General features: G+C 40.7%; 4 protein-coding genes across 8 annotated transcripts; 3 read left to right on the top strand and 1 right to left on the bottom strand.

The window, feature by feature from the left end:
* Window positions 1–66,797: 66,797 nt before the first annotated feature.
* Myh10 (myosin heavy chain 10) lies at window positions 66,798–204,404 on the top strand. Of its 3 annotated transcripts, none has more exons than XM_076871767.1 (41): window positions 66,798–66,904; window positions 74,127–74,502; window positions 91,329–91,485; window positions 107,203–107,230; window positions 117,000–117,102; window positions 124,612–124,704; window positions 135,263–135,326; window positions 137,858–137,956; window positions 140,304–140,447; window positions 140,700–140,795; window positions 142,661–142,779; window positions 143,444–143,596; window positions 147,307–147,480; window positions 151,135–151,308; window positions 151,566–151,680; window positions 165,367–165,560; window positions 165,653–165,774; window positions 167,265–167,334; window positions 167,423–167,583; window positions 168,241–168,349; window positions 168,454–168,585; window positions 169,605–169,811; window positions 173,262–173,399; window positions 173,874–173,997; window positions 175,510–175,681; window positions 177,091–177,303; window positions 180,321–180,465; window positions 182,143–182,349; window positions 184,929–185,033; window positions 186,268–186,420; window positions 186,810–187,058; window positions 187,511–187,723; window positions 189,674–189,886; window positions 192,260–192,421; window positions 194,132–194,260; window positions 196,977–197,065; window positions 197,840–197,963; window positions 198,041–198,249; window positions 199,868–199,976; window positions 201,244–201,416; window positions 202,689–204,404. In XM_076871767.1, the coding sequence occupies exons 2-41, from the start codon at window positions 74,158–74,160 to the stop codon at window positions 202,831–202,833; spliced, it is 5,931 nt and encodes a 1,976-aa protein (XP_076727882.1). In that variant the 5' UTR covers window positions 66,798–66,904; window positions 74,127–74,157; the 3' UTR covers window positions 202,834–204,404. The 3 variants fall into 3 exon arrangements, with proteins under 3 accessions (XP_076727882.1, XP_076727883.1, XP_076727884.1); XM_076871768.1 differs by having other exon boundaries at window positions 66,798–66,911; XM_076871769.1 differs by lacking the exon at window positions 124,612–124,704.
* Window positions 169,104–245,235, bottom strand: Ndel1 (nudE neurodevelopment protein 1 like 1). Of its 3 annotated transcripts, none has more exons than XM_076871771.1 (10): window positions 245,053–245,235; window positions 236,359–236,456; window positions 234,595–234,748; window positions 233,572–233,720; window positions 232,189–232,325; window positions 227,552–227,725; window positions 224,624–224,715; window positions 219,664–219,815; window positions 212,880–212,950; window positions 169,104–169,129 (listed from the first exon to the last, which is right to left on the bottom strand). In XM_076871771.1, exons 2-10 carry the CDS (start codon window positions 236,442–236,444, stop codon window positions 169,119–169,121), a joined length of 1,026 nt encoding a protein of 341 aa, XP_076727886.1. In that variant the 5' UTR covers window positions 236,445–236,456; window positions 245,053–245,235; the 3' UTR covers window positions 169,104–169,118. The 3 variants fall into 3 exon arrangements, with proteins under 3 accessions (XP_076727886.1, XP_076727885.1, XP_076727887.1); XM_076871770.2 differs by lacking the exon at window positions 169,104–169,129 and adding an exon at window positions 205,707–210,137; XM_076871772.1 differs by lacking the exon at window positions 169,104–169,129 and adding an exon at window positions 216,580–216,614 and having other exon boundaries at window positions 212,858–212,950.
* LOC143410538 (uncharacterized) lies at window positions 244,003–248,630 on the top strand. Its single transcript, XM_076871404.1, has 3 exons — window positions 244,003–244,018; window positions 244,650–245,389; window positions 246,689–248,630. Exons 1-3 carry the CDS (start codon window positions 244,003–244,005, stop codon window positions 246,695–246,697), a joined length of 765 nt encoding a protein of 254 aa, XP_076727519.1. The 3' UTR covers window positions 246,698–248,630.
* Window positions 248,631–286,919: 38,289 nt separating this feature from the next.
* Rnf222 (ring finger protein 222) lies at window positions 286,920–287,555 on the top strand. Its single transcript, XM_076869369.1, has one exon. The coding sequence runs from the start codon at window positions 286,920–286,922 to the stop codon at window positions 287,553–287,555; it is 636 nt and encodes a 211-aa protein (XP_076725484.1).
* The last annotated feature ends 803 nt before the right edge of the window (window positions 287,556–288,358 follow it).

Genomic DNA, 288,358 nt, shown 5'->3' with positions numbered 1-288,358 from the left:
CCTTATACTTCCATGGCCTATGAGGTCAACCGGCTCTTAGGACAGGAAACAGGGAGACTTCCTTCAGGAACACTGTGTTGGATTCTCTTTTCCCTAAAGGATAAAGTTCACGTAGATGAGACCAGGATGACACAGAAACAACAAATGGAGAGTTAGACAAAGTCTGGGGGGAAGCACAGAGGTGTTGGAGCACCTCTTCATTCTTCTCCTCTTTGGGATGACAGCAAGCCTGGCGAGGCTGGTAGAAGTGGTATTGCTTCCATTTTCATTCATTCATTCGTTCATTCATTTGTTCATTCATTCATTCATTCAACAACATTTATTGCTCAGGTATTACGGGCAAGGTTATTGCCTTCAAAGAGCTCACTGTCTATAAAAGAGACATATCAACCAAAGCTCCAGGCTGAAAGTTATCTCTCTTTGTGAGAAGGGTGTTGGAAAGGTGTCACGGGGGATCATGGGAGGGAGCAGTAGAGTTGCTGGTAGAAGGTAATCAGAGAATGCTTCGTGTTTACTGAGTGCTCACAACATGCAAACTCTAAGTGCTTTACACAGAATGGCTTGTTTAATCCTCCCAGCCCTTTTGGGCAGGGAACCATTATTATCCCCATTTTGTAGGTAAGGAGATTGTTGCAGTCATCTATTGCTGCATAACAACCTGTCCCCAAATCGAGTGGCTTAAAATAACAATCATTTGACGTTTTCACCATTTGGTGGGTCGGGAATTAAGACTGGGCTCAGCGAGCATGGCTCATCTGGACCCGGGGGGGGGGGGGTGCTTGGAGCTTCAGGATGGCCTCACTCACTTGACTGCCAGCTAAGCACTTAGCCTTCATGTGACCTCTCTTTAGCAGGATAGCCAGAACTTTATATGGTGGCCACTTTCCCAGAACACGAAAACAGAAGCTGCAACTGGCGTAGCACCACATTCAATTGGTCAATGAATGTCACAGAGCCAGATTCAAAATGGAAGTGGAAACTGACATGGAGTGGCACAGTCACCTTGCAAAGGGCATGCTGGATGGAGGTCACTGCTGGGGCCACCTTTGGAAACAATCTTCCACAGACATGGAGTCTAAATAACTTGTTCAAAATTGGACAGCTGATAATTAGGCCCTGAGGGTCCACAGGATAAAAGTCAGACATGTAGAAATGTGAGGGTGAACTTTTCAGATTAAATGATGCATGTGAGTGAGGAGGACCCACTGACCCGAAGACCTGGAATGGCATTGTTGAGTTGCTAGAAATAGTAGGTACCCAAGAGTGAAGCAGAGAGAGAGAGAGAGAGAGAGAGAGAGAGAGAGAGAGAGAGAGACTGGGGCCAGATGGTAGATGACTTTGAATGCAGGCTAAATTATTTGAGCTTGATTCCATGAGCAGTGGGAGGCCATGAAAAGTTTTGAGTATGTTGACTTGATAAGAGCCATGCTTTAGGAAGACCAGTCCAGCCCTGTGTGTTCTGGATGAGTGGAGGCAGCCAAATAAATGAGGAGAACCCTGCAGGAGTCAAAAGACCTGACCTGGATAGCACACAGGGAGACTGGGGGAGATACAAATGCAGGAGGCGCCACATGGATACATGTGACACACTTGGTCTTTTATAGATAAGGAAGTGATGATTCCAAGAGATTAACCCTCCAAGATCTCTTAGCAGAGCCAGTAGCAAAGGCAGATGGTAAGAGCCCAATGTGTTAAATGAAAGGTGTGGCCTAGGTTAGAATCCACCTCTTTGGGCCCCTCGACCACTCAAGTGCAATGGGTTAGAGAACCATAAAACTTGGGGACTACAGACTTATCTCTGGGGTACATTGTTTGGTGTCAGACCCATGAATTGTTCACTGAATTTACCTGGCCTGAGCTAACAGAAAGTATTCACTTTAAGTGACCTCTGTATTCTTCATGCCATGATGTGCTCTCTCAGAAGGGAAAGAGAGACTAAGGGAGGCGTGATCTATGTGGGGTTAGACTGGGGCTGGGTATAAAGGGGAAGATGGGGCTTCATTTTGTCTCTTTCTTCATTTACCTCTTCCTGTGCTGCTTAGAAGGTCTTTCTGAATAAGACCATTTTTAATTTTTTTTTCGTTTAGATGGACACAATATCTTTATTTTATCTATTTATTTATTATTATTTTTATGTGATGCTGAGGATCAAACCCAGTGCCTCAGGCAAACGAGGTGAGTGCCCTACCACTAAGCCACAACCCCAGCCCCCACCTCCCCCAAATAAAAAAAAAGAACACTTTTTTAAAGGCAACAGGGAAGAGAGAAAAGGAAATATGATATTCTGGGTTTTTTTTAAAGTTCTTAGTCTGAAAAGACACAAAGGAGAGAAAGAAAGACAGACAGACAGCCTGGTTGATCTCATTTTTAGTTTCTCTGGTTGCAAAGGGGCTCCCCACCCCCTCTCTACCAGTTACCCTTTGGGATCTGTTTCTTCTATTCTTTTGACACACTTCATGCTAGGAGAGCTCATTTTGGCTTCCTCAAAAATTGGACTCTAAATTTAGAATTGGCCTCAAAACTTCTGATCTTTGAGCTCAACTTGTCTGGGTTGGCCCAGGCTGCAACAGCCACCCCTTATCACCATTAACGTTGTTGTTCCTATTTGGTTCCCTGGTTGTCTTAGAAACATGGATTGGTATGATCTGTAACAGCCAAGAAATGTGAACCAGAGCCCACCCATCTACCCTGGTAGGACCCTGTCCCTGTTCTTTTTCTGGTAAATAATGTTCTCTCCAAACAGAAAACATTCCCCCAGCATTTCCTAAGAGCTGGGCCCCTTGGTCCCATTCCAAATTCCTTTTGGTCTCCCTTCCATCTGTTGCAAGTTCTTTTCCTGCCTTCTCATCTTTTGAATCACCAGAAAGAGGAGGAAGAAGTCGTTTTCGTTGGTGCCTCAGCCCAGCTGTTCGCCATCTGGATTCAGGCCTATTAACCCCTGACCTTCAGCCATAATCCTGACCCACACCTCCCTCCACATGACCAGGTCCGGAGAAGGAGCCAAGAGCCAAGGGATGTCCTGCGTGGTCCTTCACATGCTTAGTTCTAAACAAGGCATGTCCATTTGAAGGACAGCAACAGCTTCTGAGTTCTGGGCTCTGCCCCTTGCTTTCATATATCCTTTGACAAAGTCACATGACTTCTTACCTGAACCTATTTTCTCATCTAAAAATGAAAAGGTGGAATGAGGAGGCACCTACCATTAGGTACATTACCTTTAGGTGTATTTAAAATATCCCCAAGCCTCTAAGATGACCAGTCCCTTACGGAAGAAAAGATCCTCCAACAGCATTACATTAAATTCCTCACAATTTAACAGGTCACTGAAGAATGTCAGGGAAAGGAGTGCCCTCCCCTTTAAGAAGAAGAGATACACAAAGACTTAGCACACAACCTTGTTCACACATCTCTGCATGAACATATTACAGAGTCCCAGCATCCTTCAAGGAAAATCCGGGAACCTAACCCCCAGACTCAACTTAGAACCATTCTGCAGGAGGCCAAAGCCATCTGGATCCAATTTGTGGTAGTTTTGGAGATACCCAGTGATCTCAAAAGATGAAAGTGAAATTCTTAGAGCAGCGTGTCCCGAATTGCTTTCCACAGAACACCAGGAAGCCATGTGGGACTGCACTTCACAAACCTGCTGCCAAGGGAGTTCGAGGAAAGCTGGATTTCTTAACTGCAGGATTCCTCAGAGCCTTTAAAAGGCTAAAAAGACCCTGAATTTAGAGCCACTCCTGGAGACATTCTGCGGAAGCTTCTTTTAACAAGCTGTTTGGTTTTTGCCATTTTTGCTATTTCCATTTTACAGATGAAAACACTAAGGTTCCCAGAAATTGAGTGATTTATCCAGAGTCCTGAAGTTTGGAAGTGAAGGGACAGGGATTCAAACTCAGGTCTAGTCTGAATCTAGAGCCCCATGGTCCTGGAAATACCTCAGGGGAAATGGAACAAAGGGCAGGTTTCTGGGAAATTGGTGGGGAGAGTAAGGGGGTGCATTTTGGGGTATATACAACCTCAGGTATAAGGACCTACACTGCTTACTGGGGACAAATCCTTTGGAAAGGGAATATTACATGTATCCATACTATTCCTCACAATTTAACAGGTCACTGAAGAATGTCCGGGAAAGTAATGCCCTCCCCTTTACGAAGAAGAGATACACACAGACTTAGTGAAGATTCAGAGATACCCATTCTAGAGAAATCCAGTTTTGAACCCAGATTTGTACCACACGACATTTCTCCCCATCACAACTGATTAGATGGAGTCAGTATCTGTCCCCTGATGGCCAATCGGCTGACTGGCTGGTACCCTGTGACCTGGGTGGGAAAGGTGAGTTGACCCATGAGATGCTATTTTGAGAATCTGAACCAGAAAATTCAGAGACTGAATTCATTCTAGTCACTCACTTTTGAACTTCATTTCTCCAGCGAGCAAGTATTGAGAGCACTGTGCAATGCGTTGGGTGACACATGGTGAGCCAGGCCACTATCCCTGTTCTCAAGAAGAGCCAGGCCTTAAACAAAAGTAGTGTTCATGAGCGGTGTCATTACAGCCCAAGTGAGGTTTCTGAAAAGAAGGAACATGTCCTGGGATGGTACATACCAAAGGGGCACCGTGTGGCTTAGAGAAGTGTTGTGTGGCCATGAAGGGACACTAGTCACATGGCTCCTCAAGAGGCCCTTTTGCCAGGGATGTGATTGACAGCTTTCAACTGTCATATCTTTAGATCCACAATAATGTCACGCCAAGACTACTCCCTCCATAGCTAGCTTGGAGCCGATGACCGAAAACAGTGGGGACATTACCGTGGGTTATCCCTGCTCGACACAGGACTCTTCCAATGGAAGGTCTTTGCTCTGAGGCTCTCTGTCAGTTTGACCAAGCCCCTCTAGTTCTCCCTAGCCAAACCTCCTTCTTCCAAACTTGAAGACTCTTCCTCCCTACTCCTGATCCCTCACCTCCTTTATAATATATGTCATTTACCCCTAAGAAATCTTTTGCACATCTAATTCCATTTTGATGCCTACTTCTCAGAAGATGCAAACTGACACAGTGATTAGGGGAAGTGTTCCCTGGGAAGGAATAAAGAGCTAAGATCAGAAAGATAAACGGACCTGAACGAGGGAAAGAGGATAGTTGGACAAAAACAGGTGGGCTAGAAGAGGAACATTCCATATAGGGCCAGCAGTATGTGCAAAGCCCCTGTGGTAGCAGGGGGAGGGGTGGGGAATGTATATATAGTAATTGAAGAGCTGAAATAGGTAACATGACTGGCCTGCTCACTGAGGGGGTATAGAGTGGACAACAAGGGGCCCCCTGAGACTGGGCCTTGAGAAACACCATCAGCGTGAGAGAGGAGGGGAATATGCGTTGAAGGAGTCTGAGATGGGACCCTGGGTGTGGGGTTGGGGAACAACACAGGTGAATTCAAGGAACTGTGTCTAATGTGGTGGAGGGGTCATGGAAGTTGAGGATAGGAACAGCTAGGATATAACTGGCACCAGAACAAAACTTCTGTCATGAAATGATGGAGGTAGAAGTCAGAATGAAGCCGGGACTGAGTGTGAGGGGAGGAGGGAAAGAGAGGGACTACAGACCACACTTTTAAGAGGTCGATCATGAAGGGAAGGAAGGCAGTAACTGGAGGAAGATATGGGTTAAGAGAGGATTGGAGCATTTGCTATTTCAATGGGAGAGACAAGAATGCTTCCCCATTAATAGGAAAGTTCATTATTGGAGGAAGTAGTTAAGTACATAATAGAAAGGAATCGATCGGCGATGATGTGAGGCTCCTGGAAGCCAGGAGTGAAGTCGGCAGTGAAGCGTGCTGTCCTGGTTTAGATACGGGTGTCCCCACAAGCTTCATGTGCGAGATGATACAAGAACATCCAGACGTGAAATAATGGGGTTCTGAGAGCCTTAACCTAATCATCCGTGTGTTAATCCAGTGATAGGAATTTACTGGGAAAGGTAGGATGTGGCTGGAGGAGGTGAGTCCCTGGGGGGTGTATATTTTGTCCCTGGTGAGCAATGCTCCACTTCCTGTGTCATGTTCTGAGGCGCTATCATGTCCACACTTCCGCCATGATGTTCTGCCTCCCCTTAGGCCCAGTGCTGATGGAGTCGGCCATATGGACTGAGACCGCTGAAACTGTGACCACCCATACAATTTTCCTTCTCTAAAATGGTTTTTGTCTGGTCTTTTGGTTACAGTGATGAAAAAGCTAAGACACATGGCATGAGGCAGCCCTGGGGGGGCCGTGGCAAGCTCAGGAGATGTGGGTAGAGCACGGACTCCGAAGAGGAACATGGAAGGAGAGAAAACAGAATGTAGCAAAAGCACAGCGAGGCAGAGCCACCAGGAATGAGAAAAAAATCTACCACTGTTGAGAGAGTCACTGTCCCTGGGGCTTCTTGTACCCTGACCTCCATTTTTACTTCTGGCTCTATTGTATTCTTACAACAACTCCCTTTTTCTCGAAGATATTTCATCCACTCAACACATATGGAGCATCTACTGTGCCTCCAGCCCAATTCTGAGTGCTGCAGCGGAAGGAATCAACAAGATGGAGGCCAGTTCCTGTCCCCAGAATCCGTTCCTACATCCAGAGAAGCGGAGCGGCCTAAGCCCTTTGACAAAGTTGTCCGCAATCTGGACTGATTTATGGACCAGTCAAGGCATCAGAAATGGGGGCCAGAGGGAAGTGGACTTCCCATAAGAGACGTAATTAGAAAGGACTTGTCATCTGGAAGGTCTTTGGGGGACATCTAGATATGTCTCTGGGGCAATCTGATGCAGAGGATCACTCTATGCTTCCAGAGTGTTGTGATGTGCACGTGGCCGGGGATGACCCTGTATGTGTGCAAAGACAGAACCACAAGTTGACCACCCTCCTAGGAGGCATCCTCATTCTTTGTGGTTGCTATTGTTTTTAGTTTTTGTTGCAGAAATTTGGAAACTTGCTAAGGTGTAGAGAACAATGGTTCTCCATTACCCATTGTTCTCATGACCCTTACTGCTTCCTCCTCCAAACACCTCTAGCAGCTTGACCATGACTCCCACTTGGCAATCAATCTTTACTTTCCAAGGAAACCTTAATTTTAGCCACTCTTGAAATCAGCACAATTTCTAGGCTTTTCTGTTAATGTGTGTGTGTGACAGTTTGCATATTAATTGTCACCCAATGGTTCTTGCGATAAAGGCTCAGTCCCCAGTGAGGCATTCCTGAGAAGTACTGGCACCTTTAAGAGTTGGGAGGTCTCTAGATCATTGGGGGTATATCCTTGGAGGGGCCAATGGGATCCCAGTCCCTTTCTTTTCCTCTTTTTGGCTTTTCAGGTGCCATAAGATGAGCAATTTTGCTCCACCATATGCTCCTAACCACTGTGTGCCACTGCTGGTACAAAGCAATGGGGCCAACCAATCATAAGCTGAAACTTCTAAAACTGTGAGGCAAAATAAACCCTTTCTCTTTGTAAGTTGATTATCACAAGGTATTTCTTACAGTGACAGGAAGCTAATATAGGGAGCCAATAAATTTCTTTCTATTCTTCTGTTTGCAATGAATTTTTTAAAAATCTCTTATAATGGAGAGAATCCTGTATAATATGGAGACCCGGAGTTAAGTCCTGCCTGCCACCCTGGCCCAAACATCTCTTTAAGGACATCAATCCCTGCCTGTAAAAGTTCCCTAGGGCTTTGGGACAAATTACCTCAAAACTTAGCAATTATGGTAATTAATCTCCAAGATGACCCTTAAAAATCCTTACCACCTAGTATTTATGCCCTTGTGTGTCTCCTCCCAGACTGAACCAGTGTTGCTCTGAATGGAATTTAGTGCAAGTGGCAATGTGGGAATTCCAAGGCTGGGTCATAAAAGACCTTGCCCATTAGAGAAATGCAAATCAAAACTACTCTAAGATTTCATCTCACTCTAGTCAGAATGCAGTTACCAAGAATCCAAGCAACTCATACATTGCTGGTGGCACTGGAAATTGGTGTACTCACTCTGGAAAGCAGTATGGAGATTCCTTGGAAAACTTGGAATGCAACCACCATTTGACCCAGCTATCCCACTCCTCGGTTTATACCCAAAGGACTTAAAATCAGCATTCTATAGTGACACAACCACATCAATGTTTACAGTAGCTCAATTCCCAATAGCTAAACTGTGGAACCAACCAGATGTCCTTCAATAGATGAATGGATAAAGAAACTGTGGTATACATACACAATGGAATAGTACTCAACATTAAAAGAGAATAAAATTATGGCATTTGCAGGTAAATGGATGGAGTTGGAGAATATCATGCTAAGCAAAGTAAGTCAATCCCCAAAAAAACCTAAGACAGAATGAATGTTCTCTCTGATGAGTGGAGGCTGATCCATAATGGGGGGAGGGGCCATGGGAAAATGGAAGAATTTTGGATTGGGCAAAGGGGAGGGGGGAGGGGCAGGGGGATGGGGGTATGTAAGGTGGTGGAATGAAACAGACATCGTTACCCTAGGTACAATGGTGTGACTCTGCATCGTGTATAACCAGAGAAATGAAAAGTTGTGCTCCATTTGTGTACAATGAAACAAAATACATTTTGCTGTCATGTATAACTAATTAGAAAAATTTTAAAAATAAAAAAATGTTAAAAAAAAAAAAAAAAGACCTTGCCCCCTTGCACCTCACTTGCCTTGGGCATATTCTACTGCATTGCATTGTGAGCATGGGGTGCAAGGGGCGGGGGAGGGTTGCCTGGCCTAGCCCTGGGGAACCAAGGGAGTTTCTTGGCTTCCGCAATATCTTGACTGAGGCCTACAATCATCCTCCTCTCTGATGCTCAGTGGACACAGATGTCTGAAGGTATGTTCCATGATAACCATCCCTTCAAAACAGGCTCTCAAGCCCTCCAAGATGTCAAGGGACATACTGGTGAGTGTGTGTCCACAGAAGAAAGTCAGACAAGGTCCCAAGTCCTATTTCCTTTCTGGGTCACTCCAGAGCCTTTTCTCTCAGGTCTCTTGCAGCCAGTATCCCAATCTCTGTGGTCAACTTTGAGAAACAAAGCTAAAGGAGAAGCTTAAGTTTCCATGGGCCAGAAGTGAGGGGTGTGTGTGTGTGTGTGTGTGTGTAGCAGAGCTGAGTGCAAACACTCAGACATATATCCTGAGCTGAGCTGGGCATGGTACTGGCTGCAGAGCCTATGGTTTGCTCCCCACTCCTCCTCTGCTGACTAGATGACTCCACCCTGTCTCTGCCTTCCTCCAAGTGGGAGCCCAGAGCCTGTTAGCATGTCCCAAATCTCTCACCACCCACCTCCTGGCTCTCCCACCCACACAATTCCCACTCCTCTGCCTGGCAGAGTGCCTTCACCAGGGCCTGGTTCCCTCCCTGACTCTCGTTCTTCTTTCTCCCCTTTTCCTAAATTGCCTTGCTCTTGTAATGTGGCATTGAGCAGGCATCTCTGAACACATTCCTGAGTGTGTGCGTGTGTGAGTGTGACTGTGTGCCTGCTGAACCTAGCCTATGGGTGTGTGTGTATGCTCAGGGCTTGTAGACTCCGCTGTGAGAGAGGAGGTAAGGAAGGGGCAGAGGTCCAGTCCCTTGACATTTCTGAGCAAAAGCCTCCAAGCTCTGGCCCCTGCCCTACCTCTCAGCACCCCCTGGTCCAACCTGCCTGGCTCACCGTCTCTCTCCTCAGCCCAGGGTTCTATTCCTAAGCTCTATCAATCATTAGACTAACTATGGAAGAGCTTAAGCATCACCTCCTCCTAGAAGCTTCCTCCAGCCCTGATTCTGGCTGGATGCCCTGTAGGACAGCCATCCACCCCTCCAGCATGAGCTGCTTGAGGGTCAGGATCTTGTCTGTACTGGTCACCTTCCCCCAGCATGGGCACAGTGCCTAGCCCTGAGTGGGAGCTCACTGCAGGGTGCCCTACACAGACATGCCCTGGATTTGACTGGGTGCTGGATAGAGGGGAAAAAGAAAGAAATGGGGAGAAAATATTTGAGAGGAGAAGGCGTGTGGATTTGTATGTTCTGTTTATTTATTTATTTTTCCTTCAGATAAGCTATCTCCATGGAACTTTTGTCCTGATGGGTTAAGGTTCAAGGGAGCTGAAGGGATGTTGGGGGCTATGGAGTTCAGTTCATCCTTGGAACTGGGGTAGACAGAACCCAAGTGAAATTGTGCCCATTCCATCCTCCACCCACAACCCACATATATGTGGCACCACATCAGGCTGCTTTCTGGAATTAAAAAAAAAAAAAAGTGAGTTATCCCTCAGTTTCTAATCTTCCTGATTTAAGGCCAAGATCAAACACACTGGTAGCTCTGACCCTCCCTCTCTCTTCACCCTCCCCACCCTAAGCTAGCATGCAAGTCTGCCTGGTCCGAGCATAAGACTTGGGAGGGAGGTGGCCCCGCCCCTAGCCCCTTCCAGCCAATCACTGAGCCCTTTTGGTTTCGGGAGCGAGGATGGGGGGGGGGGCGCTGGAGGCCGAGAGAGGGGACTGGAAGGGGCTTGGAGCCCTGCGGGCTGCGTGCTCCCGGGGCTGACGCAACTGGAGAATTTGGCTTCTTTTTATCACATATATCATTTTGCCATATATGGTCACTGAGGGCTACTGGCAGCGAGGCTCTGGTCCAGATGGTGGGCTCCCAGAGTGAAATGCGCTACATACCAGCCCAGAACAAACAGACCATCGCTCACCCGGCCCGGACAGGTGGGTGGGCCAAGAGAGGGGGTTATATATAGTTCTGTTCACATTCCTGCACTAATGCATCTTGGCCCCCAAATGCGCAAACAATCTCCATTTCTGGCTCTTTTTACTGAATTTGCTAATTGCTATTCTTCTATAACCAAGGGAACGAAAAAAATGCTGGGAGGAATGTGGGAGGAAGAGATAGGCTGGCCTGGCCCTCCTTCCCTTTCCTTGATCTCCTGGCCTCTCCTCCTCCTCCCTGGCCTCTAGCCTCCCCCTCCCCCAGCCTTCCTCCCCTATGGCTCCCCTGAAGTCTTTCCCATCCTCACACTTCCAAAGATCCCCAGCTAACTCTCCTCCTTTCTCCCCTTGTAATATCCCCATGGCTCCCTGCCCTTCTCCAGTCTAGGTGACAGGTCTAGGGAAGCACTCCAAGGCTAAGCAGTATTTAAAGCAATGAGGAGTCACAGTAGACAGGCCCCCCCCCCCATTTTCTAGAACATTTCCTTGCTAAACAGTTGGAGGCTTACCCTTCCCAACCCGCATAACCTGTGAGAGATGCTACCTCTAGCCTTCCCAGGGTGCAGTTAGACCTGAATAGCAAATGTGGCAGCATAGGAAGCTAACCTCTGAGGTTCTAAAAGACCCCAATTAATATTGGTTGTCCCCAGAAGCCCCACTAGAAACCATCCTGTCACTCTCAGGTGAAGACTTCACTTTCTTTCTTTCTTTTTTTTTTTTTTTTAATTTTTTATTTATTTTAATTAGCTACACATGACAGTACCATGACCTTGACTTTCTACCTCTAGCCTGAAGCAGTCAGGATTACCAGTCCCTAACTTCTCCAGATCTTCAAATTTGCACATCAGAGGAGGCAATGTTGGTTCCCCAGGGCAGTGGTGCAAGTCTAAAGCTTGACAGACAGGACAGGGTTTAGACCAACTCTTGTGATGATGGCAGGGTTGGGGGTGTTCACTAGAGCCGTTAAACTTCAGATATCAGGGGCAAGGGACACCAACCTGTCTCACACAGTGTCCTGGAAACAACCTCAGAGAGCTCACTGTACATAAAATATTGCCTCTAATTTGCTCCAAATTATAGGTTCCAGTTCTCCCAGCGTTCTACTTCCTGGTACCTCTAACTTGGGGTGAGAGCAACATGGAGAGCTTTTAAAAACTACTGGTATCTGAGCCCCATCAAGGGATTCTGATGTTGGAGTCTGGGTAGGTCTCAGGAATGTGATATGATACAGAGGTGGCCTTTTATATCCGTGGATTCTGCATTCATGAATTCAGTCAACCTCAAAAAAAAAAAAAAAAATTTAAAGTTCAGAAATTTCTAAAAAGCAAAAATCGAATCTGCTACACACAGAGCACCATGCCAAATCCACCCGAATGAAGTGATTGGTATGTGAGGACATACATGCTGCCTCCCACCTTCACCTCTCCAGCTCTCATTAACTGATCATTGCTCTCCTGAGTCTCCTTCCTATGCTGTGAAGTAGGCCTTCTATGGTTGCATCTGTACTGAACAGGATTATTTTTCTTGTCATTATTTTTTGAACAGGAGTGTAGCAAGTATTTACATAGTCTTTATATTAGGTATCTGTAATGTAGAGATGATTTTAAGTCTATGGGAGAGGAGCCATAGGGGAGATACCAGGGGATGAAATTGACCAATTATATTAGGTGCACATAGGAATATGTAACAACGAGGCACACTATTATGTACAATTATAATGTACCAGTAGAAATTATCTTAAGAAACAAAGAAATTTAAGTTGAATAGATAGATAGACAAAACTTAAAAATAAAGTCTGTGGGAGGATACTATGCCATTTTATATGAGGAACATCTGTGGCTGAGCATCTGTGGATTTTGTTATCCATGGGAGTCCTTCAATCAGTCTTCTGTGGATACCAAGGGACAATTATATATCTGTCCCCTCAAACTTCTCAGGTGATTCTGGTGTGTGTGTAGCTGTAGACCAGACTGGCTCTTTCTGGGGTACCTAACCTGAGCCCACGAGTTCCTGATTCGCCAACCCAGGGCTGCCTCAGCTTCCTCAAGCAAATCCATGGGCCAGGGAGCTAAGGGTTCTTACTGGTTGGTGAGGAGTCCTGACCTGGGCGTTGGAATCCTCTCACCTGGTTCTACCCTGAGTTAACAGGACCCTCTACTCATGCTCCTAATTTCTTAAAACCACAGTTTCTTTAACAATAAAATTGGGAGTTAGGGAAGTTTTATGAAGAGCGAATAAGATTATTTACATAGTAGTCATGTTACAGAACAATTGTTAAACACCCATACTATGCTGGTCACTGAAGATACATGATTTTATTCAGTTCTGCTCCTCTGCCTACTTTAAAGATAAGAGAACTGAGGCTCAGAGAAGCTACATCCTTGGCCAAGTTCCCACAGCTGCTATGTGGAGGAGCTAGACCACAGTCCCAGAGCTTGCATGCGTAAGCAATGCCATTGTTTTACCCAAGAGTGGGTTATAGAGGGTCTTAATGCTGTTTGTCTTTTCCTGGAATATCAAGGCCAAGACTGACTCTGGAAGGACACTTCAGGTTATGCAGAGAAATGCCCTCAGTGGTACCCTCCTTGATTTTCTCATGAAAGTGGTGTGATGTGACCTCTGTCCTCCATTATAGGTCACTCAGGAGTGGGTTTCGAAGCTTGATTCTTCATGTAACAATAGCACAAAATAGTGGTTGGCCCAAAGACAAGGTGAGAGAGTGGAAGATGAGTTGATGTCTTAAGGGGAGCAAAGTTAGAAGCAGCACGAATCAGAAAACTGGGGTGTAGGAACAGGAATTGGCAAGTCCAGACACAGGAAAAAGGCCAGGTGAGAAAGCTCAGAGAAATGGCTTCATCCCTCTGTGTTCTTTGTTGACAGCACTTAGAAAGTTGGACTTGAGAGATGAAGTTCAGGAGACTGATTTCCAAGGAGGTGCTTTGCCTGAACTTAGGGAAACAGCCATCAGAGAGACTTCTCTCATAATGTTGAAGCAGGGATGAACGATAAACTTACAGTTCCATAATACAAACCGCAAAATAAAGTTTACGATGTATTACAAAATAACTTAAGAACATGTGAGATTATAGTTCTACATCATAAAATTATTTTCCGACATTATGCCTTTTATCATCTGTATTAAACATATCCCGATCCAAGACTTAATTTAAAGTAAAGAAATTGTGTTTGAAAAAAATAATAGCTTTAAAAAACAAAACAGAGGGAAACCAGTTTCTAGCTACCTCCTTTTTCAGTAAGGCTAGATTTGAATGTTCTCTGTTTTTTCCCACCATCATTTCATTGAGAGAGAGCCTTACCTTTCTGTATCACCTGCTGGATTGGATGAAAACACTTCCTTAATCCCCTAAAATGTGTTTGTGATTCAGCTCTTGGAGTTCACATCACTGTCATTGCAACTGAGTGTTCTCCTTCTGTGCCCTCAGTGGAGGAGAGATCTAGGCTCAGTGTGAAGGTAGGTGACTGGCCCTGCTTGGTACCCACACACCTGTTTCAACATATTATAGAGGATGTGAAATAGAAGTTACAAAGTGCCTCTCTGGACTTGACTTTCCACTCACCTTTCCAGGGGAAAGACGTGATAAAGGAATCACGGGAAACACTATGTAACAGTTCTTGATCCCATTAGATACACCCCAAAGGAAACAGGGACCCACGGCAGGGAAGTTCTGACAAGGCTCTGGGCGTGGGGCTGGGTCAGGAAAACCAGCCTGGGGAGGAACATAGTCTTCCAGTCCTTATGGATGATGTCATTCTTTTAAAATGTTTTTGTAGTAATTTTCAAACATATACAAAAGGAAGGAAAATAGAACAAAGAACCCCCTCGTGCCTCGCGCCCCTGTTTAAACATTATCAGAATTGTTGTTCTTGCTTTGTCATTTCCTCCCACATAGTTTTTTTCTTCTTTTTCTGGAATACTTAAAAGCAAATTTCAGCTACATTATTTCACCCATAAATACGTCAGTATTTATCTCTAGCAGATAAGGACTTTGTTTTTTAATACAGCCATCAGGCCAATATCACATCCAACATAAATAATTCCTTAATATCCAATAATCTCCGTTTAGTTTTCCCTAATCGTCTCAGAAATGCCTATTTTCAGTCTGTTCAAATCGGAATCCAGACAAGGTTCACACACAGCATTCGGCTGACATGTCTCAAGTCTTAATTTATAGCAGTTTCCACTCTCACAGAATTTATTTGTTGAAGAAACTAGGTCATTTGTCCTATAGAATTAGTCACATTGACTGTATCCACAGGGGGCCACTGAAGTTTTCTTTGAGATAAGGTCAGATGTTAAAATGCAAAAACCTAGGTGGGTATTCTCAACTCTGAGCACACATCAGAATCGCCTGGGAAGATTTTTAGATATTTCAGAATTCCTGGGCCTTCTGATTCCTCAAATCTAGGATAGAGCCCAGGAATGTACTTTTCTTTTTTTGAAGCTGTCTAAGTGATTGTGATGTGGCACCCCCCACTTGAGAATTACTGACCTTGATTGTCAGGCTTTTCTTAAAAGGGCTACTGATGATCCAGAAATAATATAAAGGAGGAGAAGGAAAAGAAAGTGGAGGAGCAGGAAGACTTGGGGGAGACATTCTGACTGAGGGCCAAACACTCATCTAGATTGGGATGATGTAGACTGAGATAAATTTATTAGGAGAGATTTGAGATACAGGTTTACAAATTGAGACCCAGGACACTGACTATAAATACAAGTCTTCAAGTCCAAGATCTAGTCAGTGTTTTAACCCCCGTCCTGCCAACAAACATAATTGGCGGGTAAGGAAGAGGTGGTGTGAATCAAACCCACATCCAAAGTGGGAGTATGACCCTCCCCGGGCCTGTGGATTCCCCTGTTTCTCTGTGTTCTGAACTCCCAGACTTAAAGATGGATTTCACTTAATACCGCAGATCAATGTGGTCCCTTGTGAGCCTACTTGTGAACAGTAGAAAGACAGAAATGAAAGATCATGACAAATAAGTTAAAAGGCTTTGTAACACACAGCACATGGGATAAATCCCTTACGTGGCATATTTTAAAAAGCCGTATTCGACTATAGTTAAAAATAGCATATTTCTTTCATTTTAAAGAAACATTTAGCAAGTATTTGAATAGTATCCATTTGAAAGTAAACTCTTTATGGCTGAGTATGATAAATTTCTCATTATGCACGGATGTGAGTCAACAGATACTAAAAAGATTCTGGAAAACAAAGTAAAAGAAAAAAATGACTAAATTTGATTCATTAAAAAAGAACTTAGATAATGCAGGCTAAAAAAAAAAAAAAAAAAACAGTGACAAAATTAACTCGAAAGCAACAGTTTAGAAGAAAATACTGGCCAGATATTTGACAATTTTATTTTTTGAAAATGAAAAAATATCTTCTACACATAATTAAGAAAAATAAAAGCAAGTGAATAGGGGAAAAGGGATAGGATATATAAACAAGTAATTAAGAGAAGAGAATTTCCAAATGATGAAAAAACAAAACATGATTGTTATGGTCTGAATGTGTCCCCTAAAACTGATGTGTTGGAAACTTAATCCTCAATGCAACAGTGTTGGAAGTGGGGTCTGAGGTGAGGCATTTGGTCATTAGGACCCCATTCTAATGATGAGATTAATGCTCTTATTAAAGGGGCTTGATGGAAGGAGCTAACCAGTTTTCACCCTTCCATCCCTCCTGCTATGTGAGGATGGAGGTTCCCCCCACCTCTGGAAGATATAGAAGAAGCAGAGGTTCGAAACTCAACAGATAGCCAAACCTGCTGGTACCTTGATCTTGACATTTCCAGTCCCCACAACTATGAGAACTACACATCTGAGAGAGAGAGAGAGAGAGAATTTTTTTAATATTTATTTTTTTCAGTTACCAGCAGACACAACATCTTTGTATGTGATGCTGAGGATCGAACCCGGGCCGCACGCATGCCAGGCGAGCGCACTACCGCTTGAGCCACATCCCCAGCCCACACATCTGTTCTTTATAAATTACCATGTCTCAGATATTTTGTTATAATGGGGACAAAACTAAGACAATGACCCACAGCTGTGATAATCAAAGAAGTGCAAGCTAGCTGGACATGGTGGCACACACCTGTAATCCCAGCGACTCGAGAGGCTGAGGCAGGAGGATTGCAAATTTGAGGCCAGACTCAGCAATTTAGCAAGACCCTCAAAATAAAAAAATTAAAAATAAAAAGCACTGGGGATATGGCTCAGTGGTGAAGCATCCCCGGTTTAAACCCTGGTACCGAAAATAAATAGCTAGATTGATAAATAATTTTTTTAAAGTGCAGGCTAAACAGCAATAAGATGCAATTTTTTTACCCATAAATTGTCTGAAATTTTTAAATAGCATATCTTAGCAAGAGAGTGAGGAAGTTGATTCTCTTGTGTGCAACTTAGGCAAGTATGAATTGGCCAGATCGCAGGTCAATTCATATTTATTTAAATTTAAATTCCTACATTCTTTGGCTCAGCACTTCCATTTTTAGTATGTAGTCTGAAGAAATGGTAGCATGTTTGGTTCAGGAACAAAGATGGTCTCTTTGTCCTCCATTTCTTCAGTATATATTTGAGTGCCTACCATGTGCCCAACACAATTTATGGATAGAAGGAACAGAATAAAAAAGATTTTTGCTTTGAAGAAGTTGAAGTTCCAGGGGAAGGAGACAGAGCAATAAACAAATGAACAATCTAATAAACAAATGACCAAGTAGGAGAAAATCAGGCAGTAATAACTGCTGTAGGAAAGTATTCAATAAAGCATGATAAAGATGAACAATTGAAAATCACTTAAATATTCCTCAAGAGGGAAATAGTTTTCAATAAAAATATCCATTCTGTGGAATATCATGCAGCATTTCAGAAGCATGAGATAGCTTCACATGCACTGCCACAGTGTGTTCTCCAAGACATAAATTTGAATTTTAAAAAACATGCAAAACACAAAAATCTGCAACTCAGTATGCAGAGCATAATCCCATCTATGTAAAAAAAGGAACACAAATTACACATATGTACACGTATGTATGTATGTATGTATGGAAGTGCAATGTTCTGGAAGAATATACAACAGATGGATAACAGTGATGTTTTCTAGGCAGGGAATTAGACTATGAAGGGGCAAATCAAGGGAAATGTTTGCTTTTTCTGTATGGTTTGAATTTTTTACGAGAATGTTTTTACAAATGCCTCACATATTAAAAGGAACAAAATAACTATTACAGAACAGAAAATGATGGAAAGCTTCCCAATTCAATTTACAAAACTAGCATAACCCTGATACTGAAACCTTACAATGTTATTGCAATAAAAAAGACTAGAGATCAATTTCACTTATGAATATGGATGGAAAATTCCTATGTAGAACATTAGCAAATGGAATCCAGCGGTATACATATAAAAAAACCATGACTAAGCAGGGTTTATTCCAAAATCACAAGGGTGAATGAATATCAGGAAATCTAGTAATGCAATTTATCAAGACAATCGGTACTGCCCTTGGACCTGGGCAACAGCCCCTCCCCTCTGCCAGCCCAGCTTCTCCTGCCATTTCCAAAGGATAAAGGATTCCTCTGTGCCAAGGTGACTTGTGTGTGTCCAGCGTTCCTCATTTTAGACCACACATGCCAACATTTGGTTCTCCAAACTTCCTGCCTGAATGGCCCAAGCCTATTTCCAGAGCCTCCTCTGGCCTGCTCCCTCCCCTCCAGGGTGGATCTTGCACCAGAGTAGCACAGAGCCCTACACCCCAGGATGGCCAAGGTGAGGATCTTTGTAGGGGTTACAGTATAAGAGGGTGGAGGTGAGACATGTTGGCTGGGGTGTTCTGAGCTGTGTGCATGAGGCCCCTTGGAGTATAGGATGGAGCCAGGGATCCAAAAAGAAGGCTGGTCTGAGGTTGGGTCTCTGTGTTTTCCATAGACTTGCATGATCTTAAAAGAAGTATGAGAATTCTGCATTCAAACCTGGCCTTCTCAAGTGTTTATGAAGTTAAATGTCAAAACAGGAGACAAAAACTTATTTTATTTAACAGTTTGGTGTTATGGTTAACAACCTTCTAAATATTTAGAAATAGAGCAGTGTAAGCCTCCATTTGTACTTTTGGCCCAGGGCCCACAATCATGAAGGACAAATCAGCCATAATGGAAGCCAGGAGAAAAAACATTTTACCGAAAATAGAGAGAAAAGACATCGGAAAGACGAATTGAGAGAAAGAAGAGAAAGAGTAAGAGGGAGGATAGAAACGGAAATATCCATCAGGCATGGTGGCAGCACACCTGTAATCCCAGTAGCTCAGGAGGCTGAGGCAGGAGGACTGCAAATTCAAAGCCAGGCTCAGCGACTCGGCAAGGCACTAAGCAACTCAGGGAGGCACTAAGCAACTCAGTGAGACCCTCTCTAAATAAAATAGAAAATAGAGCGGGGGATGTGGCTCAGTGGTTGAGCACCCCTGGGTTCAGTCCCCCCCAAAAGAAATGGAAATATCCTAAAACTCCATCAATGGGTCTTTAAGATATGCCTTGGAGGGATGGGATCTTAGACATTTTGAAAATTTTAGGTAATAACAGTGAGGACAATCATCTAAGAATTGGGAAGCAATTTTCTGGCTCTAGAAATGGATATTTCCATTTATAGTTATAAAATAAAATTTGCCAAAATTGACCCTTTATCTGCTCAACTATGAACAATATAAATAAAGCAGATACCCACCCCTGGTTCTTGGAGAAACCATGAAGTCCACACAACCTGAAAGCATTTTGTCAGTGTTGTGGTTTCCTCCTGTCAGTCTGTGCCAGCCAAGCCAAAGTGTGTAAATGGGCACTCCTCTGGCTTCGACTGTGAAGATGTGGTTTTGTGTTTATTATTTTAAGCAGGATTGATTTCTGGAGATTAGAGTTCAAAAATACCAAGCAGAGGCGCTCCAAGGTTTCTAGATGGTCTTCTATCTTTAACCTTGCTCTCAACCCCCTAAATTATTTTCTACACAGAATGACCTGACCTTTTGTTCTTTTGTTCTGTTTTTGTTTGCTGTACTAGGGACCAAACCCAGGGCCTTGCACATGCTCAGCAAGCACTCTACTAAGCGCTTGACACATTGAGTCACATCCCCAGCTCTGATCTTTTGTTCTTTCTAAACAACTTTACGAAGGCATCATTCACCCATCGTAAGATTCACCCATTTTAAGAACATAGGTAGATAAGCTTTAGTACATTTATACAGTTGTGCAACCATCACCAGAGTCCAATCTTAGAACTGCTTTTCTTTTCTAGAAATTTCATATAAATATAATCATGCAATATGTAGTCTTTTGCACCTGACTGCTTTCACTTAGCATAATATTTTTAAGGTTCACCGATGTAGGGGAATGTGTCAGTACCTTATACTAATCTAATGCTCTATTCATACTATTAATCTCTAGTATTCCATCCTATGGATCTACCACTTATCACTCAACCTGTTCATCAGTTGTTGGGCAGTCAGGTTGCTTCCAGTCTGGGTATATATGATGAAAAATGTTGCTACGAATGTTTCCTACAAGTCTTATACTTGTATAATTATATAAGACATATACTTAAATTTCTTTGGAATACTTTTCTAGAGGTGGAATTGCTGAGTTGTACATAAGGTTCTTAAAATATAGACACATTTCACTAAATAACAGGTATACACACTGAGAAATGCATCACCAGGTGACTTCAACATTGTGTGAACAACCTAGAATGTACTTAAAGTAAAATGCATATAATGTCTCTAGGCTATATGACCTTATAGGACTTCTATCAATGACTAAAATGTCATTAGGCAGTGTGTGATTGTAAGGAGCCACCAAACTATTTTCTTTTTCTTTTTTTTTTTATTTTTAGTTGTACATGGACATGATATCTTTATTTATTTATTTTTTAATGTGGTGCTAAGAATCGAACCCAGTACCTCACATGTGCTAAGCAAGTGCTCTACCACTGAGCCACAACTCTAGCCCCCGTAAACTTTTTTTAAAAGTAGCTGGATCATTTAAATTCCTGCCAGCAATGACTGAGGGTTTCTGTTTCTTTGCATCCTCATCAGCACTCAATATTGTCAATCTTGATTGTAGTCACTCAAGTGAAATATTTCATTGTTGTGATGGTTTTTACATTTTTTTAATTTTTTGTATTCTTCTAATGTCTGGTGATATTGTACATTTTTTCATGTGGTTATTTTCCTTCCAAATAACTTTAGTTAAGTGTCTATGCAAATCTGGGTTATTTGGGGTTAATTGAGTTATTTGTCTCTTATGATCTGTTCAAAACCTAAATTGAATCAGGTTATTTTTCCTGTTGAAAGTCTTTCAGTGGCACCCACCCTTTGAGAATGAAGACCTTGACCTTCATGTGGTGCTGGGTTTCTGTTCGAAACTAAAAGGCTCAGGGGTTACTCCAGTTGAACTGGGCTGACTGGGCTGCGCAAAATAACCTCACAAGAGACACAAATACCTTTTTCTTTGGGGATCGCTGTGACAGCTCCTCTGACCTTAAGGATCTGCAGGAAGAGAGAGAGAGAGAGAGAGAGAGAGAGCACTGACCCCTTTTATTGAGGAGAAGGGGTCAGGTTTCAGGGGGCTGAGTCTATCTTCATGATGTCCACTGTCAGCAGGTTGACTGACATCTAGGTAGGCCACACCCAAGGGCACAGTAAGAGAACATGGCACTTCCATGGAAGATTCTACCCTAAACAGGGCAAGGAGTTATATTACAAAGGAACAGGTGAGCGCGCTCCACCCATGGGGCTGCAGGAAGACACGCCTGGGCAGGAAGATACAAGTCACTAGAATCCTAGAAAAGCAGGGCAGTCTAGCAGCATGGGTGCCTGAGGCCACATCGCCCGGCAGGGGAGTTAACTCCTTCATGTGAGAGGTTGGTCTCCCACAATGCGACCCCGTGAGCCCACAGGATCTGGACTCTGTCTCATCCCTTCAGCCTCATCTATTCCACTGTTCTGCTCACTTTGCACTTCGGTCTGGATGCTTTTTGTTCAAGGAAAGCATCCAGAATTTTCCCCTGCCTTTATACATTTCTCTCCCTCTCTTAAAACCTCCCATTCTCCAGTGTCACTTCCACCCCTCCTCTCTTGTCATATTTTTCTCTTCAAGTTAAGTCAGGAATCTCTGAAATGATAGACTTTGTCATGGCCCTCAGGACATCTACTTCATTGCACTTACTACCATTGTAATTATATAGTCACATGTCACTAACGATCGGATCCATGCCCAAGAAATCCACTGTTGGGCGATTCTGTCATTATTTGAACATCATAAAGTATTCACACAAACCAAACTGTCTGGGTCAGTCACGCACATGGCTTCCCTAGGTGATGGAGGGACACAGCAGGGGAAGCATTGCCTGGCGTACTGTTTACGCTTTTTTTTTTTTTTTTTTTGCAAGTAGAAAGAATACACTCTAAAATAAAAATAAAAGGTATAGTATAGTAAATACACAAACTAGCAACGAAGTCGTTTTATCATTAGCAAGTGCTATGTACATCATCATTTTTGCTCTGCTTTTACAGGACCAGCAGCACAATGGGTTTGTTTATACAAGCATCGTCATAAACACACGAGTAAAGCCTTGCTACGTGACATTACAATGCTACAGTGTCACTAGGTGATGGACATTTTTCAGCTCCATTATCATCTCATGGGATCAGAGCCATCTATAGTGTCTGTTATTGACCCAAATGTCCTTCTGTGGCACATGACTGTATTTTAATGTTTGATATGAATCTTTGTCGTCCATGACTTTTAACAGGATCCATGATAAGCATAAGGGTGTCCTCATATTGCCTCCAACCTGTCCTCACTGTTTAGCCAATGCCAGGCACGCAGTAAATCTTCTGAATATACTTGTTGAATGAATGATTAAACAAAAGTCCCTGCTTCCCTAAGAAGTTAAGACCTTGAAAGACCAAGTTCATTCAAAGCCAGCAGATGACAAAAGAGTGTGAACAGATGGGAGGGTCATCCAAGGTCTGACCAGTGGACAGAACCATGAACATGGTCAGAGTCATAGGGAGGAACTATGGACTGAAATAATAATAATAATAATAACAGGATATCTTTTTGAGGAATTTTAAACACTAAGTATCCACATCAAGAGCCTAGGAGCAGGCCTCCAACAATAAAGAATTTGTACACTCAGAATTTCTTCATGGGAAGACTTTAGCTCTCAATGCAGAGTAGATGAGGAATCATAATGAGTGAGATTAAATCAATCAGTCAATCAGTCATGTTCTACCATAGCTTAAGAGGCTGCAGAAAGGCATCTGTAACTGAGTCCTGAAGGGGAAGCATCCCTATCTCCACACCCCAGGTCAGAGCATTATCTACTTACTGGAGACCAGTACAGTCAGGAGCCCAGCAGGGCCACAGGCACACAAGCCATGATGAAATTTTCTCTCCATTTGCTTCTCTCTCACAGTCACTATTTGCTTCCTTATCTCTACCCTAATCTAGAACAGAAACAAAATCATTAGTGAGTGTATTTGTTTGAAGTTACCTGATGTTCATTAAATATAGTTCAAGAAAATTGAAAATTTTGAAGTGTTACTCTCAAAAACAATTGCCATGTCATCAGTTTAGGGTCTTCCAGATTAGATATTTTCCCCCCATGGGTTGGAGACCTTTGGAAGATGAACTATTTGAATAGAAATCTTTTTTACTTATTCATTTTTCCAAAAACATATTTTCCAGCTTTATTGTTGGATAATTGACAAGAGAAACCTGTACCTTTATGGTGTATGACAGGATACGTGGCTATATGCATACACTGTGAAATGTATGTGCCAGTGTGGTAAGAACATTCAATTATCTTTTTGAAAATATAATTTTATTTTTAATTGACACCTAGTAATTGTACATATTTCTGGGGTACAGTGGGATATATATATATATAAAACGGTAATGATCATTTCTATCACATTTCTTTTTGGTGGAAACATTCAAAACCCTCTTTAATGGCTATTTTGGGTTTTTTTTGTTGTTGTTGTTGTTGTTGTTGTTGTTGTTGTTGTTTTGAGGTTTGGATGACTTTTGATTTTTACTTGTTTGTTTTGCAGTGCTGGGGTTAAACCCAGGGATTCTGCGTTCTGGGCAAACGCCCTGCCACTAAGCCACAGCCCCAGTCCATCTACTAACTATTTTGAAACATTCAATTACTTGTTGTCAACCAGAGTTACCCTACTATGCTATATAGAACATTAAAAGTAATTCCTCCTATCTAACTGCACCCCCATACCTGATAAAATCTACTATCTTATCCATTTTCGGGTACGGGATATATAATAATTGTTAGTAACTAGAGTCACCATGGTAGATAGTAGAATCCCATTTACGTCTACAAAGTTGTATGGCTTACTAACAGAACAGAGAAAAATAATTGAGTTAAGAGTATAAATTGCTGACCTGAATAAAGTCAGCTGTGGGCTGGATGCTCCACACCCCCAGGCTAAGAATCTCTGAGAGCCATGGAGATGAGGGTCAAGGTACCCACAGCTGGGTTTGTTGTGTTTTGTACCTTGAGCCCTGACAAGCTTTCAAGATCCTCTTGCAGATTGTGATTCGGGGGCACCTATATTAAAGAATGCTTCTTAGGATAGGAATGCAGCTCAGTGGTAGACTGCTCACCTAGCATACGAAGCCTTGTGTTCCATCCCCAACACTGCAAAAATAAATAAATAAAAAAACAAAAGGAACTTTTTTTTTTGGATTGAACCCAGGGTGCTTAACCACTGAACCACATCCTCAGCCCTTTTTGTATTTTATTTAGAGACAGAGTTTCACTGAGTTGCTTAGGGCCTGGCTAAGTTATTGAGGCTGGCTTTGAACTCACTATCCTCCTACCTCAGCCTCCCAAGCTGCTGGGATTAGAGGCACCCACCACCACACCTGGCTAAAGGGCACTTCTTAAGTTGTATGCATTGGCTTATTCGTTTGTGTATATACATTAAGGAAAAAATCTCTAAAGAATATACCTGATTACCTGTTCTACCTGATTACCTGTTCCCAGGAGAAGGCCAAGGCAGTTGGGAGTCAGGGATTAGATAACCTGAAACAACGTTTTCATTTTGAACCAATCTTAAATTTTTACAAAAGCTGCAAATATGGCACAAAAATCTTTTCTTCTTCTGAATCATTTGAAAGTAGATGTTGATATGATGGCCCTGTCACCTCTGAATACTTGAGTGTATACTTCCTACAAAGATATTCTCTGATATAACCAGATACAATCAATAAGACCAGGAAATTAATACTGATACATTTCCACCATTCGAGTTTCACTCAGTGTCCAAATAATGTTTTTTATAACAAAAGGGATCCAATTCACAATCACAGATTGTCTTTGGACTCCTTCAGTCATGAGGCAAGCATTCTCTACCAACTGACCTACATCCCCAGCCCGATGCTTTTTAATTTGAGTTTGTCTGATTTTCCTCATGGTTAGGCTCAGGGTATGAATCTTTGGCGGGAATCACACAGAAGTAATAGATGATGTCTTTATTTCATCTATCAGGCAGCACGCAATTTGGGGGCAACTGTTACTGATGACATTACCATTAATTACTGTATTAATGTGGTGTCTGCCAGGATTCTGCACTGTAAAGTTACTCCTTTTCCCTTTGTAACCCACAAATACTTTGTAGAGAAGTACTTTGAGACTACGTAAATGTCTTATTCTTTATTAAATTTTCAATTTATTCACCTTTTATTGTGTAGACTCATAGTTTCTTATTGCTATGTAACTTCTTATATTGTGGGGAGAACCATGTGATTGCATTAACTTTTAAATTAATTTGGAGGGTACTACAGATTGAACCCAGGGGTGCTTTACCATTGGGCTACACCCCAGTTCTTTCTTTTTCCTTTTCTTTTTGAGACCAGATCTCCCTAAATAGCCAAGGTCGCCCTCAAATTTACAAGCCTCCTGCCTCAGCCTCTCAAGTTGCTGGGATTATAGGTATGCCAGACCTAAATTAATTTTTAAAAGGAAAAGGCCCAAAGTCTAAAACCTTCACTGAATTCATCATTATCCTTTGGCAAGGTCCAAGTACACACCATCCAAGGTACCTAGGGCGTGTGTATGAGAGAGGGGCAGGTGTTAATCCCAGTGGGACACAGGAACTGAGAGCGCAGAGGGACATTTCCCCAAGTGGAAATGGTTGACAGGAAGAATGGAGATTGAATGTCAAAGACAATCAGCCTTGAGAAGAGTTCCCAAAGTGAATGTGAAAGCCAAACACCAAGAAAAGGGACTATAACCAGAGAGCATTTGGAGACTAGTGTTGGAAAATAGGAAATTTGTTGTAATGGAATTAGGTGCCAGGAAGTAAAGGAACAAGCCCCGAAGCCAGAAGGTGATCATGAGGACAAGGAGGCCCCTGCTTGCTGGCGTTTAGCATCAGTTTCCATGAAGTCAAGACCAGGAGGAACAGGCAATCAGCACCCGGATGAGAAGGCTGCTCAGGGGCAGAGGGCCAGTCAGTCCTGACAACTTCTCCCAGAGATCCTTTGTCCTTTGGAGGAAAAAACAACCTGTGAATTTGCTGGTGGTTCTTCCCAGAGATGGCCATCAGCCTAGCCTTTCAACGCTGCAATGATACTGGTATGGAGAAAGTGTGGGCAGTTGCTGAATTCTTCATAGACGCCATTTTTTTTTTTTTTAAACACAGGAAGTATCTGCCAAATTACACAAATTATGCTTAATGCCACTCATTCTATTTCTCTCCCCCAGGCTTTTCTCTCTCCACCTCTCAGCCACAAATCTATGGAAGTCTGCTTATCATTCCTACATGTACAAGATATTTTAGGAAACTGTTTGTATGTTGGCAGCTGTCCCTGGCCTGACCGGAGCACACCTCAGCAGACAGACACATTCTGCAGATTTCTAACAAAGCAAATATGTTGATTTTGGCATCGGTTTGCCCCAACTTATCAGACTCTATTGCTTGGTTGACTAGTAGAAAATATCTAGGGAAAACACATTTTATGACTTTAATTGTTGTTATAGGTGCTTTCAAAAAATAAATGTGTGACCTGTAATATATTTGAGTGAAAGAGCTCACATCTGGATTCGATTAACTCTGGAGTCTGTTGGCTGACTTAGCACGGGAGCCTTTTCTGGAAGTCAACTCTGTGTCTAGGGATTTTGTTTTCACCCAGAGAGGCACAGTGGAGACCTTGTTTCAGCACAAAGGCATTAACTGTTAGTGGTGACCCCTCGTGAACATGGCAGAGCTAACCCAAGACCTGAAAGTCAGAGTCTATCCTGTAGGACTGAGAAAGGCAAGCTGAAGGCAAGGGTTAAATGGACGGAGAGTTCCAGAATAGTTCCACAGACACAGTACATTGGCATTGGGCATTGCCACTTTAACTTCCATCCCCAAGAAGGATCCAAAGAAGCTTTGGGGAATGGATGGTGGCACCTCTCATCTTCATTCGAGGTGAGAGGACAGAATCAATGATAAACACTGTGGAATGACTCCCTTTCATTAGAAGGAAGGTGGTGTAATCTATAACAGACACCCTGGAATATTTTACTTTCTTCTCACAAGATAATCAGAACTGTAACTACCATGTGGGCACATCTCACTCTCTTTATGGGAAAGAGGGCAGGTTTGATGGGAAGAATCTGGATGTGGTGGCACGTGCCTCTAGCTACTTGGGAGGCTGAGCCAAGAGGATTGTTTGAAACCAGGAATTTGAGGCCAATCTGAGCAACAAAACAGACCATGGCTCAAAAAAACAAAAATTAACAATTAAAAATGACAAGAATGGATGAAGTTAACTCAATAGCTATACAGGGGCCCATAGTCTCCGAGGATTCTACAAAGCAATGTCTAGCCAGGATGAGATGCCTTTGACCTGGACCCTTGTGGTTAAAATCTGCTGGCAATAGCAGTTTCTGGCTAACTAACAGGGACTTCACAGTTCCCCCTAAATCACTCTCTGGGTGCAATAAAAACAAGAGAGGCTCAACTTCCAATTCCTCCCTTTCCAACTCCCATCCTCCCTGTGGATAACGGAAGCACAAAGCTTACCCACCCTAGAGCATTGTGGGCAAATGGCATCCTGCCCTGCTCCTGCCTCCCTAAGTGACCTCCTTCTGATCTTTCATCTATGTAGGCCCGTCCTCCCCTGATCACACCCTACATATAGCAAAAGTTCCATCTCTCCTTAGCTTCGTCCACTTTGCCTCTCAGACCAAGTTTTTACCAGTTACACCGCTAATCAGAATGAGGTGTATTCTTGAACCTGACTTGGTGAAGGAAAGGTAGTCTTTTTCCCCAACTGCATGCATATGTTCATGCCTTCAAAAAGCCTTTGACGAGTTGCCTTATATAAAGCTCCATGAGCCACTGGATGGATGACCTTTCTTTGTCACAGGGAAGGAGCTACCTTAGGAGCAAGATAAATGGATTTTTCTCTGGATGGAAATGTACGAATAATAATCTTTAAAATAGCCTGGATTATTGAACGAGGTTTTCCTCAAAGCATGTCCCAAGTATTAAGTCACTGAATCCCCACCGCCAGCCCTCTAAAGGAGGTACAACTATGCTTCCAACTTTGCAGATGAGGAAAAAGTTACAAGGAGGTTAAGCAACTTGAATAAGGTAACTCAGCTTGTTCTAGAACCATCAGTGGTGATATTCTAATCACTCATTTAGATTTGATAGTAAAATCTCCTTGTGTTTGGGAATGACACAAAATACTATAGGTATTGAAAAGTTCTTGGGTACAAATTGCAGAAAGATCCTGTTAGGTTCTTGGTCACATTTTTAACTCTGCCTATGGTCTACCGACCATCCTAACCTGTGTCATTCCTTAACAATGTCCCCTCCTTTCCCAGCCTTGGTCACCACCCTTATTCTACTGTTTACCTTGAACCCTTCTTTGGCTTTTTTACTAGTTCTCTGGCTCTCCATGACTTCCGCCTGTCACTTAGCACATCATTGGTAAATTAAAAGAACACAGTACAGCTTTGTCCTAGCCCTAGCCAGCTCCACACCCACCGATGTCTGGGGTCAAGGCCTTCCATGGCACATTACAGCCAACTTTCCAGAGGATCTATATGCCCTTTTATTCATTTTGGTTAAGTGACCACCTTAAGCCAAAGTACTATTGGTAGGAGTAAGAATTCAAAATTGAAAGGATGCAGTCCTCATTCTCAAATTGCTCATCATAGTGAGAAGACAGACTTATAAACTGATGTAAAATGATAAGATAATCATTATTAATAGATGTAGGTATAGATACAGCCCTCCCTCTGTCCAGAGGCATCAAAAAGGACTTCACAGAGAAAGGGAGTTTTGAGCTCAGAGAATGAGTCAAAGTCCCAAGTGGATCAGTCAGAGGAACGAGTTCCAGGTAAAAGACACAGTACACGGTGACAAAGGGCAGAGTGTACATTCATGGAAGGGCACATGGCTAAGTTTAGTTAGACTGTAGATTTTGATGGGAAGTACAGGAAGTTGAGCAAAAACAGATACCAGATAAAAGTCCTTCATGAGTTGACTAATTTTATGGATACAATTTAAATTCCAAACTACAAAATGATTTTTAAGTTTGTCTAGAAATAGAAGAGGAAGAATTGCCAAAGATTTTTTTTTAAAGACTAATAATGAGAAAAGAGAAAGATATTGCTCTACTAAACATTAAAACATACTGTAAAATTACCGTGGTTGAAATTGTGTGATCCTAGCAAGAATTAGACAAAGATATGGAATAGGAAAGTACAGATGTGGACCCAAGTATATATTATTAGGCTTATTAATATAAATGTGGCGTCTCAAATCAGTATCAAAGTGATGGATTATTCCAGAGATGGTACTGGAACAACTTTGTGTTAATCAGCTTTCTGTCGCTATGACAAAATACCCAAGAAAAGCAATTTAATGGAGGAAAGATTTATTTTAGCTCACTGTTTCAGGGATCTCAGTCCATGGTCAGCTGGCTCCATTACTGTGGGCCTGTGGTGGAACAAAGCATCATGGAGGAGAGGGTGCGGTAAAGCAGAGTTGGCATCTGGGAGGCAGGGAGGAGGAGTCAGGGAACAAGATATAGTGCCCAAGGACATAACACCAAGGACCTAGTCCTTTCAACTAGGTCTTACTTCTAGTAGTTTTCATTACCTCCTAATAGCCCATTCAACTATGAACTGATTAATGAGTTAATCCACTACAAGGTTAGAGCCCTCATGATCCAATCACTTCCCCAAAGCCCCACCTCTGAGCATTATTGCATTGGGGAGCCAAGCCTTCAACACATGAATCTTTGGGGAACATTCTAGATCCAGGCCATAACAAAGTATTTGAAAAATAATAACAAAAAAAAAAAAATTGGATTCTCTACCCTTCCCATTATTCACAAAATAAATTCCAGCTCAACACTGAAATTGGAACCCTCTATGATGATGGAAATATTCTATAATTGTGATGTCCAGCATGGTAGCTACTAACCACAAGTGTTTACTGAGTATTTAAGCATTTAAAACAAGGCTAGTGCACTAAAAAAAATTTTTTTTCAATTTCAGTGGATCAAAACTTAAATTTATATGGTCATTTGTGGTTAACATCAACTATAGCAAGCAGCATGGTTCTAGATGAACTAAATGCAGGAAGGAAAAAACTACTGTCAAAATATAAGTAAATATTTATACAATCTTGAGGTGAAGATCATCTTCAGTATAATATTAAAAACAGAAATCATAAAAGAAAAATGGATTTGACTATCTAAAAATGTAAAACTTTGGAAGTCATGAAGGGGACTACTGTTAAAAGATAAAGGTCATGTATAACCACTAAAGGATTTCTATTTTTATACAAAAAGATTACTAATTGATAAATCAGTTGTAAACTAATTAATTAAAATTAATTGATAAAAATGGAGAAACTTTGAGAAATAAGCAAAGAACATGAATAAGAAAATTAACAAAAGAAGAAGTGCTAATGTCTAATGAGCATAAAGAAACTTCAAGCTCTCTTTTAGTCACAAATTCACCAATTCAATCAACCATGAGATAATTCCTCTAACTAAGGATGTCCTTAAAAATGTTGCTACAGGGATAGGGTGTAGCTGAGTATCAGAGCTCTTGCCTAGTGTGCAGGAGGCCGTGGGTTTCATCACCAGCATGGGGGAAAAAATGCTATAGGTATTATCTATAGTAAGGGTTAGGGAAGCAGGTGTTTTCCTACATTGTGTGGGCAAATGTAAATTGATGCAAACTTTATGAAAAGCAACTTAGCAATAAAGATTAAATTACACATTTTGGGGTCAAATTTTAAGTGTTCTTTTTTCCATCATATGTATTTTACAGGAAGACCCACAAACTAAGATCCCTAGATTTAGCGTCCATGATAGCCACAGTCCAGGTCCCATTCAGTGTACTTGGTGTTTTTCTTCATGGCAACAGGGTGCCATGGAGAGGTGAGATACTGTCCTGAGAGTGAAAGGAAACCCTGTCATTCACTGAGCATTTATTTAGCTGTGTGCCAAGCACTTCACACACAAGATCTGCTTTAATTCTCAAAACAACTGCAGGAAGTAAATGCTATTCTTTCCATTTTAGAGATGCAGAAACAGGCAGGCTGGGAGGTCAGAGCTATCACCCCGCAATCAGAAAGCCAGGTTTGAAGCCTGGTCTGTGACTCCAAGTTCTGCTCCTTTGCTTGGGAGGATTCCAGGGCCACAGGAAGCACTGAAGCCCCTTTGGGGCAAGCATGGGTCCAGCAAGACCCCTTTAAACAGAGATGCTACAGTCCTAGGCTCTCCAAATTAGGAGCAGCAAACAGTTCTCCAGGTCACAATATAACCAGTGACTTCTCTGGATCTCTTAGATGCACCCTTCCTGGTACCAGAAAGCAAAGAAAATTTGTTGTATATCCGGGTAGGAAGGAGATGGGTTTCGACTAGTCTGAAAAGACTCAATTTGTTGGGAGATGAGACAGGGTAGAGCTCTCAGAAAAGGAATTTGGGGAATTGAGTGTCCTCAGACTTTTCCATCTGCTCCTCAACAAGGACCTGCCAAGTGACGCCGGAATGCTGTGTGTGTGCCCAGCCTTGTCTCGGCTCATCCGTCTCACGCGCAGCGCTGGGGCGCAGGTTCTCCAGCAGGGAGGGGGAGGGAGAGCTGCTTGGGGAGGGAGACCCGGAGGCTGCCAGCTTCTTCTTGCGGCATAGTTGGAGGCTGAGATAGCCGTGTGCTCACAGGGAAAGGGGTGGGCGGGGACGCCAAGCCACCATTTGGTCTCCATCAAAGTCAGAAAGCCACTTGGTCAGCTCTGCCGCCAGAGCTGGAGATGGAGCGAGGGCAATCGCGGTTGGGATGTTTTTCAGAGTTTTTTCCCAAGGTCAAGGGCAGGAGAACCCAGAGGAGAGTGGGCTCCATTGGACAGGGAGGGATGGAATGGTATAGAGTTTGCTGGGACAGAGGGGAAGCACCGAGATCGATTTTTATTTTCAAAACGACAGACCTGGGATTGGGGTTGTGGCACAGTGGTAATGGGGCGCTGGGTTCGCTCTTCAGCACCACAGAAAAATAAATAAATATAGGTGTTGTGTCCATCTACAATTAAAAAAAAAAAGAGAGAGAGAGAGAGAGAGAGAGAGAGAGAGAGAGAGAGAGAGAGGGACAGACCTGCCTCTTTCCTCAAAGAAATGAGTGTTTTGCTTTTGTTCCCTGCCTCCACCCACCCACCCCCCCCAAAAAAAAGAAAGAAAGAAGCTATGTGAACTTGGACAACTATGTCTGCTGTTGAGCCTCAGTTGCAGTATCTCCAAGCCAGAAGGTATTCTGTGAAGGTCAGTTTTAGCATTAAGGTTAAGGATATATGCACATGTCCTCTAGAACTTATTAAAAAAAATTATAAGTTCTGCCCCAGACCTACTCAATCAGAATCTCCAGGGAACCAGCCTGAGGATCTGTATTTTAATCTACAACCCTGATAAGTCCTGATAAGGAAAATTCAAAATTACTGCTAGGTGACAGGACATCTCTGACGTCCTTATTTGGGATAAAGGGAGATTGAGGCCAGGAGCACTGGCCCTTGGGAGGTTTGTGATCCCTAAATTCTGTCCCTCTTTGGTGTTGGCGACTGGAAAGCTGTTATGTGAACTTGCTCATATATCTGGGCACTATGAGGGGCTGCAAGGAAACAGCACCAGGTTGAGGAACTCAGCCCAGGACAGGTTTAGGAACAGGGGATTCCAGTTTAGCTCGATAACTATCTTGGCAGAGGTGTTTATGAAGCCTTGATACAAGTTTTGACTTTTCTGAGCCCCAGTTTTTCAACAAATGGAGACAGTTAATAAGCTCATGATCATCCAATAGTCAATCCAGAGTCTTGAGGCCTGTAAAGGACCTTTATACCCGCAGGTAGTATCCAGTGAGATATTAGAAGAAATGCTGAAAGCAATGTGAAGCTCTTTATCAGGGCCCACCATGAATGTGGGCTGTTAATAGCATTCCATAGAAATGAAAAGGGTTCTGTATTCAGCTGAGGAAATGCTTGATTAAATTGAATTAAACAGTCTTTGATTTAGAGCCTCTCTGAGTCTTTAATTGAATGTGCACTGTGACTTGCCAGGACAAGGGTGTGTGTGTGTGTGTGTGTGTGTGTGTGTGTGTGTGTCTGTGTCTGTGTCGGTCACCAGACTTGTTGGGTGACACCATTAATTAGTGGATTAGCTTTCTTTCTTTATTCTTCCTTTTTTTATTATGGTGAAATATACATCATATAAAATTTACCATTTGGTGGCATTACATATGTTGTGTACTCATCACCAGCCATCTTCAGAATTTATTCCTCTTCCCACACAGAAACTGCAAGCAACAAATTCCCATTCTCCCTTCCCCTGGATCCTGGCAACCATTATTCTACTTTCTTCTATGAATTTGATTACTCTAGCTCCCTCCTATATGCAATCATACAATATTCATCCTTCTATGACTGGCTTCCTTTAGCAACGTGTTCCCAAAGTTTATCCATGTTGTAGCATATGTCAGAATTTTCTTTCTCTGAAGGCTGTATAATTTTAGGGCCGTTATGTAGATATTACCTTTTGCCAATCCACTCCTCCAATGATGCACATTTGGGTGGTTTGTACCTTTTGGCTAACATGAAGAGTGCTACTGTGAGCAGGGGTGTACCAAAACCAGTTCAAGTCATCACTTTTAATTCAGAAGTGAAACTCATCTCTTGAGCTCGTGTTCTATGGAAACACTCTTCTTTATAGTTCTGAGGTAGCACTGTTAAGTGAGAAAATTCCTGAATTTTCCAGGAATATTCCTGCCCTGCGTGATGCAGTGGGGAAACATGCTAGGTTAGGAGTTAGGATGTGCATTTGTCCCCCAATCTCTCAGAGTCTTAGTTTCCACAGCAGTTAAATAAGTATGATTAAATAGATGACCTTTTGAAACCTAAGATTCTTTGCCTAATGCACTCCCTCTCCCACAGAAGCAGGGAAGCAGGGCAGGGGGTGAAGAATGACGTGGCGGGGAGGAGATATTAGCATACAAAAAGGAATCACTTAATATTTTTATTTTAGGGATGAAACTCAGGACCTAATACATGCTAGGAACCACTGAGCTACTTAACTTTTTTTCTTTTATGAGGGAAAACAGTATTTAGCTCTTTCCTTACCTTAATGCTTCAGGATCCAAACACTCCTTGGCTGGTTCTCCCAGACTTGGTTTTATCGGCCTTAAGAGCTGGTATCATGGCTGCAGACTTTCTCTGCTCTTTGGCCCTCCTGCTCCTTAGCCTCAGGGTGGAAGAGGAAGAGAGCTGCCATTTCCCTCTCCCACTTTCCTTCCGCAGGTAAAAGCACACACACAAAAAAGCAAGCACAAGGGGAATTGTCCTTTTGCCTCTGAGCCACTGAGGATGAACCTCAGGAATTACCCTTTTCCCATAACACAAAAGTATTTTCCTCCTTTCCTCCAAAAGCAGAGTTTCCCCTCTCCCAACAGGAATCACGGGCTGCTCCTGGAATTTTAAATACAATAACCAGGTTTATACATTAAGCAAACTTTGCCTGGTTCCCATGGCAACAGCTCTAATTTGGAGAGTTGACCGTAGTGCATTCTAAAGGAACTTGCAAGCTTCCTTATTACTACATCTCACTGATCAAAAAGGGAAGAAATCTTAATCATTCAGAATGATGAAAATCTAAAATTAAGTCACACAGCAAAATAAGACTCTCTGGGCACCTGGAAAAACCTGCACATAGTTTCATACAAAAGACAAAAACTTTACTTGCAAGAAGTCTTTAGACCCTGAGATTGTATTTACTCTTAAAAAAAAAAAAAAAAAAAACAACTTATTAACGTGTATTCATTGTACATATTAGCGGGGTTCAGTATAATATTGCAATATATGCACAGAGTGTACTGATCGAATCCAGCCTTCCTTTATCCACCCTTCTGTGCTGTGACATTTTTGACACATTCCAATCAAAATGGATAAAATAAACAAAGTGTCAGTTTTCATGGAGAAAAGCTCCAGTTTTTTAAGAATTTCGTGTCAGTTGAGCTGCCTTATTGAAGCTGCTCTAGGTTTTGAATCAAAAAACCTAGGAATACATTCAGAAAATGGATTGGATAAATTTATAGTAGTACGTAGTGGGTTGGGAACCAGGTGAGGTCTTGGCTAAGATTGAGGCCCAAGATTTTATGAAAATTTAATTTTTTTCAATGTTAGGGATTGAACCCAGCATCTCACATGTTAGGCAAGCACTCTACCATTGAGCTACCCCCATCCCCTTTTAAATTTTTATTTTATTTTGAGACAGGGTCTTATTAAATTGCCCAGGCTGACCTCAATTTACCATCCTCACACCCCTGTCTCCTGAGGATCTGGGATTACAGGTGTGTGCCACCATACCTGTCTGAAAGTTGGATGGATCTGTGTAGGGAAAACTTACATTTTAATTTTTTTTTTAAATTTTTCTCTTTTATTCAGTGAGTGCTACAGATCAAAACCTGGGTTTTATGCATGCTAGACAAGTGGTCTACCACTGAGCTACACACAGGGCCCTAAAACTGATGAACAAGCATACTTAAGTTCAAGTTGAAGCTGGGATTTTTAGCCTGAAGTCAATTTACAGTGTTGGTTTAAGGGAAAGACTGTAAAAGGCCTTTGATTCTGTAAAGCTAAATGTCCAGTGGTAGAATGGGGCTGCTCTGCTCCATATGAAGGTGTCGCTGGTGGCTTCCTGTGGGGCAGAGTGCATCCCAGCCCTGTTTCTAAAATGATTGTTTCTTCTGGGCAGATGTGTGATGTGATCCTGTCCAAGATTCAAAATTGTGATCAGAAGCTCCAGGGATGACTGCTGGAGCTGAACCTCCACCCAAGGACTGACGAAATTCCCCCTAAAGGCAGCGCTTCCCAGAGCCAGGCTGGCTGACGTTCCTACATGCCTTCAGGCCAGGTTACTCAACATCTCTGCATCTGGAGAAAAGTGAGCTCTGCCCAGCGCTAGTGGGTCTGTAATTAGGACAGCCATAATGGAAAGCGTATGGAAGTTCCTCAAAAAAACTAAAAATAGGGCTAGGGCTGGGGCTCAGTGGCAGAGTCCTTGCCTAGCATTCATCAGGCTCTGGGTTCAATCTTTAGCACCATCAAAAAATAAAAATAAAAACCTAAAGTTTGAATTACCATATGATCTGGTGTAAGGGTCAATTCGAATTTTCACCTTGATTGGATTAAGATGAAGAGGTTGTCTCAGGGTATGGCCATGAGGATATGTCTAGGAATAATTGGCATGTGGGATAGCAAAGTGAAGTGGAGATCCTTTCTTTCTAAGTGGGCAGCACAATCCAAAAGGTTGGAGGCTTGGATGGAATAAAAGTTGGAAGAATAAGGAAACAGCAGCAGACACACATTCCCTTCTTTATGAACAAGTTTTTGATTGCTTCTGGGATAGCTTGAGCATATCACACTCTCACTCCTTCACTCTTCCAAAGCAGACTCTGCCAGTGATTCTCCAGGGAGGTTCCAGAAGCCCTCTGTCTTGGACTGGGGTTGCATCATTGATCCCTCTTGTTCGAGGCTTTGGCATCTTGGACTGCACAGCTACTGATTCCTCCAGCTCTCTAGCCTGTAGACAGCCACCCTGGACTATCCCACTTTCGGTTGAGCAAGCCAATTTAATCAATCCCCTTTTTATAATCAGACCTCCCATTGGTTCTGTTCCTCTAGAGAGTCCTGACTAATACACCCAGCAATCCCACATCTGGATACTTACCCAGAAGATTTAAAATCAGTTTGTCAAAGAAATATCTACATGTTCGTTCTAGTACTATTACAAATTTTGGCACTGCGGGGTGGCACACCCATAATCCCAGCACCTCTAGAGACGAAGGCAGGAGGATAGCAAATTCAAAGCCAGTCTCAGCAACTTATTGAGGCTCTGAGCAACTTAGCAAGACCCTGTCTCAAAATTTTAAAAGGGCTGGGGATGTGCCTTAGTGGTTAAGTGCCCCTGGGTTCTATGAAAAAAAAAAATTGCCAAATTTTGAAATCAACCTAAGTATCCATCAACTATGAACACATTTTTTAAAAAAAAAAGATGTGGTATTTATACACAATGGAATACCTACCAGCCTTTAAAAGGAGGGAAACCATTGGCAGGGATCCAGCTCAGTGGTAGAGCACTTGCCTAGCATGCATGAGGCCCAGGGTTAAATCCCCACCACTGCAAAAATAAATAAAGAAAAAGAAGGAAATTCTGTCATTTGTGACAACATGGATAGAAGTAGAGAACTTTATGCTAAGTGAAATAAGCCAGGCACAGAAAGACAAACACTACATGTTCCTACTTTTATGTGGAATCTAAAACAATCAAACTCATAGAAGCAGAGAGAGTCCCCAGGATGGGAGGAAGGGGAGGAATAGGGAGACATTGGTCAAAGGGCACAAAACCTCTGTTCGGCCAGAGAAATAATTTTTGTTTTTCTTTTATGATCCATTGCACAGCACGGTGAACATAGTTGATAACAGTGTAATGCACATTTCAAAGTCACTGAGAGTAAACTTCAAATATTCTCGTCACACACAAAAAAATGGTATTGGAGGTGACAAATTTGTTAATTCAATTCATTTAATTAATCCATGTTGTAATCATAAATCAAAACATCCCTGTGTACAATTTCCCATAAAATAAAATAAAGAGCAATTATGCAAGATAGACTTTAGAAAATGTCCTGATTTTAGAGCATTATTCCAATCCTATTAGTAGTCTAAGGGCAAGAGCACATTCTTGGGTGAAGGAGTGTCCCCTGAAAGGAATGATGTTTTTTATGAGTTTGTGGCCAGAAATAGGGACTTGGAAAGAGGCTTGGACTCAAGGAGGGGAAAACTGCGTTCTGTTCCTGGAGTTTTGAGGAGTAGAAAGCCTGGACCCAGGGTAGGGAGGTTTTCCATTGGGAGAGGTAAGTTGGATTCTACAACCGTGAGCATGTAAGGGAGCACAGAGAGATTCCCAGAAGATAAAAGGCAGCCTGATCAATGCTGGACACCCAGTTAAATTTGAACTTCATGTCTATGGCCATACCACCCTGAATGCTCTAGACCTCATCTGAACTTCATAAGTATGTCCCAAATACTGCCTGGTTCCAAATGTTGCATGAGACATATTTGTTGCTTATTTGAAATTCAGATTTAACTGGGCATCCTGTATTTTATCTGGCTACCCTGGAGAAGACAGTATGAAGACCCTCCATATTATTTTTTCTGTTACCTCCAAGTTTTCAGTAGTCTCCCTAAATATTCAAGTCTGCCTCAGCTTTGCTGGTGACACTTGAGGGAGACATCTGTGCCCAGGCTTAGGGTGAAAGCATACTGAAATACTGAGGACATAGACTCCAGATTGAGGAGGGCTCCTTCAAGAGAAGAGAAAGGGGAAATGACACAGAATCTCAAGGCTTCTTGGGTAGAAGGGGTTGGGGGGACAAGGTGGATTTTAGCCCTTTTGATCATTTCTTTAGGAGTCCTAAAAACTTGTAGAAGACAACTTGGTAAAAGTATGTGGCCAAGGAGGCTGGGGACTGGTGATTGTGATTTGGATATTAAATGCCAGTACAACCTCCAAAGCCAGAAGTTTGGGACACACAGATTACAAGGGCAACTTGAGGCATCAGGGTTAGGGTCATTTCTAAGCAAGGACCCCTTTAAGCTTCCAAATTGCCTTAACAGGGGGTTCACTTGGAGCTTTTCCTACTGACTCTGTTGCAAAGGGGGCCCTCAAACAGAGAACATAGGGTGTTAGGTGATTGTATACTTCAAAGAAATGCTCCAAGCCATTTACACAAACTCACTAAAAAGAAAAAGAAAAAAAGTGACCCAAACCCATCCATTTTGAGGGCTCTCAGAGCATCAGTCACAAGATATACAAAGGGAACTGGGACTTCCCTCCTTCTCTAGTACGTAGCAAAGGAAGGGTTTCTACCAAGTTATCAACCTGTGGTACAAAAGGGCAGCAGGGAGGTGCCTGTCCTCAAACCAAGTGAAGCAGACTTTTAGATGCTTAAAGAGCCTGCCTATGTGCCCTAGCATGGCCTCATCCCGCAGCCCACATGCCTGCAAAATAAAGATAGAGTAGCTCAGGGCAGCTGCATAGGAACAGGTTACATTTGCATGTGACAAGTCACAGAGGAGTGGACTTTCTCCATCCATAGAAAGTGATCTTAAAAGAGGACCCCATCATGAATCTAAAGAGACATATGCTGAGTGAAATATAAGTCAACCCTGGCCAGCCTTCTCTCCCAAAGCATACGTAGTTTATGATGCAAATTATATAAAATGGAGCCAATCAATAGTGCCAGAGAGCAGATAGGCGTTTCCTAAAGATGGAGTCCAAACAGGAGAGAGAAAAGGGCTAATTATCAGTGGTTGCCCAGATCGTATATTGCCAGGGCCAGAAAATGGTGCCAGGAGATGTCTCAGCTGGAGAATCTCTAGGGAATCCTTAACAAGCTCTAGTTACAAAGTGCCAATGCCTGCCACACCCAGAGAGCATTAAAGCCAACTAAGATTTTTTTTTTTCCTGCCGCTTATCCCATCTCCTAGCCCCAACTCTTACTTTGCAAGAAGCAGTCAGATGAGTGGAGGAGGTGTGGAAGAGTTCTACAGAGAAGCAAGGAAGAGGCCAACCAGATTTGCAAAAGTGGGGTATGAAAGCATCCGTCTAGTGATTGAGAAACTCGAGTTTTGATGTTAGATTTGATCTTGGTTTTCAAATCTCTAATGATGAATAGTTTGTTAATTCCTGCAAGACTTTCAGTGTGGAAAAAAAAATAAAGTTATTTCCTGCTTTGCATACCAATGAGTCTAACTCCTTCCATAACCAGGGATGTTAACTCTACAGAGCCTATATCTAGTCAAATCTACCTTCTGAGGATCAAATGAGCTGTGGAGTATTCTTAATTACCTCCATGGGAAATGAAGAAAAATAACATACATGGAGATATTGCCAGATAAAAGAGTTTTGAAGGAAAACAACCAAGATCCTTTCCAAGGTAATAAACTGAGGTGGTTAAGATCATGGACTGGATTTGAATACTGGTTCTTCTACAGCCTGGTTGTATGACCTTGGGCAGGTTGCACAATCTCTGTGTGCTGTGCTTTCCCCATTTGTGAAATGGGGATGATGATATTAGTCAGCTTAGGCAAAGATGTTCTGCAAAAACAAACAACTCTAAAATCTCAGTGGCTTACGTGGGCCAAGTTTCATTTCTTGTTTATAGCACATTTTCCATTACAGGCTGCCTTTGGCTCTTTCCTCTGGGACCACACTGAAGAAACAGCTCTTATTTGGAACCTTGCTGGTATTAAGGCATGGTTGATGGCCTCGTTGACACTCTTAAGGCTTCTTCTCAAAAATAACACATGTAATTGCTATTTACATTTCCGTGGCCAAAGTCAATTACACAGTTAAATTTGATATCAGCATGGTGGGGAGATATAATTTTCCCACAAAGAGATGCAGAGAATATCTGGGACAATAATTTCATCTACTACAGTACCTACCTACGTAATGTGCTCCAAAAAGCACCTTATAAGGTCATGCAAATATATATAAGGGCTCTTACTAATATGTCTTTTTGCACTGGAATTTATTTAGGAGTTTTCCTAAGGAGACCATTTGCTCTGAGATCCTAGTTCAAAATAGTTCTGACATCGGGAACTATTCAACTTGGCAAGAATCACCAAAATACTTGGAAGAATCCTAACTAAGAAGTAATTAGAACCTGGACCTTAATGTCTGATTTGGGGTCTCACTGAAACAGTCTCATGAAGAGGGTAAAAATAGCGCCATGTTTTCCTGGTCCATTCTCTGCAGTCTGTCCCTGAAAGACAGGCATCAAGGTACTGGGCGATCATGTCTCAGCTATTTCAGGATGACTAGGCCTGTAGAGCGCAGCCTCTGCAAAGTTATTCTTAACTCACTTGTCTGGAGGCAGACGGTAACAGCTCCACTTCTGTCAAATGCTTAGACTATGGAGGGAATGAGCCCGGGCGCTGGGCCAGCCGTTCTGTTTTCTCTTAGTATTGGGATCAGCATTATCTGGGCCCAGAGTCTAGCCAACAACTTTTTCATGAAGTTCCATGGGGACCCAGGCCATCTTTTCAGGGGGTCTGACACAGAAGTTCTTCCAGGTATGGATTTGGTTTTGGGTTTTCAACTAGGCAAAGTTTGGGGGCAGGGAGCTGTCACTAGATCAAAGTGGGGGTGGTGGTGGTTACCATTCTTGAGCCATAGTGGTCACTGGGTGGGACCCAGTGACCACTTGGAGTTTCAGACTCTTCTTAGCCCCTCAGAACAGTTCAAAGCTCTCCCATTTAGAGCATGCAAGAGACCAAAATTCTGACCATTTCAAGTGGGAACAGAGGTAGATAAGCTGTATTAATGACAGTTTTAATTTTACTCTCCCCCCCGACCCCACCCAGTGTCTTGCAAATCATTCTTTACCAGAACGTTCAGAATGACAAAGGTTTATAGATTATTTTCTAATTAATAAAATGGGTACTTACCACGGGTTTTGAGCCACACACAAGGAGTCCGAATCCCAGTCCTGTCCTTCAAATCTCTACATAACTGGGTTCACAAAGATCTCTCTTGTGGAGCCAAAGGTGATCAACCTAAGGCAGAACTCAGAGGTGCCAGACATTTGTGCCATAGGTAGATAATGGAGGCTTTCTGGAGGAGGTAGCATGTGAGCTGAGCTTGGAAGGAATGATGTTGTGGGTTGAATTGCATCCCCCCGCAAAGATTTGTTCAAGTACCCATGAATATGACTTTGTTCACATTCCTTACAGACTTAATCAAGTTAAGAGGAGGCTCATTCTGGATGGGGGGTGAGCCCTAATCCAGTGACTTGGTATCCTTATAAAAACATGGAAGTCTGGGCACAGATACAAATACAGGGAGGATGCCATGTGCCAACAGAGGCAGAGATTGGAATGATGTGTCTCCACGCCAAGGAATGTCTGGGATTGCTGACAGCCAGCAAAAGCAAGGGAAATGCAAGGGGAGGTTCTCTCTTAAAGCCTTCAGGGAGAGCTTAACACCTTGATTTCAGACTTCTAGCCTCCAGAACGATGAGGGAATACATTTCGGTTGGTTTAAGCCACCCTGTTTGTTGTTGTCTGTCATGGCAGCCCCAGGAAACCAGTAAAGATAGCCAAGCCTTTGAGATGGAGGAAAGGACTCTGGGTAGACCACCACTAGGGACAAATGTAACAACTTGTGCAAGCAGATGGCATCTTTGGGAATACTTAATCATTTAACATAATTCTAGCAAAGGAGGTTAGATTAGTCAGCTTTTCAATTGCTGTGACCCCAATACCTACAAGAACAACTTAGAGGAAGAAAAGTTTATTTTAACTCATAGTTTCAAAGGTCTCCGTCCATGGCTGGCAGACTCCTTTGCTCCAGATCAAGTTGGAAGGGCATTGCAGAGGAGAGCAGCTCAGCTCATGGCAGCAGGAAGCAGAGATCAAGACAGAAAGGGATCAGGAACAGATAAAGTCCCAGTCCATGCCCTCCATGGTCTACTTCCTCCAGCCACACCCCACCTGCCTACAGTTACTACCCAGTAGTCCATTCAGTTATCAGTGGATTAGTTCAGCAAATTGATTCATCTACTGATGAGTTACAGCCCCACCTCTGAAACTTGCTGCATTGGGGATCATGCTGTCAACACATGAGATTGGGGGAGAGGGGGAACATTTCAGATTCAAACCATAATGAGATGGAAAGAAGGGAAGGGTTGAATACAGTGAGAGATCATGATAGAAATATAGAACAAAGCCTTCAGTGCCAGGCTAAGAAATTTGAGCTGGGAAGCCATGAGCATTAGGACATTGTTATCCCAGGATGACTTTGAATTTCCCTTTGTCCCTCCCCTTGGTTTTGGCCCCAGTAACCGCAGATGACACTGGGCTTAGTGCCACAGGACAAATGCCTCAAAGGTAGAAACAGGGTCTACTTTGTCTTTGGAGCCTCAGCACATAGCACAGGGCACATAAGATGTTGCAATATCTATGTCGTCTTAGCTATCCGGAAGAGAAACATAATTTTGCTTGAGTAACCAGGAAATTCACTAGTACAGGCTAAAAGTTCATATCCTAGAGTGGCCGTGACAAATGACCGCAAACTTATGTGGCTCTAAACAACAGAAATGTATTCTCTCACAGTTCTGGAGGTTGAGGGTATAAAGTCAAGGTGTCAGTAGGGCTGGTTCCTTCTGAAGGCTGTCAGTCTTAGGGAGATTCTGCTCCAGGCCTCTCTCTTGGCTTCTGTGTTGCTAGCAATCCTGGACATTCCTTGACTTGTCAACACATCATTCCAATCTCGGCCCCCATTAGTACATGGTGAATGTCATGTAAGACTAAGACTCACCCTAATTAAGAACAACACCCATCTTATCTTGATTACATCCATGAAGACCCTATGTCCAAATAAAATCACATTCACAGAGATTGGGGTTTAGAACTTCAACAGATATTTTTGGGAAACACAATTCAACACATAATAGAGGGATAACTAGCTTCAGGTACAGCTGGTTTCAGGGGTTCAAGCAATACCATCAGGGTCCTCTCTCTTCAATGTTCAGATGTGCCTTCTGATGGATGGCCACTAGAAGCCCAAAGATACAAGTATCTGATGATGGGAACTGTGGGGTTGAAAGGGACAGTAAATAGCTCTTGGGTTTCATGCTGATAGAGGGACCAAGAAGAACAGTGAGTCAGGAAAGTAGAGAGCAAGTCCTGGTTGTTGAGTGCTATGGTTTATATATTGTTAGTTTCCCCCAAAGATACGTTGGGAGCTTAGTCTTCAGTGTGATAATGTTGGGAAGTGGGACTTTTAAGAGATAGGGCTTAGTGGGATGTCAATAAGGGGTGCTCTTGGAAGAGATGGTGTGACCCCAATGTCTCTCTGGCTTCCTGTTTCAAGATATGGCTCATATTTCTGCATGTGCTCTGCCATTGGGTTTAGGGCTTTTGCTAGAACCTCTTCCATGTTGTTTGAACTTTTGTCCTCCAAAACTGTGAGCTAAATAAGCCTCTTTTCTTTAACAAATTTTTCCTGCATCAAGTATTTTGTTATAGTAACATGAAACTGATTAACACATTTAATGATAATTTATTTAATGAATAAATGAGAGATAGTCTGGATAGAGAGCAAAGATAGGGAGAGGGTGGTGCCAGTGGAGTGGAGCTGTTATGGGGTCTGGACACCTTGTTAACTGGTTGGGAACAGTCTCTTTGAAGGATTTGGTAAGAAGCAGGTACCCAACACCAGCCTTGAAGAAAAACATTTTATGTAAAGCTTGATATCTCCTGCTAGGACCAATAGAACATGATCAATTGTTTTCCCTAACCAACTATTTAACTTCCCTTCCCCATTCCTTTGGTGATAGCTCTTCTTTCTTTTTTTTTTTTTTTTTTAAACATTTATTTTTTAGTTGTAAGTGGACACAATACCTTTATTATATTTTTATGTGGTGCACAATACCTTAATTTTTTTTATGTGGTGCTAAGGATCAAACCCAGTACCTCATGCATGCTAGGCAAGCGCTCTACCTCTGAGCCACAACCCCAGCCCCTGGTGATAGCTTTTCTTTAGGATAATCACCACCTTCAGCTCCAGCTCTTGAAGTCTCCAGATAGCCCAGAACAATCCAGAAGGGTCTAATCCTTTGACCACTGTGATTGACCCAAGGAAAGAGCTCCTGTGTGTCTACTGAGTCCTAATCCCATGACTTTTTCTGAAACTATTGAGAAAAAAAAAAGAGCTCTTTTCTACTGGGGGGAGGGAGTGGTGCTAAACTGGAAAGATGTAAGTGTGAGGCTGCTAGGTTCCATCTGTGCCACCACATGGGAGTAACTGCCTCTGACGGAAATCTAGACAGAAGAGATCAGAGCTGAGAAATTAGAGAACCGAAGGCCTGGGACACAGCTCAGCAAATGCTCTAGCCAGGCCTGAAATAGTGTATTTCCAAACACCTTCCAGAACCTGGTTGGGCCAGTGGAATTCCCTCTCCACTTCAGCAGGTATGAGTAGGTTTTTTTTCATCGACAGCAAGAGTCCAGATTCCACAAGGATGCTGTTCAAAGGTGTTTGAGGCTTTGGTTGGAAGGGACCCAGGTGGCTAAGGTGACCCTGGAGCTTGGTACCTGCTAGGAGCTGGGATAGATAGCTATAGAGTTTTCTTTTCTCCTCTTGCCCTCAAGTGTTTGGTTAAGAAAAAAACAGAGACTAGATTGGTGGTCCTTTGAGTTGCTCTGGTCTTTTCTTTCCAGTATACCATGTATCTCTCCAGGCTGCAGCCCTGGGAACAACCCTGGACCTTTCTTTAAATTTCTTGGCTTGCTATGGCTATACTGAGACATCAATTACACCAACCACCTTCGATAACATGGGCTTTAATCCCATGTGGATACCTTTCATTTAATGCTTCTTATACTTCACACCCCATTCTACAACAACATCTCTACAACAACCATATTAGAGATGCCAGACTGATATTATAATATTGTTGTTTCCACCAATGTACAAACGAGAAAACTAAACCTGTGGTTTATAAGGGCGCATGCCTGTAGTGTGACGGCTGGTGAGCTATGGTCACTAAGAAGTGAGACTGGACCCCGTTTCATCCATTTATCCACCCATTTGTCCAACAAATATTTATTAAGGATCAATCAGAACCAAGTTTGTTGCTGTTGTTCTTGTTTTGCAAAGTTCAAAAATGAGTTTAAAATAAGTGAGTAAAATCCTGCCTGTAAGGATTGCCTAGTCTTTGAGGAATACGAAAGATATGTTTCCAAATGTAAAAGGAAGAAAAGGGTAAGTTTTATGAGTGGTCCAGATAAAATGCTGTGAAATTCAAGGGTCCTTTCCTCCTGTGGAATGGATATTCATAGACATCTTCAGAAGGCAAGAAGGATGTGGACATACATGGATGAGAGGAAGGGCATTCCAGGACCAGAGAAAACATGAACGAAATAAAAACTATGGGAGGTCAAGGAGACTCATCTAAAGCTGAATGGAGACTAGGACATAAGACATGTGAGGGAAAGACAAGAGGTACATGGAACGTTGGGTTCAAAGACAGATCTTGAAAGACCAATAGGGCATTTTAAAGAGGCAAAGCTGTGGTCTATAGGTAATGAGGATGAGCCCTACATGATTTCATCATGAAGACTCACCTGAGCAGTACAGACAGTGGTCGGGAAGGTAGGATACTGCCTAGAGGTGTCAGTTTTTCATGCAAGAAGTTATAAGGTCCTGAGTCAGAGCATCATTCTGGTTATTTTATGCTCTACTGACAAAAAATCCCAAAACTTAATGGCTCAACGCTCTTGATGTCTCCAATTGCCCAGAACTTCAATAAGAATGGAGGATGCAGGCTGGGGCTGGGGCTCAGTGGTAGAGCGCCCACCTCACATGCATGAGGCACTGGGTTCGATCCTCAGCACCACATAAAAATAAATAAAGATATTGTGTCCAACTACAGCTAAAAAAATTTTTTTTAAAAAAAAAGAATGGAAGATGCTTTACTGGAGACCTCTCCAGAATTCCCAATATTCTCCAGATAAATATGTTATTTTACTTCACAAAAATTATTTCACTCTTTGCTTATTGTTCTGTTGAATGGCTCCATTTTGTTTTACTGTGTTGATTCTCCTTTAACCTACTAGGCTGTAAGCACTTAGAAGACAAATAGATGTAGCGCCATAGACACGACAAACCACAATTTAAATATTTGTTGAATTAATTGACAAAAATAAGAAACCTTAATGGCTTGAAAGGACAATTTTATTACAACTCACAATTGCGTGCATCAAGAATTTCTGTAGGGCTCCACAGGGTGATTCTTCTGTTCTGTGGAGCATGCCCTAGATACTCAGTGGTATTCAACAGGTATGGTGGGACAGTCTGGAAGTCCCAAGATAGCTTCCCTCCCATGCCTGGCTTCCTGGAAGAAATGGATGGGGGGCGGGGGTTGTGTTCAGATGAACCCATTTCCTGCTCCATGTAGTTTCAGGGTCTCTCCAGCAATTCAGGGCTTCTAAGACAAGAAGTAGAAATTGCTGATCTCCGGAGATCCTGGCCTGTCCTGGTCCTAGAGATTGCCATGGTATCACTTCTATCATATTTATTGGTTCAAGTAATCAATCCTTCACTCCCAGATTCAATGGTTGGGACATTGGCTCACCTTTCCACAGAAGGGTTGACAAAAATCTGAAATCTTTTATCTACCACAGGTAATCTCAATGGAAATGGACAAAGGATGATGTGACTGGTGGAAGACAAATTACAGAGGGAGAAGTCACAAGGCTTAGCAACTGCTGGGAGTCATTCATTTGTGGAGTATTTATTGAGCATTTACTATATGTCAGGAGATGTTATAGATGCCAAGGACATGGCGTGCACCAAATAGATAAAAACAGCCTCCAAAAGCTTCAATGCAAGCAGGGTGAGAGAGTGAAAGATGGCACAGAGGTTCAGCATAGTAGTGTCATTGTATAGGGGATCCAGGAGGCCAATTTTATTTTAAGTTTGATAGCATAACCAAGAAACTAAGTGCTCAATTCTCTTGGCACTTGGGCTGAAGTCATAACCACAGTAACAGCTCTCCACCTCCAAGCTATTGAGGAAATCCTGGATTTTGCTTCCAACCACAGACAGGGCCTGCGAGATTACAAAGAGAAAGACAGGCACTTAAACAACCTCCTGGATTTCCTGCTTCCTTGGGCAGGAAAAGCATGTGGAATCATGCAAATCCACAGCTCACTGTCAATAACACTCCAGAAACAAGGAAGGCTCTAGTGTTGGAATTTACACTCAGCTGAATTCCCCCATGCATTAACTTGATAACCCCTCTATTGACCCCCATTTAAGAGAAACAAATTTCTGCCTTTAGGAAACTGTTTTTGAGCATTTGGAAACTCAGATTAGTCTTACATCAAAGTAAATTCAAATTCTTACAATGCATTATTGAGCTTAAAAAACAGGCAAGTTGCAAAGCAATATGTATAATATAGCATTGGGGGAAAGGTAATTGTGTATATATATATATATATCTGTGTTACACAGAACAGGCACATTGCAAGATATGGAAGGATACTGTATCGGTCAGGATAGGTAAAGTTACATGCCAGTATTGAGTAACCTCAAAAATCTTAGCATATGCCACAATAAAGGGTCACTTTTCAAATACGCTAGTGTCCATCATGCACTGGTTGTGACTTGTTCTTTGCACTCTGGGATCCAACTTTATGGAACATCCCATGACAGAGAGAATAGAGAACACAGCAAATATGAACCATGTGTTGGCTCTTCAAAAGCCTACACAGAGGTGATGCTTGTAGCTTCAACTAACAGTTCATTGGTGCAAAGTCACATGGCTAAACCCTGTGGGGACCCAAAAGTGACTATGCGTGAATATCAGGTATAGCTCAGTGGTGGAGTGCTTGCCTGGCATGTGTGAGGCTCTGGGTAAATTCCCTAGTACCACAAAAATAAAGGATAAAAAGTCATCATGGCCATCTGCTGAACCACTTGTAGTAGTTACTTCCGGGGTTGGGTGGGAGGGTGGTGAAGGAGATTTTACCTTTCACTCAGTACATTTCTGTGTTATTTTAATGTCTTTTAAAAATCATTTACTACTTTTTATAAGGAAAAAGAGGTTTTAGAGCTAATTTACTTTTTACCATGTTTCTTTTTCTCTTTTTAAAAAATATTTATTTTTTAGGTGTAGATGGATGCAACACAATGCCTTTATTTTTATGTGGTGTGAGGATCAAACCCAGGTCCCACCTGTGCTAGGTGAGCGCTCTACCATTGAACCACAATCCCAGCCCCTTTACCATATTTCTTATGGAAAAACCCAAAGATGCAAAAGAAGAGCACTGTGACATGTCTGTTGCCAGTGTTCTACCAATTTTTTTTAGTTTGTATCTCTAGAGACTCTAAAAAATGAACCACTGTGTCATTATCACTAATAAAAAATTAACAATAATTCATATTTATATATCCGACTAATATTCAAATTTTCCCAATTGTTTTCTTTTTGGCCAGGGACAGGGAGATAATCTTGCCTTTCCTGTGTGTGTGACTACTCAGTATGCATGGATTGAATAATGTTTGAATCAAGCTCCAAATAAGGTCCATATATTATGTTTGCTGATTAATATTTTGTACTTTGACTTGATTTATAGGTTTCTCGTTCATCTCTCTTTCTCCCTTCCTTTTAATTTCCTTGCATATTATTATTGAAGAAATTACATTATTTGTTGTATAAAACGTCCCATAACCTGAATTTTTCAGATTGTTTTCCTGTAGTGACATTTGACATGTTTCTCTGTCCTCTGGTTGGGGTTTGAATGTCCCCACCAAAACTCATGTTGAAATTTAATCCCTGTCATGAGGTATTAACCCAACTATAGTATTTAGACATGGAACTTTGGGGAGATAATTAAGGTTAAATGAGGCTACAAGGGCCCAGCGCTAATCCAATGGGACCATGACTTTATAAAATGGAAGAAACCTGAAGTAAGATGTCCAGTGTCTCTCACCATGTTGTATCTTGCACCACCTTATGTTGCTGCAAAGAGAGTCCCTGCCTCTAAGTAGAACCTCAACAGATGTGGCCATCAAATTTTTTTTTTTTTTTGGTACTGAGGATTGAACTCAAGGGCACTCGACCACTGAGCCACATCCCCAGACCTATTTTGTAATTTATTTAGAGACAGGTTCTCATAGAGTTGCTTAGCCCCTCACTTTTGCTGAGGCTGGCTTTGAACTTGAGTTTCTCCTGCCTCAGCTTCCCAAGTCACTGGGATTATAGGCATGCACCAATGTACCCTCCTTGGCCACCCAATCTTGAATTTCCTGGTCTCTAGAACCATGAGATGAATAAACCCCTTTTCCTTGTAAATTACTCAGTCTGTACTATTCAGTTACAGCCACAGAAAATGGACTAAGATACCTCTGTATTCCTGGTCATGAGAGTCCGAGGGTCCATCAGATTTAGGTGTGATTTTCTTGACAAGAATAGCTCAGGTGGACAGTGAATTTCCACTGGGGGTCACAGTCAGGTTGGTTTTTTGTTTTGTTTTGTTTTGTGATATTAGAATCTATTCATGATTTCTATCTATATCTGGTATTTTCAGGAGTTATAAAATGATGGGGTTTCAATTCTATCATTCCCTTGTTATTTATCAGATGGGGAATTTCTATAAAGAGAAACGTCTCCCTCATCAACTGTTTGACTATCCTGACACACAAGTATACAGAAAAGTCAAGATAAATGTTTGATTGTTTGTTTTCCCTTCATTTACCTGTTTTAAAAATCACTGTTTCCAGGGCTGGGGCTGGGGCTCAGTGGTAGCGCACTTGCATGGCATGTGTGACGCACTGGGTTTGATTCTCATCAACACATACAATAAATAAAATAAAGGTCCATCAACAACTAAAAAAATGTTTTTTCTTAAATCATTGTTTCCTTCCCCTCTTCAAAGTTTTTTTAATCATTATGAACTTGTGTACTTAAGCATTTAAAATGTTTCAATTTCTTGCCATTATTATCATTATAATAATCAAATTGTGCCTCCCACCTTTGGTGAGTGGGAGCCTCTTCAAGTTAGCTACTAAGTCCTTTTGTCCCAATTTAGTCACTTTTGATATTTTGTTTCCTTGCTTTCTGTTAGGACAAGATATGCTAAGCTCATTTTATATATTTCCTGTTTCAGACTTGAACTTAGCCATTTCTCCTGGACCCCATCAGTGGGGAATCATAATTATAGACCACAATTTATAGCCACTAAGGGTGCTCATTGTTTCTAAGTCTTTTTAGGGGACAGAGGTAGGAAATGGAATTATTTTTCCTATATTTTTTTATTGGTGCATTATAGTCGTACATAATGGTGGGATTTGTTGTTATACAGTTGCACATGCACACAATATAACGATATAATTGGGTCAATATTATTCCCCAGTATTTCCCCTTACCTTTCCCTCCTCCCACCCCCTCGTCCCTTTGCTGTTTTCTACTGATCTCCCTTTGATTTTCATGAGATCCACCCACCACCACCTTTTTCTTCTTTTTTCCTCTCTGGCTTCTACATATGAGACAAAAACATATGTCCCTTGGCTTTCTGAGCTTGTGTTATTTCATTTAACACAATGTTCTCAAGTTCCATCCATTTTAGGAAGCTTATTTTTAATGACACAATATTATTGTCAATTCATACTGAAATTCCAGTCCCAATTCAGTACCACAAAGTTCTTACTTAACCTATCTCACATATATACTTGTTCTCTCCTGCTCTGAAGATTCTGGCTCTTAGCAATACTTGTTTCTTTACCTCACGGTATACATATAACAGTCTCAAAATAACACTGCTGCCACCAATATGACTACTTAAAATAGGTCATAATTTATTTTTCTCTTTTTCTTCCTTCTAACCCTTCTTTCCTTCCCTCCTTCCTCTTCTTTCTGTTCTTAGTTCTTTTTCTGGCTTGTTCTCCAAGTGATTATGTGTCAAATTGCATAAAGAGCCTAGTTCATTTTTTTTTGTTCACTTTAGATGTTTAGTGATGCCCCTTTTTAAAAGTTGAATTTTGTTATAGTCATATAAAATATTCACATGGTTCTAAAGACATATCTACAAAATAAGATATATTCATAGAGTTTTACCTTTATTTCTCTAACCTGGTACCTCCCATTTTCTATATATAACATTTAAAAGTCTTACCTTTTGTAAACACACACACACCTTTTTTAATACCACACATACTTATGCTTTCTCTTCTTTGTTTGTTAGCATCAATTCCAAAACAGAACTTCCCTTAGAACTTGGCAAAAGAGATTCCTACCCTGGGTTCCTGCCCAGCACCCCAGTCTTTAGAGGACTCCATATATCAAAAACACAGATAATGCACTTATTAAAAAGCCCACAGTTGCCTCAGATTGACCCTGGGTTACCAGCACTTAGCACAGGCACAGTGAGATCTAGGACCTGAAACATCCTGTCTCCTAACTCACATTGCTCAGGTCCCAGGGAACCACTCCTTGTCTCCTGCCCTAAGGCCTTGAAATGGTGCAGACTGCATTTAACGCCATAATTGGTGTGGGTTGTGCTGCTGCCAACATCGGAGATGGACCCAGCTTAGACGCTTGGGGAGGATTTGAGCAAGGAAAATATTTAAGTAAAAGCAAAAACAAGTAAACTGCATTGTCTGTCCTTCTCTCAGCACAAATGCAGCAGATTCTTGCAAAACAAAATAGTTTTCTAGTAATGCAGTGTGTGCCTGTTTCTCTACTACCTTGCCAAGAATATGTTGTAAAACTTTTGGGGTTTGGCCCATCAGATAGGTTAGAAATATTATCTGTGTAGTTTTAATTTTTTATTGTTCTTACGATGAGCAGAGTTGAGAAATTTTTTTTTCGTGTGATTAGGATCATTTGCATTTCTTTTGTTGTAGATTACCTATCTGTTCATATCTCTAGTCCAGTTTTCTGTAGCACCTTTGTGGCTTTTTTTTTTTTTTTTTCTTTTTTCTTATTCTCATTTACTGTTGGAGACCACTCATTTACAGGGATATGAACCTTTTGTCTGTGAACACCTGTATCCTTCTCTGTATTAGACTCTGGATTGGGAGGTTTGGGGAATTCAAGCAAATATTAGGCATTCTTCATGCCCCACCAATGGGGATTAAAAAATGAAATAATAAGAGATAAAAGTACCTTTATGAAAGTAGAAGATAAGGGAGATCTCAACAGAGTACAGAATTAATTTCCAAATATAATACCTAAAATGTTCTAAGAAAGAGAGTGATCAGGCTGCAGTGCCCAGAAGGTTTTCTTAAACTGGAATTGAATCCAAAATTGGATCTTGAGGAACAAATGCACACATATGAGATAAAGTTAGGAGGAATCCCAACTTCCAAGGTAGGAATCCCACCCCTGGTGGGGATCCTTGAAAGCTGGATCAAGACTGTGGCCTTCATGGATAGGTCATAAGAGGTCGGGGGCGGGGGGTAGGGTGGAATGTGCTAAGATAGCCAATGAGAGAATATGGGACATGATGATAGTGGCCAGAGGACATTACACTAATGACTCCCAAACTTCCCCTCTGCTGCAAGACAAAGTTAGCCAGACACCCTCCTTTATACACCCCCAACCCTATCCCAGGGAGAGAGGTGGCATTTTGAGAGGAGAATAAATATTATCTTAAGGGGTTTTAGATAATCACATCAATTGATTTATTCACTTAACTTTTTTTTTTTATGGAACACCAATGAATGGAGCTGTAGGGAGCAAGGGCTGAAAAGAAGGCTGGATGAGTTATAGTAGAAATAAAATATTTACATTTCTCCATACATCTCAATTGTAGTTATTTTTGACCCTGCTTAGATAGTATAGCACAGGTTAAACATTCCCCAGTCAAAAAATCTGAAATCCTAAATGCTTCATCCAGAACTTTTGGGCTGGGGATATAGCTCAGCAGTACAGCCCTTGCCTAGCATACATGAGGTCCTGGGTTGAATCCCCAGTACCGCAAAATAAAACAAAAAGAAATTAGAAACTTCTTAAGCACCAACACGATGCCACAAGTGGGAAATTCCACACCTGGCCTCATGTGATGGGTTACAGTCAAAATGCAAGCACACTAAAAATATTGTGCAAAAATTGCCTTCAGTGAATGCAGTGGCATGCCTGTAATCCCAGCAGCTCGGAAGGGTGAGGTAGAAGAATGATGAGTTCAAAGCCAGCCTCAGCAACGGAGAGGTGCTTAGCAAATCCGTGAGACCCTGTCTCTAAATAAAATACAAAATAGGGCTGGGGATGTGGCTCAGTGGTCAAGTGCTCCTGAGTTCAATTCCCCCCCCAAAAAATTGCCTTCAGGCCATGTATATATGAAAAATCCATGAATTTCATTTTTAAACTTAGGGGTCCCATCCCCAGGATGACTCATTATGTATATGCAAATATTACAAGATCTAAACAACATCTGAAATCCAAAACATTTCTGGTTCCAATAATTTTTTTTTGGGGGGGTGCTACTGGGGATTGAACCCAGGGGCACTCAACCACTGAGCCATAACCCCAGCCTAGCTTTTTTTGTTTGTTATTTAGAGATAGGGTCTCATCCGGTTACTTAGAGCCTTGTCAAGTTGCTGAGGCTAGCTTTGCACTTGTGATCCTCGTGCCTCAGCTTCTCGAGCTGCTGAGATTACAGGCATGCACCACTGCACCCAGCTCCAAGAATTTTTATGAGGGATACCTAACCTGTATGGCATTGGGCAGAATGTCCATGTCCCACTCCCTACCAATTCACGGGTTGAAATCCTAACCCCCCCAATGGTATTAGAAGGAGGGGATTAGATCATGAGGGTGGAGCCCTCCCAGATGGCGTTAGTGCCCCCATAAAAGAAACCTCAGAGAGCTCATTCGCCCTTCTTTCTGCCACCTGAGGATGTGAGGCGAGGTCGGCAGTCAGCAGGCTGAAGAGGAGCCTCAACAGAAGCCTACCAAGCTCTCTCCCTGATCTTGGACTTCCAGTTTTCAGGACTGTGAGAAATAAACGTCTCTTATTTATGTCTGGTATTCTCTAGAAGCAGCCTGAGCAGACTCAGGCTGTGATCTCATTGGAAGGATAACAGGATGCGATGGTTTGGATGTGAGATGTTCCCCCAAAGCTCACGTGTGAGATAATGCAAGAAGGTCCGAGGAGAAGGTGGGGTTGTGAGAGTCTTAACCCAATCAGTGAATCCATACCCTGAAAGGGATTAACTGAGTGGTAACTGAAGGAGGGAAGGGTGTGGCTGGAGGAGGTAGGAACTGGGGAGGCATGGCTTTGGGATATATATATATATATATCTGGTGAGTGGAGTCTCTTTCTGCTTTCCGATCATCATGTGACTGCTTCTCTCTGTCATGATGTTCAACTTCACCTCGAGCCCGGAGGAATGGAGCCTGCTGTGGATGGATTGAGACCTCTGCTCAATGCCAGGCATATAGAAGTACTACACAAGTGTTGGCTGTTACCATGATAGCTGCTGGGGGAGCAGTTGAATAACTAAATCAAAGGATGAATGGCAGACACACGGCAACAGTCCTTGGTAGTAATGATAAAGGCTGTGAGAGTCACACAAGCCAAGCCCCAATGCCCCATGGTCCTCCACCGAGAGCCATCACCATTCCCTACCTGGACCTCCAGTTGTCCTAGGAAGAGCTGGTGCTGGGCTGGCACTCAGATTTTCCTTGGCTGTGATTCTTTGAGGAATTCAGCTTATTTTGGGTGAAATCCCTGGAAGTCCAAGTTCAGATCTCAGATGGAGCAATGCAGCCACATTTTCCAATGAGTAACTCCCTCCAATATAACTCCTGGCAAACGATCCCGTCAGTCACTGAGAGAATGTGCTGTCATACGTGGTAAATAGTAAGACCACTGCATGGAGCTTGACTCATCTGTCAGAGAAGGGGTATTTTGAAAGCTTGACCTCATTTGCAAACATGTGTTTGCACATACCTTTGGTCGGATGCAACTTTTCCATTCCTAATTTAGCTCCTTGAAATTTTCCCTGAAATGAAAGATGTGACTATGAAGAGAGATAAACTTTTAATAGATCTTGACCCCAGGTATGTTCGGGGGGAGCTCCTCTGTCTTGAAGCCAACTTCCTGTTGATTCAGGAGCCTGGAATAGGGAAACACAAAGAATGAGAATAAGGGGTCACCTGTGTGCCAGGCACCGTGCTATTCTCGGAATACAGAGACTTCTTCTCTTGCACTGTGACCCTGACATGTATGAAATAGAGACCTAAAGAAGTGAAGTGGCTTGCTCAGGGGCATGAGCTCTTGTGACTCAGGCTGCCTGTCTTTAAGCGTTTGTTTAACCACTGTTCCTAGTCACTCTCTGGATCATACCCACTTTACAGCGTCAGCCAAGAAGAGCCTTCTGCTCTCTGGTTGGGACCTGGAAAATGTTTTAGGTATTTTCACAGGTTGGCAGGAATTTGGAGGAAAGTAACTGGAGGTCTCTGTGATTTACAAGTAGATATTTTGGGCTGGGTACATGGGGCACTACTATAATCTCAGTGGCTTGGGGGACTGAGGCATGAGGATCATGAGTTCAAAGTCAGCCTCAGTAACTTATCAAGGTCCTAAGCAACTTAATGAGACCCTGTCTCAAAATAATATATTTTTTAAAAAGGGGTGGGGATGTTGTTCAGTGGCTGAGTGCCCCTGGGTTCAATCCCTAATACCCCTTCCCCCAAACAAACAAATAGACACTGTGGGGGAAGATTGGCAGTCCTCTATTTAAATCCCCCCAGGCCTGTAGATCTGATTCCCATCATCATGACACCCTGTGTTCTCCTCATCACACTTGATTTGTGTTAGACATGAGCCCATGTCCTTGAGTTCTTTCCCATTCCTCCTCAACCACCAAAACACACGATTGTTTTCTGAATCCTAGAGACTTTACTGAAATGCTCTGTATCATGGTTTGTTCCACCATATACTCCTACCTTGATGTACCATCCTGGCCATCGGCCCAAAGCAATGGAGACACTCATTCTTGTTTTTGGAAACTCCTGAGCCCCATCATTCATTTTCTCTTTGTAAGTTAATTGCCATAGTTATTTCATTATAGTAACTGAAAGCTGACTAATACAGTGCCTACCTTCAGGGCAGGATGGCTTATGCCTTAAAAATGCTTACATTTTAATTTAGGGAGAAAATATGAATAAGCAGGAAACAAACTAATTTTAAATACAACAGGAATTCAAAGGAAATTTGGCCATTCAGGGAAAATTCAGAGGTGAACTTGGAGTTCTGTCTTGACGAGTTGAAAGGACTTGGTCAGGTGAATTTGTGGAGAGAAAGGATCTTCCAACAGGAAATAGTGCAATCAAAGGAGAGAAGATGCAGGAAGAAACAAAGGAAATGAGAAGACCAACACAGCCAAAGGACATGTGATGTGTACTTAAGGTGTGAATTTGAGAAGGCAGAAAATATCAATCCTCCAGATTATATAGAATTGTGAGAGTCAAATAGAATGATTTCTTACTTACTCCAGCACCTCATTTCTTTTGAACCTAGTCCTTTCAGTAGAAATTGCATCAACACAAGTTATTTTTAAATTTTCAGTGATGAAGAATTTCCAATATATTTAAAAGTAGAGAGAGATGGGTGTTTCTATTGCCCAACTTTGATATTTATGGCCAAACTCCTTTCTGTATCCCCTATTGTTTTGAAGCAAATCCCAAACACTATATTCTCTTTCTGATGAACCCAGGGCATCATGCACTCTAAGCACACGCTACCACTAAACCACACCATCCCCGAGATTAGACAATATGTTTTTTCATCTGTAAATATTTCAACATACATCTCTAAAAGAAAAGGATTAAAGGATTCTTTATTTTTATATAACAACAATATCATCACTACACCTTTAAAAATTGGCTACAGTGCATTAATATCCAATGCCTAGTTGGTACTTAACATTCTAATTCTTTCATAAGTTATTTCTAATTGCTTTATAAACAGTTTGATTGTTCAGTCAGGATCCAAAAAAAAGTTCATACATTGCAATTGGTTGATCTTTAAGTCTCTTTCTATGGACCATGGAGGCTGTCTCTTTGTTATTGTTGCTTGCTTTCCTTGCAATTTATTGTATGTTATGTATCCTATGATGTTTTCACCATCTAGGTTTTGCAGATTGCATTCCTCAGGTATGGTTTAACATATTCTCTGCCTTTTGTGTTTTCTATAAGCCGGTCATTAGATTCAGAGGCCTTATCAGATCTAAGTTGGAGCACTTTAAGAACAGCTAGATGTTACTGAGAAAACTTCCAAGGGGCCAATATTTTGTACGAATTGTCTTGTTTAACCCTTAAAGCCATCTTAATGAGTCCACACTATCATCATTGCCATTTTACAGATGAGGAAACTGAGGCCTTAAGAGATCATATCATTTGTCCAAGCTCACATAGTTGTAAATGGGAGAAGGAGGGATGAAGAAAGGATGGTTAATGGGTATGAGGTGCAGTTGGCTAGGAGAAGTAACTTATAATGTTTAATAGCTCAGCAGGATAACTACAGTTGACAACCATTAATTAAATATTTCCAAATAACTAGTAGAGAGGATTTGCCATGTTGCCATCATACAGATATGAGATATATATATATATATATATATCTGAGGCTGGAGATATACCTCAATGGTAAAGTGTGGGTTTAGCATGTGTAAGGCCCTGGGTTCCATCGCCAGCACCACACACACAACAAGATGTATGTCTGAGGTGATAGATATGCTAATTACCCTGATACGATCATTACATATTGTATATACATGCATTGAAATGTCATATCATACCCTGTAAATATGTATAATTACTGTGTGTCAATCAAAAGTAAAAATATATTTTAAAACTGGGGGTATAGCTCAGTGCTAGAGTGCTATATATGTATATATACACACATATACTTATATACACACACACACACACACACACACACATATATATATATATATATATATATATAAACACATAATACATAGAAAATGTTTGCATATACATACTTTTTTTTAATCTTTCAAGAATGATGGATTGGGATTTTCAAAATCATCTCAAATGAGATTATCACATGCTTTTCCTCCTGAAGAATCATATCTATTGTCAGCAGATCTAGGGAAAGTTCCAGATTTTCTCAAATGTGTGTAGGATTGACTTGAAGAAAAATAAATTAGCCTTTGACTCCTTGAAAGTTGAGGTGGCCACAGAACAACATCATTCGACAATAATTGATGGAAAACATGGCCCCCTCCACATCAATGTATGACTCTTCAGTTCCCTCCAGGCCTAATATATCAGGGAAGGGCAGAAATGCTGACACCAAAATCCCTATTTTCAATTCTACTGTTGACCAAAAACCCTACTTTCAACTCTACAGCTGATCCATTGACCAGACATCAGACTTTTCAAGTTATTCACCTCCAATAACCTGTTCCTCTTTCTCTCAGCCACCACTACCAGAATGATGACCACCTGAGTCCTCCAGTAAACTTGTCTATCATTTGTGATTTGCTAACCGAGTAAAACCAGAAATTGTAACCATTTTGCTAACTTTTTTTTTTCTTTTTGTTATTCTTTTCTCTTTTGTGTTCTTCAAATATTGACTGGAAACTTGGGAGTTCTTTGATGGCTGCTTTTAGGAAACTCCAGTATCATTTTCCACCATCTTTTGTGTGGCATATATCCCATCCTTTGGCTAAACTCTGACTTCCCACCATTTTCTGGTATTATCACTTTGCCTTGCCTTTGCTCATGTTTTGGCTTCTTGCACCCTTGCTGTTGCAATTCACCCTCCTTAATTTTACCATCCTGCTCTCCTTTCAGGTTCAGCTAAAATAACATCCCTTCTCCAAAGCTGGAAGGATTTTTCCCCATCCATCCATCTAGCCAGCCATCCTGCCATTCATTCATCCTTCTTTTCTTTCTTTCATCTATCATTCATCTGTCCATCCATCCATCCTACCATTTACCCTGCCAATTTTCTATTCATTATGGAGCAGCTACTATGCATCAATATTAAGCTACTTTTAGGTTGGGGATACAACCTAACCCTGCCTGTTCTATCTGATAGCCATCAGCTACAAATAGTTGCTGAGCACTTAAAATATGACTAGTCAAAGTTGATAGATACTATAAATCTAAAACATACATTGAATATTGAATATCTGGCATGAAAAAAGAAAAGGGAAATATCTTATTAATGATTTTTAATTGATTACACATTTAAATGTAATCTTCTACCAGGCATGATGGCACATGGTTGAAATCCCAAGTACTCAAAATGATAAGGTAGGAGGATAGCAAGTTTGAGACCAACCTTGGTAACTTAGTGAGACCCTGTCTCAAAATAAAAAGGGCTGGAGATGTAACTCAGTGGTAGAACACCCCTGAGTTAATTCCCTAGTACCACATACATACACACACATACGCAAGAAAAGAAAAAAGACAAGAAACAGAATGTGACCTTCTCTTTATATGTGGTTATATGTGATTAAGATTAATATGAATGTATTTTTTCCTTTTTAAATGTCAGTTTATATTATATATTTGGCTTGCATTAGTGGCTTATGTTCTATTTCAATTGGACAGTGCTAGTCTTGAAGGAGGATGTAGAGATAGAGAAGAAAAATTATAAGGACTTTTCATAGGTATGTCCATGAGTGTATGCAGGGTTCAGGAAGGTCTGTTTTTAGTCTAGGAGGCCATGAAAGGAAAGAGGAAAGGAATCAATTTATAATGTGTCATGTATTGTGCTAGGCACTATAAATATCCCCACGCGCTCTGGTTGGCATTTTAATATCTTCACACATTGGCTTGGCTCTTTAAATATCTCGTGCAATCCTTGCAACAGCAATCACCGCAATCTGACCTTGTCTTTCCAGCCTCCCTTATCTAAATCCATTCTCTCTCAGCTAGATTATTTTCTGCAGTATCCAGTCAACTAGTCTCTCCCCCTACCCTCCTTCAGTCCCCCTCTCCACTTTATATCCAGAACGAATCCTTCCAACACACAACAACTCTGAGCATTAAAATTCCCCCACAGTTCCCCACTGTCCTCTGCCTAAAATCTAAATTCTACTTCTATTGCACAGGTATGATCTGGTCTCTCCCTACCTATCTCTTCACTTCCCGATCTCACCATACCTTGACCTTCTCTGAAAGAATTTTCCTCCTGTCTTTGGTTAACTTCTTAATCTTCAGATTTTATTTTCAACATTGCTTTAAGAAGACTTTCTGGGACTTCCTCCCAGACCCTCCCCTCCTCCATTCTGGGTGTGTCTTACTTGTCCTTGGATCTTGCTGTGCTTCTACGATGCAGCATTTAGCATATTATGTTGCTTTCTTGCAAACTTTTTGAATCAGAGGCCTCTACAGGAACCTGCTAAAAGTGCTAGATCTTTCTTCTCCCCAGAAATGAAGAACACATAATAAATTTTATACATAATTTCAGAATCCCTAAAACCTTTCGGGGTTCCATGGACTCCAGACCAAGAACTCTTGTTCTATTAAAATTATTTGCCTATTATTTCCCACTAGACTGCATGCTCTGTGAGGATAGGAATCATGTCAATGTTATTATTGGCATTTCCTCAACACCTGGCAGAGTCTCTGGACACAGAAGATACCTGATAAGTATTTGTCATGGTATGGATTGCTGTAAGGCCTCAGGATTAAGGATTATCAGGTTTAATCCATTCTTTCTTCCTTCTTTCTTTTCTCTTTCTGAGTGCGGAGAATAGAACTTGGCCCTTCCTTCCTTCCTTCCTTCCTTCCTTCCTATCTTTTCTCTTTCTCTCTCTTTCTTTCCCTCTCCTCTCCTCTTCTTTCTTTCTGTCTTGGTGCTAGAGCTAGAACTCAGGTCCTGATGCATACTAAGCACTCACTCTACCACTGAACTACACCACCAACCTCAATTCTTCTAAAATAAGTCAACTCTGTCTTAGCCAGATCCTACATGGTTGATGGAAGATGTTAAATTGATAATTTTCCAGAACCTCTTCTTGTAGGTTTTTTGTTTTTGTTTTTGTTTTTGTTTTCAGAACTCCAGAGCTTAAGTAACCTAAGAAGATTCTGGAGGCTTCCTTCTTTTTCAATTCATTGGAGTCTCTGTTTTTACTATTACTCCTTGTTTCAAGTAATCACTTCTTTAAAAATAAAAAAAAAATTAGTTGTAGTTGGATACAATATCTTTATTTATTTTTACATGGTGCTGAGGATCGAACCCAGTGCCTCACACATGCAAGGCGGGTGCTCTATCACTGAGCTACAGCTATAGCCCTGAAGTAATTGCTTTTGAGCACTGATTTTTCACATTGGTCAGGTAATATTGCCCTGCTTGGATGGTGAGGTGGCTATCACAGTAGTCTAGGCTGCAGGGTCCCACTACTTCCAGGAATCATGCTCAAAGGGGCCCCTATCTACATGTCTCATCACTTTATTACCTTTAGGGAAACAATTCTTCAATTCAAAAACATCACCTTTCTTAACTTTATGGTATGATCTGACATGAATGCCCCTCTGCCCCACCAGGTGTGACAGAGACTTAAAACTCTAAGAAATGCTATGTGAGCTGGGGGTATAACTCAGTGGTGGAGCATTTGTCTAGAATAAGAAAGAAGACCCTGGATTCCATCTCCAGTGCTATTTCCAAATTATTAAAAAGAAAAAGGCGGGGGAGAAAGAAAAAGGAAAAGGAAGAAAAAAAAAGCTAGGCACATAATAGAAGAATGAAGTAAATCAATTTTTTTGTTGTTGTTCTTGTTGTTTTGTTTTGTTTCAGTGCTGGGAATTGTAGCCAGGACCTTCTGTGGGCTAGGCAAGTGCTCTATCACTAAGCTACATCCCTAGCCCAATTTTAGAATCTTATTTCAAGGTAGGGTCACAATAAATTGTACAGGCTAGCCATGAACTTGGGATTCTCCTCCCTCAGCTTCCCGAGTGGCTGGGATTATGGGCATGCACTCCTTGCTGGGCTCAGTCAGCTATAAGAGACAGCAGGGAGGGCTGGGATTGTGGCTCAGCCGTAGAGCGCTCACCTACCATGTGTGAGGCTTTGGGTAGAACCTCAGCAGTTCTATCCTCAGCACCACATAAAAATAAATAAATAAAATAAAGATAATGTGTTCAACTACAACTAAAAATTAAATATTTGTTTTAAAAAAAAGAGAGAGAGAGCAGGGAGTGCAGGCAACTGAGGCATCCTAAGGAGCAATGCCTTACCTAAAAATGAGCAGCAGCTGAGTTAGCAAAACATGGTGCTGCATTTCTAGATCTTCCAGTTTTTTAAGGGAAGCTGGAAATCTGGATTTTCATGGGGCAGCTTTTTTTTCTTTCTTTTTAAAAATAACTTTATTGTGGCATATCTGCACACTTATATAATTCAAAGTGTACAATTCAATGCTCTTTTTTTTTTTTTTTTTTTTTTAGTAAATTTACCAAGTTGTGCAACCATCACCATAAACCAGTTTTAGGGCATTTTCATCACCTCAATTAGATCCATCATGTATATTTACTGTCAATTCCTGTGTTGTCCCTCCTTCATGACCTCAGTTGTTGCCCCAGGCAATTGCCATTCTACTTTCTACTTTCTGTCTTTGTAGCTTTTGCCTTTTATGGGTATCTCATATAGATGGGATGATTCAATATGTAGTCTCTTATGTCTGACTTCTTTCATTGAGCATAATGTTTCCTAAGTCCATCCATGTCAAACACACCCATTGTTTATTCCTTTTTATTGCAGAATGGTACTCTATTGTATGGATCTATCACTTTTGTCTATTAATTCATCTGTTGATAGATACTTAGTTGGTTTCTATCTTCTGGCAATTAAGAATAATGCTGCCCACAAATATTTCTGTGTAAGTCTGTGTCCACATAAATTTTCTTTCTTTTCTTTTTCTTCCTTTCTTTTCTTTTTCTTTTTGATAGATAACTAAGGGTAGAATTGTGGATCACACAGGAAATTCATACTTTTTTATTATTATGGCCAAAAGCAAACAATATGTTTAACTTTTTAAGAAATTGCGTATTTTCAAAAGTGCACCACTTTACATTTTCACTAGTAATAACTGAGGGTTCCAGTTTTTTCTACAGCTTGCCCAACATTTGCTGTTGTCACTTTTTTTGACTGTAATCATTTTTGTGGGTGTGAAATGGGATCTCATCGTGGTTTTGATTTGTACTTCCTTAATGGCTAATGATATTGGATAGTTCTTAATTTTTAAATGTTGGAATTCATTCAAATTTTTTAAAATGCTGCATATCAGTTCTGTACAGATGGAACAAAACAAGTTCATAAGCTGGACCTGCCCTGAGGGAATGAGTTTGGACTTATGACCTAAACCCTGCAAAAACAATGGTGTGTGAACTTTTGCTTTGGGGGGTAAAAGCAACCTAGACTGCCAGGGAAAATGACTATGGAGAAAGATAGGGAGGCTCTCTCACTATTGTGTAATAAACTTATACACTAGAAAAAAGCAATTTCAATTTTTTTTTCATAATGTCACATTTTTCCCCCAGTAAATCATCATTACATATTTGTTGAAGAGGTAATGTTGATACATATTTGTATCTTCTTTTTTAGAGATGAGGGGAAGTAATTTGTCTAAGGTTGAACACTTAGGAAGTGGCAGAGTTGAATTCAAAGCCAGTTCTACCTGATTCTAGATTTTGTGTTATCCTTAACAGAATTGTAGCAGATCCTGGGATGAAGCTACAAGAAGGTGACCCTTCCTGGGATGGATGGTGGATATCAAGGGGCTAGGTGTGGGGAGCAAGGGAGAAAAAGGAAGTAAAGAGCTTTGAAGACTGTTTTCATTGACAGAAAAAGGAAATAGGAGCTAGAGATACACTTGGGGTCCTTTTTAAAATTATTGATATCTCATCAAGACCACTGTTTTGTGTGGTTTAATTCTGGTGAACTTTTGGCCTTCCTCTTCTGATGGTCCACTGAGTTTGTTTAAAAATAATATGAAACCATGGGCATGGTGGCATACAGGGCTACTTGTGTGTGGAAGTTCTAAGCATTCAGAAAACGACTTGGATGCCTGACAAGATTAAGACTTCAGGCCTTATAAATGGAGTCTCAGGTCTTTACTCTAAACACATTTAAAAATTCAGAAGAGGACTATTATCCACATATTTTGTACAGTTAACTTGTCTTCCATGTGCAGACCACATTAAAAAGGACAGAATTCTTAATGGGGGTCAAGTCACAAGACACCTGGGGATGGAGGAAGCTACCCCAGGAGCCAGGTGGGGGTGGGAACCAGATCAGGACAAAGGACAATGCAGATCTTGATTCCACTTCCCAAGGAAGGGCTCTGCACACAGCTGCCTTGGAGCTTTCTCTGAATTCCACCAACATTTCCTTATCACTTCCTGCCTGGTTTGGGTTGTTTTATTCACTTTTCATCAGACTAGAAGTTTCAGAGGCACTTACATCATACATATTTAAATGCACTCATATATTCAATATTAAATAACTACATCTTGCTGCAAATTTTTTTTGAAAAAGCTATTGTCAACTATTTAAAAAATTTTTTTAGTTGTAGATGGACACAATACCTTTATTTGATTTTTATGTGGTGCTGAGGATCAAACCCAATGCCTTCCACATGCGAGGTGAGCACTCTACTACCAAGCTACAACCACAGCCCTCAACTTTCAGTTTTTGTAGGAACAAATAATTTTGTTCTTGTGATTTAAACTTTATTGTAATTGTACACATATAGTTAAGTAAGAATTGTGTTGTTGTTGCCTAGATTCTGCAGACATTTCATTAACTATTTGTTAACTTTGATTTTCCAGTTTCTTTTGCTTTTTTTGGAGTGTCCCAGCCCAGATATTTTTTAGGGCCTTTGGACGGCCCATGGGCCCTAGGCAATATGACAGCCCTACAGGAAACCTGCGAAACCCTCACACCACTCTCAAATAGGAAGCTCTACTTGATAAATGAATGGACGAATGAATGAATAAGGCGAATGAAGTCTTTTTCCCAAGTCTTCTCTCCAAGACCTCATTCTTCTGGAATCTCATTCTTCTGGAATCTCAGCATTGCCTAGAGACTGAACAGGAAGGCCCCTCCCCTCGCTAACACCAAAACTGCGGCAACCGAGGAAGGTGTCCCGGCACTAGGAGATTAGCCGGTAGCACCGGTTTGGGGTCCCAAGTCGCGACAGTGTTTAGCAGTGCACTATGTCTGCAGCGGGGCCCAGGTAGGGCCCTGGCGCATGAGCGGAGCTGCACCCCTCCCCCACTGCAGGTGAGCCGCAGAGCCTCGGCCCCCACCCCCCGCGCCGCCCTGGGGTGACGTCAGGCCTCAGGACCGCGCTGGGGCCCCGCCCCTGTCGGCAGTACCCCGGGCCAGGACTCCGCAGTGAAAGCTGGTTCTGCCGCGGGACACAAGGCTTCGTTAATCCCAGGGGGTGGCCAGGTGCTCCAGTGGGCTACAGCGGCCTCCCGACTCTTCCTGTAGTCGGAGCTGGGGGGCCCCTGCTGCAGCGCACCTGCCTCACGGTGTGCACAGTCCTGGCCGGCGATGCGCGCCGGCTCCAACCCGGTCAGACCTCGCTGCCTTGCGGGATAGCTAAGCGCCCAGCCAGCCTCAGCTGTCCATCTCCACCCGAGCCAGCCAATCGCCCGCCACTGCCCCGACCGCACCTCCCGGAATTTTTGACGGGCATGAGGGCTAGCCTATGAGATTGGGGCTCTGGGGGCCTGGGCCGGGAGCGGGAGCCAATGAGCATCAGTCCAGGTGGGTGGAGGGAGCCGGACTCGGGAAGGTAGCTTCGTTCGGGTTGCTAACGTCTTCTCTAGGAGATGGGCGCGCAAACGGACCAGTGGGTCTGGGGGCGGCGGTGATGGGCGTGGAGATGGCCCAATGAGGGTGGGAGTGGGTGGGGCAGCCGCTAGCAGCAGTGCTAAAGGAGCCCGGCGGAGGCAGCGGTGGGTTTGGGACTGAGGCGCCGGATCTGTGGTCGCGGCTGGGGACGTGCGCCGGCGCCACCATCTTCGGCTGAAGGTGAGAGGTACGGCTGTCCGGGTCCGAGTGCGGCAGTCCGGGGCAGGTTTTTTGGGGGCAGAGAAGGATTCCGGGCTGGGAGGACCGGGCGGCTTTGGAGCACAGGGACCAAGCCAAAGCGGGAGCTGGGGAAAGCAGAAGGGGATCTAGGCGGGAGGGTTTATGCTGAGGAGACCTTCGATTCGTGTGAGCAAGGACCTGGGCAGAGAGTGGGTAAGAGGACCCCAGTAGGTGAAGATGGAGAGACCCCTGGAGGGTCGGGGAATGAGGTCCTCGAGAGAGAGATCCTTGCAGGGATCTGGGCCGGGGTGTACGGGAAGGCGACCCCTGGGGGACTGAGGATGGAGATTTGGGGGCGGGGATGTGGGGGCCAGGTCCTCAGTGTGTGGGGTCCCTGGCGGTGTGGAGTTGGGGTTCTAGTTCCCTGGCGGGGGTCCCGGTATGCCCTGCTGGTCTGTGTCTACCTCCTAGGAGAGGACCGTGCCCTGCTGTGGCGTGATCGTGGTGGCCAGGTTGCGCTGGACAGGAAGGACCCCTGGGTGGGTTAGGCCGGGCCGGGCTCCCAGGGCGCGGTAGAAGAGTTCGCCGAGGGCTCAGAAGGCTAGCGCCGGCCCCGTGGGGTGCAGGAACCGGAGCTAGAGGCTTTGCGGAGCCTGGAGAGCGCGCGGCGGGTGTGGAGCTCCCGAGCCGGCTGCGGTCGCGGGGAGGGTCGCACTCTGCGGGCGCTGGGAAAGGAGAAGGGGAGGCGGCGGCATGCCGCGCGCTCCGTGGACCGCCAGGGCTGGGGGTGGACGCCCGGCGAGGCCCGCGCGGTTTGGGGGGGCGAGGCGGGAAATGTGGCGGGGGCGCGCTGCAGCAGGGCGGCCGGGGGGAGGGTCAGCCCTTGCCTCGGGATCCCTTTATTGTGTAAGTGATCTGGGAATGGCTCGCCTCAGAGTCTCTTCCTTGTCTTCTGCAGTTGGGGGGTCACACCCTGATCCCCTAAAAATCAGGCTAGAAATAGGTCGTAGGGAAGTTGAAGCTGCCGAGTCGGTCCTAGCATTGGCCGGGGCTTTGTGGGCCTGTGGTGGGCGGATGCGGCCCGGAGACCCGGGAGGCCCCCAGCCAGGCCTGCCTGAACTGGGGCCTTAGGAAAGAGGTTGGCGACTCCGCGGGTCTGACCCCGGCTGGTGAGGTCTGGGTAACGTGGCCTCTGCCTACGACCGTTATCTCTGTGTCTTAGGGCCTCTGCAGCTCCCTTCAAGATCACTGCGGTGGATGGAAGGGGGTGGGGTGGACTGGGGTGGGGTAGGGGAAAGCAGGCGGGGTAGATCCAGGCTGCAGATGAAACAAAGACTGCTGTTTTCGCAGAATAATATAATACTAAATATAATACTTTGGCTTTGCTGAGATTTTGGTGTTTTTTTTTAGCATTGAAACTGAGGATTCCTTGAGTCCGGTTTAATTATTCTGGATAGTATCTCACTCTGGAAAACTTTATAATCTGTTCATTGTTTTATCTCCATCAATCTGCCTCTATTAATTATTCTTGGAGTCCCATGCTTTTGATGTTTTTAGTATGCCCTGTCTGTCCCTGGTTCTGGAAAAGTGGCCATTTTATGCATCTCCTCACTTCTGCATCTTAAATTCAGTTCTTCCCTGTCCTTATCGAGAGAAAGCAGATGGTATAATTGTGTGATATAGCACAAGCTTTTTGCAGCAAAAAAGATGTGGCCTGGGAGAGCCTGGCTGTTTGGGCTCTTTAGGGAAATCATTACAATGAAGAGACTGAATGGAAGGTGAGATGGAGGAAAATTTGAAGGGCACATTGTAGGGTGGAAGACTGTATGCTTCACTGGTATATGTACTTTATTATCATATATGAGGAATTAAAATTCCTGGTTTTGGATCAAAGGTTTGGAAATATTTAGCACAGTATAACAGTATTAATTGGCAGATGGTCCAGGCCATAAATAGCAATAGTGGTCTTTTGCCTTTAGTGTGGGATCATTTGTTTAAGCAGAGTTTTGATAAATTAACAGACTTGCACAATTCTGTAATGTAAGTGACCTCAGTGGTAGCTAGCATTACACAAATTGGGGCAGTTCTGTTTTAATTGTCTGTTGTTTTACAAGGATGCTCTATCCTGGATAACTTATCCTTTTTTTTTTTTTTTTTTTTGCTTTTCCCTAAGCAAGATATTCAAAAAATTGAATTGTTTTCCTCTGAATTATTTTCTACTATAGAAGGGATGCTGGGGGGCAGTTGAGAAGTTAGCTGGGTGGCCTTTCTTTGAAAGTAAAATATGGCTTGGGTGGATGGAGCCCCAGGGGTGTGTATGTGTCTAAAACCAGTTTTGGTGATGGGAACTATGGTTCTGTTGTTCCCTGATAATATGTACAGTATTATTTAATTCATTCACAGATAAATGACTTAGTTATAATTAAGCAGTTAGTTCAAATGACTCTAAGATAAACCTCCAGATTATCTTCATGTTTGCTGAAAAGGTGCCTGTTTATTCCTTTTCCCCCTAAATATGGGCATTTTTTTCTATAAAATATGAAACCTTGGTCAGATTGTGCTAGTCGGTTCACTGACTAAGCCTGTAGTTTTCAAGTCATAATTGGTAGGATTTTTTTTTTTTTGATAGACTGGTATCAAAAAAAATACTACATGCCCTTCACAATTTCCTCCCTCTTACCTTCCGTCACTGTAGTCTGAATGCTGGACCTGAACTCTGGACTTCATCCCAACCCTGTTACTTGTAAGGTGTGTGACCTTGCACCAGTTATTGGCTTTCTCTGTACCTCACATTCCTCATCTGTGAAATGGAGATTTTAATGGCCCTTACCCCATAGCACTGTTGTGAAGATTAACAGTTGATATATGTAAAGTACTTAGAATAGTGCCTGGACATAATAAGGGATATATAATTTAGGATATATGTGGAATAAACTATTTTAAAAATTGTGGTATGGGGGCTGGGGTTGTGGCTCAGTGGTTGAGTGCTTGCCTAGCTTGCGTGAGGCACTGGGTTCAATCCTCAGCACCACATAAAAACAAAATAAAGGTATTGTGTCCATCTACAAATAATAATAATAAAAAAAACTGTGGCATGAACCTTTCAACAAGACAAAACATTTGGGGGTGGTACATTGTTAAATACCAGTATTATTCAGATTCGGTACCAGATGTACAGTGGAGTGAAAAAACATAACATATTTGGCAGTCACAAGTGAAGAGTTAAACCGAACAAAATATCTTCAGTAGCCTCATGAACTCTGCAGTTAAACAACAATATGAGGACCTACTACCTGCTAGGCCCTTTGGTGCAATGCAACGCAGGACAAGGACACTTGCCAGAAGAACAGTACAAAATGTTAGGAGAAGGAGAGGATTAAATTGCCAGATTGACCTGAAAAGAACTTCTGAAAGGGTAGCATTTGGGTCAGGAGTGGAAGGAATAGTAGGTTTGTGATTGTGGAGAAGTTGAAGCTCACTGTGAGGGTGGGGGCCTATCATGGAAGGTTGATCAATATGTATAGAGACCTTATTGTGTACAAGGGGCTAGGCTCAGAGCTTAGGATTCAGCAAGGAACAGGTGACCATCCCCACAGTGTTCAGTTGTAGAAAAAGCTGGGGGGAAAAAGCAAAGTAATTTGTAATCCTACTGTGCAGTAAAAAACTCAAAAGAACATTTATTCCACTAAAAAAAAAAAAAAGATGTGTATATGTAATTTACATATTTGTGAACTTTTGGGGATCTATTGATTTTTTTTCTTATTAAATTATAAGCATTTTTATACCTAGAAAAAGTACTGATAAGTTTTAACTGTCCCAATTTGATAACTTAATCTAATTCGTTTTTCTAGACCTGCCCTAGAAATGACCTGTTCTAGAAATGACCTGTAAAGTTATTCTAATTTATAGCTACCTACAATTTAAGCATGTAATTATATACCCAAGGTAAATCAAAGCAATGTGTGCATGCTTACTGTCAGCAAGATGGTTTCCTAAGTGCCATATAGAATATACAGTTAATACTGAACAAGAATAATGAGTAACTTATTATCATACTTTGTTGTAGTTGGATATGTTTTCTTTTAGTAGATTCTGTGCTTCCAAAAGATAGAGTGTTGTGTTCTATTACTTGTCTTCAAATTCATCTAGGATGATTCCCATGCCTTCCTTTTTACCAGTATGCAGTGTTTAAGTTGGAACGATTTGTTAATAGTCATGAGTCCAGTCCCTAGGGGTAATGGGAGTAATGGGGTTTTTTTTTTTTTTTTTCCTTTTACAGCAGGGGTTCAGTTCACCACTGAGCTACATCCCCAGTCCTTTTTCATATTTTATTTTGAGATAGGGTCTTGTTAAGTTGTTGGCTGACCTCAAACACAGCGATTGTTTTGCCTCAGCCTCCCGAGTTGCTGGGATTGCAGATGTACTCCTGCCCCCAGCATTAATGGGCTTTTGAAACCATTCTTCATGATGTACATGTACCCATGGATATTTTTTGTGCTGTCCTCTCCCCATGTGACACGTGGATGCCTAGGAAGGCAAATATAAATTTAGTTATACAACATGTAAGCAATTTTATTTGTAGAAATCCAAACATGAATCACATGTTTTGTAATATTTAGGGAAGGGTTCACTTTGTTTTGTGATTTTTGTTTTATCCATGTCTTAACCTTTAAAATATTAGCACATTCTCTAAATCATGTTATGAATGAGTCTAGAACATTGGGGTTTTTTTTTGTTGTTGTTGTTGTTCGTTTGTTGGTATAAGAGATTGATCTCAGGGGCACTCCGCCACTGAGCCACATCCCCAGACCTATTTTGTGTTTTATTTAGAGACAGGGTGTCACTGAGTTGCTTAGCATCTCGCTGTTATTGAGCTGGCTTTGAACCTGAGATCCTCCTGTCTCAGCCTCTGGAACCACTGGGATTACAGGCATGCATCACTGTGCCCAGCTTTAGAACATTGGTTTTTAACCTGCCTTTCTACCCTGGTCTACCTGATAGTAACAGTGACCCACTATGACAGCCAGAAAACTAGAGCAATGGTTATCAAGTGTGTCTCTCCCATGACAGGCAGCGTCAGCATCTTCTGAATGCAGATTCTTGGACTTTATCTCATATCTACTGAATCAGAAACTCTGGGGATGGACCCAAGAGAGAAAGGAAGAGAAGAGAGTATGGAGAGAGAGAGAGAGAGAGAGAGAGAGAGAGTGTGTGCGCGCGCACGCGAGCGCTGGAGATTGAACCACCCAAGTCTTCTTGTATGTTAGGCAAATGTGCTATTGAGCCACATCCGAGCCTTAATCTGTGTGTGTTAAGAAGACTTCCTGATGCTGTTGATGCATTCCAAAGTTTGAGACTCATTATTAATAGGGTATGGGCATTTTTAATGCATTACATTGTAACAAATTTTTGAAGAATCATAGCTAATTGATAAATAATAATGAATTATCATTAGGGGTTAAATGGCTAGTACCTATAACCCATTGTCAGTGATTCATTCTTAAGGATATAGCAATCCTTTGAGAATCTAAAGAAAGTTATGGATGTCTTAAGACAACATACTGTGTACACCCTAAGTGTATATCATGTTTTTACCCGAATTTCTGTGATTTCACAGAACTTGAAATTCATCTATCGAGTTAACGTTAAGAACTTTTTAGGAACTTTGGACAACCTTATGATTTTCCTTGCAACCTGTAAAGGATGCCTTGTATTGATCCTCTTGCCTGCAAAGAGCCCCCAACATTTCTGGAGGGCAGGGTGGGGGGAAAATTGACGGGATTTGTGAGTCCATACTGTGTTTGAGTTAGATGGAACCATGGAAATCGTACCTGTGAAGTTTGTAATAACCTGGAATTTGTGGAGTAATGGCAAAAAATGTTCAGGATAGTATCAGATTCTAAAAAGATGCTGTCGGGCAGGAATAGCAAGTGACGTCAGAAAGGCTAATGATAAGGACTTAAAATGCTGTCATTTGATCCAAAAAGTCAATTGCACAAATAGAGGAAAATATATAGCAATAGCAATATAACGTGTGTGGAGTTCTCCTGGTAGCTTCTTATGAGCCAGATCTCCATAGGTGCTAAAGAAACCAATTGGTTAGGTCTCGAGCTATATTAATTGGCAAAGTCACAGAACCAGTCCTTTCCTCGGTGTGGCTGAAGTTGTGAATGATTCTTTCTTTCTTCTGCATTGATCAGATTGTATCTGGAATGTTATGTTTGCTTCTGGGACACACTCCATAAAGGGAAGACACGGACACATTGGAGTCTGTCTAGAGATAACAGATCAAGGAAGGAGTCTTTTCCCTGCCCCCACCCCTTTTTTGTGGTCCTGGGGAATCCAGGGATACTCTACCACTGAGCTGCATCCCCTACCCTTTTTATTTTTATTTTGAGGCAGGGTCTTGCTAAGCTACCCAGTCTGGCCTTGAACTTGAGATCCTCCTGCCTCAGCATCCCCACTAGATTACGCACCTACACCCTGCTAGCAGGAGTCTTGATGAATGATGCAATGCTAAGGCCAACAAGGAGGAGTGGGAGCAGCTGCAGGATGGGAGTGGAGATCTGGATAGCTGTCAACACCACATACTTGAAAGGCCATTGAGAGAAGCCAGAAGTTTCACTTCTCTTCTTTGGCTCCGTTTAATCACTCTAAGACCACATGGGGCCAATAGGAAAGCTATAGGGGGATTGATCTGGGTTATTTCTAAAGAAGAGCTTTGAGTTGCTTGAAGATGGACTGGGAGGCATGCTGTGTCTGATTGCTTCTCACTAGCATCATCCTGTGTTTTTGTAGCTATATCCTTGTGGTCCCACTAATTCCAGTACCACTCCAAGGACCTTTTATTATGCATTTGTTTTCTTTTTCTTTTTTCTCCTTTCCCAACTTAACTCCCTGTTTAATTTGTGGTGAGGGTGAAAGAGGAGTTGGAGAAAAAAAAGGTCATCCTGGAACTTTGCTTTTTTCTTTTGCCTGCTTTTCAGCCCTTGGTAACTGAGGGCAGATCTTGAGTGGTCGTCAGACAACCAGAGGCATAATTAGTGGTCACCTCTGAAATTTACCTTGGAAACACAGTTAGTATGGCTGTGAAGAGGAATCCCCCAGCTCCTGAACTCAGAGTTTACGGTTCATGTTTACTTAAAGTTTTGTTTAAAAAAAAATTTGTAAATTATATTACATTTTGTAAACATCTAATTTTGCCCTTCTCTTCTTCTCTTAGGGGCAATTGCTCTTGGATCCTTCTGTTTACAATGGCACAGAGAACTGGACTGGAGGATCCAGAGAGGTATCTCTTTGTGGACAGGGCTGTCATCTACAACCCTGCCACTCAAGCTGATTGGACAGCTAAGAAGCTAGTGTGGATTCCATCTGAACGCCATGGATTTGAGGCAGCTAGTATCAAAGAAGAACGGGGAGATGAAGTTATGGTGGAGTTGGCAGAGAATGGGAAAAAGGCAATGGTCAACAAAGATGACATCCAGAAGATGAACCCACCGAAGTTTTCCAAGGTGGAGGATATGGCGGAATTGACATGCTTGAATGAAGCTTCTGTTTTACATAATCTGAAGGACCGCTACTATTCAGGACTTATCTACGTGAGTATTTCTTCCAAATAATCAAGGGAAGTGGTGACTGGGGATTAATGTGAACTACCCATCTTGTCATAATCAAAGGAAAATGAGGAATGCTCTGTTTTAGCATTACTATCGTATTAAATATAAAAAGATTGTCTCCTTCTTGTTCAAGTCTTGCTTTCCTTTAAACTTAACATGCTAAATTTAAATAATCCAATCTGCAATTAGGTATGATAAAATGTTGTTTGAAGACTTTTACAGTGGTGCTCTGAAGCACAGTATGATAAGAGAGAGCATGTGGCAGAAAGACCAGGTAAAGAGAGTGCATTCAACAGAAGAGTGGAAAATCGAGTGTCTGTCCAGGAGGATTAGTGTGAAGGGACAGCAAGTTTACAGATTTTAGTGAAAAGCAAGAATAGCTTCATTTGGGTACTGGGAAGTAGGAAAGATGAATGTTGAGGTGTTTGGTTTTTTTTTTTTTTTTTTTTTTTAATTTTTTTAAAGTTGTTGATGGATCTTTTGTTTTATTTATTTATATATGGTGCTGAGGATCGAACCCAGGGGTTCACAAGCATTCTACCACTGAGCCACAACTCCAGCCCAATGCTGAGTTGTTTTTTTTTTTTTTTTTGTGGTAGAACCCAGGACCCTGTGCATGCAAGGCAAGCACTCTACCAACTAAGCTATATCCCTAGCCCCCCAGTGTTGAGGTTTTTAAGAGGAAATCATCTAGGGTGAGATTGAGCCTGGGATTGTCTTGTGGTTGTCCTGTGGTTAACAGTTGACATGTCTATTACGGTCATTGACTATGTGTGTTAGTCAGATTTCTATCACTGTGACAAAATACCTGAGCTAAGTCAATTTAAAAAGAGGAAGAATTTATTTGGGCTCACAGTTTCAAAAGTTTCAACCTGTGATCATTTGGCCCCAGCTTTGGGCTTACGTTGTCATAGTATATCATGTTGGGAGTATGAGGTGGAAGAGGCCTATTCACCTCATGACATGGGGGAATCAAAGAGAAAAAGAGAAGAGGGGACAAGGTCTCAATATCTCCTTCAAGAGCCACCACCAATGACATAACTTCCTTCTGCTAGCCCCGCCCCCATCCTAAAGACTTCACTGCCTCCCAGTAGCATCATGGGCTGGGGACCAAGCCTCCAATACATGGGCCCTTGGGAGACATTCAAGATCTAAAGTATAGCACCATGTCCCTGACTGTAGAAATTATTAAAAAATAATAAGGGATAAAGAAGAGAGGGAAAATGAAGCCAGATCCTGAAAAGAATCTAGAATAACAAAATAGGCCTGAGGGAATGGTAGACAGATGTGGCAGTGATTTGCAGAAGGTGGTATGGATTGGATTTAGAATGAAGAGAAGTAGAGAGAAGAAATGGGTAATGATCTGAAATTGGAAAAGGTTAGTTGGATTTTAGGCAAGGAGCATACTACTGATGCTCATGAGTAATTCAAAACTTCACTTAATCAGAACTAGTGTTCCCATAGAATTTAGCGTATTTAAGGAATATTTTAAGTGCCTAATACGTTGTAGGTTCTTGGGTAGAGCAGTGAACAAGATATATTCTGTGAAGAACTGAAATATAGGATAGGATCAGGAGGAGAATGGCTTCCCACAGTAGGTCAGTGAGGGGCTCTTTGACAAGTCTGACCAATAGAGGGAGCCAGACAGGGGCAAAGAATAGCTGGCTCATGACCTTTGAGGGAGGGTTTCCATCAAGCCAGACTGGCTTCCTTATTTATTTATTTCCCTTACGAGGTAGGATGCAAAATAAAGACAGGAAGAGGCAGCAGGGCTGGAAAAGTGGTTTGAGGAGAGTGGGAAAATCTTGGAAATGAGGGAAGGCCAAGGATAAGAAAACAACTGGAGAACAACACTGAGAATCAAGCTGAGACTGAATATCAGTGAAGAAGGAGATCACATTTGTGTCTGGCTGTGTGATTTTGCTCCAGGCAGGGGAACTTGTGTCTCCATTGCCAGCACACAGAGAGGTAACTCTTCTGATTGTCTTTGGCGGAATGGAAGTCTGGGTAGGAGGGGGCTGATGATCAAGGGCTGGAGTTTGGAAGACAGGGTTCTTGGGAGTCGGGGAGTGAGAGGTCTTGAAAATTTAAGAGATTGTGGTCAGATGATAATATGAACATGAGACTTAGGAGCAGGATCAGTTTGAGATGCAGTCCTGTGTGCTATGGCTTATGCAGGGCTGGAAAGGTGATGCCCCACCCGAGTAGTGGAGGAGCACAGTGTGGAAGGGAGCTGGGCTGTTTTCTGCCAGCCTTCACCTGATTCCTCACACTGGGCATTGTAGGTAGCTGCACACGGGAGAAAGAGGGAGATAGATGGAAAAAGGAAGAGATTGTGATCATGAAACACAAGAGAATGAAAGAAAAGATGGTGTGCTCCTCATGATAATTCGGAGATCTGGAAAGCAGGACTTTATTGAGTTGGTTTAATTTTTTTTTTTTATCCCACACACCCCCAAGTTCAACTTGACTGAATTTATGAATTTCTTTTCAAAGCATGGCCCCCTTGGGCTGTGCAAGAGAATTCTTGAGTTTTTCTCAAAGTAGGACAGTCCCAGCAGAGATGGGGTTTGGGAGGATCAGGTCTCCAATCAGATGGGTGCAAAAAGGTTCCCGGTAGTGGGAGCACTTGACTCTGACTAAAGTCTTATGAAGAGAGGGGCCAGGAAGAGTGGCCACTGCTGATGGCAATGCATTTGTTTTGGGCTTTGCAATTAACTGGTCAGTTGAATGGATAGGTTGAGGTGCCATGATGCAGACACTACAATTACTTGCACAGGAACATTTTTTTGGACATATTTTTATAAAGATGATATCACGTAGCTTCAAACAAGTTAGGTTGATAGGTGGTTTAGATATGTTCTCTCCTTATATTTTATGTGGATTATTCTCCCTGACCTCCAGATTTTCAGCTCATTAATTTTTATCCTCCTTCCTAATAAAACAGTTTAAACCTATAAACTTCTCTAATACTGTTTCAGCTCACAAGGTTTGCTATGCAGTATTTTTACTACCGAAGTATTTTCTAATTTTTATTGTGATTTCTTCTTCAACCTATGGACCATTTAAAAGTGTACTTTTAGTATTTCCAAGTGTTTTAGTTATTTTTTTACTATTGATTTTTTTTAATATTTATTTTTTAGGTGTAGATGGACACAACACAATGCCTTTATTTTTTTTATGTGGTGCTGAGGATCGAACCCGGGTCCTGCCTCTGCTAGGCGAGCGTTCTACCGCTGAGCCATAATCCCAGCCCCTACTATTGATTTTTAAAGTAATTTCCCCACAAAGAATGCCTTTTTTGGTTGTTGTTGAGACTTGCTTTGTATAGTATATTGTCAATTTTTGTGAGTGTTGCATGAGTTTGCAAAGAATGTGTATTCTGTTATTGTTGGTTGTAAGGTCCCACATAGATTAAGCTTTTCAGTTGTTTAACCTTGTATAGCCTCCCTAATTTTTGTCTGCTTCATCTATCAGTCTATATCTACTGAGAGAAGAGTGTTAAAATCTCCCAGTGTTTTATCAACTAATTATATATCTCTAAACAATATAGTGTATTTTTGCCTTTTTTCAAACTTTAGTGTATATGGATATCATAGTATGTAGTCTTTTGTGGGTTTTTCTTGTTTTTATTTTCTTAGCATTGCATTTCTAAGATTCATCCATATTGTTTGCCTTGTTGTAATTCAATAACTTTCAAAGTATGGTCTGGGGACTCCCTAGGGTTTTCCTAAAACCTTTTCAGGGCATCTGAGAGGTCAAAACTATTTTCATAATAATATGAAGATGTTATTTGCCCTTTTCATTATGGATATTTGTACTGGTGGTCCCCAAGCTAGATGAATAAAGCTCTGACACCTTATGAATAAAGGCAGTGCCCCCAAGCTGTCCTCGTAATCATCTTATTGGTCACTGCACTTTATTGGCAGTTAAAAAAAAAACCAAAAAACAAAAATCAAAAAACACAGTTTCACTCAAGAATATCCTTTAACACAGGAAAAAAATATTGATTTTTATTAAATAGCAGCCCTTGAGCAGGCATCCTCTTAGTGTCTGTGTAAGGAAATGGTGAATATACACAAGCACTTCTGCTACATATGGACTTGTGCCTTGAAGGAAAGAACCACATGTGTGGTTCTTTGAGTTGCAAGCTAAACTTGCTACTTTTTTTCACAGAACACCATTTCTATTTGATAGACTGACCTATTGATGAACTAGTTCCTTGCTTAGAGGTATTTGGCAGATATTTTCTTGAAAATAAACAACGTGAGCCGGGTGGTGGCGCATGCCTGTAATCCCTGTGGCTCTGGAGGCTGAGGCAGGAGGATTGAGAATTCAAAACCAGCCTCAGCAAAACTGAAATGCTAAGCAACTCAGTGAGACCCTGTCTCTAAATAAAATACAAAAAAAAATAGGGTTGGAGATGTGGCTCAGTGGTTGAGTGCCCCTGGGTTCAATTCCTTGTGCCAAAACCCCCCACTCCCACACCCCACAAAAAAACCCCAAAAACCAAAAACAAAGTGAGCCTGTCACTTCAAAGGAAACAACTATATTTGTCAATGGTAAAATTTGACTTTTTATGTGAAAATTAGAATTATAGGAAACTTGAATCTAACTTCATGAACTTGACAGCTTTTCAATACCTAAAAAGCTTTTTGATGTGATGATAATGAAAATGATTTTGTCTTCTTTTTTGTTTGTCATATAGTGAAATATCATCATCTGGAAGACTTGGATAATTCAGTTAGCCAATGTTTTCCAAATGAGGTATACATGATGTTACAGAATCGTGGGTGGGTAAGAGATTAATTCATCATGTAGGATTAACCAATGGATTTTGATGAAACATAGTATAAATTCACTGATAGGGTTGCAGAAGCTACATTGCATCTAATCTTTAAGAAATTGTCACTTGTTTAGTTTGGGTAGTTTCAGAGAATATTAGAATTATCTGAAAAGGCTATTAAACTATTCCTCTTTTCCAACAAATGTGTGTCAGATTTTCTTCATATGCAATATGAAGAAATAACTAAAATAACATATCACAGTAGATTAAAGCAAAAATAGATACAAAAATCCATTTGTTTTCTATTAAGCCAGACAATAAAATATAAAAATATAAAGTAGTGCCACTTTTCTTGCTTTTGTTTTAGAGAGAGCAAAGAGTTACTTTTTGTAAGAAATGTTATTTATGTTAACCTATCATATGTTTATTGTTGTTTTAAAATGAATAAATACACATTTAGAATACTCAGTATATATATCTCTTTTATGTAATGTATTAAATCAAAAGTCTTTGGGGGATCCTTAATAATTTATAAGAACGTAAAAGGCTCTGAAATAAAAGTTTGAGTTGTTCATTTATTTTTGTTGGAATAAGGTGTACAATGGTAAGATTTTTGATTCAATATATTTGTGTGCTCAAAAAAAATTTTTTTTTTTTTTTTTTTTTTTGATACTGAAGGATTGAACCCAAGGTCTCTCTCTGCATACTAGGCAAGTGCTCTACCACTGAGCCACATCCCCAGCCTCTATTCAGTTCTGCCTCCCAACTCCTACACACACACACATACATACACACACACTCACACACACACACACCCATGCTAGGGATTGAACCTAGGGGTGCTAAGCAATATCCCCAGCCCTTTTTATTTTGTACATTATGAGGCAGGGACAAGATTCTCCCACTGTCTCCCAAATGGCTATCCAGTTGACCCAGTTCCATTTACTGAAAATACTCCTTTCTCCAGTGCTCTGAAGTGCCATCTTTGTCATAAACCAGGTGTTCATGATATTTATTTTTGAGACAGGGTCTTCCTCAGTTACTTAGGACTTCACTAAATTGCTGAGGCTGATATTGAACTTGCAATCCTTCTAGCGCAGCCTTCTGCATGGCTGGATTACAGGTGTGGCCATTGCCCGGCTTTACTCAATTCTTTGTGGTTATTTATTTATTTTCCTGGTTAGGTACTAGTATAAGCATTGCTTCGATAAATGGGCTTGTATGTGTACCTGGCACACATCATTATGGTGTATAACCAGGAGTGGAGTTCCTGGGTGATAGGATATGCATATCTGCAATTCGTATCTTCAGCTTTTCTAGGTAATGCTTGATCTACTCAGATCCCAGAAGGAAACAGAAGACTTAGACTAGGCACTTAGTAAGCTGAAGATGTACGAATGCTGGTAGAGTTTAAAAAACAAATGAGGACTAGTACAGTACTGTGGTGCTAGTGATAGCCAAGAGCCCTTGATATATCATTTGTTGTTGGTTTGCGTTTGCTGTGCTGGGGATTGAACCCAGGGCCTCACACATATGAGGCAAGTGCTCTGCACTTGTCATGTACATCCCTTGCCTCTTTGATACCTCTGGATCTTTAAAAGAATAGTAGGAAAGATCTCTTACCTCAACTTGATGATGAGGGCTACCTGATGGAACTGTGGCCTTCCTTAGAGGGATGCAGATGGCTATGGAAATTGGCAGAGAGAGAGAGCCTGCGTAATGAATAATCTGACCTCCTCCACGTACAGTCTCTTGCTGATGTCTCCAATTCGCCAAACTCAGTCTGATGACAGAGGAGAAGGAAATTTGGTACTTTTCATGGGATCAGCATCAGTTGCATCTGCAATTGAATTTTTTTTTTTTTTTTTTTTTGGACATTATGAGACAGGGACAAGATTCTCCCACTGTCCCCCAAATGGCCATCTAGTTGATCCAGTTCCATTTACCGAAAATACTCCTTTCTCCAGTGCTCTGAAATGCCACCTTTGTCATAAGTCAGGTGCTCATGATATTGACTTCCTATTGTGTTTCATGGGTCTGTGTTCCTGTCTTTGAGCTAATTCACATTGTCTTTTAAGTATTATAGCTTCATAATTAGCCTTGCTATTCAACATAGTAAGTCCTCTCATACTTGTTCTTAAGGATTAAATTGTTTCATTATGATTTTAATATCTCCTTACAGTTTTTTATAAACACACTGTTGAAATGTAGTTTGGGATTTTATTGATTCTGTATATCAATTTGGGGAAGAAATTAGATCTTTACAACATTTAATTTTTAATGACTAGGTTTACCCATTTACTTAGTTCTCAATTTTTCTCAGTATTGGTTTATAGTTTTCGTAGTAGAGTCAATCTTTTGTTAGATTTGTTTTGAGGCATTTGATTTTTTTTTCACTGTTTAAATGATGTTTTAAATTTTGCTTTTGTGATACATAGGGTATGCAACTAATTTTTAACATTTTCTAGAAAATGTGGGTTTTTTTTACAATTAAGATTTTGCATATTGGCTTTTATTTAGTGACCTTATTAGATTAAACCATTGGTTATAACAGTTTAACTGAAGATTCTTGTGGATTTTCTAGGAATATACTCACATTGTCTGCAATAATGATAGTTTTATTTTTTCTTTTCCAATTCTTGTATACTTTTTTTTGCTTTATTGCACCGTCTAGGACCTTCAGCTCAAACTTTTTGAATAAAAGTGGTAATAGAAGGCATCCTTGTATTATTCCTGATCTCTAGGGAAGGTTTCAACATTTCACCATTAAGAATGATGTTTGCTGTAGTTTTAATATTTTAAAAAATATTCTTTTTCAGATTAAGTAAAGTTTCCTTCTATTCCTAGTTTTTATTCTGAATGGATGATTTTTTTTTTTAAAAAAAAATCCAGACTGGGTATTAAATTATCAAAAATTTTTCCATTATCTATTTTAGTATGGTTTTTCTTGCATTTTGTTTTTTGGCTCCCCCCACTATTAATCTAAGCTATAAGAACCAAGGATTCTCACTCTTTCTCTTTCTCTGTCTCTCTCCTAGCTAATATTTTGTTTGGGATTTTTGCATCTACATTCATCAGAATAGCTTAAAATTTTTCCTTTATTATAATATCCTCTTTGTATTTTACATCAAGATTATGTTCATTTTTATAAAATGAATTGTGGAATGTTTCATCTTTGTTTTCTGCAAGAGTTTGGGTAGGATTGATGTTATTGCTTTTCTGAGCAATAATAGAGTTTCTTTATAGAGAAGTTTTTCTCTACTAGATGTAGAACTTTTCAGACTTTTAATTTCTTGTGTCAGTTTTGAAAAATATATTTTTCTAGGAATTTGTATTTCACTTAAATTTTCAAATGTACTGGCATAAGTTCATAATACCCCCACATTTTCTGTAGATTTGTGGTGATATTATCTTTCATTCTTGATACGGTAATTTGTTCTCCTTTTCTTAATATGAGTCTTACCAGAGATTTTTCAGTCATATCTATCTTTTCAAATAACAGACTTCTAACTTTATTAAACTTTTGTTTTTGTTGGCCCTTTCAATTTGGTCTTCCCATTTTCCTATCAACTTATCTACCTATTTAATTTTCACACATTTTCTTTCTACTTTCTTTGGGGGTCTGATTTGTTGTTCCTTCTTTAAATTCTTAAAGACAAAAATTTAGATCATTAATTTTTTTCAGCTAGTTCTTTTCCAGCATGTGCTTTAAAAGTTATAAATGTCATTGTAAGTACTGCTTTGGCTCTATTCTGAATTTTATTATGTTATATTTTTGCTATCATTCAGTTCAAAACAATAAGGATGTCTTCCTTGGTTCCACAAGTTACTTGGATGTGAATTTCTTTATTTCTAAACAGAGCATTTTCAGGATTATTTTATTTCTAATTATAATGCCTCCTTGGTCAGAGAACATACCCTGAGTGGTTTTAGTCCTTTGATATCTATTACACTTGCTTTATGGTTCATCCTATGATCATTTTGGGTAGAAGATAGTTGTGCACTTGAAAAGCATGTGTCTTAGGCAGTTATTAGACATAGCATTGGGTATGTTCAGTATCATTCAGCCCTATATGTCCTTGTAGGCTTTAAAATCTTATTTATTTCTGGCAGTGTTGGGCAGTTTTTTATTTTTTACTTTATTTTATTTGTTTTTGCAGTGCTGGGGTTTGATCTCAGGGCCTTGCCCATGCTTGCTCTACCACTGAGCTACATCCGCAGCCTTATTTTTTTTATTTTTTATCTGCTTGTTCTTTCAGTTAATGTGAATACTTCTCCATTTCCCTTTTTAGTTCTGCTGTATCATTTCTACGCTCTCTTATCCCATGTATACAAACGTAGAAGTTTGAGATCTTTCTGGTGAATCGTCATGAAATAGTCTTCATTTTTGTTTCTTGCAAAGTTGACTTTGATCTTAACATTAGTTTGTTTTTCCCTGCTTTGGATTAGTGTTTTCATGGTTCATTGTTTTCTAAACTTTTGACTTTTTTGTATCTTTATACTGAAGGTATGTCTCTTATAAACTGCCTGTAGTTATTTTTGTCCTGAGTCAGACCATACATATTTGGTGCAGGGGATTGCTGTACCACTCAGCAGTCCCCTGCCCCCCCCACCACCCCTTTTTTCTTGCAACTTTGAGACAAGTCTCCCTAAATTGCTGAGGCTGGTCTTGAACTTGCGATCTACCTATCTCATCCTCCAGAGTCACTGGTAGAGTAAGCACGTGCCACAGCACCAAGCTCTGACAATACTGTAAAACTAGAATATTTGATTCTTATACATGTAATGTAATGACATACATTTCAGTTTAAACCCCACCATTTGATTCATTGCTTTCTATTTGTCTTACCTCTTCTATGTTTTCTCTTTTATACCCTCTTTTTGGATTAAGTAGTTTTTTTGCTATTCTCTTAGCTTTTCATTTAGTGATTACCCATTCTAACTTATATCGTTGACAGAATTCTTACCATATTATAGATAATGTAAGAACCTGAAAACACTTGAACTCTCTTTACTCTCCCTTCCCAGTTTATATGCTGTTATCTTAATTCTCTTTATATTTTAAAACCCACAAGACAGTTATTATTACTTTTGGGGGGGAGGGGTACTGGGGATTGAACTCAGGGGCACTAAACCACTGAGCCCCATCCCAGCCTTATTTTGAATTTTATTTAGAGACAGGGTCTCACTGAGTTGCTTAGCACCTTGCTCTTTGCTGAGGGTGGCTTTGAACTCATGATCCTCCTGTCTCAGCCTCCCGAGTCGCTAGGATTACAGGCATGTGCCACCATGCCCGGCTCTGCTTATTACTTTTTAATAGTCAATATTCATTTAATTTTACCCATTTACTCTTTTATTGCTTATATTTTTTAATTTACATCTCCTTTATCTTTCTTTTAGAAAGCATCTCTTATTATTCTTCTGGAAGTGTCTATTACTCCTTTGTTTTTTAAGTTTTCTTGCTTTTTGTTTTTGTTAGATTTGGGGTTCAGATCTGGCCAGGCACAATGCAGATATTGCTTTGTATTCTACCTTCCATCTTTTTCTTTTGAAAATTCAGCTTAGGGTTTTATTATTATCCTTTATTATTATTATTTTTATTATTACTTTATCCTATCTTATTATTATATCCTTTGAAGGTAATCTGTACCCTCCACCCCCTCTATCTGTTTCTAAAATTTTTCTCTTGTCTTTGTTTTTTATATATTGTAGTTGGACTCAATATCTTCATTGATTTATTTTTATGTGGTGTTGAGGATCAAACCCAGGGCCTCACACGTGCTAGGTGAGCGCTCTACTGCTGAGCCCCAACCCCAGCCCTTGTCTTTGGTTTTTAACAGTTTTACTAGAATGTGCTTGGGTAAACTTCTCTTTTATGCATTCAGCTTTGAGTTGGTAGTGTTTTTGGCTTTGTGGCCTGATGCCTTTGTTGATTTTGGAATATTCTTAGCCATCATCTCTTCTAACAGTGTTTCAGCACTACCCTTCTTCCTCCTTCTACTCAAACACCTGCTTGTCAGACCTTTTCCCTGTGTCCCCTGTAGCTCTAGTGTTCCTCTACATTTTCATGCTTGATTTCCTTATTTTTATTCTGTTTATTTCTTTTGACTCAATCTCAGGTATGTAATTCTTTCTGTAGCTGTATATAATTAGCCATTAAAGGCATCCATTGGATTCTTTATTTTAGTTCCTGCTTTTTTCAATTTTAGAATTTTCTTTAGTTTCCAGTTCTCTACCAGAATTTTCTACCATGTCTTTTAATTACTTGGACATATTAACATTCCAGATAATAATAGAAGTCAATAAAAGTAGACTCACAAGGGATCCAGATGTTATGTTGGATTTTAGTCATAGTTTGTGGCATTGTCTGCCTGGTTAATGTGAATAAGAAATTGAGAGGACAATGTGGGGCTCTGGATGGCATCAAGCTTATCTTGGAGTTTTGCTTTGGGTTGGCAGTGTAGGTGAGGGAACCAGGTCATATAATTTAATCAGGGATTGACATCCTTTCCAGATGTGCCTCAGTCTGTGTGAAGGCTGATTTCTGGTACAGTCTTAATTCTTAGGCGGTAGCCATGAGTGTCCCAAGGCTTGGCGTGTTTACTATTCTCCTGGGTGGGCCAAAACTCTTCAAAATGTTTGTTTTCTTAGATTTGTATGCTGCTAAAAGCTCTGCTTAGCCTCTTGCTCCCCAGCCACAGTTTTTAGGATTTGTAGCTATCATGTGTCTAAAAAACAAGTGACAATTCCATATCGTCACAAACTTTTCAAATTTCCCTTACATCATAAATGTCTCATAAATAGTTGGTCTGTTCAATTCAGAATGCAGAGAAGGTATAATTGTTGTGTCTCTTCTAATCTGACGTTTCCCTTCCCTATTTTTTCACTAGAAGAAACAGAATCAGTTGTGTTGTAGAATTTCCTAATTCTGAATTTTGGGTCACATTCCCATGGTGCTTCTTGTGGTCTGGTCCTTGGGTCCAGAGTCCTAAACGGTTTTAGATTAGGAGACACTTAATGTCAAGTTGTCTCTCACTTTATGATGCTGAGATTGATCAGTGAGTCTGAAGTGACTCCATTTAGGTTGTGCCACCCTTAGTTCTGTTCCTTAGAAGGTCCTCTTCTGCCGGTCACCCAAGGATTTAAGCAGTGATGAGCATTGTTTTTTTAGGGGCAAAAAATGGTGAGAATATACCACCTGCCTTCATTAGCTTGGTGAGTGCTTTTTAACTATATATCTCCCTCCCATGCCTATAGTTTTCTTCAAGTGCATTTTTTATTATTGTCATTATTATTATTATTATTATTTAAAAAATTTTATTATTATTAAAAAAAATTAATTACTACTCCCCAAAGGAGCAGTAACATTTTTTGGTATCTTTCCTCTGCCATCCATATTCAGCTGTCCTCTATGTATTATTTTTTTATTGGTTTTACTTTTGTAACTTCTTTGTCTTTTATTATTTTACTTTTGTTTTCTTTTTCTGTAAAGAGGATGCTCTCCCAGAATAAAGGTGTCTACTCTCACCATTTGATTTCCATTCTCTTAGTCTTTTCTTGCTCTTGTCACCTTTATTTTCTTTGTATTTCTCTTTCAATATGTGGCAGTGTATTCGGTTGCAGATGTAATTCTATTTCCTAGAATTTTCTTTTGGCTTGTTTTGTAGATAATTTCCATAGCTAAGTCCTTTCTCCAAATTCTCTGGATGATCATTTTTTCCCTTTTTTATGTGGTTTTGTTTAATGTCTGATTGTAGTTATTGTGTTTCTGATTCACTTGCATTTTATCCTGGTGCAGTGTTTGCTGATGAGATGGGTGAATGTATTCTTTCCTTCCTTGCATTCCTTTCAGGCAGTGGGATGATTTCTTGTGAGAGTTATAGTGGGGTATGGGGTTATGTGATGTTCCCAGGTCAGTGCCCTGTTCTAGAAGGAGACTATACTGTCCCTGCTCCTGACATTGGCATCTGCACCTGCTTCCATTTCATGGTTCTTGGAATTCTTTGCTTCCGTGAAATAAATGCCTTTATGTATCCCTGCTTTCTTAATCAGAGACCTGGTACTTAAAGGATGAGTACCATTTCCTAGTAGTAGCTGACAGAGGAGGGTGGGTGTTCCAGGCAGAAGTCTAGAGTCCTAAAGCTGCACTGTGTATTTGAGAAATTGCAAACTTTTATATGTGCAAATATTTTTGTATGTCTCTCTTAGGTAAAGTGTGCAATAGTGTTATTATACAAACTTCTCCCTCAGATCTCTGCAGTCCTTAGGATTTTCCCAGGTCTCTGGCAAAGCAAGCAATACTTTCAGCTGCTCAGTAGATGTCCTACTAAGGTCACCTGCCATACCACAAACCCAGAATGTTAAAAAGGGATTCATTTTCTTTTCCTATAAATTATCACATTATCTTTCTCTTCACTCAGTAACTTTCCCAGTCTCTCAGGCTTAAAAACCTTGCAGTTCTCCTTGACTTGGACCTTAAATGGCTTTTCTGTTGAGGTTTTCTGAGTATGAATGTCAAGGTCAAGTCTGCATCCAGGTTCTCCATGACTCATCCCTCCCCAGTTTGCATTGCCTTTTCTCTCATCCAGGCCCTATTCGGGCCACACCTTTCCAGTGGTTTCCATTTTCTGCCTACTTCTCACCTCTTGCTCCTTCCTTCAGTTGATTTTGCATGTGGCTTCCAGATTCGCTCTTGGTCTCAAGTGCCTCTTTCTTCCTGTCACTCTTCTTTCCTGAACCTCTGTTACCTCATCACCTGTTGAGGACAAAATCTCAATTGTTTGGTGTGACTTTCTAGGCTCTTCTCTCATTCCATGGCGTAGACTGTTTTCAGCTAGACCAGTCTTCTTCCCCTGCCCTGGCTATATCCTGTCGCTGTAGGAGTCTTCTTACTGTTTTAATGGGAATTCCTTATTCCTCTTTTGGATCTAATAATGTCTTAAAGGAACATCAAAGACCATCTGGGCCTGAATTTTGTGCACAGTTTCATAGTTTCTAACAGGATGGTTATGACCATTGAGTGCTTGGGGTGTGCTGTATGTTCTGCCCCAGAGCTTTCTCCACTATTTATAGAACCTGTTCATCTTTCTCTTTCCCATTTTACTGCCTAATATTGTGACTGGTTTGTTTAGTGGGTATCTGTTGTCTTCATGCCTAGAATTTATTTGTCTCAAAGGTGCTCAGTATCTTGTGTGTGTGTACGTGTGTTCAAATACTTAATGAAGTTTAATTCAAACTTAAAGATCTCCAGAGAAGTATTTTAACAGCATATTGCTCTCTTACCATGTGCCTGGGGAAAGATAGGAGGGGCACAGTATCAGTTCGAGGATCAGTTTATGCAAGAGCCTGATATTTGAGCTAATTTTCCTTGTAGGTGGAAGTTAGCTCTTTAAGTACTTTAATAAAATTTCCACTTGAGCATTTGTTCCTGCTCTTCCTTGGCAAGTATAAGATACTGGTGATTATTTAATCTCTTCTTTTTTGATGACTTATTCATATTTGTAAGACTTACTCATCATCTTTGTAATCCTAGTCTTCAGGAAAGGGCCTCCTAACACATGGTAGACGCACATGTTGGAATGATTTCTGATTAAACATGTCATCACTGTCCATGCTATGAAATGTTAAACTGAATTTGTGCATTTTAATTTTCTCAGAGGCTTTTTTTTTATTGTTAGATTAAAATCTTTTTTAACTTATTTATTTATTTATTTATTTTGGTACTGGGGATTGAACCCAGGGATACTTTACCACTGAGCTACATTTCCAGTACTTTTTATTTTTTATTTTCAGACAATGTCTCACCAAGTTGTCCAGGCTGGCCTCTAATTTGTGATCCTCCTCTCTCAGTCTCCTGAGTTGCTAGAATTACCGTCATGTGCCACTCTGCCACACCTTTTTTATTTTTTTGTCAGTCTGTAGTTATTTATATGTTATAAAAGTGAAGTGTAGAATCTGTTGCTTCATGGTAGACTATAATTTAATTTTTTAATGAAAAAGTGAAATTCTATAAAATTATTAAGTGTCATTATGACTTATTAGTATAATTTATATATATAAACTTATAAATATTTGTAAATATATAATTTATATGTGTAAATTAAACTCTAAAAAATATTAAGGTTACTTCTCTTGCTTTCTCACTCTTAAAGTATTTTTGAAATAAAATTTATTTTTAGTTGACATCAAAACACAAAAATTGTACATATTAATGGTGTACCATGTGATATTTCAGTACATATATACATTGTGTAATCAGGCTAATCATACCTGTTTCAACCATTTATCACTTATTTGTGGCAAAACATTCAAAATCCTTTTTTCTAACATTTTGAGATATCTAGTACACAATTGCTGTTTTTAGTCACCCCACTGTGTAGTAGCTATGCTATTGCTGTGAAAGTCTGTTTTTTTATTATCTCTATTGCCTCTTTGTCATCTGGGCCACAGAAGCACAAGAGACTTCACTGGGAGAAAGTGCAAGATGGTGGTATGGGAGGAGCGAGCCAAGTTTGTCTGAGGTCTGTACCTGGGTACTAGAAGGCCAAGGGTCTTAAGATGTGAGGAGGGGCAAGTCATAAATCTGGCCTCAGACAAACAAATGGGAGCCCGGGCAGGGGGCGGATTTTCCATCTGTCTACTCAGATGTAAGGCATTAGCCAACAGTGCAAATAAGTGACCTCAGACCAGGCATCCTTTGCCTTTTGTCCCGTCTAAGTCTCTAATCTAGAAGGGAAGTGCATTCCACCTCATCCTGCAGTGGTGAGTTAAGGAATGATACAAGGAGAACATCCGAGAGATGGTTCTGGTCACTTGAATTTTTTGGCAGGCGCTCCTTCTCTTGTTTTAGCATTAGTAACTGCAGCATTCAAAATAGAGTGATCTCCAGAGGGTTTTCTGGTGGCAATTGCCAAAGGTTTTAGCCTTATGAACACAGCTGTTAGTTAGAATCCCCTTAGTGTTCCCTGGGGAAGCTGACCAGCCAAACACTCCCAGTCCTCCCACCTTTTGTAGTGTCCTGTCCCTGTTAGATTTTGGTCTAACCAAATCACCTTCAATAAAAGGTCTGTTTCTCATGTATCTGAATGTCCTTTCCAAATGCCTTCAGTCTTGCAGAGGGCCAGAGTAAGCATCTGGCCGCAGTTCCCACTGTTCTTGTTTTTCCATAGTTCTGAGTCAATTATTGTAGAATATTCTCAAAGATCACTCTATAAAAATTTTAAAAACCCATAAGTCATAAATTTCCATAATGTACATTCTAAATAAAGACTACTGTGTGATCAGGATATGTTTGTATCTCTAAACCAGCAATTCTTTGAAATTTTGGAGGACACAAAGAGCTTTGGTTTCTATGGTTTGTATTTATTGATATTTATCATGTTAGAAGTTAAAACAAAAGTTAAATATTTATCATTTTATTTAAAAGTAATAGTAAACCCCTAATGAGTTAACCTAAATAATTTTTCATGAAAAAACTGCATTTTCAAAAAAAAAAGGAAGAGCAAAAACTTACATTTTTGTGTATCTTCTTACTATCTTAACAAAAGACAGATGGATTTTCATATCTGCTTCTGCATTCAGTTTGTGTAATGAGCTGTTTTGGTTGAAGCCTTTGAAGAAAATCCTGCCTTCCACAGATACTTAATTTGGAAAAAGAGGAGTACTCTAATAGCTTTTTCAGATAATTGTGAATATTCTTCTTTGATTTTATAGCCAAACTTGACAAATTGTATTTTCTCAAAGATTAGTTGCAATGTGGAATCTGAAAGAATGTTGGTAAGCTTTCCATAACTTGTATGCTTCCAAGAAATAAATTACTATATTGTGGGCTGGGGATATAGCTCAGTTGGTAGAGTGCTTGCCTCACATGCACAAGGCCCTGGGTTCAAACTTCAGCACCACAAAAAAATAAATTACTGTATTGTTTCTGTCTCCTGACTGGACCCTGACTTACACATGCAGGGATTTGTTTTGTTTTGCTTCCTATTTATTTTTTAACAACTGTATTTTATTTTTGTTCTAGACTTATTCCGGACTCTTCTGTGTAGTCATAAATCCTTACAAGAACCTTCCAATTTACTCTGAGAATATTATTGAAATGTATAGAGGGAAGAAGCGTCATGAGATGCCGCCACACATCTATGCCATATCTGAATCTGCTTACAGATGTATGCTTCAAGGTAATTGGAAATATTAGAGTAAGAAATATCCAGAACTTCCTAAATCTAATTTAGTGTTTTTTTCATGTCTCAATCTAGTCTACAAAAGGTTTTAATTTTCTTTAAAAAAATTTTTTTTAAATAATGTTGTAGAAAAATTACAAGTTCTTTAGAAGACAAAGTGGACATTTTCTGTAGGAAGCCGTTTGTTGTTTCAAAATGTACTTTATGTAGATTTTAATATTAGAAAACTTAAGTTCTTACATACATTTGATCCTCACCACAAGCCAGTGTAATTAATGCTGTGTTATATTAGATTTTAAAACCAGTAGGATGGGGGTGCTGCTCAGGTGGTAGAGCACTTGCCTATTATGTGGGAGGCCCTGGGTTCCATCCCCAGCATGTAGAAAATAAAATAAAGCCAATAGGATGAACAATAGGAAAGGTGGATGCTTTATTAAATCACAAAGTATTATTTGTGATTTAAATGAATGTAAAAAGGAACAATAAAAGTAAAAAAACAAAATAAAATGGTTGAATTGGTTGATTTCAATTGCTCTGTTTTGGAGCAGGAGGAAATATAAATTTGAAGAGTCTGTGGCTTTAAACACAATGGCTTATAGGAGGATGTTTTTGGAAAGTCAGAATGTAACAGAATGCTTTATAGGTGAGAAGAAACTGGAGATAGTGCCCTCCTTCACTTTCTGAGTCAGCTTGGGTCCCTCATCTAAACAAACACATTCTCCCAAGTGAGGTTGCCAGCCGCCCTCTTTGAAGTCTGATGGAACAGGGAGTTCCCAGAAGGCTGGGACAGGCTCTCACACATCATTCTGATTTTTTTTTTTTTAAATGGGAAGAAATTCTAGACCTCCGAGCTTCATATGCATTCCAGGAAAGTCTCTAAAATCTAATGTTAAGAGAACCATAGAAGAATAATGTCAGGGGCTGGGGCTGGGGCTCAGTGGCAGAGCGCTTGCCTGGCACTTGTGAGGCACTGGGTTGGATCCTCAGCACCACAAAAAGATCAACAAATAAAATAAAGGCATGCTGTCCATCTACAACTACAAAAAAATTTTTAAAAAAGAACAACATGAATATATTTGCCACATTATTTGGGGCTAACTAGGAAAGGAAACACACAGTGAACAGAGTTAACAGATCACAGAACTTGTCACGTCATTCCATGACCTCCCATATTACCCTCACAGCTCCATGCTGCGCAGTCGCTCTTGAGGTACCAGTGAGTGACTGAGGCTGGCTAGGTTTGTCAGGATGTGCACCACAGGGCATGTGTGCTTTTCAACATTTTTATCAATATACTTAAAGATGGGAGGGTTGCCTCTCTAAGAAATTTGTGGGCAACATGAAACTGGTGGGGATAATAAATATATTTGATGAAAAGGGACAGATTTTTAAAAATCCTTTGTCAGGTTAATGGGGAATTGAGTGTATCGTAATAGTAGGGATAAATTGTTATATCCCATTACTGGGTGGCTACACCAGCTGTTTATGTACAGAATAAGGAAGATGTGGCCTTCTGACATATCATTACTATTAATATTATCATTATTAGTGAAAGGATGAACATTTATTGAAAATTATTATGAACCATGTATAGTAATATATATCATGTATATTTATGTGTATTTATTTGTATTTCTGAATGTACAGTGACAATCATGTCAAATAAATAAAAATACTACCCCTATTTTGTTGAAGCACAAAGAAATAGATATTCAAAAACGTGAGCTAGGATTTAAAACTAGCAAGTAGCCCACTTTTATCTACAATAATAAACTTTCATGTGACAGTTAAAATGAATTAGTTGATTATATAAAAATTTAAAAATTTTCCCAGCATGGTGACACACATCTGTAATACCAGCTACCTGAGAGGCTGAGGTGGAAGGATTGAAAGTTCATGGCCAACCTAAGTGACTTAGCAAGATCCTGTCTCAAAATTTAAAAAAATTTAAAAAGGGTTGAGGTGGTAGCTCAGTGGTGGAGAAGACTTATCTAGCATGCAAGAGGCCCTCAGTTCAATTCCCAGTATCACAAGTTCTTGTACATAAACTTGACTGCATAAAAAAAGGAAAATATAGATACAGAAAGTAAGAAAACAAAACAAAACCCCTTGTGTTCCATTCTATCAGGAAGGGGTGGCCTGCTGAACAATCATAGGGTGGGACACCTGCTAGGGGAGTCCAACAGTAGCACTATGGTTGCAGAGGAAGCTCACACGAGCCTCCAGTGCCAACCAAGTAGACCTTTGTTTACCAATGTGAGTGGATGATTCAGTGTCCCTGGACCTATGAAAAGGATTAACTGCTTCAGAGGGGCCCATGTGGAGAATTTAGGTTGTTAGATTTAGTTCCCTATTCAACCTGTCAACAACTTTTCAAGATTCTATCAAATATATATCATCCCTGCCAGTCCCATGTCATATACAAATTTGGGGCATGTATCCCACATCTTCAAATGTATAAAAATATTGAAAGGGTTGTTTTATTAATGTGTGTTGGGGAACATAAAACAAAAGAGCTTAATTTTTCCCAAAGTTTGGGTTCTAAGGGATATAGTATCAAGAAAATACAGAGTGTGCTTAGAGCATCGTAGTTACTCAATAAGTATTTGTTGAATGAACAGAAGCAGAGTTCTTGTACATAAACTTGACTGCAAAAAAAACCACATTTGGTCAAAGCATGAAACAACAGAATGGGCCCACTTGGAAACAAAAGCAACAAATCAGAAGGCTAGATGCAGAACAAAAAGAAACTGATAGAATTTATGAGAGAAAGAGTAATGGAGTATAGATGTAGACTTTCAGATTCTGTCAAAGCAGTGATTTTTTTTTTTTTTTTTTTTTAAGTTTACTTGGGCTGAAAATAGACTCAGGTTTTCAGCTTGAAAAAGGACCAGGGTACTCCCAGTCTCAAATTTAAAAACTTACCTATATGTTCAGCATATTTCATTGAATGTTTTTCTTTTTTAAAAAAATTTTTATTTTTATTTATTTTTTGATTGTCAATAGACCTTTATTTTATTTATTTATATGTGGTGCTGAGAATTGAACCCAGTGCCTCACACATGCCAGGCAAGTGCTCTACTACTGAGCCCCAGCCCCAGCCTGAATATTTTGCCTTTATCCTTTAGCTGAGACTTGGCTTTCCCTGAGGATGCAGTTTGAGCATCCTCAGTGAACATTGCCCCATCACTCAAATCCTGTGCCCTGGGAGATGAGGGTTGTGTCTTTACCTACCATGTACCTGTTGAACCTGTTCTCCTTTGCACTACCTTTCCACCTGCCCTCATCACCTAGAGCTTTCCTCTTGGCTCCTCTCCTTGATGATGCTGGCTCCTGACACATCATTTTCTCTCTGCCTCAGGCATCGGAATACCTGTGTTGCTTTTTAGTTTTTTACAACTAATCCAATCTCTTGATCTTTTTAGGTCCTTCAAGGACCTAAAATTATGCACCAATTTCTATGGTAATGCTGTAGACTTTGCCATCTTTTGGCCTTATCTGATTTTTCAAATATGTTTCAGAAATTCTGTTACAATGTCCTTCCATGTTTATGGTCCAGTGAAGAAGTCCCCCAAATGTATTTCTTGCCTCCATGTGGATCCTCCATCAGTTTGTTGTTCTACTTTCTCCCTGTATTTTAACAATACCCCTTTCATTTTCTTCTTCATTTAGTTTAGATTCATAGCTTACCATTTCAACAATCTTCTGTCCATATCTTAATCCCCCTTGTCCTGTTCTTTTATTATTCCTGTTTGACAGAGTTTTCATGCTAGGACCAATCAAGGTGTTTGTCCCTTTTAATGCATATGGGGGTTGCGGCTGCTTCTGGGGTTACCCAGTCAGCCAGATCCATACTGCTATCATTTCCTGACCATGAGCCCTGATTCCACTCTTAACATGATTTGTCAGTTCTACCCTGCTTCCCTACTGAGACGATGGTCCCACTCCCCATAATGACTATTTCAGACCTCTGCACACTTGAGATCTCTGGATCCCCACACGCCTCTCACTACCCAGCTGGTGACTTGTTTTCCATTCCACAGAGAAATTAGAAGCCACCAGAGGGGAACTTGCTGCAGCTTTCCAAACCATATTTGCAAACCATCTGCTCCTGTCCACTCCTATCCAAGGCCATTCTTAAAGTGACTTTTGCTACAACTAAATTTTTTATGTGTTATTTCATTGTGGTTAATTTCTTAAGAATCTGTTACTTAAGTTTTGATTTCCTTTTTCACCAAAAAGCCATGCAGATGAATAATTAATAGCAAAACCAGCAAGAACTCATCAAATACAGGCCTATCCAAGGCCACTCTTACCAATTCCTTCACCTCTGATGTTGATCACATCTCTCCCAACCTTCCTGGGAGTCTCACAGTGCTCATTGTTATAAAATATGATTCTATTTGCCTTTCTCTTTATGGACTCCTAACATCAGCATTAAATTTGCTAGTTTTTTCTCTTTTTTCCCCCCACATCTTTTTTTGGTGCATTATAATTATATGTATTGATGGAATTTGTTGTTGCATATTCACACAATATAACAATATAATTTGGACAGTGCCACTCCCCAGCATTTCCCCCCTCTCTCCCTACCTTCCACCCCTTGGTCCCTTTCCTCTACTGATATCCCTTTGATTTTTAGAAGATCCACCCTCACCTTCCTTTTCCTTTTTCCTCTCTACTTCCGTAAATGGGAGAAAAATATGATCCTTAATTGTCTGAGTTTGCTTATTTAGCTTAACATAATGGTCTCTGGTTCCATCCATTTTCCTGCAAAAGACATAATTTCACTTTTCTTTGTGACTCCATTGTATGTATGTATGTTTATATTTCTTTATCCCTTCATCCATTGATGGACACCTTGGCTGATTCCATAGTTTGGCTGTTATGAATTGTGCTGTATAAACATGGGTATGCATAGATCACTGTAGTATGATAACTTTAATTCAGGGTAATATGCCTAGTCTTTTGAGGAGCCTCCATACAGATTTCCATAATGGTTGTACTAATTTACAATCCCACCAATAGTGTAAACGTGTTCCTTTTTATCCACATCCCCTCCAGCGTTTATTTTTATTTACACTCTTGATAACTTCCCTTCTGACTGGTGTGAGATGAAATCTCAGTGTAGTTTTGATTTGCATTTCCCTAATTGCTAATGACATTGAACATTTTTTCCTGTATTTGTTGGCCATTTGTATTCCTTTTTTTGAGAAGTGTCTACTTATTTCATGTGCCCTTTTATTAATTGAGTTGATTTTTTTGTGTAAAGTTTTGAGTTTTTTGTATTGTCTAGATTTTAATTCTCTGTCAGAATAGTAGCTAGTAAAGATTTTCTCCCATTCCATAGGTTCTCTCTTCCCATTCCTAAGCATTTTCTTTGCTGGGCAGAAACTTTTTAACTTGATGCTGTCTCATTTATTAACACTTGGAGTTACTTCCTGAGCTTTAGGGGTTCTATTCAGAAAGTTTTTGCCTATGCCTAAAAGCTGTTCTTTCCTCCTTCTTTTCACAAACCATATTTTTGAAACAGTGTCTACAGGTAGGGTAGGTAGGTAGGTAGGGTAGGTAGGTAGGGTAGGTAGGTATGATTTAGTGGCAACAGCTTGTGAAAATTTTGCTATATTCTCAGGGTGACAGCAAGATTTCAGTTGAGATTTAGAAAGTAAGAGAGGTTGGTGGTAGAAATACTATGACGTGGTTGCCTAGAAGAGACAGATGATACTTACCTGTACACCATTGTCACTGCATCAAATATTTAATCCAGTAGCTATTAGAAATACAAGGAGAATGTGACCAAATTTATAGAGAGAGTTGTAATGTATTTCTTTCAGAATCTGACATATTAAGTAGGAGGGAAAAAGAATATAAAACATGTGATTTAAATTTACCACAAGTTAGCAAGTTTGTATTGAAAAATGTATGTATAGTACAACTGCCTGTGAAGCAGAGAGCATTTGTAAACTTGGTAAAAATTCTATAGTAGGTCACCAATAAAAGTCTTATTAGTTCCTTTGACCACAGTATAATAAATAAAATATTAACAATAAAAAGATTTCCAAGTCGGTTTGTTTTTGTGGGAGTGTTTAATGAGTTCTTGCTGGTTTTGCTATTAATCATTCATCTGTATGGCTTTTTGATAAAAGAGGAAATCAAAACTTACCTAATAGCTTCTTTAGAAATTAACCACAACAAAATAACACATAAAAAATTTAGTTGTGGCAAAAGTCACTTTAAGAAACAATTCATGGGGCTGGGGCTGGGGCTGGGGCTGGGGCTGGGGCTGAGTGGTAGAACACTTGCCTAGCATGCTGGGTTTGATGCTCAGCACCACGTAAAACTTTAAATAAAGGTATATTTAAAAAGTTAAAAAAAAAGAAACAATTCATAGTTATAGTGTTCTTATTAGTAAACAAAATATTATAGAGGAATAAGGCCATTTACTCTGCAAGATAGATAAAAGACAACTTCATGGTAATTTATTGAGTGGCAAATTATCTTGTGAACTTTTCTGTGTGACCTTTCACAATGATAATAAAAAAAAAGGTCTTTGAAAGTACAGCAATAAAATGAACCAAAACAAGAGGAAAAACATGTAAAGACATTAATGAATTGGAACAAAAGAGTACATATTTTCAGAGAACCATTAGTACAGTTGAGAGCTGGATCCATGAAGAAAACATAAAATAGACAAATATCTGGCAAGTGTGACCAAGGACAGAGAACCACCAGGAATGATAAAGGTTCTACAGTATCCAAAACAAACAAGCTTGATTAGAAATAAACTTAACCAGAACAGTGCCCCTTGGATAATTTGAAGAGATTGTTGAAGATCTACCTTTACATCTAGACATGAGGCCCAAACAGTTTTAGAAGTAAAGTCTGTCTTCATCTTAAGAGTGATTCCTGTTGTATCTAAATAGATTAAGAGTACTAGACAATGAAGAATATATAGCATCAAGATCAGAATTTGTCAGAGAAATTTGAGTGTTTAATTTTTACTTTTTATTGAAGAAATATATGAAGGTATTTTTAAAAAATAATAAATACACAGTAAAGGTTACTACCTTAATGAAAAAAATAGGAGATGCCTATTCCACCCCTGCCCATTCTAGATTCCCTCTTTAGAGGAATTTTAACTGTTTTTTATTCTTTATCTACGTATTTGCAAGTAACAAGATTATGCCATTCTTTCTTTTTGTACTTCAAGTATTATCTACAGGTTCCTATTATGAAAGAATAATCTTAATTTATCTAAACCCTCCCTCTTTATCTTCCTGATAGAAGTTAAATCGAAGTGTCTTTGCATTTAAGTAGTCAGTATTCAAATTATTTGCCCTCTGGTCATGTTTCCTTTCTTAGATAATTTGCTGTTTTCCCTGTGGTTAGAAATTTTCCCACTTGGGAAACAGGACAGTTTTGCAATTAACTACATTAATTTGACAGAAGTACACACCTTCTTCCAATGCACAGAAGCACATCTCAGAATTTCTCAGTCTTTCCTGGCTTCGAGACACCTCCTGATGCCCTTTGCCCTCCTATAGTCTGTGCTTGTTGTTCTTTGAACTTGCCTTCACCTATTCCTAAAAATTCCTTTTTTTTCCCCCCTTGGTTTTATTTCTTAACTTATCGATATCATTTGCCATTGTTTTGGATGAAGGATAATCACTAATAGCTTTCTGAGAAACACTGGAAGCAACCAATTATTCTATCAGTCAGTGATGAGTTAAAGGATGGCTCCTCCAAGTAGCAGGTGCTGAGAGCAGCCATGTTGAAAGATGACTGATAGGGGCTGGGTGGTGGCTCAGCGGTGGAGTGCTGACCTAGCACGTGCAAGGCGCTGGATCCGATCCTCAGCACCATAAATAAATAAATAAAATAAATTTATAGAAAGAAAAGATGACTGATACACTTCCCTAGTGTGATAGACCTGCATCCTGCTCTCTTTTAAGAATAGGATTGATGTGCATTAAAATGTATATTTATATGAAATGTAGATTATTTTGTGAAACTGAATACAAGTTAAATTGTGAAACTGAATACAAGTTTCTACATTAGGAGAAATAAAAGCAAGGAAAACAGCTTTCCCCAGAAAGAAACACCAAGGAATGCTGTAGAAAGACAGTAACCATGACATCAAATATAGTATTGACAACAACAAACGTTAAATACTTTAACACCCTATTAATAAGAGACAGCCTAACACAATCATATACCATCTACAAGAAAGACATCTCCAAGTAGCACAATAATAAAAGATTAAGGATGGACACATACCTTAGCCACTTGCATATAAAAAGAAAGCATCTATCTAAAATAAACTGAAAAGCAAAAACAGAAACAAAAAGCATCATTTTATGTCAGGAAAAGGAATATTTTATAATGAATTATAGTCTTCTTAAAACTATGGATTGAATCTTTTAATATAGAAATATAGACAACAGAAAAGATCACCCTTTGCCCTGTGAAGCTAAAATGAGGTAAAGTTCTTCTACTGACACTGTTAGCAAACTTTTTTCTTTGGGGAAACAAAGACAGTATTGATAATGAATCCCATTATTATGAATAACTATAGTGCACCAGTTTTTTTTTTAAACTGATAAGTGATACGAAGAAAACTAGGCTATGGTAAGAATATGGAGAATAGAAGGATTAGGGGGGTGGGAACTGATTTCAAAGGGCAGTGGTTTAAAATGTACAAAAATCAGTAGCTTTCTTAGATATTCCTAATTATCCTTTACTATAGCCCCCAAATTAATAAATGCTAGAAATAAACACTACAGCTTTGGCATTTCCTGAATGTCACAATTTAGCCTTTTGAGAGTGGCATCACATTAGCATAGTGTAATTGAGATCATTCACCACTAGTTCACTCATTTTTAAAATGCTGAATTGCGTGTTTATAGTTTATTCATTCATTTACGTCTGAAGAACATTTTGATTCTTTACAGGTTTTGGCAATTAATTAGATTGTGTGGATGTAAAGTTTTCATTTTACCTGGGTTTGTACCTAGACATAGGATTACTGAGTCATATGGTAGTTTTATGTTTAAATTTGTAAGAAATTACAAAACTGTTTTCCAAAGTAGCTGTGCCAATTTGCATTCCTACCAGCAAGGGATGGGTTCCAGTTGTTCCAATCCTTGTTAGCATTTGGTATTGTCAGTTAAATTGTAGTGTCTTTGAATAGTTCTGTTGTGGTTTCTCATTGTGTTTTTAAGTTACATTTCCCTAATCTTTTGATGTGCTTATTTGGCATTTCTGTATCTATATCTTTTGAACTTTTTCTTTTAATTGGATAGTTTCTTTTCTTTTTTTTAATATTTTAGTTTTAGTTGTTGATGGACACAATCAATACCTTTATTTTATTTTTATGTGGTGCTGAGGATCGAACCCAATGCCTCAGATGTGTGAGGCAAGCATTCTGCCACAGAGCCACAATCCCAGCCTTAGTTTATTTTCTTATTGTTCAGTTTTGATAACTCTTGTTATTTCCAGATACATATCATTTATTACATAAGTGATTTACATTTTTTTTCTTCCAGTCCATAATCTATTTTGAGTTAATTTTTGTATGTACATGGATAGTAAGAATTGAGGTTGAGCTTTTTGCATCTGACTAGCCAATTGTTCTATCAGTGTTTGTTGAGGCCATTATTTATTTCTTCAATGAATTGCCTTTGTACCTTTTTTGGAAACCACCAGAAGTCTATTCTAGGACTCTGTTCCTTTGATCTGTATGTCTTTTATCAATATTACACTGCTTGACAAACAATAGCTTTGTAGTAAATCTTGAAACTAGATAGTATGAGTCTTCTATTGTTGTTCTTTTTAAAAATTGTTTTGTCTATTCTAGTTCCTTTTTGTCTTTTCTTACATACAAATTTTAGAAATCAGCTTGTCAATTTCTCCCCCGAAAAATCTTGCTGACATTTTGAATGGATTGCATGAATCTATAGATCTATTGGGGCAGAATTAACAATAATATTGAATCCTCCAATTCATGAATACGGTTTGTGTGTCTATGAACACAGATCTCCTTTGATTTCTTTCATGTTTTCTAATTGTTTTTAGCATATAAGTCTTGCACGTTTTGTTGGATTAATAAGTATAGCATATACCTTCCTTAGTATAATTAAATATTTTATGTTTTTTAGTTTTAAATGGAACTTTTGAAATTTAAACTTCCAGTTGTTCACTATTAATATATAGAAGTAGGGTTTTAAAAATGTATGTTGAGTTTTATTTTATTTTTAATTTTTTTGTAGATTCTTTGCAATTTTCTGTCTAGACACTCATTCTTCCTCAAATAGATTCATTGTTCCTTGTTATTCTATTATTCTCCTTCCTAGTCTGTGCCTTTAATTTCTTCCCTTGTTTGGTTATGTTAAATAGGAGTGCTGCGAACAGACACCCTTGCTTTGGTCCTGATCTTAGAGGTACAACATTCAAGTTTTTCACCATTAAAGATGATGTTTAATTGTGATTCTTTGGTTTTTGTTTTGTTTTAAGATACCCTTCAATGGGCTAAAGTTCCCTTATAGTCCTTGTTTGCTATTTTTTTTTTTTAATAATGAATGGGTGATTAGTTTTGTCAACATCTATATCTACTTAGTGAACCTGTGGTTTTTCTTCTTTAATGGATAAAGTGAATTAAATGGTTTACTTTTGGGATGTTAAACTAGCCTTGTGTTTCTAGGATAAATACCACTTGCTAGATTTTAGTTGCTAACATGTTGTTAAGAGTTTTTGTGCCTTTAGATTGTAGATGAATACAAGTAGTATGGAAGTTCCTTAAAAAACTAGGCAAGGAATCACCACTATATGACCCAGCTATACCACTCTTTGGTGTTTATTCTAAAGAATTAATGTGGTACCTGCATACCCATGTTCATAGCAGCACAATTCTTTTTTCTTTTTTTAAATACCTTTATTTTTGTAATTTTTATGTGGTGCCAGGGATTGAACCCAGGGCCTCATGCATGCTAAACAAGCACTCTACCATTGAGCCACAGAGCCACAACCCCTGTCCAGCAGCATGATTCTTAATAGCCAAACAAACCTTGAAAATATGTTATGCAAAATAAGCCAAACTCACAAGGTCAAGGGTTATAGATTTTTTTCCCTCATGTGGAAGTTAGAAAAACGGGGAGAAAAAGAAGATGTGTGTTGGGGGGCAAGGAATCTCATGAAAATAGAAAGGAAACCAATAGTAGAATAGAAGAGGGGGATCACGAGGATGGAGGAGGAGAGGGAGAGGGAGGTAATGAAATCGACCTAATTATATTGTTATTTTGTGTGCATGCATGAGAATACAACAGATTCCACTATTATGCATCATTATGCACAATGAAAAAGAAAAAAATCATTACTAGATTAGGGCTCACAAAAATGGGAAAGGGGAAGAACTTTTGTGCCTTTGTTTATGAGAGCTGTTATTTTTTTTTTTCTATTGTAATGTCTTTTTTCCAGTTTTAGCATCAGCTAAGTCTTATCTCTTTGAGTTATGAAATGTTTCTTCTTTGGTTTTCTGAAGACTTTGAACAGAGTCATTATAATTTTTTCCTTAAATGTTTTATAGAATTTACCGGGAAGCTATGTTTTCTTTGTGGGAAGGTTTTTAATTACAGATTTGATTTCTTTGATAGAGATGGGTCTATTCAAGTTACTGTTTTCTCTTGTGTAAGCTTTAGCTTTTTTTTTTTTTTTTTTTTTTTTGGTATCTCCTCCTCCTTGCTATGCTGGGGATTGAACCTAGGGGAGTTCTACTTCTGAATTACATCCCTAGCCCTTTATATATTTTTTAAAATTTTGAGACAGAGCCTCACTAAGTTTTCTAGGCTATCCTGGAACTTGTAATCCTCTTGCCTCCAAGCATGACTCCTAGCAGTAATTTGTATCTTTTAAAGAAATTATTCCTTTCATATTAGTTGTCAAATATTTTGGCCAAAGTAGTTTCTGCTATTTCCTTATTATTCTTTTAATATCTGTGGGATCTGCACAAATCCTTTTCTTATTCCAGATATTGGTATTTGTGTCTTTCTCCTTTTTCCTAATCAGTTTATCTGGAAATATATCAAAATCAATCTTCTCAAAGAATCAACATTTTATTTCATTGATTTTTTTTGTTGTTGTTGTTGTTTTTCTTTCTTCTGATTTCCTTTGCATTGATTTCTGTTCTGAACATAAATATTTGGGCTTAATTTGCTCTTTCCTGGTCTTTTAAGGTAGGAGCTGAGATCACTGTTGAAAATATGACTTAATTCAACATGGATTTTTTTGAGTACCTCATGTGATTTTTGGAAGGTGCTTTGGAAAATACTGAGCTATCAAATGAGTCTTTAGAAGACTAGCTGTGCTTTTGGAAGTAAACTTTTTCCCCTTAAATATCACTTTAAGGTTGTGTCCAATTTACATTTGTAGGGTTTTAGAGTAAAAGACTATTGTAAACTGTTGAGGTGCTTCATTTGGTCCTTGAAGGATGGAAAGGATTCACTGAAGCTGGAGCAGAAGGAGTATTAACATAGTTGGAGAGAATCTTGGAGCACCCCCTTATTGAACTGATGAAGAAAGTAATGTCCAAAGTTAGCTAGATGGGTCTGGCTAGAATAGAGAATTTTCCGTGGTGGTGGTGGTGGTAGTGGAAGTGCCAAGCAGGAATGGGTATGAAGTGTGGAGTAGGTTTGAAGGGCAGATTGTGGTATCTCAAGTTTCAGATGATGGGCCTGGGGTTGTTCAGTGACAGGGCATTTGTCTAACAGGTGTGAGGCCTTGGTTCAATCTCTAGTACTGAAAAAAAAAAAAAATTGGCATTACAGATACAGGAAGACAGCCGTTCTGAATGAATTAGGGGGGTATTTAATTTGGTTTAATTTTTGTGTATTTTTGTTTCTTTTTTTTCTTTGCAATGCTAGGGATGGAACCCAGTGCTCTATCACTCAGCCACACCCTGTGTTTTGATTTCTTTAATGTGTAAACCTGTTCAGAAAACTCACCAAAACCCTGGTATAATGAGTTTTATAGAAATTGCTCGGACCGGGAGAGTGTGGGGGTCTGAAAGTCACATATGAAGGTTCAAACTTCAGGGTCAGAATATTAATATGCTCTTTGAACAGCTCAGTTTAAACATAGAATATATGAATACACTGGTTTATTTTACTAATAGTATATTAAAGAATACAACAGAGTGCATGGACTCTTATGAAGTTATTTATGCCAAAAATTTGGTAAAAATCATGGGTTTTATCTTGGACCAGCAAGGAATAAATACAGATAGATACAGAGATACAGAGCTGGCAGGGCTGGAACTAGAACCCCAGATTGCAGTTCCCACCGTCTTGCCAGTGCCCAGCAAGGTACCCAGCACTGGATTTCTCCCATGAGACCTTTATTAAAGCTAGTGAGGGGGCTGGGGTTGTGGCTTAGTGGTAGAGTGCTCGCCTAGCATGTGCAAGGCCCTGGGTTTGATCCTCAGCACCATATAAAAATAAATAAATAAAATAAAGGTTCTGTGTCCAACTACAACTAAAACTAAATAATTTTTTTTTTTTTTTTTAAAAGCTAGTGAGGGCCCGCTAAAGCCAATAATGCTGGGAATAATGAAATAAGATGGTCTTGGATCTCAAGACAGTATTTCAGGATCTCAATTGCAGTATTGTTTGTCTAGTTACAAATTTTTCTTAAAAGATGAGGCAGCTGAGAAAGGGTGTCTGAGAATGTTTCCTAGAGGAAATAAAACTGAAATGAGGGTGCAGGGACCCGCAGGAGATATCTGATCTGGTTGTAGATCTAGGAAGAGCAAGTTGGATCTTCTTGGAAAGTAAATGAAGAAAGGAGGCAAATATTGGCCCTTTAAGGAGAATGTTGCCTGTGGCAGCAGAAGGAGGACTAACACAGTGGTTCTGAGCTATTAAGAATTAAATTAGGGGCTGGATTTGTGGCTCAGTGGTAGAACACTTGTCTGTGAGGGTTTGCACTGGGTTTGAGTCTCAGCACTACATATAAATAAATAAATATGAAATTATATCAACAACTAAAAAAAAAATGAAAGAAAGAAAAGAATTGAGTTAGGGGAGCAGGCACAGTGGCAAATGCCTGTAATCCCAGCTATTCGGGGGCCTGAGGCAGGAGAATCACAAGTTCAAGACCAGCCTCAGAACTTTGTAAGACTCTCAGCAGCTGAGTGTGATTCTGTCTCAAAATTTAAAAATAAAATAAAGGACTGGAAGTGTAGCTCAGTGATAAAGTGCTCCTGGGTTCAATTTTCAGTTTCCCCTCTCAAAAAAAGAAATTAAATTAGGGGGAGGGGAGGGATAGAGAGGATAGTTAATGGATACAGGTATACAGTTGAATAGGAGGATGACTTTTAATCCGGCACAGTAGGGTAACATCTGAGTTGATGAATATGCTAGTTTCCCTGATCTGATGAGTACACATTGTATACATATATTGAAATGTCACATTGTATCCCATCTATATGTATAATTATGTGTAATTAAAGATAAGAAGTATATATTTAATAGAAGAACTAAAACTTCAGAGTCAGGACATGAATAGGCTCTTTGTTCAACTCAGTTAAAACATAGAATATAAGAGTAGATTGGTTTATTTTAGTAATAGTGTGTAAAAGAGTATGACATAGTGAATGGACTATTTCTCTTTCACGAGTTATTTATACCAGAACAACAGTGAGATCCTTACTGGGTACCAATGGCATCTACCAGAGGAAAAGTAAGCGCAGATAAGTAGTGACAGAACAGTTACCTGGGCCAGGCCCTGTGACTGCAATGCTTTTTTGGAGCAAAGGCAAACTTGTTCAGTCATGTTAAGGACACAGGTGCTCAGGCAGACAGGCCTGGGTTCTGGTCTCAGCATCCTTGCCCCTTGTAGCTGCATGACTTAAAAGGATTACCCAACCTTCCTGAGGTGTATTCCCTTCTCTGAAAAATAGGGATAATAATTCTTATAAGTAATTAGAAATCATATATACTATGCTGGTAATTTTGTCCATGAGTTAAATATTAATTTGAATTTCACTTTTTCATTTGAATAACTTAACTGAATCCTTAAATGATTGAATCACTTTAAAACAAGAAATGTTTTTTACTGTGAAACCGTGTTTGATTTTACCATTGTATGTTCCTTTGTTATAGTTGGTTTGTGTAAATTTTGACTTAGTGGTTAAACTCATATAAATGTTCATCCTTCAACCTTCTCATTCAGTGTTTGATATCTTTTTCTCCTTTAAGATCAGATTAATAATGGTTCCTCTCTGGTCGTGATTATTCTTAAAGCTATCCAGAAAAGCAATGCTTTCCACACCTGGCCATCCCTCAGGATCATGGGGTGGGGGTGGCATTTTCAGTCCCTACCTCCAGGCTGGAGCTCCAGGAAGTAAGATTTTTCTAGAACTACCTGGTTGAATTTGATATGCAACAGGGTTTGAGGATCAAGTTTGATCAGGCATCTGAAGTCATCTAGGCCAAGAGGTGTAGGAGAGTTGGGTCAGTTAGTGACCCCCAGAGAATCTGGAACCATAATAGGTGATAAAGAGTGAACTCGATTAGATTTAGGACTAATTGGGACAGAAAGGATTTAACTTAGCTTGAGAGGAGAGTTGCTAATATTGTATAGGCTATTAATTAACTTTGTTATATCAAATATTATAAAACCAGGCAAATCGTCACTTTCTTTTTGTTTTGCTCTGTTTTATAGATCGCGAGGACCAGTCAATTCTTTGCACGTAAGTAAATGTTGAATGTTCAAACTTGTTTTGTTTTTTTGGAAAGTGGAAAATCACTTTTCATATGTGGGAGGGGGAAGTAGAGCAAGAGTTTGAAGTAAACTTTGTAAGTTATTTTAAGACTAAGATTATATAAATTGCTTAAATTTGATGTTACTGTTTGATTGTCAAACTGGGCTTTTCACACATTTTACAGTGTTGGTCTGTGAAATTTGTATCTTTGTTTTGTATGTTTAAGTGTAGGACTGTTAGATATTTCAACAATTTATTTGTTTTACTCTATAAGCATTTACAGAGCATGTGCCTTGTGTACTGTGTGCTAAATCTAGAGATTCACAGCTGAATAAAACAGTCCACAACAGGACATGCTTAGATTTGTACATTAGAAGGGCCACTCTGACTGCAGTCTGGAGGAAGAAGAAACAGAGAGACCACTTAGGAGCCTGTTCAGTTATCTAGGCAAGAGATGGTGGTGACTTCAGGTACTGATTGTGAACCCAGACAGAAGCATTTGAATGTAACTGGTATTCAGTTTAGAAGACAGACTTACTTGGTGATGTACATGCCTGAGAAAAAAGAGCAAAGAGAGAAGCAGTTATTGATGAAATTAAGATCTGTCCTGACTGGGAGCAGAGAAGGAAGAACAGATTGGAGTGGAAGATAATGAGTTTGCTTTGGGACATCTTGCACTTGATCACTGTGGCTCTTCTGCAAATGGCTGGCTGTGAGGCTTGGGAACGAGAATGGTCCATGCTAGAAATGCAACTTTGAGGTGTCTATAGCATGGGTGCTAGTGGAAGCCAGGATGGTGAATGCGATTGTCTTAGGAAAAATATGCTGAGAAGCCAGGCACAGTGGTGCATGCCTGTAATCCCAGCAATTTGGGAGGCTGAGGCAGGAGGATGTCAGGTTTCAAAGCCAGTCTCAGCAGCTTGGTGACCAATTTAGCGAACAACTTGTCTGTAAATAGTAAAAATTTAAAAACGGTTTGGGGATGTGGTTTAGTGGTTAAGTGCCCCTGGGTTCAATCCCTAGTACCAAAAAAAAAAAAAAAGAGAGAGAGAGAGAAAGAACGAAAGAAAGTAAAAACATGTTGAGAGAGAAGGTAGTATATGGAATCCCAACGAAAAGCAACATTGAAGAGCCAGGCAGAGAAGGAAGCGCTTCAAAGGCCATCCAACATGGAAGAGGGGAGGTGACCCAGCATCCAGGGGAGGGAGGCATTGCATCAAAGGAGTGATCTGATGAAGTGAGGGGTGCAGAAACGTGTGCTGCAGAGAATGGAGTGTGGGGAAGTGGACTGAGTGCATGGGGAAGAAGAAGAAGCCAGATCTAGTTGAGGAATGGAGGGAAGGTGAAAAGGTTGGAAAAGGAAATCAAAAGACCAAGTACAGAACTACTGCTTCCAAACAGTTGGAGAACATGGAGAGTAGTGGTTGAGTAGTGTGAAAGCTCAACAGGCGACTGGTACTATTATTGGTGGTGTTTTTAATGAGGTCGAGATGAAATGCAAGTGAGAGGTAGACAGTTGGAGCAGCAGCTTGGGGACAGGAAGGAAGGAGAACCCATGAGCCAAGTGGACCGTGAGAGGCAGAGCTTGGCAGGTTGGCCCTTCTGCAGTGACAGCCATTAAGCCTGAGTCCTAGAGCTGATAAGTAGGGGTGGCAGTTGGGAGCCAAGAACGTTCTTATCTAGTGGTTTCTCTTTTCTGGGCAGTAGAAAGTATGAAATCTAACCCGAATGGGAAGAGTGGCAGGGGCAGGAGGTTTGAGGAGAATTCATCTGTTTTGTTCTATGAATTTTCTTCTGGCATTGTTAAGCCTCAAGGAGTTTTGTGAATAGGCTTTTTCCAAATGATAAACCATTCTGAAACTTACAGTCAAAACTGTATGATTCTGTCAGGTGCAGAATGCCTGTAAGATCAACTAATGGGGATGCTGAGGCAAGAGGATCGCATATAGGAGGCCAGCCTAGACAATTTAGCAAGACCCTGTTTTAGAATAAAATTTTTAAAAGGGCTGGGGATGTATGTAGCACTGTGGTAGAACTCTCATGGGTTCAAGCCCCAGTGCTGCAAAAAAACAAAGCAAAACAAAACCCATCAATAACAAAAATCAGAATGCTTTGCAGGCTCCCCAGCAGTTGGGTTGGGCTCAGCTCATTGCCCTGCTGTCTGGACCAGGTTCAGCTGGCACACCTAAGACTTGCTCCTGAGCTCACTCCTGTGGTTCTGGGTGGCTGGCTTTTAGCCCAGGTGCCTTGGCTTTTCTTCATTTCCTCTTGTTCTCCAGAGTCTAGCCCTGGCTTTTAATGGGGTGGTAGATAATTAATATGTGTTAGTAATTTGGGAGGGTTGAGTTATAAGAGCAGCAAGAGGGCAAGCTCCAATGTGTAAAGGCTGGTTTCTGCTATGTCCCATTTGCTGTTGCCCCTTTCCCAAGTCAGACACACGGCCACGGCCAGATTTGGCAAGGGAAACACTACAAAGTAAGCAGGAGACAGCGGAGGCCTTTGCTGTGGTCCGTCCACCATGAGGCTGTGGGAATGGAACCAAATGCAGCCCAACAAAAGATAGAGGACTCACACCTCTTATAGACTCAGTGACTTGAGAGCTCAGATAACCATTTTTGAGAGGGGCTTTGAGGAATGTCTGAAAGCAAGAAATACCTCGGGAATGGCTGCTACTTGACAGATCAGTGAGCACCGATTTACTTCTGTTACCAAAAGTGACCACTGCAAACATGAGCACTTGCAGTTAGATGCTCTATATCATTTTAGATTGAAATTTGTCATCAATTAATAGGCATATTTAAGAGGTAAGTCTTAGCACCTGGGTTATGTCTTCTTGGGCACAAAGTAGCTGCCATCAAGTATCATGTTCATTTTCTTTCTATTCAGTTTTTTTTTTTTTGTACTGGGGATTGAACTCAGGGGCACTTGACCACTGAGTCACATTCCAAGCCCATTTTTAAAAATTTATTTATTTTTTATTAGCTATTCATGATACCATTTTTTGTATTTTATTTAGAGACAGGGTCTCACTGAGTTGCCTAGCCCCTCGCCAATCATTTTATTATGAATATTTTCAGATATAAAGCAAAGTCGAAAGAATTTTCAGGGAATACTATTACATGCATTACCAAGATTCCACCATTTTTAACTATACTTGCTTTATTCTCTCTATTGATCTGTTTATTCTTCTGCCTACTCTCACTCCATCTGATTTGTGTGGGGGGGGAGGGGGGGGAGGACCACTGGTTTGGGGCCTATAAGTAACTGACAACAGATTAACAAGAGAAGAGACAAGGTTTATTTACACCTAACATAGTCAGTGATTGCTGAGAGCCATCCCGGAATTGGAATGAGTCATGGCATTTTTGCCAGAATGAGTGGTTGAGAGGTGACACCAGCAAGCCATTGAGATGATGATGATGGTTATGTTAAGCTGTGTATTCAATTGTATATTAGACCCCTGCTGTCTGCATCAGGCACCGGCTACTTTGGAGTTCTTGTGGGATTCCTGGGGAATTCGAATTGGTTGGGGAAGTGCCGGTTGGTATGTGGTGTGTCCTGGGAGAAGGCCACGTGCGTGCGTGGCGTCCGCGGGAGTTTAGAAATAAAGTTTGTTCCTGCTTGAGTGGCTCGTGATTTGTGCCCAGCCAGACTGCAGCAAGTGATAAGTAACTTTGGGGAAAATTGCCTGAAAGAAATTGGTCATATTAACAAAAAGAGTAGGGTGGTGGATTCCAGCACTTCAGTGGACATTTGGAGGGGTCTGTGGGACTTTTCGGTCTAATGAACAGTTGAGTTCATGGTTCAGGTACTAAGGGTCAGGCTTGTCCCACTCAGGAAACTCCCTGGAAGGGGCTCCAAGGCACTGACGACCCCCCCCCCCCTTATTGCTTTAGCTTAAATTTAGGCAGCATTTCTTTCTGTGGCTGCTGATTAGATGTTTTCATTGGAAAGTAATTTTTATACCGTTTTAGTTATTACATTTAAGGTATTTCAAGTTAAATTGTGCACTTACCCCAAATACTTCAGCATGTACAGTTAGTATTAACTAAGTCCTAGAATTTTCAAGTTTTGAAATAAAGTCTACATATAATTAAAAACCCATCTTTTTTCCCCTCACCTTTTTCATTGATGCATCATAGTTATACATCCAGATGGGATCTGTTGTTATATATTCGTACATGCGCATAATATAATTTGGCCAATTTCACTCCCCAGCACTTTTCCCCTCCCTCCTCACTTCCCACCCCTAGGCTCCTTTCCTCTACTGATCTCCATTTGATTTTCATGAGATTTGTCCCCATGTTCCTTTTCATTTTTAAAAAAATTTTTTAGATGTTAAAAGACCTTTATTTTATCCATTTGTATGAATTTATTATATGCGGTGCTGAGAATCAAATCCAGTGTCTCACACATGCTAGGCAAGCGCTCTATCACTGAGCCACAATCAAACCTATCTTGATTACAAAATTTCTGTCCTTCCTAGTAAGTTGCTTTGTAAAGGAACTGAGTTTTGGAATGATAGGAAATATCTATTAGTGTTGTATACCTATAATATATATACATATATTTAATATAGAGAGAAGGTAATATATATGTGATGTCTTTCAAATCGAGGTTATCTAAAACAAGAACTTCAGGCAAAGGGTACTGTAAATCGAGAATGAATTTGACATTACAAATATCCAGAGAGAATAAAAGCAAGGGCAGGGATTTCTCATTGGGAAAATCCGGGTACAGAATAAAGATCCCAGAATTGTCCATGTATAATTATCTGCTTCCCTGCTTCCATACATTGTCCATTCCTTATATTTTTGTTTTGAATTGCACATCGCTTTGAGAAGCTGGTGAAAGCTCTAGATCTTTCTAGAAAACACAAATGCCTTCAGGTTAAAAACTCCTGATCTTTTCTACCTTAATGTGCTTCAACAGACATAGGGCACCTCCAACCAGAAGGCTCCCTGTTTTGTTTTTAGGTTAACTTGGCCTCTGTGAAGGCCATTAAGAGCTAAAAGAGCAGGATGTTGGACCCATCTCTCTCCCCTAACTGGTCCTGCATAGACCCATGGTGGAACCACCAGCCACTGCAAGGCTGAAACTGCTGCATTGCACATCTTAGTTTGTTGGTAGAAATGAGCCCAGATTTTCTTTGCCCTTCTTGCCATTAAGCTTGGCCTATTGCTCTCTTTCCTGAGGGTTCTTCTAATTTTCTTCAAGAGAAGTCTGCTGAGCTTTCTTTTTAGTTCTCTTACCCCTTTGCTTTTGTTCAAACTGTGTTTATTTCCTCTGCTTCCATCTGGGACAGATATTCCGTTTCCCATTATGTTCTTTTTTTTCAAATAAATTATATTTTCTGCCAGGTGCAGTGGTGCATGCCTCTAATCCCAGCAGCTAGGGAGGCTGAGATAGGAGAATCGCAAGCTCAAAGCCAGCCTCCACATCTTAGCGAGGCCTTAAGCAACTCAATGAGACCCTGTCTCTAAATTTTAAAAAAAATATAAAAAAGGGTTGGGGATGTGGCTCAGTGGTTAAGCACCTCTGGATTCAATCTCTAGTACCACCCCCCAAAAAGAATTATGTTTTCTGCCTTCTCCTTCATATTAAAACCAGAGGTCTTTGGGGGGGGGGGTAAACTTCTGTTTATGTCTTCTTCATCATCATCATCATTGATCATCATCGATCATCAGCCTAGCTATTCATGGCACTGACATTTCTTGAGAGCCTTTTGGCCAGGCACACTGCTAGGCTCTTTGCATGCATTATCTATCCCATGAAGTGATTGTTTTAATTTATAAACAGAATCTCAGAAAATCAAAGTAATTTGTCCCTATAGTTAGGGAGTTTGTGCTAGTTAATTTTTCATTGCTGTAACAAATGCTTAAAATAACTCAACTTATAAGGAGGAAAGGTTTATTTTGACTGTGGTTTCAGAGACTTTAGCCCTGCGTCAGTGGTCTCCATTGCTTTGGAGCTTGTTGGCTATACAGAATGTTAATGCTGGGAGCACATGATGGAGCAAAGCTGCTTGTCTCTTGGCACCAGGAAGAGTCCTGGGTCCTGATATCTCCTTTAAGGGTACATGTCAAATGACCTAATTTCCTTCTACTAGATTCCATTTACTAAAGATTCCCCTACCTCCTGATAGCACCATGGGCTGGTGACCAAGCTCTCAACACATAGGCCTTTAGGGAACAATCAAGATCCAAACTATTACAGAGCAGGAGAAAGATTTGAGTCTCAGTAAGTCAGTTTTACTCCACAGGTCACATTTTCAACCACTATACCAAAACTGTAGAAAATGAGTGACTTAAAAGTGTGGTAATTCAAATATTGTGTGCATATAGTACAAGAAAATTGAAGCAGACAATAATGGCTACTGTTTTTTGAATGCTAATTATATATTTTGGTTAGACTGTATTTTTTCTCCTATGTGTTAGGAGCTGTCATTCCCAAATTATGATGGAGAATTTAAGAGTTGTAATCTGCCCTCTTGGGGGGCTTAGGAGTAGACTTTGGGAATACACATCTATCATTGAAGCAGTATTCTGTATATAGCAAAGTTACCTTAGATCTGAAATATGGAAAATGTAGCCAAGTTCATGAGCAGTTGTTGAAGCACAGCTGCATAAGGGTGACATACCAGGAAAAAATGCTTTGAGGACCCTGTCCAATGAATGAGCAGGGTGAGCTGGGAAACCACAGAGACAAACTAAACTGAAAAGCAACCATCATAACTGGTTTTGAGACAAGTCATCATCAGGCTAAATGAGAGGCTCATTTCTTTACATAATAAAAAAGGACCTGTTTGAAACCAGCCGCCAATATCAAGATTAGCACCTAATGCTAAGTATTTTGAATAAAGTTAACATCGGAACACAGAAAACCCCTCTCATTGCTATTAAGAAGTTACACTTGAATAAAATCCATCTGGGCCTCTGGCATCCATCTGCTCCCTGCTTGATCAGTGTCCCCTGCCACTCTCTGCCTTGATTGTTATATGAAATCCTGGCAGCTGGCCAGCAGGTTCTGGAGTGCACCACGCTCCTTCCCCAGCGGTTCACCTGCTAGCTCTTGCTCTCGCAGGAGGGGTCTCCCTCACCATGGCTTCTGAAGGCAGCTGTGCCTTCTTCTCTAACTTCCTTCTTTTCAGGGTCTTATTTCCTTCCTAACATTGCTCACATCCTATAATTATCTCATTTGTTTTGCTTGTTTATTTTATGTCTCTTCTAAACTTAAGCTCCACAAGGACGTGGACTTCCTTCACGGCTCTATCCCTAGCACTTAGAAGAATGCCTGGCACACAGAAGTTGATTTGTAAATATTTCTCAAATGGCTCAATGGAAGAGCTATTAAGTGAATGAGTGAAAAATCATTACCTTATCTACGGACCAGTGGTAACCAGGTAGCATATATATTGACTTTAATGACAGGAACAAAAAAAAAAAATGTAAAAAAGACACTAGGAATAAATGCATAGGACCCATATTCATTCAGTCAGCAGTATACATCAAGCACCTGCTAAGCTAGATACTGTGATATCAAAGATCAATAAGGCAAACAAGGGCCTTGCTTTTTTTGAACTAAGGAAGATTAAAAAAAAAATTAACCTGAAAGACAGGAAGAAGACATTGTTTTCCCTAAAAAAAAAAAAAGTATGTGTATTGATGCCATTTAACTTGAAATTACACCTATTGTTTTCTATTTGTGGGGCAGAGAGATGGGTCAGGAATAGCAGAACAAAGTTATTTGAGATTTATCTAGAAAATAAACCTCAGAGACTACTTTTTTCAAAGAAGAACAGTGCTATGGCCAATCAAATTTCCTAACTCCTGCATTATGGTACCGGCCTTGAATGGGCCATTATGTATAAGAAATAAGTATACAAGATGAAGATAGCATGTCATCACTGGAGAATGAATGTCTTCATCAGCCATGTGTATTAGGATATGGGCAAATTATTTGAGGAAAAATTAGATTAAATTATTACCTCAAACCATATTTTTTTTTCAGATTACTGAAAGATTTAATTATAAAAATGAAACCATCAAAGTACTAGAAGAAAATACAGATGGATTTAATAATACACATGATATAAAAATGAGAGTTTAGAAGAAATAATTTCAAAGCAGGCCTTTTTAAGTATCAGTGCTTGGCAGAAACTTTAAAACCTTGTAGACTGGAGTACCTAAGATTCCGAAAACTTCTGGGTGGAGAAACAAAGAAGGGGACTATTTGTAATAAAACAATAGAGGTGGTCAGTAAGGTTAATATATGAACTATCCTTATAAACCAGTAAGTAGGCTATGCCTAGTATCATCAGTCTAGGAATTAGTAAGGATCAAATCTGTCTACATTTTACAGATTGAATACTGAGGCCCAGAGAAGATTGTTTCCTTACTCATTGTTGTAAAACTGGTCAATAGGATCGCTTTGCCCAGCCCTCCCTTTGGTAGAGACTGAGGTTATCTAAGTGCAGAGAGTCAGGAAGATGTTACAACCAGTAAGTCCACTGAAAATTTTAAGTCATGGACAGTTGCAATTTGTTTGTTTGTTTTGTGGTTCTGGGGATCAAGCCCAGGGCCCCTTGTGAGCCAGAATAGCACTTTACCACTGAGCTACGCCCTAGCCAAGTTGTGTCTAGTTCAAATAATGCAATTCCAAGTACAGTTCCAAGAATGGTGCCGGGATTTGTTAGAAACAGTAGATTTTCAAGCAGTTGAGGAAATCTTAGATTATTTATTGGCGATATAACATTTTTGAGTTTCTGAATTTTTTAAAAAAAATTAACCTAGCTAATAAAATTTGTATTATAATCCAAATTGAGACTTTCATTGATTATGACTATAGGTTTACTTTGATTGTGTCTTGAGAAACTTTAAGTGTTGGAGCAGAGAAGTCATAATTCAGGTATCCCTCGGTGCCCACAGCACCTTCTGAATTTTTAAGCTTCATTCTGTGTAGAAATTTAAAAAACAAAAAACTTTTGAAATGTCATCAACTTTATTTATTTGTAAATATGAATCTCATAAAGTGATGGCATTTGTCCCCATTCACCACAAAATTCATTTTTTTCCTCATTTGGACAACCAATTACATATGGCCTTTGTGCTAACACTTTGTAAGGTTATGTGGAAACAAAAAGAAGTAAAGAGAAGCAAATGCAATTATTAACTTGTGAGGCCACAGTCCTTAGGGTCAGAGAACCTGGTGTGCAAGGCCAGCAGCCAGTAGGAAGGTCTTAAGGAGGTCATGTTGGTGCAGAAGACAGAATTGTCCTTATCCAGTTCAAAGGATGAATCAATAAGGATTTTGGTGGCTTTGAAGGTCAATGTCAGTAACCAGTGGGCATTCCAAAGTTCCTGTCAGCTCCTCATAATTGAATTGTTTAAGGATTTCTGTTTGCAGTGCTAGATATTTCTGGTGTGGAAAGTTTTTTTTTTTTTTACAAACACTAATAAATTTAAATTTCATTTCTCTGTTGGAAGCTTCAACCTCTAGCATCCAAAAAAAAAAAAAAAAAGTAGTGGACATTTTCCTGTGATGTCTTACTGCCACCTACTAAGGAATATTTATTTGGGTTTATTTAGTCTTTTTAAAAAAAAATAATTTCCTATTACCAGTGAGGTTTTGTTTGTTTGTTTCCTGCTTTTTCTTTTTTACTAGTTCTTGTTCTGATTTGATTCAGTGGTAGCAATTGTAATTTTGGAATGCATGGTCAAGCTTTCTTTAAAACAGCTGATGTTAATATTTTTTTCAGGGGTGAATCAGGTGCCGGAAAGACAGAGAATACTAAGAAAGTCATTCAGTACCTTGCTCATGTTGCTTCTTCACATAAGGGAAGAAAGGACCATAATATTCCTGTAAGTTTTGGCTATGTTGTTGTTTTGTAAACCTTAGTTTTTTTCTTTTAAAATTTTAGAAGTGAACCAAGGAAGCACATGTACTCTTTGCACTGCTTTGATTGACAGCTCCCTGGTCGCCCTCTATCCAGCAACCTTTATCCCGCCCCCCCCCCCCCCCCACTCAAGAGGAGCCAGGCAGCATTCAAGGAAATTGTTATGAAATGGGTTTTCTTATAGGGCAAACGAATTATGGCTGTGGCTTGAAGCCTAATTTCTTGCAAAGATTTGGTGAGAGTGATTAAAAATTGATGAGCAGTGCTTATGAAGATTTCTTATTTTTTATCAAAAAAAAAAAAAGTTCTCAAATGTTTTAAGCAGTCTGTGAACTTGCAGAGTAGCCTGGTGCTACTGCCAAAGGTTATGTGAGGGGAGGGGAGATACATGGGAAGAATCAATGCTAGAAAAGATAGAAATGTAGAATATAAATGCTAGTTATCCTTAATATTTTTAGAGATGCAGGAATGGTACTTGATACAGCCTGAGAGAATGCCAGCCAAAGTGGCCTTCATAGTCCTAAGCTTGCACACTGGCTTGGTGCTTTGGATGTGGCTCCTGCTAGGGAAAGACCCAGACTCGCTAACATTTGCTTATCTGTTTGTAATGAACAGCAGGACTCGCCTAAACCAGTGAAACACCAGGCAAGTGCTTTTCTTTGTGCTTCTTAGTCTTAAGTGTTTGCGCTAATTTGTCTTTAGATTGAGTCTCTTCTAGAAACAAATCCCATCCTTAGTTCTGAATCTATTATTTAAAAAAAAACAACACCTAATTTTGAAAAACTTATTGCTTAGAGCCTTCTTCTTTCCTGAGAAGATGCATGCCATTTTGCTTTACATTTGTTTTCCAGATTAATTTTAATATTTATTTGCCCTTTTATCATGACATTGAACTGCATGTTTATGAAGCCTCTAAATTTATGGTTTTATCTAGCAAATACTAGCTGGTAGTATCTAATACTTCTGAAACTCATGGGAACTTAGCTTTGTGCCACACATTAAATTTTGAAATCGGGGTCCAACTTTAAAAGTTGTACCTTTAGGGTTAATAAATTTCTAATCTGTTAAAGTTTTGTGGCATTGAATAGTTTCTGCCTATGTATGTTTTAACCTAAAAACCTCATTGTAATTGATACACAAAATAAGTTAGACTTTTCTTTGTGCTGGGCAATTAGTGGAAGAGTGTAATTCTTCCTAATTAGCAGATGCCTTGCCTGCCCTTTAGCTCCACAGATCCTGACATTGACCAAACTGTGAACCGAAGCAGGACCTCCATTTCCTGTTTCCCGGGAGGAGGGGAAGGCAGAACCAAGCCAGATCCTTAGATAGAGTGGGACGTCTGGCCTTGGATGTAATCTTTTCCCTAACATGGAAATGGTTTTGGTTTTCTGTCTTCCACAAGTTATGAAGCTAATATAAAGTGAGAAGCAATAATGTTGAGTTGTAGAAATGATTTATTGATATAAAGGAATGCTCATACATACTTTAAGGAACCATTAGAGATACTGAGCTTTTCAGATATCTTTCTTAATATTTTTAAGAAATCATCAGACACTGAAGCTGTACTAGACCAAGAAAGGCCTGTGATGTTCTCTTGCTCCTTTAACTGCATTTCAGGCCAGGGATATAAATTGGAAGGGTTAGTGAAGTAATCATTATCCTATGGGATATTTAAAGCCTTCTTTGCCAGTTAAAGAGGGAAAATCCAGACCAGAAACCAACTTTTCATTGCGCTTCAGAGGTACATGCTGTATGGCCTCTTAATCTGTACTTAAGAGTGCAGATTAAATAAGTGACATACAGATTTAGGTTTTCTGGATCATCTGTGGAGCACAGGAGTCATTATTGTTGACATTTTGTTTCGATGTCATTTTAAACACAGTGGATCCCTGTGTATGTGAGTAGCATGCCTCCCCCTTGATTTACTGTGGGCTCAGTCAGTCCTTGGGAAGCAAGTTCTCCCCAAGAAGGCAACCGCTGCTTTGGGCCTGGCTTCGCTGCTGCCATAGCTGATATGCATGTTGTACTGCATGCGTCGCTGCACACAGAATACCTGAGGCTGCCTTTCCAGAGTTTATTTTGATAGTAGTCTAATCAAGTAGTAGCTGTGGTGATGTTTTTAGAAATACAGCTGGAAGAATACTGGTTCTCAATTCATTTTTCTTCTCCAATCCACCTAAGGAATATGGGACAGTCATTCCCATAGGGGAGAATGTCTTGTCAGGAAATTATTTCTCCCTGTTGTCCCTGCTCATGATTTGCTCACCCCATTTTGAGAACTACTGCCTTAAAGTAATGTGGAAAGTCTGTACAGTTATCCCTGTTATTTGAGGGGCCTTGGTTCCAGGGCCCCTATTCCATCCCCGTCAGTTACCAAAATTCTTAGATGCTCAAGTCCCTTATATAAAATAATGTAGTGCAAGCCAATAAAAAAGTGAACAAATGATTTAAAAACAAATAAAAATAAAATAATGTAGCGTTTGCATAGAACCTGTACACAACCTCCCCTATGCTTTAAATCACTTATATATTACTTATAATATCTAATGCAATGTAAATGCTATTTCAATGGTTGTTGCACTGTATAGTTTCGGGAATAACTAGGAAAAAAGTCTGTACATATTCAGTAAGGATACAGTTGTTTTTCCTGAAAGTTTTCAATCTGCATTTGGTTGAACCTATGGGTATAAAACCCCACAGAAGGCCAACTGTACATTGCAAGGGTTCTGTTTCTTCTGGTTGGTTTTATTCCACAGGTTTGTGGAACTTTATATACAAAACAGCCATTTGTATACATTTCTAGCATTTTATCACTACACAGTAGTATGAATTGTTAAAACAAAGGGGAAGGGATTTCTGGGTTCCCTGTTTTGTCAGGCATTTATTTATTTATTTATTTGCTCATTCATTTTCAAAAGAGTTTTATTGATATATAATTCACACATCATACACTTCACCCATTTAAAGCATACATTTTAATGTTTTTAGTATGCAATTCAGTTATCATCACAATTAATCTTAGAATGTTTTCATTATCCCAAAAGAAACTCTGTAATGAGTTCACTTCCCATTTCCCCCCAGCCCTTGGCAACCCCTAATCTGTCTTTATGAATTTGCACATTCTGGATATTTCATATAAGTAGATCATACAATAGATGGTCCTTTTTTTTTTTTATCATGGGTGTTGTGTGTGGGCGTGTGTGTGTGTTGCTAAGAGATTGAACCCAGGGCTTCATGTATGTTAGGCAAGCACTCTTCCACTGAGGTGCATCCCAAGCACATAGGAGATCTTTTCCAGCTGATTTTTCACTTAACATAATTCAAGGTTCATCCACATTGTAGCATGTGTAAGTGCTACCTTCATTTTAAGGCCTAATAATATTTCATTGTAGTCAATATATCATTTTATTTATGCATTTACCAGTTGCCAGTTATGGACATTGGGATTGTTTCGCTCTTGGGCCATTATGGTTAATGCTGTGAATGTTTAGGTCCACATTTTTGTGTGGACATATATGTTTTCATTTTCTCTCATGCACCTTCCTAGTAGAATTGCTGGGTCTCATGCTGATTTTGACGTTTTTAGGAACTGCTGAGCTATTTATTAAAAGACTGTTGGATTTTCCATGTACACCAGCAACATAGGAGAGCTGCCGTTTCTCATATCCTTATCAACACAGGGCATTGTTTTTTTAAACCATCCTGGTTGAACACTCATTCTCTCATGCTTATCTGTAAAACTTAATCTTCATTTCAAAAATCTGAACAAATAAAAGAGAAATCAATTTTCAGAGTTAAAGTCACAATACTTAAGAAGTAAACTTTAAGCAAACATTCACCTATGAACTTGTGGTTTACTTCTTATAACAAAATTGAAATCTTCCTTGGCTGTATGACCTTAGTGCCCACCAGCTGACTGCAAGCAGGGCCACTGTCACCTTTACTTGTGATAATCTGGCAGTATTTGTTACACCTCCAAAGCCTCAACCTAGGGCAATTTCATAGCAGATTTGAAAATGAGTAACTTTCAAAACTGAACTATCCCCTCAAAATGAGTCCTTCAAGCTAGCCCGCCTATCTCGTGCGTGCCTACCAAGTTAGCTTCAGAATGATTTTGTATCTTTCCTCAGTTTGGTGCCACTAAATTGCCTTGAATCAAGACAAAAAGTTATAAATAGCAGTGGCAAGTACAGAAACTACCTGTATTGCCAGGTGTGGTGGCACACACCTGTAATCCCAGCCACACAGGAGACTGAGACAGGAGGATGGCAGTTCTAGGCCAGCCTCTGCAATTTAACAAGACCCTGTTGCAAAATAAAGAGGATTGGGGATGCAGCTCAGTGATGAAGTACCCCTGAGTTTCAATCCCTAATATCAAAAAAAAAAGAAAGGAAGGAAGGGAGGGAGGGAAGAAGGAAGGAAGGAAGGACATGCGCTGCCAGTTACAATTAAAATCTGGTTTTCAACCTGTGCTTGCTTGTAGCATCCTGCTTTATCCCTCTTTTGGTGGTCAGTGGAACACCTACACTAGGCCTTGCCAGACCTGCAAAGTGCTGCATAATCCCAGTCCTGGCCTCTTGCTGGCTGAGTTAGAGTTTTGAAAGATGTATATATTTCTTTTTTTAAATTTTTTAAATTTTTTTGAAAGATGTGTATATTTCTTAATCATTTCAAACTCATTCCATATCATACAGCAAGTATATTTTATATACTTTATAAATACTAGAATATAATTTTTACCATGATTGATGGACCTTCAAAACACTATCTGACTCTGGATACTTAAAATTTAAAAATTAACCTCAAAAGTTAATGCTGCTTTCTTCCCCTCTACATTCCCAAATAAATTCCTCATTGTCATATAGAATAGAAACAGGGGACATTGCCCCTTTGATTCTAGTGAAACATTATTAGTCACTGCTCCTGGATGGTTTTTTGGTTGAGAGATGGTAGTACCATTTGTTTCATCATTAAATTGTTTAATACAAAATGACCATGGTAATTTCTTAATTGTAAGGCCATTTTTATGTTTTGTGATACTATTTTTTGTGTTGAGTTTTTTGAGATTCATTTATGAGTTTCTAAGGTCTTTATTTGACATCATTGATGTCACAGATCCATCAAGGAAGTAATTCTGTGACATTAGTGCAGTAGAGACAACAGTAGGGACACAGGAGTACCTGTGTCTATAGTGACGATGGTGACTACGAGGATCTTAGCCCAAATCTTAGTTTTTCCCTCTCTCCCTCCCTCCCTCCCTCCCTCTCTCTCTCTTTCTTTCTTTCTTCTTTCTTTTTCTTTCTTTCATGTGTGTGTGTGTGTGTGTGTGTACACCAGCAGGCTCACATGTGGTACTAGGAATTGAACCCAGGGCAGAAGGGAAAGAATCAATAAAAAAACTTGATCTAAAGAATCTTTGTAGCCACCTCTAGGGAATATTAAAGGAGGGGTATGCATTATTTGCTTTACTTCTAATTTAGGGAGACACCTTAAGGATAGATCATGAAAGTCTTTTAATTATGATTTGGCAGAATGGCATCTAACTTTGAGGAATTCATATTCTAAGCCTTTGCTCTAACAGTGGCCATTTAAAGTTAATGCCACTCTTACCAGAACTTCAGAGTTGATGCTCTACATCAGCCATGAGCTATATCAACCTCATACAAATTGAATTGGTTTAAAAAAAAAAAAAAAAAAGCCTGGGCATGGCTTTAGAGACTTAAACAATTGATGCAAAGTCAATATACAATATAGTCTGCAAGATTCTAGTTGTGGGCACACTGATGGAAGTGACCAGTGACTTCCAGGGAAAAGGCAGTTTGTCCTGTCTCAGAGTATTAGACATTCTTAGTGGTGCTCTCAGCCATCAGAATTGGTTCAGGATGCCATGTTTAATAAAGTTGGACAGCCTGTAATGTTTTAGGGAGATTTACATAACAGGCAAGTGTTTGTAAGTCAGTAAACTGAAAGATTCACTGTACAAGGAGAACATTCTCTAATGCCCAGAATGTGAAGCAGTACTGCATAATGACTTCACATGGCACAAGGTTCTTAACAGGACTGGCTCCTGACTGGTTTCAGCTGAACACAGTTATAGACTGCAGTTAAGACCTGTGGCAATCTGGGCAATCCAGATGAAGCATCTGTAGCATGTCTCCAGTATGAGTGCCCCACCTTTCCATCTGCTTGATAGAGCCCAAACCAGAGCCTGGATACTGATGCTGAGATCTTTACTTGGTCTCATTGATGTCCAGATCCATTAGAAGGGAAGTAATAGCCTGGCATATATTTGTTCCTGTTTGGGGATTGGATAGTAATGCAATGCTTCACACAACAAATAGCCACTAATTTAAAAATTTACATGTGGTTCTTTATGTTCCACATTTTTTTGCTTAGAGAATGATATTTTCTTTTTTTAATCTTTATTTTTTAGTTGTAGTTGGACACAATACCTTTATTTTATTTATTTATTTTTATGTGGTGCTGAGGATTGAACCCAGGTTCTCGCGTGTGCTAGGTGAGCGCTCTACTGCTGAGCCACAACCCCAGCCCGAGAATGATATTTTCTATTTATTTTTTTTTCTTTAGATACTGTGGGCATTTTAAAATGTAGGGGTAAGGTTTGTGTTTGGAAAAAGCAGATTTATTTAGGTCATAAAAGATAATTCTGAAATTATATTCCAGAAACACAACATCACTTTCTAATGCTTTCCTCCTCCAGAAATGTCATCATGCTTTCTCACAGAGCTTTCTGTTATGTTTCATAATTAAACCACATATTAATACTTGCATCTTTTGTTTGTAAAATCTGTTTTCTAGCCTAATTTGCATATAAACATACTGACTAAAGCAAACATTATACCAAATGCACTATACCTAACCTTTTAAATTTGAGCAAGTGAGTATCTTACCATCTTTGCCATCCTCTGAGAGTTAAGGTGAGGAATGGCCCTGTCTACATCATTGAGATATTAGGTGAAACACTTGGAAAGATGGAAGGTCTTACACTAATACAGTGGTAATTATTAACTTAGCCACCTTCAGTGTTTCAAACAAGGTAGAGCAAAAATTAAACAGAAGTGTAAGTGTTAATATGTTCTTGATTGAAGTATCGTGCTAAAGTTCATTTCACAGAGACCAGTTGGTTTGGTTTGTTTTCACAGTTCTCTGCCTAATTTATGAGCCTGTGTTTCAGCTGATCTCTGGTCATTGTGACATTTTCTTCTCCTGTGACCACTTTCTGGATGCTGATTTTTTTCTTTTAGCAGAACCCATTAGCATAACCAGGACTGAGAAGCCATAAAAAGTTGCTGGATGGCAAAATGAAAGGAGTGAGGAAGAGAGGCAGTTTTTGTGGGTGTCCCCCCCCCCTTTCTTTTTTCCCTGAGGATTGGAATAAAGACCTTAGATTAACATACATCTGTTTTTATTTATGTGTGTGTATGTGTGTGTGTGTGTGTGTGATGTCTTACAGGGGGAACTTGAACGGCAGCTTTTGCAAGCAAATCCAATTCTGGAATCATTTGGAAATGCGAAGACTGTGAAAAATGATAACTCATCTCGTTTCGTAAGTTTAAAAGCACCAGAAACTTAATTCCTCAGATTTCTAGTTAAATGTCTACTGTGATTAAGCAAATGAATTGATTTTTCTCTTCCTGTCAAGAAAAGGCAGACGGATGTAGCAAAATTTTCTAGTAACCACATTTAGAAAAAAGGAAATAAAAAAGTAATGGGAAAATAATTTAATCATATTACATAGCAATATGTAGCCATTTATATTACTGTAACCTCTCTGAACCTGTTTCTTAATCTCTGATGATAACACCCTTTGTGGGGTTGGTGTGGCAATAAAAGGATGTGCATTTTTGAGTCCTTAGCATAGCAATAGGCATAATAAGTGTTCAATAAACAAAGTTGGTATTAAACGTAGTAAATTGTCTTTGTCACATCTTGCTATTTCTATAGATATAAGCTACTAGTAATTCTCATTAGACATTTTTCTTAGCTGTTCAACTATTTCAATTCCTTGAAGATTCTTCTTTTTTCCTCAGTTTGACTAGGCATAGTCTTTTACTGGACATATAAAGTCATGAACCGCATATTAATTTTTTGGTGGTGTGGTTTCCCTGTCTATTAGAAGTGACCTAATTATCTCTGAGGACCCAGTGAACACAAAGGAAGCCAGAAACCCTCTATTAGTTTTTAAGGCTGTCATGAAAAAGAACCACTTACTGGGTAGATCAGACTACAGAGACTTATTTTCCCACATTCTGGAAGACAGAAGTCTCAGATCAAGGTATCAATGGGGTGTGGTTTCTTCTGAGGCCTCCTTTCCATGTCTTATTATAAATGACTGTCACCTCCCTATGTTTTCATAGGGTCTTTCTTCTGTGTGTCCATGTCCTAATCTCTTGTGAAGACACCAGTCTGTTGGGTTAGGATCCAGCCTAATGATCTCATTTTGACTTCTCTTTAACAACCCCCACTCTAAAGTCAGCTTCAACATGTGACTTTTGGGGGAGACCATTCAACCCGCCCACCTTCAGAAGTAGCAGTAATACAAGAGACTTTTGCATTATAGAAGAAAAAGGTACCTGTTTGTTTAGAATATCGTTCATTCCTAGTAGGATATCTAAAGATTCACTTAGGATCCTAAGTGCATTTAATAGTTATCTTAGCCCAAGTCCAGTAAAGAACGTTCCTGTGTCAGTAGGAGGCACACCAGTGACTTTGGATTTATAAGCAATCTTAGGAAACTGAGCTGCTTTTCATGTCCCTGTCTTTTCCCTGGATCTTCCCTGTTGAGTCTGAGCCACAATTAAATTTTAAATTCTTCCTACTGAAAAGCCCTGTGTTTAGTGGCTATGTCATGAGATGGGAGAAACAGTGAGCTCCCAACTTTGGTATGTGAATCTCCATGAAAATTTTCAAGGACTTTTTCATGGAAAATCCTTTTATTTTACCACATATCAAGTTACCCATGTATTCTGATTTTTTTTTATCCCCAAACCACACTCTGAATTCAGGAAAAATCATTTTGTGCCCAGTTGTCTCATTTTTGCCTGGAAAAGATAAATATGTTAAGCCATATTTGTGTCCTTTGGTAAATAATGTAATGATTCTGTTACCAAATGGCAAGGATTTATCTACTTGGCAAAGTATGTTTCTACTCATTAATTTGAGGTTTGGAACAGATATAAAGTATTCTATATTTGTTATCTATTGCTAGTAACAAATGAACTAAAACCCATGGCTTAAAACATTTCATATCTCATAGTTTCTATATGTCAGAAATTTAGTAGCAGTTTAGCTAGGTCGTTCTGGCTCAGCCTCTCAAGACATTGTTGATTAGAGCTGTCATCATAAGAAGTTCTGATTGAGGTTAGAGGATGATTTTCCAAGCTTTCTCAGGTAGCTTTTGGCAAGAGTCCCCAGTTCCTCACAACTGTGGCTGGAAGCCTTAGTTCCTCATCTTGTAGGCCTCCCTGCAGGGCTACTTGAGTGTTCTCATGACATGGCACCTGGCTTCCCAGGGCTGGCGATCCAAGAGAAGGCAAGACAGAAGCAAGACTCGCTATCTTTTATGACCCTGCCTTGGAGGTCATGTACCATCGCTCTTGTATTTATGGGCTACACAAACCAAGCCTGCACTGTGTGGGAAGGGACTCTACAGGGTGTGAGTGCCAAAGGTGGGGATCTTGGAGACCATCTTGGGAGCTGGCTATCATGAATCCTTAGCAGGGTCTCCAGCATTGACATATAAGAGCTTTTAATCTACAATTAGCATCACTCTACATGGTTCTTAATTGGGGCGGGGGGGGGCTTCTCAGGGGATGTCTGGAGACATTTTTGTTCAGTTGTGGGGAAGGCAGTGGTGTGCTCTAGCATCTGGTGTGTAGAGGAAAGGGATGCTGCTAAACATTCTACGTCGCACCAGACAGTCCCCACAACAGAGAATTACCCAGCCCTGAGCGTCACTTATGCCAAGGTTGCAAAACTGTGCTCTCAATTGTTCCTTCAAGTTACAGCCCAAACTAAGGTGATAACTTTTTGCAATTATTTACAGAGTAATAACATATGAGTTTGACTAATACTTGTTATTTATGCTTCCTACTCCAAAGGTTGATATAAATAATTCTGGTAGAAACCTGTGTTATATTTTGCTATTAGGAAGAGACTCTGAGATTGTTTTGTAACCACCTGCAGCAGGAAAAGAGCAAGAATTAACCATGTGATCTAAATTCCCAGCCTTTTTCAGCCATGTACCACCTTCCAAAGTGCTTGCACTACTATATGATAACCTTTAAGTATGCTATATGTAAAAGATATATTAAAGGCTGATTTTTGTTTCTATAGGAAAAAAATTTTTTTTTTAAATTAGGCAATGTTCTCAGAGCTATTCGTTCAAACAACAAACGGGCTAGGGTTGTGGCTCAGTAGTAGAGCATTTGCATTGCACGTGTGAGGTACGTTCGGGTTCTATCCTCAGCACCACATATAAATAAATAAAGGTATTGTGTTCGTCCAAAACTAAAAAGAATTTTTTTTTTTTTTAATTCAAGAAAAAAAGCAACAACAACCAAACAAGAAACAAGGGTATTTTGAAATGGTTGATTTTGAAGGCTTGTTAATTCTTATAAGGTCAACTTTTATCGATGTATATAGTATTTTTTTTAAAAAAATAGTTTAGTAGTTGGTTTCTATTATTATCATAAAGCTTTAACTATACAACACTTAAATGAGTAGTTGATTTTAGTAGTTTCATAAAAAAAATAGTAATAATTCCACTGATTGGATAATGTTCAGTTAAAATATCCCTTTAGAGTTCTCTATGGGTGTTGCCAGTGCTTTGGTTCTCAGCAGATTTGGCAGTAACCAATGTTGACTCACTTTTTAAATTAAATTGTGTGTAATTTTGACTTTTGATTTATTGTGCAGTTTAATTAATTCTTAAGTATCTTTTCTTTACCAAGCAACTATACTGCTTACTTGATATCTCCACTTGGATGTCTAGTAGATTTCACAAATTTAACATACCCTAAATGGAATTTTTTTTTTTCAAAATTTGTTCCTTTATGTCTTAGGTCAATAAATAATACCATCAGATCGCCCAATTGCTTCAACTTAAAACACAGCACAGGCCTAGGAAGATAAAATACCTAGGGATCATCTTTGTTTCAACCTTTTTCTCATGGCCCATCTCCTAGCTGGCAGTGAATCCAGTTGGTTTCTAGAATGTGTTTCAAATCTGTCTACATTTCTCCTTCTCCTAACTACCTCGTCTAAAATCCTATTCCAATTTCCTAAATTATTCCCACCACAGTGTTCTGTGTATGTCCCTAGCAGCACTGATGACTGTTGATAGCCCATTACTTGGCTTATGTATTATCTCTGCCATGAGGATGTGAGATCTCTGACAATAAGGACTTTGCCTTGTCCTCCTCAGTGTCCCTAGTTCCCAGCACCGTGCCTCAAACATGCAAGGACATAGTAGGTGTATTTATGGGATTCATTTAGTTAAAATCTGATTGCCTACTAAGTGCCAGATATTCTTCTAGGCCTGCAGAATGTATCAGTGGGCAAACTAAAGCCCCTGGCCTCTTAGGGTTCACCTTCTTTTTGGCTTTCATGTTATATTATTTTCATAGTCCTGGGGAGCAAACCCAGGGCATGCTATGCAAGTGCTCTACCACTGAGCTCCATCTCCAGTCCTGATTTTAACTTTAATATGTTTTTGATGACATGCCATGATGCAAGGTTGTGCTCACCTCTGAGAGCGTCCGTATCCCAGTTTTAGGAGCATGGGTAGGAGTCATGTGGGAACCAGTGGCTTCATGGACAGGCTGGCCCTTGAATTGGAATTGGTGTCATACAGACAGAGTAATGTGATGTTGAAAAATGAATTGTGTGTACAATGAGATTTCATGCAGTCATTATTTACAAGCCACATGCTTGCAGTGAAAATATTTGAAACTATAAACTCCATAAGCTTTAGAAGCCATTTGGTTCCATTTCTTTGATCTGATATAGACAACTAATTTCCTGAAGAATATCTTTTCTTTCAAAGATGCTAGCATATGGTTTGTGTTAAAGGGGGATTCTTTAGGAGAGCATTACCCGTATGAAAATAATCGTTCACAGTTAGTCCTGTTCTCTGTTTATGAGAAGTAAAATGCATTCCAGATGGAGGAGATTTATGTAAAATGAATGTCTCATAATGAAACTTTAAAAACAGGGACTTCAATTTCAAAATGATTGTTTGGATCAGCAGATACATCTCTCCTCAAAGTCTTAATCAGAATCACTTTCTCTGTTTGTACAGATCCTTTTTGTTTTTGCAAACCCACCTATGCCAGTTTCACAATTTCCATCTATTATGTGCCTTTTGATAGATAATTAGGCCCTGATGGTTGTAGTTTGGTAAAGCCTGTAGGTATATCTCCTCCCTCCAGTTTGATTCCCAGGTTATAATGAAAGCAAGTGGGAATTGTCACCCTCACATGCACTTATTAGTAAGTAGACACTAAAAATAAGTGTAAAATTTGTGTAAGGTAAATGCAGCTCAGTTCTAAGTACTCTGCTCAAAGTTTTTTATCCCTCAAAGATCTACCAAAGCACGTGTGATAATATCAGAAAGATTATGGTCTGCACCATAATCTGCAACCAGATCAGAGGCTGCACATAACTTGGGAGAGCCCAGCCTTCAGCAGCACAGCCTCCTGGGCCTGCCTGAGTCTAAAAACCTTGTTTTGCCAGAGTGGGGAGGCTCTGGATATTTCTAACCAGACAGTCAGTGTCTCTTAATGCCACTCATGTTGCCTCAGTAATTTCTAATATCCATTATTCTAAGTAACAATTCACATTAAAACTCATTTTACAAATAACAAAGCTTCTGGTGTGGTTCTGAGATTAAGATAGCTGAAGCATTTAAGGTAGCCATCTGGCCAACGGATTAAATGCTAGCTAATTACCCCTGGAACGGTTTTCCATTTAGGGCAAATGGCTGGCTCCAGAATGGAGATGAAAACAAATAATTCCCTCTCTATGCTAAAACATCTTAAAGTAAATTATCAGCTCATATGACAGTTTCAATAACAAATTAGGAAGGGAAAAAACATTTTCAGGATGTGAAAGTAACCTGCATTGCCTTTGTATTAAATCGCCAACTAACCAATAATCTAGGTTTAGTTTTTATGGATATGTTGTAATTACCCCAGAAAACTGTAGCAATTCAAAACAAATGAAACTGAATAATCTTATTTTCTTTATAATACCAAAGTATTAAGTATCCAGGTCGTTCTTTTGCACCTTTTAAATGAAGTGTTAACATTTGCATTTTAGGCCTGGAGGCACAGCCCCTGGGTAAAGAGTCTGCCAGAGTGCAGGAGACCCTGGGTACCATAGTACATAAATAAATCTATGTTTTCTATAGAGGGAGAGAGAATTCTGCTTGTCTTGCTATTCAGAACTTAGAGTAAGTGTATGGTCTCAGTTCTTGTATTGCAACACAGTCAAACTGAAAGCAGAATTAATATTTAATGTTGTATTCCCCACCCCCCCGCTTTTTTTTTTTTTTTTGTCTTTATTGGTGAGATTCTGGTTGAATATTCTGAGTACCATAATCTAACCTTTATGAAAATCAAATGTGGAGTGGGTATTTTCAACACAAATTAATTCTTAAAGAGCATTTATTTATTTATCTATTTATTTATTTATTTTAAGAGAGAGAGAATATTTTAATATTTATTTTTTCAGTTTTCAGTGGACACAACATCTTTATTTTTTTAATGTAGTGCTGAGGATCGAACCCAGCGCCCCGTGCATGCCAGACGAGCTCATTACCGCTTGAGCCACATCCCCAGCCCGAGCCTTTATTATTAATATGAGAAGGTTTTTAATTTTTTTTTAGTTTTAGGTGGACATAAGGCCTTTATTTTTATTTATTTATTTTTATGTGGTGCTGAGGATCGAATCCAATGCCTCACTCGTGCCAGGCGAGCGCTCTACCACTGAGCCACATCCCCAGCCCTGAGAAGAAGTTTTTTAACTTACAGATTTTATTCCTCCTCCAAACGCCCCACTAAGGAAAATGAAGAGTCCTATTTGCTCATCTACACAAGTCCTCGACTGTCTCACACTGAAGTGATGTCACATTCTGTGGCCTGCTTCTCACCTAATTTGCCACCATGTCCAACATTAAGGAGACTATTTAAACCCTAGGTTATTTGAGGATTGTCAGTAAAGTCTTTCTCTTTGGTTCTGAAATTTCACTTTATCATATGTCAAAGCCTTTGGCTCTTTTATCTTATAAAATATCTGAGCATAAATGTTGCTTAGCATAGAGGTGATTATCTTTCCACTTTATAAGGTTTTTGTTTTGTTAAAGTGTTTTCAAAACAGAATCAGCTCTAGAGATTTGGCTTATAACGAGGCTATTAGTTACTGTACATACTATTTTCAGAGATACTTGCTTCTTTGGGGATGTAGAGAAGAAGCAGAGTGGGAACATTCTCCTTCCTCCAAATCCTAAACTCTGCCTGGCTCTTTTCATGTCTGTAAGGGATAGAGCAACCACAGTTCTGAAAAGGACATTTGGCTAGGGAGCTGGTGAGAAAGTAAGAGACTTCATTTATTTTTCCAAGTAGGTGACCACATGTCTAAATTATTCTGGAACATTTCTTCATAGGTTACCTATTCAGACGGCTCAAACCCTAATTTTCTGCCATTTCTCCTTTGACTCTAACATTCTTTCCTAATTTATAATTTTCCATGAACTAAGGGGAAATTAAATTCACTAAATATAAAATGAATAGCATTTAAGTTTAGTTTTAAAGTTGTTAAGAGTTCAAAGTAATTGTGTAATAAACTTTGTCTTATGGCCCAAATAATTTTTCTTTTTTATTTTTTAATGTATTTCGAACTTCTGTTTTATCTAAGATGGTAAAGCAAAAGTAAAGACTTAAAAGTTTAAATAGCTATTCTGAGATGTATTCAGTATGAAAGTCAGACAGGTTGGGGAAAGCTGTGTGTTTTACTGGATATAACGAATTTTGTAAGAATTAGATGACACTCTATGATTTTGGTTAACCTTTCTGCAGTGTTAAAATGAGAAGTTTGAGAAAGTATTTGCTTGGGCAGTTCTGTTTGCAATGTATCTTTTGCAGCATGAGAATAATAACATTGTCTTTTGACTACTGTCTCTTAAAATAGCAGTTCTTAATTAACTCAATGAGGTATTGTATAGCTGATACAGCTGTATAAATTTATAAAGAATTTTAACCCTGACTTACAACATCAGGACCCAATTTTAGTTTTTGTGTTTCTTTCTTGAACAGTTCTAACTGTCCTTATGGACTAGTAGTTTGTTAACTTTGTTCTTTTTTAGGGGTCTTCTAAGGATCAAAGACAAAATATACTTGTTTTTAAAAATAAGACAAAATTCATTCTCTTATAATTGCCATATAAATCCATTAGACCATTTTATAAAGCAATATCTGGTATGAAGTATTATTATTTTTTCTGTATCATGAAACATTTTGCTGTTTCATTATCTAAGGAATTTGTTCATCTTTATCATTATCAACTGTGCTAAAATAAAATTGATTAGAATAATAAGAATAATGGAATTGCCTGGAAGGATATTACTATACCTATTACATCAGCCTTTAGTTTTATGTCCAGCTTCTTTCACGTGGCATAATGTTTTTTAGTCTAGCCATATTGTTGGGTTCAATCACTGGTTTGTTCCTTTTTGTTGCTGAATAATATTCCATTGTATGAATAGGCCACAATTTTTTATTTTTACACAGGTTGATGGGTATTTGGTTATTTCTAATTGGGGACTATTAGAAAATAAAGTAGCTATGAATATTTATGTGCAAGTCTGGGTGCACACGTGCTTTATCTCTCTGGAGTAATTAAGGAGTAGGATTGTTCAGTCATATGGTAACCATGTTTGACTTTATAAGAAACTGGGCAGATTTCTTCTGCAGGAACAGTTTTACATCCTCACCAGGGTTGTATGAGAGTTCTCTGGTTGTACTGTATCCTTGCTGGTCCTTCTTTAAAATTATAGCCATCCTGGTTGATATGTAGTGGTATTTCATTTTGGCCAATTGAATTTGGATTTCTCTCATTACTCATAATATTGAGCATCTTCTCTTAAATTTATTGACTTTTTTTTTTTTTTGAATAGGGATTGAACTTAGGGATGCTTAACCACTGAGCAACATCCCCAGCCTGTTTTTAGTTTTTCATTTTGAGACAGGGTCTTGCTAAGTTGTTTATGGACTTGCTGAGTTGCTGAAGCTGGATTTGTAACTTGCAATCCTCCTGTTTCAGCCTCCCAGGCCACTAGGATTACAGGCATGCACCACCCTGCCCAGCCCCATTATATTGTTTGATGATGTATCTGTTTAAATCTTTCATCTAATTTTTTTACTAGTTTGTCTTACTATTGAGTTGTGTGAGGTCTTTTTATATTATGGGAACAAGTCCTTCAAATATTCTCTTTCAGTCTGAGGCTTCTCTTTTCATTTTCTTTACAGGGTCCTTTGAAGAACAGAAATGTTAAGTTTGAATAAATCCACCTTATCATTTTAAAAAATTTGATGGTTCACTCTTTTAATTTGTAAGAAATCCTTGTTTAAAACCTCAGTCATAAAGATTTTCTTTTGTTTTTTTTAGGAAGTGTTATAGTTTTAGCTCATGTTTGGATCTATGATATATTTTGAGTTAATATTTTTATATATAATGTGAGGTAAGGGTCTATGCTCTTTTTGTTTATTTTGCTTCACTTTGCCTATTTTTCATGCACCATTTATTGAAAATCCTTCACCTATTAAATAACCTTGGCATCCATATTGAAAATGAATTGACTTTATATGGATGGTCTGCTTTTGAACTCTGTTCTCTTCTTGTTGTTTATTTTTATTTTTTTGGTACTGGTGATTGAACCCAAGGATACTTTAATACGAAGCTTTACTAAGTTGTAGAGGGTCTCACTAAGTTGGGGAAACTGACCTCCAACTTGCAATCCTCCTGCCTCAGCCTCCCAAGTCACTAGGATTAAAGGCATGTGCCACCATGCCTGACTCTGTTCTGTTCTGTTCATCTGTATCTCTGTCCTTATACCAATATCACACCATCCTAATAAATTTATAGCTTTTTGAAATCAAGTAATAGAAGTCCTTCAACTCTGCTTCTCTTTCTCAAAATTATGATTACTCTAATAAGTCATCTTCATTTTCCCTCAAATTTTAGAATGAGCTTGTTAATTTCCTCAAAAGGATTCCTCCAAACCCTCAACTGTTCAAGTGGTCATATGGTTACTAGGATCAGCCCTTCTTAACAGTCTCAGAATAAGCCATCTTGATCATGTTTCTTCGTTTTATAAAGTGTTTGATTTGGGTTTTAAAGTTATATTTGTGAGTTAGATGTATTTGCTTTCTTTTGCTTTTTTTGTGCTATCTCTAACAATTTGGGCTTTTCTTTTGCTTTTTGGGGAGTACTATCTTTTACCAATTAGGGTACTCAGTGTTATGAAAACTTTATAAAATGAACTATGAAATAATTACTTTATTTTTCCCTGAGACAGCTATATAGAAGGGAGTCAAATGTTCCTTTAAAAAAATGTCAAAACTCTTTCACAAAACCAATCGAGCATTTTTAAAGAAATAATTGGTTTTGTCATTATTATTATGGCCTATTTCAATTTTCTCATATTTTTTTATTGAATGAATTTCTATTTTCCTAAGAAATCATCTATATTAATCAGATTTTTGACAAGACTGGAATAGTATTCTTTTAAAGCTATTAAAATCTTCTATCTCAGATTACTTAGAAAAGCTTTTAAAATCTCTAAATGACTAGTATTCATTACTCTCTTTGTGTTAACATTTCTAGTTTTATTTTATTGTAGCCTGGGAAGGTGGTCTTTATCTTATTGTTGATTTTTGATACTTATTGCAGCTATTCTTTTTATTTGAAACAGTACATAAGATCTATTTTTGTAGCCAATTTATGGGTGGGTCCAGGGAAGGACACATTTTCTTATTATTTCAATAATCCTCGGATCATTAGTGTTCTTGTTTATTTTCAATTTTCTTTTTTACATTTTTTTTCAGGGAAAGTTTATTCGGATCAACTTTGATGTAACTGGCTATATTGTTGGGGCCAACATTGAAACATGTATCCTTTTTCATAATTGCTTTGTCCAGAATAAGGACCCAGTCTTTCCACAGCCCCTCAGCAACACTGGGTGATGTCATCCCACTGTGCAGGTGAGAAGACTCACCCAGAGACAGTAGGACATGGGCAAAGGCTTTCAGCTACTGCATGTGAACTTGAGTGGTGTGGATATTGTTGCTGATGATTGTTAAAGCCATGTCCCAATCTGTGGGCCCAGGGAGGCGGAGAGCCCCATGGCCTGTGTGGTGAGGCATTTAGGTGAGTGTTGCTCCAGATGCACAGCGCTATTGTCATGGTCACCGTGTTTTACCATCTGCCTCTGATCTTAGTAGGATAAACAAGCCTTGTAAGATTATGGAGTTAGAGTGATTTAGCTAGAGGAAAAGATAAAATGCCAAGTGCAGTGGCACATACCTGTAATCCCAGTGGCTCAGGAAGCTGAGATAGGAGGATTGCAAGTTCAAAGCCAGCCTCAGCAAGGGCAAGGGGCTGAGCAACTCAGTTGAGACCCTGTCTCTAAATAAAATACAAAATAAGGCTAGGGATGTGGCTCAGTAGTCAAGTGCTCCTGTGTTCAATCCCTGGTACCCCAAAAATAAAATAAAATGTCAAATATATAGAATACTCCTAAGAAATGTCACATGCTTAGAATGGTCTTAAGAAATAATAGGAATATATAAAAAAAAATGAGATAGAGATGTTATAACAGAAAGGAATCTGAATAATAGTGTGCAATTTAGAAGGGATACAGATGACAGTTGCCTGATGATTATTAGAATAATTTCCAGTAATAGAAATATATTGTTTCTACCCTTCAGGTGAGGCCCAAGGTCAGAGGATCACAGGATGAAGGCCAGCTCAGCAATTTAACAAGGCCTGCTCAGCACCTTAGCAAAACAGTAATCTCAAAATATAAGCCAGGCATAGTGGCACACACTTGTAATCCCAGTGGCTCGAGAGGCTGAGGCAGGAGGATCTCGAGTTCAAAGCCAGCCTCAGCAAGTTAGCAAAGCCCTGTCTCAAAATACAAAATTTAATTAAAAAAAAAAAAAAAAGAGAGAACTTGATGTGGTTAAACACCCATGGGTTCAATTCCTGATTCCAAAAAAATAAAAATATAAAATATAAAAAGTTTGGAGATATAGCTCAGTGGTAAAATGCCCTTGTGTTTAATCCCTCAGTATCTAAAAAAATTTTTTTTTAAAGAATGGTATTTTATTCGTACTTTCAAAGCCAGAAACATACATGTACACCACATACACGTACATACACACACACACTTCATACTAGTCTAACACAATTTATTTTTCACTAAATGTGGAGGATGTTTGGGATAGTCTGACTAAAAATTCAGGCTATTTGGCACATGCCGAATTAATTCATTTGGTGGACACAGGGAAGGTTTACTTCAGAAGAGACAGTCGTCTTGCAAAGCAGTGAAATAGAGTCGGCAAGAGCCCAGAGTGACTGTAACCCACATATGCTTTTGGAGCATCTGCACACAGTGGACAGAGGGCCCAGCCAGCCTTGGATTGAGCCCTAAATCCACAGGCAGGTGGGTAATAGTCTGAAATGCAGTTGTTTGGTCCAGCTGCTTGTTTCCAGGAAGGCCAGCCAGGGGGCAGTGGGTGGCAGCAGGCTGTAGGCACTGACCTACCTCAGTGGTTTCAACTCAGTCAAGGGAAGGCCAGTGGAGAATCCAGTGACAGTCATCATTCAATCATAGCCACATCTCAAGGCACTTGGAAAAGTTACCGGAGGGCTGGATTAGAGAGGGTAGCATCTATGAGATATGAGGTTCTCAATAAGGGGGCTCTCATAGTAGCAGAGTCAAGCACATCACCAAGTTTTGGTTCCTAGCTCTATAACACATTAGCTATGTTGTTTTGACCAATTTCTTTGCATCTTGCCTTCTTTATTTGTGATATTAATTCTAGTATAATAGAGCTTCTCCTGCCCTAAACAGTTGTAATTCACTTTTTTGGGCACATTCGGGGGTGGGGGGTTCTTGAGATTAAACTTGATCACTGAGCCACATCCCCAGGCCTGTTTATATTTTATTTAGAGACAGGATCTCACTGAGTTGCTTAGCATCTCATAGTTGCTGAGGCTGGCTTTGAACTCAAGTTCCTCCTGCCTCAGCCTCCCCAGCTACTGGGATTACAGGAATCATAGGCATATGCCACCGCATCTGGCTTGTAATTCACTTTTAATAACTTCCGACCATTCCTTGTACAGTGTTGTGTTCTTTAAATGTATCTAAGTTAGCAGGGTGAGAGTAGGGTGGGGCAAGAGAAGCACCCCACAACCTTCCCATCTTTTTTAAGTTCCCTTCTAACCTGGTAATTCTAGATTCATGGGAGACACAAATTATATGTATTGTCTTTATTCAGATACAAAATATAATCCTTTAGAATGGTTCATTGTAGTATAGTTGATATATATCCAAGAAAAAATATTTTGTAAATTAAAATTTGTCTAAACATCGAAAGAGCACCTACTTTTAATAATCCTTAACCATCTCTGCTCAGACCTTCTGGAAAAGTCTCGTGCTGTTCGTCAAGCAAAAGATGAGCGTACTTTTCACATCTTTTACCAGTTGTTATCTGGAGCTGGTGAACACCTGAAGTGTAAGTGACAAGGGTCCTTCCTACCTATATTTAGTAAAATATCATTTCTAATGTTGAATTTTTTTTGAGAAAGGAAAATCTCAGGAAATAGTGGTTTTATACACATGTGTCAAATCTCTAGCTGGTAAAATCATGAGAATGAAAATGAAATTGAACTTCCACATCATGGAGTAAGTACTGTAAGTGGTAGGTTGTTCTACATTGTGCTTTTATTTCTTTTTAAGATTTTTAAATTAGAAGAAAATGATGCATGTTTATGAGATTCTGTTTGAATATTTAGATGTCATGCTAAGTAAAATAAGCCAGTCCCCTAAAAACAAAGGCCAAATGTTCTCTCTGATATGTAGATGCTAACTCACATCAAGCCGGGGAGGTTTGAAGTTCACTGGATTAGACAAAAAGTAATGAAGGGAAGGGAGGGGGTGGGAATAAGAAAGATAGTAGAAAGAATCAGACATAACTTTCCTATGTTTTTATGTGAATACACAACCAGTGTAACTCTATAAAAATGGGAAGTCATACTCTATGTATGTACGATGTGTCAAAATACATTCTACCATTAAATAAAGAATAAATTTAAAAAAATTTTTAAAAACACTTATAAGTAGAAAGGTAAGCAAAAATATATTTACTTAATAAAGTGAAGTAGAATAAACATTTTTATTCTTAGATTTATACTTAAATATAGATTATGCTTGCACTAATACTAGAAAGACCCAATGGTGGGTATTTATTTTCTTATTGTCATAAATCACAAGGACTGGAAGCTTAGGATTGGACATGGTTAAAAGATTTCTGGTCAGGGTGAGAATTTTGCTGAGTCAGAAATATATGAGGCAGGGAGAAGATGTATAATGTTTCAATCTCTTCTGTGTCTCAAATTCAGTGTTGTTTCTCCATGATTATTGTTATCTAGATATTACAGTAGACATATATAAAGTAAAACTTCTCTGGGGAGGAGGCTTGGGTCAACCAAAGGCATCTCTAAAAGCATTGAACTCAAAAAAATTAACTAGAGAAAACCTGCAGGGGAAATACATAAGCAACAAATACACAGAATGGGTGCCTAGGAGAGACTAAAAATTTATAATTGTGCTGTATGATAAGAATAAAACCCTCAGGCTTTCCAACTGATAATAACTCTGCACCAGGAATGAATTTTAAAAAGATGATCAGAGTGTTGAAAGGAGGTAGAAAAAGAAAGCAGGCAGTACCTAATAGAAATTAAACATGATGTAATGAGAATCAGAGGGAAGGTGTGATCAGCAGAAGCCCTCTGCAGGACAGCAAGATAGCCAATTACAAAGAAGGCTGGGGGCACATTTGCACATCTGTTAAGGGGATAAGTACCCTCTCTGTTCGGAGCACTCCTGAGAAATGTCCTTGTGCATCCTTGAGCACACTTGTCAAAAGAATAAGTGATCCCTAACTCAGGGTCCTAGAGTGCCGTAGTTACTAGTTAGATCCATTATAATATCTGTCATTAGCTAGGTATGGTGACACATACCTGTAATCCAGGAGACTCTGAAGGCTGAAGCAAGAGAATCCCAAGTTTGAAGCCAACCTCAGCAACTTAATCGAGACCCTGTCTCAAAAAAAAAAAGAGCAGAGGTGGGAGATAGCTAGGGATGTAGCTTGATAGTAAAGCACCTCTGGGTTCAATCCCCAGTGCCAAAATTTAAAGAAAGAATCATTATTTAAACAAACTGGCCTGGTCTGAGGGCAAAGTAACCACTAAACAAACTGGCTTGGAAAGACATGGATGTAGCTCACTGGTAGAGCAGATGATTAGCATGGGAGGGGCCCTGGGTTCCACCCCCAGTACCACCACCAAAAAAAAAAAAAAAATTATTATTTAAACAAACTGGCCTGGAGAAAGAGTTTTTCAGGGCCTTTATGGGGCTGAGAACTTGAATATCTACATAGTTTTCATGTAGACCCCATAATGTTTGAGGTAAACTATAAAGAAAAAGCATGAGTTTTAAAGCTTTTCTTAAAAAGATGGCTAAAAATGTTTAAATCTGAATAACTCAAGAGTAAATAAAGTTTATCTGGAAAGTTTGCATCATTTTCTAGCTATCCTGTATAAAATATAATATTGTACGAATCACTATCCCGAAAGCTCCTGCCTTTGTTGCTCACAAATTTATGTCTGTTCATGTGTTTACATGAACATATAAAGAAAAAGTATGTGCTGGTGATGGATTGGATGGGAAAAAGCATGTGCTGGTGATGGGTTGGATAGTGAACCCCACTTCTCCTCAGAGACAGCAGCAGTCGATTGCAGGGGTGCTTTAGTCTGTTTATGAGTATTTATCAAATTTTATTCTGTTGTATTTCCTTTCAGCTGATTTACTCCTTGAAGGATTTAATAACTACAGATTTCTCTCCAACGGCTATATCCCTATTCCGGGACAACAAGACAAGGATAACTTTCAGGAGACCATGGAAGCAATGCACATAATGGGCTTTTCTCACGAAGAGATCCTGTGTATGTGTGATTTCTCTAACATTCACAGCCTCACTTTCATAAGCCCAATTAGTTTGGGGTAAATAACTTAAACTAGAAAATGAGTGGGAAACTAATGAGAACTGCCCTTAATTTTATGAACTCTCAAAGACAAATTTTACTAAAAAATTTCACATACAGTAATTTGTAGCACAAAATAAATTAGAATAAGTCTTTGTTACATTTTAGTGAAATATTTTCATTAATTTTTTTTTTCTTTTTATCAACATGAAGCAATGCTTAAAGTAGTATCTTCAGTGCTACAGTTTGGAAATATATCTTTCAAAAAGGAGAGAAATACTGATCAAGCTTCTATGCCAGAAAATACAGGTAAACTAAATGAATAGTGATTTTATTTCTATTTCAGTGGCTTCTTATGTTTGCTAAGAACATATGAAAAACACGAACATGTGCTTCCTGAGGGACTCCTGAGTAGAGTGGCAACTCTGAAAGAAGACAGGGAAGGGTCCCCAGCTTACATGGGAGAGGCATTGGTAATTGAGGGGGAGGGAACTAAGTTGTAGCAGACCACACAGCTCACCTGGAAAACCCCAGTGTTGCCAAACACATAGGTGGTCCTCAGCTTACAGTGGTTCAACCTTATAACGATATGAAAGCAGACCCATACAATCATTCTGTTTGCCACTTGTGATACAGAATTCAGTAAGCCATGTGAGATATTCAGTATGTCGTCCTAAAACAGGATTCATGTTGGGTGATTTTGCCCAACTGAAGGCTAATTTAAGTGTCTAAAAATGTTTAAGGTAGACTAGACTCAGCCATGCAGTCTCAGTTTAAAGTGGGTTTATCAGAACATTATAAATTGAGGAGCATTCTCGAACTGAATTTTCAAAGCTGGATAGGAAACTACATTTTAATACGAAATCCTCTAGTTTGTAAATGTTCAAAATGGATTTAAATTTAAAACACATTTTAAAAATGTGTTTCCAAGACTTGGGAGCTTTCATTTGCTTCTGATGGTCTTTTTTTTTTTTTTTTTTTTTTTTTGAAAGAGTGAGAGAAAGGAGAGAGAGGGAGAGAGAATTTTAATATTTATTTTTTAGTATTTGGCAGACACAACATCTTTCTTTGTATGTGGTGCTGAGGATCGAACCCGGGCCACACGCATGCCAGGCGAGCGTGCTACCGCTTGAGCCACATCTCCAGCCCCGCTTCTGATGGTCTATAGAAAAAAAGAAAAGCCAGGCATCCGAATATTTTCTTTGATATGAGGATGCTGACTCATAAGGGCGATGGCGGGTGGGGTGGGGAGCATGAGGGGAATGGAGGAACTTCAGATAGAGCAAAGGGAAGGATGGCACAAGGGGGTAGGAATGACGGTGGAATGAGTTAGACATCATTACCTTAAGGACATGTATGAAGACATGAATGGTGTGAACACACTTTGTGTATACCAGTGACTTGAAAAATTGTGCTCTATGTGTGTGATATGAAATGAATTGCATTCTGCTATATGTATTAACAAATTAGAATATATAAATAATAAAGGAAAAAAGAAAAGTCAGGCATCACTGATATGGCCTGGTCTGCCTGGTTACCTGGGAAAGTCATCTCATCCCATAACTGTGCACCGTGGCCCATGAAGGCTGACATAAAGTCACATCATTTGCCCCTTGAAGTAGTCCTTTTTGTAACCATTTCAAGGCTCATTTGCAATTTAATTCTGTGATACTCTTCTAAGTGACCTGCCTCTCTTGCTGTGTCATGGTTACCATTTCCTGACCCTTACATGTATCTTGCCCATTCAAAGTAGTTGGATTGGCCTATGGGATTGTGTCCCCCTGTGGCTTCCACATGGTGAAATTACTGTTAGCAGAGCAAGACGTAAAGTGAGACAGATGTGCACCTGCATAGCTTAGCTTTGAAGTCATAAAATGACCCACAGGTCACCGAAGGCAAGGAGGGCAGATGCTATCTCATTATCTCTCACTTTTTAAAAATGGGTGTGTGATTACCGTGGAAGAATGGAAGGTATTTTTCATCAGACCTAAACACATTGAAAACACACTTGAAAATGTGTTTCTGATGGTCTATAGAAAAAAAGAAAAGCCAGGCATCGAATATTTGTCTAACTTTAGAACAGCTTAATAATCACTAGAGTTTGTCAAGTGTTTGGTGAGTGTTGTGATTCCATCCTGAGTACACATGGAGTATTTAGGGGTTTTACCTTTCAGTTGCACAGAAACTCTGCCACCTGCTTGGGATGAATGTGATGGAGTTTACTCGTGCTATACTTACCCCTCGGATCAAGGTTGGCCGAGACTATGTGCAGAAAGCCCAGACCAAAGAACAAGTAAGTTCAACATTAATTGTTATTTCAGATTTGCTGGAGTGATAAGTGGGAGTCATTTGACCTTCTGATTGACATGCACAAACTGAATCAATGAAAACTTCATGAATATTTCTTAGTATTAAATGAGTACATCTTTTCCAGTGGCTTATTTTTGAATTTGAAACATCATCTCTAGTTGTCCTGGGGAGGGGAGGCAAATAATCCAGTAGACAAATCTTAACTTAGGAGCCAAACCAGCAGCAAGACCTCCATTACCTTGTTCCTGTGCTTGCACAATAGCAAGAATAGGGGAATGGCATTTACCATTTAATTGTGGACTATTTTAAGAAATACATTAATAGTTCTGTAAGAAGGTTGGAAGGTGGCAAAGTGCCAGCTAACAGAGTTGATGAGATAGATAATATCGCTCAGAGCCCCAGGAGTCTGGAGAGGAATTTATTTTCCCTGGGCATTTTTACCTATTCTCTAAAATGAGTAACCCCCAGTTTTCATTTAATTGTACTAATAATGCTTTCTACTGATGTGTAAGATTGGGACATGATTAAGTATTTAAATGTCATTTCAGGCTTCTTGAGTATTGGATAACAATAAAGTTCACATAATATCAGTAAATGCTTTGTTGAGACTGTTTCCAGGATAATGGGTTGATGTTATTTAATTATAGGCAGATTTTGCAGTAGAAGCATTGGCAAAAGCTACCTATGAGCGACTCTTTCGCTGGCTCGTTCATCGAATCAATAAAGCTCTGGATAGGACCAAACGTCAGGGAGCATCTTTCATTGGAATCCTGGATATTGCTGGATTTGAAATTTTTGAGGTATTCTTTGTTCTCTCTTTCCTTCCTACATTTCTTTTTGTTTCTTCTTTTAACAAATGTTCAGGCTTATTATGTACCAGGTTCAGTGCCAGGCACCAGGGGCGTAATGACAAATGATCAGGTACAGTCCCTGCCATTCTAGAAGAGAGTCAGACAATAAATGGCAAACAGCTACTCAGTTCCCAGATGTGTGGCTAACACAGTGAAAGGTGCTGTGATAGGAAGAACAGGGAGGACCTTTAGACCGCCTATTCGGAGAAGGTGTCTGCAGGCATTCCCAGCATAATGAGAGTGAGCCCTCTGGTTCTGTATGGGGGAAAATTTGTCAAAAGTTAGAAGCTGCTGGAAAGCCAGTGTGTCTAAACAGAGCTGACCAAAGGGAGAGGGGAGTTGGGGACATGGAATGTATTCTGGCACCAAACTAGAAGTAGGGCAACATCGAGGAGGCCAGTGTGGTAGACCAGGGGCAGGATGAGAGTGACCTAGCACAAGAGTCGAAAAGAAGCAGTGTGGAGGAATGATGGTCGGTGTCCATGTGTTTGACAGTATACTGCATCAGTAATCTGACCAGATTTGTCCCATTACCATCGACAAAGGTTTATAGTCACACACCTGTTATGGATTTGCAGAGAGGCTGATAAAATTTGCTCTTTGAAAAATTTGTATCCTTATCTCTATAAATACATATGCAAGCTGTATCATGATAGATGTAGTTTGTCTCTTTTCTTTGATAAATTATATAGAAGGCACAAATATTGACTTTTCTTGCAATTAGTGTATTACTTTAGCCACTATTGGGTACTGAATTGTCTAATTTTAAAATGAACTTCTTTAAAATAGTATTAAGTCAGTCTATCCTCATAAAAATGGAGCCATTACTGGGTTAAGCAATTCATCCACTGAACTGGACTGGACACTGCCACTCTAAGAGATTGTTTTAGTATATATTGATTTATTGATTTGTAAATAGCTTGATAAATCTTAAAAAATTGCTGGGTACAAATTATATTTAAAAAACAAAAAAACTTTCTTCTTCTACATAAATACCAGAAGATAAAAATGAAAGAAAAGACCCCCATTTCCCAACTTCACCAGATGAAATACCTAAAAATAATTTTAAGAAGAAACAGGTAAGATTTAAATGAAGGCAACTTTACATTGCTGCTATCAAAAAACAAAACAAAACAATAAAGAGGCATACCCTTTCTTGATGGGAAATTTTAGCATCATAAAGGTATAGGTCTTCCCAATATTTATCTATAAATCAAACATACTTGTTTAAAACCTATTAGTAGGAATTTTAAGGGAAGGAAGAGAATAGGCGATCTTCTTGTTAATTCCAAAAATAATCAAAAAGAAGACACAGTGAAAACTGCAAAGAGAGTACTGAAGACAAGGCATAGTAAGAGAAATACGTATTAATATAGAAATATGCAGACAGAAAAAGGTACATACATGCAAAAAATACAAAGCTGTTTAATGAGCATAATTTGTCATCAGACAGGAATTAAAAAAAGCCTCAATATCCACCATTGAGTGAGTGGTTCAGTTTTAATTGTGATGCAGAGATATGGGCAGAGGAGTGCTGTGCAGCCATATAAAGAATGAAGTGGTTATATACTAATATGGAAAGACTCCAAGATAAATTAAGTTAAAAAGAATCAAGGTTATACACACATGTATGAGGACAGAGAGTATTTCCAGAAGAATCACAAGAAATGGGTGATATCAGCTGACAATAGTGAGAACAAGTAGGAGTTGAAGAGAGACTGACTTCAGTGCAACTCAATAACACTTGTACGTTTTAAATTTTATACCATGAATTATCAATTTAGAAACAATTCAAAAATTGGCAAAACAAAAAAGTCGGTTCTTTAAAAAAAATGAATAAAATTGATACACCTTTACCCACACTAACAAAGAAAGAAACTCAAATTACTAAAATTTGTGATGAGAAAGGAAATATCACAATGGACACTACTGAAATACAGAAGATAATCAGAAACTATTTTGAAAATTTATACTCCAATAAAATAGAAAATATTGAAGACATTAAGAAATTTCTTGACATAAGAACTACCCAAACTGAATCAAGAGGACGTATACAATTTAAACAGATCAATTTCAAGCAATGAAATAGAAGATACCATCAAAAGTCTACCAATCAAGAAGGACCAAATGGATTCTCAGCTGAGTTCTACAAGACCTTCAAAGAAAAATTAACATCAATATTTCTCAAATTATTCCATGAAATAGAAAAGGAGAGAACCCTTCCACATTTATTCTATGAGGCTAGAATCACCCTAATACCAAAACTAGACAAAAACACATCAAGGAACAGAAACTTCAGACCAATATCCCTGATGAACATGGATACAAAAACTCTCAATAAAATTCTTAGCAAATCGCATTTAAACACTTATTAAAAAGTTAGTGCACCATGATCAAGTGGGGCTCATCCCAGGAATGCAAGGTTGGTTCAACATATGGAAATCAATAAATTTAATTCATCACATCAATAGACTTAAAGACAAGAATCTCATGATCATCTCAATAGATACAGAAAAAGCATTTGACAAAATACAGTGCCCCTTCATTTTCAAAATATTAGAAAAACTAGGGATAGTAGGAACATATCTCAACACTGTAAAAGCTATCTCTGCTAAACCAATTCTTTTGTTCTGGGAATGTATGTAACTCAGTGGTAAAGCGCATGCTTCACGTATGCAAGGCCCTGAGTTTGGACCCTAGCACCACAAAACTTTTTAAATCAATTATTTTTTGATGTAATCAGTAGTTTAAATAAGGATTACGTTCTGTTGCAGGTAGTCCAGGCTTAATAGAGCAATAGATGTCATAATCAATTATAAGGCAAAGCAGAATTCATTTATATAAGAATGAATAAGCACAATCAGGCAATCTCTTAAATATTTATGTGGCTTGTCCTATGTGCTAGTTAGAAAGCAAGGTAGGCTCTGCCCCTGCCCTCCCAGTATGACCTCATTCTAAAACAGCAAGTACGAACAGTTCTACAGGCTGTGGAAGATCCGAGCAGCTTTTTCAGGCCATAAGTCTATTCCTAGGAGATTGATTAAATTCTTTCTAATTGAAAGTCACTTTTTATAATGAAAGAAGTTATTTATGGATACATGCTACTCATGTGAACAGTGTAGAAACAGAAAAAGGGCTGTATACTTAGGGTATGTAGGATGATTACTCAAAGAAAATTATACTTATTAAATTCACCCATCTGTCCATTCATCCACCCATCAGCACAATAGAAGAATGGGCAGAGTTCATAGAGGAAGAACAGAAGTGACTGTAACAAATGAAAAATGTTCAGATTGACCTAATGAGAGCAGTGCTATGTCACTTTGGATATTGGCAAAGGTCAAACATTGAATAGGAGAAGTGCTTGCATAGATTAACCCAGGTCTTTACCCTTCCTCAGTGCTCTTTGTATCAGACCGGTCTGAGCTCCCAGCAGCAGCCCTGGGAAGTAAAGACGATTCTTAGATGATTTTTTTCTTACCTCACTCTGGAGCCCACATCCTCACTGAAGGGTAGAACGGGACAGTACTGATTCATCAGCTAGAACCAATAATATCATGGATACCTGATAATTTCTAATGAACTTTTTGGGTAACTAGATAATTATTCCCATCTTCTCTTCCTCCCCATGTTTGGACAATGACTTTCAACATCTGTAGCTGAACTCCTTTGAACAACTGTGTATCAACTACACCAACGAGAAGCTGCAGCAGCTGTTCAACCACACCATGTTTGTGCTGGAGCAGGAGGAGTACCAGCGCGAGGGCATCGAGTGGAACTTCATCGACTTCGGGCTGGATCTGCAGCCATGCATCGACCTGATAGAGAGGCCCGTAAGTGTGTCATCACTGCTTGGCTTCTAGTTCCTGTTCAAGCAGAGCCTTAAATTTTGTTCTTGGCATAATCCAAGATAGAAATTATCCTCATCGGTGTTAAAGTAGTTTTTCAATCTAAATGTTCATCTGGGCATGTAGCTTACTGGTAGAGGCTTACCCTAGCATGCACAAGGCCCCCCACAACCCCACACATACTCCTACTAATAAATAATAATAATCTAACTTTTCTAGGAAGATGATGCTGGGATAAAATAATCCTATTTAAAAGTAAGTGACATCCCAGTAAAACCCTATCTTCACATGTATAGTTGTGTTGAATAATGTAGTGTGGTCTTCACAGGTGGCAGAGGTCCCTGGTAGTGGTGCCTCCCCTGTCTCCCATCATCTTAGGTAATTCAGGGACATACACTTAGCTGGGAGTAAGCCATGTCATGTAAATCCATTTTCTACACAACAAAAGTTTGTCCTTGTAAGTACAGAGATGTTTTTCTTTGGGCAGATTGTTAAAATTTGAAGTCTTGGGTGATTTTGTGGGGCAAGAGGGGGGCCTTTTGGCAGATGTATTTTTAGTAGCAATCTTAGCACATCAGAATTTTAGTGTCATGTAAAAGCACATAGAACTATACATAGTTCATTTGCTTTTTGAACTACTCCATGTGATCGTGAGCAAATAGTAATGATCTGGCTATGTATTTCCTGGCAGATAGGTTTTTTTTGTTTTTTTTTTTCAATTTTTTTTAAATAGGGTTTCACTAAGTTGCCCAGGCTGGACTCCAACTTGTCATCCTCCTACCTCGGCCTCCTGAGTAGCTGGGATTATAAGAGTGCACCACCATACCTGGCTTTCCCTCTGAACCCCAGTATTAGGGTTCTAACCTAGAGCCTCTTGCATTAATACCCATAATTTACATAAAGTTCTAGCACTACTAAAATAGGCCTATTGCAACAACAATCCCAAGGTCTCCCCTAACAGGGGACCAGCTTCAGCAACTTACTGAGGAAAACCAGTTCTTTTTCTTGTTATGCAGTCTCTGGTTGCTGCCCAGAGTCTGTGTTTGAAGATGGTTGAGGCCCACTGTCTGGAGATCTTGGATGGCACAGTCCCTGCAGTGGCAAGTTAGGAAGAGGAGGAACCTAGAAGACATTCACTCCATTGAAGATGTAGTCCTAGTACATTAGATATGTGGGTTTAAGGAATGCAACAGATAATTTTCATTTGGCACATTACCTACATAAGGAATCATTTTACTTTTTAAGGCACTTGAGCTACATTTTTGGAGCAGAAATCTCAAATTACCTGTAGTGGTAAGGATGGCTGGGTAGCTTGTCGCATCTTTTGGAGGTAACACTCACAGCATACTTACAGCAATTTCCAGTTAGCTTTCACATCCACACCAGCACACAAGCACATTTCATTGCTGCTCTATTGCCTAAAATCACCAAGAAATTTGTTTGGAAATTTGTATTAATAAGGGAATGAAATATTTTGTGTTAGCACTATTGACATTATTATTGATGTTATTTGAGGTATTTATATCTGTGTGTCCTTGTGGCACTCAAAGGCCTACATTTTAAGACTGCCTTGATGGTGTCCCTGCACTTATGCTTTAGAATGGAGGAGAACCTGGGTTAAATTCCCAGTACCACCGTACCCCACCCCACCCCCACCAAAAAAGAGAGAGAAAGGGAGAGTGGTTGCAATATTTTCTTGAAGAAGAATACCTTTAAAAGTGTTCTGGAGCCAGGCACCATGGCACATGCCTATAATCCTAGCAGCTCAGGAAGCAGGGACAAGAGGATCACAAGTCGAGACCAGCCTCAGCAACTTACTGAGAAAAGAAATAAAAAGGGCTGGGGAATTAGCTCCAGGGTAAATTGCCCCTGGGTTCAATCCCTAATACCCAAAAATAAATTAATGAATTAAAAATAAATAAATAAAAGTGTTCCAGTCACACCTGGCTTGGAGATGGGTGGAAGCCTGTGAGCCTTGGGGTTCAAAAGCTTTTTACAAACCTCTTGACCATTATTCAAAAACATAGACTCCTGAACTTATAGTTCTTTAGAAATACCCAATTAAAAGAAGTGATAAGAGATTTTGACATTGAAGGAAAAAAAAAAATGAGACTCATTAACGGTTCTTTATAATCATGCTGTCACTGAGTCATTTAGAAAAAAATTAAATCGTATTTGGATTTCATGTCAGAATTCAGGAATGTTTTCACTAAATGGGAATAGAAATGTAAAAATCACTGTAGAAGGACAGATGTTTCGGTTACCTTAATATTAGTGTGGCACTTTCTTACTCACATCTGTCAGGTGATGCGGGGAGATTGACCCACCTGCCACTCTGAGTCCTGGCTCCTCTGGATTACCTAATTCTTGTTGCTTCTGATTATCAACTTCTTTTAGCTGATCTGAAACCCAAAAGTTCTTTCAGGTGAAGGAGCCGTGGGCTAAGGTCTCACTGCAGTAGGATTCTCCCACCTTTACCTTCTGGCTTTGGAATCCACCTTCACCTTTCTCCACCCACATTATTACATTTAACTCTAACCTTTACTTTGTTTTTAAAATAGTACTTGTATAGATAGCTAGCTATTCCCCAGTAAAGATAATGGCCGGGCTGGGGATGTGGCTCAAGTGGTAGTGTGCTTGCCTGGCATGTGTGCGGTCCGGGTTCGATCCTTAGCACCACATATAAACAAAGAAGTTGTGTCCGCTGAAAACTAAAAAAAAAATAAATATTTAAGAAAAAAAATTCTAAAAAAAAAAAGATAATGGCCTGTGTGTTAAAGAAAACTGATATTTGAGTTTTCTTCTAAAAAACTGATTTTATGGATATGTCCTAGAACTGGCCCAAGTTGTGGATGGCATAGATCACCTTATTTTTTAATTGAGACACAGCTCACATAGCATAAGATTGTTACCTTCTAAGTGCTAATTCTACAATATTTTCATCACCTCTCCCCAAAAGCCCCATAGCCATTAGCCATCAATCTCCATTCTCCTCCCAACCCCTGGCTGCTAGTAATCTGCTTTGTAACTTTGTGGATTCACTGAGACCTCTTTCCAGTGAGCTCATAAGTTAGTGACATAAAGTAGGCTCTCAAAGTCTGCTAATTCATCAATTGCTTTATATATTCATTTTATCACTCTCCATGTACTCTACTTAATAATACTTTTAAACAGTTTACCAAGTATGAAACAATATACTGTATTTAATCATCACTTAAACAAAAACTTACATTGCTGAAGATGTATAATGCCTGAAACAAACAGCTGGTTGAGATTTTATAATAATATATCCACCAGTCATTGACTATAAACAGTTAATTTCATCTCTACAGCCACCTCCCAGATCCTTTCTGGCTTCTTTATTTACTGCTTTTGTGGGCCATTTATTTAGAATTAGTTTACTTAAAATTTACTTATTTGAAAGTTGGCTAGAGAAGTTACCCATTTTCTTGTTGGTACAGCAGTTTGAGATTTCCGTGTTTGAATTATAAACTTGTTATGGTTTGGACACTACTTTCTATCCTAGCAGTAGTTTTTCACAGATCTGCATAAAACTCTAATGGCTTTGAAAGATAAGCTGTCAACCCAATGGCATCTGACATGCAAACCTTGTCCTTTCTTGCTGCCTCTCATCATCAGGCTAACCCTCCAGGTGTCCTGGCCCTTCTGGATGAAGAGTGCTGGTTCCCTAAAGCCACAGACAAAACCTTTGTTGAAAAATTGGTTCAAGAGCAGGGTTCCCACTCCAAGTTCCAGAAACCTCGGCAACTGAAAGACAAAGCTGACTTTTGCATTATACATTATGCCGGGAAGGTAAGAGAGTCCTTATGCTGGATAACTCAATTTAAATCACTGTTTTCTGTTGCTGCGTTTTATGAAGGTGTAACAAAGGTGTCGACAGACGTTCACAAACACTGTATATGGTATATATTACAGTTGGCTTGCCTTTGAGACAATCCAGTTTTTTCGATTGTTCTGTGAAGACTTTTGATGAAAGCTTAAGAGGGTTTTTGTTCTTGTGTTTGGTTTTGTGTTTTCCATTTCACCACATATGGCTTTGGTACGGGTAGGTGGACTATAAGGCCGACGAGTGGCTGATGAAGAACATGGACCCTCTGAATGACAATGTGGCCACCCTTCTACACCAGTCATCAGATAGATTCGTGGCAGAGCTTTGGAAGGACGGTAAGGATGTACTTATGTTTGTAATTAAGCTTGGCTGGAATCTTTTATAGTTAAGATTTGTTGATGATTCCTTTTCATATATATGTGTATAAACATTTTTTTCTTACTTTAACATCTTTCGCTAGAGCAGGGCTGCCGTTATATCGGAAGTTATCCATTTTAAGATACTTGGGATAAGAAATGAATAAGACATCTGCCCTCTTGGTCAGATGCTGTGGGGAGTGCAGGAATAAAGAACTACACTATGCCTCAGGCTCTCCAGTGACAATTCAGCTATAAACTGAGGGCTCAGGGACACAAAACCGAGAAGCCCTGCATGTGCCATTTCCCAATGTGTACAGGTCTGCCAAGCTGCATCCTCCATCATTGCCACTCCCGCCATACACAGAGGCTGGCGAATGAAGTCTCCCAATACCCTGCATATAAATCATTTTCTTTTATTTCCATTAGTCCTCATAGTTTTTTTTTATGTACATGAACTTCAGGTGAAGATTTTTGGTGACATTTATCATAGATCAGATTTTACTAGTACCAGAAAAACAAAAAGCCTGTGTGTCTGTACACAAAGAAGGAACACATCATCTCTTAGAGCTTAGCTCTTGCTGCTGCACCTCACTCTGGTTCTGTCCTACCTCTTTGCTTGGCCTCAGGCCATGTAGGACCTTGGCCCTGGAACTGCCTCCACCAGGCCTTGACTTTGAGGCCAAGCATGTTTGGAACTGTCTCACTTCTGTTTTCTCTATAGCATCTCAAGACCTAGGAGTCTAGCTGTCTCCATCAAGGGAAAGAAACACAAAACGTATAAAAAAAGAGGGGTTAGGGTAGTTGGGGCAAAAGAAAGAGAGAAGAGTGAATGCAGAGAAAGGGAGAAGAATGACCATGCACACCAGGTCAGGTGCAGGTAAGGGAGCCTGCAGGGTGGGGTGCAGTGCACACATGCATGAACATGTCCTGGGAAGAGACTATGCCCGAGAGTATATTAAAGGGAGAGTCTGGGGGAAAGGTTAACTTTCTGATAAGTAAAATGGAAGTTTTTCATCTTTATACCTTTAAATGAAAGTCTTCAACTGGCTACTAGACGCACAGTGTCATTTGCAATGATCTAGTCAGTCAAGGGATACTACCTGAAGACAGAGAAGAATTGCCAGGCTCTTAGGCAGAATTTGCAGGACCCAAGCAAGACAGGACATGCATCTCTAGTCCCAGCACTTGGGAGGCTGAAGCAGGAGGATTGCTTGAGTCAGAGTTTAAGGCCAGTCTGGGCAACATAGCAAGATGCTGTCTCAAAAAACAGAAAGAATTTGCAGGGCCTTCAGAGTGGCCCTGCTCTTGACTGTGTTGCCAGAGAATGTTGGTGTGGGATCTGAGAAACTGGGACTAGAGTGGAGAAAAAAGACTGAGCTCAGGTCATTATAGAAGGACCAGCACTGGCAAGTTGCCATGCAGATGGGAAATGCTTCACAAAGGAGAGAGGGGTGCAATTTTGTTCCCTTGGGAGTCCATTCAGTTGTGAGTGGTGGACACTGTCAGTCACAAAGTGCACCGTGCTCACTCAGTCCCCTCCTGGTGCTCTTTCCAGGTCTCAGAACACAGCAAAAGGAAGGGGGATACACACACAAACTATTGAGTGCCAGAGATACCTGAGATCAGTGCTGTGTGAATGGTACAGAGTTTTCAGGAATTTGCATCAGAGGAAGCAACTCTTCTTTTCCTGGGGTGCTATAGTAAAACATCATGAAAGAGGATACAGTTTTCTTTGTCCTTCAAGGATAACAACTTACTGATTAAATGATGAAAGCTAACACGTTCTGAGCACTTACTGAGTGCCACACGGTGGTTTTAGCACTAATTTTTAAGCATTTACATCCTGAGCACGCCTTCAGCATTTGCAGATAAAAAGTCTTACATGAACTAACTCATCCAGGGCTAAGGATCTAGGAGAGGGTTTTTGTGAGTGAAGTTGGGTGGGGTGGAGAAGAGACATAGAGGGATCCACCACTCAGGAGGAACATCCATTTTGGCTTCATTGTAGAGCTGGGCCAGAAAGGGAGAGTGGTCAGGAAGCAAGGCTGGGGAGATGGTTGGGGCCAGGCTCAATCCTGAGGCCGCCTGATGGCCCAGCTGAAGGGGAGTTTGGACTTTAATGAATAGAGCATGAGTAGGTTTGTTCACAGTCTGAACTATAACAAAGTCAAGTGGGCACTGGCTTGTTGGTAGGTTGGTGAGAGATTCTGGAGGTCAGGAGTGTGAGGGAGGTGACTGAGGACAATAGTGGGCCTGGAAGGCAGGCCTGGGGAAGGGGGATTTCTCCACGGAAGCCTCCAAACCTGATTTTCTCTTTCTTTCAAAGCAAAACAAGGTATCTGGGAAACACTGACAGTTTAATAAAGGAAATTGGGGCCTAGGTTTACACACATGTTCTGACATTGTGTTTCTTAAGCAGAAACCATTTTGAATGAAATACACATGTAGAGCCCCAGTCCTGTAACCGCAGACCTCGTCAGGGGCTTCTCATGTGTCTGTGAGATAGATCTGGAAGCAACAAAAGGTGTGTCCCCTGCCCTCCGAGAGCTTGTACTGCAACGAGGAGTCCAGGTAGACCCAGATGCCATAATAGAACTGCACTCATCTTTAGCTGGCTCCCACTTTCCTAGGTGTCCTCCTTCCATTCTTCTCCGTTAGTCTTAGGTCATCCCCAGATACTGGAGAGGTCTTGGGCAGCAGCGGGTCAGGGTTTAGGTGAGAGGTGGGAGGCTGAAACGATGAGTTCCGATTCCTGATCACAGATGACAAGTCTTATAGTGAAGACCACGTCTGGAGATTCCTTACCTGTGATTTCTATTTAATAGGTACAGGAAATTTAGTAAATTACAAAATGCTTAGGTGAAACTCTGGCCATGTTGCTGAGCCCCTTCAGCCCTGTTCATCTGCACTTGTCCACAGCTCTAACTTCACAGGCGGCACACTTTTTGTAGCCCTGTTTATAGCCCTTGCTTTGCTACAGTTACGTAGGTTGAGAGTGTGTTTGGCCACTCTTGTTAGAACAGGCCAAGAGGTGTCCCAGGTTTGTCCCACCTGTCCCAGGTTTGATCTGTCTCTGCTAGCTTTTGCTCTGGAACAGTCCTGTGTGTTTGCACTCCTGATAATGCCCGTTTTAGCAGAAAATCCTGTTTCCCAACAGCCTGTGTAGACAGCCTGTTGAATCTGAGTGGCAGAGAAGATCTGAGAGGTCAATCACTAGAGAATAGGGTGCTGTCCTCTAGGATGAGGGCAGATTGAGAGGCAGTACCACATTGTCCAAGTTTGAAGACTGTATGTTTCATATGCAAGATCAGTGGCAGGCTCAGAAAAGGATTTGGGTTCAAGATAGAAAGATTCCCGATTGTTCACACAGAATGTAGAAATAGATCTTTGAGGATAATGGGAGGTTTTTCTCTAGGAAAAGAAAATAACCCTAGTTGCCTATAATCCCAGTGGCTCTGGAGGCTGAGACAGGAGGATTACAAGTTTGTGGCCAACCTCAGCAACTTAGTGAGGCCCTAAGCAACTTGGTGAGACCCTGTCTCAAAATACAAAATAAAAAGGACTGGGCATGTAGCTCAGTGGTAAAGCACCCCAGTTAAATCCTCAGTACCACGGGGAAAAAAAGAAAGAAAAGAAAAAGAACCCTGGAAAAACACTTGATTAACATCTAATTAGTTGCCTCTTTTCATAGCCACTGAATTGCAAATGCAGAAAAATGACAAGTTGACCATGAATGGATGGAGATATGATATATGTATACAGCTTGCCTGTGGACACAGTGCCTTGAGTATAAGACCTCTTGTGTTTAAATCCAGTTTGTGTTAGGGTTTACAGAGTTTTCTCAAGGCCAAACCAGGAGGAATAAGATGTATTGGTGGCAGCCCTGCCCTAGAGATTCTTAGTGCCCCACTTTTTGCTAAAAGACGTTTGGGAATCTCTCTACTGGTATAAAGGATTTCTTGCCACTTCTGAAAGAAAATAAGACCTCTTGTGTTTAAATCCAGTTTGTGTTAGGGTTTACAGAGTTTTCTCAAGGCCAAACCAGGAGGAATAAGATGTATTGGTGGCAGCCCTGCCCTAGAGATTCTTAGTGCCCCACTTTTTGCTAAAAGACGTTTGGGAATCTCTCTACTGGTATAAAGGATTTCTTGCCACTTCTGAAAGAAAACTAACGCTTGCATTTTCATTTTGGGTATTTTCATGATTGATTTCTTAGGATTTGAAATTATTTTAACATTTTGCAGCAACAGAACTTGAATTTTGTTATCTTTAATGGTAGCTACTGATCTTTTAGGAATTTGTATTTGAAGTACATTATGTTTCCCAAAATCTGTATTGGGACTAAAATTTCACAGCAATATGAAACCCATTAATATTTACTTTGACCACAGTGCTCTAACTTAACTGCAGTCTTGTCCTGATTTATTAATTGCAAGATCATTTTATGATAGATAGCTCAACTAGTACCTTATTATTCTTAACTGTCCTCCAGCACTTACCTGGAATAATCATTGAACATCAATATGATATGATGCTCACACCTAGAGTTGAGAATATTCTCTTTGATTCAGTTTAAATTTATTTTATAAAGAACTTTGTCCAAATGTGCAAATTCTCTAACCAGTAATGTTTGCATGGGATTTGCCCTGGACTGGCTGCTTCTGTAGCCCAGTTTCAGTTTACTTGTGATGTCAAATGTCTTTCACACTAACTGAAGTGTTTGTGTATTTGCTCTTCTGTCCTCCTGTTTTTACTGTTTCTCTGCTTTAGAGATTCAGAATATTCAGAGAGCTTCTTTCTATGACAGTGTTTCTGGTCTTCATGAGCCACCAGGTGAATGTATACAGCCTGTAGCCTCCAAAACAGAAGGGTTTTAAGCCCACAGAGCAAACATGGGGAGGGCTGGCAGGGTGGCTGGGGAGGGCAGGGTACACTGGGGTTGGGGTTGGGGGTTGGGGTTTCTGTTTTTGTTTTGCTCATAGGCTGCATGAACCTTTCATTTCATGCTCAGTTTTATTACACTTCAAGGCAACTGTTTGAGTGCATAAACAATTCAATTGCTACTGCCTCTACATTGCTTCTTATTTTATGCATAGCACTTGTAGCATTGCATATTAAAAGGTACGTCACTACCTTTTTCCAATAGCACCATTTTGATACACAGTCCTCCAAGGAATTGTAAGGCATTGATCTGCTAAATGACATCTCCTTTGTCTTTGAGTCACCTTTAAATTTTAACTCTTAAGGAATTCCAAGGAGGAGTTTTTTTGGTTTTTGTTTTCTCTTTTTACGTCTCTACTATTTTGTGAACAAATAATTACATATTTATCTCAGGTATATTGGTCTTGTTAAACCTTTGGTTTGGAATTGGTATGCATATCTAGCTAGTTGGACTCATCTTTGTAACTAGGGGCACTGAACCTATCTACAAGGTTTGATATGTATGTTAAAGACTAAGATCGAGTAGTGTCATTAGAATTTATACTTTGAACTTGAAATTGAGGTCCAAATGTTTCGGCTTTATAATTTGAGTTCTTAGTCCTGTTTTAAAATACATACCTAGTGATGGCTAGAGGGCCCCCCAAAAGCCCAATATAAAATGAAAGTCACCCAGCTTTCCAATTTTAAGTAAAATTAGCAAGTAGCAGAATTCAAAGAAAAAGCCAAATTCATCTTATAAAAATTTCCCTTATGAATTTTAGAACATGATAATATTGTTATCTAAATCCTTCTCCAGGGTTATTTTTAAAAATGTTAAATGACTGTGCCTAATTTAGTCCAACTAAGATTCCTGCCATAAATTCTAGCTCAGATACTGTGAGAGACATATAGAGTGCAAGCTTGGTGTGGGAGGGGAAGATAGATTATGCCAAAGAAAATTTGAGCTGAAATGAAAATTGCACAGAACCCCAAAGAAAGAAACCTGCAAACTCAGTTACCTTGGGCCTTAGGGAACACCGACAGTAAAGAGGAAATGGAAAGAGAGAGAGCTGAGCACTAGCTCTCAGCTTCTGGTCTGCCTAAGATTTGTGCTTTGTCAAAAGGTCAGTGCCTAAACTCTTAGACATTCTTCCAAAGTAGAGTGCCCTCTTGAGATTAATTTTCTGTCCCACTTTAGGATTTCTAATCTTGTAAGAGAATTCCAGACTGTGAGGTCTTTGAGAGCAGGGCCTGTTGCTCTCTGTCATTTCCCAGTAATTGGCACAAAGGAGGCACACCATGAATGAGTCTGTAAGTGAGAAAATTGCTGGGTGGGAGGGGTGACAATCCCATTCCCACTTTTCACACACAGCAGTTTCCCCTAAAACCCCCACCCCGGCCTTTCCTTCCCCTAAAGTACAGAGGCTCCTGTGCAACCATGATCTTTGGGTACATAGACCAGGCATTTTTCTGTACCAGCAGGATTCAGTACAGAGCCCTCTTGGATGATTTCATTATAATGAGAAAACAGGAAGTAAGCACCCTCCCCTCCCCGATACACACACACACACACACACACACACACACACACACAGAGTTACACACATTCTTACTTGGTGCTAAAGATGTCCCTGGCTCTGTCTCTCTGTGACGCGACCTTTGGTTGAGTTACCTGGATGAACCAATTATGAAGGATCTTAATCTCTTCTCCTTAGAGGCCTGTCCATCTACCATGGTCAAATATGGTCTGTGAAGTTGTGTATAGTAGCTCTATAGCAATTCTTTTTCTCTTCATTATGTGTTTATGGGTTCAAGAGACCCCAGGGAAATGTAAGAGGTTTAAAACCGAAAATGTAGGATATTGGTATTTTCAGTGTTTTCTCAGAAAACAGTGGGTGAGGAGGTTCCTGGGGACCGAGGTTGTGATTGTCTATGACAAGCTGACCCCCTTTAGTGAGCATCTAGATCCATCCTTAGCAGCAGAATGTGGAGGTCCCACAGGTTTCTGCTGTAAATGTCAAGCACTGTTTTCTTTTACATCTGTTTGGAAAGTCTGGACTTCTGAGACGGATCAGTCATGGAGAATGCAAACAGACTTAAGTAGCGAAGAGGGATTCCAACTTCAAAGTTAGTCAGGCTTTTGGACTTAAAGGGTTAGAGAGCTGTTTAATGGCTTTTAGACCTGACCCAAACCAGCCTAGAGGGACAATTATGTCCCTATCTGCCCTAATGCTGGCTTGAACCTGCAGTTTCCTTCACAGAGTGACACCATTGAGGCTCTTTGAACCCTCACATTTGCTAGATCGCAGCTGACAGAGCTGAAACAGTACCATGAAAGAAAATGTAAGAAGAGCCAGGAAGCAGGTTTTTATTGTAGGTCCCCCACTCCTTTTTCAGTCTTTCATAGAATCAGCCCTTGAAATGAGGGAGCAGCAATTAACTTGAGACTGTTAAGGAAGGGGCTGGTCCCCAACCCTGGAGGGCTTGTCCGGTTTCACAGCTCTTCCAGGGCTTCCTTCATCCTGTGATCTCCACTGGACTCTTACCTATCTGCTCACCATAATTGAGAGGAAAGACTTATATGGTAGCCAGGCTTAAAACCTAGCAGTGAGGATGTTCTGACTTCAAAAGCTTTGAAGCAGTCTTTTTTAATCCAGTAAGTCATTAAAAGCTGTTCCACTTAAAATAAAGCAACATGACTGATAAAATGGCAGCCATCGAATTATGGGCTGTAGAAATAAAGTACTTTCTTAGGATCTGTGGTTTGGGCCTGATACAATTTTATGCTTAAAGTGTCGTCATCAACGGATGAAGTTTTGCTGTTGTTGCAGTGTAGTCTATTCTTTCATATTTTTTTATCTTGAGTCTTACCAGTAGATGGGCACTCAAGAAGAAGTAGCATTTGGAGTTCCTGAGGTTAAGTGGGGATGATGACACTGGGCTTTCGGGGTCCTCATCAGCCTGCACCTGATGTGGGGGATGTGCAGCATACGTGGTGTTGGAGTCGCTATTGCCATGGCCATGTCTGCAGCTGCTGCTGACCCTTGTGGCTGTTGCTGTTGTAATTATGAAAAACAGAGACACTCAATGTTTATTTCCTTGGTTTTTGTTTAAGGCAAGTCTGCTTTTATGTACAGTGTCCCATGACCCAGCTGATAGTTAGTCATGCTGGGCTGCCAATATTAAGATGTTTGGGACAGGGATCGGCTAGGGAAGCAAGGACAGTGGTGCAGTAGCATCCTGGGAGGAAGAGGGGCTTCCTGTTTGCCAGACACCTTGGGCTTCTGAAGGAGATGGGGAAACCTCCGTGGAGAAGGGAAGTTCACCTTATTGCTGGTGCTTGGGTTAAGAAAGATTGCTTTCTCCTCAAATCAACCTCTGGTCTTCCTGGAATAATTTCCAAATACTCTAAAGCAATGACTGTAAGAGACTGGTTGTAACAGCCTTTGTATAATGGTTTTAAAGTTGTTATTATGGAAACATTATGGAGACACCATTTGACATTAAGATTGTTTCTAGGAATTCCGAGCAATTTAATATTTCTTTCCGAATATGGTTTTACCTTTTAGTAACATTTTGGTCTGTCAGAGTGGCACAGTCTTAACTTGTTGAAATGAGTACTGAGAGCCTGGGACTGTGCTGCTTGTGGAGGCTGTTGAAATTAATAATAAAGTAAACGGCCCACTCCTGGTTTCCAGCTATACTAGTTAGAACTCTGGCTACCTGGCTTAAATATTTCAAATTAAGTTTAGTGGCACTAGTATTTGGGCTGGGTTTGAAGAATGTAAAAATCTCATCTTCCTCCTGTCTCCTAGATTGTCCCCTAGAAGACCAGCCATTAAGAATTCCTGCAGGGCTGGGGCTGTAGCTTAGTGGTAAAGCCCATGCCTTGCAATGTGTGAGGCACTGGGTTCAATCCTCAGCACCACATAAAAAAATAAATAAAGATAATTGTGTGTCCATCTACAACTTAAAAAGTATTTTTTTAAAAAAGAATTCCTGCAGCAGACAATAATATCCCTCATATAAAAACTGTTTATGGTAGCTTTTTAATGACATAGATGACACATTCCATTTTCTCTGTAAAATGGATGTTTAACCATCTAAAGTCTGACTATTAATTTTTATACAATAATAAAATGTCAGTGCAAAATACTTTTAATTCTTTGCAGGCATCTGGGAAAGCAAATAATTTAAATGCCCACCAGCAGCCCTCACCAAGCTTTCCTGACACCCGAGAGAGAAGAGTTTGTGGTGGGATAATGACCAAGCCTGTCTCACACTGAGCCGGTGACTGTGAAACACCCTGGGGCTCGGGCTGTGTTAGATCCCGAAGGAACAGAATTGCTGCAGATTCCTTGCTTCCAACTCTAACCATTTTCCCCAAGAAAATACTCTTAAAATAGCAGCTATTCTGGGTCTTAATTTTGAAATGCAATCATACTTTTATATCATTTTGGCCCAAATCATTTAATAAATTTTCCAAAGCATTTCTATATTACCCACAAGATGGTTTTTGCTTATTAGTAGATTTTTACTGAGTTTAAAATTTCAAATTAAAAATAATAATAACAAAGTTCAAATCATTCTTTTTTTTAAGAATCTGAAATTTTAGTTTTCAATTACTCTTATTAAAATTAAACTTGAAAATCAGGTTTATTTTGCTTACTTTTGCCTAATGGAATGGCAGTGTTGGACATTGGCAGTATGTGGTATGTAAGAAATGCCCTTATAGGTCAAAATCCTGCAAAGTGAATCCAGTGCTCTTTTCTCTTTGGTGGTGGTAGTAATTCATTCTTTTGGTAAACTTGGCGTTCCTTCGGCAATTACTTATTAAATAGCCACTGAGTGCCAAGCACCATGCTTTACCCAGTGCAGGGTGGTTGGGGAGGTAGTAGTGGTCATCTTAGCTGATTGTCAGAGTCAGGGGAACCTTGGGAACAGCTCTTAGTCCCTAAGTGTGAGATGTTGGGGAAACATCCCCTGGGGAGCTTGGTCTGGCCGAGAAGATGCAAGGAATAGTGTGGAGGTTTGTCCCAGGTATCTGTCCTTAGGCAATGTGAAGCGCAGGAGGGAGTGGCCTATTTAGGCTTGTAGGTGGGGTAGGAATCAGAGACTAAGAAGACTTCTTAGATGATTGTCATCGTGGTACTGCAGGCCTATAATCCGAGCTACTCAGGAGGCTGAGGCAGGAGCATTGCGAGTTCAAAACCACCCTGAATAACTTACCAAAACCCTGTCTCAAAATAAAATTAAAAAGGCTGGGGATGTAGCTCTGGTAGATCGCTTACCTAGCATGGGCACAGCCTTGGGTTTAATCCTGAGGTTAGGTACAGGAATGGCAACTTAAAATTACTGAAGAGGTATTGGCAGAGATCAAAGGACAGAATGGAAAGTCACTGCATCTTAGGGGAAGTACAACCAATTTGCTGGAGTTGGGGGTTGTGTGGGAAAGCAGCTAGAGGTGCTGCCACTGAGCTCTTGCATGCTGTGCGGATTCTCCCCCATCTCTGCGTAGAAGTCTCTGGCTCCATTTTACAGGGAGGAACTAAGGCTTTGGGACATTGAGGGATTTGCCTCCAGACCACACAGCTCATGGGCTGGCAGTTGTTTCTGACTCAGGGTCGAGTTCATCGATGTGCTGTGTCACTGGGCTAAATTATTTGGACCATATCCGAAAGGCTGTGGGAGAAATTTCAGGAATTTAATTTCAGCTTCGTCTTTTAGAAATGGCTGTTAATCATTACACTGGGACAACAGGTATAAATGGAAGGAACAGTGTGGCATCCAGGGACAGAGGATGAAATGGGGGGCCAGAGGAAGGAAGTAATAAGAAGACATGCAGAATCCAGGTCAGAAGGAAGGGCACAGCCAGGGTACCCCTCTTCCTCTTTCTCTGGCACTGTCTCCCCTACCAAGTCCTGACGCTCGCTCCCAGACCTCATCTCTTTTTCTATTCTCCCTTCAGGTAGCTTATCCAGTCCTGTAACTTTAAATAGTGTCTATAAGCCAACACTCCCTAATTTACCTTTCTGGCTCAGACCTCTCTTCATAGAAGCAGGCTACAGCATTCAGCTTGTCTCTGGTATCTCACCTCCACTTTTTTTTTTTTTTTTTAGGCGGCGATGAACCTTTATTTTGTTTATTTATTTATGTGCAGTGCTGAGAATCGAACCCAGTGCCTCGCACATGCTAGGCAAGCGCTCTAACACTGAGCCACAACCTCAGCTGCTCACCTCCACTGTGATGGAGAGTGTGTTTCCCAGCCATAGACCCACCTCTTTCCTTGTCTCAGCCACCAGCCACTTATTTGCCTCAAGCCGGAATCCTAGAAGCTGTTCTTGAAATTTCTATCTTCCCTTGCAGAGCCAGAAAATCAGAAAAGCAAGTGCATCCTCCCGCCAGAATATGTCTTGAATCTTTCTTCTCTATCTACCTCCTCTTTAATCTCACTAGTTCTCTCACAGGCCACTCTGCCATAGCAGCCAGAGGACTGTCATGCTGTCCTTGCTCACAACACCCTGGAAATGGCCTCCCTTCACTTCTTTCTGGACCTGAACTTTCCCTTGTGCTACTTCTACTCACTGGGATGGTCTTTCTCACTGGCTGGTTCTTAATCTTTGGGTATTAAATGGCATCTCCTCAGAGAGATCTGGACCACTTAGTTCTCTCACAGCATCCTGTTCTTTTCTTTGGTGCATTTCTATTTGTGCTGAAATATATTTGATGTCTACTTCACATTTGCACTAACTTGTACCATGCATGTTAGTGCCAGATGCCTTTCTGGGAGCAGGGATGCAGTGTTGAGGAAAAGCAGACACAAGCAGCATTTCACAGGGATCTGAAGAAGGCAGAGGCACCTGTGAGAGGAGAATGCAGGTGCCTGGCACGGTGCTGGATAGTCACGTCTGTCTGGTTAGAGTCAAGAGATCTCTTGGGCTGAGAATATGACTTGAGAAAAGTGGAGGGTCAATATCTACGCTTGTATCTTATCATATTCTAGAAGGATTTCAAGTGGCTTGAGTTTGGGTCTCTAGAGAGTCCCACAGTTGTAAGGAAAAGTAGGAGAAAAGTCCTCAAGGACCTTGAGACTGAAGGAACTGGCAGAAGATAGGGTGCTGACGAAGCTGAGGTTCATAAGTCCAACAGCTGAGGAGAGTCTTACAATGCTGATGTGACGCTAACAGGTCAGGGTACCAGGGTCAAGTGAAATAAGCGCCAAATGGAAATAGATGTGTCATCACCCTGGGCAGCACTGGGCAGGAGGGAGGCAACTGGGCTAGAGCCTAGTTGGCCAACATGGCGGAACTGCATGGGGGAAGATGTGGAGTGGCAAGCCTGTGAACTCCTCGAGAGAAGCTGGGCTCTGAGCAGTTAGAAAGGGAATTGGGCCCAAGTAAGGGCGAGGGAAGTACATTGTTCATGGCACCCAGAGGTGGGGCTTGCTGCTGTTTCTGATAGGGCAAGTGAAGATGGAGTGGTTGAAGAATGGAGGGGGAAAGAAAGGGACCTCTGAGGAAGATGGTAGATGAACTCCACTGCACAGACACAAGGTTTGCCCCCTGCCCTTCAGTCTGGTGACTTCACTGGGAGCAGCCTTAGTATATCTTGTGTGCCTGGGCCTGAAGCTACACAGCTTTCTCCAACCCACCCTCTCCAATTTCCATTCCAGACCAGTTAACCTGAGCAGGTACTTTACTTCCACTTCTATAAAAACTCACTGAAAATCTAGAATCATATGAGATCTTACACATAAAGTCCGGTCCCCACGTGCCTCTGTTACAAGAAACAGAAAGAAATGAGGCAGCTGTTAGAGTTGAGGGAAGCATTACTAAGGGCAGGTCAGTTGGTATTCTGATTGCTTTAAAAATATTTCAGCATTGTGTTTCATTCATTTTAACAGGGTTTTTTGGCTTTGTTCTTGTTTTGTTTTTTTAATGAGGGCACATGCACATTATGCACCAAATGTACCAGCGGCGGGTGGTCTCTTTATAACCTCACCATTAGAAGTGTTAGATCTGTGGATAACATACAGATATCAACTGCTTGAGTAAGAGAGGAATGTCTGAGAAGGCTAGCCATTATCCAGACAGGACACTTAGGCATGGGTTCTTTTCAAAAAAGTTCTTCTCATTTTGTTTGTGCCCTTTGTATTACTCATACCTTAAGGCGATAGCTGAAGTTTACACATTGCTCAAAATCCAAACTGCTGTCATCTCATCTTCCTGCATCTGTTCCTGAAACTCAAATGGCTCTAATTACTGAAAATCTAATAAGAGATAACCCTGGTCTCTGGTCCGCGAGCAGAGTCATTCAGTGGATTTATACAGTCACAAGTTTTTATGTGAATTTGATGAGCCATTTCTTATTTTGAGACTTTTTTACAATATCAGTTTGTGTACCAATAATGCCAGCCAATGACCTTTCATTGACCAAATACTTGCAAATGTAGAAGGCAGACTGTTAGCAAAGCCAGCCAGTTCCCAAGGCTAGCGCAGCGGGAGGCACCTGCGGTGTGTGGGAGTTGGACTTGTGACGCACTGCGATATCCCGCCATATAAGTGTGTGGCTGTTAGTTCCACGGCTTGCGCAGTGTCTTAATTATGCTGACCGCCTTACCTATATGGCACCTCTTATCATTTGTTCACAAAGCTTGTGCTGCTACACTATCACTGTGTCTTTTCTTTCCCTTCCAAAGAGTCAGATTTGGCTCAGATTCCATTTGTTTTCTCTTCTCACCAGTGGACCGTATTGTGGGTCTGGATCAAGTCACTGGTATGACTGAGACAGCTTTTGGCTCTGCATATAAAACCAAGAAGGGCATGTTTCGTACCGTCGGGCAGCTCTACAAAGAATCCCTCACCAAGCTGATGGCAACTCTCCGAAACACCAATCCTAATTTTGTTCGCTGCATCATTCCGAATCATGAGAAGCGGGTACGTACAAGGCAAAACATACGCTAGCGTTTCAAGTTGATGGAAGTCAGGTGATGAAGATTAAACTAGAAAACTATTGTTTGCTTGATTAGGCTGGAAAACTGGATCCGCACCTAGTGCTAGATCAGCTTCGCTGTAATGGTGTCCTGGAAGGGATCAGGATCTGTCGCCAGGGGTTCCCCAACCGGATAGTTTTCCAGGAATTCAGACAGAGGTATTGCTGACTTTTACCTTTTTTACATATGTATCAAAGCTTATCTTAATATGAATGAAAATGATAATTTAATGAGGAAACTGTTTTCCTTGTTCCCTGGATAGTTTTCATTTCCTTATAGCAAAAGGACAACATATAGCTAGGAAAATTGAGAGCCTGTTTTATGGAAAGGCAGGGTGTTAGGAACTGCTGTGATTGCTGCAGAGACATTCTGTGCACAGGGCCTTGAAGTCAGCTGTAAGGTCAATGCAAAGAGCTATAAACTATAGTTTACTCATTCAGACGATTCTCCCTGAAATTTAAAGTTGCTTTGAAACAGATATTTTTAAATAGATGAGTAATGTAAGTTCCTTTTAAGAAAATTTGAAAGTGCAAGAGAAGTAAACAGTAAATAAAAGTCATCCAGGAATGATTCTTGAAAACATTTTGGGATGTTTTGGTCCATCTTTTTTCAGTGACTTTATCTGCACATGTGTGTGTCTGTGTATGTATTTTTTCTTGCGTATGTGCACACACCATTACTGTCCTTTAGAATAGAGAATAGTATAGGGTAGATTACAAAATAATTAAGAAAAAAAAGGAAGAGGTTGATTAGTGTGCAATAGAAATGGATACAAAAGTGATGAGCAGTAGTTATTTTCACATTTTATTTGATAATTTTCCTCGGTACTTAATCACTTTTCCCATTTTTTTATTTCCTTGAAATTAAATTTCAAATTATGGCAGCTTTTGTTGTTTCCAAGAAAGAAATGGGGTTGCCAAGTCAAAAGGGCCTTCTGCCCGTTCTCCCACCGTTCCAGATAGAATCAATTTGAGAAGTTCCTCCGAACCCTTATGTGTTCTCCAGAAAGCCACTCTTATGGCCCCACTATATGACAAACACTCTGAAAGATTTTCAACTTTTATTAATAGGAGAAGAAGGGGACATAACCAAGTTAATAGTCAGGATTCATCCTTTAATCTAGCCTCTGACTTTGCCTTAAAGCTTTTGTGGTTGAGGTAGGATTTTATGCAGCAAGGTGCACCAGACCTGTGCTGTGTTGACTGCCACCTGATATCTTCTGGTGTTCTCAATAGAAGCCCATAGACATTGCCCTTACAACCTTTTCTGTTATCTAATCAATGCCTACAAATTGATTGTAATCTAAAGTATAAACAGCCAGATTTTCTTTGCATCTTAAAGATGTTTTTGAAAATTTTTCTTCAAATGAAGAAAACTGAAAATTTTTTAAACACCATGCTTTTGATTTCCCTTTGCCACACCCTCCTAAACCTAGACTTTGATCTGGGAGAATTAATCTCATTTTTCCTTTGCTTCTTATGATAAGAAATAGAAATTAACTCTGCAAAGAACCTCAGGTTATCACTTGCCCACTTCTTTCTTTGCCCTTAATTTGTGTAATCATTTTATTGACTGTTAGAGCAAAACTCACAGTAAATAAGTATGTTCACAGATTTCTACAGAAGATATTTTGGAATTTTTCTTACAGATACGAGATCCTAACTCCCAATGCTATTCCTAAAGGTTTCATGGATGGCAAACAGGCCTGTGAGCGAATGGTAAGCTTTTTAAAAATTTTTTCCAGCTTATCAACTATTAATATAATCTTTTCTTCAGCAAAAAGTAATCAGACTCTCTCTCTCTTAGATCCGGGCTTTGGAATTGGACCCAAACTTGTATAGAATTGGACAGAGCAAGATATTCTTCAGAGCAGGAGTTTTGGCACACTTGGAGGAAGAAAGAGATTTGAAAATCACCGACATCATTATCTTCTTCCAGGCTGTCTGCAGAGGTTACTTGGCCAGAAAGTAAGTGGCTGATTTAAACTCACTTGCCACAGATGCAAGGGTGCAGGAGAAATAATAAAAAGTCTCTGTCCTCATGGAAATTGCTTTCTAGTGGGAGAGAGCACCCAGTAAGCCAACAGGTGTTCTGAATAGCCACGTGTCACACTTAGGAAACACAGAGGGGCCAAGACATAAAACAACGGATTAAAAGTCCTGTTTCAGCTGAGATCCTCAGAGAAACCTTTTCTGAGGCCCAAATCTCAAGGATCAGAAGGCTGGCTCCATGAATTATAGAGGAGGGAGTGACTACATGAGCAAAGCAAAGATGAGGGACCTTCTGTCATCATACTGTCTTCACGGCCTCGGGAAAATAGGAGGTTTATTCCAATCCAGGAGTGTACTCACATATGTGTGCATGGATGACAGAAGGAGGATGTGCAGGGTAGCATCCACGAGGCAAGTGCAGGAATCAGTGACAGATGCCTGAGGTGGGCCAGGCAAGCCACTGAGTTGGATGATTGCCAGGCCCAGTCCCACTTCCTTGAGCATCTCACACAAGGACCTGACTTGGGACCCCCTGACTAGCCAGATAGGAGCGTCTGCTGTTAGAAGGTCTTCGCATGACAACAGCTCTTAAAACCTGGTTTTCTTCACATAGTTTTTCTTCCTGTTCTTCAGGGCCTTTGCCAAGAAGCAGCAACAACTAAGTGCCTTAAAGGTCTTGCAGCGGAACTGTGCGGCGTATCTGAAGCTGCGGCACTGGCAGTGGTGGCGGGTGTTCACAAAGGTGGGCTGTGCCTCCGTCTCTCCAGACCCCTTCCTGCACAGCAGAACTCCATCAGTAAGACGCCCGGCAGAAACAGGATGATAAACTGATCAATTTGGTTACAGGTGAAGCCTCTCCTACAAGTGACTCGCCAGGAGGAAGAACTTCAGGCCAAAGATGAAGAGCTGTTGAAGGTGAAGGAGAAGCAAACGAAGGTGGAAGGGGAGCTTGAGGAGATGGAGAGGAAGCACCAACAGGTGAGGGCACGACTTCAGCACTCACCGCTGCCGGGTCGGCCTGGGTCCTCCACGCACATCTCACATGCATTTAGTGATGAGTAAATAGCTCTCCTACCACGTCATCTTATTTTCTGAGAGATGTTTTCACTCACTTTTAAACCAGAATAGAGTTAACAGATACATTATGCCTTGCCTTTTAGATTTCTATAAGTTAAAATCAACCTTACCTCCCATATTATGGCGTTTCTTGTTCTCTGCACACACCAATGATGGTGTTTGCCATCAAGCATGTATTTAATACCCTTTTTAGTTGGGGCTTTCAGTCCTGTGGCCTTCCCATGTCTGGGAGAAACAGAAGCGAAAGGATGAGATGACTGAGCCCCTTTTTAGTTGGGGCTTTCAGTCCTGTGGCCTTCCCATGTCTGGGAGAAACAGAAGCGAAAGGATGAGATGACTGAGTACAAGGCCCATGCCTTTGTCTTCTCCAGTGACAGGGGTCTTGAATCGCTGTCCCTTTGCAGGCAGTTACTCTTTATGGACAAAGCAGAGGCTCAGGAAATGTCTGTGGATGACAGTAATAGAACTGTAGCATTCAAGGCCAAATATACTAACATTAAAGGTCAAGAATATCACTTGATATTAGATAGGCTTTAGTAGGCACCATGAGTTTTATAAGATATCTTCCCTTTCCTATTCATATGATCTCTTGTAACTGACTTTAATAGAATTACTACAATTCTTAAAATGACATGAACTTATTATGATATTGTTCAGGATAAGCTGGCATAACAGGAACAACCAAAAAGTTTTTATCTAGCTTATTTTACTGTTGCCAAAAACATTTGAAAATTATACCAGTGATGTTTTATATATATATATATTTTTTTTTTTAATTGGTTTTATTTTTTAGTGATGTTATATATTTTTAACTCTCATTTTCTTTGGTGATGTGCACTGACCACTGAAACCATGGTGAACATCTCTCGGGTGTTCACTGGGAGTAAATTGTAGTACTAGTCCCTGTGTTGTGATTGCAGCTTCTAGAAGAGAAGAATATCCTTGCAGAACAACTGCAAGCAGAAACTGAGCTCTTTGCCGAAGCAGAAGAGATGAGAGCAAGACTTGCTGCCAAAAAGCAAGAATTGGAGGAGATTCTCCACGACCTGGAGTCCAGGGTGGAAGAAGAAGAAGAGAGAAACCAGATCCTCCAAAATGAAAAGAAAAAAATGCAAGCACACATCCAGGTACTTATAAATAGTTTTTAGTTAGAAGTATAACTGGATTTGAAGCTGTGTGTTTGGTTTCTTGTGATCATTAAGTGATAAGATTCTTGGTTGTGCTTACTCACTCTTTGAAGCACGTCTCTAACAAAAGATTTTCTTTGAACATAGATTTATTATTTTGAATAGGAATCCTTTTTATGTTCTAATGTGGCATCTTACAGCCTGCCAAGACATTCAAAGTCACACGCTTCCCAAGGTCTGTAGCATTCTGTAGATGACCTAACTGGTTCTTTATATTGTCAGTAATTCTGCTGACTCCATTCATTAGATAGGCTTTTGCTAAGGGCTTGGTTCCTAAGAAATGCTCAGCACTGAAGGAGGGTGAATCAGCCCATCCATGGTCCTTTCTTTGTGAAATGTAACCTATAGTGACATGAAGCACGCAGACAAATGATAGCTACCAGACAAATGATACAAATGATAGCTATTTTGTCCATATTCTAGGACATACCTACCACCATTAACTCCTGTCTCCCACTACCACACACAGTATCATACCTGACAATGTCAGGTTTCATCATCTGCCACCAGTTTTTCATGGATCCTATTCCACCCTTCTTTCTTCCCAGAATATATCTCCCTTAATATTTTTCTAACCCCATAGCTTATCTTGGCATAGCACAAACAATTCAGAGATTTGTCAAAACCACAAACAATATTATATTATTTTCTTAATAAACACCCCATACAGTAAATCATACACTTGATCTGTCTTCCTATTCAACACAAATAACTTTCAAATATCCCACCATAGGTTAGTAGAATATGACAAAAGCTATAAGTGAAAAAAAAAAAAAAGCATATTCTTTAATCTAGCGATTTTAATTATAGGAAATGGTAGAATTAGGAATTCATTTAGAAACAGATTAATTCTAATGTTTTATTTAAAAGATAAATCAGGCTAAGGGCATTGGCACATGCCTATAATCCCAGTGGCTCAGGATATTGAGGCAGGAGGATCACAAGTTCAAAGCCAGCCTCAGCAATGGCAAGGTGCTAAGCAACTCAGTGAGACCATGTCTCTAAATAAAATACAAAATAGACCTGGGGACATGGCTCTGTGGTTGAGTGCCCCTGAGTTCAATACTCAGTACCAAAAAAAAAAAAAGATTTAAAGGTAAGTCAGTTATTCAACAAGAGGATATTTTTAAACCTTAGTAATACTGTATAGTTATAAATTAATTATGTTTATATTCATGAGTATTCATAATATACTTGTAAAGGTAGTTGGAAAAGAGTATATATAATAAGATCTAATTTAAAAATATGTAGCCATATAGCTTTTAAATTTATATTTTTGAGTTTTTATGGGAATATCTGGAAGATCTAGAAGAATTTACACTAACCACAGTGAGTCATTCCTGATGGTATCATTAAAAGTTGTGGTTTTCTTTCTGTTTAAGAGCACTGGCTCATTTCAGTAGTATTTTACTTATGTAGGGAAAGGACACCAAAATTCATCTCTAGTCTCCTTAACCTCACTTTTAACTCCAGGCTTTAACCACTATACATGAAATGCTTGCATTTCTCTAATTAGAATACAAGTATGTCCTTGTAGAATCAGAGTTTGCTTTCCATTTTGTATGTTTTCTTCATGACATCTTCACATTCTTTTACCAGACTCTCTTATTAAAGTTCTAGTTTTTTGCAGTTATCTTAATTTATTGGCTGGTTTTGTGACATGAAATTTTGGCTGTTTTGTGACATGAAATTCATTCAAACACATTGTAAAACTATTTATAGCATTATTAAATTATTAAGTATAGGGTTTTTTTGTTTTTCTCTTGTGGAATATCAGAGGTTCTATATTAATCTCACGAGCCTAGGAATACCCCACCTTGGTGGCCTCTTGCCATTTTTCCCTCACACGTGAGACTTTGAGTGATTTGTGATCTCCCTTTTCAGCCAGAACTGTTTTGTTTGATTTGGTTTTTTAAATTTAATTTTATGATTTCAATATTAATAAATGATTATTATAGAAAACCCCAAAAGCTTAAAATAGTACTTAGAATTTCCTCCACCTAATCATCTTCATATTATTTTTCCTTGCATTTTTCTCAACAGATAAATATGTAGGTACATATGGATTCATTTTGAAATTATACTGAACATACTGTTATGCTACAGGAATGCAGTTAGCAGAATCCAAGCTGCTAGAAACTATACGAAAATAACCTGGAGAGGGAGAGAAAAAGTGTAGGAGAACCTAGAAATTAAGAGTCTTAGGATTCATGTCAATCACAACATGTGAGACGGATTTGCATTTTGATTCAAATGAACATTTTTTAAATGGTCTTAATCTTATAAAGATACAGCATGAAGGTTTTTCAGGTGAAATAGGATGTTCTGGAATTTGCTTCAGAATAAGCCAGCATGAGAAGGGAGAAGGACCATGAGTTGACACTTGTTAAGGTGGGGGTAATGCATACTGTGGGGGCTCATGCTCCTCCATGTGCTAAAATGCATGATTGAAGTTTTCCATACAAAGATCATCTCTTTTTTGTTGTTGTTTTTTTGTTTTTTATCCTTTTCTAAGTGTTTCATTCTAAAATTAATCATGAACAAATGATTTAGCCAGAGTTAATTTGAAAGTTTGCTGAATTGGCCATCCATCACTTTGCATGTACCACCCTGTTCACTAACAGGTATTTATCATACACAATAATGTAGCAAGTGAAATGAAGACAAGAGGTTATAATAAAAATAAGTGGAAATGCCAGGTTTCCACTCAGTTTTGTGACTTGCTCATAGAATATTGGGTGCATCTGAACAGAGTTAATTTCTCACTGGCCTGCAGTACTATTTAAATCATTGTTTTCATCTTCTCTTTCCTCTCTGGATGAACATGTATAGTTGAAGTCAACCAAGTTAAATATGTGTATTAATTGTTCATATTTCCTTGCATTACTAATTATTATTGAAAATATGAATTTTAATTACTAGATGTTTTTCCATTTGTAGCAAGTCCATAATACCTCAGTGTTACAAATAACACTTCACTGTACATCTTTTTATATAAATCTTATCTGACAATTTCCTGAAATTGATATTTAAACGGAATGCTCCATTGAAAAAAAAAGTGCCCATTTTCAAAGCTTGTTATACTTTGCCTTATTGGCTTCCAAAAGGATCTATCCAGTTTGTACTTGTAGAAGGTAGAAATGTCTCTCACTTTAAAATGTCATTTGAGAGGGCTGGGGTTGTGGCTCAGCGGTAGAGTGCTCGGTAGAGTGCTTGCCTCACACATGCAAGGCCCTGGGTTCGATCCTCAGCACCACATTAAAATAAATAAAATTATTTTTAAAAATATCATTTGAGAATCAAATGCAAGTATTTCATTGTAGTACATCTAACATTTGGTTGGCTGTGGTGAAAGAAATGGGGAGACTGACCGTGGTTCTTCTTTGCCAGGACCTGGAGGAGCAGCTGGATGAAGAGGAAGGGGCTCGGCAGAAGCTGCAGCTAGAGAAGGTGACAGCTGAGGCTAAAATCAAGAAGATGGAAGAGGAAATTCTGCTTCTGGAGGACCAAAACTCCAAGTTTATCAAAGTAAGACTATTCTCATGAAGAGCAGACTTCAGGATCCTGAATGCATCTGTGTTGATACCAAACTTACCAAACGTGGCCTCAAACAAAATTCCCAAGATTTTAGGTCCTTTTATATAATTTTCTATGTCTCAACCTGTCTAGATCTCTAAAGACACAGGCACTCCTTAGCTTTTTAAATCCACCAAGTATCCCTATAATCTTTTACACTATTAACTCAGGCATTTCATACATGTTAAGCACTCACTGCCGAGTTGCTCCCAGCTGTGCCAGCCCAAGTCATCTAGAACTGGAGTGGGACTCAGGCCGAGGTGGGCAGCAGATGAGGGAGCCTGGCTGCTCAGGGCAGGGTGCCATCCACTGGGAAGGCAATGTCAGTAGCACTCTCTCTAGTCAAAGACAGTGGATTTTTCGGAGTAACACCAAACCCAAGCTGTTATTTTGAATGCCTTTTCTGAAACAATTTTTTCCATTCAGGAAAAGAAACTCATGGAAGATCGCATTACTGAGTGTTCCTCTCAGCTGGCTGAAGAGGAAGAAAAGGCAAAAAACTTAGCCAAAATCAGGAACAAGCAAGAAGTAATGATCTCGGATTTAGAAGGTCAGTGTTTGGGGCTGGAGAACATCAGAACGAGGCTGAGATCTTACTTTAATCAGAAAATGCACACAGTGACATCTACCAGGGCCTTCAGCCTGGGTTCATTGTGGAAGTAGGTCTTTTATAAGTTATTTCATTTTGTCTGCCACTTAGTATTTATGATGGAATGGCATTAAAATGGTTTTACTTTGTTAAATTTGATACTATGGTAAAAGGTATGGCCCTTTGATGGAAAGGTTGGGATCTAAGTTAATTTTGAATCCAATATTGGGCTTTCTGTGTGTTTGATCTGAAAATTGCACTGAAGTGTTCACTTCACAAAGGGACTGGCCATTCATACAGAAACTGGCAGGACAGAGGAACAACCACTGAGGGTAACGGTGTGTCACTCTGAAGGAACAAGTAATGTCAGGATTAGGATTGCTGCAAACGAAATTACAGGCTTGAAGTTGTAAAGAGCATATAAAACCCTTCTTGGGACCAGCAGCTAGTGATGGTGTTACCAGCAGTGAACTGGCTGATGTCGTACTGCTCTGCTCAGGGTCCTGCAAGGGTATACCCACTCACTTTTTCAGTGTGATTTTACGATGAGAATTGATTTTTAAATATACTTTAGGTTTCATGATGGGTTTTCTGTTTATTTAGTATTGACCAAAGGCAGAATGTCAGCATGGAATTATTTTCATAAACCATTTTAGCCATACATTGTTCTCTTGCTCAGGAGGTGCCTAGAAGGCAGCTGTGCGCATTTTTCTCCCACCTGTCTGCTTAGCCTGTAATACTCATCTCATCTGCTTAGGAGATGAGTTCCTGCTTAAAAGCATAAGACACACAGGCCACCTTGTCCTGAGGAACGCATGTGAACCGAACAGGCCACTGCCCTAAATTAAGGAGCCCCTGAAGAAGTCTAGAAGGGAGGGTGGGGGAGGTGCCGAGTGCTCTCTGCCCATTCCTCTCTCTCCTCTCCCCGAATGCTTGGGGACACTAGCCTTCTCCATTCCAACCAGGGATTCCTACCATAACAGGACTGGGGGTCAGGCAATTGCCAACATAGCCGTGGCATCTGCTCAACACCTTTCCAGATCTGGGTGCAGCGATAGGTTTGAAGTGAGAAGATTCCAGATCATGTAAGCTCTTACAGCATAGGTCTGCTTCCCAATTGAGGACCCTAGACTCTGTTGATTTCCTTTTTAAAATTCTACTTTCTGGGGGCTGGCTTTGTAGCTCAGTGGTAGAGTGCTTGCCTAGCATGTGTGAGGCACTGGGTTCCATCCTTAGCACCACATAAAATAAATAAAGATATTGTGTCCATCTACAATTAAAAATATATATTTTAAAAAATTCTATCTTCTGGCTAATTTATTGCAGCTCAGTTTGATTTTGATGGGTTTCGGGTGAGTGAGCAGTAGCAGTGTTGCCCAGGATGACGTGGCTTTGTTCCCACCTTGGTTCAGTTCAAACTCTGGGTCTGTTCTTGGGTGTGTTTTGAAGGGCTTCTTCCATCTTGCCTTTAAGAGCGCTTAAAGAAGGAAGAGAAGACTCGTCAGGAACTGGAAAAGGCCAAAAGGAAACTTGATGGCGAAACGACTGACTTGCAGGACCAGATTGCTGAGCTCCAGGCGCAGATCGACGAGCTCAAGATCCAGCTGGCCAAGAAGGAGGAGGAGCTGCAGGGCGCGCTGGCCAGGTCTGCTTGCCGCCACCACCACTCTGGTGTGGAGTGTGCTGCTGAGGGCTGAGTTCCCCCAAGTCTGTCTAGGAGCCTAGGGAAATCCCAGGGGAGTGAGATGTGGTCAGTTGCCGTCATGTAAGTTCATGAAAAACCCAGGAGTTCGTGATTTGTGCAGGGACAGAAAGATCTCATAAATCAGTCTCAACGTTTATACTTAAAAATGATTAGTCATATCACAGAATCCTGGGAAATTTACACCAGTTCAAATTATTTTACCACATTAAATGTTTTGTTTTTGTACCTTACAGATAAGTTGCAGTATGTTTAGAAACTTTAGAGAAAATCACTTTTGAGAAATGATACTCCCTTGTAATTCTGTACGATCCAATACTCGGTTCCAAACCATTTGGTTTTTTAATGTAAACTATATAGTCAACATATTTCTTTTTTTTTTTTTTTTTTTTTTGGTACTGGGGATCAAACTCAGGGGGCACTCAACCACTGAGCCACATCCCTAGCCCTACTTTTATTTTATTTAGAGACAGAGTCTCACTGAGGCACTTAGCGCCTCACCATGGCTGAGGCTGGCTTTGAACTCATGGTGCTCCTGCCTCAGCCTCCTGAGCCACTGGGATTACAGGCATGTGCCACCACACCCAGCTTAGTCAACATATTTCTATCTAGTATTTTATTTCTTTTTTAATAATTAACAATTTGACCACATGGGTATAGAACTTATAGTTTAGTTTATAATATGATATAATCAAAGACATCTTACAACAAAAATATTTCTCTGATCCCTTATCACTGGTACTCTGGTCAGATCGATTACTCTTTCACTTAAAGCTGAGTTTTTCTCATTTATAGTAAAATGAATTAAATTCTTCATTAGCCACTATCAACTTGCCCTTCCTTTACCTCAAGCACTGCAGCTCTTCCCTATCAGAAAAACCTACCAACATTTAAACCATCGCACAAATAAAAATGTGCACTTTAGAAGAGACAGGTGGCAGGCCTCTCTTCTGTGTCCCACACATTGTCCTTGAATCTGTGGGTTCACTCCAGGCTGGTGACTGTCCCTCCATCAGGGTTCTGCCTATAATCACACTTCACTGTGATTATTTTAAAACATTCTAATTGTTAAAATAAGATTAACTCCCCTTTCACTGGAGAATTAAGAATTATAGCCCTTCAGCCAGGGGGCTGAGCTGGATTCTAATGCTGATTCCCACGGCTAGCTTTGGGGCCTTCCTCGGGCCATTTACCTGAGGACCTGCTGTCAGCCTCAGCCAGCACCAGCTGCTGCTTTGGTACAGGCCCTGGGGAAGAGGGAGGTGGAACTGGCATTCCCTTGTGGCAAGGTGGACACACAGCCCATCCAAGCACCATCCTGAGTGTCTTTCTGCCTGGATGTTTTTTAACAGAGGTGACGATGAAACACTGCATAAGAACAACGCTCTTAAGGTTGTGCGAGAGCTGCAGGCCCAAATCGCTGAACTTCAAGAAGACTTTGAGTCTGAGAAGGCTTCACGGAATAAGGCGGAAAAGCAGAAAAGGGATTTGAGTGAGGAACTGGAAGCTCTGAAAACAGAGCTGGAGGACACTCTGGATACCACAGCAGCTCAGCAGGAACTGCGGTGAGTGAAGGGGCACTCACTCCACCTCCACCTCTGCCGGCTCCTCCCACTCCCATAGACATGGCGACCTGCAGGCCTACTGTGGAACATGATGGGTTTCTCTTTAAGATGTCATTTTGAGAACCTTTTTCCCTCCAGATAATGGTGGCAGGTGGAAATGGCAATCCAGTAGCAATGGTTAGAAACAAACCAGCTAGCTGATAGGCAGGAGTACTGTTCAGGGCAGTGGGGAGCCTAGCAGAAGGAAGGGACCAGAGTGAGATGTGGGCAGAAAGCTGAGGTCATTGGTAGACATCCAGTGAAGGACAGAGTGATGGCTATACTTAGAGAGAGGGAAAGAGATTTAGAGGAGAGGTGGGATAAATAGAAAGCAGGTTCAGGCATGATCAGGCAGCTGCTGTCAGAAGCAATTGTCAAGAACAGTGATAGGCAAACAGACGAGAAGGAAGGCGTGCAGGTGCAGAGATCAAAAGAAATGTGAGAACAGGTCCTCAGACCAGATATGCACGAGGGAGAGGTACCGCAGCAAAAGCCAGCTCTTATCCCAGAAGGCCAGATGTGATCATCTGGGTCTAGCCAACAGCTAGAAATCTGGGCATAGAGAGCTACATCATGGAGCGGGTCAGCTGAGTGGACCTGTGAGTCTGAATCAGATCAGGGCATCGGGAATACTCGGATAAAGGAACGGAGATGGTGAGCCTAGGAACAGTACAGAGTCTGGGGTTGGGGCCGTGAATCTGTACAACTCCAGCTGCAGTGGGGAGGCGGGTTAGGTGTTGTTTTAAGTCCATGTTCCCTAGAGTCAGTTGGCACCCTCCGAGCCAGTGTTAGAGGCTTCCTACCAGTTGCTGCTTTTAGCAATTTTTAAGTCATGGTCTTCCCTTTTGAAGATATGCTTTTTAAAAAACCTATAGGGGGCTGGGATTATGGCTTAGAGGTAGAGCACTCGCCTACTGTGCATGAGGCACTGGGTTTGATCCTCAACACCACATGAAGATAAAATAAAGATATTGTGTCCACCTATAACTAAAAAATAAATACCTTAAAAAAAAAACTAAACCATTGAACTAGACTTGGTGGAAATGCTCACTTTCAGCTGTACTTTTGATCACAGTAGAGAAAAACACTCTGAGCATTTTGCCTATTCAGTTCTTACAGAAATAAAAATTAGAAAATTATAAGTGATATGTGCATATTCACCAAAACCATGCCTATGCTCAGATGTATCACTCATTAATTCTGTTTTGTTAAGAAATAGATCCTGGAGCTGGGGACATAGCTCAGTTGGTAGAGTGCTTGCCTTGCATGCACAAGACCCTGGGTTCAATCCCCAGCACCGCAAAAAAAAAAAAGAATTAGATCCTTGCGGCTCAGGTGTGCACTACGCTCTTGGAAAGAACTATCAAAACATGTGGGCCACCCTGCCTATCCTCCTATCCCCCTGTCCCTGAATTGTATCACATGATTAACATAAAAGTAATGGTGCTTGGCAAATCAGATCCCCTTCTGCAGACTCACTGGCATTTTAAACCTCTTTAGGACTTAATGATGAAAGACTAAAGGGAATTGGGGGAGAAAAAGAAAGCGAAGGATTCCTTTGGCTCTTGGATTCAAGCAGGGATCAGGGGCAAAACTGTTCACTTGAAAGACAATGAGATGAGAGAAGGGAGGATTTTATGGAAGTTTGACAAAGGAAAATACAGACCACCAGGGTGAACTGAAGAAATCTCAAGAGAAGACTTGCAGAAGGCAGGCCAGACCGTGTGTCTTTGACCTCTTGCCAAGCCAGTGGAAATCGTGGCTGAGCTAGTTTGGGCCACAAAGGCTCTTCAGTCATTCCTCCTGTCTGGGCTACATGTGACCACAGAACTGGCAGCTGCTGTGGCCCTTTCTCTTAGCAGTGATCTCAGCCTCTGGAGCTCACTGCTCCCCTGGTAAAGGGAGGGAAAATGTGTCCGTGCAGGAATCAGTGTGTGAGTCACCCTTCTATATGGTTATGTGGTTTAAAATATAAAGCAAGTTTGCCAGTGATGTGCTTCAGGATTTTTGTGAGCTTACAGTAAGTGAAACTATGTTAATAAAAGTCTTAGCAGGAGTGGTATTGAGTTGTTAGGTTTTGAGGGGTTTTTTGTTGTTGTTTACAGTGCTAGGGAATGGAATCCAGGGCCTCATGCATGCTAGGCAAGCACTCTACCACTGAGCTACATCCCCAGCTCCCAGTTTCCACCTTTATCAAGCTGTGTGCTTAGTCAGGGTACTCAACTTGATGAATTAAAAGAATGACTAGTGATTGGGGGGTAAATTCACTTCTACTTAGCAAAATAACTTGGTTATTCTAGTTACCCTTTGTATGCCATAAATGAGGGTTTTTTGTTGTTGTTGTTGTTGTTGTTGTTTGTTTTTTTGGTATCAGGGATTGAATCCAACGATGCTTAACCACTGAGCCATGTCCCCAGCCCTTTTTATATTTTATTTAGAGACAAAGTCTTGCTAAGTTTCTTAGGGCCTCACTAAATTTCTGAAGCTGGCTTTGAACTTGCCTCAGCCTCCCAAGCAGCTATGATTTCAGGCCACCATGCCCAGCAATAAGTGATCTTCATACTTGTAAGTGCAGGTTAAATAGAACTTCAGAACATTTATATTCTGTACACTTATTATCTACTGCGTCCTCATATCACACACCAGAGATCCTTTCTTAACCAGGAATGCAACCCTTCCACCTGCCTTCCAATCTTCCTCTCCCTTCAAAAGATGATGCCTCCTCCCAACTGTAGCCATTTCCTGGTAGAGTTTGGGAAGTATGTTAGCTAACTGTGGCTGCTTTACATGGATGGTGAGGAAAAGGTTTGCTTTTGGCATCCCTGATTGATTTGGTTCTTATAAGCCTCTTCAGGACTTAACCTCTTTCTGGTTTTATAGAGTCTGCTGACACTGGAGCTGGTCGTTTGGCATGATGTATTAACCAATTCATGACTGCACAGAACAATTCTGATGGTTCTTCCCACATATTTCTCTAGCACAAAACGGGAACAGGAAGTGGCAGAGCTGAAGAAAGCTCTTGAGGAAGAAACTAAGAACCATGAAGCTCAAATCCAGGACATGAGACAAAGACATGCGACAGCCCTGGAGGAACTCTCGGAGCAACTGGAACAGGCTAAAAGGGTAGGGGACCCTAACATGTGCCCGTGTCCCAGAGAAAATCCGACATCAGCAGACCCCCTCCTACTTGGCCGTCCATTCAGTCCCATACTGTCCGGCCTTTACACAGCACTGTAGTGGGCTCAGGGGACCTGATGGCTCCTGGGCTTTCTAAAAAGCACACTACTTACCAGGGGAGAGAAGCATGTGCCTTTGAGTTGTCTTTATGAAAGAACTGGCTGGGCCCAGCTTCCACCTCAAACCACACCCATCTTCCTCCCCATAGTGGCACTAACTTCATCATTCTCCCAGCAACTGAGCTCAAAGACTTGGAATGGTTTTCTGGTCATTCTCCTGTCACTCATCTGCTGCCAGCAGGCACAGTCCTGATGACATTCCTTTTCCTTAGATGCATCTCCTCCTCCTTGTCCCCTCTGCCTCTGTTCTTATCTTGGCCACCAAACAAATTGCTGCCATTCACTCTGTCTTTCCCCCTCCTGTGTCTCATGGGTCTCCGGCCTGCTCATACTTCTCTACTCTTCTCCAGCTCCAACCACCCTGTGCAGGCCATCTTCTTCCCATTGTTCCCACAGTTGTCCTTTCCTTCACACCTCTGCTCTCTGTGTGGTTTCCCACCTTTCTTCTTTGTACCCAACCACTCTCACCTTGTGACGTACCTGTTACAGTGTCAGTGTGTGCTAAGTACCCTCCATGCATAGCCTTCTTTGGTCTAGATTATAGCATTCTTAAAGGACAGGGAAACTGAGGCCCAGGCGCATAATGTAACTAAGCCAAGGTCACACAGCTAGGAAGTGAAAGGGCAGACAGAAAGAAGCCCAAGCAGTCGGGCCTCAGAGCCCTGAATAACCATCCCACTACACCCAGCTCCTCCCTATGGCAGTCCTCAGAGGCCCACCCTGTTGCAAATACCCATGCACCAAAGTGCATTTTTCTTTAACGAATCTTGTTTTTACTGGATATGGGCAGTTTGGTTCCCCCACCCTGCAAGGAGAAATATGATTACATTGTACAGTGAGCCCTGAATATCTGTATCTATCACCCCAAGCAGTGTGGCCAGACTGTTCCTCATATAAAAACCTTGCCACTCAGAGATCAGGTGTTTCCATTCATTTAACAAATGTTGCCTGCAAGCTATGTATCAGGCACTAGTCTGCAATAAAAAAAAAAGAAAAAAACAGTGCTTTTGGGGGGGATGGGGATTTTATAGTTTAGTAAATTCCATGATCTACAAGATAATAAAGTAATACCCAATGGAAGTAACAGGTAATATGTTCACAACAAATAAAAGTTTTATTAATATAATTCATATTAGGTAAAACTAATTACCTTAGGAGACCAAGTCAAATTCCTTTTAGTGTTTCTTTGTAGTTTAAATTAAGATCCAGATATTTTTAAGGAAATGAATAATATCTGTAGCTTTGTGAGCTGAGAAGATATGAAAATCTCTCATCAAGTTAATAGCCTTATCATCTACCACTTTTAGAATGTCTCCTTCCAACCCCTATGTATATAATTAAATAATATTCAAATAGAATTATCTGGAGTCAAGGAAATTGCTCAAAGTCCAGTTATTTTATTATTCCACTAAATCAATGAACAATTTAATCAAAGTTATATCAAACAGACCTTTTTAATGGATTATTATAAAATGACCGGTGATTCTTCCTTCCCCTCTCCAAGTTCAAAGCAAATCTGGAGAAGAACAAACAGGGGCTGGAGACAGACAACAAGGAGCTGGCATGTGAGGTGAAGGTGCTACAGCAGGTCAAGGCCGAGTCTGAGCACAAAAGGAAGAAGCTCGATGCCCAGGTCCAAGAACTCCACGCCAAGGTCTCAGAAGGTGACAGACTCAGGGTGGAGCTGGCTGAGAAAGCAAGTAAGCTCCAGGTAAGCTGGAAAGCCATGACTCTGGGCAGTCCACGGTGTAGCCTTTGTACCCGTATGACCTTAAGGGACCCACAGCTGATGGGCTATTATAAACCTGAAAATCACCATCATGAGTACAGGACTCTTAGGTGTCCCTAGTGTATGTTACTTTGATGAAGGTAAATAATCGTTCAGAACAAGACAGCATAACTCAGCCTTAACCTCACCAGTGCTACCGTGAATTGTGGCGATAGTTCCTTGAATGGGTCTAAGCACAGTTTCACCTTCTCCTTTAGCCTTGTAGATAAAATAGTAGGAGTGATGGGCAAAAGTCAGACGAGTAATGTTGAAAAATGGAAAAAACTGGGTTTTACGCACAGGCGAAGTATAAATTAGTACAACCTGAAGCTGGGGTTGTGGCTCAGCGGTAGAGCGCTCGCCTCGCACAGGCTCAGGACCTGGGTTCGATTCTGAGCACCACATAAAAATAAAGGCATTGTGTTGTGTCCATCTACACCTAAAAAAATAAATATTAAAAAAAAAAAAAAAAGAATTACACACTAGGAGTGTAGCTTTCTTAGTATGTACAAGGCCCTGGGTTCAATCCCTAGTACCTAGAAATGAAAAAAATGACAGAACCATATTGTTAAGAGGCCCGAGACCACGCAGTTTGGTGATTCTCTAGGAGCACATATAGGACCCAGCACCTCGTCCTCCTCATGGCAGTGGTGTATTACAGTAAAGGATAAAAAGCAAGTTTAGTAAAGCAAAGGGTACCTGGGCTAAGATCCTGAGAAACCAACAGACAGTGGCGGGAGTCCTTTCCAGTGCAGTCACAGATGCTCTCAGTTCCTCCAGCAGCTTGGTGACCCTGTGTGTGAGGTGCTGTCTTCCAAGCAGCTTGTTAGAGATGCTGTGTCGGGTTCTTACTGGGGCTGGTCCCAGAAGCACTTTGCTCAACACATCCCAAGAGTCCAGACTCGCAGAAGGAAAGCAGGTGTTCAGCACAATCAATGTCATTTGCTCAAATAGCTTAGATACATAAGCTATTTGGGCCACACTTATCACATAGGGAATGGTGGGAGCCCTCCCAAAGTCCACATTCTCAGATTCCAGCTAGAGAACACAAGCGAGTCTTTCTCAAGAGAGTATTCTTGGGCCTGCTATGCTAACACATATGTGCTGAAATTGTGTGTGGGGGGGGGGGGTGCACACGCGTGCGCACATGTTCTCACAAATCTGGAAAGATATTCCTAAAACAGAAGATCTTAGAAACTATAGTATAAACTCTGAGCACATCAAAAAGGCCACAGGAGTGACCAGCTGGGCCCCTGAGCTGTACCAGGCCTATGTTAGACTCCTGTACATACTTTCCCCATGAAGTCCTCACACCAAACTGCCCCATCTGATAGGTGAGAAATCTGAGGCTCAACGAAGCTAAGTACTGCCTCCCTCTGTGGCTTACCAACAGTTTGCAGAGCTTGGGTTGAAGGCAGACAGTCTGCCTCGCTTGACTCCAGAGCCCTTCCCCACCACACTGTTCCCAAGACTGGAGAAGTGTGAGCTCTCTTAAGTATATTGCTAAAAAAAAAAAAAAAAAAAAAAAAAAAAAGGGAAACATCATTGGCTTGTGCAGATGTGTCCTCCATACACTTTTCCTTTGTTCACCTGATAGAGGACAGACAAGAAGACAGCCCCCCTACTCTCTTTTCTTTCTATATCCATCCATTGTCCTCACAAAAAGTTATAAAGCATCTTATACCATGGCAATTTTCTAAAATATTTTAGGTTTTCTAAAATATTTTAGAGCTATCATTAATTGAGGCAGAGAAAAAAAATTTAACATTACTCCTGAAATCTGACCGTAAAAATGGCTAAAAATTCATGCTGAATTTATAATACCAGATTTTGAAAAGCTAAAAGAACTTTTGACTAAATACTAGAATTAAAATTTGAGCCCCTTGGGGCTGGGGTTGTGGCTCAGTGGTACAGCGCTTGGCCTAGCAAGTGTGAGGCACTGGGTTCGATCCTCAGCACCACAAATAAATAAATAAATAAATAAATAAATAAATAAATAAAGATATTGTGCCCATCTGCAACTAAATATATATATATATATATATATATATATATAAATTTTGAGTCCCTTAAAATAATATTTTCAAATTCAATGAGAATATGTATTTTATTGGTCCCAAAGCAGATGCCTAATGCATCTTGGTATGGAAAGGACCAGATAAAACCTGCTGGGCTCCTCACACAGGATAGCAGTCACTCTTTTAAAGGACTTGATGTCATTTTTGTCTCTTCATGATGAAAGTAAAACCAGGTAGTCCATTGCACCCATCGTTGTCCTTCTCCCTACCCAGTCAGTAGGGAGAGGCTAATAAGATGTCTGTGGGGCAGGTATCAGCACCTACTTATTTGAGTACTATTTAAAGGCAACAGATTCTTGGTGGTGAAAGTCTTCCTTAATTGAGTTTAAGTTCGAGCCCACAAACACTGCTCTATTTGATCTGTTGAAGAGCTATGATTCTAGATCTTTTTATTTGCTTACTTGTCAAATTGAATTGAATCCAATCTTTTACTCCTCCTTGCAGAATGAGTTGGATAATGTCTCAACCCTTTTGGAAGAAGCAGAGAAGAAGGGTATTAAATTTGCTAAGGATGCAGCTAGTCTCGAGTCTCAACTGCAGGATACACAGGTATTCCAGGGGGGTGAGGGTCTTCAGTAATAACTGACAAATTTTATAATACATAAACTGGTAAAATATGCCAATTCTAGAACCACCTTTTGTAGCATCATCTCTTACTAATTTTGTGCTATACTGGTGCTGAGACCATCTTGCTCTGTAACCAGCCTTGCTACTCAGGAAATTTCCACTGAGGTTCAACATCTCACAGAACCTTCAGGTCCTATGCCCTACAAGCATGTGGGTGGCTTGGGAGGCAGCACTAATCAACACTCATGGGCACTGCCCTGCCAGTGGTATACCCCAACAGTGGTCTTACTGCACCATTTTAAATAAAATTATTTAATTATGGTTGAAATTTCATTATGCTGACCTGAAAAAAGAAGTCCCTTTTGTAGAAGGGTGGATTGGTCCTTGTTTATTATACTGGTAAGAGTTGTATTCAGCCTTCTGTTTAAGATGTTTCTATGTCATATACAAGTTAATTGAAATAATGTGGTACTTTTTTCTTGGGAGTTTTACATATTTATTAAATTTGCAAGTGTTTGTAAGTGTTCATTTGCTAGGTACTGGGGATACAGAGTAAAAATCTCAAAACAGGAAGCAGGTTAGATTAATTGGGACAAGTTCAGTGTAACCAGGGCATATGCTGTGATAAAACACATCCTAGTCAGCAAGAGTAAAGGAGGAGGCAAGAGCCAATCACAGAGAGCTCTGTGATGCCTTCAAAAATTTTCAAGTCTGAAAGTAACAGGAAAGACATATTTGTACTTATACTTTGGAGAAGTTAACTTGGCAAAAGATAGAAAAGACAAATGATCAAGGGGGTGCTCAAGACTAGAGGTTATCCTAGTGAGAAATGCCAAGCTCCTGAACTGAGGCAGGGGAGTGGAGAAGAAGAGATTCTCGAAGGGACTGAGGCTCAGGGAACAGGGGGTTACAGGAAGAAACGGTATGGCAGGTGCCTTGCAGGGCCCTGGGCCTGTTCCCTGGCTTCAAGAACTTACTTGAAGCAATATTTGGGTGAATGAACAGCTTTTACAAAATCATCATGTGTATTTTTAAGTCATTTGCATTTGTTAATGTCACTGGGTATTTCTCATCCACTGAAACTTTTGTTTATGACTTGAAATTTTTGTTTTAGTGATTTTTAATTTTTTTTTCTGTTTTATGTTTTTGTGGTGCTCAGGATTAAACTCAGATAATTGATATAACTTAAGTATTAACTTCTTAAACAAATAAACAGGAGCTCCTTCAGGAGGAGACACGCCAAAAACTGAACCTAAGCAGTCGCATCCGACAACTGGAAGAGGAGAAGAACAGTCTTCAAGAGCAGCAGGAGGAGGAAGAAGAGGCCAGGAAGAACCTGGAAAAGCAGGTGTTGGCCCTGCAGTCCCAGGTGTGTGTCCCCCTTAGGGAGCAGTGTGGCCTGGATGTGCACCCTTAGCAACTAGTGTCCCTGCTGTGCAAACTGTCTCACCTCCATTTGGGGCACTTAACTAGGTTGTACTATATTAAGCCCGTTACATGTTTTTTCTGTGACCCAGCCAAATGCTGTATCCTGTGCTGGTCATAATGTCAGAGGCCTTTAAAGATATGGGACAGTGGCAATGTGTGAGGTCTAATCCCATCGTCATTGTACAGATTGGTAGCTAAGGAATTGCTTTGATTTAAAATCATGTAGAGTTGATTTATAATATTAAAAAACAAAATTCTTTTACCCCTCTAATGCAAAGACTAGTCAAGTTCTTTACATTGATTTTTTGTTTTTCCTTACCCAATGCCTAGTTGGCTGACACCAAGAAGAAGGTAGATGACGACTTGGGAACAATAGAGAGTTTGGAAGAAGCCAAAAAGAAGCTTCTTAAAGATGTGGAGGCATTGAGCCAGCGCCTGGAAGAGAAGGCCCTGGCTTATGACAAGCTGGAGAAGACCAAGAACCGCCTGCAACAGGAGCTCGATGACCTGGCAGTGGACCTGGACCACCAGCGCCAGGTGGTCTCCAACTTGGAGAAGAAGCAGAAGAAGTTCGATCAGGTGGGAGGCTGCACCCACTGCCCCAGCCCCCACACCTCACGTCACCTTCCCCGACAGAACTCTCTGTTTTGTTGTTTTGGTTTAAAACAAAGTTTTCCTGTTTAAAGGCAATGAAAAATAAGACATTTGTATAAAACCAGTTCTAGAGTATTTGCAACTGCATAATATCTTGGAGACAGGATCCACGTGTAATGAAATTTATGTGGGTTTCACATTCACTTTGTGCTGATGGCCTGAGTGATTATACCGATGTGCTTACTGTATGTGCATTTTAACTGCAACCCATCATGAGGTACATGTGGAATTTTCAACTTTGGGCATCATATTGGCACTCAGAAAGTTTTACATGTTTAAACTAGGGATGCTTGACCCGTGGTAACAGGTCAAGAAGCTGGACTCCCAGCAAACGCTGTTTATTTTTTTTTACTCTTCCCTTACACCTTTCCACACAGCTGTTAGCAGAAGAAAAGAACATCTCTGCTCGCTATGCAGAAGAGCGAGACCGGGCTGAAGCAGAGGCCAGGGAGAAAGAAACCAAAGCCCTGTCCCTGTCTCGAGCCCTGGAGGAAGCCCTCGAGGCCAAGGAGGAGTTTGAGAGGCAGAACAAGCAGCTCCGAGCAGACATGGAAGATCTGATGAGCTCCAAAGACGATGTGGGGAAGAACGTAAGTCACCTGCTAGCTGCACCGGAGAGTAGCCCCAGGTGGACCCTTCACCGGCCTGAAGGACCCAGGGGTGCAGGCCCACAGTAAAGTCCTGGGAGAGCCTCAGCTTGTGTGTGAATAGGGTGCTGAAGTCTCTCAGCTGTGTGTGACCAGGACCAGCTGTCAGGTGTTACTCCGAGACTCTTCTCTGTTGTCTATGCCAAGCCAGACCTGGCACTCTCACAGCAAGCACGGCAGGCGGTCATACCCTATTCTTGTCTCTTTCACTGGCCCTCCTTGCCCTGACTCCTTCCTGGTAGGGGGATCTTCAACAACAGAATTTCACTCTTCTGTAGTCATCAGTAGCTACTAAACAAACCAGGGTACCACGAGGTCCCTGGGGTTGAGGACAGTGGTTGAAGCAGCAGCTCCCTTGCACCTGGATCCCCAGGGAGGCTCCCTATTTGCTTCTGTGCTCTGGGGGTTTATTCAGAGTTTGGAAATTTTTGCTGCACTACACTTATTTCTAGTGCATACATCTTCCACAGGAGCCTTGGTGCTTTTTGTGTACCCCACATGCATCCCTCCCTTGCTATATGATATATTGAGGGCAGCAAAAGAAACCGGGGCCTGGCATTCAAAGCTGAGGTTTCAGCCTGGCTCTTCCACTAGCTTCCATGCTGACCATGGGGAGCCTCTTAAACTCTCAAAGCCTGCGTGTCCTCATCTGTCATGGACATTGTATGGGCAGTAGCTAGGCCAGGTGTTGTCATGTGTCCCCGTAGGGTCCATGACCATGTCACTATTTCATGAAGATACTACATCTTCTTTGAAAAGCACGAAGCCCTGTATGAAGGGAAGTTCTCATTTTCATGGAATGCCAGCTGTCTGGCCACACCATAAATGAACAAAGACTATCCTACTTTCCTGCTGGGTCTCCTACATCCTGGTGCCGAGGGAACCAGCCCCATAAACAAGAAGAAGCCACCCAATGTAGAAATGACCATGATTACACAGTAAGATGTGGAGCGAGAACTCTACAGTTGGTTCCATACTAGATTCCCTAGAATAATCAACACCTACATGTTCCTTCCATGAACATGTCTTTGGTGCCTTCTGAGTGCCAGACACTGCTTAGAAAGTGCACCCTCCTGTCCTAAGTCTTCCTGTGCTCTCCCTGAGAGAAGTGATATGGTCATGAACCCCACAGGGGACACGGGACACCACCTGACCTAGCTCAAAAGGTCATGAGAATCGAATAGGACAGGAGATGGAAACATTCAGCACAGAGAAGTAAGTGTTTGTTCAGGGAAAGATCAGGCCTACATATCACTGTACCCTGTTCTTTCCAGGCCCAACCACCTTAATACCCACAAGTTTGCCCATGGCCTTTCCAGTGCAAGTGATCTTTTCTGTGGCAGGAAGAGGTGTACTCTGAGCCAGGCATGATGGACAAACCTGTAATCCCAGGGACTGAGGATGCTGAGGCAGTAGGATCAGAAAGTTCAGGCCATCCTCAGCAATTTATTAAGACCCTCAGCAACTTAGACCCTGTCCCAAAATAAAAAGAATTGGATGTAGCTCAGTGGTAAAGAACCCCTGAGTTCAATCCCCAGTACAAGAAAAAACAAGTGTGTATTAACACACACACACAGCAGGCATGTGGCCCACCGTCACACCATTCCTCTGACACGGCTCCACTTTCTCTGTTCTTGGGCTTTATGAAAGCTCAGCACAAAGGTCATCAGAGGATGATGATTATAGGACACATGTGAATAAAAGAAGTTGGTACTGCACTTTTAAGTTTCATCTCTGAGATGAGGAATAGCAGCCCTGGAGAGACAGGGAAGGATATGTATGCGTGTGTCAGATGCTGGCCTGGGGTGACCAGAGGGGCCTATAAGGACGGCTATCTTTAACCTGTGTTTCTGCCAAGAGTCAACTTCTTCCCTGATACTTCCTGTGGTTTAGGTTCATGAACTTGAAAAATCCAAGAGGGCCCTCGAGCAGCAGGTGGAAGAAATGAGGACCCAGCTGGAGGAGCTAGAGGATGAGCTCCAGGCCACGGAAGATGCCAAGCTGCGCCTGGAGGTCAACATGCAGGCCATGAAGGCCCAGTTCGAGAGGGACTTGCAAACCAGAGATGAGCAGAATGAAGAAAAGAAGCGTCTGCTGATTAAACAGGTAGGTTGAAGGAAGCAACCTACAGAACCAGGGCCTGCACGTTCTCCACACCATTCCTGGCTCAAGATCTTGTGTATTTGTGTTCAGGCACATCAGCTAGAAGAAAATTAGATTTTTCAGTCATTTGAGAATTCACTGTAACTGATTTAAATTTCCTGTTTCTCAAACAACATCATGACTGCTTACAGTAAGCCAGGTTACTTCTCAACTGAAAAGCCCTCAGTGGAACCTCAAGAGGCTGTGTAGTGAAGTTCAAGTTCTTTGTGGGTACAGAAAAAAAGGACTACATGCCAGACCAGAGGATGCTGCAGGTTTCTACAGGTCACACCACAGGTCGTCTTCTCATCACTCTTAAGAAAATATTTACATTTTTTATTTTAAAAAGTTGCTAAGCTCTTACAATTCGTATACTTTTCTGAATGTGCATTAAACTTCTAATTTGAAAGTTTTCTTTAAAACTTACCTAACTGGATATTTTGACAGTTCATTGGAGTCCATAGTAATAAGCCATGGATTTGACTTATATTTAATTTTGCTTTTTTTTTTTTTTCATTTTTGTTCATTCTGTTAACATTAGCTCTACTAGTCATTTATTCCTGGATGACAAATTGCCCCCAAACTTACTGGCTTATTGAATCAACACTTATAATGTCCCAGTGTCTATGGGTTAGGAATTTGGAGCAGCTCAGTGTGGTGGTTCTGACGCCATCAAGATCTGGGCCCAGGTGCATCACCTACTGGCCTGAGCTAGGTAGGAGGAGTGAGTCAAGACACCTTACTCCCGAGTGTGGGAGCCTCAGCGCTAGCCCAGGAACCTCTCCCTAGGCTACTCGAGTGCCCTGGAGAGAGTCTCCCCAAGAGTGAGAGGTCCAAAAGGGCCGGCCAGCAAGGAAGAAGCTGTGTGCATTTTATGATCCAGTCATCTCTCAAGTCACACTCAGGTCACTTCCTTTTCGTTCATTAGAAAGAAGTCATCGACTCTGGTCTACATGCAATAGATTAAACTCTTTTTTTTTTTTTTAATATTTTTTAGTTGTAGATGGACCCAATACCTTTATTTTATTTATTTCTATGTAATGCTGAGGGTCAGACCCAGACCCAGTGCCTCATATGTGCTAGGCAAGTGCTCTACAAGCCACAACCCCAGCCCAGGCTCTGACTCTTGAAGAGGGAGTGTCAAAAAATTTGTAGACACATTTGAAAAACCACTGTACTTACAACAAATACAAAGGAAATGGCTATACCTAAGGAGCCTCTTATTATCTCAGGCTAGAGGTACAGACCAGGTCTGTGCAGCATAAAGCTAGCAGGCAAATACCTGTACATTGCATGGCAGGAGAGGCCTTGTTCTCCCCTTGGAGAGGCTCATGTGAGCCACCTTTCACCCCAGGCTTCTTGGCCTTACCCAGAACACTTCCTTCCCAGGCTGCCCCCACCCCACAAGCCACCTGTTCATTCATGGAGAGTACATGTTCAGAGCCCCAAACTGTGAGACCACCACCTAAGCCCAAGGCCTCAGGAACTCATGAGCTCAGCACTTAAAACTCAGTGTGTTTGAGTCTAGTCCTCATTTTTAGTTCATCATTGGTGACTGAGGCATTAGGATGCTGTTTAAAAAATAAAGAGCCCTTTTTCTGTCTCCTTCACATAATGGCATGAGTATTGTCCCATACCCATTATATAGTGGAGAAGCTTGCAGAAAGAAAGAAAGTCCCAGAGTAAGTGACAGCTGGGGTTTGTCATGGGTCCAGAGTTGTGTCTGCCTCAATCTCCAGCTCACATCTGCCTCCTTTATTTGTCCTTGCTGTACTCTAAAGTTGGCCTTTATTTGGACACTCCTCTGTTGGATACCTTTGATAGCCTGCCGCTTTCCTTATGTATCAAATGCAGTTTCTGCCTGGGTCTGAAGCCCCCATAATCTGGTCGTGCCCACCTTTGCAGGCCTAATTCCTCCCAGTACTGCCAAACACATGTCCCTACACTGGGCGAGCGTGGCTGCCGTAGCCCAGGGACATGATCATGCCCACTGTTCCCCCTAGGTTCCTTAACAAGTAATCCCTGCCCTCTGTGTGTCTGTCCCAGCCTGTTTGTTAAATCACTGTCTTACTTCTCATATCTTTGCATCTTCAGTTAGGCCTCTGCTTCCTCATGCGTCTTCATAGCAATCAGTGGAAACGGTGTGTACTGGGTGTTGCTTACAGATCCTCTGAACTAAACTCAACTATTAAGGTTTAGTTCTGTTAATAGTAAGGACTGCTGGTAACAGACCACCTCTACCAAGTAACGGAGGTTCCACTCACCCAAGTCACCAGAGCCCTTAAATGGCAAAGGGCTTTTGGCTTCAACCAGCTATAACCAGATGTTGTTCATCAGGTTCGGGAGCTCGAGGCAGAGCTAGAGGATGAGAGAAAACAGCGGGCACTTGCTGTTGCTTCAAAGAAGAAAATGGAGATAGACCTGAAAGACCTTGAAGCTCAAATTGAAGCCGCGAACAAAGCTCGGGATGAAGTGATCAAACAACTTCGCAAACTTCAGGTAAGTGCAGGAGCTGTGGAAGCCTTTGGACAGGTGGTTCTGCTGAGATCAGGGACTTTGTGACCCTTGTTGCTTTTACACAAGGACAAACTGAAGAAAGAAAGAAAGATTGCCACCTCCTTCCTGAGCTTGGCACCCAGCCACTTCCACTCAGGAGGCCACACGACTGACCCCTTGGCTGAGGGTTGAGGCAGCAGGGCACAGAGATGGCTCACGTGGACCTGTGTGTCCACAGGATCTGTTTTAAGGCAGCTGGGGATGGAGTCCACAGAAGAAACACACAATTTCTGGGTCATGACTCCTGTGACCCCCAAGTCAGCAAGAGAAGGTTGTGTGACTTTCCTTTATTAGTACTGTGAGCATTAATTGTCTTCTGGTGATTTTGGTCATCACTTTGCTACCCAGATGATGTACTTGTTTCACTAACTCAACTGCGTAAATGATCTGTTTCAATCCACAGTGTGGGCAGGTGTGTGTAGGCCACCCCGTGATGCCAGCAGGAGTGTAGATAGGCACAACTGTGGTGGTGGAAAGTTTCGTTTGACCTTGAGAAATTAGTCTAACAAAGTACAAAGAGATGTTTACGTAAAAATATCTAAGCCACTGTGTTATTTATGATTTCTGGACTCTGAATTCTAGACCATTGATGCGTATGTCCTATACTACCCCAGTCTTGAGTGCCATAGCTTTGTAGGAAGTTTTGAATCTGGGAAATGTGACTTATCTATCTTTGTTCTTTTGCTAGACTGTTTTGTCTATTCTGGAGGGTTCCTTGCAATTCCCTATAGTAATTAGGATCAGATTGTTAATTTCTACGCTCCCCACACCCTCCCAAAAAAAAAGCAAACTTGGATTTCACGAGTTATTACATAAACTCTGTAGATCAAATCTGGAAGTACTGCCAAACCTGTCTTCTAATCCATGAATATGGATGTCTTTCCATTTATTTAGATCTAACTTTTGTACAATAATATAATTTTGGTGTATATTTCTTTCACGTCTTTTGTTTCATTTATGCCTAAGTATTTGATGCTATTATGAATATAATCACTTTAATTTTGAATGTTCAAGGTGTACAGAATTGCAGTTTTTTTTTTTATATTGATCTTATATCCTGCCACGTTGCTGAACTTGTTTATTGTAATGGGTTTTTAGTGGATTCTTCAGATTTCTTATATATAAGATCATATCAGTTTCTTACTGATGCCTTTTATCACAGTTGAGAAAGTTTCCTTCTCTTTGTAGCACACTGAAAATTTTTACAATGAAAAGATATTAGATTTTGTCAAATGTGTCTTTGGTATTTCTTGAGATGATTATATTCATTTTTTATTTTCAAGACAACTTTTTGTTCTCCAGATAAATCACACCTGGACATGGTGTGTATTCCTTTTTCCTGGTTACCAGATTCAGTTTGTCACTATCTTACTGAATATTTTTACATCAGTATCCATAAAAGATTTTAGTCTATGGTCTTCTTATGGTATCTTTGTCACTTCCACAACTTTTATATTTACAGTGAATTTGTGTTAATTTTATTTATTTTTATGTGGTGCTGGGGATCGAACCTGGTGCCTCACACACACTAGGCAAGCGCTCTACTACTGAGCCACAACCCCAGCCCTTAATGTTAATTTTATAAATTGGAAAAAAAATCATGTTTAAAAACTAACAATGAAAATACCCCAAAACCTTCTTATTTAATCTTAGGCTCAGATGAAAGATTACCAGCGTGAATTAGAAGAAGCCCGTGCGTCTCGAGACGAGATTTTTGCACAGTCCAAAGAGAGTGAAAAAAAACTCAAGAGTCTGGAAGCAGAAATCCTTCAGTTGCAGGAGGTTTGTCTGTCTTTTATTTATTCAGTTATTCGGCAAATATTTGCTCTTGAAATATCTCCAAGATCAGATAAATATATTTTAGTATCTTTGTAGCTTAATGTAATTTCAGTATCCATTCCTAACAACCATCACGTTGCCTCAGTATGGGGAACAGAAAGCAGTCATACTTTGACACTACTCATCAATATTCCTCTACCTGGCTAAAGGAACAAGCTGATTAGGAGCTTTTCAACCTACCTGCCAGACCTGTTCCCCTGGGGGAGCAAAGGAGTGGCTCTCACTTGTTTCTTTGGTGTTGGTAAGCACAGGGCTCATTTAGTTCTCACCCTAGCAGCACAGGATTGTCTTTGCACAGAAGCTCTGTTCCTATGATCCTTAAAAGGGGAGAAGTATATTGCACTGAGAGGCAACTGCCTTGTGATCAACAGTTGTTCTTTCATTCTTTCTTCCCCCACCCGCTGTGGTATTGGGGATTAGACATAGGGCCTGAGGCTAGGCCAGCTCCAGCCCAACAAATATTCTTTCATTCATCTCTTTACTTAAAGTTCTCACAAGGGGGGTGGGGAGCAATGAAGTGTTTACATATAATGTGGAATTCTCTCCTTGTAAGACACAGTTGAACATATATATTTCTTTATAAATGAAAGATGATTACAATCTATTCAAACCTATAACGATAATAACTTGAAATATTAGTACCAACTTATATGAAGACTAAGGCCCAATACAAACATGTGGCGATGCTGGATAATATTACCGAAAGTAGACTTGAGTTGGCAAGAAAGATAAGGAGTTCTCTAGGTGTCTGAAATGAAGGAACTGAAAACCAGATCAGTACATTGAGCAGCCTAGGAGTTACCCTGAGAGCCTCTTTATTTTGTTACATTGTTTTTTGCTTTAGTTCCTTCATGTTTTGTTTTCATTTTCATTTTGTTTTTTGAGACAAACTCTTGCCTTGACCAGGCTAGGCTTGAACTTGTGATCCTCCTGCCTCAGCCTCCTGAGGAGCTGGGATTACTGGCAAGTGCCCAACTATGGCTTCTTCTTTACTCCGTGAAAATTTAAAAGTCTGATTAAATTTCCAAATGTATGACATTTTTTTAGTTGATTTCTAATTTTATTATATACAGAGAATAGAAAGAAGAGTTTTTACCAATATTCTCTAAAATTGGATTTATCAATGCATTCATCACGGAGTTGACCAGTGATATCCCAAATGCTCATTTCCCTGCAGGTGATGGGACCCATGGAGCCTGTCTCCTGGACAGCTCCTAGGCCATGACCAAGTGTCCAGGCAGTACTTCCTGCACCTTTGTTTTGAAAGCCAGCAGTGTTCATTCCAGACCTTCAGGCAGAGGCCACACTGCATTAGGAAGGAGAGACTGAGCCAGAAAGCCAGCCTGCCCTTCCCTTTCTCTTATACTTTTCCTTCTCTCCAACACCTTTGTCCCTTTAGCATATAGGTCCTGGGGTCTTTTCCATTTTCCTTCGGGTCCATCAGGCTGCCTAATGGACAGCTGGTGGACAGGAACCCAGTTGAGTATCTAGGACCCAAGAAGACTGAACATGTAAGAGGCCAGATGGCAGAGCTGTGACTTTCAGCCTTTGGGTTAGGTCCAAAGCATTCTGCCAGCTGCCCTTATATCCTGGACAGCTGGCCCTGCCCATATGTGAGGGCCATGTGTGCTAGAATTTGGTCCCCTGGGAGGACCCATCTCCTGTACACAGGCAGTCTTATCTACATGCCAGAGCCTGCAGATGAACTACTATACAGCCCTGCCCCTTACACATCTTCAGGACATGCTCTTGTCAAATATAACACCTTTTAAAAGGGCAGCTCTGGAAAAGGAGGCAGAACCCCAGCTTTCTGCTCTTGATCAACCTTGAAAGACTGGGGCCAGTCTCTCCTAGTTTCCTAGTTTTCCTCATGATGAAATTCCCAGATTCTAAGGCTGTGATCTCAGTCTTTACACCGTTGGGGTAAGAATCCTGCCCCTGACTCCTTTCACAGCAAATCATCTTTGCATGGATGCAGTCCTCTGAGAGCCTGCCACAGAGGCCCAGATATCCAGCACCTGATCCCCTGCAGCCACGCTACACTCACCTACCCACAAGGACCCGTGATCCTTGTGGCACTGCTGCCCTGACATTCACTAGTCCAGTGTACCTGATCGCCATATGTACATGTCAAAGATACTTCAAGACCATAACTTGGTGTAGTTCACTTTCCTGTGGTGTTCAGGGTAAAGTTTGTGCTCAGTTAATATTTAAAAATAAAAAAAAAATTTTTTAAAGGCAGGCTTGCCAGGCACAGTGGTGCTCACCTGCAATCCCAGCTCCTCTGTAGGCTGAGGCAAGAGGATCTCAAGTTCAAGGCCAGCCAGCCTGGGCAATTTAGTAAGACCATGTCCCAAAAAATAAACATCAGCCTTCAAGGATGATAGGAATACCCACCTCTTATTTGACAGCAAAGCCCCTACGTGGACTAGGACTTCCTCTGTGGGCCTTTTGTTTCTGGCTGTTGAGGCCACACATCACCAGGCTGGCCACGTGTTATCTTCAGCCAGCTTGCCAGCTTCCCTTCTCACATCTAAGCTGCAGTTAGAGATGCACGTGGAGAGGCTGGAGCCGGGCTGCCACAGCTCCAGGCACTGTCAGATTTCACATATGAGGATATGGTAATGGCCAGTGCCTAAATCAGTCTAAACTTATTCAGGAACTTGCCTCGTCTGAGCGTGCCCGCCGACATGCCGAACAAGAGAGAGATGAACTGGCCGATGAGATTGCCAACAGCGCTTCTGGCAAGTGAGTCTCCAGGCAGCAGGTGGGCAGGGACGGGGGTTTAGAGAGCAGCGGTGCCCACCCCAGCCTATGGTCCCTGACTTCGGGCATGCAGAGTCACTCACAGGCCTGCTCATCCATTCAGGATCTAGAAGGATGAGCAGGAAATGCTGAGCCTGGACAGCGGCAACCATGGGCACTCACATGCCAGTCCTAATGGCTCATACAGAGGGGTGTCCCTGGGCTACACTGACCTGGGGTGGCGAGTCCTCACTTTCAGATCTGTTAGGTTTGGCAGGCAGGTTCCTTAGACATGACCTTTCTCTGATTCATTTTTCATTAAGAATTCACTTTTTCTGAATAAGTGGATTTCTCCATTTGATTACTATATTGAAGGTACATCATGAGCCTTTCCTAACGTGCCATGATGAGGCGCTGGAATTTTATTCTCAGTGCACTGAGAAGCCATTAGGTAGTGTTTAAGTGAGGAAATGCTGGGATCTGCTGGCATCCTGAAAGCTGACCCTGGCTACAGTCTGAGACTGATGGAGAGAGGCAGAGAGGCTGGCAGGCTGCCTGGATCCCAGGAAAAAGACCCCAGGGCTGGGAAGGGAGGCAGGTGTGGGCAGGGAAGCGAATCGGGTGGGGCTTGTAGGTGGATTTGGGGGTGGGTACAGGAGAGAGAAAGCAATTGGGAGTGATGCTCAGGTCGCCACACAGCAGGGTGGTGGAGTCTCCCAAGTCCTCCCTGCGCTATGCTGACTGGTGCTGAGTGTCACCTCTCCTCGCCCTGGCCAGGTCTGCGCTGCTGGATGAAAAGCGGCGTCTGGAAGCACGGATCGCACAGCTGGAGGAGGAACTTGAAGAGGAGCAGAGCAATATGGAGCTGCTCAACGACCGCTTCCGCAAGACCACTCTGCAGGTAGCCATCTTAGACAGCCATCCCCGGGAGGGGCTGTGCTGCCTCTTGGCAAGAATGACTGAATCCTCCTCTTCTAGGTGGACACGCTGAACACAGAGTTGGCGGCTGAACGCAGTGCCGCCCAGAAGAGTGACAATGCACGCCAGCAACTGGAGCGGCAGAACAAGGAGTTGAAGGCCAAGCTACAGGAGCTGGAGGGTGCTGTCAAGTCCAAGTTCAAGGCTACCATCTCAGCCCTGGAAGCCAAGATTGGGCAGCTAGAAGAGCAGCTTGAGCAGGAAGCCAAGTAAGAGGTTCTTGCTGCCTTCAGCCATAACTCACTGTGTATCTGCCACAGAGCAGGCTTCAGGCTCAGTCTGTATCAGACTCCACACAGACATGCACCCTGCCCCGGGTGCTCCCAGTGCGGGGATGATAGGAGTACATGTGACCAGAGTGGCAGATAGAAGGTGCCATGAGCCATGAAAGAAGGGAGAGTTTGGGAGGACACCTGTGAGATGGCACGGGCTGGCCTACTTGTCAGTCCCTCCTGGATTCACTGTGCCTGTGATTTCCTAGGTACTGTTAAATTTATATCTCTACCCTAAGTCAGTTTCCCAGGTTGGTGGCATCCCGTGAAATACTGCAGTTTGCTGGCAGAGAAGAAAAACAGTTTTTCTTCCCCATAGGAAGAGGTTGCTCAACAGTTTCCATTTTGCTATATATTAAAGCATGGTGAAAATTGTTAGGAATTACACCATACAGTCTTGGCAGACATTTATTCTGCTATTAAAATCATAGGCTGCCAGAGCTGGAGACAACCTTCCACTTCACCTCCATGTTAGGGAAATTGAGCCCAGCACCCTCCCAACCCTGTTTGCCAGTACTTCCCACTCCCCTTGAGACTCCACTAGGCTGAAAGAAAACAATTAAGGTCTTGTTTTAGTTGTGATTAACATAACTTGACCTTTCATCTGACCCCACTGCAATCCATTTTTTCATAGCATTTAAGGAACAAAGAATCTTTTCTGTTTGCCACAAAATCCCCAAATAAGTTACCTCTCGTCCTTAAGGGACAAAGTCCCATGCAGGAAACATAGCAATTTGTTTGACTTCTAGCCAGTTGAATGCATAGGGTTTTGATGGTCTTTGTTTGCTGCTAAAGCTTCCAGCATCCTAAGTAGGTAGGTGGGTAAATAGTAAATTCTAAATTGAGATGATCACTTAATTGGAATTTTTTTTTTTTTAAAGAGAGAGTGAGAGAGGGGAGAGAAAGAGAGAGAGAGAATTTTAATATTTATTTTTTAGTTATCAGCGGATACAACATCTTTGTTTTGTATGTGGTGCTGAGGATCGAACCTGGGCCGCACACATGCCAGGCGAGCGCGCTACCGCTTGAGCCACATCCCCAGCCCATGGAATTTTTTAAAATATTTTTTTAATTGTAGATGGACACAATAGCTTCATTTTATTTGTTTGTTTGTTTATGTGGTGCTGAGGATCAAACCCAGTGCCTCACACATTCAAGGGAAGCGCTCAACCACTGAGCTACAATCACAGCCCACTTAATTGGAATTTTTATCTTTCAAGGCAAAAAGGTTAGGTGGTTAGACTGACCAACTAAGGTTTAGGTCTTTCAGTATAACTGATAGGTAGCCTATGTGTGACATTTACTCTTCATAAGATCACTGAATAAAGTGATCAATACCTGCATGTGTAGAAAAGTATGCTTTTTCTACGTGTCAGCAGTGAGGGCCACACTAAAGATAATTCCTTTTTTGACCAAAAGAAAAATGCTTCAAAGCCATATTAATAGTGTTAGTGTGGGAAGAGGGGTCCATGGGGCATTCAAACATGTCATCATCCAAAGAAAAAGAACTTTTATACTTTCCAGAATTTTAAAACGACTATAATCACTTTTACAGGGAACGAGCAGCTGCCAACAAACTAGTCCGTCGTACTGAGAAGAAGCTCAAGGAAATCTTCATGCAGGTTGAAGATGAGCGTCGACATGCGGATCAGTATAAAGAGCAGGTACAGGAAGCGGGGCAGGATGCGTGTCCGCCTCCCTGGAGGTGCTTCACCAAAGGGCCTGGTGATAAATGAACCAGATGCCACAACGTACTGGCAGAATGAAGAAAAATGCTATTTGAAATTCTTAATTCTAACATTTGCACTACCGCACCCACCCTGTGTTCCCAGCAAGCTCTCCTGGGGCTAGGGATATAGAGGCGGCAAGATGAGGGGGCAAGAGCAAGTCAGTGAGGCTTTGAGGTGTGAGACCAGACTCAATTTCAAAGTTATCATCTGATCACCCATTAGAATGTGTACCTTAAGAGTGCAGAGATTTCCCTTAGTTTCACTCATGGTTATCTCCCTGGTGCCTGGACGTTATTGGGCACAGTTGGCAGGCACGGGATACCATCTGGCTGGAAGGGGATGAAGATGTTGAATGGAAACTGAAAACGAATGCACTATGCAGGCACGCAGTGCTCTTCCTTGTGTGCAGCCAGGTGTCCTAAATGTAGCATGAGTCTGCACCCACTGCAGCCTGGGTGGCTCTGTCTAGCTCTCCCCCCCTCTGCTGTGATGATGAATCTTATTGCTGCAGACACTGGGCAGGAAGGTGGACAGAGCTGAGGATTTTCTGCCTTTGTCCCCTCCGGACCCTCCCCTTTGGGTGCCCTGCTCATCAGGCACCCCAACTCCTCTTCCTGCCTGCACTCAGAGCTTGGGAATTCTGAGTGGATGTGAGCTGGACCCACAGGTGACAGGCCAGTCCCTGTCAGTTTAGGAGTGAAGGATCCAGTAAGGCAGCTCTTAGTGCTCATGGCCCATCTTCCAAAGTGAATATCAAAGTAGTGCATCTGAAATACCCATGCTTCACCAGAGCTGTGAAAACGCATGGTACAGCCTCATGCAGCTGCCAGTTGTTGAAGCTGCTTCTGCATTTTACAAGAAATGCTGAAAGCAGTTCCTTTTCCTAATCCCATGGGTTTACTCAAGTTGAGTAATGACTGAGTCATTTTTCTGCAGGAAGCTCATAGGTGATAAAACAGTTCATTTTAAATTTTGTGAAGAGTTTGCTCTGTAGATACTGGCTTTGCCTAGAGTGGCAGCCAAGTTAAAAGCCATAGACCAGCCCCCGAGGGAGTATGTGTGTGTAACTTCATGCAAAGGTATGCACACATGCGTATGCTTACAAGGGTCTCTCTTGGAACTTGCTCTCACACATGTGGGGTGCAGAGAGGCTGACACAGAATTCATAAGTTTGCTGTCTCGGTTTGTTCACTCCCCCAAGATGGAGAAGGCCAATGCCAGAATGAAGCAGCTTAAGCGGCAGCTGGAGGAAGCTGAGGAGGAAGCTACCCGTGCCAACGCATCTCGACGTAAACTCCAGCGTGAACTGGACGATGCCACTGAGGCCAATGAAGGCTTGAGCCGCGAGGTCAGCACTCTGAAGAACCGGCTGAGGTGAGTCCTGGTGGGGGCACACGAGCTGGCGGGCTGGTAGATGCACACATAGACCATCCTTAGGTAGCCATCCTTCCTCTGAATCACTGCATTCAAGATTTCTGACCCAGCACAGTATCACATGCCTATAAACCCAGCAGCTTTGGGAGACTAAGACAGGAGGATCATGAGTTCAAAGCCAGACCCAGCAATGGCGAGGTGCTAAGCAACTCAGTGAGACCCTGTCTCTAAATAAAATACAAAAGAGGACTGGGGAGGTGGCTCAGTAGTTGAGTGCCCCCTGAGTTCAATTCCCGGTACCCCCCACCCCCCCCAAAAAAAAAAAAAAAAAAGAAAAAAGATTCTGACCATGACATGGTACATGGGAAGGAGAAAAGAGAGATAGATCCACTCATTCTTTGCCACGGCTAGTGGACTGAAACAACATACCACAAGGCTGGAGAGCTAGGTCACTTGTCTGCTCATGTCCAGACAACCCCATGCATAAGAGGTCCCAGTCTCCATTCAGAAGCAGAGCAGGAGCTCCCCATAGGAACCGGCACAGTTGGCCCTCAGTGTGTTCCTCCTCTGTGCCAGTGCGAGGACAGTGTGTGGGACAGCTGGAGTTCAGCTTGCTCCCTAGGAAAAGCCAAGGAGTCAACAACTGGCCTATGAGCACATTTGACTCCTGCCCTGCTGCCAAGAATGGTTTTACAGGATTGTGTTGCATTTTTGGTTTTTTGGTTGAGTGTGGGGAGAGGCAGGTACTGACTGAACCCTACCCCAAAAGCACTTTACCACTGAGCTACATCTCCAGTCCTTTTTACATTGAGACTGGTCTAAATTGCTGAAGCTGGCCTCAAACTTGGAATCCTCCTGCCTCAGCCTCCCAAGTTGCTCAGATTATAGATATGTGCCACCACCCCTGACCTAGTTTTTACATTTTTAAGGATTTGTTAAAAAGATTTTTGTTATCTGGCCCTTTTATCAAAAATGTTGGTTAGCAGGTAGAGTTTGCTTTAATCCATCTTTCTCACCATTTCCATCAATCTTACATTGAATCAGACCATTCCCAGGTCTCTGAGGACTGTTTCATGTACACTGTGTATTGGCCAGGGTGCCCCTGGGCCGGGACAGTAGGTTGGACAAGCACAAAGCCTCTCCCAGTGGTACCCACCTCCCACAAGGCCATGTGTCCCAAGGACAAGACTCAGCATTGCTGAGAGTGGATCACCGTGATGGTCGCATGTTCTTATGCATCTGCCCATGCGCATCTGCTTTCTCTTTTCCCAGGCGGGGCGGCCCAATCAGTTTTTCCTCAAGCCGATCTGGCCGGCGTCAGCTGCACATTGAAGGAGCTTCCCTGGAGCTGTCAGACGATGACACAGAAAGTAAGACCAGTGATGTCAATGAGACACAGCCGCCACCATCCGAGTAGAGGCACAGGAAGCCAGAGGAGGCAATCCAGTGGGACAGGCAGGAACTCCCCGGTGCCAGCCTGCCCGGGGCATCCTACAGAGTGAGGAATCAGCAAGCTATGGAATTCCTTACGGAAAGATCAACTGTGTCTTAAGGCTTTCCGCCTACACAGACTGTATCCCGCTTCAGATTAGGTACAATTGCTCCCCTTTTTATATATATACATACACAAGACACACACATATTAAACAGATTGTCTCATCGTTGCATCTATTTTCCATATATTCATCAAGAGACCATTTTATAATACATGTTAAGAAAAGAACCCTTTTTAAAGCAAACTCCAGACCCTTCGTTGCCAGTCGCTGGGTCGGGGGCAGCCCCGTGGTCGTTGCTCAGTCGCTCTGCATGCTCTCTGTCAGACAGACAGGTAACTTAGTTCTGTGTTCATGTGGCCCTGACTCCTCGGCCGCATCCAGTCTTAGAACATTGTGGAACCTAAACCGCACTTGTATCTCATTTTGTTCAAATAATGATCACTATTTCAGTGAGCAAACTGTGAAAGGGGCTTCGGAAAGAATAGGAGGGGTGGGTTGGATTGGGGGAAGCCGCATCCATTTGGGGTTACCATACCCATCTCCCACAGGGTGGCTCTGCCCCTCAAGTTGGTGGTGTCCCTGCATCTACTCATGTGAACTGTCCTGCCAGGGCTGGTCTGTGCATAAAGAGGGTGGTGGCCACGACACAGCGGAGGCCTCAGGTGGCAGCCATCCAGTGACTTCCAGATGGTCTCCTGAAGCATCTGGCTTGGCCAGTGCCCCCTTCACTTCAGGAACAAGCTGCCACGGCCCCCACAGGAGCTAGCAGAAGGCTCTCCCTCGCCAGCCAGGCCCTTGTGCTGACTTCAAATTCAGCCGCTGCTTTGAGCCCAAAATGGGAATATTGGTTTTGTGTCCGAGGCTTGTTATAAGTTTGTCAATGAGGTTTTGAGGACCTCGAGAACAGATGCCACCTGCCTGAATGTTGACATGCCCGTGGGTGTGAATCCTTCTTCATTTTTCCTTTTCCCTTCCTTTTGGACAGTGTTACAGTGAACACTTAGCATTCTGTTTTTGGTTGATAGTTAAGCAAACTGACATTACAGAAAGTGCCTTAGACACTACAGTACTAAGACAATGTTAAATATATTATTTGCCTCTATAACAATTTAATGTATTAAGTTTTGACTGTGCTTCATATCATGTACCTCTCTAGTCAAAGTGGTATTATAAACATTCAGTGACAACAAATCAGTGTTAATTATAAATCCTTGATCCTCTGCAATGTGCTTGAAAACACAAACCTTTTGGGTTAAAAGCTTTAACATCTGTTAGGAAGAATTTGTCACGTGGGTTTGGAATCTTTGATTTCCCCCTGTATGAACTGTACTGGCTGTTGACCACCAGACACCTGACTGCAAATATCTTTTCTTGTATTCCCATATTTCTAGACAATGATTTTTGTAAGACAATAAATTTATTCATTATAGATACTTACGCCTGCTTATTTACTTGGAGGAAAAAGCACCCGTTGAGAATAAACAGACCTCAATAAAGAAGAATAATCATGTGAACATGGAACCTGTTTTCTCACCTTCTGTTCTCAATATCCCATCTGTGACTTGACTGGAGTGGGGTTAGCTACACAGACTTAAAAGATGGTACAAGGTCCACTGGATCTTTCCTCTCCCAGAAATTACTCAATGGCTCGCTACATCTTCAGGCAGTCCTGGCTCTTAAGTCCTGTTGTCACCAGTGACCTGCTGTTGTATGGATAGTTGGGGAGGGAAAGGACACCCGAAGGTGGGGCTGGAGACCCTTCTGCCAAGGAAGCAATTCAGGATGGTTTGGGTCATCAACCAAAGAAGCTAATCACTGGATTAGAGTACTTTAAAAGGTCCAAGAAGTTTCAGGTTGCATCTTCAGACAGGATATACACTGAAAGCACTTTGGGAGTGGATTCAAGCAGCTAAAGTTGGAGAGAAATCCCAGGCAGGCAGACAGGTTTTGGGGGGTTTTTGGCACCAGGGATTGAACTCAGGAGCACTTAACCATCTCCAGCCCTTTTTTTAATTTAAAGTCAGGGTCTTCCTGAGGTGCTTAGGGTCTCACTACATTGCTGAGGCTGACTTTGAACTCACAATCCTGCCTCAGCCTCCTGAGCCACTAGTATTACAGGCATGTACCGTCACACCTGGCCAAATAAGATTTCTTGCTCCATAATAGTCTTGGCTATTAGTCAAGTGTAAGCCCACACATAAGAGGTGCCTGTCTAAGCTTAGCAACAGTGAGGATATGAGGAGGAAAAAAGTGCTCCCTTTTGTTCGCAAAGGTAGTTGGAGTTCCAGTGTTGCAGCTACCTTCTCTCACCCACATCCAATAAATTAGTCCAGGAGTTCATGGACTTATGGGAATTGTTTGTCTCAAAGAATTCTTCCCTGCTGGCTGGCTTGACTCTCCACATCAGCCCACCAGAAGAAACACTCTCCATGGACTGATTCCAGTTCCAGATGCCACAAAGATGCTAACTAGAAGGAACCTTTCTTCATTAAAAGTACATTCATGGTCTAAGAAAAATACTTCATAACACCTCTCCCAAGCATTAGGGCACAAGGAAGGTGGACTCTTGAGAGTGCTAGCAAGTCTTAAGAGGCTGACCACCTTTCACCAAGTAGCACAGGTCACCAAGAGGAGGAACCCAACAAGAGGTTTAGGTGGGATGAAACCATGCTGGAGCTTTACCTCAAAGCTTCATACAAACTAAATGCTCCATCTTTGCTATGTCATAGGCACTGTTTTGGGTTGTTTTGTTTTTTTTTTGTTTGTTTGTTTGTTTGTTTGTTTTGTGTGTGTGTGTGTGTGTGTGTGTGTGTGTGTGTTTTTAATGGTTCTGGGGATTATTTAAACTACTCTGGTAGGGCTAACACCTATCTCTAGCCTGCTGGCTTGATAACACTTGTAAAACTCTGAAGTCTCTAAAGTCTCTATAGCCCACCATAAGTTCTTCCTGTCACCAATTTTCCCCATCCCTGGCAACCCCAATTAAAATGAACTATGGGCCATAAAGCCAAGTTGTTCTGGCCAGCCCTCCTGTGGTGCTGGGTATGACGGTCCCACAGCCCCTTTTCCCTACGCCAATGTTGCCAAGGAATAGACCTGTCCCTGTCAAGACTGATGGAGGGCTGAGGTTAGAGCTCAGTGGAAGAGCGCTTGCCTAGCATGTGTGAGGCACTGGATTTGATTCTCAGCACTACATATCAATAAATAAAGGTCCATTGACAACTAAAAATGTATTAAAAAAAAAAAAAAGACTAGTGGAGAAAGCTGTCAAAACCACCCCTTCCTACCCTACCTCACCTCTCAAAACCCAAAAGCCAGAACTGGCCACAGAATGGACTCTGGAAAGGAGAAAGGAGAGGCATAGCTCCTCTTTCTCTAGTTCTGGAGACCTGAGGGGAGGTCCTCTCTGCAGACTGCCTTATCACTCTAAGAGGGATACGATGAAGTCCCTCCCCACCTTTCTGGGGTAATGTGAACCAAGAGCTTTTCCAAATCTTGACTGATTTTTAAAATGTCCTGCTGCAGAAGTCAGCACCAGACCTCGCAGTCCAGTCCATTCCCATCATTTGGGAATCCACCAAATGTGCAGTGTCTTGTTCTTGTCAGAAATCTAACATGAAACTATCAAAAGGCATAGTTACCTGATGATTACATTTTCAGAGCTGGCGTCATCCTACAGTTGCAGTGCGTTATGTACCATATGCAAAAAGTGTGAGCATGTCCTTCGACTCCTACTGAGACAGGAAATTCATGTCTGATTCATTACAGCAGTGGGATCTGTTCAGTTTTTCAAAGTAGCCCAATCATGGGCTCCATTCCAACTGACTGGATGTCATGAAGCTTTATTTAAGATTTAATGCGACACTGGGTCTGGGGGAAATCAAGCAGGGTGCTGCCTGCTCCATCATATTGTACTGTGCAGATTATAAAATACCCCGGATCTCATGCATTTCACAATCACTGTCAGCAGGTGGCAGTTGGGATGTGGCTATCACCTGACTTCTGGTAAGATCAATATAGCCCAGCAACAAAACTTGCAGAATGCGTATCAGTAGCTTAGAGGAAAAATTCTGGAGCCAACAGTGGAACACGCTTTTCAAGAATGCTATATCACCAACACTCAGCAAAACACACAGGGCAGCACTGCTTGAAAACAATGGTCAAATAGTAGTTCAAAAAAATAAAGTAGTTCAGAATGTTGGACTCAGAAGGTGATGTTTTATGAATCTCGCCTTTTTCTTTTTGTATATGAATTAAGTGTGATAAGACAGAAATCTGAAGAAGTTTAAAAGCTAATAAATTTATAAGAAGTATAAATGGTGGGCTGGGGCTGGGGCTCAGCGATAGCACACTCTCCTGGCATGTGTGAGGCACTGGGTTCAATCCTCAGCACCACATTAAAATAAAGGCATTCTGTCCATCTACCACTACCAAAAAAAAAAAATCTTTAAAAAAGAAGTACAGGGCTGGGGCTATAGCTCAGTAGCAGAGCACTTGCCTTACACGTGGGAGGCACTGGGTTTGATCCTTAGCACATTAAAAAATACACAAATAAAGGCATGCTGTCCACTACAACTACACACACACACACAAAAAAAAAGTACAAATGATAAGCATTTTCCTAGTTCTAATTGGAACATTTTTCTTAGTGGTTCGCAAAATATAGGTGTGTCTTCTAAGCCCTGGTGTCTGAGATTCTATGAAATACATAATACTCTCTTCAAGGCCAGGACTCGGGGACCTGGAAAGCAGCAGCTGTTCCTCCTCCTCCTCCTCCTTTTCTACTACTATATTTTTTTTAAGGTGTAGATGAACTCAATACCTTTATTTCATTCATTCATTCATTCATTCTTTTATTCTTTTATGTGGTGCTGAGGATCAAACTCAGTGCTTCACATGTGCTAGGCAAGGGTTCCACCACTGAGCTACAACCCCAGTCCCGGGAAGCTTCTAACATTTCTCCAGGTATGACTGAGCTGGTCACTGGGCAATCAGGGAGCTACTGCCTTGTGTTGCTACTGCTTGAAAACCTTGAATTCTTCATCACAGAAGGACAATGGATGAAAATCAGTATTCGGCCAATTTTTCAAAAATTAATCTGAGCAACTTAAAGTAAAAAATTTAGAAGCCACAGAGTAAGCCATCTGCATCCTTTGCATTTCAATTTTTCCCCCCTAATAAAGTTGTCATAAGCATGTTCCTGTTTGTGTGTAAGCAATGGCTGCACGCTTTCAGGGGCTCATCCTGACCATTCCCTACCAACCAACACTGTATTACAGCCACTGAAACTTGTTTGATTTGTTCTTACCATCACAGAGTATGAAAAGTAGTTTTCATAGCTTATCACATTGTTAGAATGATTCCAGACATATAGAATAGCAAAGAAAACAGTGACATGAAAGTCCACCTCTTCTACATTCCAGTTGACAATGGGATTAACAGTTTTTTTCCTAGTTAAATCAATCACATTTTTTTTTTTTTTTAACCAAAGCAAGTGTTTCTTAGATCCATCCTCTACTACAGGAAGCAGCAGGGCTGAGCTTCATTAAGACATCACTCATCTGTTTCCTCAACCATGTCCAGAAAACCTACAGCCCAGGCTGACCAGCCAGCACAAGTGAACCCACTGCCCTCTGCCAGGCCTCCACCCGCAAACCATGGTCCAGGCAGCATCTCCATATTGTTGTCATGGAGACAAGAAACTGACACCCGATCAGAAAACACCCCATAAATGGAAAAGTTCAAGTTCAGTGTGTAATATGTGTCCCTCGGGGCTTCCTAAAGAGCTGACAGGAAACGCTAACAGAATTCCTGTAGATGCAAAATCAAACCCCCCAGGCAACACGAACCCCATTTGATCCCCAATGCAAGCACTATTAAGATTTGTTCAGGGGCTAGGGTTGTGGCTCAGTGGTAGAGCGTTTGCCTAGCATGTGTGAGGCACTGGGTTCAATTCTGAGCACCACATATAAATAAATAAAATGAAGGTCCATTGACAACTAAAAATTATATATATCTAAAAAAAAAGATTTGTTCAGTTTTCAATTTTGCCTCTTCACATGTACACTTATAAAGGAAGTCTGTTACATTCATATTTACTCCATTATTGTTTTTTCCTTAAAATTCAAAAAAAGACTACTATATTCCCATAAGTTACATTTTTAATAATCATGGGACCATTTTTCAGATAAGGTGCTTAAAGTCACAGGAAAGTGACTTTCAAAGATGATTGCTCTCCTCTACTCATTTTTAGAAAAGAATCACATTTTTTTTTTTTTTTGGCTTGGCTTTAAAAATTTGTCTTAACCTTTGGGGAAAACAGAGAAAAACAACCATGAAGGAAAAACTTGAATGTGAAAGGGCTTATCTTGGTGTCTTCCAACAGTGAAATCAACTGACTACTTAGCCCATCCCAACACTTGCCCATGTTCCCTCCAGCAGCCAGGCAGGTTCCTCAGTTTTATTCAGGGAGGAGAGGGTGAGGTAGGTATAGGGTGCTCCCTAAAGCTGTGGCTCTCTCCCAGGACACCTTCTCCCATTTTCCCAAATGTGCTGGCCTCCATCCCAGCTCTCAGGAGATGCTAATGGCAGCTCTGAAACAGCTTTTGAGAGAGGCAGAGTGAACAGTCCAGCAAGAGCGGGACATGGAGGGAGGGAGGGCTGGGGGAACTGGATTCCTCCTGCTGCACAGCTGTGCTGGCCCCACAGCTCATCATTTCCAAGCCTTCAAAACCTACTCACCTTCTGAGGGAAAAGGCAGACCACAGAAGCTAAGGCCAGCAAAGACTCAAGTTTGGAAAGGCATAGTGGAAAAAGACACTGGCCTCTTTCCCATCTTGGCTTTGCTCTGAGCTAGCTGTGTGAGTTCCAGGAAGGCCAACTCTCTGGGCACACTGTCCCTTCTGCAAACTGAGGAAAAAATAACTATCCTGCTGGGCTCGGCCACTTCCACATGGCTCTCCCATGCCTCACAGGGACTCCGGACTATGAAATGAGTTAGTAGAGTTTCTGGCCACTCTGGGCTGAAAGGAAGAGGAACACTGGCTCCTACTCTCATCCAGGAAGATGTTTCAGGAGCGAGGGATGGGACTGGTGGTGAAGTAAAAACATCTGGAGGCAAGAGGCTGTGCTTTGCCATCCGGAAGATCAGCTGCTTCCAGGTGAGAAGATCACGTGGACCCAGCGTGGAGAGGGCTCATTCCTGACAGCCAGGCAATGGGCAGCCCTAGGAAGAAATCCATTCAGAGGAGATCTTTAGCTAAAAAGGCAAACAGTGAGTAGCAACATTCACACCAAGTTGCAAATGCTCTATGTGAAAAAGTACAAAGCAAAATATTGAACAAAATCATCTAAAAAAATGGATGAGGCTTACGGAGCCAAACAGTTTCCTTATAGGGCCATATGCAAAGGGCTACTATAGTCATGAGAAAAAAAAAAAACAAGTGAGGGTCTACTCCCAAAGGGACTAGAATTAAGTCTAACATCATACTACTACTCTTTCACGGATATAGCCCGTGGTCTTTTGGACTGGTGAATACATGGGGCCCATCCCCCATGTATCAACAATTGACAGAACAGTCTGGGTGATATGAACCCAGAGGTATGCAGCTGCTAAGGAACTGAGAAAACACTGGGAATCCAGGGATGACAACTCAGGTTTCCAAATCTCATCCTTGCTTAAACCAGAGTAGCTCTGCTTGATAGGTTTCAGATTTAGGATTCCTACATGAACAAAGAGGTCTGCTAAATGCCGAAACCACCGATCTAATCCAATCCTTCCAATGATACTTGGGCAAGAAGCTGGAAGCTACTGCACATCAATGGCAAACGCCTACAATTCCGATGACTCTGAAGTCTAAGGCCTGAGGATTACAAGTTTAAGGCCAGTTGGGGCAACTTAGCAAGACCCTATCTCAAAATAAAAAGTAAAAAGGACTAGGGAGCTCAGTGGTAGAAGCACCCCTGGTTGAATCCCCATTACAGCAAGAACAAAAAAGCAATAAGAGACTTGGAGTTTTCTTTCCTTCTGCTCTACCAGCAGAGCTAGGCACAGCACACACCACTGCAAATGCCTTTAGGTGAGTCAGCTTATGACAAAATTTCCAGCAACAGTGAATGACAGACATTCCTTGACAGCAAAAATATTTAAATATGTATCCTACTTAACACTTCTTACTCACTTAGGACTTTGACTTTTCATTCACTTATAGTTTTAAAACTATGAAGTATGCCATTTGTATATGCTGCTATAAGCTAGCAGTGTTCAAAACCTGACATATTCACACATACCCCCAGTTTACACGTTTCTTGGCATGTTGCCTTGTACTTGGAACCACACATCTAGAACCTTCTCTCAGTTGCTAGCACTAACCTGAGAATAACAGGAGACAAGTCCAGATCCAAGCAACTTGTAATCCCAAAACATTTGTCATAAGGCCACACAGCTGGAGGACCAGCTCCTGGATCTATCCCAGTTAGTTACTCCATAACCTGGCAAGCCCAATCCCTCAAAGTCCTGAATCTTCCCCCAGATTTTCAGATGGGGCCTGGGACATTCTTGGGCTGCCCCTGGAAATCAAATAGAGCTGGTAACCAGCACAAAGAATTGTCATGAGCACGCCTGTTCCCTGCACATCTCCCAAGGCCACCTGAATCTTCTTTGTCTACTCCACAGCTGCTGTCCATCTGCACATCACATATCAGAGCAAAAGAGACACTTGAACTTGGCCTTTGTACACTCCAGCTCTCTCTCACGGGATGGCAGGAACCCAATAAAGCAACCTCAATCCTTTTTTTTTTTTGTGAAATTTATTGTTTCCACATTAAAAGATTTTTTTTTTGAGGGGAAGTATTTTCTTTTTTTTTTTTTCTTTTTTTCTTTTTTTTAGCCACATGATGATCCTATACAGCTGCCCCAGAGAAGGACACCATCATAAGTCATTAACATGCCATATGAGTTCTGAATAAATAAAAGCTACAAAGCCCAAGTTATATACAAATATCTTAGGCAATAATGTTTACAAACCTATGTACAATAAAACAAATGTAAACAGTAAATGCAGCATGAGAGTAACCAAAAGATGCACAGGGACAACTACTTTTGGTCAGTCTGCCACCAGGAGCTGGCACCAGCCAGCCCCCGGAATCAGGCCACTCAATCCTTCCCAATGCAACTGGACGGACCCTCAGAGGATAAAACAAAAATGTTCTGAAGATGGCATTTAACTGAAGGACCAGAAAGCTGGTGAGGAAGTTGCCACCCACCTCTGAGGCACATGGACGACGCAGCAGCATGGAAGCTCAGCCCTGTGAGTGCCCAGGCCTGGAGGTTCCTGCCACCTGCCACTCAGAGGGCATCTTGCTGCTTTGGAGGCAAGCCTATGGAATGGTAACTGCTTACATAAAATCAGACAATGTTTCCCTAATTCAGTGACCTTCCTGACTCTGCCAGAAACAGTTCAAACTGTGGGGATGAAGTTGGGGGACACATGATCATGAGCACTGAAGATGCATGGGTGGGAGCTCAGGAGAGGGCACATGTAAACCTGATTTGGGGAAAAACTTCTAGAAGATCTGCAATGTCCTAAACACAACTAAATCCTATCAGTACAGCAGAGTGGGGGCTATGAGGCAGGTGTGATGAATGATACTTCTGCATCCAGTAACCAAGTAATACACGTATGTATCACCTTGTGACCCACAAAAGTGCAATCATGTGAAACCAACGGCACTACGGCGAGAAGAAAAAATAGCCAGTATTGATATTGCGCAGAGTCCTGGGGCTGGGCAGGGCCCAGCAGCCGCCACTGCATGCAGCCTGCCCTCTGCCAGCCATGGGGAGGCAGATGGAAGGGCACAGGGCTGGGCCCAGGCACCAAGGGGTGAGGCGTGGGTGTCCTGGGCTGTTGGAGGAGGGCAGGAGCCCCCACCTGGAGGCCGGGCACTCACACACTGAGAGGCAGCATACCCGGAGCTGAAGAGGGGCGAGAAGAGCCCAGACCAGGAGGAGGAGGAGCTGGGTCAAAGCCGTTCACTGCCCTGTGGAGGGACCATAGCAGAGAGAGGGAGGGAAGAGAAAGAGAAAGAGAGACTGTCATTTAAAAGTACTCCACACACAATAAGAAATTCATTTGCTTTCTCTAACTAGTCCTCACCTGGCCTACAGTACAATCCTGACAGCCCAAGGGTGAGTGGCATCCCAAAAAGCATTAGTTGGCCAGATAATTGAGAGTACATTTTTAGTCTGGGATACCCAGACCCACATTGACCCACCTGAGCAACTTCGTCACACTGACCACTGCAGCCACAGTCCTGATTTTTTCCCCACAGACCAGATCTAAATGACTGGCAATAGTGAACTAGTTAAATAAATGATTGTATGACAACACAATGAAATATCATACACATTCTTCAAGTTTTTTAATAGCATGGGAAAATATTTAGAACGTACTTAATGCTAAATGGAAAATGCCTATGCTCCATGATCTTAAGAAAACAATATATAACCTAGATTCTACAGTGTTGTGGGTCTTATGTACACAAATAGAGAACGTGTGGATTCTATATACACACACATTATATATGCACATACATATACATACATGTATTAATATATCACAGAAGTAGAATTTAACAATCATTATCTTTCTTCCCTCTGAATACTAAGTAAATTTTGTTTACTACTTTATACTTAATTATTTTCCAAATCTCTTATAAATAATAAGACAGAAAAAAATAACTTCTTAAAAATTGTTTAGCAAGCAAAGTCAATTGGGTAGGCTCTTCGTTGCAGACTCATACAAGGACCCCAGCCCCCGATAAGCACCAGCCCCCACACCCAGCAAGGTCAAGAGCCCCCAGCCCCACCACCTGGCAGCACAGCCACAGGAAGCAGTAAGGAAGGAATGGAGAGAGGGGCCTAAAACCTCTCTCAGGAGGTTACTTCAGCCTTTTCTATCCTGAAAAACTTCCAAAGAGAATCTGTCCCACTAGCAACTGCAGGGAGACAGCCAACTGCAAGGGGCTGCACTGCGCCACACCTGTCTACCACTACCCTCCACTTGCTTATAGAATGGGTCCAGGAGCTGACCCAGGGAGCTGGAGAGAGAAGGAAGGGGTGGGAGGTGTTACAAATTCCTCCCAAAGACTACAGTTTTTCATCCTCTGAAGAAGCAACTATAATCTCAGAGAAACAGGCATATAGAGACTTGACAAAGAACCTGTGACTACTCTGAAGAAACAGAGTTTGTATCTCAAGAAAAACACAACCCAGCAAGCACATGCCTATAATCCCAGTGGCTTGGAAGGCTGAGGAAGGAGGATCGCAAGTTCAAAGGCAGCCTCAGCAATGGCAAGGTGCTAAACAACTCAGTGAGACCCTGTCTCTAAATAAAATACAAAATAGGGCTGAGGATGTGGCTCAGTGGTTGAGTGCCCCTGAGTTCAATCCTCAGTACCACCCCCCAAAAAAATCAAACACATTTGGAATCTGAAATCAAGCCACACACAAAAGAAACTAAGAACAATGGATGGGAAGCTCCGATGAACGTGACTTCACCCTGTTGTATAATGTTCTACTTCAGTGATAGATAGCCTGAATTTTCCCTTTTCTTTTTGGGATAAGGGAAATCTGATTTTTGAGCTTCATCACTTAAAAACTTTAAATCATCTTTCCTCATTCTCCCAAGATTACATGCCTATGTTGTCACTGAGGCTGGGGGCCACATCCTATGTCCTTGTAGCACTCATCTAATAAGGCCATCTGTCATTTGTCTGGTTAGTCTCAGTATCCCCGATTCCTGGCTCTTCCCAGAAACCTCAAGAAGAACAAGACAAAAGGCCTCAGTTTCCAACATGTGACTTAGTTTCCTGGCATCACAAATCACTGTGATGGGCCAGCTTTACTACAGACAGCCACCAAAACTCAGCAGAGAGGGAGCACTGTGGGTTGCCAAGAAGAATCTTGCACCTGGTCTATAGGTCACACAAAAGCAGCAACCACGAGAGTGGGTCCTTGCAGGTTTGGAGGTAGGTTTCCAGCATTTTCAAGTTATATGGACTTTTAAAGAAATATCAAGTTTATCTCCATTTTATAGAGCTAAGGAAACCAAACAGAAGGTATAATCATGAACTCAAGCTCACCCAGTGAGTTGTGGGGAAGCTGGGCCACAACCTACCTCCACATGCCCAGGGCACTAGCCCTTACCAGCCTCCTCTGGTCAGAAGCCACTCAACAGTCATCAGCAAGCAGTCACTTTGGTGCTCCCAGTGCACAAAAACTCTAGGGGGAAAAATAAGCAGTACAATCCAGGATAAAAGGGCAAACTGGAACTAGGTAAGTAACTTCTCCAAGTAGAACTCTTGACTTGAAGGTGGGTGGAGTACAGAAAAGAGGACAATCTGCCAGGGTCTCAGCATCTCTCTTCTGAGTCAAATCCCATCAAAACGGACAACTATAATACACTGATAAACATATTTGGGGAAAAAGTGGGAAATTAGAACCAGAGGAAGAACACTGATCCTATAGGTAGGATTTTCAGTCGGGTGAGGTCCCTCCAGGGAACCACAAAGGAGAAAGGATCCCAAGAGAAAAATCGCCTCCATATGCATCAGAAACAGCAAAAGTGGAAACGTCCCAGTGGACCACACAGCACTCAAAAGAAGAACAGGCAGGGATGGAAGGACAGATCTGGGAATCAACTATTTAGGCTGGGCACAATGGCTCATACCTATAATTCCAGTGACTAGGGAGACTGAGGCAGGAGGATCACAAGTAAGAGGCCAGCCATGGTAACTTAGCAAGACCCTCAGCAACTCAGCAAGACCCTGTCTCAAAATAAAAAAAATAATAAAAAGGAGCCTGGGGATGTAGCTCATTGGTGCAGTGTCCTTGGATTCAATCCCCAGTAGTAAAAAGAAAAGGTTCCCAACCTATGAAATTTATGATTTTACACAGCATCTAGTTAAGGAGTCTGAAAAACTGAGACTAAGAAAAGATGCTACAGTCAGTTGTAAAATGGCAACGTAGTAGTAAAAAGGGGAAATGAGCTAATGCATGTTTAGAATAAATCTAACAACAGAGATAAAGGAGGGAAACTCTTAAATCTGCCAAAGAAGGAGGTCAGCACACCTGAGAAGTCAGCTTGAGCTAATTCAGAAAAGCAGGAAGCACACTCAAGGGCCTGAGTCACCCTATTTCAATGGATAAACTGAAGCTCTGAGCAGCTCCAATTCTTCACCCGCATTGTGCAAACTGAAATGCAATTTTGAAACTAAGGCAGATCTTATACATGCATCCCATCTGCCATTCTAGTTTAATCTGGGAACACAAAAGCAAGCACACAGGCAAAGGAGTTCATAATTACTTATGCCTGATTTAAGAAAAGCAATTGGAGAACAGGAGGAGCTCTATCCCTCTGAAGACAGTCCAGTGTGATGGGCCACCATGCCTATCTACTGAAGTTTTATTTCATATGGCTGAAATAGTAATAATGGAGCAATGGTATTTAGTCAAGTAAAATAGGATCTTGAAAGCTCTCTCATGGGCTGTAAGTTGGTTAGAGCTGAATCAGCCCCATGCAGTTAGTAAAACCAGTTTGTTAATGTGTCTTCCACCACACACCATGATTAAGAAATAGGGAAAGAGCACAGCAAACAAATTCAGTTACCCATGAACAACGTGGGAAATATGACTTTTTCTTGCCTAATAAAAAAAAAAAGGAAAAAACATTAAATAGTAATGCAAATACTATTTTTACATTGTGCTCTAAAATTAGTCTATGCCCACCTACATGAAGCCAAAAAGAAAAGAGACTGGTTTGCAAAAATAGAGTAAGTGATATATAGGAAACTAAATCAAATTTATGGAGAAAAAAGTTTTGGAGCAAACTTTTGTATATATCACATACAAAACCTGTATCCTTTTAGATGGGGTCATGAAGGACTTTAAGGTGGGGGTGGGAAGAACCAGCACAAGAAGGCAGAACAGCCTGCATTTGAAGAACTGGCAGAGAGATCCCAGACTAGGTAAAATCTTGATTCCAAAAAATCCTCAACCAAGGTTTACAAAATACTTCTCGCTCCCGTAAAGCAATGTACCCAGTTCAGGGATAGTTTCATGTGGTAGGGCATCATTGCATCTGCTACAAGGGGTGAGAAGGTGGGGTGAACCTAATCACCCCGCCACACAAACTTACAAATAACTCCTCCCCAAAAAAACCTTCCTACAGGTCTCAAGGCATACTGGTGAGCTACAACGATCACTACAGCCTCCTCAGGGGCAAGGAGTAGGGCAGGCAAATTATGGAGCCTAGGGCTTTTTAAAAAAGGAGCCTGTTCAAGATGATAAAACTATAAACCATACTTCTACACTTCTATAAAGATTAATTTCCCTTTTTTTTTTTCCACTCTGCCAGATTTACTAATGGATCTGGGAATTGAGATATTTCCCTCCTTTCCTTTTTTTGCAGCAGGTACATGCCATCTTGGTTTTTGTGTGTCCATAAGGTCAGCAGAAGAAAGACTGGAGATAAAAAGGTAGGCAGCCTGAGGCTGAGGCTGAGGCAGGAGGACTGTGAGTTCAAAGCCAGCCTCAGCAACTTAACAAGGGCCTAAGCAATTCAGTGAGACCCTGTCTCTAAAAAAAACACAAAAAAAGGCTGGGGATATGGCCAAAGCAGAGCATTAATGAAGTGAACACAGCAAACCCACAGATCACTCAAAGCAACAGTCGGTTAGTATTGCAGTGTACATATACAATCCATTTGTCAAATAATCCCAACACTTGATTGAATAAGGGCCAGCCCACAAAAGCATATTTCTCTTTTGGTAGAAATAATACAATATAAAATTCATATAATTTAAAACCAAAACCAAGTACCACCTGGAACTAGTTCTATTGGGAAGCACCTTTCCCAGTTCAGTCCAGGAAACAACGCCTACACTGCATCTAGCCTGCTTCCTGGGGGCGGGGGCTCCGGCAGAGAGCCCAAGCCCACTCCAGCTTTCAGCCTACTTTGGATCCCCTACATTTCCCCAAGAATGGGTTCATCTCTGGGCAATCGCTCCTTTATGACCAGAGGCAAATGAAAGGCAGGAGCAAAGAGCCTGAACAGATCGTGTTATCCCTCCCTCCCTGTTGTGACCATCCTGAGTCACTCCACACACAAAGGCACCTGTCCAACCAATCCAGTTCTGGGTCTTTCCTATTCTCATGTCACAAGATACCTGAGGCCCACCAAAATATATGCTTCCAGACAGGGATTAACAACTACCCTACTGGAGGTAATTAGAAGTTGCAGGAGAAAATAATTAGACCTTATTTCCAATGCTCTTGAAGACTTCCCTTAAACTTTCTCCTTATAAATTGAGGGAAATGGTTACTCTCGTGTGAAATAAATAAATAAATATTCCATGTATCATTCATTATAGTATAAACACAGGGGTAACTCCCCAAGTTTTCCTGAAACTCCTAAACCTAAGGAAAATTAATTTTATACTTACCCCACCAAAGAAACTACAAAAGTTAGAACAGAGTTCTGATTTATACATTGATATTTTTCAATGTATTTTTAAAAGAATATCTAAGAAATGTATATACTTCAGGGCAGAATTCTCTTAAGGCACAGAGATAAAACAACACTACTATGGACAGTAAGGATGAAAAATAAGATCCTTTTAAAAATAGATTGTGTATCAAACTGGTCCTCTGTAAACATTCTGTAATTATTGAGGATAGCAGAAAACATAAGCTCTTTAAGAAATTGTGAAAATTTCTAGAGTTGTGCCTGCATTTCTTCCACACAAAAAAATAAGGAAGAACTGTCTTCAGGACTCAAAGCAGAGACAATGGCAAGGGATCATGGGTACTTCAGCTGCTTGTTACAGTAACAGCTACCTAAAGTAAAATGGTCAGCATTCCTAGGCCACAGGCCCTAACTAGTTTCCCATATTAAGGCATGCCCATAACAGAAGGACAGTCATGCAATGTTTTTAAAAAAATCAGGTAGAACAATATGTAACGATATGGAAAGATACAGGCAATGTAAGTCATGATAAAAATGATACAGAGCAACATTTAAAGTACAATCCCATGTGTGTTGCAAAAAGCTTACAGCAGATGCATAAAAATGATTTTACATGCCTAAGAATAACTCTAAGGAATGCAAAAAAATAGTATAGCAGAAAATAGCACTTTTAAGTTCACAAATTTATATACCAACTGAATTATTTTATTAAGAATATACCTCTGCCTTCAATTTTATGACAATTTTTTTTTTTAAATCCTCTCAAAAAAAGTCTCCACTTTATACAGAAGTTGTATCTCCTAAAATGAATTTGATCCAGTGTCTAATAATTCTGGATTTTATATTTTTCTAAGATTTTCAGATAAGGGATTTTCTCAAGAATTTTGGATGTATTCATTTCTATCCTTTAAAAAGATTCGCCGAGTGAGTCATAGGCCATAAAACGTGGAGAACTGGAACCATAGCTAGCCCTACAGAATCACCCAAGCCCAGCACTGCTGCCTTCAGGGGTCTGCTCCCAGAACAGAAGCTGCACACTCCAGGCACCAGAGGCACAGACTCCACAGAGACCAGAAGACGACAACAGATTTCTGTCTTCCAGGATTTGAATGAGAATTGGCTTTGGGTTTATCAAACTGAGTGTATGTTCTCAAGACTCTTAATCTGTTGACTTTTTCTGCAACATTAGTACTCCAAAACTGATCACTTAAAAAATCCAGGACTTACCCTTTGTCAAAGAAAGACGTGTGCCCTGATCGAGAGAACTTTGTGCCATTGCTATTCATCACTCCACAGTTCACATTCCCTGAAATATAGGATTTTCGTGATGCTTGGTCCTTTGCAAAATTCCTGCAAGCTGCTAATTTGGATTCTAAAGCCTATGAAAGGAAGAAAGAATGATTTGGTTGTCAAAACAGGAGATGTAGAGAAAATTTTGCATTTCAAACTATATCTATTTCAAGCTTCAGCCTTTGCTCTCCTAGTTGATAATGGTGGTTTAGTTAAGCCATGATCGATCGCCTTTCTAATAGAAAGAGGAAACATTTATATGGACTCTCTTTCTAAAGAGCCCAGAGTATTTATTCCTGTCAGTCTTATTGAAGGATATAGACACAATTCCCACCTGAGAACTAAGAAAAATGTGGCACAGTAGGTACAGACAGATCCCATCTCTTGACCCCATCCATTATCTGTATTGGTTGAAGTGAGATGGGTGTGTGTTGGGAGCAAGCACTATAAAGAATCCAAAAATATAACTTGAGAATGTTTTTAATGCAGCCAATTCTTTGTATAGGTTCTTCTGTCTGGTTTTTCCAATGCATCAGAATGGATACAAAAGCATTTACAAAAACCTCAGAGGAAATTAAAAGTCATTTTATTTCTGAGAGCACATTGTTTAACTAATACTCTTTGTCTATAATTTAATAACTCACCTGAAAATAATACTGGCCCTTTAGCATTTACTTCTGAATTGAGTATTTTTATTTTGCACCTGTCAGGCTCTACCAACTAACAAACTACATGACGAGAATTAAAGTTTCTCATCTATTTCCACATATGCAGATATCACCAACTTCCTCCTTCCCATCAATACTCTGACCAAATCAAATACCACTCCCCAAAAAGGAAAATATAATCCATGGCCAAAACAAAAGGGACAAAATATACAGTCCACTCCTGTCATCCATGACACTAAAAGACTAGAAATGCACAGATAAATTAAATCCGAAGATTTGAGAATACTACTTTGAGAATCTACCTGGATGTCCTACTCCTAAAATTTCAATAAGACTGCTTAGGAAACAACAGTAAAAACTTCCTGAAAATTTTCTTCTCCTCCCTCCTTCCTATGACAAAAAGTATAATGAGCTAGTAAAATAATGACAGAAAGGAGAAGAGAGGTAATGACATTATAAGATAAGCTGAGTGAAAATCATTTACTGACTTGTAAATATACACATCCACAGTAGACACTGAAAGTCATGAATTCCCTATATTCAGTGAACACACTTGTCTATTCATTCAAATTATTTTCTGAGCATCTGCCACATGGCAGGCACAAGTTTTGTTTGAGATATCAGTGACACACACAAGCGCGAGCACTGGGGTCTTTTCAAGGGAAAAGGATAATCTAGAGGCTAAGATTCAGATGTCATCCACACCCAGCGATGGATAAATTCATGGTTGTGAATTATAAAATCAGAAAATCAAGGATGGAACTCTTAGCAGAACCAGAAAGGGCAGGCAACGACCCAACAAGATGACTAAGAAAACTGGGCAAAAAGGTGTGAGAAGCCATTAAACAATGTCAGGGAAGCAGAGGAAAGAGGACATTTCAGGGAGAAAAAAAAGCAGGTCAGCATTGAATGTTTCAAACAAAATTAGAACAGCACACACTGGCTTGACAGCACTGAGATCACCAGTGTGCAGGTTTAGTGGATTGAGCAGGGAACAGAGCCCAGACCAGAATGTCTGGGGAGTTCGTGCGTGGTCAAAATGCTAACAATAAACATAGACAGGCTTTCAAAAGGCTTGGCTGTGAAGTGAAGAGAGAAGGGTGATGGCTAAAGAGATATGCAGTGTAAAAGGAATGAAGAGCTGCTTTATTTTTGCTTTTAAAGATTAAAAAAACAAATTATGTAAGGGGCTGAGAGTGCAGGTCAGTGGAAGGGTATGTGCTTAGCATACACAAGGCCCTGAGTTCAACAGCTAGCACCAAAAAAAGTAATATGTGATACATAAACATTACACATAAAGATTATAGTATGTGTATAATACATATCACAGAATATACAAATATTACATATGGAGAAGTAAAGATTAAAAAGGTTGAAAAGAATGGAATCCAAAGCACATATGGATAATACTAGCCACTGGCAGCAATCTGACACTTTTACCACTGAGACAAAAAGGAAGAATGGCTACAGAGGTAATGACAGGAGGGAAATAACAGAAGGCAAGAGAAGAAATTAAGTAAGTTTAAATCACATGGCCTTGATTTTCTCTGTGAAGAGATAAAGGATAACAGGAATGGAGTGTTAGCCTATAAGAGTGGGGACAGCACAAATGAAATATGCATGAAAGCTCACAGGGACTGGTAGGTAACTGCACACCAAAAGTTTTAGTGATATCTTAGAAGACAGACTGTTGGCTAAATAGGTAAACCATGTAAAGACTCCAAATTAAACTTTCATCACCACTTCTGAATAAATTATATGAAAGCAAAACAAAAAAGGAACAAAGAAAATTAACCACTTCTGAATAAATTACATAAAAGCAAATCAAAAAAGGAACAAAGAAAATGAATTCAAGTGGCAGGTAGAACCAACCAAGAGTATGATGGAGACAAAGTCTAGGATGACAGTGGCACAACAGCACTAGAAGTACATCAAGGCATTCAGCAGAGTGTGAATGAGAAGCTGGAAGATAAAGAGAGATCACAAAGAAAGCATGTTTCTTCAACCACAAAAAAGAAAGGTAATTCTAAGTGCTAGGAAAAGAAAACTTGGCATACAAGTCAGCTAAGATACAAATATACTATGATTTTAAGTAAACAATAAACAAAATGTTTGAAACATCTGTTGAGTGGTACAAATACCACAGGCCCAACTCCTCCTCTATGATCATGCAGTAAGTGTCATACATGGGCATCAGAATGTAAAGTCTATTTGACTACTTTTTAATTTTCAGAACCAAGAGAGAGCTCAAGAAGGGGCAGTGGAGCAGGAAGAGAGAGAGGAGGAGAGATTAGGGAGTTGAGATAGAGTCTAGTAATTCTGAAACAGAGGCTTAAAAAGTTATTTAGGGTTGAGGATGTACCTCAGTAGTACGGCATGTGTTTACTATGTATGACACCCTGGGTTTGATCCCCAGCACCATATTGAAAAAAAGAACTGAGTATGGTGGGCACACACCTGTAATCCCAGCACCTGGGAGACTGAGACAGGAGGATCTAAAGTTCAAAGTCAGCCTCAGCAATGGCAAGGCATAAGCAACTCAGTGAGACCCTGTCTCTAAATAAAATACAAAATAGGGCTGGGGATATAGCTCAGTGGCCAAGTGCCCCCTAAGTTCAATCCCCCCCCCAAAAAAAGAGAGTTATTTAATAACAGATGAATAAAAAATAAAAATGAAATGGGAGGTGGTAGGTTAAATTATTTTGTTGTTGTTGTTTCAAGGTGATTAAATCAAGATGAAGACAAACAAATCATTTTAAGCTATAAGGGTGTACACAACTCTTATGAAAAGGAGAGTTAAAACATTGTCATCTTGGCATCTTTGGAATGAAGAAAGATTAATCTAGGGCTGGGATTGTAGCTTAGTGGTAGAATACTTGCCTAGCACAGATGAGGCACTGGGTTTGATCCTCACCACCACATAGAAATAAAGAAATAAAATAAAGGTATTGTGTCCATCTATAACTAAAAAAAACTTTTTTTAAAAGATTAATCTATGTACTACATGAATGATTCATGCATATTACTCTTTATTGTAATAACTTTAAAATGAAAGAAAATCAGACAGTTTGAAAATAATTCATTTTTTGAGTCAATAAAGGCAAACATCGGACATTGTGTGTTGGCCTCCTATTTCTTCTTTAAAGTATAATGCAATTTCTAATTTTTCCAGAAAATTTTTTACACAAAAATAAGTGAAGGGGTGGTGTGGACGGTGGAAGTTTTAAGAGTTGGTTACTGAAAATAAGTGATAAAAGTCACTGAGAGAAATGAAAAAGAAAGTTAATGCTAGAAATGGGAATGTTATAGTAATGACATCAATCCACATGGTCCTATAACTGTTTTCAGTAATCCAACTGTTTAGTTGTTCCAGATTGCAGCCCTTTATGATCAAAGAGAACAAGAAGTCAACAGCCACAAAATAAGTGAACTGTGTCATAACAGAGGAGTAGAAAGAAAAGGAAAGCAAGAGATGGCTGATAAAAGACAAATACAACAATACATAAACAAATCAGTACCCCTGGTAAAGTCAAATGGTAGGCGTTAAACAGAATTAAAAAAAAAAAAAAAAAAACGAATAAGAAGCCAGACATGTCAGCACACACCCGTAGTCCCAGCTACTGGGGAGGCTAAAGCAGAGGATCACTTGAGCCCTGGAATTTAAAGCCTGAGCATCATAGCAAGAATGCCTCAAAACACAGACAACTGATTAAGCAGAAAAACTAGTTTAATATTTCAAAAAACAAACTGTTATGGAACACAAGGTTAGAGCTAAAGAGAATGGACTAAAGTTAAGGTGGTTCCAAGAGCAATTAGATAGAAACAAAGAGTAGTATTGCCACAAGCCAAATGTCAACATCCCACAAAATAAAAGATGAGGGAATGACCAGGAAAATGGAAGACAAGGATTAGAGGGTGGTCAAAGACACTTAGAGGCTTCACAGTAAGTATCTTAAACAGAGACAGAGATGTCATGCCATAAACACAGCAGTAGGGAACTCGAAGATCACCCAAGTGGTAACCTCAAAGCTCAGGCCCTTCTGCAGAGGCACCAAAAGCCCAGCACTGGTCTCTACTAAGTAGTCACTGGATGCCTTTGCTTCTCAACTTTATTGTTACAGATTTTTTACCACAAGTATCCTTTTATTCCTCCTTCACTTCCAATTAAGAAACAACTAAATCCTACTGCACAACGGCAACGCCTAGTGATAAAATAATTAAATGCTTACCCCTACTTTCCGTAAGAGATCCCCCACGATGTTTAGTGCTGATATCCTAGCAGAAGGAGTTAGTGGACTGGTTCCAAAACCATTTGGTATAGCTAAAGAAAAAGAGAGTGATGACATTAGCAATTCCCTTTACGTTTGGGTTTTGTTGTTGCAACAACAGAGTACACGCTCCAAAGAAAATCAATATACTATTTCCAACTAACCCTTTCTCTTACGTACATGTATCACTGAGTGTAACATTTATCTTTTAAACTTTATTTTGGCCAGGGACAGGAGAAACCTTTGGCTTCCCCATCTCAGTGATCTAAAAAATAATCCCCATATTTTCCCTCAGTAGTTTTCTAAATCTTTTTTAACATTTAGATCATTTGAAGGTTAGGGGGATGGTTCAGTGGAGAGTATTGTAGCATGCACAAGGCCCTGGGTTTTAATCTCCAGCACCTGTAATGCACCTGTAATTTATGGCTGCCTGAGACCTAATGTAGAGGGGGCTGGGGATATAGCTCAGTTGCTACAGTGCTTGCCTCACATGCACAAAGCCCTGGGTTCAATCTGAGCACCACCAAAAAAAAAAAAAAAAAAAAGAGAGAGAGAGAGAGATAATATAGATATCTAAATGTTTTTCCTCCAAATAGATAGCCAACTTCCCTAATACCATTTAGGTAAGACCTCACATCTGAAATAGGACTATAGACTGAATTCCTAACTATTTATATATATTTCAGTTTCACTGAATTATTTAAGTCTATGCCATGAGAAGTATTACTCTTTTCATTTTAACTGATAAAAATTGTATGTATTAATGGAGTACCATGTAGAAGTAATTAATACAGTGCTAAAATCTATTTTTGCTATCTAAGAAGGCAAAGCCCCTTATTGTCATTAGCCTATTTCAAACTTTTCTTAACCATTCTTACACATCTACTATTCTAAAATAACTTGAACTTCAAGTTCTCAATTTTAAAGATCCTGTTAGAACTTTATTAGAAGGTTCCAATATACAAATGTATCTATAAAAAGAACCAATAAAAAATAACATAAAAATAAAATCATACTCTGTAATTAAATATTTTTTATAAATTTAAAAAAAATTTAGTTGTAGATGGACACAATACCTTTATTTTATTTATTTATTTTGATGTGATGCTGAGGATCGAACCCAATGCCTCACATTTGCTAGGCTAGCACTCTACCACTGAGCTATAACCCCAGCTCTTTGTAAACATTTTTTAAAATTAAAAAAAAAAAATAAAACTGTATCTATTTGTCAACCCTGCCTTAGGGTTTATGTCTAATTCTGTGCCAAGGCAGGCCCTGTCCTGTTTACTCCTTAATAACAACTCTAACGGGCTATCAAAGAATGTGCACTGTCTTTGGTCTCACCCAACCTAGGCTTTCAACTATTCTGATTGGTAAACAACCAAAGAATTTTCAGAACTTATCTGTATGTTCTAATTAACAGCATAAAAGCAATACTTTGTTAATTCTCAGAGTTCGATAATTGTAAAGTCTTCAGATACATAAGTATCTGACAGTGAGAGCTTCTGATGACAGCTATAAACTACAGTGTCTGCTGTATATTCAGCAGCAAATTCAGAACATTCTACTATAATTAATAACTAGTGCTATATGACTACATAGCATTTTCACTTGCCTTACCTACTTTTGTCTCATAATAAGTCTAAGATAATTTGAAATGTGGTTAGTGCAACTGATAAACTTACTTTATATTTAATTTCATTTCAATCAGTTTTGTGAGGTTTTTTGTTTGTTTGTTGTTGTTTTTTGTTTTTTTTTTTGTTGTTGTTGTTTTTGTTTTGTTTTGTTTTGTTTTGGTGGTGCTGGGGATCGAACCCAGGGCCTTATATATGCAAGGCAAGTATTCTATCAACTGAGCTATATCCCCAGCCCCTCAATCAGTATAAATTAAAAGTCATATGTGGCTAGGGGCTACTTTATCAAGCAGTCCAGATACACAGTTTACTGTACTAACTGCCCAGACAGCAAACCTCCTTCTATTACTCTGAAAGTTAAAGCCCTATAATTTAAAAAGGGTGGGAGGAAAGACTGCTTCAGTTTAGGATGAAAGCAGCATGGAAGAGTGAGAAAAGCTGAGATATGAGCTGCAAAAACTAAAATCTGAATGGAGAGCTTTGGGATTTCCTTCTAAGGTTCTATCTAGTGACTACTAAGTGGTTTTTCTTCTTCTCCAGATTGCTTTTGCCATTATCTGACAGCAAAAGCAATATTCTCAAACTACAGCTCACCAGTTACCCTGAAGGTCACCTCTGATGACAGCAGCTCCTGAAGCATGTTAACAGATGGGCATATCTATTCAAAACCTCTAGTTTTACATAATAGTGATAAGCAGCAAAAGCAAGAAATAAAACTGTATTTAAGTATGGTTCCAAAACTTGAGTGTGAAGAGGAGATGTGCACAAATACAATACACATTAGCACACAGTAAGAAACTTAAAATGCTCAAGACAATTGTATTGAAGTAGTTAAGATTATAGATGGTTTTGATTTTCATTTTTTCTTTTTTTGTTTTTAATTTTTCTTCATGGGGCTTGTTCAATGGTAAAATACTTGTCTAATATGAGCAAGGCCTTGGATTCAATACCCAGCACCAAAAAAAAAAAAAAAGCCCACCTGCATGAATATGTTCTACTCCTAGAATTAAAAAGTAAACTTTCTTGCTAAACTTTTCACTTTTTAAAATCTCACTTAAGCTGTTGATGTCTTAAAGGCAGCCATTATTTGTTTCCTACATAGCAGTGGCTGAGGAAAACAGTTGCTCTGCTTCAAAAGTACTTGATTGAACCAACTTTTAAACTGCAATTACTGATTGAACCTTAGCAACTCCTGTTTCATCAACAAATCCTCTTCAGTTGATAATCTAACACAGTCTCAAAGAGAAAGACAAACCTTTTGGTGAAGGAAAACTATTTTCTGTTCCTTTGCCAACAGGAGTAGCTGGCAAAGAGAGTGAAGCCTGGACAGCAGAATCCATCTTCTCACAGTCCAACGTGGGAGAACTGGGAGCTGACTTTCGGGTCACTTCCTGTTGTCTCTCCCGAACTGCTAGTTCTTGCCTTAAGTCTGCAATGTTGCAAACAAAGACAAGAATACTCACTAGAGGGAGCAAATACATTAAGCAAAGTCACATCTGCAATGTCATAAAGATCTTCTTGCTCAAGTACTATTTCTCAGAAATGAAATCCCTATTTAACAACTTCTATTTCAAGGGAAATAAAAATGACAGCTCTACAATCTGAATGATTTCTTGGAATTTAAAAATACTATAACCTCAGAGAATAGTCACTATGTCCAAATGCAAAAAAGAAATAAGCCAGGTCCAAAATAGAACTCAGAATATACCTATAAGACATAAAAATAAATATTCTTTACCAACTCATTTGCTTTCATTTTGAAATGATGGAGTTTAGAGATTACTGCAAAATCAATAAAATGTAGTTTTGTAATTTTAAATGGGTTGGGTTTTTTAATTATCATGAAATATTTTGTTTTAGAAAAATATTCAGAACAGTTTTTTTCTTTCAAATATTGGATTTTTAACCCAAAATTAATATTCTCTTTTCCAGTTACACAACCAACCTACAGAACATTTGCTTATGTTAAAAAAGGAAGCGGGCTGGGGTTGTGGCTCAGCAGCAGAGCACTTGCCTAGTGCGTGAGAGGCCCTGGGTTCAATTCTCAGCACCACATATAAGTAAATAAGTAAAAAGAAAGGTATTGTATCCAATTACAACTAAAAATAAATAAATATTAAAAAAAAAAAAAAAGGATGCAAAGTTATTCCGATCCTGGGATCCAAAAGAATTCAAAACAGGATCACAGATTATGCACATCTGTGCTCCTAACAACATTAATTATAATAGCTAAGAGATGTAAGAAAACCAATGTCCATCCATGGATGAATGAAGAATATGGATACACATAACAGAATATTATTTAAAAAGAAGGATATCCTGTCATATTACACCAATAAACCTTAGGACACTATGCTAAGTGAAAATAAGCCAGTCACAAAAAACACAAATACTGTATAATTATACTTATGTGAAGTGTTTAAAGAAGTAAACTCACAGAAACAGAAAGTAGAACTATGATCCCAGGGGGTGGGGAGGAACACGAGAATTGCTGTTTATATGGTTTATATAGTTTCCGTTTTGCAAGATGAAAAAGTTCTAGAGATCTATTACTCAATAATGTGAGAATACCTTGCACTACTGAACTATGCACTTTGGCTAACATTAAGACAGGTGTGGTGGCACATGCCTGTAATCCCAGCAGCTCAGGAAGCTAAGCCAGAAGGATCGTGAGTTCAAAGCCAGCCTCAGCAACTAAGCAAGGCCCTAAGCAACTCAGTGAGACCCTGTCTCTAAATTAAAAAATACAAAAACGGGCTGGGGATGTGGCTCAGTGGTTAAGCACCCCGGGTTTAATCCCCAGTACCCACCAAAAAAATGGCTAAGACATTAACCACAATTGTAAGTAAATAAGATACAAAGTTAATATTTTATACATTATATAAACTATAAGAAGCTCTGCAGAAGAATACATCAGGACGGGGAACACACGAAAAACAATCTATAAAATAGTTGTTATGGTTTAGATATGAGGTGTTCCCCAAAAGCTCACGTGTGAGACAATGCTAGCAAGTTTAGAGGTGAAATAATTGGGTAAGGAGAGCCTTAACTTAATCAGTGTATTAAGCCACTGATATGGATTAACTGGGCAGTAACTATAGGCAGGCAGATTATTAATGGAGGAGATAGGTCACTGGGGACATGCCTTTGGGGTTTATATTCTGTCCCTGGTGAGTGAGTCTCTGCTTCCTGGTGGCCATGTCCTGAGTTGCTTTCCTGCACCATGCTCTACTGTTATGATGTTCCACCTTACCTCAGGCCCAAAACTACAGTCAGCTCCTCTGTGGACTGAGACCTCTAAAGCTCCAAATAAACTTTTTCTCCTCTATGTTGTTCTTGTCAAGTCTTTGGTCACAGTAATGAAAAAGCTAACTAAACAACAGTCAATAAAGATTGGAAAAAGCTCTCCAAGAGTAATCATTTACTACAAATTAAAAAGCAATGAAGCTGGGCATGGTGGCACATACCTGTAATCCCAGCGGCTGGGGAGGCTGAGCAGGATGATCAAAAGTACAAAGCCAGCCTCAGCAACTTATGGAGGCCCTAAGCAACTTAGTGAGACCTTGTCTCAAAATAAAAAATAAAAAGGTCTGGGGATGTGGCTCAGTGATTAAGGGCCCTTGGGGTTCAATCCCTGGTATCAAAAAAAACCAAGCAACAGCAGCAATGAAAAGCCAGGCACAGTGGCACATGCTATAATCCCAGTGACTCCAGAGGCAGAAGCAGAAGGATGGTCAGCCTCAATAACTTAGCAGCCTATTTTATTTTTTATTTTGAGACAGGATCTTGTTGTCAGCAAGTTCCTGTCTCAAAATAAAAAATAAAATAGGCTGGGACCAGGAATGGTGACACATGCCTATAATCCCTGCAAGTTGGCAGCTAAGGCAAGACGAAAGTAAGTTCAAGGCCAGCCTCAGCAAACTTTAGTGAAATCCTGTCTCAAAATAAAAAATAAAAAAGGGCTGGGAATATGGTTCAGTGGTTAAGCACCCCTGGGTTTAGTGCCTAGTACCCAAAAAAAAGAAAAGAAAAAAGTGATTTTCAACTTTCAAATAAATTTATTTTTGAATAAATTTTAAATATGTTTTTATTATTGATGATGTTGATAAACAATGTGAGAAGGTCCTTAGTCATTGCCAGAGGGAGCAAAAAGGTACCAATTTATGTAAAAAATGAGCTTGTATATTACGACCAACAAAACCTTCATTTTCTTTACCACTTATAAGAATTTCTTCCTGGAGGCCTGGGGTTGTGGCTCAGTGGTAGAGTGCTTGCCTGGCATGCATGAGGCACTGGATTCAAACCTCAGCACCACATAAAAAAATAACTAATTAATTAAAGTATTGTATCCATCTACAACTAAATAAAATTTTTTTTAAAGAGAGAGAGAGAGAGAGAGAGAGAGAACTTTTAATATGCATTTATTTATTTTTTTTAGTTTTCGGCGGACACAACATCTTTCTTTGTATGTGGTGCTGAGGATCGAACCCGGGCCGCACACACGCCAGGCGAGCGCACTATCGCTTGAGCCAAATCCCCAGCCCTAAATAAGATTTTTAAAAAAAATTTATTCTTAGGAAATCAAAGATGCTCCTAAATATTATGTATGAGGATCCTAATCATAGCACAATTTACAGTGGGAAAAAATAGTCACCAATAAAGAACTTCTTAAAATATAATTATAATAAAATAGTATGTAGCATTTTAAAAAATATTTTTAGTTGTAGATGGACACAATGCCTTTACTATTTGATTTATTTTTATGTGGTACTGAGGATGGCGAACCCAGTACCTCACAGGTGCTAGACTAGCGCTCTACCACTGAGCCACAACCCCAGTTTCTATATAACATTTTTAAAAATCTATTTTATTTAATTTCTTAATGGTACAAATATAGAATTCCCTATGTAGAATTCTCTGTTAAAGGCAAATGTTAAGGAGTGAAAAAAATACACTTGTGTGTATCTGATTGGGTGTGTGGAAGATAAGTGACAGGAACTATATAAAGGGAAAAAATAGATATGCATAGTCATAGAAAAGAATAGAAAGAAATATGCCAAACTCTTAGTGGATTCCCTCCAAATAAAGGGATTGGTACGATCTTCATCTTCTTCAAGATACTCTGCATTCTACTAAAAAAGGGGAGAAGGGAAACTATTTTGAGGAAAATATATATTAACTATATGTATAATAAGTATACAATAGTATGTACATATTTAGTGCTGTGTGCATAACAAAATTATTTAGGCATAAATAGTAAGAAGACCAGGTATGCTGGCGCATGCCTATAATCCCAGCAGCTCAAGATGCTGAGGCAGGAGAATCAAAGTCAGCAGCAGCAACTTAGCAAGAACCTAAGCAACTCAGTGAGACCCTGTTTCAAAATAAAATATAAAAAAGGGCTGGGATATGGCTCAGTGGTTATGTGCCCCTGGGTTCAATCCCAAAAACAAAAAACAAAACAAAACAAAAAAGTAGTACGTAAAAACCCCAAACAAACCAAGCAATATATGTACAGTGGTAATAATTAAAGCTTTGAAAAACAGACCAGGATTTCAATCCTAGCTGATGAGCTATACTGCCTTGGAAAAACTCAAATTCTCTGTGCCTCAGTCTTCTCCTCCTTAAAATAGGGAAAATCTACCTCTTAGCATTGAGGACATAGGTATTAAGAAAATAAACAGATTAAAAGCATTCAGGGCAACTTAAAAGAAGGTGAGGGCTAGAGACTAGCTCACCCATAGAGTACTTGCCTAAGTGAAGCCCTAGGCTCAACCATCAGCAACACACACACACAAAAAAAAAAAATTAACATAGAAAAAAAGAGGTTGACTCCTTAGCTTACTAGACAGCAAAGTAATAGATAAACATCCTCTAAATTATAAATCTTACCTCTTGCTTCATCCTTTAACCTCTGTACAGAAACCAACAAGGATTCCTTTTCATCGAGTTCACTTTCTAAAAATGCATTTCGTTCAATGGCCTGATTTAGCCTTTGTTCAAAGTCTTCCAGTGAAACTATTGTTGCCCTTAAAAAAAATAGTGCCCATGAATTAAATAAACAACTGTACAAATTGCTATTATAAAAAGAAACAGTTTATCTCCCACCATTTCTGACCTAGCCAGTCTGGCCCAGTTCAAAGAGAATGATCTCAACCCATTTAACAAACATTAACACAAACCTAATCTGAGCCCCTCCCACTCTATGCTCCAACCTTCATCCCTAACCTTCTCCAGTCTTCTGCTTTAATTCCTCATCATCTGGATTATTCTTTAATAACCTCTGTGCCTCCTCTCCAACTTTTAATTCCTCAGTATTATCTTCTCAAAACCTGATATTACTCTTTTGTTTAAAAAATTAAAAAAACAAAACAAAACACAAGGTTCTTCACAACCTGGCCCCAACCACATTTAACCACTCTATCACATTCAGCAAAACTGTGTCAAGACAACTCAATCAAAGTGAAACTAGTAATACCCAAAGCACCTTCCTACCTCTCTACCTTTGCATCTGTCCCTTCACCTGTTTAACTTCTCTCCTCCTTATAGACTCCAATATCTGCAAAGGCTTTCCTGGTTCCCACAGGTACTCTGCTGCTCCCACCTCTGTACAGCCAGAGCAGCCTATACACTCTTTTTGCCACAGTATTTGCCACAGTGAATGTTCTTATCTGTCAGCCCCAAGGATAGTAACTTGCTAAGCTGTTATTCCACAATATTAGCATTATGTCAATCACTTAAGAGCCACTTGATAAATATTAAGTAATACCTTACAATAACTGTAAAGTAACAGGCATTAAGTCTGGAATGGTTAAGAAATAACTAATTACAGAGGCACGAAAATTTGGCAATAGTAATAGCAAACCACCATAAGGTCGTTAAGGCAAAGTCACTGGTCAGCATTCAAACAGAAGAGAATGAAAAGAACTATAAACGTAAAGAGATCCATAGGGAAATAACTGCAAAATTCAGGTAGAAGACATGAGGACCTACAGAAAGCATGGTAGTGTTTTATAGAGAAGAAATGGCAGAATGCATGAGACATGCCTTGAAAAACAAGAAGGATCAACAACAGTGCATGGAGAAAGAAAAAGAAAAAATTAAAAGAAAAGTTTGGGAGGATGTTATCTGGGAAGACAAGGATTTGGGGTGCCTTTTAATCCAACAAAACACCAAAAGAAAATGCTCTGAGATTAAGATCTAGGTGAGAGGGTGAGCCTAATGATACAGATTTCCAACTTTGGTTATTCTCACAAAACACACATCATCATTTACCTCTTTGCTCGCTCCAGGTCATCATTGGCCTGTTCCAGCTCTCTCACATATTTATGCAACTGCTCTTTAATGGCCCGGGTCTGACTTAAATCATCTTCTAATACTGAGACCTGCTTGTAGCTCTGTGCATACTGATGTTCTAGTTTTTCCTGAAGGTATAGATATAGAGAAGAAGGAATAGGTCATTAATATATAGTCTCCTTTAAAGGATGTAACCCAAGTTAAGGAGGGAGGGACAAGGAATCACAATCTGTTGACTGTGCTCCTCTCCTTTTTACAGTATTTTAAAAATAACTAAATATTCTATTCTATGTGTTTTAACTCATATAAAATTAAGTCAACCATTCTCCTCTCATAAAGATATCTAATAATGATCTCTGAAAAGAAGTAAAATAATGAAACCTTGGCCTCAACATTCCCAGACTTAGTAGGGGAGCGTCTGGGTTCTCAAGCTGAATGCAACCCAGTGCAAACAGTAGCAGAGTCTAGATTCCCTACCCCTTATTTGTCTCCCCACCTTTCCCAAACCACCCACTCCCTACAGAAATACTCCTAAGCATATAGTTATGGCAGGTGGTGAAGAGCAGAGAAAGGGGTCAACCTTTTTATGCCTGAAAATTCCTATTCAGAAGGGAAACTTTAACACAAATTAAACTCCAAAATGAAGGGCCTATGAACAATAATGAAATAAATGCACATTTCATATAAATAAAAATTTAAAGTACTGTACTATAAGGCAAATGATTTGTCAAGTACTCAGGCAGCTTTTGAAAACTAGAGGAACTTTAATATAACCAGGAAAGTTACAACTAGAAAACTGAGTGCCATTAAGTTTCTAAGTGAACTTCTAAACACTGATCCACCTTCCTTTGGTTCTATGAAAGAAAATATTTTATTCAAAAATTCACTTGAAGCCTTTTTTATATCTTTGTTGCCTCTTTCTCTTACACAGACTTGAAAAATATACTTCTCATTTTAATAAAACCCAGTACATCAGACACCAGCTTCTCCTGCCACAATTACCTTTAACGCCTCCACTTCATATTTCAGTCTTTGGTTATCAGCTTGCAGGTCTCTGTTTCTTTGTTCAGCCTGTACTAATTGTGCCTCCAACTCTGCTTCTAATTCTCTGCTTCCCTCCTGGAATTCAACTAGCTCATCACGAGCTTCCTGGAAGCTAATGAGAATAAAGCAGCAAAGATGAGTAATAATAGGAACTATAGGATCATAGTGAAGATAATGATACACCAATTCAATAATTTTTGCCTGAAAATTAATGTTCTCATAAAATATGCTAAACAATAAAGACAATCTGGTCTATATTTCTTATCTATATATTCAGAGTTCAATGAAAATGAGTTATAAACCCCCAAAAGACTCACAAATCAGTGATTAAAATATTTATAAAAAGTCTACATAGTTTAATAACATTAGATTTTCCTCCACAGAAATTAAAGGAAGGGGGCAGGGAAGGCATCTTTATTTATTTATTTTAGTGTAACTAAAATTACCTTCAATTCTGTCCAGTAGTAATCACAAATACTCTCATATCACAATAGAGTTGTTATCGATTTCTTTCTTTTTTGCAGTGGTGGGACTGAACCCAGGGGCCTCACACATGCTAGGCAAGCACTCTACCAGAGAGTCATGTCCCCAACCCCAGATATCTCTAAACAACATTTATTCTCACTACCAATTCAAAATGAGGTATTATACACCCTCAAATCTTTATTACTTAATGCAGTAACATAGCACAAATTAGTTTAATATTTAGATGACTGTTTTTAATATAATTGGTTTCCTCTGTACTTCTATCATTTAATTTTATGCATTTGAAAACATTCTGAGGGGGCTGGGGATGTGGCTCAAGCGGTAGCGCGCTCGCCTGGTGCGCATGCGGCCCGGGTTGGATCCTCAGCACCACATACAAACAAAGATGTTGTGTCCACCGAGAACTAAAAAATAAATATTAAAAAATTCTCTCTCTCTCTCTCTCTCTCTCTCTCTCTCTCTCTCTCTCTCTCTCTCTCTCCCACTCTCTCTTTAAAAAAAATAAAATAAAATAAAATAAAAACATTCTGAGAAGAGATTGACAGGCTTCAAAGCCATGTGCAACACAAAAAAAGGTAAAGAGCCCCTGATGACCTTCTATCTCCACTGATACAATAGAGTAGCTAGCTGGAGTGATACCAGTGAAAGCACAATAAGGTTTGATGACATTTAATAAATTCTGTTAATCAAAACTAGGAAAATGTATAAATACTTTGGAAAGATTCTACTTTTTTAAAAAAGCAATTTTAGACCAGTTTTGGTGCTGAAAAGTTATTATCCATAAGTTTTTCTAACCAAATACATTAATTGAAATTTTATAAAATGCTCCATAGCCCTGAAGTTCATCCCTAACACCCTCAAAGCCTGCCTATCTCCAGACACTAATAATGCATGCCTGAAAAGAACCAGAGTCTAAGAATCTTCATGGGAGCAAACGACACACACACAGCAGGCCAAAGATGGCCCACTCTAATAAATACAACTGGAGGTGACCCATCTTAAATCATAAAATCACAAATGACACTCTTTTCCTACTATTTTTAATAATTAGAACAATATAAAAATTTACAGCATTTTAGTACTATTTAAATGCAAGCAATGTTATGGCTATTTCTATAATTATATACCTAAATCTGATACTCTAAATTTAGATTAATGTTTTTTAAAAAATGCCCAAGCTAGATATGATGTGTTCCAAATGTCCTCCCCTATTTTTAGTGTACTTTTCAACTTTACCTTTGTTTATACTTCAAGGAAAGTTCCTTCCAATAAGCAGTTTCCTCCTTTAAACTTGAAAAATCTGGTATATCTTCACCATCCATGATCAAGAAAGCCTATGAAATATTAAAGACAAACTGTTGTAAGTTAAAGAGAGAACATAAAAATCTGAGCAAAAGTATAAAATCTGGGGCAACACAAAATCTGTAGCATCTTGGAGCTAAATATGAAATATTCTAGGAACAGTTAACTCATTAGTATTACTCAAGTACATGCCCCACTTCACTGCCCCACTCAGGAACAACCAATATTGTGATAAGGTCTTGATAGGAGATAAAATCAACAAATTCCTTTGGCACAAAACCAGTGAGGCACTTTCAATTGCAGCACTGGGTTCTAGGTTACTTGGCCCCATCCTGAACACAGAGTTCCAACAGTTGGGTTATGGTCAACTAGTCTTCTGGGAATCAGGTAATAAAAGTAAGCACAATGTCAGAGACTCTGCTACTGCATGCCCTTCCCTGTTGTATAATTGCATCAAAACACCTGCTTTGGAGCATTTCATGCCAGGTGACACTGCTAGAAGATGGGTAATAATTTACTACTTCCAAATTTCTAAAACCTTCCTATTATATTCCCTCCCCTAATGCTGGAGATTGAACCCACGGCCTCACACTTGCTAGGCAAGTCCCCCTATTAATTATCTCTTAAGTCCAAAGCTTCTTCCAAAGTCCAGTCATCTCAATCTTCAATTATCATTTGTCTTGGTTTTTCTCCCAAGACACTGGGGGAAGGGAGTAACCTATTTATTTAACCTTGCTGTTGGATCGGCTAAACACCCAATTCATAGTCAGGCCAGATGGAATACCAAAAATTGTTAGGTCTACTCTAGATTCATGCCTAGGGTTTCCTACAACCTCCTCCCTAAGCATTCCACTTTATATTTCAGTAATGCCATTCAAAATTGTCTTATCACACCATGCTATTTCAGGCGTGCATGTTTTCTCTACCTGAAATGTTTCTCCATTCCTTGCATTTGGAAAGCTCCTATTTTTCCTTAAAATCCAGCTATCATCTTTTTCAGACTTTCTTGCCCTCATCCAAAGAGCTTTAAAATCTCCTGTACTCTTAGGTGCCTCTATCCCACACACATACTTTCAGTGATAGCAATGTATTTGCTAACAGCATTATGGCTCCTATTAGTCTGTGCATTGTCCTTATTTATTTCTGTCCCCGCACAATATCTGCACAATTTGAGAAAATGCTCAACAATATTTACTGAATTAAACCATAATTGATTCAACCTAAAACATACTGGGCAGCAAGAACTCAAAACTAGCTTTAAAACTAAATTAATAAACCCCTGGAGACGTAGATAACTTGGAGTTCATTTAACACAATCCACTTGTGAAGATATGGCAAGAACTCAGTCACAGATAAGAATATAGAACTCTAGGGACCAGGGTTGTAGCGCAGTGGTAGAGAGCACTTGCCTAGCACAATGTAAGGCATTGGGTTCAATCCTCAGTACCACATAAAAAAAATAAATAAATAAACTAAATAAAGGTACTGTGTTCGTCTACAACTAAAAATTTCTTTAAAAAAAAAAAGACAAATTGCAAAACGACCCAAATGTTAAAAACAACAAAAAAGAACACAGAACTCCAACTTCAGGGTGAGTACACCAAAGAGGGATGAGTATGGTTTTTAATAGAACAGAAGTATAAAGTAACTTTATATGTTAAGTTTAATTCCTTTGAGGCCTATTGCAAATTTTTCTTTCTTAATCAAGTCTTGCCTGATCACACCATTTATTATTACCTTAACATCTGTTAGACAATCTCATAATTACCTTAAGTTACCAATTATCTTAAATCAGCTTGTAAGTGCTTTGAAAGAGATGGATCCTTAACACATCTTGTTTCCCTTTCAGGGCACTAAGACTAGCACCCTGCTCAGAGAAAGCACCGAACACTTTCAAAAATTAACTGAATGCCTACTATGCGTGAGATATTATTAAGCACTGGATAAATACTTATTGGCCAAACACACCCTCCTCTAATGCGATTATTTCTTTACTAGGACACATTTGTCTGAACTATTCCACTCTTGGAGGTGCCATTATAGCATGGCAGCCCTTTAAAATGTTAACCCCACAAGGCTGGAGTCCTGTTGAGTCTGGATTCTAACATTCCAATTCTGCCACTAAATTACTTAAACAGTTTGATCTCTTAGGCCTCAGTTTTTTCATCTAATGAGGATTTGGACTATACTAAACTGACTTAAATTATGTCACTGTACACTGCATGTACACTGATTAGTAAATAATACTAATTTTATAATCCTGTCCCTTCATCAAAGTTCCAAATTCCCACTTCACCTTCTCAAATATAGAGGTAATCTTATTTGTAATTAATTTGCAGTAAGATATGACTAAGGACAAGGTTCATCCAGAAGCAAGAGGGAGCTACATTTCAAAAGACCCAAAGAACTCACAGCCATTGTCATGTGCTACCAATAACTCCTCAGAGTCATTGCCTAAGTCTCCTGAAAGGGAGGAACCCATTTTAACAATCCAAATGAAGACAATTATAGGACACAAGATCTTTCCCATAAATGCCCTAAAAATTGTGATAACATTTTAAATCCAAACCTAAAGAAACTGATTATAGAACGGCAATTATCAAGAATACAAGCAACAATAAATGCTGGCAAGGATGTGGGAGAAAAGATACATTGCTGGTGGGCCTGCAAATTGGTACAACCACTATGGAAAGTAGTATGGAGATTCCTCAGAAAACATGGAATGGAATTACCATTTGACCCAGTTATCCCACTTCTAGGTTTATACCCAAAGAACTTAAAATCACCATACTACAGTGACACAGCCACATCAATGTTTATAGCACCTCAATTCACAATAGCTAAACTATGGAACCAACCTAGGTGCCCTTCAACAGATGAATGGATAAAGAAATTGTGGTATGTATACACAATAGAATATCACTCAGCCTTAAAGAAGAATGATAGCATGGCATTTGCAGGTAAATGAATGGAAATGGAGAGAAATAAGCCAATCCCAAAGAACCAACAGTATCTCTGATATGCAGATGCTAATTCACAATAAGGGGGGGCGTTGGAGAATAGAGGTACTTTGACTAGACAGAAGGGAGTAAAGGGAAGGGAGAGGGTACAGGGATCGGAATGATAGTAGAACGAATTGAACATTATGACCCTATGTGCATATATAATTATACAACCTGTATAACTCTACATTACGTACAACCAGAAGAATGAGAAGTTATACTCCATTTATGTATGATGGTCAAAATGCATTCTACTTTCATGTATAACTAATTAGAACAAATTTTTTAAGAAGATGTGCCCAATTTAAAAAAAAAAAAAAAAAGAAGAAGAAGAAGAAGGAACTGATTATAAGTTCATGGGCACTGGTTCCTGCATTTGGATATAAGTTACCATTTGAACTCTGGCAACTGAGTGTTAATGAGCAATTCAAATGTTCAGTTTCTGGTACACAATCCAATAAATCATGGTTTTGCAAAATGTTATGAAGACCAGGGATGATATAGGAAGCAATGTTCAACTACTATCAACTCTGCATTCCACAAGAAACAGTTGAAGATAAATGAAAGGTTAAGTCTCTCTAGTTCCTTGATGGCAAAACCTGCCTTGTTTATAAATCCGTCCACATCACCAGAAACATGGAACCCAGAAGAATCTCAATAAACATTACTTGAATTGACTTATAATCTCTCTTTCATTATTCCCTCTTTCCTTTAAAAGTACCACTTTCCTTTATTAACATCTGTATTCCTCTTTCAGGGATAGAGTAAGCAAAGACTTGTGGCTAGTTTATTTCTACCTCACAAAATGTACCACCATGTATTAACCCAAGAGTATAAAACCTATCATTCTCAGTTGTACAAAACTGTCAGTCTGATGCATGCCAAGTTACAGTCAGTCACTTATGTAGGTAGCACATCAAAGAAGAAGGAGCTGATGGAACTTATCAGGGAGAATCTTGAGGAAACAACTGCATACCAGTGGCCTCAATCATCACCCAGCTTAGTAGTTTTAAATATAAATGGATAATAGAGAACCACCAAACAAATGGAAAAATACAGTAGCATGAACAAGTAAATCCTAGAACCTACTGAAACTGAGAGGAAAGAGAATTCAGGAAACAGAATTTTTTTCTGATAAAAGAACTCAGGAGGATTACCCCCCATATAAGTCCTGAGATAGTTGGAGGGTTTTATTTATTTTATTTATTATTTTAAAGGTTGGGGGGAAAAACCTGACCTGGTCAGCATAGAGTATAGTACACAGTGGCTCCAACCAGGACTGCAATGAAGAGAAGTCCCAGGATGAAAGCCTAGTCCATCAGGCTCAAATAGGATTGGCTCTGAGAAAAATAGAGAATCCCACAGAATAGACAGCATGCCTGAGAAACTGGATAAATCTGAGATTGTGATGAAGGCACATTACTCTGCCACCTATTAGAAAAAGAACAACTGAAAACCTGGTGGGGGTGGGGGGAATAACATAATGTGATCCTTGCTGGGCACAGTGGCACATGCCTGCAATCCCAGTGGCTTGAGAGGCTGAGACAGGAGGATGGCAAATTCAAAGCCAGCCTCAGCAATGGCAAGGTGCTAAGCCACTCAGTTCATTGAGACCCTGTATCTAAATAAAATACAAAACAGGGCTGGAGATGTGGCTCAGTGGTCCAGTACCAATCCCCAGTACAAAAAAAAAAAAAAAAAAGAAAGTCCTGATCCTTATATAATCTTAAGGATTTCAAATGTAAATTTTTTAATTACTTTTATAGTATTTTAACCAACTGTGATAAATCCCATAACTTTATAGCCAATAACAACCTTTCCATTTTTTGGTCTTGAATTTGTGGTAAGTTTCTTACCTTGCTGTTTTAAGGCTCAAAGTCTTGGCAAACAAGTTTGCATTCTCTTTTTTATGCCATTTCTCATTTTTTAGACTTTGATGATAATAATTCTTAGTGTTGGTCTTCTCAAAGTGAGTATTTCTTGTCTTTTTAGACTATAATCATGCAGTAGTCACCTTAGTCCTTAAACATTCTCACTGTCATGCTTTAGATTATCCTTAGATCACATATAAACTGTACAGAGCTGAAAGAATAGTGCTACTTCAGCATTCAACATTTTATTGGCTAGCAGGATAATTTTCTTTTGAATATTCAGTACTCTTTCTGTTATTATGCAGCACTTGACAATACTGCTGCTGACTGTGTGACCCATGAACCAGTATCCTTATGGAAGTTTCTCATGACTGTCAGATGCTACTTTGGCATCTAACATCTATTTGAATGTACTATATTTGAATGTGGAACCAATCATTCTACAAATAAGATCAGGATTGTTTTCGTCTATAAATGTTTTTCAAATACCCACTTCAAACAATTCAGTGGTGAGGGAGGGCTTTTTGGTTGTTTCTAACCCATGTACTGTATAGAAGAACCTACTGGCAGTTACTGCTTTGAAAAGGGCTTAGTTAACTATTGATCCCTGGAGGACAGCACTGTTTACACCTCTGGGTCCAGTGCTATGAAGTATCTATTTGTCTCTGGCTTTTGATTCTTGAACAGAAACATATTCTTAACATAACTATCAACTTTTCTAACCTATGTTCCCTGATGACAGGTTTTAAATAGCCATTTGCTTGAAAGTTTTTGAGAATCTAGGTTTAGCTCTGACATCCCCTTCGTCCAACTACTTTGGTATATTAAATAATTCCAGCAAAGTTATTATATGCTTTTACTTCATACATGCTTAATTTTCTTGCTGAATCTTATGTGGGCTTAATGTTGACCCCAATTTTTTTCAATGAACAGGCTACTTTCATAACTTGCTTCTTGGCCCTTCAAACTGTATTATACCTTATGCCAGATATCTTACTACTAAAATAACCATCACCTTTTCTAGAACAAACCAATTAAAAATATTTAACCAATAATAAGTCATGGGAGCAGCATAGCACAGTGGTTAAGAGACAAAACCCTGATGCCAAGCTACCTGAGTTTGAAATCAGGCTCCTCTACTTACTAATTGGGTGACCTTAGGCTAGTTACCAACTACTCAGTGCCCCATTTCCTAACCTGTAAAATAGGGGTGGGTAATCAGTAAAATGACGTGGTTATGACAATTAAATGGGTTAACATTTGTAAAATACTTGGAATACAGCCTGGCACACAGTAAACAGCATAAAGACTCATTAAATTATAAAAAACTATAATTCAACAGTGGACCTTTGAAGTTTAACCACAAAGTAAACAGGCTTTTCAGAATTTAAAACATGCAAATGACTCCTTAATATTAATTATTTCAGGGAGCTATACTCATATTCCTGTGATACCATCACTACTAAAAATATTTCTAAAACTTCTTTTGGAATAGGCTTTATGAGCCAGGTTAAGAACTAAGCAAAAAAGTTCCATGGTCGCACCTCTTTACTTACTGCTTTCCAATTAGTACAATTCAGCTTGACTCTAATTTTATCATCAGACTTACCCTTTTAAGTACCAGATTCTTTACAAAAAAAAAAAAAAAATGTGCTACCACTGCAGATATTCACAAGACTGTTTTCAGGGGCTTAAAAGACAGTGTGTTCAGTTTGCCTCAAGTTACATTGGGAGGATATGTTCACTGTCATGAAACTATGTAATTGGAGATATTAAGGGTACAGAAAGTTAGCCAATATCAAAAAAAAAAAAACACTGCTAAAAAATTACTGGAACAGTACATCTATAATTTTCTGACACTGAAATGAAGGCAGATAATTGGGTATTCTCTGTTTCCCTTCCCTTAATACTGTGTCTTTCGCGGGTAGGATAAGAAAATTATAACATTTACATCGGGCATATCATACCCTATATGACCTTCAGATACCTAACAACTCACTTGGGTTTTAAACAGCCTGTCTAAAATGCCTTGTTTACAAGAACACTACTCTTTGTATAATGGTAAGAAAATCTATTTTATATGATACTGTATTCTTGTTAACAACTGTTAAGAGTGAAGTGTTCTTTGGGAAACACACACCCCCACCCCCGTAGATAATACACACCGAGTTTTACTTCTCCCAAAGGTGACATTTACAGATTTTTTTAAATTTGTCAAAGCCAATCATTATAAGGTGTCTCTTTTGGTTGCATGAGAAGCAATTTTAAAGTAATCAACTTTATCTTAGTATGGTTTAAAATGAAAATAAAAAGTTTTGTAGAGGTCATGAAAGTAAAAATTAAGTTTTAATTAAGGTTTCCACTTATTTCAAATGCTCTTTTTTCCAACTTCAACTTAAGAAAAAATAAGCTACAGGTTCAGAAGATTTAGCTCCTTCTGTCTGAATCAGGTCAATCTCTAACAACAAAACAAGGGTTTTTTTGTTTTTATTCTTGTTCTTTATGTGCTCCAATTTTAAGTAACAATACTTTTAATAATAGTTCTGAACAGATACCACTCATTTACTGTCCCTTTGTTTCTCTACCGTATGACTTAATGCTGCATTTTGCTCCATCAACTTCAGGATTTAGCAAAGTCATAACCCAATCCCTTTTTAAGTGCACTGAAAGCAACATAATTTATCAGACAAAATAACCAGCCACCCATGAATAAGCTTCAGAGTAAGATTTTCTTTTCTCATAACTGAATAATTTTTATTTTAGGTAATTCTGCTCAAAAATAGCTGAAAAAAAATCATTTTCAAGGTTTTGGTATATTTTTGGCAAGTCAAGTTTTTCTGCCTTGCCTTCTAGATGAGACGGGTCTAAAAATCTCCCAAAAAGAAATCCAGAACCTGAACCCTAGAAATGTAAACTCTGATTCAAGCTATGTCTCTCACCAGTTGGCTAAATCCAAGTATAAATCACTTACTTGCCCCCCAACTGGGCTCAATTTCCCCATCCAGAAAATTAAAAAAAACAGCAACCATCACAAGATCAGCGTTCAAAGCTGATAGCAACCTAGTGAAATGCGTGAAGGCACTATAGGAATGGAATCAAATAACCATCAGTGAAAGAACCTTCATTTTCTTGGCACTTAAAGGGTTACCGTCGCTTACTGGGAAAAAAAAAAAAAAAAGGAAGAGAACACAAACAACCTGAACCGGTTGGTGACACTTTGCTGAACTCCAAGGGGGGGTGATTAGCAGTTTGGGGCGGGGAGTCACCGGAATGCCAATCTGAGACCTACGTGGGCTGCTCCCGCTCTCGCCCCCCGCAGGACAGAGGCGCTGAGAGATCAAAATTCAACCAGGCTCCCAACAACCTCACAGCAGAAAGAAATCTGGGCAAGGGAGGGCAAAGACCGCTGCTGCCACCTCGACTGTGCCACCCTTGCGCCACCAGCGCCCTGGCCCACGGTGCCACGTCCCGGCCTCCGTCCCCACCCTAGGACGCGGGCACATCTTCTGGAAGCCACCGGATTCACTCCCTTGCAGGCGCCCCTGGTGGGCCACACCTCGGATCAGGGCAGGGAGGGGACAGTTAGAGCGGTTGGTACAGTTGCCCCACGGACTAGCCGCCCCAGAACCAAGCCCTGGCCCGGTCCGGCGGAGCCTCAGATACAGCTCCCGAGCCGGTCAGGCTCCCCAGGGGAAGGCCTCGGCGCCGCCTGCCTGGCTCCGGCCCCTCGGAGCAGCCCGGCACAGCAGACTCACCTCCAAAATGTCAACAGCGCATGTTCGCCGCCGCTGGACCGACGTCTCTGCACCGCTGGCCTGGCCAGGCCCGCCCAGCCGCTCAGCTCCGCTCCCCTCGGCAGCCCTGAGCTCCACTCCACGTACCTCCGCGCCCGGCTCCTCCCCGACACGTCAGGGTCTGCCTGGGTGTCCGAGGCCATTCTGTGACGCACGGGGGCGGAGTTCGGAGCATGCGCAGGAGTATACAGGCGTGCTGGGCGGGGCTGTGGCAAGGCTGGCGTCAAAGGGGGCGGCCCGATCCCGGCGCGCTGACGTCAAGTCGGCGGTTCCTGCTGCGCAGACGCTTTCGCACCCTGTGAGTGGAGGGTTTTAGGGCGCTGTGGTTTCCATAGACTGTGTTACTGGGGAAAATGGTCCCCTAGGGGACTGAGAGAGGGTAACAGGGCGGAGCGGTTTCTAGCTCAGAAAGGAAACACAAAAAGATGAACAACTGCTCAAGAAGTAGAAGCTTAAAGGAAGAAAGCCGTTTAAAAACAACTTTAGGAACTTTTGCTGTACCATGTATAATGCAATTCAAATTTTAATGCTCTTAGGATTGGTTTTGTGGGATTTCTGGAAACAATAAAGCATGTAAAATACACCTCAAGGTGAGAGCAAGTTGAGCCTAGGAGGCCCAGTTATATAAGGGAGACGGACGTAAACAGAATCAATGTAAGAGGGATTATAAGAAGTATCCAAATTAGTGAAGATGAAAGAAAGGGTTAAAGAGGTTTGTGGGAAGGATAGCACCTTGAACTGGACTCTGAAGGATATAGGACTGAAACAAGTGATAATAGTAACTCACTATTGTTGCACGGTTTGTATATACTAGCAATTGTGCTAAGCACTCAGTCAGCATTATTTAATCAACTCAATGACCCCCATGAGATAGGTACCTTATTCCCATTTTACAAATGAGGAAACAGACTCAGCAAGATGAAGCTGCCCAAGGTCAACTAGAAAGAGGAGCATTCAAAAGTCAAGTTCACCCAGACTGAATTTTTAAACTCCAGAAAATATTATTTTCCATTACTATACTGACTTGGAAATATTAATAATACCATTTGCTGGGCTAGAGCTAAGTGCTTTACATATGTGTCACCTCTCTCAATCCTCAAAACAGGCTGAAGTTATTACCCTCATTTTAAATATTGTAAAATGAGACCCAGAATTTCTGAAGTTTAAACCCAGAAAGTTCTTATTCCCAAGGCCAGTAATCTAGGACATCCTGGAAGCTCAGTCAGTTTCTGGGGCTCTGCTTCCCTAGCTGAAGTTCTGATCTGGCTGATGAGATCACCAGGCAGGGAGGTGATTAATGAAGGCTTTCCTGTATTCCTGGTGCCAAGGTGGAACAGTCCCACCCCAAGAGGAAAAAATAAAGGCTACAGCTTTTGTCCCTGCCTCCTGGCTGAGGTGGTAGGAAATGCACTGAGTCACCTAATGGCAGGTTAGGCCCCTCAGAAAATGTTGGCGTCATCTTGCAAGCCACTGTCACTCCCACATAGCCTGAACCTAGAACTGGTGTTTATTAGGATGGATGTGTTGATACCATCTTAGTGAATGGGCATTGTGTGGCAAAGCTCTCAAGAGTCTTGCACTGATCTCCTTCCTCCAGGCTGGTTGATATTTCTCTGTGGGAGATGCACCCTGGGGCTGAAGATGGGAAATAACCTTCAGAACCTTTGCCCCACCCCCTGCTTCCAATATGCCAAATCCAAGAAAATAAAGTACAAAGGAAGATGGAAGGCAGCCTCAAAAGGAAGAAGTTTAAAAATCAGCCTTGTGAAGGTGGTAAAGGTAAATGAAAGCTATCCCACCCTTCTACCTTCACAAACCATTAAGAAGTGTTTGCTGAGGTCTTTCTTGCACATTGAGCCAAATGTCACAGTCCTGAGAACATGCACAATCATCTCACTACCTTTACAGCCACAGACTCTGAGATACAGGAAACAGGGACCAGTGGAGACTGACCATGTCATAAGGAAGGTATGGGATACAAGACCAAACTTTAGCTAATGAGGATGCTGGACTGTGGCCACATCGCATCTCACAAAAGGTGATACAGTGCACATGGACCTGCTATGAAAAATCAGAGGAGATGAGATGAATTTAACCTTCCATTGGATCACATGAATAAAACACCTCAAAATCAGGGCCTTGATTCAACCTAATCTATGTTTCCTTGGCCAGCATTTTTTGCTAAGTGTTAAAGGCATAGATAAAGCTGGGCAAGGGACACTCAATGGATAACTAGTTGCCAATGGTCTTCTGTATATGCCTAACAGATGTTCTACCACCACCTCCAGTTTTTATGTCTAAATCCCAAACAGCATCCTTTGCTTCAATTGAAATTTCCAAAACAATTTTTATTTCTATCAATGGTGCTATTATTATCTCAGTCACTGAGGCACAAAGCTCTCCTCAAATCGCCCTTAATTATCTACTGCCCATCCCCCCTCCACCTTTCATTTCACTCATGTAGTTACCACAATGACTTCCCCTTCAAAAACTCTCTCAAATCGATTCATTTCCCAGTTCCTTCCTCCTGCATCTTCCTTAGTCCAAAGTCTCCTATTTATCCATACCTTCTTTCCCAAATTTTTCTCCCAGGAATTTCTTCTTGTTCCAGCCCAGGAAGCCACAGATAGCCATCAGAATAGTGTTTCTAAAATCCCATGGTATGAAGAGCATCCCTAGCTCTAGGAATTCTTTTAGCATCTTACTTTTGTGATAAAGTACCACTTATATAGTCTGGCATTTAGGGTCCCCAAAGCATCTCAAACCCACTTTTGCTGTCTCCCTTCTACAGCTCACCTATGTGGTTCTAACCAGAGATGGAAGGTTCCTTTCGTCTCTGGGCCTATGACAGGCCCAGAGTTAATATGACATTGACTCCCACTTCACCACGCACTATGGCTGCTCCCTGGGCTTGACCAGTCACTTATCCTTCAGCCTTTTGAAGACTCACTCATATGCTAACTCTTCCAGAAAGGCTTCCTGACCTTCCTATTCAAAACCACAAAGTGAGCCCGCCTTCCTCTGAACCCAAGTGGAGACCTTCATACTTCACAGAAGACCTTTTGGACAAGGAGTTCCCCCCCGCCCAAGAACCAAAACCCACTGAATGCAGGGAGTTGTTGATTGTCCTAATATCCCCTCAGCAAAAATAGGCCCTTTGCAAACATGCATTTAATATGCTCCAATGAAGCGAAAGAATGAGTCAATGATTTGGTGGCTCAAACTTGAAATGCAAGACTGACAGAACTTTCTAGACAATTCCCCCAAATCCTGGGGGTGGGGCAATAAATTTTAACTTATGTGAAAGGCTGAACTCTGGTGATTCCAGACTATAAAAAGGAAGTGGGATTTGGGTCATAAGCAATTATATCTTTTCTAGAGCCCAAATCTTAAATCCTAAAGCACCTACAGCACCTGTAGTCCCCAACACAGTTGTTTTTGTAACATTAATAATAATAATAATTATGATAGTTATTTTGAATATTAAAAAAAAAATTTACTTGAAGACCAGCATGGTAGTGCATTCCTATAATCCTAGTAATCAGGAGGCTGAGGCAAGAGGATCACAAGTTAAAGGCCAGCTTTGGCACCTTCGTGAAACCTTGTCTCAAAATAAAAAAAATAAAAAGGTCTGGGAATGTAGATCAGTGTAAGAGCACTCTGAGTTAAATCCTTAGTACACACCCTCCGAGTACACACACAAATACACATACACACTTAGACCTTGAGATAAGAAGTGATTTTAGAAAAAAAAAATCTGTCATTCACAGCTATAAATTTAGTGCTTGCTAGAGGCACTGTTCTAAACTTTTGAGGATTCAACCATAACTTTAAAAGGCACTTCTCCTCCCCACCCACAGAGATTGTCTAATGGTGAAGGCAGACAATAAGCAAATAGACAAATTTATTCTGTTGGGTCAATTTATTCTTCTTGTGTCAAGAAAAATAACCAAGGTCAAAGAACAAGATGAGGCAGAGATTGCTTCCTGAGTGAAAATAGGGCTTAATGTTCATGGGATTTTCTTTTCCTCTCTCAAGTTGTCAAGGCCCTTTTTATTTGATTTGATTTTAAATATTTATTTTTCAGTTTTCGGCGGACACAACATCTTTGTTTGTATGTGGTGCTGAGGATCGAACCCGGGCCGCACACATGCCAGGCGAGCGCGCTAACCGCTTGAGCCACATCCCCAGCCCCAAGGCCCTTTTTAATAGAGGTCTGCAACAGAGATCTGAAACTAAAGACGAACATAACAAATATATGCAAATGCCTTTAAATAGACAAACATAGTTTTTCATCATAGTGCCAGCCATAGAGCAGGCATTCAATATATATTGGTTGGAATAATGACTGGCTAGACAGTCTAAAAAATGCTAGAACCTTTAGGTGAATGATAAATTTCCCCTTCCAGATTTTGACTGGCAATCAGTTCATGTTTGATTCAGAAATTTCCACTTCTGGTTTGTCCCTAATCCTTGGCTCATACAGCCATGAAGACCCCAGCCTAGGGTATTCCTACACTACTTCAAAGGGAAAGAAAGTTCCATATGTCATCTTTGTTGCATCCTCAGTACCTTCTTGACTAAATGGCATTCACCAACCCACCCTCCCAAAACAGCTCAGGCTCCCCAATCTCAGCTCATCCATCAAAATTTATCCCTTCAGCCAGATGCAGTGGCACACGACTGTGATCCCAGTGACTTCGAAGGCTGAGGCAGAAGGGTCACAATTTCCAGGCCAGCCTCAGCAGCTTAGCAAGACCCTAAGAAACTTAGAGAAACCTTGTCTCAAAAAGTAAAAAAAAAAAAAAAAGAGTGGGAATGTAGGTTAGTGGAAAGCATCCCTTGGTTAAATCTCCAGTTCAAAAATGAAAAAAGTGGGGCTGGGGATGTGGCTCAAGCGGTAGCGCGCTCACCTGGCATGTGTGCTGCCCGGGTTCGATCCTCAGCACCACATACAAACAAAGATGTTGTGTCCGCGGATAACTAAAAAATAAATATTAAAAAAAAAAAATCTCTCTGTCTCTCTTTAAAAAAAAAAAAAAAAAGGAAAAAGTGGTCTCCTCAGTTTTAAACTGCAGTTGGCTATAAGTTAACAGAAAGGCAGGAATTGAGTGGAGATGGATTTTATGTGTGATGTTGTAGGTTGCAAACCTCCTTCCTGTTTCTTCCCCTTTCCACCATGTCTGTCTGAGAATCCCACCTGCTTCTGGCCCTTGTACCCCTTACCAGGAAGGTGCTTTACCCTCTGCAGGCTTCCAGATGTAGCCTGCTGCAAGATAGCTCTCAGAGGTAAGAAAAATGAACACATAATTTGGGTGGAACCAGTTAACAGGCCTTCCTATCAAGGTCCTGCCCTGGTTGCTTGTATCTAGAAGGAATAACTGAAGTCTCAAGGGTCTCTGCCCAGTCTTTTCTATTTATTGAAAACTGATATCCTGCTGCACACACGAATCTCCTGAAGTTGGCCCTGATTTCTTCCCCAGCAGCCTACCTGATTGGTGGACTTCCTCCAGATCAGGAACCTTGTGGTTTTCCTGGCTCCAGAACCTCTGTTCTCCCAAACCTCGGTTTCCACTGTCAAGTGCTGGCTTCTACCCCAGCCCCTAGAAAGTCACTACTCACACCTCAGGGTAGCATCTGCCTCCCCAGGAAAGAATAGCACAACACTCTGAATTGCTAATTTGGTTAACACCTGGTAACCGCAACTGTTGACATCACACCTACATAAACAGTGTGACTATCCCTGGAGAAAAAGGGATATCTGCTCTCATACCTTTACGCAGACAAGGCGGCACCAGGTTCACCTACTCCCAAACCATACTGAGGAAATGATAGGGTTGAAAGAAATGGAATGTTTCTTTCTACCCTGATTGTATCAGGCAATTTCAATCTAATTCCCATTACCGGGTAATCCAGTGAGTCAAAATTACCAGGACCAAAAAGATCTTTTATTTAACCACTCCACAAATATTTATTAAGTGCCTAACACTGTTCTTAGCCCCAGGGATAGAGCAATTAACAAAAGAAGCTAAGTCTCTTCTGTGAAGACTTTTTTTTTTTTTTTTTTTTTTTTGGAGTGAAGATTTTCTAACATGAAAAAAGAAAAGGGAAGCAGAAGGGAAACAGAAAATAGATATGCATGAGTACATAGGGCAGTAATATGTACTAATGAAAAAAAAATTAGGGCTTTGCAGCATTTTGCATTTAAGGTAGCATTTAGGGAAGTAGCTCTTACTTATTTATTTCTAGCTCTAATACCTGACTTGTAGTAAGCACTTAACATTTGTTGAATGAATAAAAAAAAAACTTTCAATGAATGTTTTTAAGTACTGAATCATTTTTATTTAAAAAAAAAAACTCCTTCAGTTTCTTATTTTTTAACATTTATTTATTTATTTAGTTTTAGGTAGACACAATATCTTTATTTTACATTTATGTGTGGTGCTGAGAATAGATCCCAGCACCTCATGCATGCTAGGTGAACACTCTACCACTGAGCCACAACCCCAGCCCCAAGTTCTGAATCATTTTTACTGTTCTCCTCTGCTACTCTTTCTTGCTCCTTTTTCTTTTATCAAAGCTCTTTCACAATTTATAATTCTAATAAAAGAACCTCTGATCTTAAAATGAGCAATAAGAAACAATTGGCAAAAAAAAAAAATACAGGTGACTAATAAACATATGAATCATATTCCACCTCAGTCCTAATCAAACCCATTCAAAGTAGAATAGCAAAGAGACTCCATATTTCACCCAACACATTTGAGATTTTTAAAATAAAGAAACTGTGGTATATATACAAAATGGAATATGACTCAGCATTAAAAGAGAATAAAATTATGGCATTTTAGGTAAATGGATGGAGTTGGAGAATATTATGCTAAGCAAAGTAAGCCAATCCCAAAAAACCAAAGGCCAAATGTTCTCTCTGATAAGTGAATGCTGATGCATGGGGAAGGGGGAGGCATGAGAAAAAATGGAGGAACTTTGATTGGGCAAAGGGGAAGGAGGCTAGGGAGGGTGCAGGAGGGCAAGAAAGATGGTGAAATGAGATGGACATCATTACCCTAGGTACATTACCTAGGTACATGTGTGACTGCACATATGGTGTGATGCTACATTGTGTACAATCAGAGAAATGAAAAGTAGTGCTGCAATTGTGTACAATGAATCCAAATGCATTCTGCTGTCATATATACCTAATTAAATAAATAAATTAAATACTGGACTACAAAATGCAGAAAAGAACACAGAGAAACCAGCACCCTCTTGTAGAGTGCTGAGGAGGTGTGTCATTTGCAGTGAGTTTTCCTGGCAATCAGTTCAGCAGCATGCTATAGTTTGGATGTAGAATGTCTCCCAAAGGATCACTTATGGAAGGCTTGGTCCCCAGCCTAGGAGGCTATTGGAAAGCATAGAATCTTTAAGAGGTGGACCCTAGTAGGAGGTCTTAGATCATTGTGGAGATCCCCTCAAAGGGGATTATGGGATCCTGGTTTTCTCTCTCTCTCCCTCCCCCTCCCCCTCCCTCTCCATCTTTTCCCTCAGTCATGAGGTGAACAGTTTGCATACGACATGTTCCTGCCTGCCCATGATGTGATGCCCAACCTTCTACAAGCAGAGACCTAACATCAATAGGTCTACTCTACCATGGATTGACACCTCCAAAATTATGAGCCAAAATAAATCTTTTCTCTTTACAAGTTGATTGTCTCAGGTATGGTTACAGTAACAGAAAACTGACTCACACACAATGTGTATCAAAAGCTTTAAAATGTGCAATCCCTGGGCTGGGGTTGTGGCTCATCGGTAGGGCGCTCTCCTTGCACGTTCAGGACCCTGGGTTCGATCCTCAGCACCACATAAAAAATAAATAAGTGAAATAAAGGTATTGTGTCCAACTACAACTAAAAAATAAACATTAAAATAAATAAATAAATAAAATGTGCAATCCCTGTGATCCGGTATTCCCCTTCTAGGAATTTACCTGAAGTATGAAGGATGTGTGCAAATATTTATCCAGTGGTCCAATGGGATGTTCACTAAAGTGTTGTTTAGCAAAAAAAAAAAAAAAAAAAAAAATCAGAAATAACCTAAAGGATTGATGAAGTAGAATTATGTGATAGCTACACAATATAATAGTATTCGATGTTACAAAAGAGTATTAACAATGAAAATGTTCATAATATACAGCTGAATAGGCAGTTGACTCAATATGTATAGAATTCCATTTCTGTAAAGCAGGGAAAATGCATATACATTACATATTAGAAGAAAAGCCTAGAAATGATGCTAATAGTGATTATCTCTGGAAGATAAAATCACAGGATAATCTCTCTCTCTCTCTCTCTCTGACACACACACACACACACACACACACACACGCTTCTTCCTTTCTTTTTCTTTTCTGCATTGTGAACAAAAATATACTAAGTGTATACTTTTTTAAAGTTTAAAAATAAAAATGCATCCAAACTTAACAAGATAATTTCCTGAACATTCTTTGCAAAGGATCCAAACCATTTCCTAAGCCTAGAGATTTAGGAATTTTTTAATCTAGCCTTTGAGCTAAGTGACTCCAGGAGAAAGAACAAGGACCTGAGTACTCATGTCAATAAAGTTTCAATGGGAAGGCTCCCAATTCTGTGGGCTGAATCATAAGAATCTTCTACTATGACTCCTTAATTAGTCCAACCTGATGGTATAAATAATTATACAATTTCCTCCTGTAAACATATATGCTGATTCTACAGACATAAAAATTCTACCCTGCAATCTTTTCAACTTCAGAGCTTTGAAACACATATTAACTGACCCCGGTGGCGCACTGAATGGTAGAATCGCCTGGAACATGAACCATAGCTAATCAGGAAGGTAAAGATTGCTTTTTAAGAGGTCACTTATTGTCTAATAAGAGGGAAACAATACCCCTACCATTTATAATTACAGCTTAATAGGTTAAAATGACAGTCTATGAAATCTCAAGAGGGAATGTCACTCTAGTTTTCATCAATTCCTATGTGATATAACACGCATCTATAATACAACACAATGTTCACTTTGAAAATTAGAAGAGGTTGTGACCTTGACATGGGAAACATTTTCTGCTATAATAGAGAGACTGGACATTATTCAGGTGTTCATAACACAGAGGCCAATTTGCCTCATAAATGTGGAATTGCAGAAATGAAACAACCAGGTGTTGTGTTAATCACAGAAAGATGTTCCTCCTATAAAAAGAAAACAAGCGTCCCCTTTGGAGATGAGCAGGCCAGGAAAAGAGAAGATATTCACTTAAGTGCTGGGGGTGGGGGGTTGGGCAGGGGAGCCCTTTCTCCAATCATGTTGCTGTTTCAACAATTTTCTAAAGATCGAGTGTTAACAGGATGGTTATTAAAAACACTGATAAAAAGATATTAGAGAAAGCAGTGTCCAAGCTGGAGGCTCAGGAAGCATAGGGAAGGTGATCAAAGGTTGGCAGTTCCACCCTCCACCCACAAAGGTGCAGGCCCCACCCCTTCTAGGGTTCCCTGCCCTGGTGTGAGAACACCGGGCCTCTGCCCATTGCTATTCTCTACCTTCACCTTCAGATCACAGCTGTTATTCTTCCTGGCCAAATCAGCCTCATCACTGATGATTCTGTTCAAGTTACTTCCCATTTCTGGCCTCAGTTTCTTCATCTGTGAAATGAGCAGGTTGAACCAGACGACATCCTGTCATCTAGCCAAGAATCCTTCTGGTGGGGCTGAGCGCCTGCCCCTCCTTGGCCAGTCTGACAAACATGATGGCAGGAGTCAGGCCACTCTTTGGTGAGTGAGGCTAAGTAGCCAAGGATCGTCTTATTCAATGCCAGTGCTCCTTTCTCTATCCTACGGAATTGCTGAGCTTGCAGAATGTATTCCATTAAGAGCTTCTAAGGTCCACTGCATTCATTTCCTGTGGCTGATGTAACAAATGACCCTAAACTTGGTGGCTTAAAACAATACATATTATTTCTGTTACAGTTCTAGGGGGGGGTGGGTGGTCAGAAATCCAAGATGAGACTTGCAGAGTTAAAATCAGGATTGGTTCCATCTAAGGTTCCGGGGGAGAATCAGTTCCTTGCTTCTGCCAGTGTCTAGAGGACCACCGGCTTGGCTGGTGGCTACATCACTGCAAGAGCTGCTGCCATCATCCCTTGGCTTTCTCTGACTCGGATCCTCCCGACTTCTTCCTTGGATCTTTTGATAACATTGGGCCCACCCATATGATCTGGAATAATCTCCCCATTTCAAAATCTTCCACTTAATCACATCTGCAAAGTCTCTTTGGCCATATAGGATAACCCAACTATGCATAAATTCTGGAGACTAGAGTATGGACACCTTTAAGGGCTATTATTCTGCCACCGGATTCTGATATTCCAGTTCCATGAACCACCTGCGTGATATTTGCCACTTCTGCATATCATCTTCAAGTTTTTCTTTCAGATCAGCTCACTTTCCTAAAGATGAACTTAAATCCCTCCTTCTCCTTCTCCTAAATAATCATGTCTATGAATCCATGGCATTGACTGCTGCTCGTAGTTGCCTGATATTCCTTAAAATTAATATGTGACCATTATTATCTCAGATGTTCATCTCTGTACCTCCTAAATCACTTTGTGTGCCACCAGTAGTACACAAACCATACTTCGGGGAACAAAAATAGAATTCAGCCTCCTGATTTTTACCAAATAGGGCAATTTGTCCAAGAATGCACACCAACAAATTTTCTGTTATACCCACAACTTCTTCCTCCTGTCTCCACGCTCATTAATCACAACTTGAAAAGTACGTCAGCTTTTTCTTAATGGCATCCCCAACACAGATGATTCATTCATACAGTCTTACTTCCCTTTCTTTGACACTCATGGACATCCAGAATCTCCTTTTGCATTTGAAGAGCAGGTTTTTCTGTCAATCAAGATTTCATGCATCTGACTTATCTGTGTTTAACAGTAGTCTGTTTACTTGACCCACATCTGGACAGTGGCCAGGCCCTGGGGAAGAATAAACTGAAAAGGGAGGTCAGTGGCCAGCGGTGACTTTGAACTATGCCCCTTGGCATCTCTCCCAGCTGCAAATCGAACTTTGAAACCACTTTTGAGAAGGCAGAGTTCTTTCTATATACAGAATGTGGGATGACATAATTATCCTCTTACATAACACTCATCATGCAATAAAAATAGATAGCATTTATTAGATACTTAGTGTGAGACAGGCCTTATGACAAGTGTTTTACAAATATCCATTCACAATAACCCTGTGAAGTAGCTATTAGTGGTCCCACTTTACAGGTGAGAAAAACCCAGTTTCAGAGAGGTTAAACAACTTGTCCAGGATTACACAGCTAATGTGACGAAGGTGGTATTCAGAGAAGCCCAGAGATATAAGAAGCAAGAGAAAACATCTGATAAATCAGAGAACTGAGATGTTGAGCAACCTGCCCAACAACATAAAATTAGTGTTAGACTCAGGGGCAGAAATCAGACCATCAACTCTCAAACCAAGCCTTTCCTCTAGATTTCCTTTTTTCCTTTCTTTTTCTTTTTTTTTTTCTCCCTCCCCCCAAGTACTAGGGATTGACCCCCAAAGGTGCTTTACCACTCAGTCACATTCCCAACCCTTTTTATTTTTTGAGACAGGGTCCCACTAAATTGCTGAGGCTGGCCAAGAACTTGCAATCCTCCTGCCTCAGCCTCCCAAGACTCTGGGATTACAGGTGTGCACCACCAAGCCCAGATGATTTTTCTCTCTTTTAAGCTATTATTTCTTAGGTGAAGATTCTGCCTAATCTGTTTCTTTTTTCTCATCATTCCATATATCAGTCCTTCCTCTGTGCTTTTGTCTGTTATCATTTTCCCTCTAAGGAAAGGCTGTGAATGTACCTAAGGAGAGTTTCAGAATGACCAGTAAGGGATTGGCTAAATCAATGATCATACATGCATACAATGGAATATTATGCAGTTGCTAAAGATGATGTCATAGAGCCACATACACTGATATGAGAACAAATCATGGTTTAGTAAATTGAAAGTATGAATACAAAAGAAAATAGTTCCACTTTTATTTTTATAAATATGTACCCACAGGGAAAAAAAAGACTGAAAAGATATATTTATAAGAGGTGTCTATCTCTAGATGAGTTACATATTATTTTTGTGTTTATCCATATTTTCCCAATTTTACACAGTAAACATGTTATTCTTTATAATCCAAGGAATGAAAGTCATCAAAAACTCTAGACACAATCACTAAAAGTTGCTATTTTCCAGCCGGGTGCTCTGGCATACGCCAGTAATCCCAGAAACTCAGGAGGTCTAGGAAGGAGGATTGCAAGTGGCCAGCCTTGGCAACTTAGTGAGGTCCTAAGAAACTTAGCAAGACCTTGTCTCAAAATAAAAAACAAAAAGGGCTTGGGATATGGCTCAGTGGTAAAGCAACCCTGGGCTCAATCCCCTGTACCAAGAAAAAAAAAAAAAAAAAAAAGGCTATGCTCTGAGTCTAAACCTATAAGAAAATAAAAGATCAACCATAAACCATACGCCTCATTACAGAGCTGGCCACGCATTTGTAACAACAATTCTCCTACCCCAGTAGAAAAATGAGCAATGGATATAAATGGGTAAAAAGTAGAAGAAATACAAATGGCCAATAAACACAGAACAAGGTCCTCAAACATGATACCAGTAAGTTTTAAAAGTATAATAAGTAGCTTTGAGTGTAGCTCAGTTGTTCAGTGTCTGTTCAGCATGCAGGAGGCCCTGGATTCCATCCCCAGAACCAAAATCAATTAATTAATAATTTTATAAAATTAAAATAACAAATATCACTTTTTCCCTTTCACATTCTCAAAGTTTAAAACAAATTATGCCTCGTGCTGATAAAAGTGTAAGCCGATTCCCTCCTACCGCTCCAGTAGGAGTGAAAGATGCTGTCACAAGTTACCATGATGGATTAAATACATGTATCTTCACTTCCTTCCCTGAAACCCCCCACACAAAAAAGACAACACAAGGATCATTCAAAGGTATGAACCCCGGGCTGGGGATGTGGCTCAAGCGGTAGCGCGCTTGCCTGGCATGCCTGCGGCCCGGGTTCGATCCTCCGCACCACATACAAACAAAGATGTTGTGTCCGCCAAAACTTGAGAAATAAATATTAAAAATTCTCAAAAAAAAAAAAGGTATGAACCCACAGGACGGAGTATGGCAAAGGAGACAACAGAGGACAAGAGACATCTGCAGAATCTTGAGATCCTGTGAGCAGATGGGTGAGTGGTAGGGATGCACCGGGTCAGAGAAGACTGGAAACTAGATCCTGTCGGAAGCAAGTGGCACTGTGCCTCTGAACTCCAGAGAGGCTCCGGAACTGGAGGCGCCAGCTACTTCAGAAAGCAGACTGGGGGTTGGGGGGCGGCGGGCTAAAGACAGGAAGAGTTCTTGAAAGTATGGTGTGTTTACAGAGCATTTAGACTGTGGACTTCAAAGCCCACGTCAGATCATTTACCCGATTCTCACCCAGCAGGTAAAGGAAGTGTACTTTTTGGAGAAACTAGAGAAGTTCCAGACTTCAGAGGACTGGGTACAACTGAGGGTGGGGTTAAGTCACTACACTCTAAAGGGAAAGGGAATTTGGGTAGAAAATTCTCCCCAATCCATACATTGAATGACGAGACCCCAGTTCCTTTCTCCTGGGGGCCTCCAAGAATTTTGGCAGCCAGGATTGCACCATCCAGGTAGGAGACCAGAGAATTTTTTTTTCACGGTGTCTCCCAATCACATGGCTCCATTCCCCACACTTAATCACCCTACAAAGAAACCCCAAAACCAACAAGCGCAGACACACACACACACACACACACACACACACACACACATACTCGCGCACACATACTCACGCACACAATTGCTTAGAATCCATGAGGCTAAGGATTCCATCCACAGCACCACAAAAATAAATAAATAAAAATGAACATTGAATAAGAAACCACCAAACAAGTGAGGAAGACTTGGGGGTGAAAGACAGGTCAAAATAACACAAAAGAAATTTAGGAACTATAACCCGGCTCTGTGGTGCATGCCTGTAATTCCAGTAGTTTGGGAGGCAGAAGTAGGAGAATCATGAGTTCAAAGCTAGCCTCAGCAACAGAGAGGTGCTTAGCAACTCAGTGAGACACTGTCTCTAAATAAAATACAAAATAGGGCTGGGGATGTGGCTCAGTGGTTGAGTGCCCCTAAATTCAATCCCTGGTACCAAAAAAAAAAAAAAAAAAAGTATGACATCTTTAGGAACTATAGACACAGGGAGCAGAAATCCAGGGAAAAAAATACTTCAATAAATATCTTTAGAGAAATAAACTTCATGACTTCAACAGGAAGCAAGAACACAGGATCACAAAAAAGAAATGAGAACAAAAGCCCTTAAAAAAAAGTGAGGGTCAAAAAAATATGTGAGTATTGAAATAAAAATATTTATTTAAAGGGTATGACCATAAAATTAAGAAAAATGTCCCAAAGTAGAGAACCAAAGAAAGCTCTCCTAAATAGGAGATTAAAAGCAAGAATAAAAACCAAGATGTAGCTCAGTGGTAGAACACTTGCCTAGCATGCACAAGATCCTGAGTTTGATCCAAAAATAAAAATAAAAAACAAAAGCAAGAATAAACTCAAATGTATGAAATATGATATGTCAAAAAAAAGAATAAACTCCAAATTCCAACATCCAAACAATAGAAGTTCCAGAAAGACAGAATAAAGAAAAGAAATTATTATTTTTTTTTATTTTTTTTTTAGATTTTTTTGTTACTGGGATCTAACTCGGGGGTATTTTGCCACCAAGCCACATCCCCAGCCCTTTTAGTTTTTTAGAGACAGAGTCTCACTAAATTGCTGAGGGTCTTGCTAAATTGCTGAGGCTGGCCTTGAACTATAGATTCTCCTGTCTCAGCCTCCCAAGTCACTAGGGTTACAGGAATGCGCCACCATGCCCAATAGAAGAAATTATTTTTAAAATAATAACAATTCAAGAAAATTTTCCGGAACTGAATAACATGAAACCCCACTGAAAGAATCTCTAAGTGTATAGGGAAATGAAAGAAAAAACACCACCACAGAGGAAATTTCAGAATCCCAGAAATGAAGACACACTCCTAAAGACTTCCGCAGACATCAAACCAGGTCACCTTCAAAAGACCAAGAATCAGATAACTTAAGATTTCTCAACAATGTACTAGAAGCGTGAAGATAATGACATGTTGTTTTAAAATAGGGAAAATCATTTTCAACTCAGAGTGCTAGATTAAGCCAGACCCATAAACAAGGATAAGGATAAGGACCTTTTTAGAGACAGTCAAAACCTCAAAAGAGTTATCTTTTATGTAAATTGGAAGATGTCTGTCACCAAAATAAGAAAGTAAACAAGGAGGAAAATGTGGAATCCATACAAAAGGACAAATACGTCATGATTCTCCTTATATGAGGTACTTAGAAAAGTCAAATTCACAGGAACAGGAAATAGAACAGAGGTGTCCAGGAACTGAGAGAAGGGGAAATGGGGAATTAGCATTTAACGGGTACAGAGTTTCAGTAGGAGATGGAGTGTGGTGATGGTTCTACCACAATATACATGTACATTTATGCATTGAACTGTACATTTAAAAAATTATTAAAATGATGCTGTATGCTATATGTATTTTACCACAATTTAAAAAATGTGAAATTTTTTAAATCCTTAAAATTTTTAAAATTTAAATTTTACCACCCAGCACAGTGGTACATACATGTAAACCCAGCAACTTGGGAGGCTGAGGCAGGGGGATTACAAGTTTGAGACCAACTTCAGTAACTTAGTGAAGCCCTAAACAACTTAGTGAGAACCTGTCTCAAAACTTAAGGGGCTGGGGTTGTGGCTCAGTGGTAGCACACTTGCCTAGCATGCATGATGCACTGGGTTCGATTCTCAGCACCACATACAAATAAATAAAATAAACATCCATCAACAACTAAAAAATATTTAAAAAAAAAAAAAAAAGATGGCCTGTGGCTTTATTTAAAAAAAAAAAAAAAGCTTAAAAATATAATAAAAAATACATGGGCTGTGGATATGGCTCAGTAGTCAAGCACCCATGGATTCAATTCCTAGTACCTTAAAAAAAAAAAAAAAAAAAAAAAAAAAAAAAAGCTGGGGATGTGACTCAGTGGCTTAATCCCCAGTATCAATAAATAAACAGATAAAAATAAATAAAATTTTTATTTGAGAATGTGAAATGGCATCTGGGGATGTAGCTTAGAGGTACAGCGCTTGCCTAGCCTGCTCAAAGCCCTGGGTTCAATCCCCAACACTAAAAATAATAAAATAATAATAAGTAAAATGTCAAGAAGAATTTCTTTGAATTAAAACTGGGATCCCGGAAAAAAAAAAAAAAAAAGAGGATCCATACAAGGGAATGAAATGAAAAGTGGATTTCTAAGATGATGTTTAGGAGAGTCTGAGGACAACACTATGCAGCAGATCTAGGGAGCAATCAGACCAATCAGAGCACTAGGATGAGGCTCCAGGGAAGATGTCCCTGAGGAATGGAAGGAAGGAAGGAAGGGAGAGACAAAAGGGGGAAGGAAGGAGGGAAGGAAGAGATTGTCTGATGTGTCTAACCATGTGGATAGGAATTTAGTAACTCTGTTGGAGAAGAATCAGTGATATGTATATAAAAACTAAGCAAATAAGCCTGGTGAGATGGCGCACACCTGTAATCCTAGCGGCTCTGGAAGCTGAGACGAGACAATTGCAAATCCAAAGCCAGCTCTACAGAAGTGAGATGCTAAGCAACAGCAAGATGCTAAGCAACTCAGTGAGACCCTGGCTCTAAATAAAATACAAAATAGGTCTGGGGATGTGGTTCAGTGCTCCAATGCCCCTGAATTCAATCCCCCATACTCCCCCTGCAAAAAAAATAAAATAAGCAAATGAAAAAACAGGCATCAACTCCTGGAAAAAAAAAAAAGAAAGAAAAAAAAGGAACATTATCACCATTATCATGATGATGATGATCATTGCATAGATCAGAGAATGGCAATTAGACAGTAACAGTATAGTGTCTATATAACAGTTCATCTCCTGAGCATTTATCCTAAGGGAAAAATAAGACTAGTAGGCAAGTATGTATATTGAATGGTGTTTTCTACAGCACTGTTCATTATTATAGAAATAAAATGGAAACCTCCAACCATACATTGATAGGTTAATGAAATTATGGCATATGCACATAATTGGAATACTACACAACAGTTAAGGATAAGTATTTATGAATTAACCTAAGATGACTCAAGAGACAGTAACTGAAAAAAGTTACAGGACAGTAAGTAGAATTTAACATTAAAAAAAAAAAAAAAATTTAGGGGCTGGGGTTATGGATCAGTGGCAAAGCACTTGCCTAGCACATACAAGGTCCTGGGTTCCATCCTCAGCACCACATAAAAATAAATAAAGGTATTGTGTCCAACTACAAATAAAAATAATAATAATAATAAAAATAATAAAATATTTTAAAAAATATATTTAGGGGCTAGGGTCATAGCTCAGTGGTAGAGCGCTTGCCTAGCACGTGTGAGACCCTAGGTTCCGTCCTCAGCACCACATAAAAATAAATAAACAAAATAAAAGGTATTGTGTCCATCTACAACTAAAAAATTATTTAAAAAAAATTATTTAGAAGTCAATAAGTAGCTCAGTGGTAAAGTGCTATTCTAGCATGTGCCAGGTCCTGGGTTCAATTCCCTACCACCTCACACTGCAAAACAAAAGGAAAAAAAAAAGTGCAGAAGTCTGTAGGAATAAAATTGTAGATGATCTTTAGTTTCTCTCTATTGTAATGCTTAAATTTTTATCAACTGTCATAAAAATTTCACCTAACTGGAAAAAATTTCACCTAACTCCATTTAGAAAATTAAATAAAAGCAAATTAACTCCACCAAGCCTTGTGGCGCATGATTATAATCCCAGCAACTCAGGAGGCTGAGGCAGAAAGATCCCTAATTCAAAGCCAGCCTCAGCAACTTAGTGAGGCCCTAAGCAACCTAGGGAGACTCTGCCTCTAAATAAAATATAAAAAGAACTGGGGGGCGGTGCTGGGGATGTGGCTCAAGCAGTAGCTCGCTCGCCTGGCATGCGCGGGGCGCTGGGTTCGATCCTCAGCACCACATAAAAAGTAAAATAAAGATGTTGCGCCCACTGAAAACTAAAAAATAAATATTAAAAAAATCTCTCTCTCTCTCTCTTAAAAAAAAAAAAAAAAAGAATTGGGGATGTGGCTCAGTGGTTAAGTGCCCCCAAGGTTTAATTCTCAGTACAAAAAGAAAGAAAGAAAGACAGAAATAAAAATTACCCCCAAACCCTGAAGAATCTTAGAGTTTACAAAATACCTTTACAATCACTGTCTTAAGCGTCACAAAAATTCAACAAAATATAATGGTTTGACATATGTGAGACCCCAGGTTTGGGTTTCATTCCCCAAGACTGCAATAAGTAAATAGAACAAAGAAAATCAAATTAATATGATCAGAATCTTTGAGACGTGAGGACAGACAACGTAGTTTCAAGAAGCCATCAAAGCAAACCCTTAGTGTCAGCTATTACAGGGATATAACCAACTTCACAAACTGACCTCAGCCTTTGTTAATCCCCCCACCACAGAGGCAGACACCAGGAGCCCCCCCACCAGGGCATCTCTAGGGCCAGCCCTAAGTACTATGGAAACATCACCCTGATTTAAAGCATGTAGGTAACCTTAGGTGCCCGGGGAGAGGAATTCATAGCAGCAGGGCTGAGGTTTTACAGGCTGTGACGAAGCCTTGCATGAGGTCAGGACCAGGATGGCCCTTGGCTTCTCTTAGCCCCTCTTGGCCCTGGCTCAGACCTTCTTGAAACCACCCCCTGTCTCCCCACATTCCTAGGCACCTGGTCCTGGGTCCTCTGCTGATCTGGTCCACAGGAGCACACAGGTCCACGCTGTGAACCAGCTGAAACAAAGCAGAAGTCAACAGGAAGAATAAGAATCACGGGCTGACAACTCAGGGACAGGAAGTGATTTAGAGCCAGGAAGGCTGGGGCCTGCTGTCTAGAAGTGAGGTAACCCTGGCAGCCTGTGGCTCAGCAGGAGTTGAGCAAGACTTCAGTGCTTAAGCAAGAGAAGAAGGAAGCCAGGTCCAGCTCCTCAGCCAGGCTTCCAGGGCTCCTCACCTCCCCTGTGTGCACATAAGCCACAGGTCTTCTAGGTAAACTTTCTGTCCTCTCCCGGCTTTTCTGCCTTTGTCCCTATACTTAGAGGGCATAGTCAAGGGGAAGAGTTGTCATATGTAATAAGGGGAGGAGATGACTGGATGTCACTGTTCATTTTATCCTTCCCATAGATCCTGGCACAACTCATAATATGGTAAATAAGAGAACAAACTAGGGCTGGGGTGTAGCTCAATGGTAGAGCACTTGCCTAGCATGCATGAAGCCAGGTTTGATCCCTAACTCTGAAAATGAAAGAAACAGAGAGAGAATGAACTTAAAAGTAAGATAGCCTCAATCTGTTACTTTAAGTGAGAACTTGAATAAGCATTTTGCCTCTCTGAGTCTCTTTTTTTCCCCATTTTCCCAGGACTGACTTCATGGTGTTATTTGCAGCTTAAATGAGATAATGTGTCTAATTGGTTTCACACAAATCCCTAAATGAGTCCCTTTATCTATCATTGATTGACTCCTTTCTGGCCCAAGGCTTTAGCAGATCAGACCACCCTGGTCTGAAGAGCAACCTTGGACACCTCTTGCCTTCACAGTGGCTTTAGTTCTCATCTGTCAATCTTACCAAACAGAAGAGGAATCATCAGTAAAAACTGCTACTGAGCCAGGTACAGAGGCTCACGCCTGTAATCCCAGTGGCTCAGGAGGCTGAGACAGGAGGATCCTCTAGAGGCTGAGTCAGGAGGATGGTGAGTTCAAAGCCAGCCTCAGCAAAAAGTAAGGTGCTAAGCTACTCAGTGAGAACCTGTCTCTAAATAAAATACAAAAGAGGGCTGGGGATGTGGTTCAGTGTGGTCAAGTACCCCTGAGTTAAAAAAAAAAAAAAAAAAAAAAGCTACTGATAATAAATGTGAAATAAGTGGCTAACCATGTTTACTCTCTAAATGCCAATTGAATCCAAAAAATGAAATGATGTTTTGTCTGCAATTTAAAAACAACAACAACAAAAAAAAACTGCTGACGAAGCCCTTCATTGAGAATACCTCTCCTGTGGGGATGTTTTAGCTCCCCAGGGTCACCCAGTGAAGGTAGGGGCAGTGCAGACTTATCTCTGTGTCCCCAGAGCACTGTGAATCTTAGAGGTACTATGAAAACATCACCTTGATTTAAAGCATATAGGTAACCTTAGGTACTGGGTAGAAGAATTCATAGCAGCAGGGCTGAGGTTTTATAGGCTGTGACAAAGCCTTGCATGAGGACAGGGCCAGGGTGGCCCCTGGCTTCTCTTAGCTCCTCTCACAATCCCCTAAGGGCCCCAAAGATGTGAAACACATGAGTGTGCAGAAAGCCATAGACCCTCCAGGAAGTTCTCCTCCACCACCCCATCCAGCACCAGCAGGAAGCCTGATAAGCTTGCAGCACGCTTATATCCCATCAATAGCAGCCCTCAAGTTTGCCACCTGCCAACAAGAGAACCCCCTGACTCTCTGTCTTCATCTCCCTGACCCCATCTCAGATGATGGATATTCTAACAGCCGAGATAATCCCATCTTGATAATTGCCCCTTACCAAGGTGGGCGTGGTGGCACACGCCTGTAATTCGGCAGCTCACTGAAGCAGGAGGAGTGCGAATTCAAAGTGTCAGCCTCAGCAACTTAGCAAGACCCCAAGCAACTTAGTGAGACCCTGTCTCAAAATTTTTAAAAAAAGGGGGTTCAGTGATTAAGTGCCTGAGGTTTCAATCCCCAGTACAAAAAAAAAAAAAATGTCCCTTATTTTATGCTTCCTCCAACTTATCATCTCACCAGGACTGCCCACCTGACCCAATACTTCTCTTAGTGTACCCCAAGCTTTGTTGAGGCTTACTTGGTGCTAGGCATTTTTTAATTTGTTTTAATTAGTTATACATGACAGTAGAATGCATTTATGCACTTAGATATATCTTACATAGACGGGATATAATTTCTCATTTTTCTGAGTGTACATGTTGCAGAATCATATTGGTCATGCAGTCACATATATACATACAGTAATAATGTCTGTTTCATTTTATTATCTTTCCTACCCCCATGTCCCCTCCCCTCCCTGCCCTTCACTTCCCTCTACCTAATCTAAGGTAAAGCTGTTCTTCTCTAGTGCCCCCTGCCTTATTGTAAATTAGCAACTGCATATTAGAGAAAATGTGATAAGCATTTTAATAAATGCTTTACCCACAATATCCCTGCATTAACCTCAATAACTCTTTAAGGTAAAGGCTGCTACTAGTTCTATTTTACAAATGAGGAAACTGAGCCCAAAGGAGGTCATGCCACTTTCCCAAGGCCACACAATGTGTTAGCTTTCCATTACTATAACACATACCTGAGATAAGTCAATTTATAAAGAGAAAAGGTTTATTCGGGCTCAAAGCTTTGGAAGTTTCAGCCCATTACTCATTGCTCCCATACCTCTGGGCCTGTGGTGAGGCAGCAGATCATAATAGGGAGTGTATGGAGGAGTAAAAAGCCGCTCACTTCAGGCCAGGACATGAAGGGGAGCAGAAGAGATTGGGGTCCCATAATTCCCTTTGAGGACACACCCCCAATGGCCTGGAGACCTCTCCCTAGGCCCCACCTCTTAAAGGTTACACCACCACCCGAAAGCAGCAAGCTGGAGACCAAGACTTTAATACCTGGACTTCTGGGGAACATTCCAAACTGTAGCACACAGTACGGGGGGAAATCACACTATAACATGTATTTCCAGTATTTCTGTGAAATCCTGTTTACTCCAGGTTGCTATTAACTCTGAAGGAAGAGCTGAGGTTTGCTTGTCTCTCAACTCCCATGTTGCTCAGACAAGATCTTGCTTGCACAATGAGCATGTTCTAAACTTCAGAACTACTGAGCATGAGTCATCACTAGATAGAGGGTTAAAAATGCAGAATCCCAGACTCCACCCAAGTCCTACATGAAAGGAGACAGACAGACAGGAGTGATGGGAACAGGAGATTAGGGGAATTATTCCATAAACTGGACCCATTGAGCTGATACCTGCATGCTTTCACTTTTCAAAAGCAATTTACTTGCAGACAGACCTTCCTGGCTTAAGTCCACAGGATATTTTATACTACTCAGAAAACTACCTTTTATTTGCAGGAAAAATGCAGGCCCTGAAATGCTGATAAGAACACAAGTTACCTTGAAGGGAGACTTTTGTAACCCTTACACAGACTAGATCCTAGACCTCAGGGACATAAGGATAATTCCCCCTACCTATAAAATCAGTAAGAACTGGTTCCAATTAGAACTGGTCAGCATGAGCCAAAGTGACCTAGAGTTTTGTGGCAGTGGGGACTTTAAAGTTTGATGTTATCCTGATGTCAGTAGAAGAGATGGATGTGAGTAGGGCTCTCTGGAAATTTCCCTGGGAGCCAAATAAAACTGGAGGACAGGAGAAGGATACTATCCCTCTCCTCTCTGATAGGACCCACTCTCTCTCTTGAGAGTTCCTTATTTCCCTTTTCCTGTCCCTTCTAATAGACTCACATATGTTATTCTAAGCTACATGTCTGAAATCTTTCTGGCATGATTGCAAGAATTGGGGTAAAGGGGTCCCTTTGTGCTGCCTCAGTTTCTTGGAAGGCCCCAGCTCTGTAACACTACAGAATCAGAAATTGCATTTTTAAAACAGAACAGGTAACTGGTATGCTCATCAAAATTTAAAGCAAACAAACAAAAAAATTTGGTGTAAACAGAATTGAATTGATAGAGCTACACAGGCATCCATGTGCAAATCAAGAATAGGAAAGCAAAAACAAAAAACCCGGTAAGGCGATTGATCTTGAAGACTGCTCCTCTCCAGGAAGCACAAATTTAAAAAATATTAGGGCAAGGAGGTTCCCCTATCCTCCCTAGGTTTTTCACTTCCTGGATATTCCAGCCCAGTCCCATGATGTTGGGACTCAGGACTCTGGATAGCAATGAGACATCTTTAGGGCGCCACCTGCTGGTCTTAATTAGATATGCATCATGCGTTTAGGCTCCAGGCAGGCGTTCCATCCGCAGTTCAAATCTCGGACCTTCTGTAGGGAATGACTTGGTCGTTTCTAGTCTTGATTTATTTCTGCTCCTTCAACACTCACCATTGGCTTTTCCTGTCAGATAACTCCTTAATCTCTAAATGACAGCAATGCAGCATTCGATGTTTCCTTAGACCCTTGACCTTGTTGAGTTCCTAGTAGGTGCAAACATCAAGACTTCCAAAGGAGCCCTGTAGTCCCAGCACTCAGGAAGAGGCTGAAGAATTACTTGAGTCCCTGAACTCAGTATCAGACTGAACAATAGAGCTAGGCCCTATCTCAAAAAAAAAAAAAAAAAAAAAAAAAAAAAAAAAAAAAAACTTCAACAGTACATTTTTCTTCTCACTAGCATCAAAGCAAGTGATCAGTAAACAAACTAGGCATTAATGTTCTTACTAAGAAAAAGGCACAAAAATTTAAAACTGGTCCGTATAAGTTAGTATTTTCAACATTCACATGGACATAATTCCGTTTACTTCTATTCATACCATCTAAAAATCAATAAGAAGCATCGATATAGAAAACCGGGTAAAAAAACACAGGTAAGTTGAAAGCAAAAGAAATGCAAATAGTCAAAGGCATTTTTAAGAAACTTACTTATTTTTTTCTTTCTTAGATTTATTCTGTAATAACTGGATTTTTTTAAAAAAATTGCTCCATTAGCTTCTTAATTTTGCATTCCTGTATTATCCTTTTAATAGTTACCTTAAGAAATTACAATATTTATCCTTATTAGTCTATTATAATTCATAGTTTTACCATTCCTCAGATAATGTAAGAATCTTTTGATTTAAAACAACTTATTCCCTTCTTGCCTTTTAGCTAAAATTGTCAAATAACACACACACACACACACACACACACACACACATATATATATCTTTAAGTCATTAATATTATTATTGTTCTATATAGTCAATATTCAAATCTTTTCCCCATATATTTACCTCTTTTCATTCATTTGTACCTGTATTTCTCTACTTTCATTAGGTTCGTCTTTCTGCCTGAAGAACTTCTTTTAGCATTTTAGTATAGTTCTTTCCACAATGAATTCACTCTGGTTTATTTGTAAATCTTTTCTTGATAGTTTGGATCTGCAGTGTCCCTGAAAGGCCCATGTATTAAAAGCTTTGTTCTCAGCCTTGCACTATTGGAAAATGTTGGAACCTTCAAAAGTTGGGACATAGTAGGAGGTTTTAGGTCACTGGGGGCACATCCTTGAAGGGGATAATAGGACCCACCCTTCCTGGCTTTGCTCTGCCCTTGCGCTCCACCTGATGTGCCACCTCAGGCCCAAAGCAATAGGGCTAATCAAAATTGTGAGCCAAAATAAACCTTTTATCTTTATAAATTGATTTATCTCTGGTACTTTTTACAGTAATAGAAAACCAACGCATTTTATTTTATTCCACCTTTGTTTTTTGATTGTTTGTTTACTGGGATTTTTTGTTTGTTTATTTTTGTTTTGTTTTGTTTTGTACCAGGGGTTGAACCTAGGGGCACTCAACCACTGAACAACATCCCAGCCCTTTCTGTTTTTTTTTAATTTTGAGTTGCTAAGGCTGTCTTTGAACTTGCGATCCTCCTGCGTTAGTCTCCCAAGTCACTAGCCAATCTCCACCTTTATTTTTGAAGAATATTTTTCTCTTTAGAAAATTCTAGATTGGTAGCTATTTTCTTTCAGCACTTTAAAGATTACAACATGTATTCTTGACATTGTCTTCTGATTTCCATCATTTATCTTGAAAGTGAACTGTCAGAATTATTGCTCCTCTAAAGGTAATGTGTCTTTTTTTTTTTTTCCTTAATCAAATTTTAAGAATTATCTTTGTATTTGGTTCCAGAAGTCTTACTACAGGGAAGAAAGAGGGAAGAGGGTTAGCAATGATGGTGGAATGTGATGGACATCATTAACCAAAGTACATGTATGAAGACATGAGTTGGTGTGAATATACTTTATATACAGAGATATGAAAAAATGTGCTCTATATGTGTAATAAGAATTGTAATGAATTCTGAGGTCGTGTATTTAAAAAATTAAATTAATTTAAAAAAATAAATAAATACTTGTACTATTATCTATAGCTAAAAAAAAGTCTTACTACAGTGCTCCTAGTTTTGTATTTATTTTCCTTGAGATTTTCAGAGTTTCTTGAATCTGTGATTGAATGTCTTTCATCAATACTGTAAAATTCAGAGTCAATAACTCAACTATTACTCCTGACCCAGTCACTTACTCTCCTTACTAAGAAATTCTAATTAATATATTTAGAACATTTATATCATGCTTTATATGCTTTTATGTTCTTTTCTGTACTTATATCTTTTTTTCACTCCATATTTCAGACTGAATATTTTCTACTGACCTATCTTCCAATTTGATAATCTTCTCTTCTATTATATCTAATCTACTATTGAACCTATCTAAGTTTTTAGTTTAATAATTATGTTCATCAGTTCTACAACTTTTTTTTAGTTTTTTTTAATGATGAATAGTTCTTCATCAACTTTCTTGAATGCATTAGAGTCTATATATTATATTACCAATATCTTGTTCTCCTTTGGATCTGCCTTTTTTTTTTAAGATGGGGGTCTCTCTATGTTGTTCACAGGTCTTTATCCCTTGGGCTCAAATGATACTCCTGCCTCAACCTCCAAAGTAGCCTGAACTACACAAAGCCTAGCTTTGCTTCTGTTCTTTTCCTCTTGATTTTTATTGGTCTTGTCTCCTGGCATATTTGCAAATTTTTGTTAAATGCTGGATGCTGGGTAGAATGAAAAATTAGAGGCTCTGGATGATGTTTCTCTCCAGAAAAGATGTGTATCTTTTTTTCAGGCAGTTAGAGTAGAGTCAAATCCTTTGATCCAATTTAGATGTCCCAGGTTTTATGTGGGCAGGTCTACTTCTGGAATGCCTTTATTCTGAGATCATAGCCCTTCAGGAGTCTCACTGAACCTCTAGAGTGTTTACCAGATCCTTCTTTCTCACAAGACCCAAAAATGCAGTTTTTAAGTCCCCAACACCCTGAAAAGCCAAAAGCTATGCTTAGATTAATAGTAGCTTTCTGCTTTGTTTCTGCCTCCCCAGCATGTGCAAAATCACTTTGTGTGTGTGTGTGTGTGTGTGTGTGTGTGTGTGAGAGAGAGAGAGAGAGAGAGAGAGAGAGAGAGAGAGATCTAATTTTTATTGTTATTGAAAGGAATCCAAGTCTGATACAATATACTCTTATATGACAGAAGCAAAAGTCAAATAATATACATTTTTATACATTTTTTAAAAAGGTTATTCTGTGGGAAATGGCCATGAGGGCAGAGTGAGAGGAAGAAAGTAGAAGCAGGAAGGGTGACTTGGACGTTGACCTTCTTTTTTTTTTTTTGATACTGGGGATTTAACCCAGGGATGCTCTACCACTGAGCTACATCCCCCGCTTTATCTATCTATCTATCTATCTATCTATCTATCTATTTATATTTTGAGAGAGGGTCTTGATCATTTGCCCACGTAGGCATTGAACTTGCCATCCTCCTGCCTCAGTTTCCTGAGTCACTGGAATTTCAGGAGTACGCCACTGCACCCATGACATCAAACTTTACACTATAAATTCCACTCCTAGTAATTTTTAAAAATGTGTTTTAGTTGTTATTGGACACAATACACTTGTTTTATTTATTTGTTTTTATGTGGTGCTGAGGATCCAACTCAGTGTCTCATACGTGCTAGCTCTACCACTGAGCTACAACCCTCGTCTCCATTCCTAGTAATTTTTTTTCATATATATATATATATATTTTTTTTTTTAGTTATAGGTGGACACAATATCTTTGCTTTATTTTTATGTGGTGCTGAGGATCGAACCCAGTGCCTCACGTGTGCAAGGCAAGCACTCTCCCTCTGAGTCACAACCCCAGCCCCATCTAGTAATTTTTTTAAATATATATATATTTTTAGTTGTTGATGAACCTTTATTTTATTCATTTTTTTTATACAGGATGCTGAGAATTGAATCCAGTGCCTCACACATGTGAGACAAATGCTCTACCACTGAGCCACCACTCCAGCCCATTCTGAGTCATTTTTAAGGAAACAACACAAAGATTATTTCATAAAACACTTACTTCATAAGTCATTTACAATAGGGGAAAAATTGGAGATGCCCTAAATATCAATCAACTTGAGATTAATTAAATTGCTACATCAGGGGCTTAGGCTGTGGCTCAGCAGTAACAGCACTCACCTATCAAGTGCAAGGCCCTGGGTTCAGTCCTCAGCACCACATAAAAATAAATAAATAAAGGTATTGTGTCCAACTACAACTAAAAAAAAATGAATATTAAAAAAAATTGCTACATCAATTAAAAATTAGTGCTGAGTTTATAGCCCAACGGTAGAGTGCTTGCCTAGCGTGCGCAAGGCCCCGGGTTTGATCCCCACACCACAAAGATAAATAAATGATAAAAATTTAAATGAAGGTGTAAAAGAATGTTTATTGGGATCACAAGATAACAATTGAAAAAAAAATCAGGTCCTAAAAGAATTTATGCAGTGAGATTCCACTTATGTTAAAAATAATTATATATGTGAAGAGATACACGTGCAATCTGTAATTACTTTTAACATGACTCTATATTATATATGGTTACGTTTTATGATATATCCTGGAGAATGAACAACAAAATATTAAGGGTAGTTATCTGTGAAAGAGGAATAGAGCTTGTGTTTATTTTGTGTATGTGCTTTTATGAATTTCCCCTATTTTTAAAACAGTAGTGCAATTTTTATCATCAAATATATATATATATATATATATATATATATATATATATATATATATATATTTTTTTTTTTTTTTTTTTTTTTTTTTTTTTTTTTTTGCTCCTGACATTGTCCCTGACCTTGGCCTTTCCTGTCTCAAGAACTGAAGTCTCTCAGCTGTCAGGGAGGATTTAAGTTCTGGGATGAAGGGTGAACATTTTAATCTCCCATAAGGCAGCCAGCTTACCTCCAGCACTGAACCCAGGCTGCTGCTCCACCCCAAAACGTTCAGAGAACAAATCCCCTCTCTGTGCTTCCTTCCTTGCTTCCCTCCCCCATCTGTCCCGAAGCTTGTCATTTTACAGGCCCATGCATTTGACAACAGTGAGAGGGAACCCGAGGGCGGGAGGCGCACAGCAGGTGAATGACAGGAACGCAACCCCACGCCGCGCACTGCGAGCTTAGGACATTACTCAGCCCCTTCCTGCTCGCCTGGTGCTCCACCCCTGCTGTCTTCCTCCTCCCGGCCGCACCCTGGAAGGTCAGTGTCCTTCCTTGCTGGTTTCACCTCCAGTCCAAGCTATTTTTCTCTTTTTCTTTATGTGATCCCATCTGTATCCTCTACCTCTGCTCCCGCCCCAAGGGATCTCTTAGGTGGAGCATTTAAACCCAGCCTTGGGCTCTGCCACGGAAAGTCCTTCAGTAGCCCCTTTCTGGCTCTGGAATCCCAAGCCCAGGAGGTCAACCTTCAGTCCAAGTGAGTGTGTGCCAAAGTTTGTAAGAGCAACTACTTTTGGTACACAAGTGGACCTGATTTACTTAAACGGATTACTTTTATCACTTGTTAAAATATCATTAGAAGCTGGATGTGGTGGCACACACCTGTACTCCTAGCACTGAGGGGGCTGAAGAGGGAGAATGACTTGAACCCAACAGTTAAGCGACTGGGCTTGGCAACACAGCCAGAGACTGGTCTCAGAACACACACACACTCACACACACACACACACACACAAATTGTAGCTGCAAACCTGAAATCACAGGTTTGAAACTCTAATTATATTTTTAAGGTATGAAAGAATTTGGGGTCAAGGGTTTGGCGTTTTGTTTTCTCCCCTGGGGTTTGAACCCAGGAGCACTCTTCCACTGAGCCACATTCCCAGCCCTTTTTATTTGTGTTTTTAGACAGGGTCTCACAGACCTGTAATCCCAACCACCTGGGAGGCTGAGGCAGGAGGATTCCAAGTTTGAGGCAGTTTCACTGGAGAAGTAGCTCAGGGGTAGAGTATCCTAGGATTCGATCCGCAAATCCAAAAACTTTTTTGATAGTTGCAGATGGACACAATACCATTATTTTATTTTATTTGTTTTCATATGGTGCTGTGGGTCAAACCCAGTGCCTCACATATGCTAGGCAGGCACTCTGTCACTAAGCTACAATTTTTAAAATGAAGAGATAGAGACTCACCAAATTACCCAGGCTGGCCTCAAACTTGCAATCCTCCTGTCTCAGCCTCCTGAATTATAGGTATGGATATTTGAAAGGTGTTGATGCTTAGAATGAGACTGAAGTAGACCTTTAAGTTCAAAATGTGGCTCAATTTTTTAAAAACCCAACAATTTTACATGTGGTACTTAGGGCAACAATTAAGAAAACCGACCATTAGAATGGGATCTCCCCAAGGATCCCTTTTTCCTTCAAAAGCCCCGGCTTCCTTCACGTATTCCTCTCCCTTCCCCAGCCCATCTTCCATCTCATCCCATGCTCACCTCCTGGGGCACCCGTCCAGAGCTGGGCTTTTTCATAGACAACATTTTCATTCAGTGGCCAAAGTAAGGCTCTAACCAGTTATGGGTTTGTACTCCTATATCCAGCCTGCCCAAGCTTCTCAGTGAATTGCGACTTTGAGGAAGGAATTTTAGTATGGATTCCAAAGGCATTTAGAAGGAGTATGTTGGGCTGAGGTTGTAGCTCAGTGGTAGAGCACTTGCCTTGCATGCATGAGGCACTGGGTTCAATCCTCAGCACCACATAAAAATAAATAAATAAATGCATTATGTCCATCTACATCTAAAAAAAAATTTAAAATCCAAAATTTAAAAATTAAAAAAAAAAAAACAAACTGAATGAGTATGTTTCTAAGGACACCCCCCCCCCCCCCGGCCTGGCCCAGCACACATGAGCTAAGCTTAGGGAAGCAGTATATTCATTGAATGAACTTTTTTTTCCTTTTGTTGTGGTACAGGGGAATTGAACCCAGGGCCTTGTACATGCAAGGCAGTTACTCTACCAAATGAGCTACATTCCCAGCCCCCTGAGAACATTTCTTTATTGAGCTCAAATAATCCCAAACCCCTGTTCTGGGGTCTGCAGAGATGAGTTCAATAGAATCCCCTTCTCAAGGACCTAAAAGATGGACAGGAGATGGCAGCAGGAGGTGATGAGGTACTAGGAAACAAACTGGAAGGAAGAAAGGAAGGAAATCACAGAGCCCTTCAAGTTCAAGGCCTTCAAGGCCTGAACTAAAAACCAGTGCTGTGGCCATGCTGTGTGTGGCATGGAAATCACCAAGGGGAAGGACAGACAGCCTCAAGTGCTGCGGAGGGTGGGCTTTGTCCTGAGAGTGGTGAAGAACCACAGAAGTCTTTAGAGGGAAGGGAGAGGGGGGATGAGACCAAAGGGGCTCCAGGCTGAGCAGAGGGGAGTTGGGAACGAAAACCCAGCCCTTATTTTGCTTACCGAACTGTGTGCCCTGCCTGGTATGGCCTGCAGCAACCTAGACAAGGGGTATCTTTGGCAATTTAACCGCTAGAAGGAGGGGCCTCTTTGATTTCTGTACTGAGGCTCAAGATGTCCCCATACTGCCAAAAGTCCTGGACTATGTAATATAGAGCCCATGAGGATGGAAAAAGGGAACAGATTGAAGAGAGATTTCAGAGGCCTTGGGGAACAGAGAGAAGCCTAGAGGATGTGAATCCTCAAAACCTACAATGGGCCTTGAGCTGTCTGGAACAAACCCAGTCAGGGCCCAACACCTGCAGGAAGACAACGGGAGCTATACCAAAGGCTGGTTCCTCACCTGGTCTCACTGTGGGGACTACAGCCCCACCAGGAACCCCCAGCAGCTGCACAGGGCTGACTGTTGGCAGGCAAGTGAGCAGGGTGTGCATGTGGGACCATTGAAGCAGCCTGTCTCCCCTCTTGGCCTCTGCATGGGTTTCCCTGGAGACCGGCCCTCTTACACTCCATACTTCTGGGGGTCCTTCTGCCTTTAAGTTATTGAGCATTATTGGTTAGGCTTTCCCATTTTCCCACATTCACCAAATCAGTCCGGATGCTGAGGAGTGTGTGGGGGACAGGAAGAGGGTCAAGGGTCATATGCACACACACACACACACACACACACACACACACACACACACTCATGGCCAGAAGGTGCCCTTAAGCATCACTTAATTGCAGACCGGGAGCTTGCACAGAGGTGCAGCCAGCTTGCCCCTGGTCCTGCCTTTCTTGCATCATTCTGTCATGCAGAGCTAGGACTGGCCAACCCTGGGCATTCAGAACAATGACTGAATCCACAAAGCCATTAAGGTCTGTTATTCAAGTCCTGGCCAGTAATCTAGGCATGCCCACAAACATCTGTTTAGCTAGTGATGATCATTGTCAGGTGTTTTTTTCATGGACAGCAATGACAGAAAAAGATAAAGTGCCTTATCCTGGCGAAGGTTGGTCTTAATCTATGAACTCACATCCTCCCTCTCTCTCTTCCACTTCTCCCCCTCCTCTTCTCACTACTGCCTCTGGCCTGGATTTGCAGTTTTTGGTCCCAAGTTTGCTCTCCAACCTCCATCCCACTCTGTCTTGGATATTTGGGATGACTCACTCGTATTAAAGTGTTGGCCCTGGAATACGGTTCCAAAGGGCATGGATTCTCCCATCCTAATAGGGTTTCCCTGTCGGCTCTCCCCACACCATACCAATAGGGGGTGGAGGAAAGATGGAGCAAAGGGGGAGGAATACTCTTGCTGCTGGACACTCCAGGTCCTTCCAGAGGAGCACAAGAGCCAGGAGCTGAAGAGATCCCAGCTCCATAGGATGCTGGGGACAGTGAAATGGGGATAGAGGAGCAGATCACTCTGAAGGTTCCTGAGGCCCTCCAGGACCCTGTCTGAAAGAGCCACATCAGCTTCTGGTCCTCCTCCCCCTCCAGCCTAAAGGAAGGACCCATCTCCAAGTGACCCAGAACCCCAGAAATCTCAGAGATCAAAGGTTCCTACCCAGATTTCTCCTTAACGTTCCCCAGGGAGGATGCTAAAAACTCAGATTTCAAAACTCAAACTCTGCATGTGTTGATAATGTAGAAAGCCCCAAGATGTATGTTGAATTGAACAAGCAAGATGTGGAGGTGTGGGTGTGGTGAACCCCTTTTAGATTTTAGAAAAGTAGCGGGGGGGGGATACAAATCTATACAAATTTGCTCTTGTTGACAAAAATAAATAAGATGCACAAAACTAACCACTAATGACAGTGGTTATCTATTTCAAATGTGGTAAAATACATGTAACTAGTCTTGCTAAGTTGCTTAGGGCTTCCCTAAGTTGCTGAGGCTGGCTTTGAACTTGGATCCTCCTGCCTCAGCCTCCCAAGCTGCTGTGATTACAGGCATGTGCCACCGCGCCTGGCATCAAAGCCATTTTTAAAAAATATCTTTAATTGTAAATGGACACAATACCTTTATTTTGCTTATTTACTTTTTTTATGTGGTACTGAGGATTGAACCCGGTGCCTCACGCATGCCAGATGAGTGCACTACCACTGAGCCACAACCCCAGCTTGTCAAAGCCACTTTTAGGTGCACAGTTCTGTACATTCACATTGTGGTGCTGCCATCACCACCACCCATGTCCTGAACCTTTCATCTTCTCAAAATGAAACTCCGTACCCATTTTCTCCTTCCTCCAGCTCCTGGCAACCACCATTCTACTATCTGTTTCTATGATTTTGACCATTCTAGCTACCTCCTGGAAGTGGAATCATACAGTGTTTGTCTTTCTGTGACTGGCTTATTTCACTTAGCATAATGTCCTCAAGTTCCATCCATGTTGCAACCAGAATTACTTCCTTTTTAAAGCTGAATGATGCAGTAGAGGGGGTAGAGAGAGAAGAGGGGAGGGGAGGGGAGGGGAGGGGGATAGTAAAGAATAGGAAAGGCAGCAGAATACAACAGACCCTAGTATGGCAATATATAAATCAATGGAAGTGTAACTGATGTGATTCTGCAATTTGTATACGGGGTAAAAATGGGAGTTCATAACCCACTTGAATCAAAGTGTGAAATATGATATATCAAGAACTATGTAATGTTTTGAACAACCAACAATAAAAAAAATTAAAAAAAAAAAAAGCTGAATGATAGCCCATTGTATGTATATACCACATCTAGTCATCCATTCATAGACACTCAGGTTGCTTCCATCTTTTAGCTATTGTGAATAATGCTTCTAGGAACATGGATGTACAAATGTCTGAATCCTTGTTCCCAAATATTTTGAGTATGTATGCAGAAATGAAATTGCTAGATCTTATGGTAATTCTGTTTAATTTTTAATTTTTGGAGGAACTGCCATATTGTTTCCCACAGAAGCCACATCATTTTATGTTCCCACCAGCAGGGCACACGAGTTCCACTTTTCCCATATCCTCAATAACATTGTTAATATCTGACTGTTTATGTATACATTTAAATGGTAATCTTTTAAAAGGATACATAGGAAATGGGCAGATGGGGAACATGGAGGGGACCTTCACTGCAAGCCTTTTAATGCTTTCTCCATTTTGAACTAGCTGAAAGTATTACTTATAAGAAACTAAATTATTTTAGTAAGAAAATTTCCAAACATCCAACAAGTTTGAAATTATTTTGCAACAATAATCCAGATATCTACCACCTAGATATCACAATTACTGTGTGCTATTCTTGCATTACCATATAACTATCCATCCATCAATAATTTCTTAAATATAGAATATAGTTTCTTGGCCTCTACCAACACTTGCTAAGTCCTTCACGTGGGCCTGGACCTTTGTGTGTATGTGTGTTTTATCAATTCTCCAGGCGATTGTGGCATTTGGGAACTTTTCTCCTGGTCTAGCTTCTCATCTCATGCAGAAATTGTACCTGCAGTTTATTAGCAGTTAGCCAGCCTTGGCCAAAATTCTTCCCTTGTCCAGAAGACCCCTACCCTCACAAAATGTGTCTCAAAAGGAAGGTCTTATTTATCTCCCTGGGACCAATACAGCCCCCAGAATCATTCCCCTCCTGACCTACCTTTTCCCCAGAACATGCTTTGATGCCTCAATGACACCACCTTCAATGTTGCTCCAGAACAGAACACAACTCTTCAACATGGCCTATCCAGAGAAGAGCCCCAGCGCTGGTCCCATGCCTCCCAGAGCTGGAAATTATTCTCCTGGGACTCAGTCTGCATGTGTCCTTTCTGCTGAGAAGAGCAGGCCACCTAAATGAGAGGATGGTATTTGTAATAGTCATCTTATTCACTATGCCAGGACCAGATCAGCCAAGCTGCTGGAATTAATAAGCATTCATGTCCTCTTACCTCCTTTTAGCCTTTTCCTTTTTCCATAATACTAATGACTGTGATGGTGATGATGACGATGACTATGATGATCCAACAGCAGATAACACCAACAGGTCCCCTGTTGCATACCAATGTTGTTCCAGGTGCATTATTTGCATTCATTCATTTTTATTACCACAGGAATCCTATAGAGTAGGTACTATATCCCCATTTTTTTAAACAGATGAAACAACAGAAGCATGAAGTGATTAAGTAACTCACCCAAAGGGATTGGTATTTTCTCTTTAGTCACCATTACATGTAAATACTGGTCTTAACTTCCCAAAGGTCTCTACTATCAAATTCCATGATATAGATCCTCCTAGTTAATATACCTGTGCTCTCAACCTTTTCTGATGCCTCATTTCTTCTGCCTGCCAAAATTTAATAGTCCTCTGCCCCACTCTCTATCTCAATCTTTCTAGATGGTTAGAGACAGCCAGATAAATAAATTCAAATTAAGATGTCTCCAGCTGGTTTATTTACCGCCTCAGGTAAGTGTGTGTGCATGCATGTATGTGTGTGTGTACATATACAAATATACAACTCTTAAAGTAGAATTCTTATTTTAGAACATAAAACCATAACAGATTATGATAATAAATATTTACAGATCGAAGGCAATATCTTTTTTTTTTTTAAAGAGAGAGTGAGAGAGGGAGGGAGAGAGAGAGAATTTTTAATATTTATTTTTAGTTATCGGCGGACACAACATCTTTGTTTGTATGTGGTGCTGAGGATCGAACCTGGGCCACGCGCATGCCAGGCCAGCGCGCTACCACTTGAGCCACATCCCCAGCCCCCGAAGGCAATATCATAGCAGGATAAGTGGAAAATATACCAGGGCCTCAGGATCATCATCTCTCTCCAGAAATTGTATCACATAAGTCTGAATCTAAGAATGGCTTGACCTGGCTCAGTCTTCTTTCTGGGGAACATAGTGGGAGTTGGTACTAAGGTATTTGAGGCACCATTTCCAGACCCCCAGAAAGTTCTAGGTAGAGTCATGAGCCATACTATTGAAGGAGCTGAAAATTTTGCAATGGGTCCCTGAAGGTGCTAATGGAAGGAGAGAAATTGGGGAAGTCCTCTGAACCAGAGCTTCCAGATGAAACACAGGACACCCAGTTTAATTTGAATTTTAGATAGACACTAAATAATTTTTTAATATAAGTATTTCCCATGGATGTACTTATACTAAAAAAAAAAAGCATTGGGTATCTGAATTCCAGATTTATGTAAGCATACTGCATTTTTATTTACTAAATCTGAGACTTCCAGGAAAAGAACACTGGAGACAGTGTGCTGACAGCTCCTACCCACCCACTTCTGTCCTTGGGTGAGGTGGCCAGATGCACTACTTAGATCCTCTACCCTCAGCTTCAAGGTGTCCATGGAGCCAAAGTGGTGATTGATGGGACAGAAAAATGGTCATCCTATGGGGTCACACTCATGCTTGGCTATATTTTACATCTAGTAACTCCCCTCCCCCAGGAGAAAACTGATCTTGAGAGACCTCCCAAGAGGGCAGGATGGGTATTCCCCAAAATGGCTTCCAGTTACCCCACCTTTGATTCTCCTATATTCTTGATTTTTTTTAATCACAAAAGAAATGCATATTCGTGATGAAAATTGAAGTATCACAGAAAGTCACTCCAGAGAAAACTACTACTAGCAGTTTGAAGTGTCTTCTTCCAGATTTTTCTCTATAAATTCTATCATGTAGTAATCTCATTTTCACAAATAGAATCATAGTGTACAGACTGCTCTGAAACTTGTTTCTATATCAGGAACTCCTTTCTGAACATATGTGTGGTTTCCTACTCTTGGTGTTACTCTGTCTCATTTATTACTTAAATATATTTTTTAATTTTTAATTGATGTATAGCAATTATACATATTTATGGGATACAGTGTCACATTTCAATACACATATAATGTGTAATGACCAAATCAGGATAATTGGCATGTCCATCACCACAGATATTTATCATTTCTCTGTGTTAGGAATATTCAAAATCCTCTCTAGTAACTATTTTGTAACATACAATGAATTGTCATCAACCATAGCTACCCTACTGAAATAAAGAAGCAGGCATTGGATAGGGTGAATAACTTGTTTGCCCTTTTATTTCAGTAGTGATTGGTCTTTGGGCAGTTTGAGCCCCTCTCTGAATGTTTGATGAATGACAAATGCACGCAGGCACATCACACAAATATTTATGTGTCACAACCTTCCTGAGGCTGATTGACTGATCCTTCATCCAGTGCACAGGATGGGGGATGGAGTTGGGGCAGGGGTCCTTGAGGGTGGAAGGACTGTGTGTGATTTTCCTGTTGCTGGGATGGGGAGACCCGTGCCTGGGAAGCCTCTGCCAAAGGGGCCCTGGGTCACTGTCTCCCCCGTGAGCCCCTCTGACTCAGACTAGAGGCTCCTCTTCTAGCATCCTCATCAGGATCACCTGATGCCAGCAGCTGCCCAACCCCTGGGCAACGCCAAGAGCCTCCTGGTCTCAAACGGGTTGAGCAACATTCACTTCCCGGCGCTGTCCTACCGACCTGCTCGGTCATTAGGAAATGACTCCGCGGCGGCGGTCACAGTGACAGCAGCGGCAGAGGATCGAGCTGCCCCGGCCCACGGTCTCTGCGTGGCTCCCAGCTGGCTCTGCGGAGGCGCCCGATAGAAAAGCGGATGCTACTCTTGGTCAAAGCCCAAGTGAGTCTGGGGTCCTGGCTGGGTGTGGGGAAGGAGCAGGGCAGTGTTCTGATTGACGGTGGAGTGATACTGGGGTGTGTGTGTGTGTGTGTGTGTGTGTGTGTGTGTGTGAGAGAGAGAGAGAGAGAGAGAGAGAGAGAGAGAGAGAGAGAGAATATATGATGCGTGTGTTGCTTATGGGTGAGGATGTATTCATAGCTAAAACTATAGGGACTTGCATTAAGGTTCTAGGAGAGAATACCAGGTGCCTAGAAGTGTCACAGTCTCTTAGGCAGTGGTTTCCCAGGGATGGTGACACCTGCTCCCTCTGAAGATGGTTTACCAACCATTGTCTTCCTCCTGCCTCACAATCAGCCAGAGGGACAGCTCTGTTTAGGGTCATTCTGAGAAGGGAAGTTTGGGTAGTCACTCTTCTCTCCACGTTTCTTCATCTACTCCTTGGACCAAAGTTTGGAAAGCCTTCCACAAAGGCTGATGGGAGCCCCCAGTAGAGGAGACAGTTCACAGTGAGGGCCGTGTAGTCAGACCATCCTGGGTTCAAATCCTGGGTCTGTCCGATACTAGCAGTGTGACAATGAATAAATTACTTCACTTAAGCAGTCTGTAAAATGGAGATAATACCTACCTCCCAAAGTTATTGTCAGAATTCAACCAGGAAGGGATGCAAAATGCCAAGCACATAATTAGTGTTCAATAAATAGTAGCTGTTATAATTATTTATTATGAGCTCAACACTGGTCCCATCTCAGCAAGGAAGACTTTCCAGTCTTCTTCTTCCCTCCAATCTCCCAAGGCACGAATGGGGATGCTTTTGGCATACAATGCTCTGCTTTGTCACTTCACTAGCTTGTGCCCAGACTAGAGCATGTTCCTTGCACTTCGTCTGCTGCCTGTTCCCATACGCAGCCCTCAACCCAGTCAGGTCCACCAGAGGAACTCAAGGATGGAGAATGGCACAGAATAAAGAGAAAGGAGAGATGCAAGAAAGGAGGGGTCATAGACTGAGATGAGAAAAGATGGGGAAGGAGATGACATTGTCCAGGTGTGAATGCCATGGGTCTACTAAAATAGAAAGGATTGCGGTGGAAAGAGGCCATCAATGGAGGCTTAGGATGTTTTCTGCACTCCTTGGACCCCTTTTACTTTACCAAATGATAAGTAAAACAAAAACAAAACCCTCTCTTCCCTGCTCATCCAGAAGACTGGATATCTAATATCTACTTACCCAATCTATCCATTGGTTCCAAAAATGTTCTATCATCTGTGGGATCTTCTCTCTTTGCTATCTCCCTTTCCAACATCTTCCCAAGTGACCCTGGGCAAGTCTCTCCACCTCTCTAGACCTGACTCTCCTCATCTATAAAACTAGGAGGTTCAATTAAATGATGGCTAAAGTCCATTCTTCCCCAATATTCTTTCATTTGCTCTTACTCTCTTGCCTACCTTGACCCCTATTTCTCAGTTATCCAAACCATTTAAGCTACTGATCATCAATCTTGCTTTTTTTTAAAAAAAAAAAAAAAAAGTTCTTTTTCAAGAAAATGTCCTTTTTCAATAAATGCCCTCTAGGCTCTAAAAATTCATGAAAGATGTTCATGATCATTGCTTGTCCCCAATGTATAAGCTCAATATTAAGCAAATACCAGATTCTCAGAAAACTCCTGTTGAATATTAGATGGATGGATGGATGGATGGATGGTGGATGGATGGATGGAAAAGGGAATTACTATTGTATACCTGTGGGGAGTTATGAAATGCAGGAGGACATATTAGTAATTGGTTAGCTCGAGAAAATCATGGTCATCTTGATAATAACTCCTTGGTTAGTTTAGGCATTTCCCAGTGTGTTATGAAATGAAAACTGATAAACCCCAGAATTACCATTTTAATATTTATTCATTGCCCATCACTTACCTAATCTATGGTCATGTTGTTCAGGTATTTTAATTTTAGGAGAGGTGCCCCCTCTTTTAGTTAAGAACCATAACAGAGGTTACCAAAGCCCCCTCTGGGAGAAGAGGGAAGACTTGATCTTCCTTCTCGATGACATCTCTCATTTACTGAGCACTTACTGTGTGCCATACTCTTGCATTAATTCAGGACTCTAGGAGGAAAGTAAAACTATTATTATTGACTTCATTTTACAGATAAGAAAGTAAGGCTCAGAGAGGTTAGAAAACCTGGCCAAGGTTATAAATACATACAGAAATGGCTACATCAAGTATTAAAACCTGGTTCCATTATCTGAGTCCTTGACTCCCTTCCCCTCACCTAGACACCATATTGACCACTTCCGAGACCAAATCTGCAACCCCCTACAAAGGTTTTGGGACTGACTCCATGATCCTAGGTCTCCCATTACCACCACCAAATATTTTCACTCTTTCTTAGTGGTAGGACATTTTCAACTTGGCAAAATGGATTTGGAACCAAGCCAAGAGAAGAGAGCGATTCTAAAAGATTTGTGATCTTTATCGTTTGTCCTTCCCAGTAGCTGTTCTCATTCCCATCATGTCTGTCGGGCCTCAGGGATGGCCAGACAACACTACTTTGTCAGTGTGTCTGGGGTCTTTTGTCTCTTGTCATGGAAGGAAGAATATAGTCAATAATAGGCAAGCATGGTTCCTTCTAAAGAAGCCATTCTAGATAGGTTTGGGCTACACAAAGACCCATGGATGTCACCACATGTCCGAGCAGGTTTTTCCCTTCGAAATCATGGAGAGTTCTGCTGAGAGCATTTGGAGGGATGTCTCCTTTGTAGCCAGATACTGTTTCAACCCACCATGTTACTTTATAGCGATCCCATAGTTTTAATCTCAAACAATATCATGCCACTTAATCTCTCCTTTACTTTTTCACCAGATTTGTCTCCCAGTGAGTTCTGGCCATTTCCCAAACATCAGACACATCCTCCAAGGATGAAAATCTGCCTTCACTGAGGTTAATCAGCAGGTTCTCTGACTGCCTTAGGCAGCCGTGAAAGAAGAATTTGAAGAATGACTGAGCATGGTGGGTGTTTAACTATGAGGAGGGCCAGCAGGCATTTTCATGTGTAAGTTCCAGGCTTTTCTACGAGGGACTGAATCCAGGGCCTCACATATGCTAGGCAAGTGCTCTACCACAGAGCTACATCCTCAGCCTCTCTGAGCTTTATTTATTTATTTATTTATTTATTTTACTTTTACATGTTACATATTTTTATTTGTTCTTTTTAGATATACATGACAGTAGAATGAATTTTGACATGTTATACATGCATAAAGTATAACTTATTCTAACTCGGGTCCCCTTCTTGTGGTTGTACATGATATGGAGTCTCACTGGTCGTATATTCATATAGGAACATAGGAAAGTTATGTTCGATTAATTCTACTGTCTTTCCTACATCTACCCTCCCTTTCCTTCGTCCCCCTTTGTCTAATCCAGTGAGCTTCTATTCTTCCTCCCCTCCCGCCTTTTAACCTTTCTTGATCTGAAGTAAAAGTTGTTTTCGGTAAGTTAGGCTGCCTGAATTTTGGAGATGGCTAAAAGAGATGAGTATAATGAATGAAAGAAAAATCCTGTTTTCTTTCACACCTCAGATTGGTTTTAAGTGTTAGCATCTGCCTATCAGAGAGAAACTTTGGCCTTTAGTTTTTTGGGATTGGCTTATTTTACTTAGCATGACAGCCTCCAGTTCCATCCACTTACTGGAAAATGCCATAATTTCATTCTCCTTTATAACTGAGCTTTATTTTTAAAACCGTCATAGCTTTATATCCACCCTTAGCACAGAGGAATGCAATCCAGGGGCTGGAGGAAATTCCATGCATCAGCCAATCCTAGCGGAGGGGGAAGGTTAAGAAGTAGTGGGCGGTTTCTGAAAAATGGCCATTTTGGATACAGACCCAAATTGAAGACTGGACTAAGCCAGGACATACATTTTCTTAGCTCTCTGTTTGCCCTGGGAACTGGGTCCTCCTGTCTTCACTTCTGCATTGGACCAGGAAGAGGTGAGGTAGTGACCTCACCATGAGTACATGTCATGGTTGGGGTGAGGCATCGGGCACTTGCGGGTAGTTTTCATCACGCTCCTCACACCTCCTTTCACAATCCAGCGTGGCTTGGATCTCTCATCTGTTTTGCAGCGCCCCTTCCAGAAGCTTCTGTGCGTCTGCTTCCTAAGACTCTCAGGTCTCTAGGTCTTAGGTTTTGGTTTGAATCAGGGCACTAAAGAGAAGCAGCAGAAGAGGAAAGAGTGGGAGTACAAAGAAGAGGAAGGGACAAAGACAAAGCTTAGAGAAATCCCTTGAGGCAGGGGTGTGGGTGGAAGTTAGGAAGTGGGGGAGGGGGAAGGAGGAAGAAAGACCTGGATGTTCATGATCCTCCACCTTTGTCCTTTGACCAGCTAAACCCTGCCTTCTCTGAGGGGTCATGTCAGAAGGGGAGAGCAAGGACAGCTCGGGCAGCGAGTGCCCTGTATGCTACGAGAAGTTCCGGGACTTGGAGGGTGCTAGCCGGACGCTGAGCTGCGGCCACGTGTTCTGCCATGACTGCTTGGTCAAGTATCTGCTGTCCACCCAGGTGGACGGGCAGGTACAGAGGACCATCGTCTGCCCCATCTGCCGCTATGTCACCTTCCTCAGCAAGAAGAGCTCCCGTTGGCCCTCCATGTTGGACAAGAGCTCGCAGACCCTGGCTGTGCCCGTGGGCCTGCCCTCTGTGCCCTCGCCAGACCGTGGGGGCCACACAAACCCTCTCGCCATCTCCCAGCAGGTCTGGAGACCATCCTCAAGTCAGGGCACCCAGCTTTCCTTGGACCTGTTGCCCAGCCTGCCCCGGGAGTCGCAGATCTTCATCATCAGTCGCCACGGGATGCCCCTGGGAGAGCAGGACACCGTGCTGCCGCGTCGCAGCCTGGCAGAGCTCTCGGAGGTGTCCCCCGCTCCCAGCTCCACCCGCTCCTTCTGTTGTCGGTCAAGGGCCCTCCTACTCATCACCCTCATCGCCGTGGTGGCTGTGGTAGCAGCCATCCTGCCCTGGGTGCTGCTGGTGAGGAAGCAGGCATGAGTGGTGACACCTAGAGGGACAGAGGAGTGAGGTCCAGCCTGAGAGCTGCTCTGTGGCCTGGTTAGCCATGGCTTGGGTGGGGGCGGAGGGAGCCCTGGTCGCAAACGCGCTTTGAGGGAGGAGCCTGGGCCGAGAGAGGGATCCAGTACCATGAGACTGGAAGTATGATGGCTGTGCTCCACCTTCACCCACCCGGTCTCAGCAGGAGTTAAAGCCTGGCAGGGAGGCGACAGCTGAGCTGAGCTGAGAAGCAGGTGCTCCACGTGTGGCCCCTATGTGTATCCTCAGCAAATACCACTCCTCTAGGCCAGAACTGAGCAGCCTGGGCAGATCCATGGTCACTGCCCATGGGGTCACCAGCCCTGAGGTGCAGCTACCTGCTAGGTGACAAGCCTGAAGCCAAGGGGGCCTCCTTCAGAACAAGGAAGTTCTGCTGGCCTGTGTCTTACTAGATGGGGGCCCAGTGGCAAACCTCTTCCAGAATTCTCACTGGGGATTTTCTAGGTTTCTAATGCAAACCGGAACAAATAGTAGAGTTGGTTGGTGCCAGGGCCCAGGCTCAAGTTTCCCAGAATCTTAGCACCTGTACACAACCCTCCCAGCATCCCAATCCTCCCTATCTTCTATTCACCATCCTGGAAGATCTTCCCTGAGTGGGAAACTGATCTCAGAGGCTGTGGCCCAAGCGTGGCTGGGGGAAGCAACAGAAGAGGGTCAGCCAGGAGAGCTGAGGCTACATGGGCTGTTGACAGAGGCCACAAACAGAGTCAGAGATCTGAGTCCTCTGGACCTACCTCTCAAGG

Source organism: Callospermophilus lateralis, chromosome 11 (assembly GCF_048772815.1).
Source record: "Callospermophilus lateralis isolate mCalLat2 chromosome 11, mCalLat2.hap1, whole genome shotgun sequence".
NCBI classification, from domain to species: domain Eukaryota; kingdom Metazoa; phylum Chordata; class Mammalia; order Rodentia; family Sciuridae; genus Callospermophilus; species Callospermophilus lateralis.
The sequence above is the reverse complement of the archived record's forward strand: the minus strand, read 5'-3'. Positions and strand labels throughout refer to the sequence as shown.

Bases quoted from the DNA above. Each gene is read 5' to 3' on its own strand.
- Ndel1 (XM_076871770.2), bottom strand. From the start codon at position 236,444: ATGGATGGTGAAGATATACCAGATTTTTCAAGTTTAAAGGAGGAAACT. The intron at 219,816-224,623 runs GTAAGCATTTAA...TTCCTTTCATAG, and splicing joins ATCTCTTACGGAAAGTAGGG to GCTTTAGAATCCAAATTAGC. The intron at 210,138-212,879 runs GTATGCTGCCTC...ATTTCTTCCTAG, and splicing joins TCGCCCCTCTTCAGCTCCGG to GGCTGCCCATTGCCTGGCTG.
- Rnf222 (XM_076869369.1), top strand. From the start codon at position 286,920: ATGTCAGAAGGGGAGAGCAAGGACAGCTCGGGCAGCGAGTGCCCTGTA.
- Myh10 (XM_076871767.1), top strand. From the start codon at position 74,158: ATGGCACAGAGAACTGGACTGGAGGATCCAGAGAGGTATCTCTTTGTG. The intron at 165,561-165,652 runs GTACGTACAAGG...TTGCTTGATTAG, and splicing joins TTCCGAATCATGAGAAGCGG to GCTGGAAAACTGGATCCGCA. The intron at 194,261-196,976 runs GTTTGTCTGTCT...AAACTTATTCAG, and splicing joins AAATCCTTCAGTTGCAGGAG to GAACTTGCCTCGTCTGAGCG.